The 288,358-nt window shown below is 41.6% G+C and overlaps 6 protein-coding genes and 1 long non-coding RNA gene across 11 annotated transcripts; 5 read left to right on the top strand and 2 right to left on the bottom strand.

Moving 5' to 3' along the window:
- Positions 1-1,941: 1,941 nt before the first annotated feature.
- LOC102282137 (solute carrier family 7 member 12) lies at positions 1,942-17,740 on the top strand. Its single transcript, XM_005909093.3, has 4 exons — positions 1,942-2,630; positions 9,645-9,776; positions 12,740-13,101; positions 16,843-17,740. Exons 1-4 carry the CDS (start codon positions 1,964-1,966, stop codon positions 17,116-17,118), a joined length of 1,437 nt encoding a protein of 478 aa, XP_005909155.1. The 5' UTR covers positions 1,942-1,963; the 3' UTR covers positions 17,119-17,740.
- An 11,334-nt stretch (positions 17,741-29,074) lies between these two features.
- On the top strand, positions 29,075-76,651 carry LRRCC1 (leucine rich repeat and coiled-coil centrosomal protein 1). 3 transcript variants are annotated; one of them, XM_070382902.1, is made up of 19 exons: positions 29,089-29,269; positions 31,841-32,046; positions 32,322-32,387; positions 39,085-39,252; positions 42,597-42,772; positions 42,866-43,072; positions 48,191-48,387; positions 48,659-48,806; positions 49,913-50,061; positions 57,225-57,429; positions 58,179-58,318; positions 59,224-59,425; positions 60,006-60,191; positions 60,909-61,083; positions 62,285-62,448; positions 66,831-67,039; positions 67,131-67,268; positions 70,509-70,644; positions 72,487-76,651. In XM_070382902.1, the coding sequence occupies exons 1-19, from the start codon at positions 29,181-29,183 to the stop codon at positions 72,607-72,609; spliced, it is 3,084 nt and encodes a 1,027-aa protein (XP_070239003.1). In that variant the 5' UTR covers positions 29,089-29,180; the 3' UTR covers positions 72,610-76,651. The 3 variants fall into 3 exon arrangements, with proteins under 3 accessions (XP_070239004.1, XP_070239003.1, XP_070239005.1); XM_070382904.1 differs by lacking the exon at positions 29,089-29,269 and adding an exon at positions 29,282-29,633 and having other exon boundaries at positions 31,841-32,050; XM_070382903.1 differs by lacking the exons at positions 31,841-32,046; positions 32,322-32,387 and having other exon boundaries at positions 29,075-29,269.
- A 4,210-nt stretch (positions 76,652-80,861) lies between these two features.
- Positions 80,862-115,607, top strand: E2F5 (E2F transcription factor 5). The gene is made up of 8 exons (XM_070382907.1): positions 80,862-81,206; positions 107,162-107,271; positions 108,127-108,288; positions 109,523-109,566; positions 111,430-111,494; positions 112,760-113,027; positions 113,547-113,594; positions 114,827-115,607. The coding sequence occupies exons 1-8, from the start codon at positions 81,069-81,071 to the stop codon at positions 114,934-114,936; spliced, it is 945 nt and encodes a 314-aa protein (XP_070239008.1). The 5' UTR covers positions 80,862-81,068; the 3' UTR covers positions 114,937-115,607.
- RBIS (ribosomal biogenesis factor) lies at positions 115,582-121,217 on the bottom strand. 2 transcript variants are annotated; one of them, XM_070382905.1, is made up of 5 exons: positions 121,084-121,217; positions 120,626-120,706; positions 118,224-118,340; positions 115,982-116,098; positions 115,582-115,716 (listed from the first exon to the last, which is right to left on the bottom strand). In XM_070382905.1, the coding sequence occupies exons 3-5, from the start codon at positions 118,335-118,337 to the stop codon at positions 115,645-115,647; spliced, it is 303 nt and encodes a 100-aa protein (XP_070239006.1). In that variant the 5' UTR covers positions 118,338-118,340; positions 120,626-120,706; positions 121,084-121,217; the 3' UTR covers positions 115,582-115,644. The 2 variants fall into 2 exon arrangements, with proteins under 2 accessions (XP_070239006.1, XP_005909152.1); XM_005909090.3 differs by lacking the exon at positions 121,084-121,217 and having other exon boundaries at positions 120,626-120,739.
- Positions 121,218-121,371: 154 nt separating this feature from the next.
- Positions 121,372-123,116, top strand: LOC138990784 (uncharacterized). Its single transcript, XR_011466886.1, has 3 exons — positions 121,372-121,508; positions 122,201-122,368; positions 122,717-123,116. It is a non-coding gene; the product is annotated as an uncharacterized lncRNA (long non-coding RNA).
- A 17,343-nt stretch (positions 123,117-140,459) lies between these two features.
- LOC102282417 (carbonic anhydrase 13) lies at positions 140,460-179,787 on the top strand. Of its 2 annotated transcripts, XM_070382908.1 has the most exons (7): positions 140,466-140,572; positions 145,429-145,626; positions 155,770-155,888; positions 162,964-163,059; positions 164,338-164,400; positions 164,916-165,071; positions 177,612-179,787. In XM_070382908.1, exons 1-7 carry the CDS (start codon positions 140,536-140,538, stop codon positions 177,729-177,731), a joined length of 789 nt encoding a protein of 262 aa, XP_070239009.1. In that variant the 5' UTR covers positions 140,466-140,535; the 3' UTR covers positions 177,732-179,787. The 2 variants fall into 2 exon arrangements, with proteins under 2 accessions (XP_070239010.1, XP_070239009.1); XM_070382909.1 differs by lacking the exon at positions 155,770-155,888 and having other exon boundaries at positions 140,460-140,572.
- A 66,133-nt stretch (positions 179,788-245,920) lies between these two features.
- On the bottom strand, positions 245,921-257,251 carry LOC102266213 (carbonic anhydrase 1). Its single transcript, XM_005904588.3, has 7 exons — positions 257,042-257,251; positions 256,361-256,558; positions 254,779-254,897; positions 251,963-252,058; positions 251,180-251,242; positions 248,293-248,448; positions 245,921-247,450 (listed from the first exon to the last, which is right to left on the bottom strand). The coding sequence occupies exons 1-7, from the start codon at positions 257,076-257,078 to the stop codon at positions 247,334-247,336; spliced, it is 786 nt and encodes a 261-aa protein (XP_005904650.2). The 5' UTR covers positions 257,079-257,251; the 3' UTR covers positions 245,921-247,333.
- Between the last annotated feature and the right edge of the window lie 31,107 nt (positions 257,252-288,358).

Here is a 288,358-nt window from a genome sequence, read left to right on the forward strand (position 1 = left end):
AAATGCTTGATGTCCAGAACGTTAACACTTTAGCTCTTGCTGTTTGTAACAGAAACCTTACTTCTCCAATAAAGCACGCTGATGCCCAATTTCCCAAGACTGTAGTAGATGTCCCTCTTTGTGCATTAATGCTTCTGAGTTTATTATTAATATGTCAGAGTCCACACTCTTTTTTAATTGTCTACTTACTTTTTCCCTAAAGACAGTGAGCTCCCCAAAGGTAAGGATTATTCCTTAGCTATTTAAAATTTTTTTAATTACATTTCATTTATTTAAATTTGTATACTCTCTCCCTAAGGCAGTGTGTGCATAAAAATAGACAACCTATAAAATAAATATCTGAATGCACAGGCAAGTGAGTGAGTAAGTGAATGGGCTGTCAGTACACATCCCTGTAGAGGGCATCTCCCTTGATAGCCTGCCTCAGTTTGGGTTCTCAGCAGCCCCTCAGAAGTGTTCCATTAATGACTATAGCTCTACATTTCGGCCTGACTGAGGCTGGAACGCTATATAGAGATGGTACCAAAGAAGAGTTTAACTAGTTCCTGCTGCTGCTGCTGTTGCTGCTAAGTCGCTTCAGTTGTGTCCAACTCTGTGCGACCCCATAGACGGCAATCCCAGGCTCCCCGTCCCTGGGATTCTCCAGGCAAGAACACTGGAGTGGGTTGCCATTTCCTTCTCCAGTGCATGAAAGTGAAAAATGGAAGTGAAGTCGCTCAGTCGTGTCTGACTCTTCGAGACCCCATGGACTGCAGCCCACCAGGCTCCTCCGTCCATGGGATTTTCCAGGCAAGAGTGCTAGAGTGGGGTGCCGTTGCCTTCTCCGATGATTATCATAGATAAACTCAAACATATATTAAAGAAGAAACTATGCTCCTGCCAGAAGAAAGACTGTTCCTGCCACACTGAATTTAATAGTGAAAAGAAGTTTATCAAAAGGCAAATAGATACATTCTATAGATATAGAAGTAAATGTAATATTTGTAATGACACTTGAAATTACATTTGTAATTCCATTCTATTTACATAAATATAAATATAAAACTATACATTCTATAGACATAGAAGGTAAATGTAATATCTATAATTACATTTGCAATTATATTCTATTTACATAAATGCAAATAGAAAACTGTAAAGTCATCTTCATTTTTCCAGTTGCAAGGCCCACATAGTTTGCTGAATCTTATTCTTGTCAGTCTCTCACACCCCCACATCTAATTCAAAAATATATCAAGAGTCCAAATACTTCAAACCCCTAGTGCCAACATTCTTTTCCCTAAGCTTAAATACTTGCTAGTTCTATGTACTTGGAGTGGTTATCCTCAGTTCCTTTTCTAATGTGAAGCTCTAATTCCAAAACTACAAGTTGCACGATAGATAATCCAGACAGCCAGTTATTGCATGCTTAGGAACATCCTTGCATCAGGAACCAGTGATAGAAACCTCACTTATCTCCAGTTGCAAGAAGTTCAATTCAGGGCAAAACTTCCCTCAAGGATGCCTGTGGTAGAGATATAATTCATATACCATATGACTCACCCATTTAGAGTGTACAGTTATATGGTTTTTTTTTAAATTATGACTCTTTAAAACTTGTGGCAAAATGCAGAGAACACAACGTGTGCCATTTTGACCACTCTGAAGTGTGCAATTCAGTGGCAGTAATCACATTCAGAGTATCGTGCAACCTCAACAGGCGTAACTGAATTTTTAAATAATTAACACGTGGGACATTTTAACTTGGGCCTTCAGAGAGGCCACACGATTTTAGAACTCTTCACAAGTTAATCATTTTTAAAACCAAGTTAAGTGCAGTAATAAAAGGCTTATGTAAGGACCATGGGTGAGTCACGAAAACATGGTGCAGAAGTACCGTGAGAGGAATGTATAAGAGTTAGCAATCCACGCGAGATTTCCGAATCACTCTCCAGGATTAAGAAAACAGGGTAAAGGCAAAAGCATGCAGCTCCTAAGGGCAATAGGATTCTTCCGAGGAAACATTTTAATCTTAAGCGCCACAATAGGGGCAGGAATCTTTGTGTCTCCGAAAGGGGTATTAAAATATTCCTCACTGAATGTGGCTGTCTCCCTGAGTATCTGGGCAGCTTGTGCGGTGCTGACTTTGATCTCCGCTCTCAGCCACGCAGAGCTGGGGACGACCTTCCCTATAAGTGGAGCACAGTATTATTTCCTCAAAAGATCTCTTGGATCCTCCGTTGCTTTCCTCAATCTTTGGATCAAACTATTCACTCATCCCTTAAGGCTAGCTACTGAAAGCTTGTTATTATCTACCTATACAATTCAGCCTTTCTACGCCGGGTGCCCAGCTCCAGAGCTACCAAAGAGGTGTCTAGCATTGGCTGTTTTGTGGTCTTTGGGACTCCTAAATGCTCGAGGGGTGCAAACGGTGGCTTGGCTTCAAACTGTCAGTACTTTGGCGAAGATGACTGTCCTCTGCTTCATTTGCTTCACTGGGATTGTGCTGTTAGGGATGGGGGAAAGGGAGAATGTGGCCAGGTTCGAGAACGCTTTGGACGCTGAGCTTCCTGACATCTCACAGATTGCAGAAGCCTTCCTACAAGGATTGTTTGCGTACTCTGGCACGTCAATCCTGAACAGCATGGCAGGTAAATCTCTTTCTGAAATACTTCTGCTGTAGGCATAAAGCTTTGTCTGCAACCCTCTGGAGAAAGACAATATCCAATCTGTTTCTTTGGGAGAAAGTGAATTGACTCTGCTCTGCACTCCACGCAAGTAGCACAGTTTAATCATCGTTAAGCCTTGGTAGATAATTATCTATGTAAAATACTTAGAATTTAGTGCGTTTCTGGTCATCCCGTTTAAACAAACTTGGGAAAAGTTTGCTGGAGAAAAGATCACTCTTAGATTCTACTGTAATTTATTCCAGCAATTTTTCAAGGCATTTTGAGTTAAATATCAATTATATTAGAAATATGTTAATGTTAATTTTTTTAAAATGAAACCATCAGATTTTACACATCCCCTACTGCACTGGTGAAATGCTGCATCCTAATTTTGATTCCACAGCATGTCTTAGAGAACTTTCCATAGTAGTTCTTAGTCACCTAACACATCCTTTCAACTGCTGCATAATATTCCTTAGAATGGCTTTGCTGCACTTTCACAACAGTGGATACTTGAAATGTTTCCCATTATTCACAATTACGAGGACTGGCATAATATCAATGCTTCCCTGTTTATATGTGCTGTTGTTTCTGCAGGGTGGCACTGCTCCCTCTGATGTCATGGCACCAAAAGATTTTGGTAATACTTGCACAGCTCTCTAGAGTAAACAAAAGAACTAAACAGAAAATAATTCTTTATATTACTTTTTGGTTATAAAATTATAGGAATATAAAATATTAAGGATATATTAAATACCAAAGTTGTATAAAATTTCAAACAAAATCTTTGAATTACTGAAACTTTTATGTTATTTTTTATGTTATTTTTTGTGTTTTTTATGTTGGTCAATGAGATGCTTTGCTCACTCATATAGATTACTAAAATTTAATAGTTGATATGATTAAGTACTTTAACATTTTCTTTTTTAATTGGCAGATGTAATGTTGAAATTTCTCACTATAAAATTAATGGATTTTTAAATATCAAGGCTTTTCAAATAATGATGAGACCTGAATTTATCTAGCACAAATTAATTATGACATAATCACCTTGCTGCTAGCTTGGCCATTAAAAGGTACCTGAGTGCGAAGTGGAAATCCTGGATATACATGGAGGCAGAGTTTCAGGGGTCACTGCTTGTGCAACTGCATTCTCCAGAGGTCACCTGGTCAGTGGGGAGGGGTGGTCGGTTCTGCAAAATTAAATACCCAGATGTTGGAGCACCCCTTCTAAAGAAAAGCATCGCACGGGAGCAAGCAGAGGTGTTCCTGATAGTGATCATTACCTAAAGACACAGCACAGTGCAGCTTGAGACTCAGTTCTGTTTGGAATACTCATCTCATTCTCCTCCTGCTCCCCTGTCTGATTTGTCATCAAACAAGTGAAACCTTGAATTAAGGACAAGAATCTCATAACTGGAGCTGGTCAGAGAAACGTGAGCAACTTCAGGTGACAATGGCTGTGTTTGAAAGGTCCAGTGAAGTTTTCCAGATCTGCAGAGTAGTAGTGTGCGCTCAGTCACTCAGTCAGGTCTGACTCTCAGAGGCGAAGGTCGAATGCCGAGAGTGCAGTAATAGGGTCAGAGCGTGGGGCTAATTGAACGGGGCTGGCTGTCAGAACCAGCACTTCATTAACTTGCCAAATTTAGAGATCTGGCTTCTTCTGTGTTAACATAGGGTGATCCTGGCTAGAAAGAACTAACTCCCTTGGGTTTGGTTCTCAGAGTTTCTGAGCTGTCGTATTCCTGACTAAGTATAAACAGAATAGACAGCTTGCATCTAGATTCTTGTCCCAGGGCCTCCTGAAGGAATAACACTGAATCCCAAGCATCACTAGACATCCTTTTATATTTAATTCTGAAATAAGGAATTTTATTAGGTCTCCCTGTGGCTCAGCTTGGAGAAGGAAATGGCAACACACTCCAGTACTCTTGCATAAAGAATCCCATGGGCAGAGGAGTCTGGTGGGCTGCTGTCCATGGGATGGTGCAGAGTTGGACACGACTGAAGTGACTCAGCAGCAGCAGCAGTGGCTCAGCTGGTAAACAATCTGCCTGCAGTGCAGGAGACCTGGGTTCGATCCCTGGGATGAGAAGATCCCCTGGAGGAGGAAAAGGCTACCCACTCCAGTATTCTGGCCTGGAGAATTCCATGGAGTCTATAGTCCATGGGGTTGCAGAGTTGGACACAACTGAGTGACTTTCACTTTCACTTTCATTAAGTCTCAAAGCCATCAGTGCAGCCATCTCAGTAGCAGGTCTGACAATATTCAAAGAAGTCTCTAGTGATGTAGAGAATTGTTGGACTTGAGTTCTATCCACGCAAGGACAAAAGGTCTCTGCTTCTGTAACAAGACTTGTGTGACTTTTGCAAGGAATGATCCTTTTGCAGGGAACCATGGTATGCTGTTTAGAAAATCAGGATCACATAAAACACATTAATATTGGGAGAAATTTAAGAGAGCCTCAGATTTCATTATCTGTCCAGCATTCCCATTGTTAGTGAACGGAATTTAGGAGGAGAAATAGATAGCTGCAGTTTCAGTTGACCCTTAGAGAAAGCTGCAGTAATAATGACCCCACGAGCTTAGATTTGCATCCAATCCTCTTCCAAAGCCCTGAAAGTGGACTTGAAAAGTCTAGTTCCCCAGTGCTGCACACAAGGTTGCCCCAAACAAATTCACTTTTGGCCAGAGCAACACCCTGATTGGCTGCCTATTAGAGGAACTCTTCAGAGACAGAATTCACATACATACTTAGAAACCCTCCTCCTGACATTGAACATGTTGCAATATACAGTAATTTCCCCTTATGCATGGCGGATTTGTTCTAAGATCCCCAGTAGCTGCCTGAAACCATGGATAATACTGAATCCTACATATACTATGCTTTTTCCTATACTAAGGGATCAGGTCAACACATACACAGCATGGACCCTAGAAAAAGGGGTGATTCTCATCCTGGGAAGGACAAGCAGGATGACATGCGATTTCACCATGATACTCAGAATGGCATGAGATTTAAAATTTCTGAATTGTTTATTTCTGGAATGTTCCATTTAATATTTTCAGATCGTGGCTAACTGCATGTAAATGAAACCACGGATCATGAAACTGTGGATGTGAGGGGTGGGGTGCTGTATGTCAGTTTCAGGGGGAAAGGGGGACTTCTTGAGGACTGGTGAGCCTGAAGCACCCATTCTCTTGCTTAAGTTGCTGCAAGATGGAAGTCAGTGACAGACTTCATTCACCCTCAAGAATCCATGCTGATCCTCCAGAAACTGATGTTGTAACATATGGAAGGAAAAAAAGGCTCATGAGGCCTAATCTTCCTTCGCTTTATGGGACACCAAGCAGGAAGTCTAAGCAGGCAGATCCCCTTTCCTATGATTGGAAATCAGAGATCCTGGTCTCAGCTCACGCTGAAGACAGGAATAAGGCAGGAAACACAACCTAAGGAGTCTACTACTTCCCTGGACATACTTAAAATTTGATAATAGTCCCAGGTCCTAAGGATCTGAGCAAAGTTGGGATCTGTTTGGGAGGACAAGGAATTTTCCATATGAAAAACAGCCAGGCTGAACCAAGAGACAGTATTCGCAAAGGACTCTATAAAGGATGCTGTTTATCTGAACTATGGTGGGGAAACGGCAGGATGAAGAAGAAAGACCTGTTACGTTGGCACAGGTTAAATTTTTCTTATCTTTGACTCTTTCCTTCTTAAAGAAAAAAAAAAATTCCATGTTAGATGTTAATGTGAGTTTTAGAACTTCCCAAAGTTGGAGTTAAAATTATTAGTCAATTTTCTTACAGTATAAATTCAAAATCATAAGTTTTCACAAACCATTAACTCATAAATAATGATATACATATATAAAACTAAATATTTTACATAAAATTCACTTTTTCTTGTTCTTTATTAAGTGGTTGACTAATATATTGAACATATTAAATTTCACTAAAGAATATAACCTCATTCCTTTAAAATCTTTCAGTTGTGTGTTAAAATGTATTTAATTTTTAAGCATTTTAAATGTCTGACTTGAAAAATCTTTCTAATATCATATTCCGTAATGCTAAAATATTGCCTCATATAAGATGAATTTTATTTCCTTAAACATTTAAATATGGTTTATAAACTTAATGTCTCCTATACTTGCAACATTAAATCACACATCTGAAAATTCATTTACGTTTCAAATCTAAGTAACAAGGCTGTTCTTTCAGATGATCTGACATGCCAGATTCTCATAAAAATTAGACACTGGCACAATTCGTATAATTTAGCAGAAAATAAATGGTGTCAGGGGCTGATTATTATTGTATTTAATTTGAAACATTCCCATCTTATATTGGGTTAATGCGAAGCAAAGCCTGAGATGGGGATCCTTGTGGCAGCACTTTGTTGAGGACCTGTTTCCCAGAGACAGCCGTGAGGCATGAAGGAAGCAGGACAGGGAAGGGAGAGTTGCTGAGCAGACCTGGTTTCAGCTGAAGCCTGGCCTCAGCCAGATCCTACAGAGCCACACTGCGCAGCCTGGTAGCCACCAGCCTTATGGAGACAGTGAGCGTCTGAAATGTAGTCAGTCAAACTGACGTGCTCCACAGATGTAAAATACACACCAGAAATCAAAATCTTGAATGAACAAAACATCGTCCATTGTCCAGAGCTCATTAATTTTTTACAAATGTTACATACTGCAATGATGACATTTTGAATATTTTGGGATAAATATATATTATTAATTCCATTTCACCTGTTTTTCTCTTATGTAGCCACTAGAAATTTTAAAGTACGTAAATGGCTCTCAGTATATTTTGATTAGAAAGTACTGCTAGCGTAGGAAAAATACAAAACGTTCCCAAGCAGTGGCCTTAGGGATGGACTTTTGTTCCTTTTATCAGTTAATCAGCGACTGGGGGCTGCCTCTGAGGGGAGAAAGTAAACTTGTAGGTTTTTCTAAGCAAGCCAGCGTACGCATCCCTGCCGAGCCACCCAAGGCCAAGGGCAAATCTCAGGAGAAGGGGTCAGCTCTGGGGAGCCAGCAGCCGTTGTTCCCCAGAGCTGGAGGAGGGGAGCATCTGCCTGCCTTGTTACAGAGTCATTGCTCACACCGGGGCTCAGGGTCACTCTCTGGTGACTGAAGCTGCCAGGGGGAGATGCCAGTGCACACAGTCACTTACACTGCCCAGACTCCAGACAGAACTGGGATCCGAGCACCTCAGGTCGCATGTGCACAGGCTGGTTCCATCACCCCATTGCCATGGTAGTAGGGGACCCCGAGAACTCACAAGTCACCTAACATTGACCTCATATCACCGTTTCCTGATTTCTTCCCAATCTGAATTTGGGTGGACAGACTCTTCTACATGGCTTACAACAAATTTCCTTCACCACTTGAGTAGATTCAAGCAATCTCTTGATTACCTAATGGGCTCTGAATTGTTTTCCTCTTATTATTTCATTCATATTCCATAAGATGAATTCCATTCACACTTAAGCCTAGGTAAAGAAAAGCTTGCTTGGGAGAGTAAGGGAGAGAAAGGAAATTCCTCAGAGGTCCGTTTGCTTGAGGGAAAGAGATGACGAGAGAACCACTACTTCTGAAAAAGGGGGGAACATATCTCAGGTGGGATGAAGAGACAGGCTACATACTAAACAGTCTTTAACAACTGTACATTTTTTATTTGCACAGATCTCTGAACCGGCAATCTTTGTTGCCAACTGCAAAGCCTGTTTCCCAAGATCCAACGACTAGTGAGGGTCAGGGCCAGGTTCAAGCCCCGAGCCCTCTAGCTCCAGAGCCTATGTTCTTAACTACTTTCCTGAACTGCCTTTTTAAGAAAAACAGTATGAAGTCTAGGAATTTTGAGATAATATGCCAATTTCCAGAATTCACTGTTGATGTGGTATCTCCTCCCCTGAGATAAGGCCCCTGCAATTGACAAAAACTGACATCCTTAGGTGATTTGAGCTCATCCCTGCTATTGGTTTGAAAACATTATTATGTATCAAAGCTCAAAGATTTTCCCAACTGAGGACTTCTATCCAGGAAGTTGAGATTAAGTGTCAAAATGGACTCTGCACCTTCTGTCCAAGAAACCCATCACCCCAAGTTCCAAGAGATCTAGCTACACCCAGGCTGAAGGGCGCTGTGGTTACTGTCTGGTGTCAAACTAAATGGTTTCAAATCCTTCCCTCACCACTTAGCTGCTGTGTGACCTTGGGTGAGTCTCCTAACGTCTCTGAGACCCTGCAGTTTCTTCTGTGTTTGAAATGCAGACACAGCCCAGTATGTCCTTAGCGCCATGGCGGGTATTCAGTACCACACTGTGGAAGCCTCTGTGACAGGCAGAGACATAAAAGTGCTCACAAAAAGCTGCTGGGGTGAGGTGGGGGAGGGAGTTGTTTTCCTTCTGCACCTACTGTTCCCTTTGCATAGAAGGCTCCCTACTGAGATCTTCAAGTATCTCCCTCCCTCCCTTCTCTTTGGTCTTCCCCCAAATGTCATTTCTCACGTCTCATTTAATGCAAACTTTCTCCCCTGCTCTGCTCTCACCTCTGTTTCATTTCTTTCTCTCTTTTATTGAGGCATAGTTGATTTACAATATTGTAGAAGTTTCAGGTGTACAACAGAATGATTCACGGGTTTTAAAGGTTATACTCTATTTATAGTTATAAAATATTGGCTACATTCCGTGTGCTGTACAGCATATCCTAATAGCTCATCATTTTGTACACAGTACCTTGTACTATATAGTCTTTTCCATCACTGTAAACCCATAATCGTGAAATGACTGGGATAATTGGATTTTCAGTGTAAGATGGTGAGAAATCCAAGCTTTCAGGCAAAACTTGCACAGGACCAACGTAGAAACAGTCAAGCAGATGAGGAAACAACAGATACATGAGTAATACTTTTTCCTACATTTTATCACAAAGTCTTCAAAAGTCTCATAATATGTCCTTTTCTGATGAGTTTATTTGTGTTTCTTAGGAGAGATAAAAAATCCTGGTAAGAACATTCCCAAATCTCTGATCACTGGCATTCCCACGGTGGCTGTGGTTTACTTACTGGCTAACGTATCCTACCTGGCAGTTTTGACTCCCAAGGAAATCGTCTCTGCAGGTATGAACGTATCTAGACAAAGAAGAAATAGTCACTACTGTCTATTCTGAATAAACAAGGACTCCCATATACTACTGATCTGTTCAGTAGTCCCGTAAGAGTACAAATGCAATGGGTTCCTGCTTTGGTTTTTATGAGGAAAGGAAAAATAATCATCTAAAAATCTATAAAAGATGAGTACATGCTAAAAGACCAAAATCACAGGCCAGAAGACTGTGAAACAGTAAGAACTGGAAAGAGAAAGAGGAGAAGGAGGTGGAAGAAGAGGAGTGGGACACAGAGGAGAGAGGGGAAAGAGAAACAGAAGCCAGCAAGGCGAGAGGGCAAAGAAGCAACACTCTGTTCGGAGACGCTGCACTCTGTAGGGCGCACCCAGATAACTACCCTCAGAACAGTCATTTGGAAGAAGCAGTATCGTCTTCTTTTTTCAGATGAGGAAACTGCAGTGCCTGGGAGTTAAGCAATAAGCAAACTTAATAAGATTCAAAAGTAGGTTTCAGTCATACTCTTCTCATGATAAAAGATTGCTTCTTGTCCAGGTTATTGCTAGCAATGGGTTGTAAATCTGGACAGCAGTTTATAAGATTGGACCTTCAAAAAATACATTCTTCCCAATTCTACCAAGTATGGTGCTCAAAGCTGCCCAGCTCGTAATTGAAACAGACTCAAATCCATGTTAACTCCAAAACCTATGTTCTCAATCACCTTACTAAAGTATGTCAGTATAAGCAAATGAAATCAAAGCAAAGCAAGCAATCATATGAATACATATTAATATACATCAGGTGATAAATTTTATTAATACATATTATTTTATAACATACACATATAGACATGACTAAATGGAAATATAATAAAAAGTTAATAGTAAATGGTGCCATCTGAATGGTAAGATTATAAGAAATTTTTATTTCTTTTTTTATACTGTTCATATTTTCCACAATTAGCATCTTATACTTATGATTGGAAAAAAATCATTTTTCTAATACTAGATAATTATATTTCTACAGAATTAACTGATGATTTTTAATGACAACATTGGGTCTTTTCCCCCAAAAAATGTTAAATTATGTTCATTTTACTTTAAAAAGGCAGAGTAGTGTTTGAAATATATTGGAAAAATTCCCCCAAATTTTAATTTTTTAAAAATAGTTACTCCTGAAAGAAGTTTGGTTATCTAGAAAATTCACTTATTGAGAGTGACTAGCTCTTCAAGTATTCTGGATAAAGGCCAAATAACACATCCACAAAAAACGTAGACTACAAAAATGCTGTACATACAGACAGGCATAGGGGCTCATGACCACGTGCGGTGTGTGTGGTCGTGGAGGGCTGACGACGTCACTCCGGTGACCTGAACCCCTGCCCTGGGCGTGCCCTCGAGGCAGAGGTCACAAAGGCTCAGTCTGCTGTCATCTGCGCTCAAAGCCTTCTCCGAAACCAGAAGCTTTGAAATTCATTTTTTAAAAAACAAAAGCTCTACATGGCTCAAAAACACCAAAAGATGTATTTCTGCATCTTCTTTGAGACTAGTCTAAAAATGGTGCATTGATTCTAAAAGAAAAAGAGAAATACAAATTTTTAAAAGTAAACAAAAACGTGCTCCTTGCCACAATTTGGTCTCACAGAAATACAGTAACAGGCTGAAGAAGAATTTTTTTACTATTAAACTGAAGGGGAGAGCTATAATTTGCCTTTCACCCCACTTCCAAGCCAGGCTGCCAGTTCTGTGAAGACCCACCTCACTCATATCCCTTCGGGTGTTCTTTCCTCTTCCCTCCCAGGCCCCTATTCTCCTCACTTCATTCACAGCAACAACCTCCAAATTTCCACCCTCACCTCTAATTTTCTTCTTCTATCCAGCCTCCACTCAGTCTCAAGAAATAATTCTATGAGGGGCTTCTGTCGTAGCTCAGACAGTGAAGAATCTGCTTGCAGTGCAGACCTGGGTTCAATCCTGAGTTGGGAAGATCCCCCGGAGAAGGGAATGGCTACCCACTCCAGTACTCTTGCCTGGAGAATGCCATGGAGAGTGGAGCCTGGAGGGCTACAGTCCATGGGGTCGCAAAGAGTGGGGCTCTATAAAACACAAATATAATCCTGTCACCTCCCTGCCCAAGTGTTCCACCATCTGTTTTCTTACATCTCCTCCTAAGCACACTCTCACTCCATCATCACCTTCCTTCAGACCAAGTGTCAGCTCCTCAGCTGACCGTGGCAGGTTCTCCAGGATCTAACTTAAGCCTAACTTTCCATCCTCACCTCCTGTCTCTGTGCAGACATACACCCTCGCCACACAACAGCCTTTCTAAACAGCTTACTGTTTCCAGAACAGATACTCTCTGCCTCCCCCACAATGTCATCTCACCCCCTTCAGCCTGATTGAGATGCCTATCTCCTGCCTGATGTCCCGCTGATAAGACTGTTTCTAAGTTCAATACACTTGGGCTTCCCTGGTGTCTCAAATGGTAAAGAAGCTGCCTGCAGTGTAGGAGACCTGGATTCAATCCCTGGGTTGGGAAGATCCCCTGGAGAAGGGAATGGCTACCCACTCCACTATTCTTGCCTAGAGAATCTCATGGACAGAGGAGCCTGGCCAGCTACCATCCATTGGGTCACAGAGTCAGACACAACTGAGCGACTAACACTCACTTTACTTTCACTTCAACACATTTTGAGCCCTGAAAAGTCCTGAAAAGTGCCTCCCAAATCTTATGCACAAGCTAGTCTTAGAAAGTTTGAAATGCAGGGGCAAACTACCCCTTCCAATGTGCATTCTACTGGCCAAAACAGACCACAGGGTCAAACTGTATTCAAGAATAAGTAAAGAGACTCCCTTTCTTAGAATAAGCTACAAGATTTATTACAAAGGGTATGGATGCAGGAGGAAGTGAAGAATTGTTGCTATAATTTCAATCAAAGTCAAAATTGACTATTTTGAAATTTTTCTAAAATTTTTGTAGATGCTGTTGCTCTCACCTGGACGGACAAAATAATCCCTTCTATGCAATGGGTCATTTCTTTTGGAATTTCAACTTCAGTGTTTAGCACCATGTGCTGTACAGTGCTGTCAGCATCAAGGATGATCTACAGGGCAAGCCAAGAAGGACAACTGCCTTTCATCTTCTCAATGCTCAATAAGCACTCCTGTCCAACCATGGCTGTTAGCCAGTTAATCATCTTAACTTCCATTGTTATTATAACCTCAGATTTAATCAATTTAATAAGATATTCAGGATTAGCATTATGGTTTTTAAGAGGGCTACATATGATAGGTTTACTTAAACTAAGGTACCAGGAACCCAATCTACCTAGACCTTACAAGGTAAATCAAGTCTAAAAACGTAATCTTAAACTTCTATTCTCTTTTTAAGAATATAATTTTTATTCTATGTTAAGTGTTAGTCACTCAGTCCTGTCCGACTCTTTGCAAACACATGGACTGCAGTCTGCCAGGCTCTTCTGTCCGTGGGATTTCCCAGGCAAGAATACTGGAGTGGGTTGCCATTTCCTTCTCCAGGGGATCTTCGTAACCCAGGAATTGAACCCAGGTCTCCAGCAGTGCATGTGGATTCTTTACCATCTGAGGGAGCAGAGAAGCCTTTTTTTATTCTATATGGGATGCTTCTAACCAATCATGAGTCAAACTTTGAAACATCTGAACCAAACCTCCATTTCCCAGCTTACTAATGTATAATTAACTGACTCATTGGAAAAGACCCTGATGCTGGGAAAGATTGAAGGCGGGAGGAGAAGGGGACGAGAAAGGATGAGATGGTTGGATGGCATCACCAACTCAATGGACATGAGTTTGAGTAAACTCCGGGAGTTGGTGATGGACAGGGAGGCCTGGCATGCTGCGGTTCATGGGGTCACAAAGAGTCAGACACGACTGAGGGACTGAGCTGAACTGAATGTGTAATTGGCCGTATGGGGTGCAATTGGTTTGATTTTTTTTAGAGTATAATGTCAAAACTGATTCTCTATGAGGAAGATAAATGTTATCCTTTTCATCATCTTTCTGGAGTTAGGCAATAACACTTTTGGGGGAAGAATCCTGGCCCTGTTCAAAAGCATCCCCTCAGTCCATGACCCAATGTCAGCCCTTGTCGACCCATGACGTGGCATTCTCTTCTTGAGTATGTCCTTGAAAGGTCCTCATTTTATCCAAGAAGATGATAATCTAAGCCTCAGTTTAGTTGATTCTAAAAATTTAGGACCTGAACTTAACTAACAAAATGGAACCACCATCCTCTAGGTAATGTCGGCAGGGCTACTGTAGGTTCCTAAAGTGTCTTTGTGCAAAAAGTAATAAAGCACCCCTGCTTCTAGGCAGACACAGCTGCGTGTCCAGACACAGAGCCTGGTGAGCAGAGCGCGAGCTAGAATCAGCTCCCTGTTGCCCCCTCAGAGGGGTATGCCTGGACGAGTAGTGAACTGCCCAAGCAACCACGCGCTTCCCAGTTGGCACAGTGGTAAAGAGCCGCCCGCCAATGCAGCAGACGCGGGTTAGACCCCTGGGTCAGGGAGCTCCCCTGGAGTAGGAATGGCTACTCACTCCAGTATTCTTGGCTGGAGAATTCCACGGACAGAGAAGCCTGGCTGGTCACAAAGAGCTGGACACGACTGAGCGACTGAGCATGCATGCATGCAAGCAACCATATGCAAAAGAAACAAAATCAAACTCTCATTTGAAAAAAAAAAAAAGACCATTCTGACAATAGTGTAGGAAGTGTATTAGAAGGAGGCATGAACATGACCTATTCAGGTCAAACAACTGGCATAGATTTTCTTAGTTTTCCTCCACTTAACTTCAGGAAAATCATGGAACTCAGAGACTAGGTAAAATTACCCTAGTGGAAAGGATCAGGGATGGGGTTTAAACCACACATTGTAATTGCAGAAACCAAAATTTTGTTATATTTACTGAAAAGATAGTGATGAAATCTTTATTCTATAAAAGATCCACTGAGGAAATTTTCTCTGATTTTAGCATCAGAAACACTTGGGCCTCTTCTAAACAACAGTTTAGCCTATGCCTTTTGGTGGCCTGCTTCCAGAATCTCTATGGGGCTACATGGCATGCATTTCATGAGCCAAATTCCTTCTTGACCCATATTTATTTCCCTCATTTCTCTTTCTTATTTTCAGTTATTTTGCCTTGGTATAAAATAAGCCATACCTTGCTATAATGCAAATCCTAAAAGGCACCAAACAGTCTTTGTAATATTTTGTTTTGTTTTGTTTCTTGACTGTGCTGGGTCTTCATTGCCGTGCATGGGCTTTCTCCAGTTGCCACGTGCGGGCTTACATCCCCTGGCATGTGGGATCTTAATTCCCTGACCAGTGACCAAACCCACATGCCCTGCATTGGAAAGTGTATTCTTAACCACTGGACTGCCAAGGAGGTCCCCAAGTAGTCTCTGTCTTACTCTTTACTTGTGTTCTAATTATAATCCATTGGTCAATATAGTTAAGATACTTCCTGGTTGTAGAGATTGTGTGGAAAATAAAATGATAGTCCCTTAAGTCATGCCACTGACCGTAAAACCACTTGAGTATGTTTACTGAAATCCGAATTCCCAGACTCACCCCAGGGGTTCTAATTTACTAGATCTTAGTCAGGCCTTAGGAATCTGTGTATTTATCAATTACCTTGGGGATTCTTATGCAGAGAGGTCGACTGATCCTATTTTAAGAAACACTAGTTTAGACAATCTTGACTTTCTTCTGCCCCAAAATGGATCCCTCTTGGCCATGCTTCATGTGGAAAAGAGTGAACAATATCTTGGATTTCAGTCATCCATTTATTCAACAAATATGCAGTGACTACCTGCTGTGTTTCAGTTACTTTACTAGGCAGTTCAGAAAAATAAAGATGAATCTTTTCAATTAAGAATCTTCTTAGTCCCATAGAAGAGTAAGAAGTGTATATAAATTATTTTATAAGGTTAATTAAGAAATGCTATTTTGTTGAGCACATCCTACTGAAGTACACCGTATGCAGTTCTGACAAAAGACTTTAGAAGACCAGAAAAAACTCATTTTGCAAATGGGTCTAAGAGCAACCTTTTTTTTTTTTGAAACTCAGACTTTAAATGGTGTGTGTTTAGTCACTCAGTCGTGTCTGACTCTACAACCTCATGGACTGTATCCCACCAGCCTCCTCTGTCCATGGGATGTTTGAGGCAAGACTACTGGAGTGAGTTGCCATTTCCTTCTCCACACAAAACACACATATTTCACAAATATTTGATTGAAAACCCCTGAATGTATTTATCCCTTAGCACCAGCTGACCCACCATGTCCTTCTTTCAGGGGTTGGGGGAGCGTGGGGCCCTGAGGATTTCACTATGCAGTGTTTGGGGTCTCCTTGGGGAGACCACCAAACAGACTTGGGGAGCCACCTGCTGGCTGTTCTCTGCAAATGGGCCTGAAGATCAGATTAAGTAGGTAGACCAGTTACACTGCTAGATTCTGGCACTGAACTCCATGAAAAAGAACATTTTTTATCTGTTTTAAATATCTCTGGAGAAGGAAATGGCAATCGACTCCAGTATTCTTGCGTCGGATATGCCATAAAGGACAGAGGCGCCTGGCAGGCTATAGCCCCATGAAGTTATCAAAAGTCAAACACAACTTAGCAACTAAACAACAATCACAATAATCCATAGCACAACACATGCCAGTTTAGAATTTCAGTGACTACTTCTCAAAAGAATGAGCAATTAAAATACCAGAGGTTACATTTCTAACCAGACTTTTCTGATTCCAGTGTTCCTGCTATTTCTATTACTTGATGCTCCGCTAAGAAAGACTGGCACATACCCCATTAAAGAAGTATTATAAACAAATATTACAGTTGTGACATGACTGGGTTTCCATATTCCCAAAAGTAGAAGTGCTTCAGTGACTAATACTAGGATGACACTGATACTTTTTATCTATGATGATGATGCTTAAATGTATTTTTTCTATGCTTGAAAATTAAAAAAAGCACTAATCTTAGAAACTTTTAGACAATGTCATCACTAATCTTAATCTTTTTTTTTTTTTTAACTTTCAGGTGCCTTTGCCATTTATATTTGGATCCATAGCTATATCTTTGTTTCTGATTTTGACGCCATTGATTAAAACCCCTAAAATGGAGCATGTCTACGGGCTTATCTTTATATTCAGTGGACTCTTGTGTTACTGGATTCACGTTCATCTTAATCAACATTCTGTGAGTTTTGTCAAAGTCACCTGTTATTTACAATTACTGTTTAATGTTTCACCACCTGAAGACCACAATGAAGGCATTTCAACAGAAAAAAGTGATCTTAAAGAAATCTTTTTGTAAATAAGAAATTTGGCAGTGTAAAATTTTTAGTGAATGAATACATTTTTAAAGGTAAACTCTGTTTTAAACTATGCAGTCATAAACACAGGCCTTCTTCCTCCTGCCCAGTTCCCAGCTACACATATCAGATTACCTCCCACTCAGTTATATACTCAGATTCTTTACAGTTCAAATGATTTTCCTTGTAATTGAAGCTTTAGTTCCCTAGTGTCCAATATGTTTCTCACCACTTTTTTCCTGGTCAGAAATTTTAAATGAATGCATGCACACACAAACACACACAAAGTTAAAAGGGCATACTATGACTTAATCACTTAATTACTGCCTATTTCCGTGTGTAGAAAATATTATAATGCTGTATGCCTGAAATATTATCATATTATATACCTGAAACTAATAAAGTGTTGTATGTCAATTATATATCAATAAAATAAATAAATAAGCAAGCAAAATAAAAACAAAACAAAGAATCATTGCTAGAAAGAGAAGTTTGTTGGTGAACAGTGCTTAGTATGTAGCAGCCAGTTAATATCTGTTGAATGAATGTAAGGTGTATCTGCAAAACTAACAGAAAATATTGTAAATCTGAAACTTATATTAATAAATATTATTGCTTCCTACTCACTGGTCTAAACTCTTCACAGTGATACCAATTAAAGGAAAATATTTTAAATTTAGGCCTCTGTGTTTAGCCTTTGTAAAGCAGGAAATGCTGAATCGTGGCCCTCAAAAATATGTCTTTGTCAATTAAGTTCATAACTAGTAAGAGAAGTTTGCCAAAATGTTTCCCAAATTCTGTGGGATCCTAAAATCAATGCATTAAGTGGCATTGAAAGGGGAAGAAAAGACCATAACAACACTAAAGCTTCTCAAGTCCAATAATACTGAATTGACTTTATCTTATTCTATTTCTAGTGTAAACAAAAATAAAACATTATTTTTTTTAAACGGGGACAGTGACATGAAAACTTGTCAAAGACTTTGAAATTGGGATGAGGGGAGGATTGCTGGATATCCGGTAAAGTGCACCTTTCTGAGTTGCTTGCACCTTTTATTGTCTTTGAGCTATTTTTAAACATTGTTAAGTTGTAGAATGGGAGTCCTGGATGGCAAGTGGTAAAGAGTCCGCCTGCCAGTGCCTGTAGCCTGTGCTAGCACACACAAGCCTTACTGGGGCAATACTCTGCTTTGCAAGACACTTTCCAGAGGCCACAGCAAGTCACCATCCAGGCAGATGGGAAAGCAAGAAAATTCCTGGGAGGAAGGAGAATCCAACAGGGGGCTTGCCAGTCTAGAAGGCGTCACTCAGCAGCACAGCAGGCAGTCTCTGGGTCAAAGAGCCCCCAGGGGCAGCAGTGATGGGGGGTCTTTATTGCCCTGAACTTATCTTACTTGTGGCTAACAGAGGAGCTGTGCAGTTTCATGGGTCTCAGCCTGCTGTGAGGAACCAAACAACCTGGAGTCCAGCACGCAGGGGTCACCTTTGGCTCCTTCACAGAACATGGGTGAAACGGACCAAACGCCAGCACACCTTTATTTCTCTATGGCTGATCCTGCCACCGAACAAGGGCAGGAATAAATGTTTGAATTAATGAATAAATACACATTGGCTAAATTAACACATATGTATTAGGGGAAGAGTAGTAGCCCTACATAAATTTTATACTAGACTGGTTTGCATATATCTTTAGGGCCAATAAAGATATGCTAATTATTCCTAACTGTTGAGTAATTATCTCTAATATGTGAGGAAATCAGTGGGTATGTCACATATATTATCTCATTAAATACTATGGAGCTGATCCTACAATATTAAAGTGTTATCCTCATTTCATGGATGATGAAATGTGGATTCTTAAAAAAAAAAAACACAAATTGCTGAAAACCATGCTGCAGGTAAGTGGCAGAGTGGAATTCAAACCTCTGCTGACTTGAACGCAAAGCTTACATTCTTTCCTTTAAACTACAACTTCTTCCCTAGATACTCATCTACAAAGGACTATTTCAGAGTTAAGTAATATCATTGCTATACCTCCGGAGCAGACGTCTCCACTCAGAACTTTTGAAACTTCCTTTCTTAATTAGCCGTGACTAACTTTTTCAGTGGCCTAAGTCTTTTAAAAAATAATAATAATTAACATGAGAAACATTTTAACTCTGGCCTTCAAAGAGGTCACAACATCCTGTAATAATTCGCAAGTCAATCATTTTTTAAACAAACTCAGACATTCAGTTCAGTCACTCAGTCGTGTCCGACTCTTTGCAACCCCATGAACCGCAGCAGGCCAGGCCTCTCTGTCCATCACCAATTCCTGGAGTTCACCCAAACTCATGTCCATCGAGTCGGCAATGCCATCCAACCATCTCATCCTCTGTCATCCCCTTCTCCTCCTGCCCTCAATCTTTCCCAGCATCAGGGTCTTTTCAAATGAGTCAGCTCTTCGCATCAGGTGGCCAAAGTATTGGAGTTTCAGCTTCAACATCAGTCCTTCCAATGAACACCCAGGACTGATCTCCTTTAGGATGGACTGGTTAGACCCCCTTGCAGTGGGGACTCTCAAGCGTCTTCTCCAACATCACAGTTCAAAAGCATCAAGTCTTCGGTGCTCAGCTTTCTTTATAGTCCAACTCTCATGTCCATACATGACCACTGGAAAAACCATAGCCTTGACTAGACGGACCTTTGTTGGTAATGTCTCCGCTTTTCAATATGCTATCTAGGTTGGTAATAACTTTCCTTCCAAGGAGTAAGCGTCTTTTAATTTCATGGCTACAATCACTATCTGCAGTGATTTTGGAGCCCAGAAAAATAAAGTCAGCCACTGTTTTCACTGTTTTCCCATTATTTGCCATGAAGTAAGGTTTAGTAATAAAATGCTTGCGGAAGGATGAGATGATGAAATTAAGGGAATGTTGCTGTTTGGGGTGCCTTCCAGGAATATGAAAGGAAAATGTAAAAGCACAGTAATTCACACAAAAATTTTAAATTATTTTTCAGGATTTAAAAAAGGAGGGTGTTACAAAAGGTGAAAGCATGCAACTCCTGAAGGCAATAGGATTCCTCCTTGGAAGCATTCTAGTGTTGAGTGCAACAACAGGAGCAGGAATCTTTGTACCTTCCAAACATGTATATGCCTCGCTGACTCAGCTCCATGCTCTATGCCAAGTTATAGAGGGGTGGGTTGGAGGTGTGAATGGGAGGGAGACTTAAAGAAAGGGGATATATGTATACTTGTAGCTGATTCACATTGTTGCACAGCAGAAATCAGCACAGCATTGTAAAGCAATTAACTCCCATTTAAAAATTTTTAAATGGGGCTTCCCTCGTGGCTCAGTGGTAAAGAATCCGCCTGCCAAAGCAGAAGACACAAGATTGATCCCTGATCTGGGAAGATCTCACATGCCATGTGGGAGTAATGAAGCCCATGCGCCACAACTATAGAACCTGTGCTCTGGAGCCCCGAAACCTCAACAAGAGAAGTCACCAGAGTCAGAACTCCACACACCGCGGGGAGGAGTCCACACACGGGGGGGAGGAGTCCACACACCGCGGGGAGGAGTCCACACACCGTGGGGAGGAGTCCACACACCACGGCGGGGGGGGGAAGTCCACACACCTGGGGGAGGAGTCCACACACCTGGGGGAGGAGTCCACACACCACAGGGGGAAGTCCACACACCACAGGGGGAAGTCCACACACCACAGGGGGAAGTCCACACACCGTGGGGAGGAGTCCACACACCACGGGGGAAGTCCACACACCGCAGGGAGGAGTCCACACACCACAGGGAGGAGTCCACACACCGCGGGGAGGAGTCCACACACCACAGGAAGGAGTCCACACATGGGGGGGAGGAGTCAACACTCCGCCGGGAGGAGTCCACACACCTCGGGGAGCAGTCCATCCACCACGGGGAGACGTCCACACACCATGGGGAGACATGCACACACCATGGGGAGACGTGCACACACCATGGGGAGAAGTCTACACACCGTGGTGGGGAGTCCACACACCTCAGGGGGAGGAGTCCACACAGCGCAGTGAGAAGTCCACACACCACAACTAAAAAGTAGCCAGCACTCACCACGAGAGAAAAGCCCAAATAGCAACAAAGACCCAGCACAAAGTTAAATTAATTAATTAAAAATAAATAAAATTTAAATTAAATAAATAAAATTTTTTTAAATTTTTTAAAAAGAAAGGAAAGTGGAAGAGGAAGGGAAGCAAAACCATGTTTTTCTTTAGTGTACAGGTCTCCTATTCCTACGCCTGTGTGTGGGCTCAGTCGCTTTAGTCGTGTCTCTTTGCGATGCTTCGGATTGTAGCCCACCAGGCTCCTCTGTCCATGGGTATTCTTCAGGCAAGAATACTGGAGTGGGTTGCCAGACCCTCCTCCAGGGGACCTTCCCAATACAGGATTGAACTCGCATCTCCTGTACTGCAGGCAGATTCTTTACCCACTGAACCACCTGGGGAGCCCTCTATTCCTATAGGAACATAAAATACCCTTTTGTTATAGGTGAAAAGTGAAAGTGAAGTCGCTCAGTTGCCATTTCCTTCTCCAGGAGATCTTCCCAACCCAGGGATTAAACCCGGGTCTCCCACCTTATAGGCAGATAGATGCTTTACCATATGAGTCACCAGGGAAGTAAACTGCATTAAATCCAGGTTTCCCAAATTGGAAAAAAAAAACAAAACAAAACTGAGTGAAGGTAGCTATCTCCCTGCTTGTGTAGTGTGACTTTGATCTCCACTCTCAGCCATGCAGAGCTGGGGGTGGCTTGCCCTAGAAGGGGAACACAGTATTATTCCCTCAAAAGATCTTTTGGGCCCTCTGTTACTTTCCTTGGTCATAGGATCAAACTTTTGTTTAGCCCTTAAGAATGGCTGCTCAAACCTTATTACTATCTGCCTATGTACTCCAGTGTCTGTGGCAGGTTCTAGGTGTCCATGGAGCACAGGTAGGGAAGCAGTGAAATGTATAGCAATGGGAAGATGGGGAAAAAATAATTTCGTAAAGTTATTTTATTGTTTCCTCATGTGAGCAAGGTTTCTCATTGATGGTCACTGTTAATAACTTGAAGAGATTACCATTAAACGTTTTTGAATTAAAATGTTAAGTGTGTGTGCTTTGTTGTTCACTTCTGTTCAACTCTTTGAGATCCTTTGGACTGTAGCCCACCAGGCTCCTCTCATGGGACTTCCCAGGCAAGAACACTGGGGTGGGTTGCCATTTCCTTTTCCAGGGGATCTTCCAGACCCAGGGATCGAACCCACATCTCCTGTTCTCCTGTATTGCAAGCAGATTCTTTGCCTGCTCATTTTCAATATGAAAATTCTTTTAGCTTCAAAATTAATTTTTGAAACCATGTCAGTTCAGTTCAGTTCAGTCACTCAGTCGTGTCCAACTCTTTGCGACCCCATGGACTGCAGCACGCTAGGCTTCCCTGTCCATCATCAACTCCCGGAGTTTACTCAAACTCATGTCCATCGAGTCGATGATGCCATCCAACCATCTGATCCTCTGTCGTCCCCTTCTCCTCCCACCTTCAATCCTTCCCAGCATCAGGGTCTTTTCAAATGAGTCAGTTCTTCTCATAAGGTGGCCAAAGTATTGGAGTTTCAGCATCAGTCCTTCCAATGAACATTCAGGACTGATTTCCTTCAGGATTGACTGGTTGGATCTCCTTGCAGTCCCAGGGACTCTCAAGAATCTTATCCAATGCTGCAATTCAAAAGCATCAATTCTTCGGTGCTCAGCTGTCTTTATAGTCCAACTCATGACTACTGGAAAAACGATAACTTTGACTAGACGGACCTTTGTCAGCAAGGTAATGTCTTTGCTTTTTAATAGACTGTCTAGGTTTGGAGAAGGCAATGGCACCCCACTCCAGTACTCTTGTCTGGAAAATCCCATGGATGGAGGAGTCTGGTGGGCTGCAGTCCACGGGGTCTCAAAGAGTCAGACACAACTGAGCGACTTCACTTTCCCTTTTCACTTTCAGGCATTGGAGAAGGAAATGGCAACCCACTCCAGTGTTCTTGCCTAGATAATCCCAGGGATGGGGGAGCCTGGTGGGCTGCCGTCTATGGGGTCGCACAGAGTCGGACATGACTGAAGTGACTTAGCAGCAGCAGCTTAGCAGCTAGGTTGGTCATAGTGTTTCTTCTAAGGAGCAAGTGTCTTTTAATTTCATGGCTGCAGTCACCATCTTCAGTGATTTTGGAGCCCAAAAAAATAGTCTGTCACTGTTTCCACTGTTTCCCTATCTATTTTCCATGAAGTGATGGGACCAGATGCCACGATCTTAGTTTTCTGAATGTTGAGTTTTAAGCCAGTTTTTTTCACTCCCCTCTTCCACTTTCATCAAGAGGCTCTTTAGTTGAAACCATATGCATTTTAGAATAATTTTGTCAAATTCCATAAAAGATTCAGCTGGGACTCTCATAATGGAATTTCATTTGAAGTGTATTTAGGGAAAATTGACACCTTTATAGCAATGATTAAAGGTTTCTCTTGATTAAACTTTTTGAGGGAGCAGGGGGAAGCTTTTCTCTAAGCTTCAATTTCTTACACAAAACTTTGCATACTTCCTATTACTTATTTTACAGCTTACAATTTTAGTTGCTATGTTGATTTAGAAAATCCAAGAAAATTATATCTTATGCAAATAAAAGAAGCTTATCTCTTATTTTTAAATTCTTAAAACATATTTTTTTCTTACAGCATAAGTTCTAGTTCATTTCAAAAGAAAAAGAGGAATCCTGAATTTGCTCACGACTTCAATGAAAATATTTCTAATGTTTCATATTAAGCATGATATTTGCTATAGGTGTTTAGAAAATGCTGTTTAGTTATCTATACCATTGTCTACTCTTCACTTGCTAAGATTCTAATTATGAAAAAAATATTGAATCTACTAAACAACCCTTGGCTTCCTTAAGATAACTATGGTTTCTTCTTAATCAACTAATGTAGGATACATTTTGCTCATTTTTGGCTTAATGAATCTTCCCTCTTTTTTTCTGTTACTCCAACAGTTTCTCCATTTTATCTTAAAAAAAAAAAAAAAACCCTCTGTTTTGTAGAGTTTTCCTACAGTTTTTCTAGTCTCTAGCTCTCTTTCTTCAGGAGCCCATAGTCTCTTACTCCCTCTGGTGTACAACCTCTGTACTAACGACCAGGATGGGAAGGCAGTTCCACAGTCCTTATTTTCCTGTAAGAAGCCTCAAGTCCGGGCTTTCTCCCAGCCTAGCAGAATTGTGCCTGGATGCTCAACAAGCCTCTAGTCTCTTTTCTTTTGTTCTTAGCTCCCCACCCCATCCCCACCACCCCGCAAAGAATGCCAAAGCCAGCCCCTCTAGCACTCCGTCAAAGGCCAGGATGTTCTGGCATGCTCTGTCCATTGTTTGGAGGGGTGATGTACACAACTAAGTATAACTGGAATTCATGAGTGATGCAGATTTTTTCAAGGCCACAAGTTACAAAGGAGACTGATCTTCTGTGCCCATGTCATGGACCTGATGTTCTGTACTGGGATCTGAAAGTATCACATCTTCATAACGTTTTGAAAGCTTTGGGTTTTATTTTGCAAAAAGCATGTACACATTTTATGTGGTTAAAAAGAAAAATGGTTTTGTATCTTGTCTGAAAAAATTGTCATAAAAGTGCCAGTATAGTCTAACAGAAAAAGATAAATGTAAGTTACAGGATGTATAATGCCACCATTACATTTTGGTCTCATAGGTATGGGTAAAACACAAGAGGATATTTAAAAAGTATCAAAATGAAGAAAAAGTCAACAACTATAGTTATCTTACACCCTGCATCCAAATAAGTCAACAAAGCTTGTAACATCTCAGGTATTTTTCTTTCCCATCAGTCCCACACCTAGTGCCTTCGTCCAGGTTTTCATTTTTCTCATCTGGTTTATGCAACTGTATCTTAATTTATGCACCTGCCACCAATATTTTCCCTCCAATCCAGCCTCCACTCAGTTTCTATACATATTATAAAACACAAATCTAATCCTGTCAGCTTCCTGCTTAACTATTCCTCCTTCTCATTTTCTTGCATCTTCTCCCAACCTCACTCTCACAACTGTGGGACCAGCACAGCATCACCTCATCATCACCTTTCTTCACACAAATATCAACTCCTAAGCTGACAATGGTTGGTTCTCCAAGATCTGATTCAAGCCTAACTTTCTACCTTTCTGTCCTCATCTCTTGCCTTCTCTTGCATGCACACACATACACACACACACAGACACACCCTCACCACACACCAGCCTTTCTACACAACTTACCATTTACAGAATAGATACTATTATCTCTACCTCCTCAACAATACCAGCTCATCAACCTGTCTATCTCATGCTTGATTACACATTGATAAGATTGCTTCCAAATATATTGCCCATTTTGCAACCACAAATACTTCATAGATATCATGTAAAGCAAGTCAAAGACAGACTGAAGTGCAATTCAAAAATGTAAAATATAGGGACTTCCCTGGTGATACAGTGGATGGGAATTGGACTGCCAGTGGGGGAAATGTGGATGCAATCTCTGGTCCAAGAGGATCCCACAAGCAGTGGAGCATGCACAGCCAAGTGCCACAACTACTGAGCAGTGCTTTAGAGCCCGCCAGCTGCAGCTGCTGAGCCTGTGTGCCGCAACTACTGCAGCCTGTGCTCCACAGCAAGAGAAACCAGCGCAATGAGCAGCCGCTGCACCGAGACCAGGAGCAGCCCCAACTCGCCACAACTGGACAAAGCGCATGCACAGCAACCAAGACCTACCGGAGCCAAAAGTAAACAAATAAATAAACTTTTCCTAAAAGGAATTTTTTTTTCAATGTAAAATACAAAATAAAATTGCAGTGTCATTGCTGAAAGGGGTTGATTACAGATTATTTAGCATGATATTGTTTTTTTTTTTTATTTTAGAGCTGAGATCTTCTATAGAAACTACTTTAACAATCCTTTTTGCAGATAATTAGAAGCAAAACTTCAGGTTTCTAAGCATTATTGATTTTAACAGCCAAATAATAGAAATATAATTCACCAAATTATCATTCTGAAAAAAAAACAATCTTTCGGTACTGAGGCAATTCAGATACAATCTACAAGTTTTAAACTTGACTAACTATAATAAATATTTTGATTAATTAATTTAATGAATTATAATGCACTTAATTTTGGAGGAAAGATCTAGTACATTTAAAATCAAATGATTTATTTCTTATATCAGTTGTTTGTTTCAGGTTAGATTATAATACTTATCCCAATTGAAAAAAATCTCTATTTTAATTAACATTCAGTTATCGTATAAGTGACTTACCTGTCATCTAATCCTATCTCCTCCATAATTTACTGACCTAAAACAAAACTGTTTATTTAGCTTCTATTTCTGTTATTTGGCAATTTGCACGTGTTCAACTAAGTGCTTCCAGACTCATGCATGCATCTGTCTGTCCTTAGCTGGGGTGACTTATTTCTGCTCCATGTAGCTTGCTCAAATAGCAGCTCAGGCAGTCTTCCAAGAGACAGAGCAGAAGCATGCAAGACATTTTGAGGCCCAGGACTACAATTTCAATGAATTCTACTAACCAAAACAAAAAGTCACATATAAACCCAGAATCAAGGAGCTAGTAAAGAGTTCATACCTCCACCTTTTGTTAAAAGGAGCTGCAGACACATGGTAAAGCATGTAACTGTAAGAAACAGTGAATTGTGGCTACAAGCTTTAGAATATAATAGGTACATCTATACAGCATGTGACTAATGACAGTTAAGTCTGTAAATATTTTCCATTTTAGATTAGAAAGTTAGGCCTTTATTTAGATGGCCAATGTTGACACTGTTAATCAATAAACCATTTATAATAAGAATAGGAAAGAGCTTTATTCCAACCAAACTAAGGATTATAGCTCAGTAGGCACAGATTCAAGAAGAACTTAAATAATGTTCTGCTGGGCTGCAAAATGGGGAAAGTCTATATAGGCAAAAACAGCAAAATTATATAAATTCCTTGTCCAGAATTAGGATTGGAGCTGGCAAGAAGTATGGTTGCTTATTAAACAAGGATTCGTTGGGGTCTGAAATGGTTGCATAGTTACAAGGGGAGATTTGTGACCATAATGTTGCAGCTGGTGGCCACTAGCAGATACTGTTTTGAAAACAGCTGGTGGTGTCCTAGAGTTTGACAGAGCATAGAAAATTCAAATTCTCAAAGATGCAGAAATGTGTTGGAAACCACATCCACAATGGCCACTCAGCTCCATTTTGAATCAGTTAATCCATTTTGATTTTTAAATGCACTCTCTCATTTAATGGTGAAAGCAGATGTACTCTGCATGTTTGACATAACATAGAAGTTCTAGTTAGCATAAAGACAAATCATATAAAAGCCAGAATGACTTCTGCATGACTTAATATATGAAAATTTCTTCCATCACTAATGAGAAACCACTGAAGATTTTAGTTCAGGACACTGGCAGGTCCAGGGTTGAGCTACAACTTTTGACTCCATTTAAAGATACTCCCAGTGGCCTTCCCAGGTGGCACGGTGGTAAAGAATCTGCCTGCCAAGGTCGGAGATGCAAGAGATGCTGGTTCAATCCCTGAGTTGGAAAGATCCCCTGGAAAAGGGAATGACACCCCACTCCAGTATTCTTGCCTAAAGAATCCCATGGACAGAGGAACCTGGTGGGCTGCAGTCCATGGGGTCACAGAATTGGACAAAACTGAAGCAGCTAGGCACACAGATCAACTGAAGTGAACTGAACTGAATCTCATGGTTATTTTAGCCACACTATGGTTGTGTAGGGCTTCCCAGGTGGCACAGCGGTAAAGAATCTGCCTGCCAATGCAGGAGACATGAGATGCAGGTTTCATCCCTGGGTTGGGAAGATCCCCTGGAGGAGGGCATGGCAATACACTCCAGTATTTTTGCCTGAGAATCCCATGGACAGAGGAGCCTGGAGGGCTATAGTCCATGGGGTCACAAAGAGTTGGACACGACTGAGTGACTGAACACAACACAACAAAATTTTTCCCATGCCACATAGAATAATCTATCCAGGAGTGTTCTTTGACCTTACCTGGGCCCTGTTTGCTTACCTGGAATGACATTCTACACAGAACACACTGTAACCTAGTAAGACCCTGCTCGAGCATCTATTGATGACCTCATTTTAGAAACTTTGCCCACTACCCACAGAACTGTGCAGCTGGCCATAAATGCTATTGTGCTATTCCAAGTAACAGCATTGCTGCACAGCGGTTCTTCATTTCCGCTACTGAACGATGAACGCTTCCAGGAACGAAAATGGGCTTGAAGTCCCTGGCACAAATAAGGCATCTCACAAATGTCTGTGGAATCAACAGGAGAGCCAATAGCCCCCCGGAGGAGGGGTGGGGAACAGCTTAAAGATACGGAAGCCTATGCTTTGGCCAAAGAACTGACTCATTGGAAAAGACCCTGATGGCTGGGGAAGATTGAAGGCGAGAGGAGAAGGGGACGACAGAGGATGAGATGGTTGGATGGCATCACCGACTGAACGGACATGAGTCTGAGTCAACTCCCGGAGTTGGTGATGAACAGGGAGACCTGGCGTGCTGCAGGCCATGGGGTCGCAAAGAGTCGGACGCGACTGAACTGACTGAAGTGAAAATCTATACGTCTGTAAGAACAAGCTGCTGTGAAATCACCTTCAGAAGTCAGTCGCCCACAATACAAAAACCATACAGAAGAGCCACACAGGAAAGACCTATTCATTCCCCAAAACCCAACGGCCCGCAATATGTCTCGCTTTACGGTAAGTCCCGAGCGTTCGCCATAGATGCCGTAAAAGGGAAGGACGCCCTCTGTGGAGAATCTCCGGCTTCCGGCTTCGCGACGCCGTCCGGGCGGGAAAGGGCCCTCCGTCGGTTGGAGGGGGGGTTTTCGCCCCGCCCCGTCGGGCCGGGCTTCCGCCGACCCGGGAGGCGTGTTCTGGGCTTTCAGGCCCTGCGCTGGGCGCCGGTTACGATCCCGCTCCCCGTCTCCGGTGCCATGGAGGCACCGGGGGAGGCGGAAGTCGAGAATGAGGACGGCGACAGCAACTGCGGGGATTTGTGCTTCATGGACAAAGGCCTGCGGAGGTAAAGGGCGCTCCCGCCAGCGGGAGCGGCCCGCGCAGCCCCGGGCGGGGGTCGTGGGCCTCGGGCGGCCTCGGGGGAGAGCGGAGGTGCGGAGCGGCTTCTCCGAGGCAGCGCCCGAAGGCGTCTGGCTTCGGCCGCCGCTCCGCGCCACAGCCGCGCTGCTGAGGGGCCAGCCCCGTGTCCAGCGGGCCGCCCGCCCTCCGCTCCCGGGACTGCCCGCGTGCCTGCCAGCCTTTGCTGGCCCTTTCTTCACCGCTGCTGTTCGTGTGCTCGCTCTGTTGTTCCTGGTCCTCCCGGGTTCTGTCCTCTCTGCTCCTTCCCTGTGACGGAAAGTGGCAGCGGAGTTGTCTCTGGCAGCTGTGAAGTAAGACTTGGTTTTGCCTCGGCTCTTCATTGGTTTTGCCTCGGTTCTCTTTGCCCCCATTCTGATTTCTCCTTTGCAGAGCGCTGTGATACGTGTATTGTTCACGTTTTTTGAAAATGCTACCGATTTCTCTCATGCAGCCCAAATATGTGCACGATACTAGGCCCTTGGTTCTGCGTTGCTGATTGGCCCCTGTGTGCTTTTTTTGTCTCACCCCTCTCCCTTTTTCCAGTTGACACCCTGTGGTTAGGCACCCTAAAGCCCCAGGCAGGCAGTTCTGTGCCACCGTGGGCTTGTCTTTGCCTTTCCCCATACATGGTTTCTTTGTTGCCTGTGCTCTGTGCACACCCTGCTGATGATCAAAGCAGCTTGTTCTGGATCTCGATCTAAACTTTGCCAGAAAATGCCACGAAGATGTTTTTTCAGTAATAGCTGCCACGTTAAATGCCATCTATGTGTGTGACTGTATTATCATCAGTCCTCAGAATTGTGCAAGGTAGTAATGTTACAGGGGACATATCTGAGACTCAGAAGATCTTTATAACTTTCCCAGCTTCATGAAGCTGGTGGACTAAGTTTGAATTCAAAATCATTTCTGTCTAATTTCACAGTCTGCTTTTTCAGACAGTTAACTATACTACGATATCTGCACAATATTAATTTCTGGAAACAATGTTTCAGAAAATAAATGGCTGTCATTAAGAAGGTGTGTTCCTAGCATAAGGTCTGGCACTAAATAATAGCTCATCCTGGGTCTCCTGCATTGTAGGCAGATTCTTTACTGTCTGAACCACGAGGGAAGCCCCAATAAATGACAAGCTAGATAATTGGAAAATATTAGAAATAATCACATTCAGAGAGTGCTAGTGTGAAATTTCGGAGAAGGCAATGGCACCCCTCTCCAGTACTCTTGCCTGGAAAATCCCATGGACTGAGGAGCCTGGTGGGCTGCAGTCCATGGGGTCGCTAAGAGTTGGACAGGACTGAGTGACTTCACTTTCACTTTTCACTTTCATGCATTGGAGAAGGAAATGGCAACCCACTCCAGGGTTCTTGCCTGGAGAATCCCAGGGACGGGGGAGCCTGCTGGGCTGCCGTCTATGGGATCACACAGAGTCGGACACGACTGAAGCAACTTAGCAGCAGCAGCAGCAGCATGAAATTTAGAAAGGCATAACCTTTTTCTGCGAGGGGTTCTCATGAGCTTCGGTCTGAAGAGTAAAGCGTAAACTGAATGATCTTACAACATATTCAAACTTTATGCGTTTCATTTTTAAATTTGAGATTCTTAATACTAATTTGGAAGCAAACCTGAATTCCTTGTTTTCCCTTTTTACTCCTTGACTGCTAACTCATTTTCCTGCTGTGAGATTTCCTACAGCTTTACTGTAACTGCTACAAAACATGGAAGAGATGCCCCTGATTTTCTGTGTCCCAGTTCCAGCATATCTAAATTATGTACACTGTAGCTTATATTCCTGGAACTCCTGTCTTCCGAAGAGACTCTAGTTTAAAATAGCAGCAATTCAGAGAATGAAAAGATGAGTTCCATCTAGAGGAGATGCAGTCCAAGTTTCAGCAAGGGAGGACAGAGACTGTTTCACTACAAATGGCAAGAGTTAGTGGCTTATTTTGAAATCAGCTACATTCTGAGTTAAACAGACATTGCAGACAGTGATGAGAGTAAGATTGTAAACTCAAGTGTCAGATCCATATTTATCCTGGCTCTATTAGGTGATTTGTACAAGAACTTGGACAAGTTACCTACTTTCTGTAAATCGTATCCTTAAATACCTACTGCTTGGAGTTGTGAGGATTAAATGAGCAGGGGGAAACAGGTTTAGAGAGACTAATTCATTTGCTCAAATAACATAGCAAAAAAAGTGCAGATTTGAACTTTTATAAATATTGCTTTTGCTTTATACTGATGACTGTTTGCATATAAAACCAAGAAATGCCCAGCATCCCTTTCCTTTCTTGACTGAATTACTTATTTATATAAATGGTACCAAATGCAGGCTGGTTGTAAGAAACATTGCACCTTATGAGACATTTCAAAGCTAGCATAAGTATGAAGAATTTTATTATAGAATGAATAGAGTACCTGCATACTATCTACATGCTCTTTGGTTAATTTTAGTTTTTTTGGTCATGATTTTTAAGAACATTTTTTACTTGTTTTTAATAATATATATTTTCCTTTATAGCATTTCAGAGTTATCTTTAGATTCAGCTCTTCATGCCATCAATCTTCATTGCAATAACATCTCAAAGATCACATCCATTGATCACGTTTGGAATTTACAACATTTAGATCTGTCATCTAATCAAATAAGTCAAATTGAAGGACTAAACACACTGACAAAACTATGCACTTTAAATTTGTCCTGCAATTTGATCACAAGAATAGAAGGTTTGTAAGTGCTTCTCATGTATTACTTTGGGTAAGAGAGATGATAAATATTCATAAATTTTTCAAAGCTGACTCTAAAAGTCATTATATAAAAAGTTTTTTTCTAAAAAAGTTACCAGTTTTTTAAAAAATTATTTTGCAAAATATCAATAAAATTGATTTCATTGTTATCAGATTGTAGATGTGCTTCAAAGCAATCTGAAATAGTATTGTACCAGTATATAACCCTAATTAGTTGATTATTTGAATCTTATAATGACATTATTTTATTTTAGGTCTTGAAGCACTAAGTAATCTGACTAGACTGAATTTATCTTACAACCACATAAATGATCTTAGTGGTAAGTAGATAAGCTTCTGTTTTCTATAAAGCTGAGTATTGGTCACATGTAATGAGTGATATAGCTCTGCATGTTGTAGAACTGAATAATCCAATTTTTGACTTAAAATCTCATCTAGAGTGTTTCTCAGTCATATTTTTTTGATGGAGCTAAAGCTATAGCTGAATAAGAACTCAGGAGTGAAAACAAGAGTAACAAGTTACAGGAAAAATTTGGTTAGGAAGGACGTACTTTGGGAGAGACGTACTTTTAATCTTAGAGAATTGATGAGTTATCTGTTATCAGTGTATAGAGAGGAATAGTTCCAATAGAACTTTTCACAGTGATGAGAATACTCTGTGTGTGTGCTGTCTGGTATGGCAACTAATAGACGGATGTGCCTTTGAGCTCTTGAAATGTGACTAGTATACATTGAGGAACTGAATTTGTAATTTTAGTTAATTTTAATTAAATTTTTATTTCAGTTTAAAAAGCCACATGTGGCTAGCGCTACCACGCTGGATGTAGCATAGGTGTGTAGCATTCCAAAGGCTATAGCAAATTGACTATCACAAAAGGTTTTTTCTCTTTGATGTTTCCATGTCTAAGAACATTAAAAACTGTTAATCTTTTAATGACTTACAGTGATACACTAACAGTGAGCAAAATTTTATGATTATTCTTAAAATAATACGTCAGAACCAGGGAAATTCTGTAATTATCTTCATACTGCTGCTTGTCTGTCAGTCAGTCAGTCTCGTCCAGCTCTTTGCAAACCCAGTCTCTGCCAGCCTCCTCTGTCCGTGGGACTCTCCAGGCAAGAACACTGGAATGGGTTGCCATTCCCTCCTCCGGGGGATCTTCCTGACCCAGGGATCGAACCTCTGTCTCTTGCATCTCATGTATTGGCAGGTGAATTCTTTACCATGGAGCTATCTGGGAAGCCCCTAATTATCTTCATCAGATCAGATCAGTCGCTCAGTTGTGTCTGACTGTTTGCTACCCCATGAATCACAGCACGCCAGGCCTCCCTGTCCATCACCAACTCCCGGAGTTCACTCAGACTCACGTCCATCGAGTCAGTGATGCCATCCAGCCATCTCATCCTCTGTTGTCCCCTTCTCCTCCTGCCCCCAATCCCTCCCAGCATCAGAGTCTTTTCCAATGAGTCAACTCTTCACATGAGGTGGCCAAAGTACTGGAGTTTCAGCTTCAGCATCATTCCTTCCAAAGAAATCCCAGGGCTGATCTCCTTCAGAATGGACTGGTTGGATCTCCTTGGAATCCAAGGGACTCTCAAGAGTCTTCTCCAACACCACAGTTTAAAAGCATCAATTCTTTGGCGCTCAGCCTTCTTCACAGTCCAACTTTCACATCCATACATGACCACTGGAAAAACCATAGCCTTGACTAGACAGACCTTTGTTGGCAAAGTAATGTCTCTGTTTTTGAATATGCTATCTAGGTTGGTCATAACTTTCCTTCCAAGGAGTAAGCGTCATTATCTTCATAATCCTTATCAATACGGTATTTGAATCAGTCTTATTTCATTTGTTAGCTTTTCTCCCCTGCTAGGAAAATACTATCCTATGCCAGGAATTTAGTACACAAAAAATAAAATACAGTGACCTAGTCCCTACCCTTAACCAAAGTAGCAACAGTATTTTAATTTGTAAAAACATTTTTTCCCCAAAAACGTAAAAGTGTTAGAATTGAGTATTAACCATAGCTCTGTCTCTGCTGTATGATGTTGGGCAAAGTATATTGTTCTTTGGATGCAGCTTCCTTAACTGAAAAATGTGAATCTTGGATAAGATAGTTTTACTCAACAGGTATTTATTGAAGATCATTCTATCACGCACTATTTAATAGTGATGAAAAAATATTATAACAAATAGATAAGTTTCTTGTCACAGGGCTTACATTGTAGTGGGGAAATAAAACAAATGAGATCATGTCAGCTCCCTAAAAAAAATAAGCAAAAGATTTGAGCAGACTCTTCCAGAGGCTATCCAAATGACAAGCACCAAAAAAAAGTTTTGCATCCTTAGTAATTAAGGAAGTGCAAATTAAAATCGCAGTGAGATCCATTTCATATCTCTAGACCAGATATAGTTTAAAAAACTTAAAGTACAAAATGTTGATGAGATAGATTAAAGCTTTCATACATTAATTCAAAATGGTAAAACTACTTTGGAAAATAGTTTGAAGGTAAGCATATAATAATGCATTTCTACTCCTATGTGTTTACCTAGCAGAAATGAAAACATGTCTAATCAAAGACTTGTATATGAATGGTAAAACGATTATATTTCTTTTTAAAATTATCATGTTTATATGGGTATTCATAAACTCCAAAATTAGAAAACACCCATATGTCTATCACCTGGTAAATAGATAAACAAATTGTATTACATCCATAGGATGGGTTATTACTTGGCAATAAAAAGGAATGAACTATGGGGTCTTCCCTGGCAGTCCAGTGGTTAAGACTCCATGTTTCCAATGCAGGAGATATGGGTTGGAGCCCTGATCAAGAATCTAAAACCCCATTTGTACAGGCAAAAACAAAAAGAGAGTGAACTATTGATATATGCAGCAACATAGATAAGTCTAAAAATGTTATAGTAAGTTATGCTAAGTGAGGACTTCCCTGGTAGCTCAGTTGGTAAAGAATCTGCCTACAATGCTGGAGACCCCAGTTCAATCCCTGAGTCAGGAAGATCCACTGGAGAAGGGGTAGGCTACCCACTCCAGTATTCTTGAGCTTCCCTGGTGACTCAGCTGGTAAAGAATCCACCTGCAATGAGGGAGACTTGGGTTGGCTTAAAACTCAACATTCAGAAAATGAAGATCATGGCATCTGGTCCCATCACTTCATGGCAAATTGATGGGGAAAAAATGGAAACAGTGGTGGACTTTATTTTCTTGGGCTCCAAAATCACTGCAGCCATGAAAGTAAAGGATGCTCCTTGGAAGAAAAGCTATGACCAACCTAGACAGCATATTAGAAAGCAGAGACATTATTTTGCCAACAAAGGTCCATTCCGTCAAAGCTGTGGTTTTTCCAGCAGTCACGTGTGGGTGTGAGAGTTAGACCATAAAAAAAGCTGAGCGCCGAAGAATTGATACTTTTGATCTGTGGTGTTGGAGAAGACTCTTGAGAATCCCTTGGACAGCACGGAAATCCTAAATCAGTTCTGAATACTCATTGGAAGGATTGATGCTGAAGCTGAAACTCCAATACTTTGGCCACTTGATGCGAAGAACGGACTCATTGGAAAAGACCCTGATGCTGCAAAAGATTGTAGACAGGAGAAGCAGGGGATGACAGAGGATGAGATGATTGAATGGCATCACCAACTCAGTGAGTTTGAGTAAGCTCCAGAAAGCTGTAGTCCATAGGGTTGCAAAGAGTTGGACACAACTGAGGGACTGAACTGAACTTAGGCTAAGTGAAGGGAGCAAATCACAGAAAATTATATTGTATGATCCTGTTTTGTGTGATATTCTGACAAAGGCAGAGATACAAAGGCAGAAATGAAATTAGTTACCAGGGACTGAAGACAAGAGAAGACTGATTTACATAGGGACACAGTGATTTGAGTGATGAAAATGTTCTTCATCTCCATTGTAAGGGTAACATAACCATATATGTTTGTTAAAGCACATCAAGTTCTATGTATATATTTTCTATACAGAAAATATATAATTTTGTTGTTGTTCAGTCACTCAGTCATATCCAACTCTTTGTGACCCCATGGACTGCAGCGTATCGGGCTTCCCTGTCCTTCACCATCTCCCAGAACTTGCTCAAACTCATGTCCATCAAGTCAGTGATGCCATCCAATCATCTCATCCTCTATCGTCCCCTTCTGCTCCAGCCTTCAATCTTTCCCAGCATCAGGGTCTTTTCTAATGAGTTGGCTCTTCACATCAAGTGGCCACAATATTGGAGCTTCAGCTTCAACATCATTTCTTCCAGTGAATATTCAGGATTGATTTCCTTTAGGGTTGACTAATTTGATCTGTCTGCAGTCCAAAGGAAAATATAATAAAACTATAAGTTTTAATAGATAATTCTTGTAATGACATTTTATCTGTTTAAAAACACTTTAGTAGGTAATGACAGTTTATATTATTAAGCACATGCAGAGACACGAAGGTGTGATCAAGCTTGCCAGGATAAGGAACAGGAAGAAGGCTCCTGCAACTAGAGCGTAGCAAATGATGGATTGATGTGCTAAGAAAAGAGGTGGGAAAGTAGGCAAAGTCAGATCACATAGAGCTTCATAAGCAGGGTGAGAAATTGGCATATTATTCGAAGAACAGTAGGAGGCCATTGAAAGGCTTTAAACCAGTAAGTACTTAATCTAATCCATCTGCTTAAAGAATCACTGGCTGCTGAGTGGGTGAAGAAGAATGAAGTTTAGTAGGACAGGAGCTAAAGGCCAGTGGCTAGTTAGAAAGCTGTTTCCGTGGTCTGGGTGTGAGGTTGGGGGCCTTGGACTAGCATGGAAATAGTGTAGAGGGGCAAATACATGAAGTCTACACGTGGGGTTCATAGAGTTTGCCGATAGACTGAGATGAGGAAGTGAAGGGAAGAGGAATCAAAAGGCATTTTAAGAGTTTTCTTTCTAATAATGAGTGGATGATGGTGCTATTTCCTGACATGGGAAAGATTGGAGCAGGGCTAAGAATTGTGGATTCTCAAATTTGAGAACCTCGTAAGGTATATGTGTGTGTGTGTATGTGTAGGGATAAGAATTAAGGATTCTGTCTTAAATTTGAAAACCTCATTGGAGGGGGGTGTGTGTGTGTGATCTGCAGTTTGGGGGTAGGGCATCATGGTGGGTGTTGTAGATTCGGGACTTCAGTGGTGTTTGTTGCCATGACTCTGGGAGATTCTGAGAGTCTGTGGCTAGAGGAGGAGGACCTGCAATGAGCCCCCAGGGGCACTTTAAAATTGAAACATAAAAGGGACGTGAAGTTGCAACTTAAGAGAAATAACAGGTAACAGGGAACTGGAACTCGGAAATGTGATGGTGAATTGAGAAGAAATGTTGAGTACGCATAAGAATACATGACAGGCAATCTGATCTTGTAGTGAGTGGTCAAAGAAGACTTCTGAGGGTGTGACAGATGAACAGAAGTTAGTGATAAAGCCTATGAAGAAAATAAAAGAGGCAGCTCTGTAAAAAAGATAAGTAGAAGTTAGCAAGAAACAAAGATCATTGAGGAGAAAAGAGTATTCCAGTCAGGTTGAAGAAATGGAAGGAAAAAAAGAAAGGTGAGTCCTTTTACATTATTATCAATAGTGTTAGTATAGTACTATAATGGTCTTCCAGAATCCCCTGCAATGCGGAAGATCTGGGTTCGATCCCTGGGTCAGGAAGATCCCCTGGAGGAGGGCATGGCAACCTCTCCAGGACTCTTGCCTGGAGAATCCCATGGACAGAGGAACCTGGTAGGCTACAGTCCATGGGGTCACAAAGAGTTGAACACAACTGAGCAATTAAGCATGGTACTATATTGTGTACTTATGCTTTTATTATCATGTTAGGGCAGTTTTTGTATTAATTTTTATATTTTTTTTCCTATTTGTGTTAATGTTTTCAAATAACTAGAAGTTTGTGTATTTATGAATGGAGAGTACTAAGCCAGGCAAAATTCGAAAACTAAGACCTTCAGTGGAGCAGAGTAAAGAGGTCCTTTTGAAAGAATGGCCCTTCTGAAAGAAGGGAAGCTAGGGCCTGCCACCGTGGGTGATTCTCCTCTCATTGAGGGGTGCTCCTCCTCTCATTGAGGGGTGCTCCTGGAGGTTTTGACTGCCTCACTGCTGCTGCTACTGCTGCTAAGTTGCTCCAGTCGTGTCCGACTCCGTGCGACCCCATAGACAGCAGCCCACCAGGCTCCGCCATCCCTGGGATTCTCCAGGCAAGAACACTGAAGTGGGTTGCCATTTCCTTTTCCAATGCATGAAAGTGAAAGGTGAAAGTGAAGTCGCTCAGTCGATTCCGACTCTCAGTGATCCCATGGACTGCAGCCTACCAGGCTCCTCCGTCCATGGGATTTTCCAGGCAAGAGTACTGGAGTAGGGTGCTATTGCCTTCTCCGTGACTGCCTCACAATCTTGGGTTAAACCTTGCTCAGCACACTCAGTTTTGAGTAAAACTCTGACCCCTGTGCACCGCAGCTGAAGTGCAGGCCGGCCAGGAGCTGTGCTGGCACCAGAAGCCTCTACTTCGAACCTAGTTTCTGACATCACCTTGCTCTAGATGCGTTTATGTGAGAAACGTTACCAGGGAACTAAATCAAAGGGATGATATTGGTGTTTATTTTATACTCAACCCAATAAAATTGGAGTATTAGCTTATGTCTGATAATTTAAAAAGGTGTGTTGGTTGAGAACTTGGAAGCCATTGCCTTATTCTTATTCTCATAAAAGTGCATGGGCCTGGGGAGGCCCATTTTTTTGTTGGAGGAGAACCAGAGCCTAGGTATCCCGAGCTCTGGCCTCGAGAGATGCCAAACCCTCGTTTCTTCAAAATAGCAGCTCACTTTGCTAATACCCTGTTCGTTGGCTAGCTCTTTGCAACAGAGTCTTATTAATGCAGCTCCTTTGCCTCTTTAAATAAAATGAATATGAAAGTTATTTTTAATTAGCTGTTAGAAAAATGACTGCTGTGACATCACAAGAGTGTTGTTTGTATTGTAGGTTTGATGCCTCTTCATGGAATTAAACATAAACTTAGATATATTGACCTGCACAGTAACTGTATCGACAGTATCCATCACCTACTTCAGTGTACGGTAGGATTACACTTCTTGACTAATCTTATTTTGGAAAAAAATGGAGAGGATAATCCTGTCTGTCATTTACCAGGTATGAACGATTCACTTAATACTTTTTATAACAGTGATATTAAAAGCTTCTTTATTTTCTGCATCTACTATCTATGACCTCCTTGAATTTGTCTTAAACTTTGCAGTTTCATATTTTTGGAAGAATATAATTACACATAAATTATTAAGATTAAATTACTGTTAAAAGAGGGATACAAGCTGAAGAGATAAGATTGTATTTAGACAGTTTTATATTTAATAAATGATGCTTCAAAATTAAATTGTGTTAATGATATATCCTTATAGTATAATGCTGCTGCTGCTGCTGTATGTCGCTTCAGTCCTGTCCAACTGTGCGACCCCAAAGATGGCAGCCCACCAGGCTCCCCCGTCCCTGGGATTCTCCAGGCAAGAACACTGGACTGGGTTGCCATTTCCTTCCCCAATGCATGAAAGTGAAAAGTGAAAGTGAAGTCACTCAGTCGTATCCAACTCTTAGCGACCCCATGGACTGCAGCCTATCAGGCTCCTCCATCCAATGGATTTTCCAGGCAAGAGTACTGGAGTGGGGTGCCATTGCCTTCTCTGATAGTATAATACTGAGCAACCATAAAAAAAAAAGAATATAGAATCTCTATAGCTATTGATAGTTATCTCCAAGATATACCACTGTTAAGAGAAAAAAAAGCAAGCAAGTTGCAAAGCAGTGTGTATAATAGACTACTATTTGTGTTCAGAGGATAACTGTGTGTGTTTGCTGACTATACATATAAAATAGCTAGAAGGATTCACAAAAAGCTGATAATAATAATTAGCTTCAGTATTTGGTGGGTAGGGATCAGGAAATATGCAAAGGGCAGCTGAAAATCAGGAAATGTTAGAAAAACTTTTTACTGTCTTCTGAATTTTACACCATGTGAATGTCTTAAATTATTAATAAGTAATGATTTTTTTAAGAAGAAAGCTTAAACTTCATATGATGTATAGAAGATGCTACTGAAATGCCATTTGATCTAATTGGAAATCATTGAGATCCGTGAAGATAAAGTGGACCAGACTGCCATTTCTAGAACTCATTTATCTCAAATTGCTTAACCTAACATCTGCTGGATCATGGAAAAAAGCAAGAGAGTTCCAGAAAAACATCTATTTCTGCTTTATTGACTATGCCAAAGCCTTCGACTGTGTGAATCACAATACACTGTGGAAAATTCTGAAAGAGATGGGAATACCACCTGACCTGCCTCTTGAGAAATCTGTATGCAGGTCAAGAAGCAACAGTTAGAACTGGACATGGAACAACAGACTGGTTCCAAATAGGAAAAGGAGTATGTCAAGGCTGTATATTGTCACCCTGCTTATTTAACTTATATGCAGAGTACATCATGAGAAATGCTGGACTGGAAGAAACACAAGCTGGAATCAAGATTGCTGGGAGAAATATCAATAACCTCAGATATGCAGATGACACCACCCTTATGGCAGAAAGTGAAGAGGAACTCAAAAGCCTCTTGATGAAAGTGAAAGTGGAGAGTGAAAAAGTTGGCTTAAAGCTCAGCATTCAGAAAACGAAGATCATGGCATCCGGTCCCATCACTTCATGGGAAATAGATGGGGAAACAGTGGAAACGGTGTCAGACTTTATTTTTTGGGACTCTAAAATCACCGCAGATGGTGACTGCAGCCATGAAATTAAAAGACGCTTATTCCTTGGAAGGACAGTTATGACCAACCTAGATAGCATATTCAAAAACAGAGACATTACTTTGCCAACAAAGGTCCGTCTAGTCAAGGCTATGGTTTTTCCTGTGGTCATATGTGGATGTGAGAGTTGGACTGTGAAGAAGGCTGAGCGCCAAAGAATTGATGCTTTTGAACTGTGGTGTTGGAGAAGACTCTTGAGAGTCCCTTGGACTGCAAGGAGATCCAACCAGTCCATTCTGAAGGAGATCAGCCCTGGGATTTCTTTGGAAGGAATGATGCTAAAGCTGAAACTCCAGTACTTTGTCCACCTCGTGCGAAGAGTTGACTCATTGGAAAAGACTCTGATGCTGGGAGGGATTGGGGGCAAGAGGAGAAGGGGACGGCAGAGGATGAGATGGCTGGATGGCATCACTGACTTGATGGACATGAGTCTGAGTGAACTCCGGGAGTTGGCAGTGGACAGGGAGGCCTGGCGTGCTGTGATTCATGGGGTCACAAAGAGTCAGACATGACTGAGCGACTGAACTGAACTGAACTGAACAATAAGATTCAAACGTAGAATATGAACATACATTCTTAAAATCTTTTCGGATAGAAGTTGGCTGAAGAGGCTCTAGTCTCATTAATACGCAGTTATAAGAAGGCTTTTCCCAGAATGGAAACCTGTTTTGATAGTTTTACTTTGCAGAAGAATATGTTAGGTTTGAGATCACCTGTTTTCCTCAGCCCACATAATAATAGAATCTCCCTGAAAATCAGAACAGATTTCTGTTTGGGAGGGAAATCCTTTTCTTAGAAGAAAACCTTATCCCTAAGACAATTTATTTTCCTTTACTAACCCACAAGCTGGATTTATTTTTTTCTAATAATCTCATCTCTAGAGCCTCTAGTTCCAATAGTTTGAACCCTTGCTTTTCACTTTCTTTCCTAGACAAGGTGTTTCTCTGAACACAGTTGCCCACTCCCCAGAGTTATTTGTTACTGAAATTACTTTTCTTTCCTTAAAATTTCTAATGTTAATTTGCTAGACTTCTTTCTTTTGGAGTTTTTCCCAACCACTTTACTTGCAGTTGAGCAAAATTAATTAAAGCATTTTTGTTAGCCTAAAAACCAAATTAATGTTCATTTGCCAGATTTTTCCTATTTAATTGTACTTAAGGAAGATGATCATATTCTTAAATACTCAATAGATTGACTATTTTCATCCTAGTTATATGTAAGAGGAGAAAGTGGAAATGTTTAAGGTAGTTAATACTTATAGACTCACTAGCAAAATTTTGATCTCTGATTGTTATTCTTAACATCCTGATTTACATGTGTACTAGTTGTATTACAGATAAGGAAGAGGTATGTTTGGCCTCCTGTCTAGAGTACATTGCCACTTGTTTCGTGCATTTATACCTTTAAGGCAGTTTTATGAACAATGCAGAAATGATACTAACTTTCTGATTTCATCAGGATGATTGTTTGGAGGGATTTGGGCATAATGTTTTGTTTGTTCTGTATTTAATGATTGCACACTGGAGAAGATGAGTAGATTTTGTTAGTTTATTAGTTCCATTCCAGGACTAATTTTATCATTCAGGTGATATATGTGGTAGCTGATAAGTTTACTTTATTCTAAACGTAATTAACCTTTTTTTTATGCTTGAGTTTTCATTTGAATGATTTGTTTCCAAGGATACAGAGCAGTTATGCTCCAGACTTTGCCACAGCTCAGAATCCTAGATTGTAAGAACATATTTGGTGAGCCAATAAATATGGCAGAAATAAACTCATCGCACCTACAGTGCTTCGAAGGTCTTTTGGATAATTTAGTTTCTTCTGAGTCTCCCCTAAATATAAGTGAAGATGAGGTATAGTACTGTTTTGTTTATTCTAATGTAAGGGTGTTTTCACATTTTAATAAATATAAATGTGAAGGGTTCTGGTTTGCCTCCATGTCCCAGATCACTGACGGGATGCCAGTGGCGCCCCCCGTCGGCGACACAGTGCCCTTGGATCAGTTTCCAAGCACACCGACAGACACCGGTTTGACATCGCTCATGTCTGTGTGTCCCTCTTCTGAGCCAGAGAAAGTGAATCATGAAAATGATCTTCAGAATGAGATGAAACTGCAGAAATTAGATGATCAAATTTTACAGCTTCTCAGTGAAGTAAGTATTTTTCCTGCTTTTCTAAGCAGTGTGTTTGTTGAAGAAAGAGATTAAGAAAATGGGCAATAAAATTGCATACAAGCTGACCAACCAGAAACAATCTATATTTCTGGCATTGGTGTGTATGTTTATCTTTTTCCTTTAAAATTGTATTGTCTTGTAGTACTAGTAGTAACACACTTTTTTCACTCATTTTCCTCAAGGATCTTCTTCAAATCTTATGTAATTCATTGGGTGTTCTGCTGTACTTCACATTGGTTCCATCCATCTACCTTTTACTTCAAATAAACAGAACTCTTTGGATTCAGTGCTTACTAACACAGAGGATGTCTGAGCAACTTCTGGCCTCTACTTTCTCTTCAGTTGTTTTTATAATCAAAACCACTTCTAGAATTTACAGCTAAGTGGCAAGTTAAAATTCCTGCTTCGATTCCTGAGAGCGGGTAATAGAAAACGCTTATATGATTATGGTTCACTGGTTTGTAATAATTGTGAACTCTTATCTTTAACACTAGCAATGCTTAATAAACATGAAATCTACCTTAAGTGAGTACGTGTATAAGACTGTAAGGATCCCATGTGCCAGAAATCCCTGGAGGCTTCAGCTTGGGCCAAGAGGTAGATCAGAGGAAAGCTGGGACGGGAGTGCTGGCAGATGCATTCCTTGGCATCACTGGTAACACCCTACTGAGCTAGTAGGACCTTCATCTCCTCAGAGCTCATCTTCCATCTTTTCCAATGGCCAACTCTTCTGCCTGTGTCAGAGCTTAGATTTAAGCTTAACATCCTCATTCGAAGTGAACTTTTCAGCTTCTCTTAGGCCATCCTCATTTCATCCTCACGACACTTCAGTCAAGTAGATAAGGATTAATATATTGTTGTTAAATAGAATAGAAACTCAGTTTATTTGAGTCCTTTATTTTAGTGAGGCAGAGTTGAACTTCAAACTCAAATGTCCTAAGATCCACTCTGGTATCCTTTCTGCAGTCATATGTCTCACTCAGTGATAATTCTTCCTACTTTATGACTGAGAATAGGAGTCTAGTTCGTGGGGGCGGGAGAGGATAATTTATTGCTATGCATATAAAAAATGTTTAAGAGAAGGACCTCTTTTGTGCAGTGCTGTGCTTAGTTGCTTAATAATGTCCGACTGTGTGACCCCATGGACTGTAGCCTGCTACGTTCCACTATCCATGGGGATTCTCCAGGCAGTAATATCAGAGTGGGTTGCCATGCCCTCCAAGGGATCTTCCCAACCCAGGGATCGAGCCCAGGTCTCCCACATTGCAGGTGGATTCTTGACTATCTGAGCCACCAGGGAAGCCCAAAAATACTAGAGTGGGTAGCCTATCCCTTCTCCAGGGGAACTTCTGATCCAGGAATCAAACCCACATCTCCTGCATTGCATGCTGATTCTTTACCAGCTAAGCTGCCAGGGAAGCCCTTCTTTTTTACTACCTTACTGTAAAGGGTAAACATACAATTTGAATTTCAATTGATATATACACTTAAATTATAAGTAAAGTCATAAAGTTACTGAAAATGTGCTATAATATAGTGATAGTTATTCTTCCTAATTATTGTACTTTAATTATTATACTAATTGTGAGAATTCTTTCTGTGAAAGACTGCTTTGTCTTTAGGTTTTCATTTTTCAACACCATTTTATTATGAACGTTTTAAAACTTAGAGCAATATAAGAGACTTTCTTAGTGAATGCCAGTATATCCACCAATTAGATTCCACTATCAATGTTTTACTGTATTTATTTCATCATATGTGTATCCATTTATCAAACTATTATTCTATGACACATTTCAAAGTGAACTATACATGTCAGTATTCTTCCCACTGTAAATATTTAAGCCTGTGTATCTATAGAGTTCAGTGTTTTTTTAAAAGTATTTACATTTACTTTTTTTTTTTTTAACTTTTGATGTAAAATAGAGATGTTTGTATTCTCTGAATTGGCTCTACAATTCTCTAAATTGCCTGTTAACGCAATTAACAGGCAATCAGTCTGATTTTGGTGTTGACCATTTGGTGATTTCATATGTGGAGGTGTCTCTTGTGTTGTTGGAAAAAGGTGTTTGCTCTGACCAGTGCGTTCTCTTGACAGAACTCCTGTTAGCCTTTGCCCTGCTTCATTTTGTACTCCAGGGACAAGCTTGTGTGTTACTCCAGGTATCTCTTGACTTCGTACTTTTCATTCCAATCCCCTGTGATGAAAAGGACATCTTTTATTAGTGTTAGTTCTAGAAGATCTTGTAGGTCTTCATAGAACAGATCAACTTCAGCTTCTTCAGCATTAGTGGTTGGGGCATAGACCTGGATTATTGTAATGTTGAATGTTTTGCCCTGGAAGTGAACCAAGATCATTCTGTTGTTTTTGAGATCGCACCCAAGTACAGCATTTTGGACTCTTGTTGACTATGAGGACTACTCCATTTCTTCTAAGGAATTCTTGCCCATTCCCTTCCATTTTAGTTCCTAATTCCTAAGATGTTGAGATTCACTCTTGCCATCTCTTGCTTGACTACGTCCAACTTGGTTTGGACCTAACGTGGACCTCAACATGGACCTAACATTCCAGGTTCCTATGAAATACCATTTTTTATAGCATCAGACTTCACTTTGACCCCCAGACACATCCATGACTGAGCATCATTTCCCCTTGGCCCAGCCGCCTCATTCTGTCTGGAGCTGTTAGTAATTGCCCTCCACTCTTCCCAGTAGCATATTCGACACCTTCCGCCTTGGAGGGGCTCGTCATCCAGTGTCATATCTTTTTGGCTTTTCACAGTGTGTCATGGTATTCTCGTGTCAAGAAAACTGGAGTGGTTTGCCCTTCCCTCCTCCAGTGGACCACACTTGTCAGAACTCTTCACTGTGACCCATCCAACTTGGGTGGCCCTGCGCGGCCCAGGGCTTCCTTGAGTTACACCAGGCCCTTTGCCACAGCAGGGCTGTGATCCAGGAAGGGAACTGAGCAGCAGCAGTAACAATGCGTGTTGCCCAGACTTCCAGGGAGGTAAACAGCACTGTCGTCTTAGAATGTTCCCTCACGCTGCTGCTCGCAGGCAGTCCTCTTCTGCATTCCACCCCCATCCCCACCGCACAGTCACTTTTCTCGTGTTTTTTACCATATGTTATTTAATACTTCTTCCGGAACCTAATGTAAATGTAATTTTACAGCGTGTAACACTTTTGTGTAAGGCCTCTTTCACTCAGCATAACCTTGAAATCAGTCTGTTATTATGTGTACCGGTAGTTTGTTTTTATTGCTATGTAGTATTCTGTTGTATGAGTATTCTAAAGTTTATTTTTCCGTTATCTCTATTGATATGCCACTGAATTCCTTCCAGGTTTGTGAATAAAACTGAACAATACAGTGCAAGTCTTTTTGTGAACTTATGTCTCCATTTCTTTTCAGTGAATAGCCTAGAACCAGACTTTCTAGATGACAGGGTAGGTGTTTGTTTAGTTAAATAACACGCTGCCCGTGCTTTCCCAAGGTGGGTGTTCACTTCACGCCCACCAGCAATGTGTGACTGTCCAGTTGTTCCACATACTCAGCAGGGTTTATTGTCAGCATTGATCTTATTTTATCCATTCTAGTGAGCATATACAGGTATTAATTATAATTTTAATTTGGATTTCACTGATGAATGGTGATGTTAAGCACTTTTTCGTGTGCTTATTGAATTTTTTGTGAAGTGTTGAAAAATCTTGCCCATATTTTTATTGAGTTAGTCTATTACTGGGTTATAAGAATATTTTGTATCTTGAATGCTAATGTTTTGTCAGATACCTGTGAATTGCATGTTCATTTCCTTAATGGTCTATTGGTAAGTAGCAATTTTAATTTTACTGATTTTTTTGGGTCTATTTGTGGATTTGTCTATTTCCTGGCATTCTCTCAACATTTGCTTTTTATATTTTAAAGCTCTATATTTCTAAGCACATACACATTTATGGCTACTTTTTTTTCCTAATGAACTGACCCCTTTTATCATTCTTAAATGTACATTTATGTCTTTCCTCAATTTTGGAATTTTTGGACATCATTGCTTCAAATATTTTCCTGTCCCATTCTCTTTCCTCTTTTTTCAAATTTCACTTAGGCCTTTTGATGTATCCCACGGTCCCCTGCGGCTCTGTACATTTTATTAAATTTTTCCTCTGTGTTCTTCATATTGAATAATTTCACTGAGCTATCTTCAAGTTTACATATTCTTTCTTTTATCATCTCATTCTCTGTAGTGTGGCAGTCAGTTTTTACTTCAGACATTGTATTTTTTCAGTTGTAAAATTTCCATTTTTTAAATAATTTTTACTTTTCTGCTGAATTTTCTTTTCATTCATGATAAGCATTTTTTATATCATTGAGCATAGTTATGATCAGTATTGTAAAGTTCTTCTCTGTTTATTTTAACATTTAGGTCTCTGAGGTTAGGTCTCTGTTGATTGCCATTTCTCTTAAGAATAGGTCATATTTTCCTGGTTCTTCCTGTTGTGAGTAATTTTGGATTTTGTCCTGGACAGAGTGAGTGTCATTTTGTGAAGACTTTAGATGCTGCTATAGGCCTCCAAAGAGTGTTAATAATTTTGTTACAGCAAGCATTTAGTTTGCTTTGATTTAACTGCTGCTCTTTTGAATCCTTTACTGAACTTCCTATTCCATACTTTCTAATTCTTCAGACTCAAAAGTTTGTGGTTTTTCCACTTGAGTTTTAAGACTCCCTGCATAGTGGCAATTGTGGTATGTTCATAGGCTAAAAACCATAAGGCAGAAACAATTAATTCTGGTCATTTTTTCAAGGGTCAGCTCTTCTTTAGAATAAGCCTGCTCTTGTTCACTTTCCAGGATCTCTAAGTAGTTTTTGTTTTATTTGTATTTCTGCCCTGGTTTGTAACTGTGATCTTGGGAGAATCAAATCGCATGGGATCATACTTGTCCATACTAGAAGCTGAATCCCTTGTCTTTAGTTGCAAACATACCTATTTTATAAATCCTTAAACTTGTAAAAAGTTTTAACATTTTAGAAAACGTCAAATTATATTTTTTTACCAAAATGAACTTTTAAAATACTTTGTTGTTGTTGTTTTTTATTCTAGACTTCTAATTCTATAATAGATAATGTTCCTGAGAAAGATCCCAGACCAAAAAGAGACACAGATGTGACTTCTGAAAGTGACTATGGAAACAGAAAAGAATGTAGTAAGAAAACTTCTCGAAGATCAAAAATCCCCTATTATTCCAAAACTATTCAGACTATTAAACACCACAGTAAAAACAGCAGTACTTTTATAAGGTACTTCTTTTTTTGTTCTAGAAATTCAGATAAGACACACAGACGTTTATACTCCCGACTCCTTCCTTAAAGCTGCCTCGTGGTCTTATTTTTTTTACTTTCCTAATGTCAAAGATTTGACTTTTCAGCCTTGCCAGCTCAGGTTTGGTCAGTATATTCATATACATTTGTATAAAAGGATCTCTTTATGCTAGATTGTCATTACCTAAGTTGTAAAAATTATAAGTGTCATACATTTCTTTGGGTTATTAACTGTGTTTTTTATTCGCAGTTGTAATCGTAAAATGAAACCACCTTTCCTTAAAGAATTATATATAAGTTCGTCTTTGCCAAACAATAGTACATTAGAAGAATCAGAAAACCAGAAGACTGAAATAATGAAAGTAAACAATGATGGTCCAGAAGATGCCACTTACCGGGTATAATTTAAGAGATTAAGAAAAATTGAATATGAATAATCTTAGTTTTAAATACAAGTTAGTCCCAGAAAAATAATGCATTTTTTTTTAGCACAAAATATTTTATTGAGGGGATGAAGTTGGGTTATTTTCCCCATCCTGATTTCCAGATTTTGTGTAATGTCACTATTTTTATAATTTTTAAAGGAATGGAAATTACACATTTTAGATCAGATTTTAATGAAATCATTTTGTCATATGCTTCAGAAGGAGAAAATAGGTCTAAATTTTCAAATTCTTCCTAAAACAGTGATTCCTAACTTAGGAGTCTTAGAGTCTTTTAAGTATCTAAGGAAATCTGTAGTCTTCTCAGAGAAACTTTCTTAGAGAAACTCATAAAGTATTTGAGTAATATTTTGAAAATAATTTCAGGGTTTTCATGGACTCTTTTGAAACCCAATTTTGGATGCATGGTTTCCAGATTTAGAGTCATTTAGGAATTTTTAGTACAGATTGACTTATTTTATAATTTTTACTTACTTTCCCTTATTTTACTTGTGAACAACTGGTTATACTTTTCATTGTAAAGTACACTTTACTTCCAATATTATGCTATTGGTTTTGCCCTTTTGTTCTCAGTTATAAAGGCCTTAGTATTTAGAAAGTAGTAATAGTCATTATGACAGTAATACTAGCAGTTAATGTTTATTGAAGGCTTCCCAGGTGGTGCTAGTGGTAAAGAACCTGCCTGCAAGTACAGGAGATGTAACATACGCTGGTTCGATCCCTGGGTCAGGAAGATCCCCTGGAGGAGGGCATGGCAACCCACTCCAGTATTTCTTGCCTAGAGAATCCCAAGGAGAGGAGCCTCGAGGGTTATAGTCCATAGGGTCACAGAGAGTCAGACACGACTGAAGTGACTTAGCACACATTCACACATTCATTGAGTAGTTATTTTATGCCAGGCACTATTCTGCATGCTTTACTTTCATCTTTTGTTTAATTCTCACCGTAGCCCTTTGAGTTAGATACTTTTATTCCCATATTATAAATGAGAAAATTGAGGCAGTGAGAGGCTATGTAACTTTTCTGAGATCACATAACAAATATATTGGTGTATTTTTTAGGCACTTGTCGAGGAACTAGATGAAGAGAGAGAGAAGAGATGGAAAGCTGAACAAACTGAAAAGAAGCTTATGGATTATATTGATGAACTGCATAAACATGCGGATGAAAAAAAAGATATTCGTAGCCAGGCTCTTCTTACTACAGACAGGTAAGGGAAAAGTCTGTACACCTAAGGTTATCTCGGTAGGAGAAAAAAGTGCTGAACTTGGAACTGGAATGCCTTCAATTAGCTGCAGTATGATCGAAAACTATGCATGTGGTTTTAGTTTGAATTGAACTAGTTTTATTTAAAGACTTTGGGCTTTATCAGCTTTTTATATAAACAAAGGATTCAGGATATTAATTTGAGCACTCAAGGTGGGAGATGTCAGATAGATAAAGTATTACAAGTGAAAAACAGGAAAAGCGTAGAGCAGGGATTGGCAGACTTGCTCTGTAAGTGGCAGGTCTGGGCAGACTTTCTCTATAGGTTTTCTGGGTCATAATCAGTCTCTGTGTGCTATTCTCCACAATGAACTTTGGTATCAGATAACCTAAGTTTCTTAATTCTAATGTTTTTATGCAGTCTTATTTCATTTCCCATTTTATCTTTTTTTTTTCTATATTATGTAATACAGGAATGTCTTATTCCAATATGTGAGAATACCACACAGTTTTTCTGAAATGACAATAACTTTTTTCTTCGGTTTCCTGTAGGCAGTTATTTCTAAAGTTATGCTTTTTCTCAAAAGGTTAAAGGTTTTGTCCATGGAGTTTCTTTTGATTTTTATCTCTTCTTACCCTTGAACAAGCACTAGATTTCTAGACTTGGTATTTACCAACAAATAGGCATTAGGAAGTTGCTCTTGGTTCCATTTCCTACCTATGTATACAGTAGATAATCCCCTATCTACAGTCTTCATTGATTAGTAAGTTTGTGTATATGGGCCACAGCCCAATTCCCAGATTCTGTTTATACATATACCTAGTAAAGTTTTGTGGTCCTGATGTGGTATTTTCTAGCAGATTCTCTCATTCTTTGTACCTATGGAATATAAGGAAAATTGCAATACACACCATGTGTTCTATGAAAACCTCTGTAATTAGGCAAACTATGATGCTTTATGCTATTACTAGACAATCCACCACTTAGCCATCAATTTCTTACCTTATATGTTGTGGAAGTTGCTATTCCTGATAGAATAGTAACAATAGAATGGGTAACAGTCCTATAACCACTTAGAAGAAACAGCACTTCTATTTGCAGGAGGTGCACAGGTAGCCAGCATAGTTTAATGATAGATATATACAGACTGTGTGACTTGATGAGCCACAATCAGACAATGAAAGAGAGGGATTTATCTTCCTTTTTCATTTAGTTCTCTTTGCTTATTATTGAAATTCCTCCCAGATTTTGGCATTGTGTTTTCTCTTGTTTAGAGTCGTTTGTAGATGCATCTTTGTTTTACTCTGCTTTGTAAGTATTATCTGCTGCTGCTGCTAAGTCATGTCAGTCATGTCTGACTCTGTGCTACCCCATAGACGGCAGCCCACCAGGCTCCCGTCCCTGGGATTCTCCAGGCAAGAACACTGGAGTGGGTTGCCATTTCCTTCTCCAGTGCATGAAAGTGAAAAGTGAAAGTGAAGTCGCTCAGTCGTGTCCGACTCTTAGCGACCCCATAGACTGTAGCCCACCAGGCTCCTCTGCCCATGGGATTTCCCAGGCAAGAGTACTGGAGTGCGGTGCCATTGCCTTCATGGAATATTAAAGGAAGCTGTGCCTGGGATTGCAAGCCAGATTCTGTTTTGATTGGAAAGCTTTGGACATGCCTCGTCTTTATCCTTCTTTAACCTCTCTGTTGTTGTGTCATGTTTCACATGTTACATATTCATTGTTCTCTTGAAAACTTAGCTTCAGTCTGTTCTGATTCATCTATCCCCCAAAATGGGTTTTGGAGATCAGATCCTCACCAGTCTTCATATTCCCTTATGTGACTTGGTAGGGACTCTGTATTCTTCATACCTACCGATACAGGTCTGACATCTAGGTACCAAGCTATTAGTACATATTATCTCAAAAACTGAGTCTTCTCTATTGTTTCGAGTCCTTAAGTTGTATCTGACTCTTTGTGACCCCATGGACTATAGCCCATCAGGCTCCTCTGTCCATGTGATTTCCTAGGCAAGAATACTGGAGGGGGTTGCCATTTTCTTCTCCAGGGCATCTTCCCAACGCAAGGATCAATTCATGTCTCCTGCATTGGCAGGCGGATTCTTCACCACTGAGCCACCTGAGAGGCCAAATCTTTGATCTCTACTGTGCTTTTAATGGCAAGCCACTTCAGTATTGCCTTGAGAATCCCATGAACAGTATGAAAAGGCAAAAAGATATGACACTGAAAGATGAACTCCCCAGGTCAGTAGGTGCCAATGTGCTACTGGCGATCAGTGGAGAAATGACTCCAGAAAGAATGAAGGGATGGAGACAAAGTGAAAACAACACCCAGCTGTGGATGTGACTGGTGATGGAAGTAAAGTCCAGTGCTGTAAAGAGCAATATTGCATAGGAACCTGGAATGTTGGGTCCATGAATCTAGGCAAATTGGAAGTGGTCAAATAGGAGATGGCAAGAGTGAACATTGACATTTTAAGAATCAGTGAACTAAAATGGACTGAAAGGGAAAATTTAATTCAGATGACCCTTATATCTACTACTGTGGGCAAGAATCCCTTAGAAGAAATGGAGTAGCCCTCATAGTCAACAGAAGACTCTGAAATGCAGTATGGGGTGTAATCTCAAGAATGACAGAATGATCTCTGTTCATTTCCAAGGCAGACCATTCAATATCACGGTAATCCAAGTCTGCCCCAGCCAGTAATGCTAAAGAAGCTAAAGTTGAACGGTTTTATGAAGACCTATAAAACCTAGAACTAACATGCAAAAAAGATGTCCTTTTCATCATAGGGGAATGGAATGCAAAAGTTGGAAGGCAAGAAACACCTGGAGTAACAGGCAAATTTGACCTTGGAGTACAGAATGAAGCAGGGCAAAGGCTAACACAGTTTTCCCAAGAGAACGCACTGGTCATAGCAAACACCCACTTCCAACAACACAAGAGAAGACTCTACACGTGGACATTACCAGATGGTCGACACCAAAGTCAGATTGATTATATTCTTTGAAGCCAAAGATGGAGAAGCTCTATACAGTCAGCAAAAACAAGACAGGGAGCTGATTGTGGCTCAGATCATGAACTTCTTATTGTCAAATTCAGACTTAAATTGAAGAAAGTAGTGGAAACCACTAGACCATTTCAGGTATGACCTAAATCAAATATCTTATGATTTTACAGTGGAAGGGACAAATAGATTCAAGGGATTAGATCTGATAGACAGAGTGCCTGAAGAACTATAGATGGAGGTTCATGACATTGTACAGGAGGCAGTGATCAAGTCCATCCCCAAGAAAAAATAATTCAAAAAAGCAAAATGGTTGTCTGAGGGAGGCCTTACAAATAGCTGGAAAAAAAGAGAAGCTAAAGGAAAATGAGAAAAGGAAAGATATACCCATCTGAATGCAGAGCTCCAAAGAATAGCAGGGAGAGACAAGAAAGCCTTCCTCAGTGATCAGTGCAAGGAAATAGAGGAAAGCAGCAGAATGGGAAAGACTGGAGATCTCTTCAAGAAAATTAGAGATACCAGGGGAACATTTCATGCAAAGATGGGCTCAATAAAGGACAGAAATGGTATGGACCTAACTGAAGCAGAAGATATTAAGAAGAGGTGGCAAGAATACACAGAATAATTATACAAAAAAGATCTTCATGACCCAGATAACATGATGGTGTGATCACTCACCCAGCACCAGACATCCTGGAATGCAAAGTCACATGGGCCTAAGGAAGCATCACTATGAACAAAGCTGGTGGAGGTGTTGGAATTCCAGCTGAGCTATTTCAAATCCTGAAAGATGATGCTGTGAAAATGCTGCACTTAATATGCCAGTGAATTTGGAAAACTCAGCAGTGGCCACAGGACTGGAAAAGGTCAGTTTTCATTCCAATCCCTAAGAAAGGCAATTCCAAAGAATGTCCAAACTACTGCCCAATTGCACTCATCTCACACACTAGGAAAGTAATGCTCAAAATTCTCTAAGCCATGCTTCAACAGTATGTGAACCGTGAACTTCCAGATGTTCAAGATGGATTTAGAAAAGGCAGAGGAACCAGAGATCAAGTTGCCAACCTCCATTGGATCATAGAAAACGCAAGAGAATTCCAGATACCATCTGCTTCTGCTTTATTGTATAACCAAAGCCTTTGACTGTGTAGATCACAACAAACTGGAAAATTCTTAAAGGGATTGGAATACCAGACCACCTGACCTGCCTCCTCAGAAATCTGTATGCAGGTCAAGAAGCAACAGTTAGAACCAGACATGGAACAACAGACTGGTTCCAAATCGGGAAAGGAGTATGTCAAGGCCGTATATTATCACCCTGCTTATTTAATTTATATGCAGAATATATCATGCGTAATGCTGGGCTGGATAAAGCACAAGCCAGAATTAAGATTGCCAAGAGAAGTATCAGTAACGTCAGATATGCGATGACACCACCCTTATGGCAGAAATCAAAGAGGAACTAGAGAGCCTTTTGATGAAAGTGAAAGAGGAGAGTGAAAAAGTTGGCTTAAAACTCAACATATGGAAAACAAAGATCATAGCACCTTGCCCCATCACTTCATGGCAGACAGGTGGGGAAACAATGGAAACAGTGAGAGACTTTATTTTCTTGGGCTCCAAAATCACTGGAGATGGTGACTGCAGCCATGAAATTAAAAGACACTTGCTTCTTGGAAGAAAAGCTATGACCACCCTAGACAACATGTTAAAAAGCAGAGGCATTACTTTACCAACAAAGGTCCGTCTAGTCAAATCTTTGGTTTTTCCAGTAGTCATGTGTGGATGTGAGAGTTGGACCATAAAGAAAGCTGCTGCAGCTAAGTTGCTTCAGTCGTGTCTGACTCTGTGCAACCCCATAGACGGCAGCCCACCAGGCTCCGCCATCCCTGGGACCCTCCAGGCAAGAACACTGGAATGGGTTGCCATTTCCTTCTCCGGTGAATGAAAGTGAAAAGTGAAAGTGAAGTCACTCAGTTGTATCCGACTCTTCGAAACCCCATGGACTGCAGCCTACCAGGCTCCTCCATCCATGGGATTTTCCAGGCAAGAGTTCTGGAGTGGGTTGCCACTGCCTTCTCCAAAAGAAAGCTGAGCGTGGAAGAATTGATACTTTTGAACTGTGGTGTTGGAGAAGACTCTTGTGAGTCCCTTGGATTGCAAGATCCAGCCAGTCAATCCTCAAGGAAATTTAGGATTTCCAATGAATATTCATTGGAAGGACTGATGTTGAAGCTGAAACTCCAATACTTTGGCCACCTGATGCGAAGAACTGACTCATCTGAAAAGACCCTGATGTTGGGAAAGATTGAAGGCAGAAGGAGAAGGGGACAACAGAGGATGATATGGTTGGATGGCATCACTGACTCCCGTGCACATGGGTTTGGGTGGACTCTGGGCATTGGTGATGGACAGGGAAGCCTGCCGTGGTACAGTCCGTGGGTCACGAAGAGTTGGCCACGACTGAGCGACTGAACTGACCTGATGCCTTTAATACCTAATCTATACACTTCCAAATCTCTTATCTATTATCCAGGCCTCCTTGATTAACAGATTGTACATCTAATCATCTACTAAAAATTCCTTGTCTACGTTTCTTTAAGTTCCTAAGATTAACATATCGTTAGGTCAACTTTTCCTGCTCCCTTATTTTATATTCCTTGTTCTAATAATGACGTTTCATATCGTCAGCCACCAAAGCTAGAAATTTCAGAATCATTTTTTTGCTTCCTTCCTCTTTCTCAGACTTCATAACCAGTAGGTATTGATACCCTCTTCATTCTACTTAAAAGGTGTTGAACCATCTTCTTTCTGTCCCCAAATTTTTGCATTAGTTTAGGCCTGTATCTCCTGCTCAAAGGATTACTCTAATTCTTTTTATTTGTAGCTTTTCTGCCCCTTCCACCATATATTTCACAGACTAAAGTCTAATATTCTCTCATGTAACATACCAAACCGGAGTGGAAAGACCAGTTTGGAGACCACTCTCAAAGGCAAGAAGAGAGATATTAAGAACAAAAATTGGAGCAGTGACTCTTGTGTAGGAGTTGATAGGTACAGGGATTTTTCTCAATTATAACTTAGAGATTACACATTGGAGTGGCTGCCTGGCTCAGAAATTCCTTCATGAGGCTCTGTCTTTGCTATTCATTGTCCCCTTTTTAAACACTCCGGTTCTGTCATGAACTACCTCTCTCTGCCTATAATATTGGTCAAGAGAGGAACCCCTGACACGATGGGTAAAGGTAAACCTTAGCTATGGCCACAGTGACTGGTGCATGAAGCGGGCATATGAACCAAATTGGACTAACAGGGGCTCTTCCCAGAACTCAGTTCAAAGTTGAGCTAGAGAAAGGTAATCTCTTCTGCTTGGTTCTCACTGCTGTCAGAACATGAGTCTAGAGATGTTTGTAGCCTTCCCTATCTCCCCTGAGTGCATTCTAAAAAACCTGCCGTGGAAAGAATTCAGACCAGCCTGTAGGGAATCAGAGAGACCTTATGGTGTTCATATCCTTGGTTTCAGTGGTCCCTCAGAACAGTGCCATCCCTGCCTCTGAATTGGTTAGTTATATGTTTCACTAAATTCTCCTTTCTTCTAAAACTGAAAATTTTCGGTCAAAAGACTCTGAGTAACACCGAGCTAGTATAGTACTAGGCTGTGGTACTTAATGTCTGGGGAAGATGCAGGAAGGTCAGAGTTGACTTGCAGGCATCTGTTCAGAGTTACTTCTCTTCTGTAGCTTTATAAATGGATGCGTGTCCTCTGCCAGATGTTAAGCTCCTTGAAGGCTAGGCTGTATCTTAATTATCTTACTTGCTTTTAAGCCCACATCTAGCACAATGCCTGAAACAAATAAGGTGTTTTTAAGTTTTGCTGTCAAATAGTAAAGTTCACAAAAGATAAAGATTCATTAATTTATGTAAAATATTTTCCCTTTGACACAATGCTAGTTTCAGAGATCAGGGGGATGGCATACTGTTTTTCAGCTGTTTTTTAATCTAATGAGAATTTGGAAGATACTTCAGATCTTCCTCTCTTCTGTGTTCCTGCCTACAAATCTTCCTCTCTACTTCCTCTCTAAGCTTAGTATTTAGTACAGTTTTCATCTTTTTTATATGTATAGTATACTTACAATGTGATTTATGCTGTAGGCTAAAAGAAATTATTTTTAAAGAGAGAAATTCCAAGCTGCAGCTGGAAATTATGGTTCACAGACTTCAAAATGAAATTAAAAAACTAACTATTGAATTAATTAAAGCAAGAGACCAACAAGATGATCACATTAGACACCTGAGAACCCTGGAAAAAGCGCTGGAGAAAATGGAGAGGCAGAAGGGGCAGCAGCAAGCCGCACAGGTACCCTCTGCCATCTGCGCTTCCGCGGGTTACACGCTCATAGCGTCTCTCCTGAAACACGCTACGTCATCATACGCAGACAGAGATGTTAGGTTGGATACAAAAATTACACATGCCAGTCATTTAACGTGCGGAATTATTTCTTGAATTAAGGCCGCCAGCATTCACAAAGCAGTTATAAGAAGAGTTGGTGGATATACTGCTAGTTGCTAGGCTTGTGTTTTATTAGAGCCAGTTTTTAAATGACTCCTTGGGGGTGCTTGAAGGCTTTTAATTTTTGTGTTTTCTGAACAGAAATTTTTTTTAAGGTTCATGGTGCAAATAAGATTTAGTCTAATATGTTTGATGCTTCTGCATGCATGCTGAGTCGCTTCAGTTGTGTCCAACTCTTTGTGATCCTGTGGAGTGTAGTCACCAGGCTCCACTGTCCATAGGATTCTCTAGGCAAGAATACTGGAGTGGGCTGCCTTGCCCTTCTCTAGGGGGATCTTCCTGAGCCAGGGATGGAACCCGAGTCTCTTGTGCCTCCTGCATTAGCAGGTGGGTTCCTTACCACTAGCACCACCTGGGAAGCCCTTGATGCTTCTAAGACTTAACTTTATGTACCCACACCGTTATGTAGTTAATTTTGGAAATCAGCTTAGTCACTAAGTCCTGTTACTTAGAAGACACTTTTCTTTGGGTAACTGACATTAAAATAGAAGCAGAGGAGATTATCTAAATACTGTAATTGTGTGCATTTTACTCAGATGCGACTTATCCAAGAGGTGGAACTCAAAGCTGCCGCTGCTGATAGAGAAATAAACTTACTTAGGACTTCTCTTCATCAGGAAAAGGAACAGGTGCAACAACTTCATGAACTGCTTGCATTGAAAGAAAAAGAACACAGGTAACTGAAATATGTATATGTCAGGAAAATACGGACGTTGAAAAACAGAAAAAGTCACTTGGTTCTCTCTGCCCCTTCCCCCAGAACTAGACAGTGATGCAGCAATGTGAAGTCTGACAGAATTAGCTCATGAAAAATAACATGCTTATGTATACTTTAGAATCAGTCTTATTGTAAGAACTTGTAACTTAGAAACAAATCAGTTACTTTGTTAAGGTTGAAGTATGGATTTAGAGCAATGAAGCTCATTTTGCCTTTCTCTAAGCCCAACCAAAAGTTGATCATTATAATATAGAGAAAACTGTTTAATTGACTTCCAAGTAACTACTTGTTAAATTAGCAGTATACTTTATTCCTTTGAAGCAGATTCAGCAGACTTTTTCCTGTGGAGGTCCAGATAGAAAATATTTCAGGCTTTTCAGGTCATGCCTAACTGTCTCTTTGTAGCCCAAAAGTAACCATAGACAGTGTGTAAGCAAATGGATGTGCTGTGTTCCAATAAAAGTTTATTTCCCCACAAGAAGGGCACCAGGCCAGATTTGGTCCAAGGGCTGTAGTTTTGCCCGGTAGACTGTATTTACTGTATATTAAAGACTCAAGCAACATAGAAGATGCAGTGAAGCAGAACCTGACTCCTATGAATACACCCAAAGGATATTAGAAACCATAAAATGACTGTGAACTATCTCAGTGAAGTTAAGACTTGGCATATCCCTGTCACCACTGAATGAACAGTCAAATAAACTTTTGTTCTTCCTGCATATACCATCCTGTCCCTTATTTTGTGTTTGAAAGTAAGGAGCTGATCTTTAACAATAGGGAATATAGAATATTTAGTACCTAAAGGCCTTTAAAGTTTTCTTTCCATGTAAACAGTATCCTTTGATTTTTGTTTTTCATTCCAGGAAAGACATTGAAACAAGGGAGTTTTTTAGTGAAGCTGAGTTCCAGGAAGCCTTAGCTAAAGAAATTGCTAAAGAAGAGAGAAAGCATGAGCAAGTTGTAAAAGAATATCAAGACAAAATTGATGCATTAAATCAACAGTATATGGATTTAGAAAATGAATTCCGTATTGCTTTAACTGTTGAAGCCAGAAGATTTAAAGATGTAAGAACTGGCATCTAGCTTTTTATTGAAAACAGAATCAGCAAGTTATGATTTGATAAGAGGACTACATTTTAGAATTCTAGCTCTATTTGCATGCTGCCTATAGGATCGTAAGCAAATTAGGTTCTTAGAGCCTTATTTCTTCACATAAATAATAGCTAATCTTCAGTGCTGTTGCCAAAGCTAAGTGACATTATAAATGGTCAAGTAAAGAGAGCACTCGAATAGGAATTAGGAAACCTGCATTCTCTATTATTTGTACTTTAGAGCAGGGATCGGCACACTAAAGTCTCTGGGCTATTTTTGGCCCACTACCTGTTTCTGTAAAGTTTTATGAGAACAGAGCCATGCTCACTTGTTTACACAGTGTCTGGCTGCTTTTGTGTCAAAATAGCAGGGTCCAGACCTTAAAACACATAAACACATATGGCCTGGCTGACCTGCGAAGCCAGTTATCTGTGAATTTCATGCTATTGCTAAAACTCAGATACTAAAAATGAAAAAAGTAAGCTGTTTCCAAAATCAGATATATTCTAAATATTCCGAGAACTGCTATTTATGATGCAATTTTAAAATATAGGTTAAAGATGGTTTTGAAAATGTTGCAACTGAATTAGCAAAAAGCAAGCATGCTCTTGTTTGGGCTCAACGAAAAGAAAATGAGTCTTCTTCTTTAATTAAAGACCTAACCTGTATGGTGAAGGAACAAAAAACAAAACTTGCAGAAGTTTCTAAATTGAAACAGGAAACAGCAGCAAATTTACAGGTAAGACACTACCATTATATTTCCTTTTTAACTTTTTATGTCATTTTTTTCAAGTATATTGTGATCATTTTAGGAAGTATACAATTGTGAAGTAGAAGACTAATATAATTAGGAGATAAACCATGGCTACCCAGGTTGTACTACTTACACTAAAATCGTATTTAAATAAGTAAGTGAATTAATTTTAGGCAGCATACTAAGTAAATAGATACCAGTTTTACAGTGATACAGATGGTTGAAGTTTGGAAAATATCCAAGGAATTATTGATACTAATTTTGTGGTAGTGGACGTCTTTACATACTAATATACCTAACTATAATACTTTTTTAATTACTTTATTTCTGTTGTCTCAGTTTTAAATATTAGTGATATTTTGCTCAAAAGGACTCACTTTATATAAGTGACCATTAAACTGTTGATGGAAATCCTTGGTGAGAAATTTTGAGTAATACATGTATAGTTGCTCTTTTAAAATATTAAATAAAATTCAGAGTTTTTACAGAAATAGCCTCTTAAAATTTGACTTTTTATTTAATGACCTACATTTATTTTTAGTCAATAAAATTAAAACATTTTCTATATAAAATTTGGGGACATTACTTTGTATTTGCTTAAATAACATTTTTTCTCACTATAAAATACAGAAAGAAAATAAAGAAGTACTTAAATATAATAATTACTTTGCATTCTTTTCAATGTTTTTTGGTGGTATACAGAATCAAATCAACACACTTGAAATTTTAATTGAAGATGACAAGCAGAAGAGTATTCAAATAGAACTTCTCAAGCAGGAAAAAATGCAGCTTATTTCCGAGCTAGCTGCCAAGGAATCGCTAATTTATGGTTTAAGGACAGAAAGAAAAGTATGGGGACATGAGTTGGCACTACAGGGTAAAATTCTCAAATTTTCAAAAAATAGCCCCTTCTTCTCATCCTGCAAACCAGTGTATTAGAAAAGGGAGGGTTAATTCTTCCTAGACATCCCAGGAAAGAAGGTGACGCTTTATACGGAAGGGTAACTGGTCATTGGTCAGTCAGACAGGAATGAAATTATACTAAGGAATTGAGAAGGAGGTTATTACACCCATTTTATAGTTATAGCTCTGATATTTTGCTGTCTCTGATTTTCTTCCCAGTGTAATTTGGTTACGTTTCTGAACAGGTATCCTTTATCATGCTCCAGCTAAATAAGTTATTGAAAACAATTCTTTCTTATCTAGTGATTTTAAATTGTACATATGCAGCATTCATTTTTTTGCTAAGAAAATAAATGTTGCTGACATTTATCTTGTTACATGTGGAGAAATGTGAAATCAGTTATGAATAAAAACCATTTTAGGTTCAGGTAAATTTATCCTTAGTCTCATTCCCTTTCCAGTCACCATAAAGCAAGAGATATACACTGTTTTAAGGCATTCATGGAGACTTCACAAATTATGAATAGTAGATGTTGACCTAAATGGAACATTGCATATTTGACCATACCATGTAGGAATCTGTAATATGATTACAAATTAATTTTGTTTGTATGGACAGCATAACATGACCCATTAAATATTTTGTGTCTCGGTTAGTTGTTCACCGGAGAAGGCGATGGCACCCACTCCAGTACTCTTGCCTGGAAAATCCCACAGACACAGGAGCCTGCTGGGCTGCAGTCCATGGGGTCGCGAAGAGTCGGACACGACTGAGCGACTTCACTTTCACTTTTCACTTTCATGCATTGGAGAAGGAACTGGCACCCCACTCCAGTACTCTTACCTGGAAAATCCCAGGGACGGAGGAGCCTGGTGGGCTGCCGTCCATGGGGTCGCGCAGAGTCGGACACGACTGAGCGACTTCCCTTTCACTTTCACTTAGTTGTTCACAAAAGTAGCTGCTTGCATGGTTACTGTGGTTTTAGGTTCTCAAATACCCACAGCTTTTAAAAGGCCCGTTTCTTCTCTTTCCACTTCATATTATGCTGTTACGTATTTTGTTTCTTTATTCAGCTTCTTTTACTCATTCTATCATACACTATAAAATTAGATGCTCGTTAAAAACAAATCTCTAAGGTCTTCTTAAGGTTTTTACTGTGATGTTTGTTTCTTAGGGTCTTCTCTAGTCCAAAATCATGGGAGAGTAGAGGCTCAGCTTGAAAGTTTGTACAGGGAGAATGAATGTCTGCGAAAAGCAAGTGAGCGTGACAGTGACACAATAAGAATCAAATGTAAAATCATAGACGACCAAACCGAAACCATTGGAAAATTAAAAGAGGTAAGTTTGACATTTTATTTTAGGAACGGCTCATAGGGAAAGTGTGAAAATGTGTGGATCGAACTACCTAATAAATATTTGTCTCAATGAATCCCAACTGTTGTGGAATTTAAGACATACTATCGTGTTTTTTTAATAATGTTTGCCACTTTGCTTTTAAAAGTTATATATAACATTTATTAACTTGAAATTACTTTTACCTCAAAATTTTATGGAGGGTGTTATTATGGCCCTCCAGAGTAATTGAAACTAGTGTCCAGAATGGGTGGTGGTTGCTCTTCAGTTGCTGAAGAGTCACGTCCAGCTCTCTGCGACCCCGTGTACTGCATGCAGCACACCAGGCTTCCCTGGGCTTGGCGGCCGGTGGAGTTACGTGCACTCAGCGAGGACCAGCAGTGGGACGTGCAGGGCGCCAGGCATGCTGTCTGGCCACGCGTGGCGGCAGCAGGGCCTGTCCCTGCTAAGTCAGGGCCTGACAAAGCACGGTCCACTGGAGGAGGACAGGGCAAGCCACCTCAGTGTTCTTGCCTTCAGAGCCCCATAAAGGGTTAGGAACCAAAAAAGGTAGCATTTTTATTTAAACTTCGTGTTGTTTAGTATCTTCCAGTATTGCTAACTCAGTTCTCAGAATTCTCTGTGACAAAACCTTGTTGTTGTTCAGTTGCCCAGTGGTGTCCCGCTCTTTGCAACCCCACGGACTTCAGCATGCCATGAATAGAATGTAAAAGATTCGTGCTTATTTCCAAGAGACACTGTTTTTACCCTCTTCTTTAATATGGCCTGTCTTAGAGAAAACTAACAGCATCTCTTGTTTCAAAGTATATTACGTGAAAATTCCCAGAGAAATATTCTGAAAGTTAGCATGAACTCCAAAATTTGAATCAAATTTGAACTCCAGAATTTTCTTCTGAAGATTATCTTCAAGGAGTTAAAAAAATAGCCCAAGAAAAGGGATTTTAAGAAACTTCTAAATGGGATTATCACCCACAAAGTTAGGAACTCATTCTCTCTCTTTTTTATTTTATTTTTTTAAGGAACTCATTCTTTAATTATAACTACCTAAGATTTGATTTTTCCCCCCTTAGTCATTTTTAAGAAACAGAACTTCATCAAGTACAGAAAATTAAGAAACATTATCACCATGTTGTTATATCCATAATTAGATTTAGACTATGAATGCTTGAACTGTGATTTTTGAACTGTATTTAGATAATATAATTACCCTAAACAATTACATCGTTGTTTTTGCTTTTGGATGAAACCAAAACTTCCATTATATCTGTCATACATGCCAAGCTACACTGAAAATTATTCAAAATTTTTAATCAGTAAGCATTTTTTCTATACTCAGTATAATACCATGTTTGACATAACGACTTCTGCAGTAAGACTACTGCTTATCAGTCTCTGAACAGAGTTTTGGGAGAAAATCACTAGTAATGAATAACACAGTGGAGCCAAAAAGGAAATTAGTTTTTAGATTTTTGGTTTAAAAAAAAAAAAGTTTTCAACTCATCATTTTTCTTTCTTTTCACAATTTAGTACATTTACTTTAAAGACCGTTGTATCAACCTCAAAGATATGAGCATTAATGGTGCATCCCAGCTCATTACAGAACATACAGAGATAACTAGGTATAATTTCTTATAGCGATAAATTCACTGTGTGCTCAGTTGCTCAGTCGTGTCCAACTTTTTGCAACCCTATGCACTGTAGCCCACCAGGCTCCTCTGTCCATGTGATTCTCCAGTACTGGAGTGGGTTGCCATTTCCTCTTCCAGGGCCCTTCCCAACCCAGGAATCAAACCTGTGTCTCCTGCATTGGCAGGAGGATTCTTTACCATTGAGCCACCAGGGAAGCCCAAATATTTCACCATAGCTAATAACTTAAAGGGATAATGAGCTAATCTGCAGAATTTGGAGTTCAATATTTTCAATTAAGTAGATTCTAAAACAGGATTTTTGAGGTTTGGTTTCCTCATATGTATTGTTTTGGTACTTTTAAGTATGGGTCACAAGATTCTCTGATGCTACAATGTTATTTTTATTAGCAGGGTTATTTCATAAGAATCTTCTGTAGTTTTTATGAATTCCTAATAATAATAAGCTTTAAGCTCAACATTCAGAAAACGAAGATCATGGCATTTGGTCCCATCGCTTCATGGGAAATAGATGGGGAAACAGTGGAAATAGTGTCAGACTTTATTTTTGGGGGCTCCAAAATCACTGCAGATGGTGACTGCAGGCATGAAATTAAAAGACACTTACTCCTTGGAAGAAAAGTTATGACCAACCTAGATAGCATATTTAAAAGCAGAGACATTACGTTGCCAACAAAGGTCCTTCTAGTCAAGGCTGTGGTTTTTCCAGTGGTCATATGTGGATGTGAAAGTTGGACTGTGAAGAAGGCTGAGCACCCAAGAATTGATGCTTTTGAACTGTGGTGTTGGAGAAGACTCTTGAGAGTGCCTTGGACTGCAAGGAGATCCAACCAGTCCATTCTGAAGGAGATCAGCCCTGGGATTTCTTTGGAAGGAATGATGCTAATGCTGAAACTCCAGTACTTTGGCCACCTCATGCGAAGAGTTGACTCATTGGAAAAGACTCTGATGCTGGGAGGGATTGAGGGCAGGAGGAAAAGGGGGTGACAGAGGATGAGATGGCTGAATGGCATCACTGACTCGATGGACGTGAGTCTGGGTGAACTCCGGGAGTTGGTGATGGACAGGGAGGCCTGGCATGCTGCGATTCATGGGGTCGCAAAGAGTCGGACATGACTGAGTGACTGAACTGAACTGAATAATATATTAAGACTGCTCTCCCCTAAGTACTTAAGTATGAGAGTTGTGGGGAGAAAATAAATTATGGAAATGTTGGTCAAGACTACCTGATACCATTGCTTAGAATTTTTAGATGTATAACACACTGAGGAATTAAACCACATTTTCTAAGATACTGATGAATTCATTCCTAAATAAGCCTCATTCAGTATTTGTTTGTTTGCCTCCATCATCTTCCCAAAAGGGAAAAAAAGGCAAGGTGGGACAGGGGAAACAGGATGAAAACAGGAACTGCTAATTTCATTTTTTTCTTACTGGTAGAGACAGTTATCATTAGTTGATGTTACAGGGTTCCAGCATCCAGGCATGCACCTGTAAAGCAGATATGTTCATTGGCATAAATAAGTCAGATGAGGCCTAATACCTGCAAACATTTAACAGATCACTGCAGATGGTAATTGCAGCCATGAAATTAAAAGACGCTTACTCCTTGGAAAGAAAGTTATGACCAACCTAGATAGCATATTCAAAAGCAGAGACAGTACTTTGCCAACAAAGGTCCATCTAGTCAAGGCTATGGTTTTTCCAGTGGTCATGTATGGATGTGAGAGTTGGACTGTGAAGAAGGCTGAGCACCGAAGAATTGATGTTTTTGAACTATGGTGTTGGAGAAGACTCTTGAGAGTCCCTTGGACTGCAAGGAGATCCAACCAGTCCATTCTGAAGGAGATCAGCCCTGGGATTTCTTTGGAAGGAATGCTGCTAAAGCTGAAACTCCAGTACTTTGGCCACGTCATGCGAAGAGTTGACTCATTGGAAAAGACTCTGATGCTGGGAGGGATTGGGGGCAGGAGGAGAAGGGGACGACAGAGGATGAGATGGCTGGATGGCATCACTGACTCGATGGACGTGAGTCTGAGTGAACTCCGGGAGTTGGTGATGGACAGGGAGACCTGGCGTGCTGCAATTCATGGGTCGCAAAGAGTCGGACACGACTGAGTGACTCAACTGAACTGAACTGATCAAGGTAGTTTTGATCTTTCATTAATCCTCTGATATGTAGTATGCAAATAGAGGATACAGTTGGCCTCACAGGACAGAAGATGAAAGGAAGTTTGGGGGAATGTAGAACCTATTTTCATGTGACATTCAATAGTGATGAAATCATACTTTAAAGTATTTGTTCACTCTAATGCAGAAGACACTTGTTTAGCAGAGTAGAAATAGTACTTTGTGTCATACATGCATCGTGAATATCAATCTTTGCTATATTCCATGTTAAATAAAATTGTCATTGTACTGTTTTTCTTCCCGTGTACTCCTTTTGTGTGGTTGGTAGTAACCTAATGAAATAAAAAGTGTACATAGTGTATCATTCTTAGTGGCATCGAAAACACAGTAATGGTGCTATTCCTTATTGATTGTGATTTTTTAAATGTTCTGTAGAAATCTTTTCTAAAACATTCCCTGAACATTCAATTTATTTTTTAATCTGTAGTTTTTATAATAATTTTAAACCATATTTAATTTGGAAATAAGACATTTAAGATTAAGAAAAATAATTGTTTTTTTAATAATGATTTATTTTCTGTAAAAATGAAGTGTTTACAGGAAAGAGAGGAACAAATCAAAATATTACATGAAAAAATCACTGAAATACAAAAATGTACTCAGGAACAACTTGAAGAAAAATCTTCACAACTGGATGAAATAGTTGAGAAACTAGAAAGACACAATGAAAGAAAAGAGAAACTAAAACAGCAGCTGAAAGTGAAGGAATTAGAACTTGATGAAATCAGAAAAGCTTACAGGTATTATACAGTATTTCCTATTGAGAAATAACATGTGGCTTAATAATTTCATGTAACCGGTTTTTTTTTTAATTATTTCTTTTCATATTAGTACACTTAATCAGAAGTGGCATGATAAAGGAGAACTTCTATGTCATCTTGAAATGCAAGTAAAAGAAGTGAAAGAAAACTTTGAAAACAAAGAAAGAAAACTTAAAGCGGAAAGAGACAAAAGTATCGAACTACAAAAGTAAGCATTAAGTCCTGAAGTATGTGGGATATCTTTTTTTTTTTTTTTGCACATTAAAATGATGTATATCAAACCAAATTTATACAGAAGGTATTCCAATATCAAATGGCAAATTTCAACAATGCAACAACCACAATTACCTTTGCACCAACCTATTAGATGTTGTTCTAAGTACTGGTGATCCCTGGTCTTATAAAGTTTATTTGCTTTTTTTTTTTTTCCTAGGCTTTTTATTTTTTTATTTTTTTAATTTAATTTTATTTTTAAACTTTACAATATTAGTTTTGCCAAATATCGAAATGAATCCGCCACAGGTATACCTGTGTTCCCCATCCTGAACCCTCCTCCCTCCTCCCTCCCCATACCCTCCCTCTGGGTCATCCCAGTGCACCAGCCCCAAGCATCCAGTATCCTGTGGGATATCTTTAAAGAAAACCGAGTACTCTTGCCTGGAAAATCCCATGGGCGGAGGAGCCTGGTAGGCTGCAGTCCATGGGGTCGCTAAGAGTCAGACACGACTGAGCGACTTCACTTTCACTTTTCAGTTTCATGCATTGGAGGAGGAAATGGCAACCCACTCCAGTGTTCTTGCCTGGAGAATCCCAGGGACGGGGGAGCCTGGTGGGCTTCCGTCTATGGGGTCGAACAGAGTCGGACACGACTGAAGTGACTTAGCAGTAGCAGTAGCAGGCATGAGGAAGGTAAAAACATTTTGGACATGGTTATTTGCCAAGCACTTAATTTCCATTCCATCTATAAAATGATTATAATAGTTCCTCCCTTAATATTTGATGGAAGTTTAAACTTTGTGTATGTGTGTATTTATGTATGTATATGATTTGTATGGGCTGTTTAGCATTTAAATAGTGCTCGATGCATAGTAATTGCTGTATATTTAGTTTTTATTACTAGAATTACTGTTTTCAAATTCTGTTTGAATGGAAACAACTAATATTTTTGGCTGTTGTATGTGGCATTGTGTGTGGAGTTTTGGCTTCCCTGGTGGTTCAGCACTAAAGAATCCGCCTGCCAGTGCAGGAGACCAGGGTTCAATCCCTGGGTTGGGAAGATCCCCTGGAGAAGGAAATAACAACCCACTCCTGTAGTCTTGCCTGGGGAATCGCATGGACAGAGGAGCCTGGCAGTCCATGGGGTTGCAAAGAGTTGGACACAACTTAGCGACTAAACAACAACATGTGAAGTTTAGCGGGAAAAAATCACTGACTGCCAGGGACAGAGAGCTTCTGAAGAATCTAAAACAGATGTCGGTAGCAGTTAGCCTGCACCAACGAGGATGAGAGCTGATTGTAAATAAGGGGAAGAAATCTGTACGCATATGCCATTGTTATATGGATTTTATAAAATACTCTAGAGGAAATGAGGGTTTTACCTTATAAACTATATGACTAGACTTGTTAAAATAATTTAAAGTTAACTGACCTAAAAAACAGGTAGCATGGTTTAGTGACCAGTTCTCATGTCAAAATATAGAATGGTGTAGATAATGTGGCATGTAGGTAGCCCCAAAATTTCATATAGAGGTAGGTTCCCCATTATATCAAATCTAATAGAACCTCGAAATTTGATTTTTCATATTTTAACTCAATGTAAATGAAAAGGTGAAAGGTCTTATTATACACCCCAGAAGTTTTAATTGATAATACAGTCCATTGTCTGCTAATGGACCCTGTTATACTTTGCTTTACAACCAAACATTAATGCAACGAAACATTGACTTAGAGCCTGTTTTCTTTCCTGCTGGTCATAGCTTTGCAGTATGAAGTCCTTTTGATCCTAAAAGACACAATCATTTCATATAACTAGAAGTTCCTAAACTAAAACCATAAAGCCTGACAATTTTTAGAATCTCTTATATTGTTTATTGTGTTTTTAAGAGCAAAACAATAAAAAGGCCTGATTTTTACCTTAATGTTCTTATGACTGAGATTGGTATGTATGATTTTTAATTTAATAGAACTTTAATAAAATAAATAAATCATTGATCATAAGAAAGATTTTATTTGCAAAGGTTTTTATAACATATAAGTTGATTATTTTCTTATATCTTACTTTGAACCCAGCAGTAATTTTGTGAGATTAGCCAAACAGGCAGGATTATTGTGTTATAGTTGACAGACTTTAAATCCAGAGGTTGTGAACTTGCCCTTGGTCACATAGCTACCAAATGTTGCAACTGGAATAAAAGAAAGACTTTTGATTGATGATCCTAATGCTGAAAGTTTAGTCTCCCTCACCTGTGCCCAAGGAAGTGTCAGAGACAAGAGTTTTGGGTGATGTAGAAAAGGATCACTTTGTTGCTTTGCCAGACAAAAGGGGACGCAATAGGCTTGTGCCTCAAACCCTGCGTCCCAACATGGGAGGATTTGGCAAGTTTATAGCAGTGGTTCAGGGGTGGAGTTGCTGTTAAAGAGTAGGGTATGTGCAGGGCCTGTACTCTTTGGATCGGGCCTAAGGTGGTCTTCTCCCTAATCTCTGCATCCCTTCCCTTCCCTGATAAGTGACTGTTCACATGTACCCGTTGAAACTCAGGGAAAGTCTTGGAGGCTGGAATCTATTCCCTGCAAACAAGAAACAGGGGACACAGAAGGGTTTCCGTGCCCAGGAGCACAGTTTCGGTCCTAATGTTCAATCCACTGTTGCAGTGGTCTGTGCCAAAACCAGGAAGCTTGTTCATTATGAGCTTAACGTTTTTAATAAAATTATTCATATTTAATATTAAGAAATGGGTATTTTGCTTATAAGAAACATTTAGCACTGAAATTTTGTAAATACTGTTTATAATATGTTTATTAACATAGGGTTTTATCTGATAAGCATAAACACAGGAAAATCAGACATACATGCTTATAAACTTGAACCTGCCTATAGTATAGACATTGTAAATTATTATCATACTGCTAATACATGGAGGGAAAAGAAATTGACAGCATCTGTGAAGATGCTTATAAAACATATCCTTAGACTCACAAGTGAGAACCAGTGTATCCTAACTTTCAGAGGATAATGTAACAAACTTCCACTTATGTTACCCTACTCTAAACTGTTACTAACAGATTCTGTTGGATGATGAACTAATAACTTCAGTTACCCAAGATAGTCTTTTGCTATTCAATGGAGTTATGCTCCCATTAAGACATGAATATGAGTGCTTCCATGTTAAAAAAAAAATCCTAATTTTTATACATCCAGGTAGATATGTGGTTTTGTTTTGTTTTTAAGGGATGCAATGGAAAAGCTTCAAAGTATGGATGATGCCTTTAAGAAACAAGTTGATGCAATTGTTGAAGCTCATCAAAATGAAATAATACAACTGGCAAATGAAAAACAGAAATGTATTGATTCTGCAAATTTAAAGGTACTGTAAGTAAAATTCACTTTGATAATCAGTATTAAATTGTTATAGCTAAGTAAATTGTTATCTTCAACAGTGATAAGGAGAAAAGGCAGCATGATTTAACGACCAAATAGATACGAAGAATGTTACTAATACACTCATGAAGCCAGACCAACATGTTGGTAATACTTAGATTAGTTGTAGAATAGAATTTTAATGAAACCAAGATTATAAATTTGATCCTGAAATGTACCTGCTCCATGAGCTCTGGATAAAAATTTATATATCCTTCACCAATTTGAGCTGGAAGCCCTTTTGGTTACACATAGGCAAGGTGAGAATGTGAATGTATTAAGTACAATCCATTACTGCCTTGGACAAGTTCTCAAGGATTGTTTTATTATGAATTAGGGTTCAAACTGTCAAGTTTCTCATTGACAAAGGAATGGGTATAGGATGATACTGAATGACAGGGAAACATCAGAATTAACTTATGAAGCTTTAATAATACTTATGTATGAGCTTTCCCCTCATACTTTCATCCACTAAGACTAGGTTCAAACCTGGATATTTTTAAAACTCAACAGGTGATTCTCATGTGACTCCACTGTTAAGATCCACTAAATGAGACAGTTATGAACTTTCATTTTTCCCAGATTTTGAAGTGTTAATAAGAAACACATATCTTTAAGACTGGAAATTCAGAAATCAGCAACTAGAAAAGGAAAAGAGTTAATAGAAAAGGAAAGGTATACTAAATATTTTATAATCAAGGTTGTGTAGTTAAATGACATTAAAGGAGCCTGTATAACCAGAAAGAGGGAATTAGGTCTTTGAAAATAATCACAGTTAATAAAGAAATACAGTTGGTTCAAAATTTAGTTATTTCAGTGCAGTGGCTTTTTCATATATTTAAAATCTACTGAGTGTTGAACAAGAGTACACTAGGTATTATTAAATAAGGTATGATATTAGGCCTTTAACTCAAAGCAAAATACTGTGTTTGATTTTGGACATCTTGCCATTATGATGTAATATCATAGGGAGGTGTTTGTTAGGGAATTAGAAAAATGGCACCAAAGTTTAAATGTGGTAAGACTGAAAAAAGGCATTACATACAGTTGATCATTTAAGTTAGGAGAAATGTTAATTTTTAAAAGGAAAAAAATTAGGAAGTCTATATTAGAGATTAGGAAGAGGGAAGTAGACAGATAGGGATGACTATATTGGTAGTACCCTCAGGAATGTTGTATAATAGGAGAGAGAGTTTCAAGCAGAAATTAATAGTATCAAATACACTGAATCCTAGGAGAATAAATATGAGTTAACAGTAAATCATAAAATTATCTCTCAAAAAGATAATAATGTGTAACCACCACCAGCAGTTTTAGAAATGCAGTGTTTAAAGAGTTTCTTTGGGAAGGGAGGTGATTGCAGTTTTGAAAGTTTGTAAGGATAAGTCAAGAGTCATGATTTGACATTCATAAGCAGCATAGGACTGCTTAGGAATGAGAAAGCAATTGAGTCAGAAGATTAAGTCAGAAGACTGAGTTTCATCCAGATATGCTACTGAGAAGTACCACTACCTCTTCTGAACTATAAAATAGAGTTAAATTATCATGTGTTCATTACAAGAGCCTATGAGAAATAAATGGATAGTATACATGTGAATATTTTATATATAGTATGACATTGTCTTCCATATTAGTATTTGAATAGGTTAACATTTTATTAACCTCTTGCTTTAAATGAACATCAACATCACAAATTATAAAATATATACAAATCTTTTACTTTCTGCATTTTTAAAAATGCATTTTCACTGAGAAATTTAAATGTTATAAAATGTACATATTGATTTAGGTTCATCGAGTTGAAGAAGAAATGCGTGGACTTCTGGAAGAAACATGCAAGAACAAAAAAGCAATGGAAACAAAAATTAAGCAACTTGCTTTTGCTCTAAGTCAAATTCAGCAAGAAATTTGATGGTTCTGAGAACAAATTTAATTGAAATGGATCGGCAGGCCTATTGTAAAAATGATTAAATATTGTAATAGTAGTAACTGCTGTGACTTTGAAATGTCTCTTTCTACACATTTCATTCTGATTATATTTTAAAAGACTTTTGATCAAGTATTAATTGTATATGTAGGTTTTTTTATAATAAATTGTTGACAATTATGTGTATTAGAAAAACCTATCAAAATAACTAGACTTAAAACACTTTTTCTTGTTTCTGTGCTATACATTGTGTGGTCATTACACATTTGCCTATAAGTATGTTAATGGAAATTTAGTATTTTGACTACATGAGGGAAAGTATTTTAATACTGTTAACCTTACTGTGTTGATGAACTAATTATATTTATTGGTTGTCCTTCAGTTGAGGTAGCTCCATTCTTTTAAAATGCTCATAAGTGTAGCCAAAAAATATTTTAAATCTGTATAAGAGATGTGGTATTTTTAAGAATGCATATATATGTCTCCACATCACTCATAATGACTCCTTTTTAGTTAGTTTATGAGAATTCTTACTTTACAATTTAAAACACTTTTATTCCATTTCATATCAGTTCATTTATTCCTATTTCAGTTTTGTCATCTCTTATGTTCCTGTGTATGCAGAACAAAGATCTGAATACTATTCTCCTTACTATTTCTGAAAGAAAGAGAATATAATACCAAACTCTAACTAATAGCCAGTGAACTATGTTTTTTAAAATTAAATGCAATCAGAAAAAAATGTAAAGAGAGGGCCCCATTTATTACAGGCAAGGTTTATACTGAAATCTGTGGGACATCAAGCATATCAGCACGTAATGGGAGCCTATAGGGAGATGGGAGGACATAAGAAATATTGGGGAAAATAATAGCTGGAACCTTCCTTAATTTGATGAAAAAGACAAATCTACATGTTCAAGAACTTCAGTAAAACCCAGGATAAATAAACACAAAGAAAACCACACCTAGACACTTCACAGTCTAACTGTTGGGGGAAATCTTGAAAGTAGCAAGAAAATATGATTTAATGTAAAGGAATAATTAACAGTTGAGAAATTTCTCTTCTCATGAGAAATAATGGAGACTAGAAGGCAGTGAAGGACATATTTTAGGTACAGGAAATAACAATAAGTTGAGAATTCTACATCCAACAAAATTATCCTTCAAAATAAAATGCAAAACACACTAGATGCAGTGGGCTGACAAAGTTTTCAACAACAACAAAAAAATCAGCTAAGAATTCTATATCCAGCAAAACTGTCTTTCAAATGAAGCCAAAATAAAGTCATTCTCAGGTAACAGCTGGGAAATATGTTCCTACCAGACCCACTTAACGAAAAAGGCTGAAGGAAGTTCTTACTTCAAATCCTTTCAGAATGTGACCCTAAAGTAATTTGAATACACATGAGAAGAAGAAAGAAACAGTCATAAAGTGAAATATATAATTATACAAAAATATAAATACATATTTTCCCTTCATCCCTTAACTGATTAAAAAATCAAAAAATATAAAATAATGTATATAATTGTATTATTGGGAGTAAAACAAAATGTAACATTTCTCCATATCAGCACACAGGTGGATGGAAGCAAAGCTGGATTGGGAAGTAAGGAAATAGGAGATAGTAACTTGAAACCCATAGGAACAAGTGACAATAATGAGTTGTAAATATGAAAATTAACTATGAATGTATATTTGCTGTCCTACTTGGACTTTATATAAAACAAACAGTTTCATAACAAAAAGTGGAAGAAAATAGAACTAAATAGAAACATTTCTATATTTCACTGAAATTGGGTTAGTATAAATCTGTTGTGTATATAAATTTGTGACATTATTAAGGATGTAACTCAAAATGTATAACCAAAAAATAGTCAAAGTGAATTAAAATGTTACACTAGAAAATATTTGTGTAATACAAAAGTAGGAAAAAGCAATAAAGTATTAAGCAATTTTTAAATGCAGTAAAGAAAACAAGATAGAAAACAGTAAAATGGCAAAGGTAAATTTTAAAATTTGCATAATTTAACTATATCAATAATTACATTAAGTGTGACTGGATTAAATGATCCAATCAAAAGAATAGATAGGAAAACAAGATCCAACTACATAACACTTTCAAATATGCAAATAGATTGGAAATATCAGTAAAAGGATAGAAAAATAATGTAAACAGTGACCATAAGAAAGACGGAGTGACTATACTAATATCAGACAAAATAGACAAAAATGTACTAGAAGAAAAGAGATGAAACTATGTCAATTCATCAGGGATAACAAGTATACACATGGATACACCTAACAACATGTTCCCCAAATTCATGAAGAAAAACTCATAAAAGACTTGAAGGCGGGGGGTGGGGTGGGGGACATTATTCAATAGGAACACAGACCCTCCCTGGTGGTCCAGTGGTAAAGAATCGACCTGCCAATGCAGGGAGCACAGATTTGATCCCTGGACCAGGAAGATCCCATGTGCCATAGTCACCTAAGCCCACACGCCAGAGTTGCCAGAGTTACCGAGCCTTGCTCGAGTTGGTGAACCACAGAGTTACCGAGCCTTGCTTGAGTTGGTGAACCACAGCTACTTCAGCCCAAGTGCTGCAACCGCAACTTTGAGCCCAAGGTCTGCAACAAGAGAAGCCACCACAGTGAGAAGCCCATGCACTGTGATGAAAGTAGACCCCGGTCCCCGCCACTTAAACTCCATGCTCAGCAACAAAGACCTGGTACAGTCAAAGAAACAGTAAGAAAACACTTTCAACAATGGACAGAACAGTGAAGCAGAAGATGTGCAAGAAAATGGAAGACTTCAACAACACTAAACCTACTAGGCCTAACAGACAACTGTAGAACACTTTAAGAACAGAATCTTCACATCTTCCGAAGTGCACCTGGAACCTTCTGCAGTATAGATGAGACGCAAGATCAAAAAGCAAGCCTCAGTGGATTTGGGATTATTGAAATCACACAAAGTAATACTTTGGCCACCTGATGAGAAGAGCTGACTCATTTGAAAAGACCCTGATGCTGGGAAAGATTGAGGGCAGGAGGAGAAGGGGACGACAGAGGATAAGCTGGTCGGATGGCATCACCGACTCAATGGACATGGGTTTGGGTGAACTCCGGGAGTTGGTGATGGACAGGGAGGCCTGGCATCCTGCAGCCCATGGGGTTACAAAGAGTTGGACGCGACTGAGCGACTGAACTGAACTGATGCTCTCTGAACACAGTGAACTGAAATTAGAAAAGAAAAACAAATTTGGGAAATTTACAGTGTAGAAATGAACACTACTGGATCAAAGAATAAATCACGAAATTAGAAAAATTCTTTGAGGCGAATGGAAATAGAAAATACGAGATGTAGCTAAAGTAATTAGAAGGAAATTTTTATCTGCAAGCAACTATATTAAAAAAGAAGAAATATTTGAAATCAACATCTAACCCTCCACCTGTAGTGTTAGTCACTCAGTCGTGACCAACTCTGCGATCCCATGTACGATAGCCCAGCAGGCTCCTCTGTCCATAGAATTCTCTAGGCAAGAATTCTGGAGTGGGTAGCCTTTCCCTTCTCCAGAGGATCTTGCCAACCCTGGGATGGAACCTGTGTCTCTTGCATTGCAGGCAGATTCTTTACCATCTGAACCACCAGGGAAGCCCCTCCACCTATAAGATACTGAAAAGGAGGAAACTAAAGCCAAAGCAGGCAAAATGAAAGAAAAAATAGAGCAAAAATTAATGAAAGAATAGAAAAAAATGCATCTAAATTTTTGACTTTGAAATATTGACAAATCTTGAGGTAGATGAATTAAGAAAAAGCTTTAATCACTAGAATCAAGAATGAATATAAGGAAATAACAGTAAGAGTGGGAGGAAACTTTGGAAGCTGATGAATATGTTTACTTCCTTATGGTCATAATTTCATATGTGTATACTTATTCCCACTCATCAAATTGTGTAGATTAAATATGTGCAGCTTTTACATGTCAATCATACCTTAATAAAGTGGTTTAAATTTTTTTTTAATTCCATTGACAAATTTTAAACAAAATTCTTGGGTTTATATTTAACAAAAGTTCAAATCTCATACTCTGAAAACTACAAAACATTATTGAAAGACAAATATTCATGGAATAGAAGACTTAATATTGACAAAATGGTAATTCTCCAAATTCATCTACAGATTAAATGCAATCCCCACCAAAATCTCAGCTAGCTCGCTTATTTGCATAAGTTGACAACATGTCTCTGAAATTCATATAGAAATTCAGGGAATATAGGCCAAAACAATCTTCAAAAAGGAAAAGGTGGAAAACTCACACTCATTTAAAAATTTAACTAGAAAACTACAGGGAAAAAGCAGTCAAGATGGTAGAGTTGAGGGAACCTAAGCTCACCTCCTCTCAGGAGCACCCCAGAATCACAACAATCTGCAGAATAACCATCATTTAAAAAGACTGAAACCTACCAGAAAATATCGTCTACAGCTAAAGACATAAGTAAGGAACCAAATGAGACTGGCAAGAGAGGCAGACCCATGATATAATCAAATCTCATACCCACAAGGTGGGCCACCCACAAACTAGAGAATATTTGTATTACAGAGGTTCTCCCACAGGAGGGAGAGCTCTGAGCCCCTCATCAGGGCCCCCAGACTGGGAGTCCAGCACCGGGAAGAGAAACCCCCAGAGCATTCAGCTTTGAAGACCAGTGAGGCTTGACTGCAGAAGCTTCACAGGGTTGGGGGGAAATAGAGACTTCATTCTTAAAGGGCACACACAAAATCTCACGTGTACCAGGACCAACAGAGAAAGCAGTAATTTGATAAGTGCCAAGGCTAGGCCTACCTGCTGGTCTTGGCGGGTTTCTTAGGGAGGCAAGGGGCAGCTCTGCCCCGCCCTGGGGACATAAACAGTGATGGCAGAAATACAGGGGAGTGTTCATCTATGTGATTTCACTGGAGGCAGACATCTTGCTTGGATCATTAGACTTGGCCCCACCCAACAGCCTGTAGGCTCTAGTGATAGAATGCCTCAGGCCAAACAACACAGCCCCTCTGGTCAGCAGACAGGCTCCTCAAGACTTCCTGAGCCCAGAGCCACCTCTAGACATGCCCCTAGTCATGGTCCTGCCCACCATGGAACCAAGACCCAGCTCTACCCCTGAGGGGTAGGTACCAGCCCCTCCTGCCTAGAAGCCAGCACAAGCCTCTCAGTTCAATCACTCAGTTGTGTCCGAATTCTTTGCGGCCCCGTGAACCACGGCACACCAGGCCTCCCTGTCCATCACCAACTCCCGCAGTTTACTCAAACTCATGTCCATTGAGTCGGTGATGCCATCCAACCATCTCATCTTCTGTTGTCCCCTTCTGCCCTCAATCTTTGACAGCATCAGAGTCTTTTCCAATGAATCAGTTCTCTGTATCAAGTGGCCAAAGTATTGGAGTTTCAGCTTCAGCATCAGTCCTTCCAATGAACACTCAGGACTGATCTCCTTTAGGATGGACTGGTTGGATCTCCTTGCAGTCCAAGGGACTCTTGAGATTCTTCTCCAACACCACAGTTCAAAAGCATCAATTCTTCAGCACCCAGCTTTCTTTATAGTCCAACACTCACATCCATACATAACTACTGGAGAAACCATAGCATTGACTACACGGAACTTTGTTGGTAAAGTATGTCTCTGCTTTTTAATATGCTGTCTAGGTTGGTCATAACTTTTCTTCCAAGGAGCAAGCGTCTTTTAATTTCATGGCTGCAGTCACCATTGGCAGTGATTTTGGAGTCCAAAATAATCAAGTCTGTCACTGTTTCTACTGTTTTCCATGAAGTGATGGGACCAGGTGCCATGATCTTAGTTTTATGAATATTGAGCTTTAAGCCAACTTTTTCACTCTCTCTCACTTTCATCAAGAGGCTCTTTAGTTCTTTTTCACTTTCTGCCATAAGTGTGATGTCATCTACATATCTGAGGTTACTGATATTTCTCCCGGAAATCTTGATTCCAGCTTGTGCTTCTTCCAGCCCAGCATTTCTCATGATGTACTCTGCATACAAGTTAAATAAGCACAAGCCTCTAGACCAGCCTTAACTACCAGGAGACAGATATCAGAAGTAAGAAAACTAAAGTTCCCAAAGCCTGCAGGCTGAGTCCGCACATGCAGGCCAGACACTTTCCTGGGACCAGCTGGCCCCTAACCTTTGGATGACGGGAGGAGAGGACATTGGGGCCACACAGGAGGGCCAGCAGGGACAGTCACTTCTCCAAGGTAGAGAAACATAAAAATGACTCCACTGTTAGAGGGTGTGCACAGACTCTCATATACTTGGGACCCAGTGCAGAAGCAGTGGTTTGAAAGGAGCCTGGGTCAGACCTACATGGAGATCTTGGGAGAGTTTCCTGGAGAGGAAGGAGGCAACTGGAGCTCGCCCTAGGGACTTAGACGCTGGCAGAAGCCATTCTAGGGAGTTCATTTCTACCTCATGGACACTGATGCTGGCACGTGCCCATGTGGAATCTTCCCTCAGTTCTTAAGACTCAGGACCCAGCCCTGCCCCTACCCACCAGCCTACCGTCACCAATACTAGTGGGCAGACACCCGGCCCTGCCCACCAGTGAGCCTGCTCTAGCCTTGAAACCAGCCTCAGAGGCCAGAGGGCTAATCCTAACCCCAGGACAACTGAACCCCCATGGTCTATGAACCCAGCCCACCTACTAACGGTCCAGCACGAGCCCTGGGATGGGTGGGCCTCGGCCTCGCCCACCAGCAGGCCCACCCAAGCTACAGAACACGAGAGGGGTGTCAGGAACCAGTGCTATCCAATATCAGCTCTGGGACTCCACAGGCCCTGCAAGTGGGCCTCAGGATGTGGTTATGCCTATGAAAAGGTTAGCACTAGCCCCAAGTTCACCCACCAGTGGGCAAGAACCAACCTGGAATTTCTTGGAAACTGACCCAGCCCACTGCACTGGTGAGTGAGTATTAGTCCTCTGAGCTTCTGCACCCAGCCACCTCATGACCTGGTCTCAACAACCAATCGTCAGCAGCCTCCACACAAAGCAGGGCCCGGCCACCAGCTGGACCAGGGACTAACCAAGCCTACCAGACTGCTTATAGTAGTCAGCCTGCCATAACAGAAGGACCCTAGCAGCCCACATCGAGGTACCCCTAGAGCATTTACCTCTTGTGACAAGAGGGGAGAAGACTGCTGGGACTCATAGCTGTGTCTTCTACAAGAAGCTACTGCTGGGAAATATAAGCAACCTACCAAATACACAGAAATAAAACATCTAGTCAGGCAACATAAAGTGACAGAGGAACATGTTCCAAATGAAGGAACAAGATAAAACTCCAGAAAAAGAAGTGGAGATAGGCAATCTACCTGGAAAGAATTCAGGATGAATAAGTTTTAAAGATGATCAAAGAACTTGGTAAAGAATGGAATTCTTTAGTGCAGAACTAGAAGTATTTAACAGCAGAGTTAGAAAATACAGATAACAACCAAAGATGAATATAATAACTGAAATGAAAAATACACTAGAAGAAATCAACAGTAGACTAAATAATACAGAGGAATGGATCAGCAACCTGGAAAACAGGGTATTGGAAATCACTGATGCTAAACAGAAAGTTGGACTATAAAGAAAGCTGAGCGTGGAAGAATTGATGCTTTTGAACTGTGGTGCTGGAGAAGACTCTTGAGAGTCCTGATGACTGCAAGGAGATCCAACCAGTCCATCCTAAATGAGATCAGTCCTGGGTGTTCATTGGAAGGACTGATGCTGAAGCTGAAACTCCAGTACTTTGGCCACTTGATGCAAATAAGACCCTGATGCTGGGAAAGATTGAGGGCAGGAGGAGAAGGGGACGACAGAGGATGAGATGGTTGGATGGCATCACCGACTCAATGGACATGAGTTTGAGTAAACTGCGGGAGTTTGTGATGGACAAGGAGGCCTGGCGTGCTGCAGTCCATGGGGTCGCAAAGAGTCGGACACGACTGAGCCACTGAACTGAACTGTACTGAACTGAAGCCCCTTTGCCCAGTCGCAGAATCCACCTCCCGCCCCGCCCCTTCTTGCCCCGCCCACCCTTCTCGCCCCGCCCAGCCTCCCGCCTCGTCCCCTATCGCCCCGCCCCCCATCGTCTCGCCCCGCCTTCAGCGAAGCGCAGCGGGCCGTGCGTCACTTCCGGCCATTTAAAGGCGGGCCCCGCCCCCGGCGCGCCGGCTCGCGCTCGCACCCCGCCCCCGGTCGCGGCCCCCTCATCACGGCCCCGGGCTTGGGGAGGATAGGGGAGGGGAGGGGCGGAGGCCTCAGGTGGGTGGGCGCCGCGCACCTGTAGCTGCCGGGAGCCGGCGACCCCTCGTCCCGCCCTTGGCGGGCGGCGACGGCCGCGGCCGCCCGGGGTCCGGCCCGGCAGGTGGCGGAGCGCGGGGACGCGATGGCGGCGGCCGAGCCCGCGAGCTGCGCGCCGCCCGGGGCCGGCAGTAGCCGGCACGAGAAGAGCCTGGGGCTGCTCACCGCCAAGTTCGTGTCGCTGCTGCAGGAGGCCAAGGACGGCGTTCTGGACCTCAAGGCGGTGAGCGCGGGCCGCGGTCTCAGGAGGAGGAAGGGCGGGCCGCGGGGTGAGGGGCGCGGGGCGTGAGCAGGGGCCGCGCCGCCGACAAAGAGCCGCGGCGCCCGCGTGGCGTTCACCTCAGCGCGCGGGGCCTGGGCCGGGCGCCCTGGGGGTCTCCGCTGGTGCGGACTGGCGGCTATTGTAGGCGATTCCTGTGAGGGCGTCCGTCGGTTGTTGAAAACGCAAGCAGGCAAAACCCGAGTTTGCTACCTCTTCTGAATGAAACAAACAAAACGTGAACTCTTCAGTCCTCCTCTTAAAATAAGAACAGTAAATAAAAGCACCTCTCCCTCTTACACTTCTTGTCACAATCCTGGTGACGAAGAGGGATGTTTGATTTGTGAGTTAATTTGGGATCTGAAGCAAGCAAACAAAACCCGAGTTTGCCACCTCTTCTGGATGAAACAAAAACGAAGTTTGAACTCTTCAGTCCTCCTCTTAATAATAGTAAATTAAAACACCTCTCGCTCTTACACTTCTTTTCATAACCCTGATGACTAAGGCACGTTTGATTTGCGACTTAATTTGGTATCTGATACACATGTATAAAAGTGAGACTTGCCATCACACGACGAGGGGACGTTTTATAACTTCCACCAAAAGAGATGGAAGTGCCGCGTAAACTCTCCGGTTTCCTGAGACCTTGTGCTTGGTCTGTTACTACAGTTTCAGAATTTTCAAACAACAACATGCATCAAAAGCTGTTCTGTTAAACAAAGTGACTTAACCGTTCCAGGCCGGATTTGGAAGGATTCCACAGCGCCGAGGAGCAAGAGAATGTGATCACTTGTATTAAAATTCAGCCAGCACACCCAGTTTAAGAACTAAAGCTTTAAGAACAAATGAAAATTTAATGAGTCAGTAAGCATTGCAGGCCTTTCCTAGGCATTACCCCTGAATCTGGTCTGACACGGGGGATTGGTCCTAGCCCCTAAGGGAGTGCTGGGACAACCCTACCTCCCTTGAAGGCTGCAGTTATCAAGGCTGTACTGAAAGTAGGCTGCAGCGTCTGAGCAGAGAGGGTCTTCTAGTTTTCCCTTACCTGAAACTCAAAAAAAGAGGCCAACTTGATGGCCCCTGCTAGGAGCCCTCCTCTCAGGTTACCCCAGGAGGTGAGGTGTGTCTTGGAATGTCCTCTCCATCTCTTGGATATAATAGGTGTTCAGTAAGTGATTGTTGAGTTATCTGAATTGTTCTACTTTTATACAAAGAAGGCGTGATGCACAAATTTTGCATTTTTGAAAATGATTTCTAGTCTTTTTTTCTGGAAATGTTATTCCTAGAATTTTCCTACACCTTTTGGAAATTCTAGTCCTTTTTTTCCCTGTCCCCTGCCCCCAGCTCTTTCCTCCATACCTCTCTCCCTCCCTAAAAGTGGTTTACAGCATATATAATAGTTATGAACTAAATTGGATTCTGTGTAAAGAATGTCACAGTAAGTTATGAGGTCATCGGTGAAAGCCAGGGATGTTACACAACACAGCTTGCAAACTGCTATTCAGAATCTAGAAATTCAGTTGTATCCTGTGACTTCAGTACAGAATCAGGAAAATTTGGGGTTTTCCAGATGACACTGAGCTCTAAGGGCTGACTGAGGGCTTCTACAACTTGCCTGGAGTAGGATGGAGGTTTGCCCTTGCTTTTCCCTCAGTTCTTTTGTGTTCTTCCTGTTTCGTCTGTGGTCAGATGTTGCTGTCCAGAAGTGAAAAAGGCAGTGAGCGGGAAGTGGAGTTTTAATATTTCATAACAACTTTGTTTCATTCATCCTGAAACTTTCCTAAAAGTTCAAAGGTTTCTGCAGTAACAGTAGGTCTCATTATATTAATGACTTTTTACTTGTAGAGAGCACTTTGAAAAAACAGTATTCTTTTTTTACATATATATGAATGTAAATTTCATTTATTTGCATTTGCTCATATATGTGTAAAATCTTATATTATAAAAATCTTATACTGAAATCTTTCCAATGATGTTTCTTACTGTGCACCATTGTAAAAGATCATAATGACTTTTGATGATACATGTTGAAGATGGATTAACTCTGATAAGTTTCTCTAATTTGAAATTAATTATAAAATCATTTTCTCTTATATTCTTACTTGGGAGTAGTGTATTTCTTACATTCTTAATTGGGGTGGTTTATTTCAACCTTATACACTTGATATTTTTTAAGAGCAATTAATGAAAGATTTCTGTGAATATCATGAATATAAAAAATATTATTTTTACTTGGATGTGTATTTAACCATCACATCCAAGTATCTTCAGTTCAGTTCAGTCACTCAGTTGTGTCTGACTCTTTGCGACCCCATGAATCACAGCACGCCAGGCCTCCCTGTCCATCACCAACTCCCGGAGTTCACTCAGACTCACGTCCATCGAGTCAGTGATGCCATCCAGCCATCTCATCCTCTGTCGTCCCCTTCTCCTCCTGCCCCCAATCCCTCCCAGCATCAGAGTCTTTTCCAATCAGTCAACTCTTCGCATGAGGTGGCCAAAGTACTGGAGTTTCAGCTTCAGCATCATTCCTTCCAAAGAAATCCTAGGGCTGATCTCCTTCAGAATGGACTGGTTGGATCTCCTTGCAGTCCAAGGGACTCTCAAGAGTCTTCTCCAACACCACAGTTCAAAGGCATCAATTCTTCAGCACTCAGCTTTCTTCACAGTCCAACTCTCACATCCATACAGGACCACAGGAAAAACCATAGCCTTAGATATCCATAAAATATCAACACCACGTAGATGCTATTTTTCCCCTAACTTAGGACATATACTACTGAAGAATAACATAATGCTGTATCTTAGAGATAACTTTCTTCTTAGTAATTTAACTAATTGAGGACATAGCTTAACAAAGCAAACACATTCTAATAAAGCTATTCTAGTATAATTTAACCATAAGGAAGGAATGGAAACACTTTTGAAGTAGTTTAAGATGTTTTTATTCAATATGTTCCTCCTACACCCCCACCATATAGCCTCATTTACAACAGTGGGAGTGGGGTAGTTACTGTTTATTCCAGTGAGATGACAAGTTATGTCATGGTCCTCTCCATTTATGTGGTTTGTCAATTTATGCTGTTAGTAGTTGGCATTTATTGGAAGCTTAGTACATGCCAGGCATTTTACATATGCTAACTAATGTTATGTTCCTAACTTTAGAAATTTGGCTGCTGCTGCTGCTAAGTCGCTTCAGTCGTGTCCGACTCTGTGCAGCCCCATAGATGGCAGCCCACCAGGCTCCGCTGTCCCTGGGATTCTCCAGGCAAGAACACTGGAGTGTGTTGCCATTTCCTTCTCCAGTGCATGAAACTGAAAAGTGAAAGTGAAGTCGATCAGTCGTGTCCGACTCCTAGCAACCCCATGGACTGCAGCCTGCCAGGCTCCTCCGTCCAAGGGATTTTCTAGGCAAGAGTACTGGAGTAGGTTGCCATTGCCTTCTCCGAGAAATTTGGGCTAATCATCCCCAATTCACAGATGAGAAAACTGGTATGTTAAGTAACTTGCCTAATGTCACACAGTAGAAAGTGACAGCTGTGACTTGAAACTAGACAATTTTTTCTTATTTTCTGGGCTATACTGCCTTTCAGCACTCTTAAAAAAGTTAATTTCTTATTTAAGGTTTTCATCTCTGTAAGGGCATGGAATCTTTCTTGAAAGAAAGATCAGATCAGTTGGTCAGTCCTGACCAACTCTTTGCAGCCCCATGAATCGCAGCACGGCAGGCCTCCTTCTCCATCACCAACTCCCGGAGTTCACTCAGACTCACGTCCATCGAGTCAGTGATGCCATCCAGCCATCTCATCCTCTGTCGTCCCCTTCTCCTCCTGCCCCCAATCCCTCCCAGCATCAGAGTCTTTTCCGATGAGTCAACTCTTCACATGAGGTGGCCAAACTACTGGAGTTTCAGCTTCAGCATCATTCCTTCCAAAGAAATCCCAGGGCTGATCTCCTTCAGAATGGACTGGTTGGATCTCCTTGCAGTCCAAGGGACTCTCAAGAGTCTTCTCCAACACCACAGTTCAAAAGCATCAATTCTTCTGTGCTCAGCCTTCTTCACAGTCCAACTCTCACATCCATACATGACCACAGGAAAAACCATAGCCTTGACTAGAGGAACCTTTGTTGGCAAAGTAATGTCTCTGCTTTTGAATATGCTATCTAGTTTGGTCATAGCTTTCCTTCCAAGGAGTAAGCGTCTTTTAATTTCATGGCTGCAGTCACCATCTGCAGTGATTTTGGAGCCCAAAAAAAAGAAAGTCTGACACTGTTTCCACTGTTTCCCCGTCTATTTCCCATGAAGTGATGGGACTGGATGCCATGATCTTTGTTTTCTGAATGTTGAGCTTTAAGCCAACTTTTCCACTCTCCACTTTCACTTTCATCAAGAGGCTTTTGAGTTCCTCTTCACTTTCTGCCATAAGGGTGGTGTCATCTGCATATCTGAGGTTATTGATATTTCTCCCAGCAATCTTGATTCCAGCTTGTGTTTCTTCCAGTCCAGCATTTCTCATGATGAACTCTGCATATAAGTTAAACAGGGTGACAGTATACAGCCTTGATGTTACTCCTTTTGCTATTTGGAACCAGTCTGTTGTTCCATGTTCAGTTCTAACTGTTGCTTCCTGACCTGCATACAGATTTCTCAAGAGACAGATCAGGTGGTCTGGTATTCCCATCTCTTTCAGAATTTTCCACAGTTTATTGTGATCCACACAGTCAAAGGCTTTGGCACAGTCAATAAAGCAGAAATAGATGTTTTTCTGGAACTCTCTTGCTTTTTCCGTGATCCAGCGGATGTTGGCAATTTGATCTCTGGTTCCTCTGCCTTTTCTAAAACCAGCTTGAACATCAGGAAGTTCACGGTTCACATATTGCTGAAGCCTGACTGGAGAATTTTGAGCATTATTTTACTATACTTCTACTCATGATAGCAGAGAAAGTATTAATCTCCTGCATTGAAAATGAAAATATTGATGGCATATTCCATGATACTTCATAAATTAAACTAGTCCTGTTTTTCTAGAACTAAGAATTTAAGTAAGTTAGAGTAGTTATGACTGTTGTTAGTTATATGTTGTTGTAAAAATTCCTATTATAACTAGGTTTTCATATTTGCTATTTTGATGCTATATTCAACTTTTTAAAGTATGCTCGATTGCTTATCTTTTTTATTATAATTGTTCAAGTTATCAATTGCCTGAATGATACCTGGATTCATATGATAAAATATTTATGGTATTTCTTATCTCACAGGTCCTTGACTCACACCCATTTATGATTAGCTGATTAATACACATCCTGCAAGAAATACATAATTTAATCTAAGGCCTTAGTTTGTGACATCGAGCAAAGATGTGATGTTACAGAATAAAGCAAGGATTATCCTAGGGAGAGAGATTTAGGTGGAACAGCCAGAACTTTAGTATGTGCTTAAATCTTCACAGGACAATTTCACTTGTGAGTGTATACCTAAAATAATTGAAAACAGTGTCTTGAACATATACCTGTATACTATGTTCATACAGCATAATTCACAATAGCGGAAACGTGGACACAACCCATCCACAAATGAATTAGATAAGCAAAATGTGGTATTATATATGTATAATAGAAGGTTATGCGACCTTAAAATGGAAGGAATTTCTGACACACGCATAGATGAACCTTTAATACTTTCAGTTCAATTCAGTTGCTCAGTCGTGTCTGACTCTTTGTGACCCCATGAATCACAGCACGCCAGGCCTCCCTGTCCATCACCAACTTCGGGAGTTCACGCAAACTCATGTCCATTGAGGCAGTGATGCCATCCAGCCATTTCATCCTTTGTCATCCTCTTCTCCTCCAGCCCCCAGTCCCTCCCAGCATCAGAGTCTTTTCCAATGGGTCAACTCTTCGCATGAGGTGGCCAAAATACTGAAGTTTAAGCTTCAGCATCAGTCCTTCCACAGAACACACAGGACTGATCTCCTTTAGGATGGACTGGTTGGATCTCCTTGTAGTCCAGTGGCCTAGCAAGAGTATTCTCCAACACCACAGTTCAAAAGCATCAATTCTTCGGCACTCAGCTTTCTTCACCGTTCAACTCTCACATCCATACATGACCACTGGAAAAACCTTGACTAGACAGACCTTTGTTGGCAAAGTAATGTCTCTGCTTTTTAAAAAATATGCTATCTAGATTGGTCATAACTTTCTTTTAATACCTTAGATAGTCACAAAAAGACAAATGCTGTATGATTCCATTTATATGAAGTGATCGGAGTAGTCAAGTTCATAGAGACAGAAAGAGTTGTTGTTGCTAGGGGAGGGGAGAATGGGAAGTTGTTGCTTCGTGGGTGTTTTAGGGCTCAGTTGTGCTCCCTCAAAATCTCTATGTAAAAGTCTTCACCCCAGGTACATTAGAATGTGATTGTATTTGGAGACAGGGCCTTCAAAGAGATGATTCCGTTAAAATGAGGCCATTAGAGTGAGTGAAGCCAATCTGACTGGTGTCCCTGTGAGAAGCAGTCTGGACCCACGGGCACCAGGGATGCCCGGACACAGGGAAGCATGGGTGAGGACACGGCGAGGTACAACATCAGCAAGCCAAGGAGAGAGACGTCAGAAGAAATCAAGCCTGCCCACACCTTGATCTTGGACTTCAAGCCTCCGGGACTGTGACAAAATTCTGTGGTATTTTTATTATGCAGCCCTAGCAAACTAGTACTGTGGGTGTAGAGTTTCAGTTGTGTAACGTGAGAAGAACTCTGGAGAACTGGTTGCACAGCAGTGTGAAGGTACTTAAAACTACTAAACTGTACACTTGAAAAAGGGATAAGATGCTAATTTTCAGTTCAGTTCAGTTCATTTGCTCAGTCGTATCCAACTCTGTGACCCCATGAATCGCAGCACGCCAGGCCTCCCTGTCCATCACCAACTCCCGGAGTTTACTCAAACTCATGTCCGTCAAGTTGGTGATGCCATCCAGCCATTTCATCCTCTGTCGTCCCCTTCTCTTCCTGCCCTGAATCCCTCCCAGCATCAGAGTCTTTTCCAATGAGTCAACTCTTCGCATGAGGTGGCCAAACTACTGGAGTTTCATTTCAGCTTTAGCATCAGTCCTTCCAATGAACACCCAGGACTGATCTCCTTTAGGATGGACTGGTTGGACCTCCGTGCAGTCCAAGGCACTCTCAAGAGTCTTCTCCAACACCACAGTTCAAAAGCATCAGTTCTTTGGCACTCAGCTTTCTTCACAGTCCAACTCTCACATCCATACATGACCACTGGAAAAACCATAGCCTTGACTAGATGGACCTTTGTTGGCAAAGTAATGTCTCTACTTTTGAATATGCTGTCTAGGTTGATCATAACTGTCCTTCCAAGGAGCAAGCATCTTTTAATTTCATGGCTGCAGTCACCATCTGCAATGATTTTGGAGCCCAAAAAAAGAAAGTCTGACACTGTTTCCCCATCTATTTCCCATGAAGTAATGGGACCAGATGCCATAATCTTAGTTTTCTGAATGTTGAGCCTGAAGCCAACTTTTTCACTCTCCTCTTTCACTTTCATCAAGAGGCTCTTTAATTCTTCACTTTCTGCCATAAGGGTGGTGTCATCTGCATTTCAGAGGTTATTCCTATTTCTCCCAGCAATCTTGATTCCAGCTTGTGCTTCTTCCAGCCTAGCATTTCTCATGATGTACTCTGCATATAAGTTAAATAAGCAGGGTGACAATATACAGCCTTGACGTACTCCTTTTCCTATTTGGAAACAGTCTGTTGTTCCATGTCTGGTTCTAACTGTTGCTTCTTGACCTGCATATAGGTTTCTCAAGAGGCAGGTCAGGTTGTCTGGTATTCCCATCTCTTTCAGAATTTTCCAGTTTATTGTGATCCACACAGTCAAAGGCTTTGGCATAGTCAGTAAAGCAGAAATAGATGTTTTTCTGGAACTCTCTTGCTTTTTCCATGATCCAGCGGATGTTGGCAATTTGATCTCTGGTTCCTCTGCCTTTTCTAAAACCAGCTTGAACATCTGGAAGTTCACAGTTCACGTATTGCTGAAGCCTGGCTTGGAGAATTTTGAGCATTACTTTACTAGCATGTGAGATGAGTGCGATTGTGCGGTAGTTTGAGCATTCTTTGGCATTGCCTTTCTTTGGGATTGGAATGAAAACTGACTTTTTCCAGTCCTGTGGCCACTGCTGAGTTTTCCAAATTTGCTGGTATACTGAGTGCAGCACTTTCACAGCATCATCTTTCAGGATTTGAAATAGCTCAGCTGGAATTCCATCACCTCCACTAGCTTTGTTCATAGTGATGCTTTCTAAGGCCCACTTGACTTCACATTCCAGGATGTCTGGCTCTAGGTGAGTGATCACACCATCATGATTATCTGGGTCGTGAAGATCTTTTTTGTACAGTTGTTCTGTGTATTCTTTCCACCTCTTCTTAATATCTTCTGCTTCTGTTAGGTCCATATCATTTCTGTCCTTTATCGAGCCCATCTTTGCATGAAATGTTCCCTTGATATCTCTAATTTTCTTGAAGAGATTTCTAGTGTTTTTCATTCTGTTGTTTTGCTCTATTTCTTTGCGTTGATCGCTGCGGAAGGCTTTCTTATCTCTCCTTGCTATTCTTTGGAACTCTACATTCAAATGCTTGTATCTTTCATTGTCTCCTTTGCTTTTCACTTCTCTTCTTTTCACAGCTATTTGTAAGGCCTCCCCAGACAGCCATTTTGCTTTTTTGCATTTCTTTTCTATGGGGATGGTCTTGATCCCTGTCTCCTGTACAGTGTCACGAACCTCATTCCGTAGTTCATCAGGCACTCTATCTATCAGATCTAGGCCCTTAAATCTATTTCTCACTTCCACTGTATAATCATAAGGGATTTGATGTAGGTCATACCTGAATGGCCTAGTGGTTTTCCCTACTTTCTTCAATTTAAGTCTGAATTTGGCAATAAAGAGTTCATGATCTGAGCCACAGTCAGCTCCCAGTCTTGTTTTTGCTGACTGTATAGAGCTCCATCTTCGGCTGGAAAGAATATAATCAATCTGATTTCGGTGTTGACCATCTGGTGATGTCCATGTGTAGAGTCTTCTCTTGTGTTATATTTTACTGCAGTTAAAAAAAAGTAAAACAATAATACAATAATGCAGTACCACTGTATACCTAATGGAATGGCAGAAATCCAAAACACTAACACCACCAAATGCTGGCAAGAACATGGAGCAATAGGAACTTTCATTTCCTGTCAGAGGAAATGCAGAATGTTACAGAAGTTTCTTACCAAACTGAACATACTTTTACCATGCAATCCACTACTTGGTATTTACGCAAAGGAGTGGAAAACTTCTGTTCACAAAGAAATCTGCACATGGATGTTTATAACAGCTTCATTCATAATTGCTAAAACTCGGAAGCATTCAAGATGTCCTTGTGTATGCAAACTAATGAATAAACTGTGGTACATCCAGACAACAGAATAGTATTCAGTGCTAGAAAACAGTGAGTTGTGACCATGAAAAGACATGGAGGAATCCTAAGTGCGTATTACGAAGTGAGAGAAGCCAATCTGAAAGGGCTGCCCTATAAAACTCCTACCATGTAAGGGTCTGGAAAAGACAAAACTATGGAGACAGGAAAAACCCGGGGTTCAGGGAGTGAGATGAATAGGTGGAACACAGAGGACTTTTGGGGCAGTGAGACTCTGGTGTCCTGTACCCAGAGAAGGCACCACACCAACAGGGACCCTAATGTGAGCTGTGGACTTTGGGTCCCTGTGGTGGGTCAGTGTAGGTTCACCAGTTGGGACGTACCATTCTGGTGAGGATGTGGATCGTGGGGGCAGCTCTGCATGTGTGTGGGTAGGGCGTATAGGGGAGACCTCTGTATTTTTTACGTTTTGCCGTGAACCTCAAACTACTCTAAAAAAATATTAAAATGCATATGTAAAACTTCTCTGGATACGTCTATTTGAGGGTCTAATTATTAAGCATCTGTTGAATACAAGATGCATGACCAAATGGGAGAAGGGAGTCCTTAGGAGACTAAAGCTCTACAGCATTAATACACATGGTTCAGTTCAGTTCAGTTCAGTCGCTCAGTCCTGTGCGACTCTTTTCGACCCCATGAATTGCAGCACGCCAGGCCTCCCTGTCCATCACCAACTCCCAGAGTTCACCCAAACTCATGTCCATCGAGTCAGTGATGCCATCCAGCCATCTCATCCTGTGTCGTCCCCTTCTGCTCCTGCCCCCAATCCCTCCCAGCATCAGGGTCTTTTCCAGTGAGCTGTCTTCATATCAGGTGGCCAAAGTATTGAAGTTTCAGCTTCAACATCAGTCCTTCCAGTGAACATTCAGGAGTCCTTTAGAATGGACTGGTTGGATCTCCTTGCAGTCCAAGGGACTCTCAAGAGTCTTCTCCAACACCACAGTTCAAAAGCATCAGTTCTTCGGCACTCAGCTTTCTTTACAGACCAACTCTCACATCCATACGTGACTACTGGAAAAACCATAGCTTTGACTAGACAGAGCTTTGGCAGATTTATTTTTGTGCAGAACTATAGGCTCTACACCCCAACGCTTCAAGAAAGCTGGAGGCCTTGAAAGTGATTATACCAACTTTCTCAGTGTGTAGACCAAAGGTAAAATGCATCCGCATCTCCTGGATCTTTAAAGAAAAAAGAAGAGATTCTAACATCGGACCTGGGAAATCGGTTCTGTAGGGCTAGGGAAGGAGCCTAGGAATTGGTATTTTTAAATAGATACTCCCAGGTGGTTTTGATATATACTGACATCTGAGAACCATGGAATGAACTCTCCTGCCGCCTCTTTTCTGCCTTATTCATGAATCAAAAAGCACTGTTCTGGTAGTAGAAGGAATTAAATGTTGGAACAGAATTGACCATTTAGGAGCTCACTAAGACTGATGATGAGCGGAGAAGGCAATGGCACCCCACTGTAGTACTCTTGCCTGGAAAATCACATGGACGGAGGAGCCTGGTAGGCTCCAGTCCATGGGGTTGCTAAGAGTCGGACACGACTGAGTGACTTCACTTTCACTTTTCACTTTCATGCATTGGAGATGGAAATGGCAACCCACTCCAGTGTTCTTGCCTGGAGAATCCCAGGTACAGAGGAGCCTAGTGGGCTGCTGTCTATGGGGTTGCACAGAGTCGGACACGACTGAAGCGACTTAGCAGCAACAGCAGCAAGACTGATGAGAGCTACCCTTGCGGAAATGTTGGAGGCTACAGATGGAAGAAATTCCTCTTTTATATGCTCTGGAATAGTTGCTTATGTCTGAGTAGCAGCATATTGTAGCCAGGTTTGATCCCTGGGTTGGTTTGCTATGCCCTGGAGGAGGGCATAGCATCGATCCCCTGGAGAGGGAGGGCATCCCACTCCAGTATTCTTGCCTGGAGAATCCTATGGACAGAGGAGCCTGGTGGGTTACAGTCCATGGGGTCACAAAGTCAACTGAAGCGGCTGATCAGGCACACACACATGGCATTTAAATCTTACATTACTAATTTGAAAGTTATTTCTATAATGGAATAAATTAAAAATGTACTTTTACAGTAAAATTTCTTTATATTTTACTTACAGGGGAATAGGAAAATTACAAGATTTAAAGTTTCATATTGTTAAAAAGAACAAGATTGGCATTACTGTAGCTGATCATCATTTGTATTCCAGGGGACTGAGCAGTGAGCGAAATGATGCTCACATGATGCAAGGCCCTCCATCACTGGGGAAGATTCTCTCCTTGACTGGAAACTATGTAGGCACAACTGGAGACATGATAGGTATATTCTCATCTAGGGAAGAGTAAGGAGGATTTAGTTGAGACCCACAGTTAACAGAGATTTCATTAGCAGAGTGCCCAAGTATAGAGCTTTTGCTAATTTTATGCATCATTTTCTTTTTAGAAATATCTTGTTAAATTTTTAAAGGTAGAATTACTGTTGTTCAGTTGCTCAGTTGTGTCCAACTCTTTTGTGGCCCCATAGACTGTAGCCTGCCAGGCTTCTCTGTCCATAGGATTTTTCCAGGCCAAGAATACTGGAGTGGGTTGCCATTTCCTTCTTCAAAAGGTAACTTAACAGGCTAGAAACACACTTTGAATTACTAGCTCACAGGGAAAAAAATAACAGAGAAAGCCTAACAAATCTGTTAAACGGATCAAAAGATAAAATACATGAAAGCATAATACACAGAAAACATCAAATGAGTAATAGTTGAAACCTACTAGTTTCTCCAGGATGTGAATGTATCCAGTTGCTTTCTCCTTAGTAAGGTAGTTAAAAATTCAGGCATCTGTTGTTTACAAGAAAAGCACCAACAAAGGAAAGGAATCAAAAGTTTTTAATTGTGGTATACCAGGCAAAGAGAAATCAGGAGTGAAAGTACTGATTTCCAGAGAAAGTCTACCTTAATATCAGGTGCACCCAATGGCATAAACTGATGGAGATCATAATTCAAAGGTGAATCGTAAAAGTCACTGTTTAAATAGTGCATAGCAACATGGATCACACGTGCAATTGTCTGGACGTGTGTTCTACATTATTATTATTATGATAAATATGTCTTATAAATACATTTCTTTTAGATTTTGCCATTTAAGACTGAATTTCCATAATTATTAGTTCATGGATCTCCCTTTCTGTCTTAAACTTAATATGTTTGTACAAGGGAGGTTTACCTTTTTAAAGTTAGAGTATATCTGTTGAAATAGCATTCAAATAGTAGAAAACTTGGGGAAAATGAATATAGTCTGGAATAAAAACTACCCAGTACACCACTACCCCAAGAGCCACTATTTTCAATTTTCAATGTTTTCCCCAATTTGTCACACCTTTTTATAGCTGAGGTGGTAACTTTTATTTTCTCAAATTGTAAACATAAATTTTGAGAGCCTCAATTTAGAGTTATCATCAAGAACTCACCATTCTTATAGATAGGTATATAAGTTGATTCTAGCTTTTTTCCATTTCATTCAGTAAATATGAGTTAACCAGTGTGCACCCTGGCCCTTTCCTTAGTAGCTTGGAGCTTACAGCTGTGGGGCAGAGGGAGGGAGACGGGACCCTTCTCAGGGCTCAGAGGGGTGTGGCCTCCCTGCTCAGCCCAGGACCCACAGACGGGAGAGCCCCAGAGCTCCAGGGGGCAGTGAGGGGTGAGCCAGCTCCACGGGCCTCAGAGACTCCAGTGCTGTTGTCACATATGAAGTGTGAGCATTTAAGGTCAGGTGGTTCTCCTTAGGGACTTCCCTGGTGGCTTAGACGGTAAAAGCATCTGCCTACAATGCGGGAGACCTGGGTTCCATCCCTGGGTTGGGAAGATCCACTGGAGAAGGAAATGGCAACCCACTCCAGTATTCTTGCCTGGAAAATCCCATGGATGGAGGAGCCTGGCAGGCTACAGTCCATGGGGTCGCAAAGAGTCAGACACGACTGAGTGACTTCACTTCTTCACTTCTGTCTACCATCACTGGCCTGAAATCACAGACATGAAAGAATGTTATTATAGTCAACATAAGCATCTAACAGATGGTTCTCTTCTTAGAGCAGCACCCAGCGCCTCAAGGACCCAGGACCCTCCGTGTGTCCTTCCCCCTCCTCTTCCAGCACCCAGCCCTCCAGCCGTAGTCCTTCTGGGGCCTCCACCTCTACTTCTGCCTTAGGGATGCCGGAGCAGACCTTCCCTTCTGCCTGGAGCAAATGTTTACACACACACACTGCCCCCCACTTCCCTTCTGCCTGGAGCGCATTTTGACACACATACACAAATACACACCGCACCCCACCCCCACCCCGCCCCACCTTGGCCAGTTCTCTAAACCCTGTGGTCTCAGTGTAAATGTTTTCTTAGATGCTGTGATAGATAGAATATGACTCCTGAAAGATACCCATGGCCTAATGCCTGGGACCTGTGACTGTGTTATGTACTTACCCGCTTCAGTTGTGTCTGACTGTTTGACCCCGTGGACTATAGCCACCAGGTTCCTCTGTCCATGGGATTCTCCAGGCAAGAATATGGAGTGGGTTGCCGTTTCTTTTTCCAGGGGATCTTCCAGACCCAGGGATTGAACCCGATTCTCCTGCACTGCAGGCAGACTCTTTACCATCTGAGTCCCCAGGGAAGCCCTGGAGGAGAGAAGCCACTGGCCAAGGAGTGCCGCAGACTGGAAGCCGAGGCAGGGTCTGCGCTAGAGCACCCCGAAGAAGCACAGCCTCGCCGTGACTCGAACTCAGGGGGTCATGTTTGGACTTCTATTTATAGAACTGTACGATAATACATCTGTGTTGGGTTTAGTTCAGTTCAGTCGTGTCCGACTCTTTGCGACCCCTTGAATCGTGGCACGCCAGGCCTCCTTGTCCATCACCAACTCTTGGACTTCACCCACACTCATATCCATCAAGTCGGTGATACCATCCAGCCATCTCATCCTTTGTCCCCTTCTCCTCCTGCCCCCAATCCCTCCCAGCATCAGAGTCTTTTCCAGTGAGTCAACTCTTCCCATGAGGTGGCCAAAGTACTGGAGTTTCAGCTTTAGCATCATTCCTTCCAAAGAAATCCTAGGGCTGATCTCCTTCAGAATGGACTGGTTGGATCTCCTTGCAGTCCAAGGGACTCTCAAGAGTCTTCTCCAACACCACAGTTCAAAAGCATCAGCATTCAGGTTTCTTCACAGTCCCAACTCTCACATCCATACATGACCACTGGAAAAACCATAGCCTTGGCTAGACGGACCTTTGTTGGCAAAGTAATGTCTCTGCTTTTGAATATGCTATCTAGGTTGGTCATAACTTTCCTTCCAAGGAGTAAGCGTCTTTTAATTTCATGGCTGCAGTCACCATCTGCAGTGATTTTGGAGCCCAAAAAAAGAAAGTCTGACACTGTTTCCACTGTTTCCCCGTCTATTTCCCATGAAGTGATGGGACTGGATGCCATGATCTTTGTTTTCTGAATGCTGAGCTTTAAGCCAACTTTTCCACTCTCCACTTTCACTTTCATCAAGAGGCTTTTGAGTTCCTCTTCACTTTCTGCCATAAGGGTGGTGTCATCTGCATATCTGAGGTTATTGATATTTCTCCCGGCAATCTTGATTCCAGCTTGTGTTTCTTCCAGTCCAGCGTTTCTCATGATGTACTCTGCATAGAAGTTAAACAGGGTGATAGTATACAGCCTTGATGTTACTCCTTTTGCTATTTGGAACCAGTCTGTTGTTCCATGTCCAGTTCTAACTGTTGCTTCCTGACCTGCATACAGATTTCTCAAGAGACAGATCAGGTGGTCTGGTATTCCCATCTCTTTCAGAATTTTCCACAGTTTATTGTGATCCACACAGTCAAAGGCTTTGGCATAGTCAATAAAGCAGAAATAGATGTTTTTCTGGAACTCTCTTGCTTTTTCCATGATCCAGCGGATGTTGGCAATGTGATCTCTGGTTCCTCTGCCTTTTCTAAAACCAGCTTGAACATCTGGAAGTTCACGGTTCACGTATTGCTGAAGCCTGGCTTGGAGAATTTTGAGCATTGCTTTACTAGCGTGTGAGATGAGTACAATTGTGCGGTAGTTTGAGCATTCTTTGGCATTGTCATCAGCTTCTAACAAATAGAATGGATGTGATCAAATTTGACTTAGATGAAAAGGCATTCCCAGCAGGGTAGCAAGTGCCAGAGGCTAGAGAAAGAGATGGTACATTTAAGAAGCTATAAATCAAATGACTATTGAATTTAGAGAATGTGGTTGTCATTTAGATATGATTATAGGCCTGAACTAAGGTAGTTCAGTTAAATTCAGTTGCTCAGTCATGTCCGACTCTTTGCGACCCCCTGAACCTCAGCACGCCAGGCCTCCCTGTCCATCACCAATTCCTGGAATTTGTCCAAACTCATGTCCATTGAGTCGGTGATGCCATCCAACCATCTCATCCTCTGTTATCCCCTTTTCCCCCTGCCTTCAGTCTTTCCCAACATCAGGGTCTTTTCAAATGAGTCAGCTCTAGAGGCAGTGGAAATATAAAGAAGTGAAGAAATATTTAGTTGTAGAAGGGACAGAACTTGGATACTGAGTCTAGGCAAAGGATTGCCAAGTAATGGCGTGGTCATCTGAGTGGATGGTGGTCATTTTCACTTAGATGTTACAAAAAGAGAAAAGGAATTTGAAGCAAAGGGAAGTTCAGTTCTAGATATGTGTGAGATGCCTGCAGGCCATCCTTGAGTGAATATTTAGCAACCTGTGGGATTTATGAATCTGGAGCCCAAGAAGAGACCAGGGTTACCAGTTTGATTTGGAAATGATCGGTTTATGAGGTTTAGAGTGGACAGAGGACTAAGTGGAATTCTGCAAAACACAGCCCAGGAGCAGCAAAGAAAAAGGAGACTTGGAAACAGCCCGAGACCGAGTAGGAAATAAACCTGTGAACTGGTGGCAGCAAGGCCAGGGAACAGTGTTTGAGGAAAGAGGGAACCAGAGTCAAGTGCTTCGGAGGATACAAGACTTTGTAGTATCCGTTGGATTTAGCAACAGATGTCCAGGAAACATTTTTGGCATTTAGACATTTTGAATGATTTCTGCTTCTGATAATCTAAACAATGACTAGATCAAAGGATATTAAAAATGCAAAAAACTTTGATGGCTGTTGCCAAACTGCTTTACAAAAAAAATGATGCTTATAGTCTACTAGAAGCATATAATCATGACCAGGAACCCTCACCACATCAGGACCAGCCTAGTGGCTAAAAGGTCAGCCCACCAGGCTCCTCTGTCCATGGGGATTCTCCAGGCAAGAATACTGCAGTGGGTTGCCATGCCTCCTCCAGGGAATCTTCCCGACCCAGGGATCGAACACAGGTCTCCTGCACTGCAGGCACATTCTTTACCGTCTGAGCCACCAGGGAGCCTACGTCCTGACTCTATTTACCATGTTAAGTGGCCTTGGGCAAGTTACTGAGTTTACTTTCTGCTTTTACAAAATTGGTGACAATGGTTGTTATTATACAAATGGCTAAAGGGAGTTCTACGTTTAAAACACTGAAAGTGCCCGGCACATTGTAAGTGCTGTTTCCAAGTAGATAACTGGGTATTCTGATGTTTTCATATTCTGGAGATTTGAAAGGTGATGAATAATAATATCTCTTTTTTTTTTTAGTCAGCTTTATAAAGGTGTGATTTGTTCAGTTCAGTCACTCCGTCGTGTCTGACTCTTTGCTCCCATTCTAAGTGTACGATACAGTGAGTCTGACAAAGGCTTGTACCTGTAACCACCACCACAGCCAAGTGTAGAGCATGTCCATCACCCCAAACAGCTCCCTTTTGCCTTCTCCCAGCCACCCCCCGACCTCCACACCCCGCTGAGGACCATCGCTCTGTTTTCTTTTCCATGGATTAAAACTCAGAGCTTCACGGGAGTGTGCTCATACAGAATGCACTCCAGCTTGAGCTGCTTTCCCTCAGCAGGACATTTTGGAGACTCACGCCTTTTGTTACCTATATTAGTAGTTCATTTCTTTCTGTCCCTGATTGGTATTTCGTTTTGTGGCTGTACTTCACTTTGCTTACCCATTCACCTGCTGCTCCCAAATTTGGGCTTTTATTCAGGTATAAGTCTTTGTATAGAGGTGTATTTTCATTGTTTCAATTTGCATTTCTTTATTCTTTTGTTGACTCTTTAAAAGTTTGAAAACTTTTTTAAGGCTGTGAATTTTGGGGTGTGAAATGTGTCTTTTGTCTGTTTTAATTTGTGGTTTTAATGCTTTCTTATATGTGAGTTTTAATTATTGAAATACTCAAATCTTTATCTTTTCATTTTAATTTCTTCTGTAGATTTGACATTTAGAAGTTTTTGGTGAAGGAAATTTTTGATATTTTGATGCATATACATGTGTGTGTGCGAGACAGATCGCAGTTATTTGGGGGTGGGGGTTAATCAGTCTTCGGAATAGGCTGCCGGTCACAGTTACGAAGGAAACTGACATGGAAATGGAGTGTAACTCAGCCATTGGGCACATGCACTGTAATCCCTTTGAGATTTTTAGGTTCATTTTAAAATCTGACTAATGTATCCTTGAATGTGACAAGTCCAGGTATTCTGAAACCATTGTTTATCCTTTAGATAATAAGATTTTTGTCCATAGCAGGAGTTTTCTGATTAGCTAAGGGTTTATGTCTATTAATAACATTTCTTACAGAAGAACATTTAAACCATTTTGGTTTGAAAAATTTCCAAAATCCATTACGTGTCTGCAGTTTAAAGCTGAAAAGACTGCACTTGGTTTTGGTGTAACTCAGATTAGTCATGATGAACATTATTCTTTGTATCCTTTAGGTGATAACCTAAGGATTATCACCTTAGGTTTTGAGGTGATAACCCCAAAGCTTTTCTAAGTGTGGTGGATTATTGCTGTGTCCAGTGGCCTCAGTGTCGTCTGCTTTGTGAGTTTTTATCCTTCCTATAATCTCTGCCACATCCTTTGATGGTTGTTGCGGTTCCTCACCAGTGTCCTAGATGGTACTTCCAGTTTTCTTGTGCACATTGACATTAAATAGCCCCACCATTAGGAATCATAGAAAAGGAATAAATAGGATCCAAATGAGCGAACTCTTTTTGAGTAGTAAAATATAGTTTTTTGCATCTATTTTTGCTTCTCCACAAGCCCTTTCTTCTACTTCATTGTGCTTGGCTGTGTTCTGAAGTATTAAAGTTGCAGATAAATAAAGATGGTCCTTACATTCCATAATACATTTTTCAAAGGTGGGTGTTTTCTTACTATAAGTGAGAAACTGAATCAATAATAGTCATAATGACTAACACGATGTAATACTTGTGCAAGGCACTCTGCTCAGTGTTTTGGATATACTCATTTAATCTCAACATCTTAACTGCTATCTCACAGCCTAGCCCATGGCCCTGACTTCTTTGCCACTTCTACGGTTCCTAACTTCTAACCATTAGTTCAGTCACTCAGTCATGTCCGACTCTGCAGCCCCATGGACTGCAGCACGCCAGACCTCCCTGTCCATCACCGACTCCCGGAGCTTACTCAAACTCATGTCCATCAAGTTGGTGATGCCATCCAACCATCTCATCCTCTGTCCTCCCCTCTCCTCCCGCCTTCAATCTTTCCCAGCATCAGGATCTTTTCAGATGAGTCAGCTCTTCGCGTCAGGTGGCCAGGGTACTGGAGTTTCAGCTTCAGCATCAGTCCTTCCAATGAACACTCAGGACTGATCTCCTTTAGGATGGACTGGTTGGATCTCCTTGCAGTCCAAGGGACTCTCAAGAGTCTTCTCCAACACCACAGTTCAAAAGCATCAATTCTTTGGCGCTCATCTTACTTTATAGTCCAGCTGTCACATCCATACATGACTAACCATCAGGGTTATAAAAAATGTGCAGACGGAGAGCCGGGTGGTAGAATAGCAGATGCTGCCTAGTTTGGTTCCTGGTATAACAACGTAACATACATGAGAATTTCAAAGCATGCAGCTGGGGACTCGGGCGAGCAGTCTCTAGAACTGAGTCTTAGCAGGCTTTTCCTACTTAAATAGATATTTTATCAACTGTCTTCTTTTTCCTTTTGAGAACTCTTTGGTGACTTGCGTAAGACAGTACAATTAAGCTTCTTTTGAAAAGCTCATGCAGAGTCTGTTCAAACATTTTAAGAATTAGAACAAAGTTAAAGCTTGTGCACTTGAAAATATCATATACAGTAGCAGTTAGTTTGGGGTAGCAAAAGCACCGCAGACTTTTAAGGAGAGATTCCTTCAGGAAAAGGTCACTGATTGAAAACACTTGGATGCTTAGTGCTGGTTCTGGAGGGAGCGGTTTGTATCCTTAAAGTAAGTAAGTTATTTTGTGGTGTTTAATTTCCTTATTGATTTAACAGCTACAGATGCCTTGAAAGCAGAAAAGCAGCCTCCTCCAGGAACTCTGTCCTTTTTGCCCCCACCTTCAGTAATCTCTCTTTTTTCAGTCTCTTATAACACTTCACTTTCCAGAACTGTTTCATTTTTTCAGCCTCATTCTAGAAGGTGGTAGCCATGGTCTCGAAGTCTTGAATATGTTTACAATTTTTTTTCTGGTCATCATTTTTAAATAAATAAATAAATAAATACATGGAAATGAAGATCTTTTGGCTTTTTCAGACCATTTTTATACTCTCAGTGAAACCATCAGTGGTACTTGAATTGCTATTCAGTGCATCTGTATAGCTTGGGAACTTTTGACTGTCCACCACATGTATTTAAAGTCTTTTAAAATGATAGCCCATTTGAAAATATTTTGCCACGAATTTGTTTCATAAATGTATAATTAATGCCAAATTTCATCTGACTGTTCATTAGCCTTCTGAATCTGCTTCCTAAAAAAACAGGGAGAATGATACCTACTTTACAAAGCAGTTGTCAGCATTAAATTAGATAATATCTGTGAACGATCCTATTACACAATTACCCCATTACTGGCTTATAAATGGTTCTTAACTGTGGGTTGAAATCAAACATTTTACATCTCAATTATCTTTAACAGTGTTTGAAATGAGTAATCTTATCATGAGATAAAGCAAAATAACTATCGAATACAGTTGAAAATGAATTTGCTCAGGTTTTTAAAAAATTCTCATTAAAATATTTTATAAGCCGTCTTGACGCATCACTTGAGGTCTTCCTACCTTATTTTCAGGATCCCATCACTTGTGCATGTTTGTGTGCGTGTATGTAGCTAATTGATGTTTTGTAGTGTTCCTGCTGCACGGTTTTGGTTTCTGGATCTGGACCTCCTCGCTGTAATGCTAGTCTCGGAAGCACAGCAGCCAAGACGCTGAGTGCACGCGTGGTAACAATTGTGGTCCTGGAGAGTGAAGTTCCTGCTTTGCAGATGGAGAACCTGAGAGACAGGACGTTTCCGTAGTTACCGTGTTTATGTCAGCCCTTCTGAACGCAGCGTCAGGCTCCATGGGGATAACATCCTTGAGCAAATGAGCTGCAACTAATCCTAACCCAAATAAAGCTAGCCCCCATCTCTCCGACCCGAGTTAGCAGGGGTCTTACTGGAGTCATCTGCTAAAGTGAGGGGGCGGGGCCAGAACGTCCGTGAAGCCCTGTTAGCACTTACTCGTGATCTCTGTCAGCTCTCCGGGTTGTTTGACTTGTCCACCTCTTAAAAGCATCACAAGCTCTTATTTTGTTCAAACTATGGATATCACTTTGTTCACTGGTGGTGAGATTTTTAGAAAAAGATCTCATATTTGGAGGGGAAATCTGTGTCAAAAGGTTCTGTCTATCTGTCTGTTCTGTAAACTCAAGCATCTAGTAGATGCTTCCTTTATGGCTTATGCTCCCCTTACGGGTCAGGTGTTACAATAGTAAATGTAAACTTTCAAAGTAAATTTAATGCATTTGACACATGGGTGTTTATTCAGTGCTACAGGGCAGCATGGGATGAAGCCGCCCCTGTTTTGTTCTCTGCCTGCCCCTGTCAACATCCTGGCATTCTGCAGGGCCTCAGGGACATGCCCAGAAATGCCAGTGGCTGAGCCCAACGGGGCCTTAGTGGGGCCCAGCATTGCTGCTCCAAGGCTTGCCTACCTTGGGCTCTCCTAGACAAGGATCACACTTTCTCCTCTCAGCCACTTCTCTCCTCTCTCTGCTGGAGGAAAAGCACCCAGAAGGAGGTGCCTAACCTCTCACCTTATCTTCCGTCGTACAACCTCTCATCATATCTACTATCATATAACCGTATCTGTTGCCATATAACCGCTCACCATATCTACCGTCGTGTAATGGCTCACCGTATCTACTGTAGTGTAACCTCTCAACATGTCACTGTCATAATTTCTCACTGTATGTACTATCGTGTGACCTCTCACCGTGTCTACCGCCGTGTGACCTCTCACCCTATCTTCTGTCGTGTAACCTCTCACCGTATCTACCGTCGTGTAATCTCTCACCTCATTTACTGTCATGTAACCTTTCACCGCGTCTGCCTCCCTGTAACCTCTCACCACATCTACCGTCCTGCACACGCGCGCTCCTGCAGAGCTCCGGTTGGTAGTGTGCCCTCTTACTGTCTAAGGCTGATTGCCTCCGCTCATCTGGTCACGTCCCCCGCTGCCCACCTTCCACTGTCTCTTTGGTGGCTGTCCCTTCTCTCTCCTGCATCACAAATTATCCCTCTCCTCCCTTGACCAGGTCATTCCTCTCAGCATCCTCACGTGTGGAAATTGTTCCCTTTTTAAAAGGAAAGAGAGATGAAGGAAAGTGGAAACTTCCTGGGGAGGCCCCATAGTTTCCTGCAGCCGCTGCCCCCTTCTGTTCCTCTTCCCAATAAATGTCCTCAGAAGAGCTGTCCACTCCAACTTTCCTTTACTCTTGTCTTAATCTCTCCAAGAAGGCTTTTGACTCTGCTGCTGTCAAAACTGGCTGCAAGGTCACCACGATGTCTCCATAGTCAAATCCAGGGATGCAGGCTCGGTGAACTGGCTCCCCCTGCCAGCAGCCCTTAACACACTCACTGTTTCTTGGCTCTTGGCTTTCAAGACCCCACTCTCCCTGCTTTTCTTACTTCAGTGGCAGCCTGCTCCTCATTCCCTGGATCTTTAACACTGCCAAACCCAAGGGTTGGCCCTCAGACGTCTTCCGTGTCTATGCTCACCTCCTAGGCGAATCCAGTGGGTGCCAGGCTGTGTCCTAAAATGTCTTACTTACTGATGACTCCTGATACTGTACCTCCACTGGGACTTCTCCCTTAACCCACACACTTCTCATATCCAGTGGTCTTGATTTCTCCCCTGGGGTGTCAAAATGGCCAGAGCAGAGTTCCTGATTTCCAGCGCCCCAAACCTGCCCCTCCTGCAGCCTTCCTGTCTCCAGCTGCCTGCGTCAAAAAGGGAAGTCGCTGTCAATTGCTTTCTCAGTATCACCTGCTTACCGTACCTTCAAAACAGATTCCGGATGTCACCATTTCTCAGTCTCCACGGCCATCTCTTGAATGGATTGTCACCGCTGCCTTCTCACTGGTTTCCTTGCTTCCACCAGAGAACCTTTTAAAACATTGAGTCAAGTTCCTGTGTGCTCAGAGCTTTCCAGTGGCTTTCTGTTTCAGTGGGGGGGAAAGCCGGTCTTCACAGTGGCTGCACGAAGGCCCCGTGACATGGCCCCTGCCGCCTTTTCTTCCTTGTCATCTCTGTCTCCCTCTCCCTGTCTCTCCCCTCCCTCCTCCTCTCTCCCTGCCCCACCTCCCGCCCCCCCTCCTGCTACTATTCCACCTGTCCTCCCCCGCACCTCTTCCAGGTGTTCCTGGGGTCACTGTCTTCAGTCCAGACTACTTTATCAGGGAGCCCTTCTCTGAAAAGTCTGTCAAATGCAGTACCGGCCTACACGCGTTCCTCCTACGAGAATACTTACATTAATACATGTTCACCACCTCCCTCTTTTGAGGGCAGGGCTGTTGTTCTGTCACCACTGTATCCTCAAGACCCAGAACAAGCCTGGCACCCCGTGGGAGCTGAAGAAGTGAATGAAGTTGGTGATGATTCGTGGTATGGGTTTATGAATACAAAGGTCTTGGATTACTTAATAAAATTAAGAATTTAATGCAACTTTTTAAAACCCTGCATAAAAAATATGATAGGTCCATATCCACGCCAACTCTTACCCTTGATCCCTTGTTTCAACCTGTATTTGATGATGAGGCTGTTACCAACATTTAAGTATAAATTACCTAGAGGACAGTGTGCTAAGATTATCCTGCATAGCCCCCACAATTCAGCATATGTTATCCCATTTTATGAAAAGGAAATGAGGTTTAAAAAGCCTGAAGCCAGTTGAAGACAGGAAGTGGCAGGGCTGGGTTGCATCTGGAGCTGGTGTGCCCAGCTCCAGAACCAGACTTCAGCTGATGCAGCTGCTAAAATAAAAGCCTCCTGGAGATCCTCTTTAAGTTTGGTCATTTGTATGTTTATATGCTTTAATAGATTTTTAAGAAATGATACTTCGTTTTGGGAATCAGGGATTCAATTTTGTAATTGTTCAGTCAGTCGTGTCCGACTCCTTGCAACCCCATGGACTGCAGCACGCCAGGCTTCCTTGTCCATTACCAACTCCTGGAGTTGTAATTGTTAAGCAGTGATAAATAATAATGGAGAAGGAAATGGCAACCTACTCCAGTCTTCTTGCCTGGGAAATCCCATGGACAGAGGAGCCTGGCAGGGTACAGTCCACGGGGTCACAAAGAGTTGGACATGACTTAGTGCCTGAACAACAACAAATAAACTGTAAATGAGATACTTTTCACAAATTTTGAACTAAACTTGAGATCTCATGGCTCTTTGCCTAGTGACCGAGAGTAGCTCTGTGACCTGGTTCATACCTGGTGAGCTGTTGCTTTGGTGTGTGAGTCCGTAGCTACGGATGACGCAGAGCTGAGAGTGCTCTGGCTACTTCTCAAGAGGGAAATGAGACATGAATTCACAACTTAAGATTCTTACAGTTAGCTTTGCGGCAGACGATTACTCTTGAGAAAGACAGCCTCACACCTCAGAACAGAAACTCTGCTGGTAGATGAGACAGGGAGGGAACCGCCTAGTACAGTGAAGAGGGTATGGGCGAAACTGTGGCGAGTCCTCTTCGTTTTCTTGTCTTCCAGAAGAGATGAGCCAAGTAGTCAGAGCTGGGGATTCAAACAGCCTCAGGCCCTGCTTCTTCCTTCTTTCTCTCTGCCACACCCAGTCACCCTCCTGGTCCACTGTCTGAGGCACGAAACCCCTGCTGAAGACCTCAGCGGTTGGCAGCAGGCACTTGGTGTTTCTGGTGATACAACCACCAGATCTCACTTAGAGGTTCCAGAGGCCTGCGGAGTGAGCCGTTGTTGGTCACACTTGCTCCCCGTGGAAGGAAACAAAAATGCTTCCCTGGTTTTTGTAGGAGGAACTTTATATATATAGAATGAAGCAGTTAGTGACACCCTGGGGTAGCCAGTAACTAATCATCTGAGACTAAATTCTGTAGATAATGTACTGAACATTGTCAGTAAGGACATACATGTATTTTTTTGTTACTACCATGAATCTTAAATGTGACTCCACGTTCAAAATAGTCTTGACTAATCTACTCTGAAAAAAGAGCTTTCAGGTAACCTCTGAGGTTCTGTTTATACTGGTGAGGAACAAATGTCAGAAATGTGAGTGAGAACCAATTAGAGGAACTATAACAGCATTCCTCAATTCATTCATGACATGGTAGCATGAAGTATTTTTGTTGGTCTTAGCTAATGTAAGTGAAACTACCAAACTTCTGTATTTGCTAGTACCACAACCTTGTGCAATAGGTTTTTATTTCTTGTCAATTTTATGCTTTGTTTTGGGATGGCATGATTCATTCCTCTATTTTCATTGAATTTAGAAAATGCAGATTGTGCATTTCAAGGTATTATACAATGTGTGTATAATTTAGAATTTTCTACTCAGTATCTTGACTTCATTGTTTAAAAATCGCTGAGATACAATTGAAAAAAAAAGTAACTAAGGCTGTCTTTAAACAAGACTGTTCTTGAACAGAGAAATAAGATAGGAAGTGACAAGGGCAGACAATTAGCAGCGCCTCTTAAGGATTAGCCCATAAGGTGATATGAAATATTCTCATTGTGTTCTTTTATTTTTGTGGGCTTTGTGTCATGACCTTTTCATTTTTTTTCCTCCATTCCAACATCTGCTGGCTTTTAAATGAAATCATTTCTTTGGTATTTTCAGTGTTTGATGGTTGCTTTGCACATACCCTGCTATTGTTCCCAAGCAACTGATCAGGTCAAATTTAAGACTGGGCTCTCATGCTGTGACCTTAATAACCAAAGCCTTTTTGGCCTTAAAATATGAATTGTAATTTATTTCTTTGTTCACCTCCCCCCCTTTTTAAACAGGCTGCAGATACTTTGGCTGTGAGGCAAAAAAGAAGAATTTATGATATCACCAATGTCTTGGAAGGAATTGACTTAATTGAAAAAAAGTCAAAAAACAGTATACAATGGAAGTAAGTTACAAACCGCTCTAGTCTACCGTTTTCTTCGCAATGCTCTGTGAACGCTGACCTTTCTGCTATGTATGTCTCCTGAGTCCTCTGTCCCAGCCATCTACACTGGTCACACAGCCCCTCGCATGTCCCTGCCACACCTCTGGGCTTCTGTGTCCCTCCTGTGTGACACGGGATGGCCCCTGGCTCACTCCGCTGTTTAAGTTACACTCTCACAGTTCAAGTCTTCTCCCTCCAGCTGCTCACTTGGTGCACACTGCATCCTGCTCTGTATCATTAATCCTTCTTTGCCCGGGTGTTCTATGTACTCACCTAATATAAACTCCTTGAAAACAGGAACTAAGTCTCATACATACAAGAATATGTACTTTGTAAATAATGATTAGTTGAAATGCATGTTGTCATTTGTTAACTGTTGTATGTTTGACTGTGACAAACATGTTCTTTTCCACAAATTTGCCCCCCTTATCCTTCGCTTTTCAGTTTATTTTAGCCAAAAATCCCAACAAAAGACTAAAAGATGGTAATCTGTTTTACCCGCATCCGAGTCCACATAATGAGACTACCAGTGTGACCATTCGACTCCGGCATCCTTTGGTGCCTCAGTTACCAGTCGACCTTCTAGAGACAAAGAGCACACTAGGACAGACTGAGAATTTTGTAATTTGGGTGTTTGTTTAGACAATGGTATGGTGTTTACGTTTTCTCAAGATTTTAATGGTTAATGATTTTAGAAGAGTGTAAAGATTTTTGTTTTAAATATATTTGGTGAGTTTTAACAATTTTTACTATAAAAATTAAGTGATGTTAACCTGGGTCTAATACTGGGGATATTAATTTTCATATGTTTTTAAGAGGTGTAGGTGCTGGCTGTAATACTAAAGAAGTCATAGATAGATTAAAATATCTCAAAGCTGAAATTGAAGATCTAGAACTGAAGGAAAGAGAACTTGATCAGCAGAAGTTGTGGCTACAGCAAAGCATCAAAAATGTGATGGACGACTCCATTAATAATAGATATCCTTTTGAATAGAAATCCTTTTAAATCTTTAAATACATAGATATAATATGTATTTATATATTCTTTCAGTCTGAACATCAGTTACTTTATTCTAGTGTTTTTAGAGACTTCAGTTTTGCAAGTGATTATAACATTCTTCTAATAATTTATATGAATATTTTAAAATGGTTACTTTTTCAAGTCGTATAGTACATCTATTAGCAAACAGATGCGTCTGTTGCAGATTCCCCTATATGTGGTCTACCCATTGACAGGATACACTACACTAGCTAACGTGTGCTTACAGGGAGTCTGCACATGTGGAAGTCGTTGTTAAACCATTGTTCTGAACCTAAATCATTCAGTGTTTCAGAGTTTTTTAAAAAAGTAATTTTGGTTTGAAAATGAACTATCACAGGCCTGCAATCAGTCCAGGATACATTCTGCCTAATATTAACCCAAAGATAGTACTTTAGTAGAGGGTAGGGTTCCAAGGCTGGTTGGGATATCTACCATATTTGGGGAAAAGCATTAGTGATATACTCCATGTGTTCCTTATGACCACTGTGTTCTTTCAGATATGTGACTGTTGATTTGTGACTTACCCATACTCATATGGAACATTTGAACTACATTTATCTTGTACCACCTCTCATGAACTTCTGAGTGTGTATATAATTTTTCACTGTCTTGTCTTTTGTGAACAAGTCCATGATGTCATTTGTTATTTTCTTTCTAGAATCAGAACTCCTTAACAGTTTGATAATAATGGGGGTCTTCAGCTGTGCCTTGTGGAGCCCCGAGATTCCAAAAAGCATTGAACTAGTTGATCACGCACTTTGCTGCACTGCTTGCCAAGATCGCGGGCACGCCTAGTTCCCCAAACCATGACCCAAGAAGAGTCTCGATGCAGCGACTTCTGTAGTTGACTCTTCACTCCCACCGACAGCATCCTTCCCCCATCAGTGTCCTTGCCCAGAAGCTCCTGTCTGCATGGAATGCGCTTCCTTCCCTCTCCCTAGAGTCCTCAGATGACACAGAAACACAGAGTGGCTCCTTCTTAGAGCGAAAGATGGATACTTCTCTCACGGACCTTTGATTGCCTTTTCAGACAAGACTTGTGTTCTTTTTGATCTGACCATGTGTGACAGTCCCTTCATGCATTTGGTCACTTTGGCCTTCAGATTTATTATCTTAATTTATATATCCAGGCCTTGATATAAATGTTGTTCCTTAACTCTCTGACAGTACATTTTCCTATGTAACTCATGAAGACATCTGTAATTGTTTTAATGGTAAGTACTGTTAGTAAATTTTTTCTTATGTTCTTCCTTTGATCAACGTATTTAGTGTAATGTGATTTAAAATTCCCCATGCAGTCACCTCAAGTCATTATTTTCTGTATTTGTGGACATTTTTTGGTCTCCCTCTATAGTGCTATGTGTTGATAGGCTGCTTTCATTTCTGTTCTCATGACAATAACTGCTTTTCCCAGGTTTCACTTCATTTCCTGCCCTGGTAGGTATAAATTCTGTGTGGGAGAGGCAGCGAAGACAGAGAGGAATTAAATAACAGTCTCAGAGTCAGAGAATCACAGAGTCAATGACTAAACTTGAGCTAGAACATGGTTATCATTGATGTGCCAGAGAAGGCAATGGCACCCCACTCCAGTACTCTTGCCTGGAAAATCCCATGGACGGAGGAGCCTAGTAGGCTGCAGTTCATGGCGTTGCTACAGTCAGACACGATTGAGTGTCTTCACTTTCACGCATTGGAGAAGGAAATGGCAACCCACTCCAGTGTTCTTGCCTGGAGAATCCCAGGGACGGGGGAGCCTGATGGGCTGCCGTCACCAGGGTCATGGGTCACACAGAGTTAGACACGACTGAAGCGACTTAGCAGCAGCAGATGTGCTGTTAAATCTGGAAAATTATTCCTCACCTTATTCCATCCCCGGCTTCCATGTTTTCCCTTTAAGATGATATGCTCAGTTGCTCAGTCGTGTCCAGCTCTTTGCAGCCCGTGGACTGTAGCCCGCCAGGCTCCTCTGTCCATGGAAATTTTCAGGCAAGAATACTGGAGTGGGTTGCCACTTCCTACTGCAGAGGATCTTCTGACCCAGGCATCGAACCTGCATCTCTTGCGTCGGCAGGCAGGATCTTTGCCACTATGAATAACTAAAATGGAGGTGGGGGCTGAATTCCCATAATATATATAACACAAGTAAAATATGCATGGGCTATTAAAAGGACAGTCTTGTATCATGCACATACCAAAAAAAAAAAGTTTGCCAAACGCTTTGCCAAGTAGAATCTGACTCTTAAGACTATGCTGGTTTTATATGTGGCCTTACTGCTTAAAGTTTGGGGAAATATTCTTAATGTTCAGCCCAGCAGATATTACTGTAGATGCTGGCTTCAAAAGTTCATGTAAGCTTAAGATTTCACTGTATCATACCTATTTAAGCAATATAAATACTTAACTAAACAGTGTTATTTAACTAAGGCTGAAAGGAAGTTCTGAGAGTCTCAGACATGATATGAGCCTGAATGAAAGCAAAATTAACTTGAGCAGAATTTGTTAATGAGAATAGAGTGAATACATTTACCCTGTTGTAAGATCTACTAACACACGTGTTTAGTTGCTCACTCGCATCTGACTCTCTGTGGCCCTATGGACTGTAGTCCACCAGGCTCCTCTGTGCATGTAATTCTCCAGGCAAGAATACTGGAGTGGGTTGCCATTCCCTTCTTTAAGGGGTCTTCTTGACCCAGGAGTGAAACCAGGTCTCCTGCATTGCAGGCAGATTCTTGACCATCTAAGCCACCAGGAAAGCCCTTGAGGATTAAATGATGTTATATATATCTGTATCTCTGTATATAAAACTGATAGATATATTACCTCATTTAATCCTCAAAAACCCTGTGCGGTATCTGTATCTCTGTATATAAAACTGATAGATATATTACCTCATTTAATCCTCAAAAACCCTGTGCGGTAAGTTATGTCACCTCCATTTTACAGAATAAGAACCAGAGCCCAAGGTCACCAAGTCCCAGCATTCTGACTCCACAGCCCACTCTCTTGGCCGCTGTATTGCAAGATCAGTAGTGTTCCTAAAATGTAAAAATCTTTATTTCTTAATTTTTTTTGACCAGGTGATACACTTTTGGCCATTCAAGCACCTTCTGGTACACAACTGGAGGTACCTATTCCAGAAATGGTACGTACGTAGGATAGCTTTTGTTAAAATGGATCTGCTGTTTCACGAGGGACAAACATTTTCTGGAGCTGAACATGAGCTAATTGTAAACACTTTCAAGTTACTGCTTTTAAGTTGTCTGTAAGTATTCATATCTGAAGTTAGATGTCTTCAGTACTTTTGCAAAATTATGGATGTGACTGATCATTTAACATATTAGTTTTTGAAAAATCTTATTTGAGCTAGAAGACATCAAGGAATGAGTGATGATACAGTCAATAACCTTAAAAAATCAGTTTGACCAATCTACAGCCAATATAACAATCCTGAGGAAAAAGTTCACTTTAAATATCAACAATAATATACTGCTTTAAATTAGGTCTTTTAAAAAACATTTTCTGGCTTATTGAGTCAAAGATATCTGTTGACTCTATGCTAATATAAATTTCACGATTTTCATTTTCAAATTTCCTAAAACAGATTTGAAAACTAACAATTTAAAAAGGTGGAAAAAAATTACTGTTACTTCCTATTACCTCCTTTGCTTCTCCCAGCCATCCTAGAAGTTCCTATTTAGGCATTTATAGCTCCTGAAGCCTCAGGATACAAATCACCTTTTTGAAATGGAGGGATTTACATTTATATCTCTGTAGGAAAAATCAGTTGTCTTTGTGCTTTGCTGAATGGAAAAAAGTTTTGCCTTGTGAAACTTGCTGTTTAAGACCACATGTTGAGATGACCACCGTAAGCATGGCTGCCGCCGCCAAAGAGAGAGCATTCCACAGCTGAGGGAAACGCTCTGAGCACTGCTCAGCACAGAGTGGATCATTACAGCAAAAATAGGTGCCTTCCAGCATTCTACAGCTGGGAGTTTTTGATGACCAGTATTTGAGAAAAGCTTACTTTCTAGGGTCAAGAGCTTTGTAATCCTCAATATCCCATTCTACTCCTGGTCGCTACACTATTTTGATTTAATGACTTACTTTTGTTGTATTTAGTCAGTCCCTATAGCTTTGCCTTTCTTTAAATGAAAATATGGTAACACATTTACAGTAGACTTGGAAAAAACAGAACAAGGTTACAGAGAGTTCCCTCATGTATGGATGTTCCATTAGTTATTTTTTTAAGTAGATAAAGATTTTTAGTTGGAATTTCAACATGAAACTCTCTAGAATGCATACACAGAGAAGTAGAAGGATATGTAGTTGCCTATCTCATTTTTAATGTTTCACGTTGGTTAGAGGTGTTAACCTTTGTTCATTTGTTTATGCCCAATAACTTCAAAGGGTCAGAATGGACAAAAGAAATACCAGATCAATCTAAAGAGTCATTCAGGACCTATCCACGTGCTGCTTATAAATAAAGAGTCCAGCTCATCTAAGCCCGTGGTTTTCCCAGTGCCCCCCCCAGACGACCTCGCGCAGCCTCCCTCTCAGCCTCCTACCCCAGTGCCTCCACACAAGCCCAGCTCGGCCGTCCAGAGCCTGCCTGAGCCACCTGTCTCTGAACGAAGCCAGCCTCTCCAGCACACGCCAGCCACAGACATGTCTTCAGGTGAGTTCACGGCCATTGTTTTCAAAAGCAGAGAAGAAAATATGAAGACTGCATTGGACAAGTTAGAGAGCATTTTTGAATCTCTCAGTTGTGATGTTATTCTCTTGTCTAGTATAGGAGACAAAATAGTAAACCTAATCAACAAGTCATAATTTTGTGTCTCCTATGTGCCCAGCACTGGAATATGTATTATGAGGAAAATTTAAAAACAGATCCTGTCTTTAATTATATTCTGTTGTTTAGTCGCTAAGTCGTGTCCGAGACTCCTTGCTACCCCATGGACTGTAGCCGCCAAGTTCCTCTGTCCATGGGATTTTCCAGGCAAGAATACTGGAGTGGGTTGCCCGTTCCCTCTCCATTTAATTGTATTACTACTACTTGTTTCATAGACTGTGTAAATATATATGTATTTACAGTTTTCCTTAGGATTCCATTTTGGAATTAAACCATATTTGTTCTTTTTGCTGTCAAAATATATAAAAAGAAACGTAAAAAAACTTTTATCACATTTGTTTCCAGCAGGATCTATTAGTGGAGATATCATTGATGAGTTAATGTCTTCTGATGGTAAGTAGTTTAAAAAAAATAACTAAACTTACATATTAATAATGCTTTTCTAGAATTTGAGTGGCCTTATGATTTAAAAGACATGAAGAACCTGTATTTTTTAACTGCTTAATGTACTGTGATGGTTCATGAAAGTTATAGTTAAGTTATAGACATCATGAAGCATTTCTTTGCCTGCATTTTTATGAAAAATAACTCATAAGGGGATACTTAATCACGTTTACAGAATAAACTTCTATACTGTTGGCATACTAGCCCTTTTCACACCTGAAGAATCTGGCCAAGAAGAGTAAAACAATATATCTGAGTCAACAAGAAATCTGAAAACTTAGTTTTGTAAATATGCCCATCATGGCCAATTTCTGTGTTAGCCACATCATCTAACCAGAAATAATTCCTAAAAATCAGCTAATTTTAAAATTGTAGTTACTTTTAACAGTAACTCTCTGGGCCTCTGCTTCCTGTAAGTTCTTGGATTCCTAACACATACCCACGGCAGCTGTTAAATTAGCAAGCATTCTGCTGCTGCTGCTGCTAAGTTGCTTCAGTCGTGTCCGACTCTGTGCGACCCCATAGACGGCAGCCTACCAGGCTCCCCCATCCCTGGGATTCTCCAGGCAAGAACACTGGAGTGGGTTGCCATTTCCTTCTCCAGTGCATGAAGTGAAAAGTGAAAGTGAAGTCGCTCAGTTGTGTCCGACTCTTAGCAACCCCGTAGACGGCAGCCTGCCAGGCTCCTCTGCCCACGGGATTTTCCAGGCAAGAGTACTGGAGTGGGGTGCCATCGCCTTCTCTGAACAAGCTTTCCTAGTAACCACTTAAGAGACTTATCAAACATTTCTGTAAAAGCAGAGAATTTCAGCATATTTATTAATTTATGTCTGATTCCTTTCTCTGTTTTCAAAGTGGTAGCTTATTTAGCAGATCAGAGAAAATACTCTAATGTTTCTGAATCATTTTAGTGATGAATTCAACCAATAAAATTTCTAACTTGTTTCCCAAGCTAAACCTATAATCAGTGCATAAAATGTTTTTAAATAAGAATCTTTGAAGATACACACAAAACACAAATTATTAATTTGATCATTACATTTCCTATTGTATTTTTTTAATTTCCTGTATAACATGGGAAGCATAATTTGGTTTGATGTTTTTGATAGTGTTTTATCTAAGACATCATTACCTGTATGCAGAAACCATCTTTAACACTGCATTTGTGTTTTTGCTTGCAGTGTTTCCGCTCTTACGGCTTTCTCCGACCCCAGCAGATGACTACAACTTTAATTTAGATGATAATGAAGGCGTTTGTGATCTGTTTGATGTTCAGATACTAAATTATTAGATTCCATGGAAACTTGGGACTGTTATCTACCTCTAACTGTGTAACATTTTAGACTTCTTAATAACCTAAGTATTTAAAATAATGAATGTAACACCTTTTTAGTTCACTGATTCTGAAATGTTCTTCCCTAATACTTTATTTTTGCTTCACAAAACTTCAACCATAAAAACAAAGGATTCTGACTGTTTCAGGAGAAAAAATGATTTCACATCCACCAACCCTCCACACCCTCAAGTAATTACTTTCTGAAATTTCAACTTTTATTCCCATTCTGAACCCTTCTGTTTTCTTCCCCTTATATGAGAAGAAAGTTAAAGCAGACTTCAGGTCATGAGAAACAAGAAAGTTGGCCAAGGGCTCATCACTTGTTCTGTCTTCCACTTGTACTGCCACAAGACCGTCCGTGTTCCTTTGTGTCCTCCAATCCAGACATTCACTGCCACTTATAACGTGAAGGGTGTAAACTAGGATATATTAACTGTTTCAGTGAACAGAGTTTGTGAAGTGCCTTCTGTTTTAGCACTTTAAGTTCATCACATTTTGTTGACTTCTGACATTCCACTTTCCTAGGTTATAGGAAAGATCTGTTTATGTAGTTTGTTTTTAAAATGTGCCAATGCCTGTACATTAACAAGATTTTTTAAATAAAATTGTATAAAAGATTAAATTTATTGGTCTTTTTGGGGAATTTGATGCATCATTGGTATATTACAACTGAGCCATTAATCTGGTAGCTTCATCAACATTAACTGGTACATTTTCATGACACTGCTGAGGTATCTAGAGAGAAGAAATTACATTTTAAAATTGAGATAACAACTGTAAACAAAAATGACAGTCTACTGACATATATTCCAATATAATTTCTTCCAGTTGTACTTTTGGAAGTAGAACAGTAAATTCCCATATTTAGACTCAATGTTTTAAAGTCTGAATGTGCTATACATACTACAGAGCCAAGTACTAAAAATTACAATCAATATGGGCTTTGAAAATTTGGAGTTTAATTTATTAGCCAGAACAAAAGCAAGTGATTTCTACTCACCAGTTGTTTCTGCAGAGGTTCAAGGGAAAGGCCTTTTGAGAAGTTTGCCAGTTCCTTCTGTATATCTATAAAAGCTTTATTCACTCTGTTAACTTTTTCATCATTCACAATGTTTATCTTTTAAAAAAAGAAAAGAGCAGTAATTCATGATCTTAAATCCATTACAGATAAAATACAGGCAACTTTAATCTTATTAAACCCCCAAATCTATAAACTCTTGTCCATCCTACCAATTTGTGCAGATAATTCACACTAAAATTTTTAGTCTTATTGAGACACTTTAGACATAAAGGTTCTGTTTAAAAAAAAAAAAAGAATTATGTAGCTATACCTTCTACCTTGACTTTTCCTGGTATAAGCAGGCCAAAACATGTGCCTATAATCTTTCCAGGCTATGACGCTACCATCTCTTATCTGTGAAACGAGGACCCTGGATAGAACCCTTCGAGAGTCCCAACAGCACCTCTCCGAATCCTCCTTGACGGCGGCACCTGGCCGTCTCCTGAGAACAGTGGCCCGTGCAGCCCTCCGTTCTTGAGTCTACAAGGCTGGGGGGGGGCATTCTGTTCACTGCTGCGCCCCAACCGTTTCTCCTTCAAACTCCCAGCTGCTCTGCACCTTACGCGCCAGGACATTCTGACATCCTTCTCACTACTGTCACCTACCTAAACCATGATTACTTACTCCTTTGTGAAAGATCTCAAACGTTGGCTCACTGACCCCCCACACGCCTGGCATCACTGCTTAGTGGCTTCAACAAGAACCTACCCGATGGCCACTTAATCTTCTCAGGTCCTCGACTCCAGGGATCTTTCCCACGACTTAACCTTGCCATCACTGCCATGTGGTACCTTAGGCTGCACCACCTCCTGTCCCTCTAGTTCACTTAGTTTATTAGTAATTCTTAAATCTCACTGAAACCTTTTCTAAGTTCACTACTGTTCACATGTTCCACCTCCACTTCTTTAGCCTACACAGATCCCATGACCACTTGTCAGTCACTCCTTACACCCTCTTAACTGTCCGCCTTTCCCTTGATCAGACTTGTGTGGCAACTTGGTTAAACTCAACCATCAGCCTTTTCTGAGCCTGAAACGGTAGCTGTAGCAAGTCACAACTGGCTGCCTGGCTTCACTTAAGTTCATTTCCACCAACTTCAATTTACCTTTTTTATGTGCTGCCTGGCAATCTTACCCTAATAAGTTAGGCTACTTTCTGAGAAAATTATTTGATACTTTCTCCAACCAGGCTGCCTACCCACAGGTCTTTTCCAGTAGCGTCCACGAAGCTTCTGGGACTTCCTGTCTAAACAAAGTAATCTTTCCCAAATACACCAAGCTCTTCCCCAACTGGAGGCCTTTGCACTCACTATTCTCCCTGCCTAAAACATGCTGCTGCTCCCAATGCTTCACTGCTCTTGGCGTCACTAGCTCCTGTCACTCAGGTCTTGGCTTCAGCATCAACCTTGAAGTCAATTCTATCTACAGTTGTCACCCCAAACTCCAGTCATATCATTCAGCTTTATTTCCCTTTTAGCATTTCCAAAGACAAGAAACTGCTCCACCAAAAAGTTTAATTCAGCTAGTTCATGAAGACTGAAAGATAAAATGTTACATTTCTATGGCCCATTATGATAATTAGTAAGTCCTTGAGAGCTGACTCCATCTAGTACTTAAGCTTGAAAACATTTCCTTGAATCATCTTCTTAAGGTGTCTACTTGAAATTTCTCATTCCCCAAATATTTTGAAAAGAAGATAAAGCAACTCTTTTCATTTTGTATTTTAAGAAACAAAATATTTTATCTCCTATTTTCAGGTTTTTATTTGAGCTCTAGGTATCTCCAGAGAAATAAGAATTAACTGAGGAGAAAAAGAATGGGTGCTGACTGACATTCCATGTCTTGGCTCTGTTAAGAGCTTCTTGAATATATATAAATTTACAGAGAACTTTTCCATAACATTTTTTTTTTTTTTTATGATTTCCAGGCTCTGAGAATTAACTGTTACTTGGAGCCTCATACATTTGCAGTTAAAATGTTTTCCTTTTGCACATTTGGATTCAAGAAAGGGAGGTTATTTTTCTTCATCATTTTTCTTTTTAAAACAAATACTTAAAATCATCTTGCTTTTTTGTAGGAAAGGCTAAGAACCTGTTTTAAATATTAACATTCAGCTTTTCAGTAGCTTTACAATTATGCTTTGCTTGTAAACAGTAAAGTCAGAGTGCTTAAGTGATACTCACCTTCTTAAGATTAGTGGTAACTGGTTTTGCTTTATTTTTAACCTTAAAGCTTTTTTGGCTGGCTATGTGGAATACATTCCTGGACTTCTGCCCTCTTAGTTTGTTCTTGGCCATTGTCTAGGAAAAAAAGAGCGAGCTCAATTAAGTTGCCCACACTTATGAACTGTAAATCAATTAAAATTTAGGAAGGTACCGATTAAATTTAAGAAGATCCACCTTGCTCCTGATTATTTTTAAAACTGCTACTTGTATTAAATTCCATGTCTTTTGGTCCTACAGATTTTCCTGTTTGAGTGCAGAGAGTATCTAATTCTTTTCTGCATCTCTGGCACCTGGACTGTAAGAGGTTCCACATTAATTTCTGCCAGTTAGATACATTAAGTAATATTACCAACACAACAATGGTTTTTTTTCAACTTTCTGTGGCATCTGACAATGCTAACCATTACAACCCATCCTTCTGCTAGTTTACATATTGATATTCCACTGGGGTTCCTTTCATACTCTAAGACTGGCTCCTTTCTTCTTCTTTCATTCCTTTTTACTTGCCCCATTTTCACTCCTGTGTGCACCTCCTCAAAGTTAGTCGCTAGTCATGTCTTTGCAACCCCATGGACTGCAGCCCTCCAGACTCCTCTATCCATGGGATGCTCCAGGCAAGAATACTGGAGTTGGTTGCCATGCCCTCCTCCAGGGGATCTTCCCAACCCAGAAATTGAACTCTGGTCCCCTGCATTGCAGGAAGATTATTTACCTCTGAATTACCAGGGAAGCCCCAGCTCCTCAAAATCAGTACTTAATCTTGCACATCCAAATCCCAGCCTTACTTTCATGACTTCCATATCACTTCTGTGTGAATGGTTCTTGCCTAAAAACTTTAGATGTTATCTTTGTTCTACAGCTAAACACACTAAGCCTATAAATTCTACTTTTGATGTTGAGAAACATCTCTCAAACCTGTCTTTAACAATGCACATGAGGAACAATTTCAAAAATATTAACAGTTAAGATTTATTAAGCTTTGACTACATGTACAAGCACTATGCTAACATTTTATGTGCTTTACTTCTTACAAAAATACTTTGTGGGAGGTACTATTTCATCCTCATTTTATGGATTAAAAAACTGATGCAAAGAGAAGTTAATCTACCCATTGTCACACTGTTAGTAGTCAGGGGATGCCACGATTCAAAGCCAGGAAGACTAGATCCTGAGCTCTCGTTATGTGATATGGCCTCACATATACATAAAAATGCAACACAAAACCATGATTTAGTACTGCCTAGTTCAGGACTAGGTTATTGCTTTAGTCCCTGGGACAATTTGGTTAGACTCTAGGTTGGACAAACTTTACTCACAGACCAAATCAGGTCAGGCACCTGCCTTTGTAAATGACTTTATTAGAACGCAGCTCTGTCCACTTAATTATGTATGTATTGTCTGTGGCCGCTTTCCTGCTACAACTGTGGCTTGCAAAGCCAAAAATCCTTACTATTTGGCCCTTTAAAGAAAAGACTGTCAAGCCCTGGCTTAAACCATATGCATTCAAGTCTATCCTGCACGGTGGTACACAATGAACAGTCCCAATGTTAAAATCCTTCAATGGCTTCTCCAGCCCACAAAAAGCAATATTCTCTGTCCTGACATGTTGCAGGAAACCTCATTCTAGCATAAATGTGTCAAAGGTATCTTCTGCTATATCTCTGTAGCCACCTTAGAATACTAATTAATCTCTGAAGACTCTGCACATTCTTCCTTTCTTCCCTTTGCTCACATCGTATCTCTTTCAATGTCAAACTTTAGGAAACAACAGAAATGGCAAAGCTTCCTGAATCCTAATAGTACTCGTAATAAAAAAAAAAAAAAGAACACAGTAGAAAATACGTATTATAGAAGCAGAAAATACACATAGAAAGTCACCCCAAATTAAAGTCCTTCCAATAAGTAACCAGAATCCGATCATTCATTAACCAATTACTACGTGCCAAGTGCGGTACAGAACTCATATGCATCATATGAAACATATACAAACACAAGACACATAGACAGGGGCTGAGACTGGCAGCATAAAGCGGAGTGAGCAGACGGAAAGATCCAACGGGCCTGGGGACTCGAGGAAGGCTCGTGCAGAAGGTGACAGCTAGCGGGGTACAGGGCGGGGACAGGGGTCGCCCGTGACGACCCCGTGGAAACGAATGACAAAACAAAGACTACACTGGTCCCCCGCCCCGGGCTGAGGGCCCAGGACTCGGCCTTCCGGCCTGAGCCCGCGGGCCGGCGGCCGAGGACAGCCGCCCAAGGCAGCGAGCGACCGAGCCGACCTCCGGACGGCAGCGGCCCGCAAGGCCCGCCCCCGCCCCGCGAAGCTTCGCGCTAGCGCCCGGGAAGTGTCCTTTACTAACCTCTCACCAGGCCTCCGACACCCTCGTAGAGCCTCTCAGGTTCCAAGTAACGCCATCTGCACGCGCGAGACCCGGAAGTTCCTGGATGAGAGGGCCTGTCAAAGGGCCTCCTCAGGGCCGCGGTTCCGCCCCCGAGCGAAGCCCCGCCCGCAGAGCGTGGTCCCGTCCCAGAGCTTGGGGGCGGGAACAGGGGTAAGCCCCGCCCACAGAGCGTGGTTCCGCCCCAGAGCTCGGTGGGTAGACAGCGGTACGGCCCGCCCACAGAGCGTGGTTCCGTCCCAGAGCTCGGTCGGTAGACGGCCATAAGCCCCGCCCTTTCCGCCCACGCTGGTTCCCAGCCACTCGACGTAGGGCCGCCCACAGGGCCGTCTCCGCCGCGGAGCTCTCGCCCCTGAACGCTGCGCAGCCCCGCTCGCAGCGCGGAGTCCCGCACGTTAGCGCGTCTGGCCCGGTGCTACCTTGAGGCGCTCTACTTGGGGGAGACGCCGAAGACGGGAGCGCCTCGAGCTCCTCGCGCGGGCTCGCTTACAGAAGCCAGGTGGCGCGTCTTGGTCACCGCGCGGGCCGTCTCACAGCGGTCGCCCCTCGGCCGCGTCCTGCGGGCTGGCCGGGACGCGCTCCCGGGACGCGGCGCCGCGCGCCGCTGGGGGCGCCCCAGGCTCGCTGGGCGGCGCAGAGCGCCTAGGGGCTGAGCGGATCCAGGGCTAGCGCTGGGACTTCTAGGGGAGGACTGTAATGAGACGGAGCTGAAGTGCTTTCCGCAGTCAGATGAGAACTTCTGACAGCGCGGCAGACGCACAGCAAAGTAAACAAGCCGCGCAGCAAGAATGAAGTGAGAGCCGCCCCGTCGTGTCCGTGGGATTCTCCAGGCCGGAACACTGGAGTGGGTATTTCCCTCTCCAGTACTGAAAGCTACCCTTCAATGAAATATGCGTTTCTTGTGAGGAGCCAATTATCGTGAAAAGTTTCATGATTTATTATAGGAGTGCAGAGTCTTTTCTTCCTTTAACCCCTCAGTGACAGAAGAATTTATTTTCAGACTAAGAAGAAACATTTATAACATATTCTGTATAATAAAGTAGGGCAGACAGGACCTTCCATCTTTTTGGCTAGGTCAGATTCCTGGAAATATCTGTAGAATAAGAATAAGTAACACTGCAGTGAAGGAAAAACGACACTTTCTCAGGATATTCTAAAGCTGTAGGAGGTGGATCACAGACTTTATATTGTTATAATTTATTGTCTATAACTTAAATATCATATTACTGGTATGTATGTTTGTTTCTCAACCAGTCCATGTACTCTTCAGAGGCCAGGTTCACTACTCACCTTTATATTTCCATCCCAGATTCCATATTTCCAGTGCATGGAAGGTGTGGCATAAATGAAATAAAATTCCCTTAAGTATAAGAAGCAGAGAAGAGATTGTAGCCAACACACTGAAAATAACTTTAAAGCTCTATCAACTTTAGCAAGACTGAAAAATACCCAGAACACTTCTTTTTCGCTTCTTGTAGTACTGTTCCTTGGAAGTGATAGGTGTTTGACAAATATGTTTTTAATTTAATTAAGCAGATTTTATTCAGAGTAATCTCCTGGCCAAATGCCTAGAAATCCTGCTACTGCTGCTACTGCTAAGTCGCTTCAGTCATGTCCGACTCTGTGCGACGCAGCCCACCAGGAAATCCTGAACCTGAACTAATTACAGTCGCAAAGGATGGCTTGCATATGAAATACCTGAAGGTGAGGAACAGTGAAATCCCTATCACAAAGACAATAAAGATATTCAAAGAGTACATGAAGTCCTTTCACATTTTTTGTGATGCTAGGTTAAAATGCAAGCAGTGGTTAAAACTTATAGGAATTGGGAAATACTTAGCAAATGCATGTTTAAAACAGAAAATTGGTAACTGCAAAGGAGGCAGTGAGCTATTATCATTTGGCACTCCAAATTTCAACAGTGTTTAAAGCAAAATTAAAGGCTGCTGTGATTTGTAATTACCATGTTTAGTTGATAATGTGAACACTCAAGTTGTCTAAAGCTCAGCAATGATTTTGAGATTTTTTTTCTGTTGATATTGTTCTGTTCAGCGTCTATATGAGGCAGGAAGCAGATGGGCCCCCCAGGGTAAAGCGACCAAAGGGAAGAGATTGGACCCTGCACAGACCACATATTTCTCGTCCCAAAGTCAGGAGACCCTCCCTGGCCGCATATGCACAAAAGAGGCTCCTTTGCTGTTCTACCCAGATGCCTTTTCGGTGGAATTCATCTTGGCTAAGATGCGTGCACACACGGGAAGATCCTGAGATATACAGAATATGGACTGTGAGCCCAGGCAAGTCAAAATGAGCAGCCAGAGGAAATCTGGAAGAAATGCCCCACATAAGTGATTTAAACGGCCACCAGGGCGCAACTCGGGGCCTCTGTCTCTGAGTCTGCCCATGTGTCTATCCATACGTACTGTACTCTTCCTCCTAATAAATACTGTACTTGCTTCACCACTCCTGTCTTTGTGGAAGTTCTTTTCTGCAGCGCCAAAGGGCCAGGGCCCTTGTCACTAACTGCCAGTCTAGTCGCTGGGATCTGGTGCTTTTGCTGTTGTGACCCAGCCTCCATCTCTGGTTGGGAACCCCAGCCCTGCTCCAAGGCGCTGCAGGCCCAGGCCACCCAAGATTATATCTAGACTAAAGTTGACAGTTTCTGACTCTCTTTTTGTGTGGTGTTTGTTCAGAACTATGTTGTTCTGAAATCCTACTAAGAATTACGTAGTTGTCTATATTTTGTTAAATAAGATAGAAATTACTGAGGACTATAAAGATTTCATGAACATCTTTTTATCCTTTTGGATTAGAAAAGTCATGAAGAGTGCTTGTAGAAATTAGGGAAATTCAGAAAAACATAAAGAAGGAAGTGAACAGCCAGAAGTTACTGCATTCTGCTTAACTCACCACAGTCTTTCTCTCATTTCGATTACTGTAATAGCTTCCTAACTGGTTCCCCTGCTGTAATCTCTACCCACCCCAGGAGGAATCCCACTAAGATATTAATCAGATCATGTCATTCCTCAGCTCAGAAGTTCCAGTATTTCCCACATCACTCGGGATAAAGGCCAAAGTCCTTACAATAGCCTGTGAAGCCCTATTTGACAACCTTCCTCCCCCAACCTTCTCACCCCATCCCTGAACCCTGAATGCTTTCTTACTTTTCTGCCTGGAGCGCTCACCCACTAAATATCTGCAAAGCTCCTCCCTCTCCTCTTTGAGTGTGTGTTCAGTCGCTCAGTCGTGTCTAACCCCTTGTGACCCCGGGGACTGTAGCCCACCAAGCTCCTCTGTGCATGGGATTTTCCAAGCAAGAATACTGGAGTTGGTTCCTATTTCCTCCTCCAAGGGATCTTCCTGACCCAGAGAGCGAAACACGCACCCCCCACCCCCCCGCCGCAACTCCCACCCAAATCCTGTGTCTCCTGGATTGGCAGGCGGATTTTTTGCCTCTGTGCCACCTGGGAACCTCTTTCCTGTCTTCTCTCATACACCCTTGTTTTCAGTGAGGGCTTCACGACTACCTCTGTAAAATCCCAAGGCCTCCCACATCCCTGCCCTCCTTCTCCACCATCTATTATCACCACATAGCATCCCATGTATTTATTTACTTTGCCTATTACCTGTCTCCTCCTGCTAGAATGTGAGCTCCATAAAGGCAAAGCATTTTATCTGGTTTTGTGTGCTGCTATATTAGTTCTCTAATGCATAATGAATCACTCCAAAATTGAGTTTCTCAAAATAAGAGTCTTCATTTATTTTCTCATGATTTCAGTGGGCTTGGAATTTGTGAGAGGCTTGGCTTGATGGTTCTGGCCCAGGGTCTTTCACGAGATTCAGTTAGATATTGGCCGAGGCTGCAGGCATCTGAGGGCTTGGCTGAGACTGGAGGGTTTTCTTGCAAAGCAACTCACATGGCTGCAAGCTGATGCCAGCTATTGCCAGGTTGCCCCAAATCCCCTCCTGAACTTCTCTGCTGGACTACTTGAGTGTCCTCTGCTGTGGAAGCGGGCTGGTCCCAGACTGAATGACCCAAGAAAGCAAAGGAGAAACTGCAATATCTTTTATGCCCTAGACTCAAAAGTTGTACACCTTTGCTTCCACTGAATTTTTACAGTTACACCTGCTGGCCCTATTAGGTGGAGGAGACTACAAAAGGAGCTGAACACTAGGTGAGGATCATTGAAGACTATCTTGGAAGCTGGTTAGTGCAGCAGCTGTATCCCCTGTGCCTATAACAGTGCCTGGCACGCAAAGGGAGCCCAACAGATATTTTTGAACAATGAATAAATTCTACCACTTAACTTTCTAAAAATATATTTCTTTGCAGCCTTTTTTTCTAAACAGATAAACTATGTTGTTTCTCAAAAATTGGAATTTTTCTTTAGATAATTTATAATTGATAAATATAAACATACATACTTACTAAGCATATTTAAAAATATACTTAGTATCTTTCTAAAGTTACATCTTGTTGATATTTGATATTATTTCAATCATCTTATCATTTCCATTGTTTCTAGATTTCTTGTTATGAATATGTTGTAATGAACACCCTTCTACATAAAACTTTGAGCAATCTAACTTTCTTGGAGAGCATGACAAGGAATAAGATCTAAGATTATAAATACTTAAGATACTTAAGTTACCAAATTGTTTCCAGAAATAGAAACATATATTTTATGTTTCTACCAACAGTGTATGAACATGCCTATTTCATTGCATCCTTATGAATATGGAATGTTGATGCCTTTTAAGAAACTGAAGTTTTGGTTAGGAAGAAAAAGCATAAAGACCTTTATAGAATTATACGTCTTTTGAACTTCATTATATGTTTAAAGTGCAGTTTTCTTTCTTTTCTGTTTTTGTCATATCAACAGGTTGTTTAGGAGTGAAAATTGATACAATTTAGAGGTGAGGGGAGAGAGCCAAGTTGGAAATATGAGTAGCAAGATTCTGACTTGTGCAGCTGAGTGTGTGGTAGTGCCACTTAATGACAGAGAGAAATTTGTGAGAAGGAGAATGGGGCGGAGGAGGGGGAGAAGTCACTCCTTTCTGGACCCCTGAACTTGCAGCAGTTGAGTACAGTCCAGGGGATCTAGAACTGTGCTGCCCAGTATAGTAGCCACTGACGCCTACGGCCATCAGTCACTTACAATAAGGCGGGGTGAACAGACAGTCCGTAAGAGTAAAATACAAAACTGATTTAGAAGACTTCCTAAGAAAAGAGAATGTAGAAGATATATTGTTTCACTTAAGATCCAACCAGGAGACAGAAATCACACAATAACTTGAACAGGAAACGTTTACTGTAAAGAATTATTAACTCTAAAAGGGAGTAAGAACACTCTAAAAGTCAGAGAACACTCAGGAACACCCTTTGGCTAAGGGAGAGTTTCCAGGGAAGGACAAGCTTGGCGGTTGGCCTCCTTTCCGAAGTTAGGACTCAGATCAATGGAGAAGCCTGGTTGCAGCCCATTGGATGGAAGAGAAGTTTCAAGGGTGGCCCAGATCGGAGCTGGTCCATGGTTGCCAGGCAAGCAGAAACACCCTTCCAGGGTACAAAGGAATACATCTGGCGTGCAGGTTGCAAAAGGGACTCAGGGATGGGAAATCAGCTCTGGGCAGGGCGATACACAGCCTAGAGTGTACGGTACGGGTCCTGGTCATGAGGACTGTGGTGGATGCTGTCCGTGGGGCAGACCGCCTGAGGCTGGTGAGCAGCTGGGCACAGCGAGTGGCGGTGTTTCTGTGCCAACAGGGTGGCATGGCAGCTGGGCCATGTGGGGTCCACCCTAGGAGGGGCAGAGAGACAATCGCTGGGCTGGGGCTGAGGCTGAGGCTGTGAACTTGCCGAGTGACTGCACACGCTTGGTGTGAGGCTGCGGCAAGGCGCCCCTGCAAGCGCACTCACACCAGGGACCCAAGAGGAGCAAGAAGAAAACAGAAGAAAACGCAGCACGCCAGAACCAGGAAGACAGCCTCCCCCCTTACAGAGTCCCTCCACGGAGAAAACATCCTTGTGCTTGCTGCAAAGAGATTCTTAAAGCTCTGTTATCACAGAGCAGGTAGTTCAATGCTGAATTTCATAATGACATTTAATCTAATATTAATCAATCTAATAATAAACTGATAATTGGCACGCTCAATATTTTTTCTATTCATGTTGAAACAATAAGGTTTTGGATATATCAGGTTAAATAAGACACATTACTTAAACAAACATCACTTTTATTTTCACTTTTCTAAAAAAAATGCAAACAGTTGAGAATGTAAAATGTAGATATCCAGCAAAAGTGGATATCTGATCTCTGGAAATTATATCCTAGAAATTGATAGAGGGATTTAGAAGAGCATACAGAGAGAGGAGAGATCTAGGGGGAGGCCCAGTCCCCCCAAATTTAAAGGTTTGTGTGATGGTTAGTTTCTTCTGTCAACCTGACTGGGTTGCCAGGATGTTTGGTCAAGCACTACCCTGGGTGTTTCTGTGGGGCTGTTTTTGCATGAAATTGGCATTGGAATCAGTGGATGGAGTGAAGCAAATTGTCCTCCTTAATGTGTGTGGCTCTTCCCCTTCAACTGAAGGCCTGAATGAAACAAAAAGACTGAGTCTTTCCCAAGTAAGGCAAACTTCCTCCTGCCTGACCACCTATGAACCAGGACAGAAGCTTTTCGCGTCCCTCGGACTGGGACTGAAACACTGGCTCTTCCTGGGTCACTGCCTGCCAGCCTTCAGACTGGGTCTGCACCATTGACTCTTCAGGGTCCTCAGCTTGCTGGTTCATCCTGCAGATCTGGGGACTTGTCAGCTTCCATAATTGTGTGAACCAATTCCTTATAATAAACGTCTTTACAACACAGACACGCCCACACTGTGTGTGCCTGTATCTCTGGATAAAACTTACTAATATAGTTGAATAGAGAGAGAAAAGGGCTTCCCAGGTGGTACCGCAGTAAAGAATCTGCCTGCCAATACAGGAGATGCAAGAGATACAGTTTTGATCGCTGGATCAGGAAGATCCCCTGGAGAAGGAAATGTCAACCCACTCTAGTGTTCTTGACTGGAAAATTCCAAGGATGGAGGAGCCTAGTGGGAGTCAGACACGACTGAGTCAGACACGACTGAGTGACTGAATACACATGGAGAGAAAAACCCAAGAAACACCAGAGACGATGGGTGGGTAGCCAATGGGAGCTGTAGGAATGTACTGGGAGAAACTTCCCCCTAAGAGAGAAAATTCTAGAACACATTCTTAGTATGCTGATGGCAATGATGGCAGGGGGTTGGTAACGTCGGTTATAAAGGATATAATGGTATGTGGAGTGGGAGGTTTTGTTAGGTGTGCAAGGGTGGTGCATCAGACCTTCAGTAGTGGAATGGTGGGACCCACGTGAGGCTGCATCAAGCCTTGCTTGGTACTGAGACAGAGATATGGGTACCGTTCTTGATAGAATAGACTGCCCTTTCCTAGAGGACAGAACAGGATAAATAAGCTTTAGAAGAGCTGATGACAGAACGTCTGTTAGCACCTGAATTTATCTCTGGCATTATGTTTCAAAATGTTGGCAGGAATAGAGTGACATTGACTTACTCATTCCAAGTCAGGGAATAACTAAATTCTTTGGCACTTGAATTATTTTGGCGTCAATTATCTGGACTTTTCAACACCATTCTGATGTTTACACAACTTCCTTTTCTTTTAAGTAATCTTGGCTCTCCTTTGTCACACTTTATCTGCTTTTATACTACGTTCAAATAAGACACAAAATACTATAAAATAGGGTATGGATACATATTTCTACTTCTTTACAAAGCAATGTGAGATTAAAGAAAAGACTAAAAATGTAGAAGGCAGGGTTTTAGCAATGTGCTCTTCTCTGATCCTAAGGGACAAAGTTTAGCTTCTGAAAGTTGTAATCTGAGAAGTGATTTAAGAGCTGACTCTTGATAGACACCTTTCCAGTTCTGGTCTGAGAGTTCTCATCCAGGTGTGAAATCTCAGTCCCTTGAACAAGACCTTTAGCCCCTTTGGGCCTCAGTGTAATCTCCTGGAGAGCCTGCCTTAAGCAATTCTAACCTCAGGATGACCTTAGGAATAGAAAATTAAAGACAGCGAAACTGGCATACCGTATCAGCTCCATAAAATCAACACTTTATGCAAGACATCAAACAAAGCAAATGATAAGACAGTCTCTCGGTTAATCAGTCTCAGTGGCGCAAATCACAGGACTTGGTGACTAAAGGAAATGGGTGCAAAGTGAGAGCACCTTGGACTTGGGACTCTGCAGACTGAGGCAGTGTTCCTGCCTGTGGGGCTTGCCCCTCTAGGTAAGCGAGGAATAGGGAACCTTGCTTGTGTCGGTTTCCTGATCAGTAACTCCTAGCTCACCTGGTAAAGAATCTGCCTGCAGTGCAGGAGACTTGGGTTCAATCCCTGGGTCGGGAAGATCCCCTGGAGGAGGGCATGGCAACCCACTCCAGTATTCTTGCCTGGAGAATCCCCTGGACAGAGGAGCCTGGTGGGCTTCAGTCCTTGGGGTCACAAGAGTTGGACACGACTTAGTGACTAAACTGCTGCCAAAAGTCAGATGGAAATAGCCACTTCAGTTGACATTTAGACTTTCTAAAAAGAATCCCTGAAGAAAAATGTGTATTTCAGAGAAAGAGTCTGTGTATGTCCCCTAACAAAAGAATTTTAATTCATACTTTGATATTTCTTTAATATGCTGCTATGTTTAATCAAATATTTGCATAGCTAGGGTGGTAACTTAGGTAGGAGTGCCTCACATGCGTACAGTATCTGATTCAATGAGGAGAGGTGAGTTGAGCGTACTTTTCTGCAAAGGAAGCGTGTATTGGATTAACTCATTCAAGGGTGAAGTAGAGAGCATGAGCATGTCCTTGGTCAGGATTTCTGGCTTCTCTGGCGAGTGCAAACCTCACTTTACTTGAGGATTGTGATCTCAGACAGAGGCTTCTTGTTAATGAAAGTCCACACAGAGTTATACAATTACTTAGCAAGTTAACAGGTTCATTGCTTTGAGGAAGTAGAAGGTTTTTGTCCCCACAGATTCTTTTGGAAAGCTAAAACCCACAGAAAAATGGCAAGGATGGCATCATTAGCATCCAAACATCTCTCAATGAATGTCCCAGTTATTGACTGAGACTCAGTTAATAACTGAGGTAGCATCAGGTGATTCAGCCTTATGAACATTCATTTCCTAAAGTGCTCCCAGTACCACCATCTCACCTATGAAAATTAACGTCATTTCAATAATATCACACAGCATCTGTGCTTATATTTCTCCATTCGTCCCCAAAGCATCTGTGACAGCTTTCCCCCGAGTCTACAATGTAACTGAGGTCACACATTGTGGGTTTTTTAAGCATTTACACATTGTGTTTTGTTGATATGTACCTTTTGTCTCTTAATCCTAGATAGTGTGAATATCTTATTCACCAGTAATGAAATCTTCCACCCAGAAGTTTTAGCACCCGCTACTGATCCTTGCCAGAAATAGGCATAACATTGGCCTTCCAAAAATGGTTGCTTAAAATTCTATCATTTCATCTGTAGGAGTTGCTATTCTCTCATAAGGAAGTTCGTGCTCTCTCACTGTCTCTCTCGTTCTGTATCACTATGGACCCCTGGACATGTGAAGGAGAGGTTTAATATATTAGTATTTTTCTTTCTGATGGCCAAATTGTCCCAAATTTGGCAGTGGGACCTCCTGCAAGCTAGACCATATGGTGGGGGTGGGGTGGGGGAGGCGTATGTGTTTTACATGACCCTATTAGTTTTTTATGGGTCCATTTTATAATGATTTATTTTGGGGTGGCAGTTTTAGGTCACAGCAAAATTGAGAGGAAGGTGCAGAGAGTTTCCAAACACCTTTTACCCCTACACGTGCATAACCTCAACCATTTTCAACAGTCTCCCACCAGAGGGTATCTTTGATGAGCCTACCTTGCCACATCGTCATCACCTAAGGACCACCGCTTATGTTAGGGCTCATTCTTGGTGTTATGTTCTGTGGATTTGAACAAGTTCGTAATAACATGTGTTCATCATAGCAGTATCACACACTGTTTCACTGGTGGTGATACTGCATGGATATTGCACTGTTCCAGGTGATTTCACTGCCCTGAAAATGGTCTGTGCTCTGCCTGTTCATCTTGGCGCCCCTTCGGAACCTTTTTACTGTCTCCATAGTTTTTTCATTTTCAGAACGTCATATAGTTGGAATCATACAGTATGTAGACATTTCAGATTGGCCTCGTCCACTTAGCAGTATGCAGTTCAGGTGCCTCTCTGTCTTTTCATGACGACAGCTTATCTCTTCTTACTCCTAAATATTATCTGCTCACCTACTAAAGGACATCTTGGGTGCTTCCACGTCCTGGTAATTATCAATCAAGCCGCTATAAACATCCATGTGTAGACTTCTGTGAAGACACACGTTTCCACTCATTCAGGTAAATCCCAAACAAGTAGTGTAGTAGCTGGATTGTACAGTAAGAGAATGCTTAGTTTTGTAAGAAACTGCCAAACTGTGTCCTGAAATGGCTGTACATTTTGCATCCCCACCAACAATGAATGAGAGTTCCTTTTGCTCTACATTGTGGCCAGCGTTTGGTCTTGTCAGTGTTCTGGGTTTTCACCAGTTCTAATAGGTGGTATCTTGTTTTCATCTGCATTTCCCTGATGACGTGTTGATGTGCAGCCTCTTTTATGTGCCTATTTGCCATCCATACAGGGCTTCCCAGATGGTGTTAGTGGTGAAGAACCTTAGACAATCCCGTGGACAGAGGAGCCTGCAGGGCTAGAGTCCATAGGCTCATAAAGAGTCAGACGTCAGACGTGGCTTAGCCAGTATGCCATCTGTATATCTTCTTTGGTGAGGTGCCTGTTAAGCTCTTTAGCACATTTGAAAAATCAAATGATTTTCTTCCTGTTAAGTTTTAAGAGTATTGTGTCTGTCTTGGACAGCAGCCCTTTGAAAGCCTTTTCTCCAGTTCTGTGGCTTGTCTCATTCTCTTGACTCAGTTTTTAAACACTTTCTAGGTTTCTGGCATAATAATAGGTTCTAGGCTCACCTCAATCTTTCCTGGTTCTGTTTCTGAAAGCAGCCACTTCTCCAAGGGACTCTGAGTCCTTGTAAAGAGCAATCTGGGTACCCGGTGCTCCACAGCAAGAGGGAGGTGCAGATTTGCGGAGTCTGAAGCTAATATACTGAGTTGGCCGAAAGTTTCCTGCCTTTTTTTTTTAAAGCCAAAATGAAAGACACATTTTTCATTTTCACCAAGAACTTTATTGAACAATGTATTCATCATTTTGTTCCATGACCTTCTGCCATTTTTCAGGCAACCTCATAATTCCATCTTCCCAAAACTTATCTTTTTGAGCAAATAGTTGTTCCGGTGCTTTCTGCAGTCTTCCAGGGAACTGACATTTTTTCATTAAAAGAATTTTGCAAATACTGAAATAAATAGACATCTGAAAGTACAGTGTCTGGTGGATATGGCAGATGAATCAGAACTTCCCAGCCAAGCTGGTCATCAAAGAAACACAGAGTATTTTATTATCTGGATGGGGGATTGTGCTTTCTCTGTTAACTAATTCCAGACACTTTTCATTGAGAGCAGCTTTCAATTGGTCTAAATGGGAGCAGTACGTGCTGGAATTAATCATTTGGTTTTCCAGAAGGAGCTTATAATAGAAGACCCCCTTCCAATCCCACTATATACACAACATTACCTTCTTTGGATGAAAACTGGCTTTTGGTGTGGTTGGTGGTGGTTCATTTAGATCTTTTCCTTTTCACATTATTGTACAGTATCCACTTTTCATCACCCATCACAATTTGTTTTAAAAATGGAATGTTTTCTTTCTTTTGTCATATAATTTTATTTTATTTATTTTTAAAATTAATTTATTTTAATTGGAGTCTAATTACTTTACAATATTGTGGTGGTGTTTTGCCATACATGGACATGAATCCACCACGGGTGTACATGTGTTCCCCATCCTGAACCCCCTCCCACCTCCCTCCCCATCCCATCCCTCTGGGTCATCCCAGTGCACCAGCCCCGAGCACCCTGTCTCATGCATCAGACGTGGACTGGTCATCTATTTCACATATGGTAATATACATGTTTCAATGCTATTCTCTCAAATCATCCCACCCTCGCCTTCTCCCACAGAGTCCAAAAGTCTGTTCTTTACATTTGTGTCTCTTTTGCTGTCTTACATATAGGGTCATTGTTACCATCTTTCTAAATTCCATATATATGCGTTAATATACTGTATTGGTATTTTTCTTTCTGACTTACTTCCCTCTGTATAATTGGCTCCAGTTTCACCCACCTCATTAGAACTGACTCAAATATTCTCTTTTTATAGCGGAGTAATACTCCATTGTGTATATGTACCACAGCTTCTTTATCCATTCATCTGCCGATGGACATCTAGGTTGCTTCCATGTCCTGGCTATTGTAAACAGTGATGTGATGAACATTGGGGTACACGTGTCTCTTTCAATTCTGGTTTCCTCAGTGTGTATACCCAGCAGTGGGATTGCTGGGTCGTATGGCAGTTCTGTTACCAGTTTTTTAAGGGATCTCCACACTGTTCTCTGCCGGGGTCCAGCCCCGGCTGATCCAGGGTATTCGAAGGAGAGACGGCATAGGCGACCTATTTATTTAAATATTTATCAAAGATATAAAGAGTAATAGAATGAGGATAGCTCAGTGAGGAAATTCAGTGGAGAAAAGAGGCTGAATAATTCAGCCAGAAGGTAAGAGAAAGAACGACATGGGGAGACCAAGTTTCGGTGAACAAGGCCCGCACTTTATTTTCCAAAGTAGTTTTTATACCTTAAGTTATGCATAGACGATAATGGGGGAAGGGGTGGAGTCATGCAAGGACAGCAGTTCCTGGTTCTAATCGAAGCCAGGCTTTCAAACTTATCATATGCAAAAGTTCAGGTGATTTACATCATCTTCTGGCCAGAAGGCCTGTTAACATTTTAAGAAACTTATTTTTCTCTAAATGTGATTATTCCAAAGTCAGGCACCAGCCTCCAAAATAGCATTGGACAAAGCTGCATTCCTATAGGGCAAAGGTGAGGTGGGCTCAATCAAGAAAATAATTAACTCAAGAGTCCAAGGTTACAAACATTGAGGCTACTACTTACATTTCTATACACCCATTATATCAATCAATACACTGCCAAGGACACAGTAGGTAAGGAGTATGGAGACTTAGCAGTAAACATTGGCTCAATAAGTGAAAAAGCCTTCACCAATACAATTTCTAATTAATCTTTTAACTACTCAAAAGAATCTGTGTTTAGACAGTTTAGAACATCTCCTGCCTCTCACAGTTGGGAGGCTCTGAACAATCACATGTGGCCGGAAAAACCTATTCACGCAGGCTAGAGGATTTCCAAAGGAGTTTGTAGGTTGAAACACTGTCGCTCTTTTTTCAGAGAGAGGTAGTGGGGGACAGCCCCCCTGTGAAGTCAGAGGTGTAGGTGAGAGCACAAAGCAGAAAGTAGGCAGACTCTGGTTTGGGGGTAGATGCTCGAGAATTTCCAGGGAGACTCCTGAGGCTTGATCCCGCCTTTGCGTATGCCGAGCCTCCTTCCTCATGACCTTTGCCACGGGCGGAGCTCACTCCCCGCAGTTCTCCATAGTGGCTGTACTAGTTTGCATTCCTGCCAACAGTGCAAGAGCGTTCCCCTTTCTCCACACCCTCTCCAGCATTTATTGTTTGTAGACTTTTTGATGACAGCCATTCTGACCGGTGTGAGATGATACCTCATTGTGGTTTTGATTTGCACTTCTCTGATGTGAAGAGCTGACTCATTGGAAAAGACCCTGATGCTGGGAAAGATTGAGGGCAGGAGGAGAAGGGGACTACAGAGGATGAGATGGTTGGATGGCATCATTGACTCAAGGGACACGAGTTTGGGTGAACTCCGGGAGTTGGTGATGGACAGGGAGGCCTGGCATGCTGCAGTTCATGGGGCCACAGAGTTGGACACGACTGAATGACTGAAATGAACTGAACTGAACTGATAATGAGTGATGTTGAGCATCTTTTCATGTGTTTGTTAGCCATTTTATGTCTTCTTTGGAGAAATGTCTGTTTAGTTCTTTGGCCCATTTTTTGATTGGGTCATTTATTTTTCTGGAATTGAGCTGCATGAGCTGCTTGTATATTTTGGAGATTAATTCTTTGTCAGTTGCTTCATTTGCTATCATTTTCTCCCATTCTGAAGGCTGCCTTTTCACCTTGCTTATAGTTTCCTTCATTGTGCAAAAGCTTTTAAGTTTAATTAGGTCTCATTTGTTTATTTTTGCTTTTGTTTCCATTACTCTGGGAGGTGGGTCATAGAAGACCTTGCTGTGATTTATGTCAGAGAGTGTTCTGCCTGTGTTTTTCTCTAGGAGTTTTATAGTTTCCGGTCCTACATTTAGATCTTTAATCCATAAAAATGGAATGTTTTCTTTATGTTTACATAGAGAAATAGGAGTTAAGAAGGTTCTTTTCCGCTTAATTTATGTGGAATGCAAACATCACAGTGATAAATATAACCAAGCTGGTGCAAATGATATTCAACACTTGATTTGGATATTTTGAGTATGCTGGCTATCTCCTGCATAGCACAATGTTGATTGTTCTCAACTAATGTCTGATTTTGATCGCTATCAACTTCAACAGGACTATCTGACCTGCCAGTGAGAAATCTTCAGCATGAAACTTCACAAACCACTTTTGACATGTTTGATCAGTCATAGCACCTTCTCCATACACAGCAGAAATCTTTCTTAAAAATTTTGGTTGCATTTTTATCTTTCTTGAAATAATGAAGCATAATATGCTGAAAATGTTACTTTTTTCTTCCATCTTCAATATTAATGGCTACACAAACACTCACCAATTTTGATAATTTTTAAAATGTATGTTGACACAATTCAACTTACAAAATTGTTTCAAATGAAGTTAAAGACAACCAAATGGTACTGTATGAAGTGCTGTAAATGAAGTCAAAGACAACTAAGTGCTACTACAGCCATCTTACAAAAAAAGTGAATGAAACTTTTGGCCAACCCAATAATTTTGGAACCTGTCTTTTTTAAAAAGAGGAATGCAAAGTTGCAAATATAAAATCAGGCATTCAGCCTTACAAGAGGTCCATAAACTATGAGCTATTAAGTTTGTTTTCTTAGCTTCCCTGTCATTGTGGTATTATTGCTTTCGGCATCAGTGAACAGAATATTCAAATCCAGTACCACAGTGTTCATCTTAGCTTTTGCATTTCATATTTGTATTAGCCAGAATGAAAATCAATGTGGAAAACAATATATTTATTTATTGGTCTTAACATAAGAAGTGTACACAAAAATGATTTCTCAATTACAACACTAACAGTATGATCAAAATTAAATCTGGCAGTAAAGTTCAAGACTGTTTTGTTGTTCTTCTTAGTATGTAATATATTCTACTAAGGATATACAACCAGAGTACTCTATTCAAAACATACTTTTTTTTCTGTGTCATTACATTATCACATTAATATACAGTTAAGTTCATTAGTTTCTTCCAAAATTCAATTTTAGGTTTTGCTTTTTATCTTTAATTTTTCTGAAAATATAAAACATGTATGACTAGAAAGTTAAAAAGATGTACTGAGAAATCTCACTCTCATCTCTATACCTACACCCCATCCTCAGCCATCCGCTATAGGGAACTGTTTTTGGTAATTTGTGGTTTATACTTTTTTTTTTTTTTTTTAGAAAATTTGCAAATATGTATGTGTGGGTGCATGCTCAGTCCGTCCATCCTATAGGACTCTTTGCAACCCCATGGACTGTAGCTCACCAGGTTCCTCTGTCCCTGGAATTTCCCAGGCAGGAATACTGGAGCAAGTTGCCATTTCCTTCTCCAGGGGATCTTCCTGACCCAGGGATTGAACCCATGTCTCCTGAGTCTCCTGCACTGGCAGATGGATTCTATAACACTGAGCCACCTGGGAAGCCCATGATTATTTTAGTATCATTTACTAAAGAAGGAAAATACAATAGTTTTATATATGTTTGTGTTAAAGTGAAAGTCACTCAGTCATGTCCAACTCTTTGCGACCCCATGGATTATATAGTCCATGGAATTCTCCAGGCCAGAATACTGGAGTGGGTAGCCTTTCCCTTCTCCAGAGGATCTTCCCAACCCAGGAATCAAATCCTGGCCTCCTGCACTGCAGGCAGATTCTTTACCAGCTGAGCCACCAGGGAAGCCCAAGAATACTGGAGTAGGTAGCCTATCCCTTCTCCAGGGGATCTTCCCAACCCATGGAAGCCCTGATAGCTCAGTTGGTAAAGTAGTTAAAGCCAAAATCTTTAGAAGGTCAGCCTCTATCATCCAGCAGATGGTTGTGAGAATACCATTCCCTAAGCTACAGATGAAATGGTTGGATAGCATCACCGACTCAATGGACACGAGTTTGAGTAAGCTCTGGGAGTTGGTGATGGACAGGGAGGCCTGGCATGCTGCATGCAGTCCATGGGGTTGCAAAGAGTCGGACATGACTGAGTGACTGATCTGAACTGAACTGAAGCTACAGATAACCAAGGTATGAGCTTATGAGTGTGATAAGCCCCTTATTTTCCACTTGATAGTGATCCAGAATGAAAGAGGAGGCTTGAAGATGCAATCAACCACTGATATTTTTTAATGACAAAAGGCAGGTCAACTGTCATTTACACGTAACGTGTCCTCACCCAGAAGTTCTGCTGATAGTACTTTCCTGGTCTTGATAGGGCTTTTAGACCGGCCCATAAACAGCGGTGTCACCCCACACAAATCTAAGGTTGACGGCGTGGCAAGACACGGCCAGTCCCACGCATGACCTATGAATGGTCGACAGAAAGATCAACGTGCTCCGTGACCTACTCTTTCCCATCACTTCCTTTCAGTGTAACTACCCAACCTAACCCAGATAGTCTGAAATTCTTTTCTTTTTTTAAAGATAAGAAAATGTAGCATACTACATACATTCTTTTGCACCTTTGCTTATTTTTCCTCTTCTTTTTTTCCCCCCATTGGATCTGTCCCAGGACTCACCCTGTCTCTGTTCATGGAGATCTTCTTCATTCTTTTCAAATATCGACAGTAGCTGATTGTGCGGATGTTCTACGGATTATCTAACCAGTATCTGTAAACGGCAGTCTGATTCCAATGGTTAGCTTGCTCTTTTGGAAAACTGGATAGAGTACACAATAAATTCAAGCCAGAGGACACTGTGAACCTAAGCAGTGAAATGAACAATTTGGGAAGGATTTTAAGCCCACTAATTGGAACTTCTTTAACAATTTTGGTCCATTCATTCATTTATTCATTCATCCAAGGATTATTCTTGAGCACTAGGAACTGACCAGATAGACCATCATTAACCTTGAAGTGCCAAGTCATCTGAGTTGCTGGAAAAGGGGACACCAAGCTCCTTACAGAGAGGATCCTTGAGTTTGTAAAATACGAGACAGTTGATCTGAGACAAGGACACCATGAGAAGGTGGCTTATGGAGTTTTGAGCTTTCACAATCTTCTTCACAACATTCATAATATCCCCAACTATATCTATAGTAGACTTAGGGCACTTAGCTGAGTAACCCAGACTTAACTTTTCAAGACAACATTCTTAAATAGGTTTAAGATACTTATATGTATCTTACACATGTATATGTTATAAATACTTTTATATCTTATATACACCCATGTATGCGTCCTAAGTCACTTCAGTTGGGTCTGACTCTGTGCGACCCTGTGGACTGTAGCCCACCAGGCTCCTCTGTCCATGGGATTCTCCAGGCAAGAAGACTGGAGTGGGTTGTCATCCCCTCCTCCAGGGGATCTTCCTGGCCCAGGGACTGAATGCACATCTCTTGCATCTCCTGCACTGGCAGGCAGGTTCTTTACCACCAGCACCACCTGGGGAGTGAAAAGTGAAAGTGAAGTTGCTCAGTCGTGTCTCATTCTTGAAACCCCATGGTCTGTAACCTACCAGACTCCTCCGTCCATGGGATTCTCCAGGCAAGAACACTGGACTGGGTTGCCATTTCCTTCTCCAGGAGATCTTCCTGGCCCAGGGATTAAACCTGGGTCTCCCGCATTGTAGGCAGACGCTTTACCGTCTGAGCCACCAGGGAAGTCCCTGTATGTACCCATATATGTGTGAATATTGTCTTCTGTGGTGAAAAATGAATATCGATTAGACCTTATTCTTGAAAGTCTGGTTCCTATTATATTATTGGCATAAATGAATCCAGTTATGCCACAGAATATGGAATACGAAAGCCTTGGCCTTCTCCTAGGTGCAAGAGAAGCATCGTTTATTGTATTTCATCGCATTCTCTTCTATGCTGCTGCATTCTAGCCTCATTAAGATCTGTACAAGCAGAAGGAGCCACTGGCTGACCACAGAACATCTACCTCAAGTCCAAAGAACACTTCAAACTGATCCTTAGTTAGTGGTCCCTGAACAATGAGCGGTTTCCTAAAGCTGGACCTCCGGGGACCTGCAATTACCACTTTATGCAGCAGCCACGTGGATGGCAAGAGAAAATGAAAGATTTTCAAACATTCTTTTATGCAGTGAGTGAGTGAAAGTCGCTCAGTCGTGTCCGCCTCTTTGTGACCCCATGGACTACACAGTCCATGGAATTCTTCAGGCCAGAATACTGGCGTGGGTAGCCTTTCCTTTTTCCAGGGGATCATCCCAACTCAGGGATGGAACCCAGATCTCCCGTATTGCAGGCGGATTCTTTAACCAGCTGAGCCACAAGGGAATTCCAAGAATACTGGAGTGGGTAGCTTATCCCTTCTCCAGTGGATCTTCCTGACCCAGGAATCAAACCAATGTTTCCTGCGTTGCAGGCAGATTCTTTACCAACTGAACTATCAGGGTTTATCCAAGGGTCATGCCAATTAGGGGCTTCCTTGGTGGCTCAGATGGTAAAGCGTCAGCTTGCAGTTGGGGAGACTGGGTTCGATCCCTGGGTCGGGAAGATCCCCTGGAGAAAGGAAGGCTACCCACTCCAGTATTCTGGCCTGGAGAATTCCATGGACGGAGGAGCCTGGCGGGCTACAGACCATGGGGTCACAAAGAGTCGGACACGACTGAGAAACTTCACTGCTACTGCTGCTAAGTCGCCTCAGTCGTGTCTGACTCTGTGCAACCCCACAGACGGCAGCTCACCAGGCTCCCCCATCCCTGGGATTCTCAAGGCAAGAACACTGGAGTGGCTTGCCATTTCCTTCTCCAATGGATGAAAGTGAAAGTGAAGTCGCTCAGTCGTGTCCCACTCTTCGCAACCCCATGAACTGCAGCCTAGCAGGCTCCTCCGTCCATGGGCATAAGTACTGGAGTGGGGTGCCATCGCCTTGGGGTTCATGCCAATTACGAAGCTCTTTGCATAAATCTGTACATAAACTACACTGCATTTGAACATTAAGTGAAACTGCATTAAACAGCCCGGGGGGTTCCCCGGTCCCCGACGGCCCTGGGGCAGCCCTTCCCTTCCAGCAGGACCCCTGCTCAGAAGCAGCCCACCGGGCAGCCTTCCCCTTCTCCCTCTCCGTCTCTCCGTCTGCTGCCCCCGCCTCCCCGCCGAGCATAGTCTCTCCCCTTGGATCAAACCGACCGGACGGGCCCCGCGCCCCGCGCCCGGCCGCGGCTCCAGGGCGCCCCCAGCTGAACCCCGACACGGCCCCGGGGCGGGCGGAGCAGGGCCGGGCGGAGGAGGGCGGGCGGGGCCGCGGGGCCTGGAGCCGGGCCGCCCTCCGCTGGCTCCGCCGCAAGGGGCCATGTCGGGGTTCAGCTGGGGCTACGGCGAGCGCGACGGTGAGCCCGGAGGGGGTGGACGGGGTTCCGCGCGCCGGGGGGCTTCTGGGGTCCTCCTTGGAGACAGCGGCGCTCCGCGGAGCCGAGCGCGGGGCCGCAGGGGGCTGAGCGCGGTGCAGACGCGGACAGCGCGCGGGGGGGGGGCGGGCGCTGCGGGAGTCTGGACGCCGTGTAGACGCGGACAGCGCCGGGGGTGACCCCGGTCCACACACCCCGGCCCCCCACCTTCAGACGCGTCCGCTCCCTGGCGTTCGACCAGCCGAGAGCTGCCCCCAGCAGTAATCAGCGACCCGTCAAAGGCTCGCAGTTCACAACAGATCTGACGGCAGACTTCTATGAGCTGAGGACAAGCTTGCTTTTTTGCTCCTTTAAACTCGTTATTCATTTAGGGGAGGCAAATCATGGCCAAGATGTGACAATATACTTAAGAAATTTTAATGACTTGAATCGCAGCACTGAGATTTAAGTTGTCTTCCTGGCCACCAATGCCCCGCAGGTTTCTTAATAGCTGTTACTATTAACTGTTCCCCCAGCAGCCTGCAGGTAGTTGTCTGGAACTGCTGATTTTAGCAAGATTTTAGGTTCTTTTTGAGAAGTGAAGTTATATTTTAAACTACTTTTCCACGCTTTTTCTTTCTCCTTCCACTCATTCTTGCAGAGACTGGCGGTTAGCAACGGATCATTGATATTTTAAAGCGTTGGTCAAAACATGTTTATTGGTGGGAGCAACAGTTAATAATATGTATACTTTTCTTCTTGTATATTCTAAGTTATCAAAAGTAAACTATTTTTTCTTATTTTTATATTAAACTGATTATTTCAAATGGCCATTATGTGCAAAGTGACACCAAGAAAGTCTTACTCTCAATATTAGATCTGTGAATAATAATAGTAATAATACTTTCCTTGGATCAACATGCATATTATTGAGCAGTAGTATACACTTAGTTTTATAGAAAGCTTACTTTCACAAAGAAACAGAAGAGTTTCATTTCTAATTGTAGCATTTTTGAGACTATGATAAACTTGCCAGTTGAAAAATGGCAGCAAGTGAGAGTTTTAATAATGAAAAATATATTTAGGTGGATTTCTCTTTGAGTGAGACTACAATTATAGTCTTACATTTTGCTAATCTTCAATTTATGTTTGGGAAAATTGAAATTTCTTTTAATTTCCCTCTGCTGGAATAATTTTTCTTGTTATTTAATAGTTGGGTGGCTGCATGCTCAGTCCTGTCCAACTCTTTGCAACTCCAGGGACTGTAGCCCACCAGGCTCCTCTGTCCATGGGATTTTCCAGGCAACAATACTGGAGTGGGTTGCCATTTCCTACTTCAGGGGATCTTCCCTGTTTAATAGTTGCTAGGTGTTAACAATGCCCTCACTATGATTAGGAAGGGAAGGGTATTTTCAATCAATGAATATTGATTACTCTTTAATAGGTTAGAAAATATTGGTTCCAGTGAAGTGCATCTGAAGTTTTAAAAATCCATCTTAGAAATGTGTGAGGGAGATTAAGAGGTACAGAGTTCCAGTTACAAAATAAATGACTCATGAGGATGAGATGTACAGAGTGGGGAATGTGGTGAAACATCATGTCATGTTTTTGTGTGCTGAGAGATGGTAATTAGACTTATGGTGGTCATTTTGAAGTGTATAAAAATATCAAATCGCTATGTTGTGTACTAGGTACTAACGTCGTGTTGTAGATAAATTATGCTTCAGAAACAAACAGGCGTATAGAGAAAGAGGCCAGATTTATGGTTGTTACCAGAGTGAGTGGGAGGGGGGAACTGGATGAAGGTGATCACTCCAGTTATAAAATAACTGAGTACTAAGGATTTAATGGACAACATGATACATATAGTTAACATTGCTGTATGTTATGTATAAAAGTTAAGAGAGTGAGTCTTAGTTCTCATCACAATGAAGACATATTTTGTCTGCTCTTTAATTCTGTATCCATATGAGGTGATTGATGTTCACTAAACTCGTGGTAATCATATCATGGGTTATGTATTGTAAGTCAAATTGTTATGCTGTACACCTTAAACTTACATAGTGCTGTATGTCAATAGCATCTCAATAAAACTGGAGGAAAAAATTAAAAATTGAAAGCATAAAAGAAAGATCCTTTGTAGAAAAGCCATTAACAAGGAATTATTTTATATTTCCGCTAAGAATTGTAGGGCTGTTCTCTGCTTTTGACTTCCCAGTGGCTAAGACAGTGAAGAATCCACCTGCAATGCAGGAGACCCAGGTTCCATCCCTGGGTCAGTAAGATCCTCTGGAGAAGGAAATGAAACTCCAGGATTCTTGCCTGGGAGATCCCACGGACAAACAAACCTGTTGGGCCACAGTCCCTGGATTTGCAAAGAGCTGGATACTACTAACACTCCCTGATTTTAATTCAGTAGCTTTCTGAGGACCATGCCTTTAAGTAGATCAACTTTGGCAAAATCCCATTCATATGTTGTTTCCTGACTGGGCAAGTTCTGTTGCTTGTTTTCAGTTTAGACTGGCAAAAGCAGTGAATGCGGAGGTTAAAGGAAGCAAACTGGGAATAGTAGCAATGATAAATGGAACATCAGAAGGGGAGGCATCGGAAGATGCCACCACCTTCACAGACGACTGAGAACTTCTTCCAGGAATCTTTGACAATTTTATTAGTTTGGTTTAGGAAACATGACAGTCGTTGAAAATTACACATCTCCAAGGGTCTTCAAAAGTTCCTGAATCAATGAAAGAACTACCATGTATCTCTACACCTGTGTTTAGATGAGTTTCAAAGTTGCATGTTATGGAGAATTTATGAAAGAGGAAGGGGTGTTTTTAAGAGGCAGGGAAATGAACATACCATCGTGTTTAATAGATGATATTGACTGATGCAAAATGATATTATTTTTGTTTTATTTTGGTTTGCCTCTGTTTTAAAAAGTAGTTCTGGCTGTAAAGAACTGAAAATAGAAGCATAAAGGGACTAAGAGTAGAAAGAAACTCTTTCCTAATTAGAAAAATAGTTAACAACATACTATGACACACACGTATATTTGAAGTCTGATTCTCAATAGGTTAATGCATACTTGAGGGCAGTGAAATAGAACATTTTTTTTTTTTTTCACATTAGAAAAGGACTGGCTTGTTTATAAAAAGAGTGCTAGAAAGGTGAATGACAGTACCTAGTAAATAAGGAAATGTAGTACCTTTCCTCAGAAAAGGCGATGGCACCCCACTCCAGCACTCTTGCCTGGAAAATCCATGGACGGAGGAGCCTGGTAGGCTGCAGTCCATGGGGTCGCTAAGAGTGGGACACGACTGGGAGACTTCACTTTCACTTTTTACTTTCATGCATTGGAGAAGGAAATGGCAACCCACTCCAGTGTTCTTGCCTGGAGAATCCCAGGGACAGAGGAGCCTGGTGGGCCGCCGTCTATGGGGTCACACAGAGTTGGACACGATTGAAGTGACTTAGCAGCAGCAGCAGCACCTTCCTGTAATAAGATGTAACCAAAGAATGTTGGTTTTCAAGTTGCTTCCAAGTCCAAAGTGTATGATTCATAAGAGAACAACGTCTAAGTTATGTGTGTGGTTCTGTATTCGTGTTCTGACTTTTTATACCTGATGCATGTATGAAGTAAAGAATTTATACTATCTCCTTTGCAAAGAAGATGAATAAGAAGGAACATTTGATTTAGACTGAAGCGGTTGATAACTCTGATATATTTGCACTTCTTGAAATTTCATTCTAAATCTTATCTTTAAAAAAATATTTCGTGTTGTCAGTAGCAAATGCTTAATTCATTGTCATGCTGTGTCATTTTAGTAAGTACTTGAGTTTTAGAAAAATCAAGTAAGTTGCTTAGTGAGCAGGGAAAAGCTTAGTCAGCAGCCTTTTCTACTGGCCTGGTAGAGGTTGTGCGAATTGCAGGCAGAGGAGAGAAGGTGAGAAGAACCTCTAACCTGTAAAGTCTGGAGGCTAGCTTGGAGCTTATTTGAAGTTGCGTCTTGCTGTTGATTTTGGTTCACCTCAATTTACCAAACATGCTTAATTTGGGAACTTAATGCAATTTTGACTATAAATGCAGAACTGGGATGACAGTTGTTCCTTGGGTGGGAACTCAAATGTAGTATTGGCAAAACAACCGTGGAAGGACCTTCTGGAATATAGAAAGAGAAATAAATTGTTACTTGACTCTATTGCAGAAAACCAACCATATTATATTTCCTGATATGGTGGAGTCATTTTATATGGATTATACTATGTGAAAAATTTATATATTTCCTTAGTTTGTCTGTTGCACATTATTTACAGGAAATTAAATTGAGGCCTTGGTGATACCCAGGGATACAGTGAATGAAGAGAAGTGGGAAGAACATTTGAAAGAACGACACCCTTTCTTCACTAGACCGCTTTCTCCGCGACGTTAGTTCTTTTAGCTCATGAGCCTGGCCTGTGGCATGGTCACAGTTCGTTCCTGGAGCTGAGACTGAGTCTGGCTGTTTTCAGTGATGAACTGTGCTGTTGTTTTTAGTTTGATAGAAGGCATTTGCAAAGTACTTCATGAAACTTACATACTCTTTTGTCAACAAGGGTGAGTTTAACTCTGAAGATGAATTCAGGCAAACCAAGAGGTTTGCATACTTATAATAAAGTATGCAATAAAGTATGCAAGACCAAATACTTGATCTTGTAAAATGAAGCAAAACAGTTAGATGTTAAAGTCCTGAAGGTAAAGGTCGTTTTTTACTCATCTGTGTGTTTTCGTCAAAGTCAAGTACAGCATGTGGTACTCAACAAGCCTTTGGTTGAACGAAATAACTTACTTCTTCCTTTTTGCTTGGTCCTGTGTATTGAAGGTCCTGTTCATTGGAATGAATTTTTCCCTATTGCTGATGGGGATCAACAATCTCCGATTGAGATTAAAACCAAAGAAGTAAGATATGATTCTTCCCTCCGACCTCTTGGTATCAAGTACGACGCCAGCTCAGCTAAAATCATCAGTAACAGTGGCCACTCCTTCAACGTTGACTTTGACGACACGGACGACAAATCAGGTTGGCGTTACCTTTTCTTTTTTCTTGCTTGGGGGTGAGGAGTTTGAATGATTGGATGGTGCGTTCTTCTTCTCTTTTAAAAAATTTCTTTATTTTTAATTGAAGGATAATTGCTTTACAGGATTGTGTTGGTTTTTGCCAAACATCAGCATGAATCAGTGGATGGCTCATTCTTATCTTCCACATTTGAAACACTTGTGTGTTCCTTGTTAGTGTTCTGCTAGAACTTGTAATAAAGTTGTGTTTGATTAGTTCACAGGATAAGGTCTTATTTATTCACACTGTGAATAAATAATGGGCCAACCGGAAAAAAAAAACAAAAACTAGTATATTTGTTAACTGAATGAAGTAGAAAAGAGCATTTCCTGAAAACGAACATTTAATCCTCCTTCAAGTATACTTCTTGCCCAAAGAATAGATGATACCAAGTTTAAAAATAGATGAAAGAGAAAATTAGAGAGAATCATATTTTGAAATACCTTTAAAGGTTTCTGATAATTTTTTAATTTTATTTTTAGTCTAACGTTAGGATGATGCTGTATTTATTAATGAAAAATACAGTTAGATTATAAAAATCCTTATTTAGAAGTCTTCATGCATTCGTTATTTTGGCCTTGCCACTTGACTTGAGGAATCTTAGTTCCCCAACCAGGGATCACACCCAGGCCCTCTTCAGTGGAAGCCTGGAGTCCTAACTACTGGACTACCGGGGAATCCCCCATTTAGTCATTAAGCTTAGATTTAGATAAGTAATAAGGTCTTCATGTGTTTATATAATGTTACGTTGTTAGCAAAAATGAAACGCCCATTCCATTTCTTCCTCATCTTTCTTAACTTCATAAAAGTGATTCATTTTCATCAGAACATTTTAGTAAATGTGTAAGGGAGGGGAGAAGCAACGTCACTTTTTACATTTATTAAATTGTATTTCAAGCCCTCAACTTTATGAACCCATATTAACAGACATGATTGATGTGGTAGGTACACTATAGTAGTCCAAGGTTTCTAAGTACAAAGTTTATAACCCCTATAGTAGTTTGATACTGTTTATGATATCTCAAGCAAAAAACTGAGGCTATCCATTCCGACTTTTAGAGTAAGAACTGATTAGCTTGTACTTCATCATAAAAACCTTAGTTATGAAAAATTCTTCCTCTAATTTGTGCAGTGATGATCTGGGTCTTCTCACTCCCTCTCTTCCCCTCTCTCTTCCTCTCTCATTTTCCCTCTACCTTGGGTTAATCAGTGGAATCAGTTTGTCTGTTTCCACCTTTGACACTGGGTCTGTGATGGGTAGCGTGTGCCTTCACCCATAAGCGAGGGTCTCACTGCTATCTAATGAGATTACCAGGGTTAATTGGAAATCACCATAAGGGCCTTTGTATTCCTCTGATCCAGAAGCTGCATAAATATAGGTCATGATTCTCATTCTTTTTTTCTCACGATAAATGAGGGGGATGTTTCATGGTGATTTGAGGGGTTAAATTATTTAAAAGGTGGAGACCACCATAGCTAATACAAGTGATAAAAAACACAGATACTTCTGTAGCAGGTCACTTTAATTTGAATAAAGCAGTTTCCATTTTGTAAAGAAGCAGTTCTTCCCCAAGCTAACTCTGAATCCCACCAGTCACAGAACCACAGGCAGAAAGCTTTCTGCACAGTCCTGGCGGGGCTTCTTTGGTTGGGCTGCTGCACAACCAAGGTTAACCTGGGGGAGCTGCCTTTCAGAATTTTAATGGTCCTATAAAAGGGGGACAGGTGGACACGAAATTCACCCAGGAAGGAATTTCAGAGGAAGAACTCCTATCGGCCATAGTAAGGGAAATAGTAATCAGATGAGGAAAGACAAGAGTGCTCTCACCGGAGCGTCTGGTTTTTCTGAAACCAGACAGGATCCCGTCTCTCTGGGAATCTCACCTGGCTGGCTCCTCCAGTCAGGTCCTGGAGCATCCCAGACCTCCTTCCTACAGAACTTCCCACACTGCATTGTGACTGCCAGCTGTTTCTTTCCACTCAGCTAAAATGAGCAACAGCTGTGTCTTACTCATCTACCTAGCATGGCACCTAGCACACAGAAAGTAACCAATAAATGTATGTTTCAGTTAAAGTGAAGTCGCTCAGTCATGTCTGACTCTTTGCGACTCCATGGACTATAGCCTACCTGGCTCCTCTGTCCATGGGATTTTCCAGGCAAGAGTACCGGAGTGGTTGCCATTTCCTTCTCCAGGGGATCTTCCCAACCCAGGGGATCTAACCCAGGTCTCCCGCATTGTAGGCAGATGCTTAACCATCTGAGCCACCAGGGAAGTTTCAGTTAAATGCATATTTTTGGGGGATGATTTTTTTGGAGGATATGGAAAATACCATGATACGGCATTATGCTATATGTAGGCGAAGGTGGTGGGCTTAGTTGCTCAGTTGTGTCCGACTCTTTGTGACCCCGTGGACTGTGACCCGCCAGCTCCGCTGTCCATGGGGATTCTCCAGGCAAGAAAACTGGAGTGGGTTGCCTTTTTCTTCTCCAGGGGAACTTCCCAACCCAGGGGTTGAACCCAGGTCTTCTTCATTGCAGGCGGATTCTTTACTGTCTGAGCTGCCAGGGAAGCCCTATATAGGCAAAATCTCAATAAAATTATAAACCACCAGCAATCAATTAATATTTACCATTTGATACATAAATAGCTTAAACATTGGTGGATTATTCATTGTTCAAACATTGAATTTTTTATAGGCTGTGATACTAATTTTGAAATTTTAAAAGGTGAAATAGCTCTTAGAATATAGTAAATAACAGCCCTGTCATGACAAAGGGGCTCATGTAACTCAGTGAAGCTGTGAGCCGTGCCGTGCAGGGCCACCCAAGACAGATGGCTTGTAGTGAAGAGTTCTGACAAAACGTGGTCCACTGGAGAAGGGAAGGGCAGCTCATTCTGGCATTCTTGCCACAAGAACCTTATGGACAGTCTGAAAAGGCAAAAAGATAGGACACCGAAGATGAGCCGCCCAGGTTGGGAAGTGTTCAATATGCTACTGGGAAGAGTGGAGGGCAATTACTAACAGCTCCAGAAAGAATGAGGCGGCTGGCCCAAGGGGAAATGATGCTCAGTCGTGGATGTGTCTGGGGGTGAAAGTAAAGTCTGATGCTGTAAAGAACAGTACTGCACTGGAACCTGGAATGTTAGATCTGTGAATCAGGGTAAACTGGAAGTGGTCAGGTAGGAGATGGCAAGAGTGAACATAGATATGTTAGGAATCAGTGAACTGAAATGAATGGGAAATGGAAAACTTAATTCAGATGGCCATTATATCTACTGCTGTGGGCAAGAATCCCTTAGAAGAAATGGAGTAGCCATCATAGTCAACAGATGAATCTGAAAAGCAGTACTTGGGTGCAGTCTCAAAAACAACAGAATGATCTCGGTTAACTTCCAAGGCAAACCATTCAGAATCGCAGTATCCAAGTCTATGCCCCAGTCACTGATGCTGAAGAAACTGAAGTTGACCAGTTTTATGTAGACTTACAAAACCTTCTAGATCTAACACCAAAAAAGATGTCTTCATCATAGGGGACTGGAATGCAAAAGTAGGAAGTCAAGAGATACCCAGCATAACAGGCAAGTTTGGCCTTGAAGCAGAGCAAAGGCTAACAGTTTTGTCAAGAGAACATGCCGGTCAAAGCACATGCCAAATGCCCTTTTCCAACAACACATGAGATGACTCTACACATGGATATCACCAGATGGTCAACACCAAACTTAGGTTGATTATATTCTTTGCAGCCAAAGATGGAGAAGCTCTATACAGTCAGCAAGAAAAAGAGACCTTGAGCTGACAGTGGCTGAGGTCATGAGCTCCTTATTGCCAAATACGACTTAAGTCGAAGAAAGTAAGGAAAACGACTAGGTCATTCAGGTATGACCTATATCAAGTCCCTGATGATTATACAACAGAGGTGATGGATAGATTCAAGGGATTAGATCTGTTAGAGTGCCTGAAGAACTATGGACAGAGGTTTGTAACATTGTACAGGAGGCAGCGACCAAAACCATCCCAAAGGAAGAGAAATACAAGAAGGCCAAGAGGTTGTCTGAGGGGGCTTTACAAAAAGCTGAGGAAAGAAGAGAAACAAAAAGCAAGGGGGAAAGGAAAAGACCGACCCAACTGAAGGCAGAGCTCCTGAGAATAGAAAGAGAGATACGAAGGCTTTCTTAAATGAACAACGCAAACAAATAGAGGAAAACGATACAATGGGAAAAATTAGTGATCTCTTAAAAATACCTGGAAACATCAAGGGAACATTTTGTGCAAAGATGGGCACGATAAAGAATAGAAATGGTAAACAGAAGAGATTAAAAAGAGGTGGCAAGAATACACAGAAGAACTATACAAAAAAGTCTTAATGACCCGGATAACCATGATGGTGTGGTCACTCACCTAGAGCAGGACATCCTGAAGTGTGAAGTCAAGTGGGCCTTAGGAAGCATTGCTATGAACAAAGCTAGTGGAGGTGATGGAATTCCAACTGAGCTATTTCAAATCCTAAAGATGATGCTGTGAAAGTGCTGCACTCAATATGTCAGCAAATTTGGAAAACTCAGCAGTGGCCACAGGACTGGAAAAGGTCAGTTTTCATTCCAGTCCGAAAGAAAGGCAATGCCAAAGAATGTTCAAACTACCATACAGTTGCACTTACTTCACATATTAGCAAAGTTATGCTCAAAATCTTTCAAGTTAGGCTTCAGCAGTATGTGAACTGTGAATTTCCAGATGTACAAAAGGATTTAGAAAAGGCAGAGGAACCAGAGATCAAATTGTCAGCATTCATTGGACCATCGAAAAAGCAAGGGAGTTCCAGAAAAACAGCTACTTCTGCTTCATTAACTATGCTAAAGACTTTGACTGTGTGGATCACAACAAACTGTGGAAAATTCTTAAAGAGATGGGAACACCAGACCATCTTGCTTATCTCCTCAGAAACCTGTGTGCAGGTCAAGAAGCAGCGGTTAGAACCAGACATGGAACAACAGACTGGTTCCAAACTGGGAAAGGAGTACGTCAAGGCTGTATATTGTTGCTCTGCTTATTTAACTTATATGCAAAGTGACTCAGTGCTGTGCTAAGTCGCTTCAGTCATGTCCAACTCTTTGCTACAGTATGGACTGTAGCCTGTGAAGCTCTTCTGCCCATGGACAGAGGGTTGCCATGCCCTCCTCCTGGGGATCTTCCTGAACCAGGGATCGAACCCACATCTCCTGTGCTGGCAGGTGGGTTCTTTACCACTAGCACCACCTGGGAAGCCCTATAGGTAAAGCACATCCTGCAAAACGCTGGGCTGGATGAATCACAGCTGGTATTACGATTGATGACTGACGTGAGAAATATCAACAACCTCAGAAACTCAGATGACACCACTCTAATAGCAGAAAGGGAAGAGGAACTAAAGAGCCTCTTGATGAAGGTGAAAGAGGAAAGTGAAAAAGGAGACTTGAAACTCAAAAAACTAAGATCATGGCATCCAGTCCCATCACCTCATGGAAAATAGAAGGGGGAAAAGTGGAAGCAGTGACAGATTTTGTTTTCTTGGACTCCAAAATCACTGCAGTCAGTGACTGCAACCATGAAATTAAGAGACAGTCGTTCCTTGGAAGGAAAGCTATGACCAACCTAAACAGTATATTAAAAAGCAGAGACATTACTTCCTGACATAAGTCCATCTAGGCAAAGCTATGGTTTTCCAGTGGTCATGTATGGATGTGAGAGTTGGACTATAAAGAAAGCTGAGTGCCGAAGAGTTGATGTTTTTGAACTGTGGTGTTGGAGAAGACTCTTGAGAGTCCCTTGGACTGCAAGGAGATCCAACCAGTCCATCCTAAAGGAGGTCAGTCCTGAATACTCATTGGAGGGACTGATGCTGAAGCTGAAGCTCCAGTACTTTGGCCACCTGATGCGAAGAACTGACTCATTGGAAAAGACCCTGATGCTGGGAAAGATTGAAGGCAGGAGGAGAAAGGGATGACAGAGGATGAGATGGTTGGATGGCATCACCAACTCAATGGACATGAGTTTGAGTATGCTCCGGGAGTTGGTGATGGACAGGGAGGCCTGGTGTGCTGTGATTCATGGGGTCGCAAAGAGTCGGACACGACTGAGCGACTGAACAACAAAGGAACACCAGTCACTTGGTGGATTCAGTGGTTGTAGTTTGATTTTTCAACTCTAAAAATTGTCAGTGTCTCAGTTATAATCCTGTTATCTAGTTCTAGGTAACTGCCCAAAGTCAACCAAGTGTACAGGATCTCAAATTACACATTAAAAAGGAAGAAGAAGCAGGAGCAGTTATGGGGCGTGTGAGCACACCTTAGTCATGCTCTCCCACCCCTTCCCAGCCAAGATACAGAGATGGCGCTGCTCATGTGTTCCTACCCCAAACACAGTTGCTGGCCCACTGTAAGCTCTTAAGGGTTGCTGTATGAATGAGTGAGCGGAGAGTAAGTTGACGTGCATGTGCTCAGAGCAGAGGAAGCCAGACTTGTGAAGACTTCCTGGATCCAGAAAGAATTCAAGCCCCAGCAGCTGGGACCATTCCTGTCTCCTCTCTCTCTCTCTCTCTCTTGCTATAATCCTGGTGGATTTGTGCTCTCTGTTTCCTCTTTTCCTAGATTCCAACCAAAACATAAGCGTGCTGTTCATTTACTTTTACTTCAGGGAGCTGTTCGCCCCACCACGACCAGGCCACGACGTTCATTAGATTCTCCGGGTCCTAAGACTTTGCTCTTTAGCGGTGCCCCGGCTGATTCAGTAGCGTCCTTACGGACTGAAGGTTGTGAAGGAGTGCTTCTCTTTCTTACTTTATAAGGTTCACTGACCCGGGCACTGTCATCCACACTGGTTATCCAGGAGAAGGAGGTCAGTGCTGCCCTCAGGGGAGTTGTATTCTAGCGAGATAGACGGTAAATGCATTAACAGATAAGTGTTTTGATTAAAAAAATTTTTTTTTAATTTTGTTTTGCCAGCCTTGCTTGTCATTTTGGGCAACTGACTACTGTGTGCTAACAATTTAAAAAAGTTAAGTTCAACTGAATAATGTGTACGTTTCTCGTTGGTCTTTGCAGCATATAGCAAATGACTGATTTCTATCTACTAAGTTATTACAATTTCCCAAACTTTAAAATTAACCTGGCTTTCTTAATCAGTATAGACCTCTTATATGAGTTTTACTTGAAATAGTTTTTTAAAATCTTATTGGAGGCATATATACATGTATAAGTCTTCCCTGGTAGCACAGATGGTAAAGAATCTGTAATGTGGGAGACCTGGGTTTGATCCCTGGGTCTGGAAGATCCCCTGGAGATCATATATATATGATTTGGGTGAAATAATTGCTAATTTTAAAATTTAAGATGGCAACAATACTATATTTATTCATCTAGGTTGAAAAGTAAGATGAATAATTTGACTTCTGCAAACACTAAATCAGCCTCATTAAAAATAATTTTTGTCACCATTATTTATCTTATAGCATTGTTTAGCTGTTTTCTTATAAACCATCTCAACACTTGTGATGAGCCTTGGTATTTGGACTCATTTTTTCCCACTCTGTGTTTCTTCGGTAGAGCACTGCTCCTCGAGAATGGTCTTCGTGATTAGACATTTGCTGACCATAGTCCCAGGTTGGACATTTTAATCGAAACAAAGTCCAGATACATATAGAGTAAGGCGGTCTCCATTGCGTAACTAAGCAGAGTTGTGCTAATCTGGCTTTTAGACCCTGGATTCAGAGCAAGCTTTCAAGAGATCACCCAGTGTTCTTGGACATTCCCTGATAGCGTGTGTGTGATTTTTATATCACTGTCGTTTCCTGAGCCAGCTTGTTTGCATCTTCTTCCAAAGTTAATTCTGCGTTGATCCCTCAGGCTCTCTCATCCGCTTTTTATATGTGAAGGAAAGACTTCATGGTTCGGCTCAGGTCTTATGCAACAGCAAGGGAAAAAGAGACAATAGGAGTGTTGATTTCTTTTTGTTTGAAATGCCGCTACATCCATGCTGTATGGAGTCACTTAGGGAAATGTGCCTTTTAAACTAATTTATCTGTGAATCATCCTTGAAACTGTTTGTCTACATACAAATAAAATATTTTATTCATTCCTTTGTCAAATATTTACCACTCATCTCCCCTGTGATGGTTACCCCGCTGGGTGAGGGTGTGGCAGGGACCCCAGCAGACAGCCTCTGTCCTCCTGTCCAGTGGGAGGTGAAACTACAATTTGCTCTTTGTGTCAGAGTAACAGAAGAGTGAGCTCTAGAGTGTGGTGTAAGTGGTTCTCTCTTCCCTTCTGTTTTTCAGATGGCTCGAAACACAACGATCTTTATCTATCTTAAAGAAATCTGGACATAAATGAATCTAAAGGAAGTCCCAACCATTCAGTCTTACAACAGATTTTATTACATATGCCCCCAATTTGTTTTTCCTTAGGCAGTTTTGGGGATCGTAGAAGTTAAAGAACATTCAGTCCAATCTCCTAATTAAAAATAGTCAAACAATTACAAACATAGACAAGAGCTGAAGCCCATAGACGCACGCTTAAGTGAGTTTTGAAAGATGGCACAGTTTAGTTGCTGCTGCTGCTGCTAAGTCGCTTCAGTCGTGTCCGACTCTGTGCGACCCCATAGACAGCAGCCCACCAGGCTCCCCCGTCCCTGGGATTCTCCAGGCAAGAACACTGGAGTGGGGTGCCATTTCCTTCTCCAATGCATGAAAGTGAAAAGTGAAAGTGAAGTCTCTCAGTTGTATCCGACTCTTTCGACCCCATGGACTGCAGCCCACCAGGCTCCTCCATCCATGGGATTTTCCAGGCAAGAGTACTGGAGTGGGGTGCCATCGCCGTCTCCGATGTATGTGTTAATATACAGTATTTGTCTTTCTCTTTCTGACTCACTTCACTCTGTATAATTGTTTTGTCTTTTATTTATTGTTGTTTGTAGAAAACTTCATGATGCTGCTTAACATCTTTTGCTGCTTATATGAGGTGGCTCATTCTTGATGAGTTTTGAGATATATATGTATATATATTTCTTCTGAAGAGGAGGGTCATTTAAATTAGCTACCGTTTAAGGCTGCACCTCACGGATCCACACTCAAGCCTATTGGTGTTGATGAAAGATTAGTTGTGCTTTTGATGTAATCAGCCTACCCTGCTTTCTTATCCTCACATATCCTTTGAAGATTTGCCCAATAAAGATTAATTGGGAGGAGACAGTTTAGGACTGTTTTCTACTAAGAAGCTTATACTTAAGATATGATTCTGTTGGCATGGTTTTAGAGATCATATGTGTTGAGGCAAAGGACTAAAATATACTCTGCCAAAGTGACAAAGATGTGATGGATTAATTTAAAAGAGTTAATTTTGTTTTGTATTTCATGTTTCTCCAAGAGGATGGGATTCGAGTATAGAAGATGTGTTTACTCTGCCAATTTCTGTAGTGATTGTAACCACAGTGAAAAAGCAGCCACAGCTAACGTGTCTGGCTTGCTGCCTCTCTGCCAGGCAGTGATAAGTGCTTTGCCTCCAGTTTTTGTTCTGTTTTCACAGCAGCATTAGGAGGAGGTATACTCTTCTTGAAGTTATAGACATAAAAGCTGAGGTTTCAAAACTAGAGGATGTGTGCAAGACGACCCAGTAAATAGAGTGTGAGCCCAGGTCTTCTAACACTGAGGCCTGTTCTCAGACTGGAATGCTGGGCTGGTCTACCGAGTTCAAGGTGGGCCTCTTTACACTTCACATTCTTATTTAAAGAGGCTGACAGCCTCCATTTCACAGAGCAATTCTTTACCTCGATGAACTCCCAGTTTTTCTACTTTCTAACCAGCATGTCTGTTTCCCAGATATTCTGTCTCCCAGGCATCTGATTTCCCAGATATTCTGTAAAAATCTATTGTGGATTCTCTAACCTTTTAAAACACTTGGTTTTATTCCTTGCATACCTAAAAGTTGTATTCTTGTCAGCAAACTGAATGACACATTTATAAAAAAATCCCTTGGAGGACATGGAGATGTTGAATGATCCAGGACGATGCTGTGGCTTGTGGACATTCACATGTTTTTCTTTCCTGCTAACAATTTGAACTGTATTGATGTGTAGTTCTGCGTGGGGGCCCCCTCACTGGAAGCTACAGGTTACGGCAGTTTCACTTTCACTGGGGGTCCACTGATGATCACGGCTCTGAACACGTGGTGGACGGCGTGAGGTACGCTGCAGAGGTGAGTCAGCAGCCCTGTATTCGTGGCCCAGAGTTGTTCCCTTCTGTTTTAGTTTGATTTTTATTTCCTATTGGAATATAGTTAATTCACAATGTCATGCAACTTTCAGGCATACAGCAGAGTGATTCAGTGATGCACGAGCATATATCTGTTCTTTCCCAGGTTCTTTTCCCAAGTAGGTTATTGCACAGCATTGAGTAGAGTTCCTTGTGCTGTACAGTAGGTCCTTATCATTTAAAAATTTGATTGGAGTACGGGAGTACAGTTGTTCCAGGATGCTGTTAGTTTCGGGTGGTTCAGTTATACATACTCACGGAGCTTGTCTACGTGATGGGATTTAAGGGACGCACGAGACAGCTCTCCTTACACCAGATTCGTTTATCTCAGTGGCTGAAATTGCTTTATTGTGTCAGCATGAGAGTTTATCAACATGAGAGCCACAAATTTGCCCCTTCTGAGCCTTAAAGCTTAGGGTTATTTTGCCCGTTTTAGAAATGAATAAACTGCAGACAGATTAAGTGGAAGGAAGGGAAAGAAACATTTGTTTCAGGCCCAACTGTGTACACACATGCAAAGTCCATATTATAGAGTTAACTGTAAATGGCAAAATTCCTTTGGGACAAAAAGTAAAGTCACAAACTCTCCTGAACTCTACCTTACCTCTACAACCTCAAGTATTAAAATGCAGTCTCTGTTAATTCTTCAAGTCCTTGGTATGAAGTGTTCATTGACTTGTTTTTTTCCATTGGGGAGTTACTTCCTTTCCTTATACCTGATATTCATTAATTATATTCTGCTTTTTCTAATCCTCTGGTTAAAGGATAAAGCATAATATTCTTTAAGTTTTAATTAAATATTCTTCAAGTTTATAGTTAAATATTGCTAACACCTAGTTTTACCATGAGATGAAAGTGAATCATTGTATGATTCAACCAAAGCTACTTAAGTGAAAATATATAATGCATCAAGGAAAGTTATGACCAATCTAGATAGCATATTCAAAAGCAGAGACATTACTTTGCCAACAAAGGTTCGTGTAGTCAAGGCTATGGTTTTTCCTGTGGTCATGTATGGATGTGAGAGTTGGACTGTGAAGAAGGCTGAGCGCTGAAGAATTGATGCTTTTGAACTGTGGTGTTGGAGAAGACTCTTGAGAGTCCCTTGGACTGCAAGGAGATCCAACCAGTCCATTCTGAAGGAGATCAGCCCTTTCTTTGGAGGGAATGATGCTAAAGCTGAAACTCCAGTACTTTGGCCACCTCATGTGAAGAGTTGACTCATTGGAAAAGACTCTGATGCTGAGAGGGATTGGGGGCAAGAGGAGAAGGGGACGACAGAGGATGAGATGGCTGGATGGCATCACTGACTCGATGGACGTGAGTCTGAGTGAACTCTGGGAGTTGGTGATGGACAGGGAGGCCTGGCGTGCTGCGATTCATGGGGTCACAAAGAGTCGGACACGACTGAGTGACTGATCTGATCTGATCTGATCTGATAATGCGTCTTGTAAGTAGTCTCAGCAAGACAGAGCAATGTTACCAGCCATGTTCAATTTTTCTTCATTTTTTCTCTTAATTACTGAGTTGTGGAGTTGAGGTATGCTTTCATAGCCCTGCTGATGACAGAGATTCAGATTCAGACTTCTTTCCAGTTTTCTTTTCCCACTGGCGTGCACAGCTGCTCTCTGAGACCATCAATCGAAGCTTCCTTTTTGCCTACTAAAGCACTTTTGTTTGAGGCTGAGTGCTTAGGGTATGTGACCTGCCCTGTCCCTGGGCTGGAGGAATAAAATCTACGTTTAAAATGGACAAAAAAAAAAGCCTGGAATGTGGAAAGTGGGACTCCTGAATCTGTATGGCGTCTCAGTTTATATCACCTACTGAATAGTTTTTGTGTTTGCTTCCTAGAGTTTTGTGTTCTAAATTTGACATCTTCTTCTAAATCTCAGAAGCTTTGTGGGGATTGAGAGCTGGCTTTGCATCACTGTCGTAGTTTTCCTAAGTCAGGCAAGTTGGTCGCATTGCTTTATGGTTAAGCCTTCTAGCCTCCTACACTTGAAAGCACACTCTGAGATAGGCCGACTGTGAGCTGGCAAGTGGCCTCCTGAAAAGGGCTCTCAGATCCTGCAGTTCGCCAGCGGCTCAGAGTCCTGACTTGTAGAGCAAGGACCATCTTGTTAGGTTTTCCTTCTTGACGTGGCTAAAGCTTTGACTGGAATTTCATGCTGTTCTTAGTGTGTATTTCAGGCTGTTTAGTTCATCTGCTCACGCATGCGCTCATTCATTCATTCTTTTGAGATCCTAGCGTGTCCCCAGTCAGGGCCCACTTACCCGCGCTCATCATGAAGGGAGTACTGGGAATGAGGAGGGGTGGTCAGGGAGCACTTCCTCACGGTAGAGGTTTCTAACCGCAGGCCTGAAGGAGGAGCAGGAGTGGGCCAGGCAACGCGGAGAGGGAGCTGTAGAGAATCGTGCGTGAGCACTCGGGGCGGGGAACAGTATCACCGATTATCACACATTTGAGGAACAGAATGGCCGGTGTGGTTGGAGCATGAAGAACAAAGCGGGGTTGTCAGGGGTGAAATCACGGAGGCCGGAGGGGCCTGATCGTTCGCAGATGAATCGTGTACGGATCGCAAACACTTTCAGTGCAGCGGGAAGCCGCTGACTGTCTTTGAATCAAGAAGTGGTCATCTTTGTGCTTTAAAAATACCAGTTTGAGCTACAGTTTGAAAACGGATTGGGTTGAAGCAGAGGTGGGTCAAGGGAGTCAGTGAGGAGGTTCTGGGGGCAGTTCCAGGTAATAGAAGAGGGTGCCCTTGGAGCGTTGGCCGGCGGAAGTGCTGCTTCCTTGGGGTTTGGTGATTGATCAGAGGCGAGAGGGAGGCGGGGGAGGACTCAGTGTTTCTGTCGAGAGACAGGAAGGCTACTGGAGGGGCGGTCTGGGTCAGACCTCGGGGTCGGGGGTGTTCAGGGCTGACAGTAAACAAGTAGATAAGTCGTATGCGGTAAGGTCTTTAACAGGAACACCACATGATCTGGTGGAGTGACTGGGTGCTTACAGAGGGCCTCTTTGGGATGACATGTGATCATCTTTGAGACTGAATGGCTGGAAGAAGCCACCTGAAGGAGATCCAGGGAGATCTTTCTAGTGACTAGGAACAGCCGGTACAAAGGCTCTTAGGCAAACGACGAGGTTGGCATGTTCAAGAAGAGAGACCTTGGCTTCCAGGATTGGAGCGAATGAGAGAAGTTGTAAGTCATGTCCCAGAGAGGCCACAGGGACCACACCGCATCGGGCTTGGGGGCTTAGCAGGGAGTTTGCAGTTTATCTCTGTGTAGCAGGACCAATCAGTGGAGGGTTTCGAGTAGGGCAATGGCATATTCTGGTCTATACTTTATAAACTATAACTAGCTGCTCTGTGGCAAAGAGGTTGGGCAAACGTGGAGGAAGCAGGGAGGCAGACTAGAAGGCTGTGAACGTGTTCACATGCGCAGTGATGGTGACTTGTGCCATGGGGTAGTGGAGGTGAAGAGAGTTAAACAGGTGCGGGATATGTTTGGGAGGTAAAATCCCTGCTACCTGTCCAGAAGAAGGGCGTCCAGACTGAAGGAAAGAAAAGAGAACTCAAGCCAAAAGACTATGGCTTGAGCAGCTGTGAGGATGGTTGTGCTTTTTGCTGAGACGGGAAAGCTCAGGGAGGAGCAGGCTGAGACAGGAATTAACTGCTGGGATGTGTTAATTTGGAGATGCCTCAGGCTTGGCTTCCCAGGTGGCTCAGTGGTAAAGAATCCGCCTGCCAGTGCAGGAGACGTAGGAGACTGAGGTTTGATCCCTGGGTGGGGAAGTTCCCTTGGAGAAGGCAATAGCAAGCCACTCCAGTATTCTTGCCTGGAGAATCCCGTGGATAGAGGAGCCTGGCAGGCTACAGTTCATGGGGTCACAAAGAGTCGGACGTGACTTAGCAGCTAAACAGCGACAACATAGATATTCCAGGCTTGCGTTCAAGTAGGGTGCTGGATACAAACCTGAGTCTAAAGAGGAGGTCAGAGCTGCCCACGGAGGCATTTGGGAGCCCTTTGCATTTGATTTCAGTTCAGAAGTATCCCTTTGTGCTTGGCTATAGAAGTGATTCCAAAGAATTTCCTTAGTTTCTCCACCTACTTTTGTACCTAACTTCAGGATTATCATCAAGTTGTATCCTCTTAAGAAATAAAAATATGAAGAAACAAATGAAAGGGAAAACCATTTAAAGCTGTGAGGGAAAGTCGCTCAGTTGGGTCCTACTCTTTGCGACCCCATGAACTATACAGTCCATGGGATTCTCCAGGCCAGAATACTGGAGTGGGTAGACTTTCCCTTCTCCAGGGGATCTTCCCAACCCAGGGATCGAACCCAGGTGGATTCTTTGCCAGCTGAGTCACAAGGGAAGCCCTTTAAGGCTGTAACCTATATAAAAAGTTTAATTTGGAGCCTAATCTAATGATTTGTGACATTACAGAGATTAAAATAATCTAAATCATGGAAGACTTTATCTCGAGTTGCATATCTACTAATAAAAAAAAGTAGGCTAATAGTCCATTGCATATTTAGAACTTTATCTGATTATAATTTATACCAAATATATGATAAGCAGATTATGTAGTTGATAGTAAAATTATGATTTCAACATTAATGGGGACTTTCATCATCATGAGCTCATTTTATGTATCAGTATGCAATTTAAAAACACTAAAGTTGAATAATGCTGTTATTTAGAAACTGCTTTTCATTAGGGGAGAATCTTATTCCCATTTATACATCGGCTGCAATGACTTTTTGTCATTCAGTTCAAATCACTGTGGCTGTCGCTGTTCGGAAATGTGCGTTTGTTATTTGTTTGAGGTTCAGTTCATCTATGAATGCTAGTAAAAGTTGTGTCAGTTCCCCTTAGGTGACACTTGCAGTTAAGCAAGGTGTGTGGGAGCGAGAAGGACTCGTTTGAAAGAACAAAAGATTTCTCTTGCTTTAGTTTCCCATAGCACTTCAAACACTTGTTGCTTTTTAACCAGTGGAAAGATGATAGATGGATTCACATCTCCTCAGCGGCATATTCCTTTTCTAGTCCTCTGGGGTTGTGAACCTCAAGAGGGCTTTTCACATCTGTCTGCCTCTGCTCTCATCTCTTACCAAGTGAACTGCTGTGCTGCCTTGGCGCCGGCTCAAACAGCTCCAGCGTGCCTGCCTGCCGCTCCCTCAGTGTGGCACAGCGCTGGTCGCCTGTGAGCCGATGGACTTTGCTTCATCATCCGATGCCGATGGACTTTGCTTCATCATCCGATGCTTTGAGGCGCTTTGCGCTTCCCCCGACTACCTCAAGTCAGCGAGGAGCACGGCACCGCGAGAATCCGCGCTTGTGTTTTCTGTCTGGATATTCCAGTCTGCCTTGATTGTTTCTGGGCGGTGTACTATTTTAAGTTGCTATAGTTCACAGTTTAGGAGAATTCTTATTTATCTTACAATACTCCCGTATTAGTTGCCTGTAAGATGGGAAGTTATGGTTAAAAGAATGGATAAAACCATTCCCTTGAGGGTACTAAATCCTCTCTGTAACAGCTAGAAGAGTGATCTGTGCAAGAAACCCTTCACAGGCGTTTGCTCCCTGAGCGCCAGAAGGGCTCCTTTGACGGAGGTCTTACCTGAAGCCATGCTTCAGGGAGGGTCCCTGCTGAGCAGGGCCGAGCTGTGACCGTGGCCGAGTCAGGTGGGTGCCTCGCGGCCCTCTGGCTTCTGCCTCAGTTTGTCCTTCGCTTAGCCAGGAATGAAGATCCTCCAGGAAGGGTTTTCCACCTTGCTGTCACTCTACAACCCTTCACACTTGTTTGTGAGTTGGGGATTCTGCACTGCGCCCCACGGTGGGACATGGAGCACACCTCTGGAGTTTGCAGTCAGCCGCTGCTGCGGTGGAGCTGGAAGTGGGTGAAGCCTGTCTTCTAGAGTGCCAGGCCCTCCACCTGCTTGTCTCCCCGATTTTCCTTTTCCCCTTGTCAGTGACAGCAGCTGCCTCTCATTTTCTTCCTGAGATGCCTCTGTTTGGAACACCCTGAGGCCTCTTTTTCCTGTTAAAACTTCCTCTCAGCAAAGAATTTGAACATTCATAGAAAGTAGAATATATGTAACTATTGCTGAAAACAATTATTAAGGTGAATTTGCATTTTCAAGCCATAAATAGTCTTAAACTTTTAAGACTTAAAACTTTTCATGGACAACTGAGCACTGCCCTTAGTAGCAGGATTGTGCCCGATCACCTTCTTTACAGGGTTGACTTCCCCACCCATCTGTGAGTGTGAGCTTGTGTGCTGGACTCAGCCGCCAGCGGGGGTCTGACGGAAGGCTGCGCAATTGTAGTTCCATCTGTGGACGTGGGTGTTTTGAACTGTGGTGTTGGAGAAGACTCTTGAGAGTCCCTTGGACTGCAAGGAGATCCAACCAGTCCATCCTAAAGGAGATCAGCCCTGGGTGTTCATTGGAGGGACTGATGCTGAAGCTGAAACTCCAATACTTTGGCCACCTGATGTGAAGAACTGACTCTTTGGAAAAGACCCTGATGCTGGGAAAGATTGAGGGAAGGAGGAGAAGGGGATGACAGAGGATGAGATGGTCGGATGGCCTCATCGACTCGACGGACATGGGTTTGGGTGAACTCCGGGAGTTGGTGATGGACAGGGAGGCCTGGTGTGCTGCAATTCATGGGGTCGCAAAGAGTCGGACATGACTGAGTGACTGGACAGAGCTGTGGACGTGGGGGAGCCCCAAGTCTTTTGGAAGCAATGGTTGGAGATTTTGGGGGCTAGAGAGGCTTGGCAGGATGCTCCAGAACCTTCTATGATGTAGACCTCAGCACAGGACACCACAGACCAGCTAAGCGACAGGGTCCTTCCCTTGTGTAGTTTTCAGACCAAAGTAAATAGGAGGATTCTGTCCAAGGTTCTCGTGCATAGGACAGGAAGATATATATAAATGTTTTATTTGCTTTTATGTTTTTAAAGGTGTCTAAAAAATAATGTTTGAATTATGTCCTGTTCCTCCCTTTCAGCTCCACGTTGTTCACTGGAATTCAGACAAATACCCCAGCTTTGTTGAGGCAGCTCATGAGCCAGATGGACTAGCTGTCTTGGGAATATTTTTACAGGTGAAAAAAATCCATTGATTTCGTTTTGAATAACTAGTCAGTCGTGTTGGATAAAGAGTTTCATTGTGGAGTAGATAGTCTACCACTTTTTATTCAATAATAGTAAACTTGTTCTAGGCTTACTGTTTTCCTTTTGAAGTGAATATTCACATTTTATGTTAGTTTATGGTCCATCTAAGGGCCCAGAACTACCCTAGGAGGGTTGTCTTATGATTCATCTTATTGTCCACGGATCAGTTTTATGTAGCTGCAATAACAATAATATCAGAAGTATTACCTAATAGCAGAAGTGTTACACTGATACCTTGAGAAGGCAATCTTTATGATAGGCTCTTCCTGATTGCTCAATATTCGGAGATACAGCTTAGGGTAAAGTTCAAGTTCCTGATTCTTGAAGCACTAGTTTGACCACTAGTTTATTATGGTTTATTATCCCAAATGCACTGATCGATTTTAAAGATTTCTTTGTGTTTTCCTTTGTCTGGTATTCATATGAGGTTAGATAAGTGCCAGTGTCCTGATACCTGTGCAAGGGCTGGGCGGCTCAACCCCCACTGTGCCAGATTCTTTAGGGTGTGCCCTTTCGTGATGGCAGCAGCTCTGTGTGTGGTATAACTCTTTGCACGGGGGCTGGGGGAAGCCGGGGGCAGAGAGGAGACCAGCGTGCACAGCAGCAGCTCCTTCTTTGGGTCCCCAGGTCTGGCGGTGGCTGTGAAGGCCAAGTGGGGAAAGGCATTATACTTGAACCCTGAATGACCTAAAACCTTCAGGTAATTCAGGACACCCCAAACAAAGGAAAATAAGTACGTATATATTTTCTGAAGGCTTCTCCTCATGATGACATAGTCTGTTGATTCAGAACCTCAAGTCATCTTAAAAGGAAAGTGGGAGATGTTTTCCTCTAATGTTTGATGTCACCAAGAATCAGGGTCTGAAAGTCACATCTAGTTAAACAGTGCAGGTATTATGGAGGAGTTTCCTAAGCAAAGTTTCTCTCGAGAGAACCTGTACCCTAAATGTTCATAAAGCTGGAAGAATATGAAGCCATTACTTCCAGCTCTGGCATCAAAGGTATGGTTCAGCCAAGGAGCCCTGTAATATTATCTTGTAGTTTAGATTTTTCTGGTGTGATACGGCTGGCAGGTGAAAGAGAGCCTCATTATAGAACAATCACTGCTTGTTCTCAGCTGACTTAGGGTTTAAAAAAAAACAAAAAATAGGGACTGAAATGGAGTGAGTCAGACAGTAACCATTTCTTTTGCAATTTCATGTTTTCAGATTGGTGAACATAATCCCCAACTGCAAAAGATTACTGACATTTTGGATTCCATTAAAGAAAAGGTAAAGTTAATTACTGTTTACCAGTGACTAATATGTTCCCTGTTTTCTCCTGAATTCTCTTATCTTCTGTTAGACTTTGACGTAGCATATGCTGCTGGCTTGGAAGCGGGTTTGAAACATCCTTGACCAATAGAGCGGAAGTAACATTGCCACTTATCTCTTGAAAATTATGACGGGATCTTAAATTATCTAAAACAATAATGTAAATTATTAAAATTTACATTAAATTTTATGTAAATTATCTAAAATTTCTAAAATTATCTAAAACAAATAATGTCAGGCCACTTACATTAAAAAGAAATCCAGTGCTGCTTAAATAAATCTAAGTGAGGTGCTACTTCATCTTCAATTTTTAGAGTAAGGCAGATAGTTTTTTAAAGACCTAACAGCAGATACTAAATCGTTCCATGAATTACAGAATTCCAGTGAAATAGCATTTCACGGGTATTTATTTTTTTGAGGTCTGTGTAAAGCTTTCCCACTGTCATTTATGAGAATTCTCTTTTCTTCCTCAGGGTAAACAAACTCGGTTTACGAATTTCGACCCGGTATGTCTACTTCCTCCATGCCGGGATTATTGGACATATCCTGGCTCTCTTACGGTCCCACCTCTTCTGGAGAGCGTCACTTGGATCATTTTAAAGCAGCCCATAAACATCAGCTCTCAACAGGTACATCGCTTCCTCCACATTGACCCTGATTCTCTAGAGGGGCTGAATCGTGTGTGTGTGCGTGTGTGTGTGTGTTTGTGTTTCAAACCCTGCCCTTCATTTCTGCTGTTATGAAGCCTGTGTTTTCCCTTCATTAGTCAGATGAGTGGTTGAACCCAGTGAGGTTTCTCTTTTCTTATTTGACCTTCTATGATTAGATTATTTCTTTCCCATTTCCTAGAAATGTAATGTGCAGACAGGCATGGATGGACGTGACGTGCCCCCTTGCGGGCTCTGCTCTTTCTTCTCTTGTGTGGTCCGAGGTATTAAAGGTCTGCGATACAAAAGGGAAAATCAGGAGCGAGTCTTCCTTCAAAGGGCGACATTCTCCTTTTTGACCTCGGTGTCTGGACCTGCTCCTCCTGCAGATTTCACGTTCAGAAAGGGAACAGTGAGAACAGCCTGGGCCCAGCACTCTGCCCTTGCTAGATTGAGGAAATCCGTCTGATCTTTTGGCTTTTGTTGACAAAGCTATTGTGAAGCTGGCTGAGGGGCTTTAAAGCATTTGCCTAGAAGCTGTGGGTGGCCGCCTGTGCTCTTCATGGGAACACCTTTCCTCTGATCAGGCTCCCGGGGTCGGTGGGCCCAACAGTCTGCAGGTTCAGTGTGTCTTTGATGCTTAAAGACTCCAGATAGAGCTGTGATCCCCCATCGTGGTGGTTTAGTCACTCAGTCGTGAACCACTCTTCGAGACCCCATGGACTGTAGCCTGCGGGTCTCCTCTGTCCCTGGGGTCCTCCAGGCAAGAATACTGGAGTGGATTGCCATGCCCTCCTCCAGAGGAGCACAGAGTCGGACACAACTCTGAGGATCTTCCCGACCCAAGGGTCAAATCTGCATCTTCCGGGGAAGCCCACCATGGGACTGACCAATCTGCTGGGTGATGCTGTTTGCCTAATGGATTTGGTTTTGGTTTTGTTATTGTTTTCTTTTTCGAATTATATGCTGCGAAATCTTGGCAAGAACACAGCCTGGTAATTTTTGCAGCTAATGATGTACTCCCGTTCTGGGCTGGCGCACACACCTAACTGATTCATCTTTCCCCTAAGCAAAGACTAGAGTTGGTTCACCTTTACGAAGGTTGCATCAGGTAACATTTCTCCTTGTGGTGTTGAATCATCCAACTTCTGTTGACCTCATGTTTAGGATGAAAGCCAGATAATCATCTGGCTCATACTTATTAAAATATTTTATAAAAATCTGGGTAGATAGCCAGAGCTTGACTGACATGGAAATTCCTGTGGGTTTTTTCCATCATAAATTATAACGTGAGTTGCACCATGAGAAAAGTGGCCTTCATGGACTCAGCGGCCTTGTTAATGCAGCTCACTTTTCTCCCCTTCATGCACTAAGTGGTTTGCTTTTACTTTTCTTTATTAAATTTGAACAGGTTAATAGTAAGAGTTAACAAGGTAGTAATAATAAAGGAATCGTGTTTTTTCTCACATTTTAAGAATTAATTTATCCATTAAAACCATTTGGAAAATATATATTTTTAACCCACCTGTGATTTGGAAAAGAAAATATCAAAATATTATTTAGTCATATACAATACATGCTATGCTATGCTAAGTCACTTCAGTCGTGTCCGACTCTGTGCGACCCCAGTGACTGCAGCCCACCAGGCTCCCCCGTCCCTACCTAATCAAAAATAACACCCTGCAAATGTAGGAATGACTGCCTAGATGTGAATTCACTATTGTATCTCACTTTAATCATTAACATTAATTATTAATGTAGTTCTTATGCAGTTTATAAAATAATAGCTGTATGTTAGAACTTTAGTGTGAGCAACAATTCATTTTGAGGTTCCATTTGTTAAGATTAATTATTAATGTGGTTTTTATGCCGTTAGAGTTTATAAACTAATAGCTGCACTTTAGAGGTTTAGTGTGAGTGATAACTTATTCTGAGGCATTCACTGAAATCTGCTGTGGCAGGAACACTGACAGACATTTTCAGTCAGATTGAAATGATTATTTGAGTAGTAATCACAATTATTATGATGACTATAATAGCTTAGTAATCCAAATTATTATGGTGATTTTAAGATTTAAAGAATGAAGTAAAAGATATTTTAAAAGTTCAGTACCATGTTAACCATGAGAAAAGCATCAGGCAGTGCCCAGTTCTCAAAATATCTGATCAATAATCCTCAAAACTGACAAGGTTGTGAAAAACACAAAAGACTGTCATAATCATGAAATACTCAAGCAGACAAGACAACAAGTATGAAATGTATTTCCTGATAGGATCCTGGAACAGAAAATGATATTAGGTAAAAACAGAAGAAATTGAAATAAAGGGTGGATTTCAGTTAATAATATTTGTACTGGTTCACTAATTGTTAAAAATGTACCATAGTAATGCAGAATGTCAATGACAGGGGGCACTTCTGTGTGAATCCTTTAAGAGTGAAAGAAGGGAGAAAAAAACAAACGGGAAACTGAATTGTGGGATGTACAAGAATTATTCTATCTTTGAAGTAATTCGGTAAATCTAAATCGGTTCTAAAATAAAAAAGCAGATTTTAAAATATTCCAACACATGAGAGGGTTGATAAGATTATTTAGTTGCTCAGCTCTTTTGTATAAAGTAAAATGAAGGTCCTTTTTGTGTACACCACTGACTTGAAAGTTACTTTACTAAAGGTAATTTTTAATATCAATTTTAGCGGTCCTTATTTTAGAAGAATCTGGAAAATATTGTTTTTATTTCATTTCCAATTCCACCATATAATGTCACTAGTTGTGAAGATTAAATCCTCTGTTTAGTAAGTTGGTGCCGATTTTTTCAACGTTTTTTTCCTGATTCTATTTCTTGCCAAGTCACTGTTTGACCTAAAGGGCAAATCAGATGGTTTCCATTTCCTTTTTCTTGATTCAAGTCCATTTTTATCCCTAGAGTCATTTACTGAAATGCTTGATTTAACTGCCAGGCCAGTAGAAAGATACACTGTTTTTGATACTTCTGATAACAGATCTGTCATCCTTTGGAAGGCTGACCTCTCTTGCCACATCTCTGTGGTTTATCCCAGATTATCTAAATTGGCTTCCTCATCTGCTGAAATTTGATGTGCAGAATTTAGTTCTGAGCTCCTTTTTTTGAAAAAAAATGATCTTTGTTGTTTATTATGATATTTGCATCCAGTAAGATTCATACATTTTAGTATGCAAGTGGGGATTTTGATTATTGCAACAACTACAACTGCCATCCAAGTATGGAATAGATCCCTTGGCTGAAAAAGTTTGCTTGTGCTCCTTTATATTCCACCGTCTTCCTCACGCATGCCCCAGGCAATGGCTGAGATGTCACAAGAATTTTGTCTTTTTTAGAATTTTATTAAAATGGAATCATATAGTACACAGAGGTAAAGAATCCACGTGCCAGTGCAGGAGATGCGGATTCCATCCCTACGTCAGGAAGATCCTCTGGAGAAGGAAAGGACAACCCACTCCAGTATTCTTGCCTGGAACATCCCATGGACAGAGGAGCCTGGTCGGCTACAGTCCGTGGGGTCTCAAAGAGAGGCGTGACAGAGGCTTACACGGACTTTTGTGTTGGACTTCATTTCACAAATGGCACCCCACTCCAGTGCTCTTGCCTGGGGATGGACAGAGGAGCCTGGCGGGCTACAGTCCACGGGGTTGCAAAGAGTTGGACATGACTGAGCGACTTCACATAATATTTTTAAGATATATTGATTTCCCCTTTGTTATTGAGTAATATTTATGGGCCTTCCAGGTGGCGATCGTGGTAAAGAACCAGCCTGCCAAAGCAGGTTAGATAATAAAGAGATGCGGATTTGATCCCTGGGTTGGGAAGATCCCCTGGAGGAGGGCATGGCAGCCCACTCCAGTATTCTTTCCTGGAGAACCCCATGGACAGAGGAGCCTGATGGACCGCAGTCCACGGGGTCACAAAGAGTCAGATAGGACTGAAGCAACTTAGCACGCATGCATGCAGTATTTATGGTATGGATACAGCATTCTTTTTTAATCTGTTCACTAACTAATTAGCCATTGGGTTGCTTCCAGTTTGGGACCATTATAAATAGCAACTACCCATGTTTAGCTGTTAGGAATAATTGGCATATACACTTCCATGTGGACCCATATTTTCACTTCCTGTGGCGATTTCTAGCACTGGGTTACTGGGTCACGTCTACTTTTATAAGGGACTGCCTTGCTGTTTTCCAACGTGACTCTTCCGTCTTCCATTTGCACCAGCAATGCAAAAGATTTCTAGTTTTTCTACATCCTTGTTACACTTGGTTCTGTAAGTAATTTTAACTTTTAGCCATTCTAGTGGGTATGTATCACGTGTGTGATTTTTGATTTGTATTTATCTGATGACTAATGATGGTGAGCACTTTTTCATATAATTATTGATTATGCTTATATCTTCTTTTGTGAAATATTTGTTCAGATAATTTGTCCACTTTAAAATTGGACTGTTTGTCTTCTCATTATGGAGTTGCAAGGGTTTTTTTTTTAATACAATCTGGATAAAAGCCCTGTTTTCAACATATGCTTTACAAAACTTGTCTTTTTTGCCCCCACCGTGTCTTTTGAAGAGCCAAAGTTAAAGAAAACCTCTTAATCTTGATGAAGTTCATTTTATCAAAATACCTTTTATAGTGTGTGCTTTGGTGTCCTATTTAAGAAATCTTTGCCGAGCTATATGCCACAAAATATTTTTCCTACTTTAAGTAATAGTTTTAGCTCTTACCTTTAAGTCTTGTATTATTTATGAGTCAATTTTTGTGTATGCTATGCTCCATTCTCTTTCCTCTCCTTCTGATATTCTTTTTTACATTGAAGTATAGTTTGCTTACAATATTGTATCAGTTCCAGGTGTACAGTGTAATTATTTAATATTTGTTTGTGTTCTGTGTGAAGTTGCTGTGAAGTGTTGGCTATATTCCCCGCGCTGTACCTTATACCCTTGTAACTTCTTTATTCTGTGCTACCTGATGGTTTGTACATCTAATCACCTTCACCAGTATCGCCTCTCCCCCACCCTTCTACTTTCCATAACCACTAGTTTTTTCTCTGTATCTGTAAATTTGTTTCTGTTTTCTTATATTCATTCATTTATTTTGTAGATACAAATATGAATGTAAACATACAATATTTGTCTTTCTCTGACTTATTTTTCTAAACATGATACTCTCCAGGTCTATTCCTATTGCTGTAAATGGCATTTTCATTTTTAATGACCAAGTAATATACTATTGTGTATGTGTGTGTATACACACACACACACACACACACCATATGTATATATGTACCATATATAATATACCCCACACCTTTATCCATTCATCTCTTGATGGACTTATAGATTGCTTCCATATGTGATATTCTAATTATGCATACATTTGACCTGTTCAAAACAGATCCTCCAAGACTCTATTAGTTTCATTTTTTTTTTAAATTTCTGCTCTTCACAATGGATGCCGGTCTGGTTGAAGCACAAGCTGGAATCAAGATTGCCGGGAGAAATATTAATAACCTCAGATATTCAGATGACACCACCCTTATGGCAAAAAGTGAAGAGGAACTAAAGAACCTCTGATGAAACTGAAAGAGGAGAGTGAAAAAGTTGGCTTAAAGCTCAACATTCAGAAAACTAAGATCATGGCATCTGGTCCCATCACTTCATAGGAAATAGATGGGGAAACAGTGGAAACAGTGAGAGACTTTATTTTCTTGGGCTCCAAAATCACTGCAGATGGTGACTGCAGCCATGAAATTAAAAAACGCTTACTCCTTGGAAGGAAAGTTATGACCAACCTAGACAGCATATTCAAAAGCAGAGACATTACTTTGCCAACAAAGATCTGTCTAGTCAAAGCTATGGTTTTTCCAGTAGTCATGTATGGATGTGAGAGCTGGACCATAAAGAAAGCTGAGTACAGAAGAATTGATGCTTTTGAACTGTGGTGTTGGAGAAGACTCTTGAGAATCCCTTGGACTGCAAGGAGATCCAACCAGTCCATCCTAAAGGAAATCAGTCCTGAATATTCATTAGAAGGACTGATGTTGAAGCTGAAACTCCAATACTTTGGCCACCTGATGCGAACAACTGACTCACTAGAAAAGACCCTGATGCTGGGAAAGATTGAAGGCAGGAGGAGAAGGGGAGGACACAGGATGAGATGGATGGATAGCATCACCAACTTCATGGACGTGAGTCTGAGTGAACTCCGGGAGTTGGTGATGGACAGGGAGGCCTGGCATGCTGCAATTCATGGGGTTGAAAAGAGTCGGACACGACTGAGCCACTGAACTGAACTGAACTGAACTGAGTCTGACTTCACTGATTTTTCTTTCTTTGATCATGTTTACATTTTCTTGATTCTTTGTATGTTGAGTAACTTTGTATTGCAACCTAGATGTTATGAACATTAAGTTGTGGAGATTCTGGATCTGTTGTTTTTCTCTGATGACTACTGTTTCCTTTGGATTCAGTTCAGTTCAGTCACTCAGTCGTGTCCGACTCTTTGCGACCCCATGAATCACAGCACGCCAGGCCTCCCTGTCCATCACCAAATCCCAGAGTTCACTCAGACTCACGTCCATCGAGTCAGTGATGCCATCCAGCCATCTCATCCTCTGTCGTCCCCTTCTGTTCTTGCCCCCAATCCCTCCCAGCATCAGAGTCTTTTCCAATGAGTCAACTCTTCACATGAGGTGGCCAAAGTCCTGGTGTTTCAGCTTTAGCATAATTCCTTCCAAAGAAATCCCAGGGCTGATCTCCTTCAGAATGGACTGGTTGGATCTCCTTGCAGTCCAAGGGACTCTCAAGAGTCTTCTCCAACACCACAGTTCAAAAGCATCAATTCTTTGGCACTCAGACTTCTTCACAGTCCAACTCTCACATTCCATACATGACCACAGGAAAAACCATAGCCTTGATTAGATGGACCTTTGTTGGCAAAGTAATGTCTCTGCTTTTGAATATGCTATCTAGGTTGGTCATAACTTTCCTTCCAAGGAGTAAGCGTCTTTTAATTTCATGGCTGCAGTCACCATGTGCAGTGATTTTGGAGCCCAGAAAAATAAAGTCTGACACTGTTTCCACTGTTTCCCCATCTATTTGCCCTGAAGTGATGGGACTGGATGACATGATCTTCGTTTTCTGAATGTTGAGCTTTAAGCCAACTTTTTCACTCTCCTTTTTCACTTTCATCAAGAGGCTTTTGAGTTCCTCTTCACTTTCTGCCATAAGGGTGGTGTCATCTGCATATCTGAGGTTATTGATATTTGTCCTGGCAATCTTGATTCCAGCTTGTGTTTCTTCCAGTCCAGCGTTTCTCATGATGTACTCTGCATAGAAGTTAAATAAACAGGGTGACAATATACAGCCTTGATGAACTCCTTTTCCTATTTGGAACCAGTCTGTTGTTCCATGTCCAGTTCTAACTGTTGCTTCCTGACCTGCATACAGATTTCTCAAGAGGCAGATCAGGTGGTCTGGTGTTCCCATCTCTTGAAGAATTTGCCACAGTTTATTGTGATCCACACAGTCAAAGGCTTTGGCATAGTCAATAAAACAGAAATAGATGCTTTTCAGGAACTCTCTTGCTTTTTCCATGATCCAGCAGATGTTGGCAATTTGGTCTCTGGTTTCTCTGCCTTTTCTAAAACCAGCTTGAACATCAGGAAGTTCACAGTTCACATACTGCTGAAGTCTGGCTTGGAGAATTTTGAGCATTACTTGACTAGCATGTGAGATGAGTGCAATTGTGTGGTAGTTTGAGCATTCTTTGGCATTACCTTTCTTTGGGATTGAAATGAAAACTGACCTTTTCCAGTCCTGGGGCCACTGCTGAGTTTTCCATATTTGCTGGCATATTGAGTGCAGCACTTTCACAGCATCATCTTTCAGGATTTGGAATTGCTCAACTGGAATTCCATCAGCCAAGAAGGAATGCAAAAACCATGTGGGTATCTTTGCACCTGTGGTTCTCAAAGTTTGGGGTATGCAAGAATCACCTGACAGGGCTTCCCTGGTGGCTCAGTGAAGAATCCGCCCACCAGCGCAGGAGACACGGGCTCAGCCCTGATCTGGGAAGATCCCACATGCCTCGGAGCAACTAAGTCCGTTTACCGCGACTACTGAGCCTGCGCTCTAGGGCCTGTGAGCTGCAACTGCGGAGCCTGCGCTCTAGGGCCTGCGAGCTGCAACTGTGGAGCCCGCGCGCCCCAGAGCCCTGCCCTGCCATGAGAGAGGCTGCGCAATGAGAGGCCCGTGCACCGTAAGTGGAGAGCAGCCCGCTGGCCACTGCAATAGAGAAAGGCTCACAGCAACGAAGACCCAGCGCAGCCAAAACCAGATACATAAATAAAGTTATTTATATATGTAAAGAGTCACCTGAGAAAGCCATGTGGGTCCTTGAGCCTTATTAGAAAACTGATTTAGTGGTCTGAGATGAGGTCCGGGAATCTAAAGTTTTAAGAATAACCCCAAAGTCTTTTCATTCGGATTCTCTGGGTCCCCCTCCCCACCCTCTTCACAAGACTGCCTTAGACTGGGACCTGTGTGTGGAATAACAGGAGACGATTTAGAAAGATGATTTGGAACCAGGTGGCCAAGAGGCTTAGCAGCCGTGCTCACAAGTTTGTTTTGGGGCCTGAATAAAGTTCAAAATGTCATATATGTTAGAGATATATTTTGAAATGTTTCTACCTGAAATGATAGTTGAAATTGGCTTCAAAATAATACAATGTGGGCAGGATTCAGAGATGGAGAGAGAGAGTGGGTGAGAGTCTGGATGAAGCAGAATCGGCCATGTGTTGATGACTGCTAAAGCTGGGTGATGGTTTATTATGTTGCCCTGTCCACCTTTGCGTATGTCCGAAAGTTTCCATAATAAAAAGTGAACAAGAAGAGATCAGAATAAAATGGTGAAAAAACACAAAAAAACAAGAAAAGCACTTAGAGATGCAGAGTAGTGCTGTGCTTAGCGCATGTCTTATTTACCAGATGGTTCATTTGTAAGTTCCTCACCTTTAGAATAGGATAATAGTATATTATTGATAGGGTTGTTCAGGGGATTAAATGCAATCTGTAATGTGAAACACTTAGCATAGTACCTGGCCCATCATATTTTATAAGAGAGCTTATTTTTATTATTACTCAACTTTGGCAGGCAATGGACAGCTATTAAAAACATTTGAGCCCGAGAGTGACTAATCAAAACTGTTTCCAAAGCATTAGAAAAGCTGTTTCTGGTTACTGGGGTTACTACAGAAGAAATGTAAGCTTTCGGTATTAGAGCCCAAGAAAACAGTAAGACTGGTCAGACCTTCCTCAGCCTTCCGACTGAGCTGTGGAGGTTCTTGCAGGAGCTGTGAAGACGCTGTGTCAGCCTTAGGAACAGAGGGACAGCTTTTCTGCTGGAATGAAGCCAGAGGCCTGGGGAGGGCAGGGGGCCGGTAGCGGCCAGTCAAGGGGCTGCATTTTGCAGCCAGTGCGGCGGTGGAGAACCCCACAGCCAAGAGAAACCAGTGTAAGCAGGGCCTGGGAGATGCAGGGTCTACCGAGCTGGACTAAGTGACTGGGAGGGCGAGCCAGAGCCAGAAAGGGAAGGAGCTTGATGAGACATCAGGATGGGCTCAGAGACTTTCAGCAAAATGAGCAACTGGTCAGAGAAAGATCCAGAGTTAAGTTCCAGTTCTAAACTGATGAGGCTAAAACGCTGCAGAGGTAGGGAGCCACTATCAGTGTGCAGAGGCATTGAAGAGGGCTAAGGGTATATATTGGGCTTCCCTGGCGGCTCAGAAGTAAAGAATCCTCCTGCAATACAGGAGATGAGCGTTTGATCCCGGGGTCGGGAAGATCCCCTGGAAAAGGAAATGCAACCCACTCCAGTATTCTTGCCTGGGAAATCCCATGGGCAGAGGAGCCTGGTGGGCTACCATCCATGGGGTTGCAAAGATTTAGATACAACATAGCAACTCAACAACAACTTGACTTTCAGTTCACTTCAGTTCATTCGCTCAGTCATGTCTGACTCTTTGCGACCCCATGAACCGTAGCATGCCAGGCCTCCCTGTCCATCACCAACTCCTGGAGTCCACCCAACTCATATCCACTGAGTTGGTGATGCCATCCAACCAGCTCATCCTCTGTGGTCCCCTTCTACTCCCGCCTTCAATGTTTTGAAGCATCAGGGTCTTTTCAAATGAGTCAGCTCTTCACATCAGGTGGCCAAAGTATTGGAGTTTCAGCTTCAGCATTAGTCCTTCCAATGAACACCCAGGACTGACTTCCTTTAGGATGGACTGGTTGGATCTCCTTGCAGTGGGGACTCTCAAGAGTCTTCTCCAACACCATAGTTCAAAAGCATCAATTCTTGTGCGCTCAGCTTTCTTTATGGTCCAACTCTCACATCCATACATGACTACTGGAAAAACCATAGCCTCTGCTTTTTAATATGCTCTCTAGGTTGGTCATAACTTTCCATCCAAGGAGTAAGCATCTTTTAATTTCACTGCAGTCATCATCTGCAGTGATTTTGGAGCCCCCCCCCCAAAATAAAGTCTGTCACTGTTTCCCCATCTATTTGCCATGAAGTGATGGGACCAAATGCCATGATCTTAGTTTTCTAAGTATTGAGCTTTAAGCCAACTTTTTCAACTCTCCTCTTTCACTTTCATCAAGAGGCTCTTTAGTTCCTCTTCACTTTCTGCCATAAGGGTGGTGTCATCTGCATATCTGGGGTTATTGATATTTCTCCCAGCAATCTTGATTCCAGCTTGACTTTACCAGATAATTACTTATGTCTCATCTTGCTTTTGCCATAGTGATGTGGTCTAATGAAACATGAGTAATGCCAAGTTGTAAATACTCCTCATCTCTCTACTCTTTGAAAAGACACCTCAAAATATCACTGTGGAAACACATGACTGCTTGTATATGATACTTGAACTTATCTCCATAGAGCATGGTTATAAACTGTTGCCTATTTATTATGAAGGACAGCTATCACCTCTGTCTCCTGTCCTGGCTAGTATTGTAAGAGAACTATTTTAGGCTTTAGATAAATGGTAAGGATGGAAACCTAAGTGACGTGTCCTGGTCTGAATTTCTGTGACTCTTTGATTAGATGACTATCAAAGCTTAGAGAATAGAAGCTGTTTTCAACAGTTTAATAAAGCTGTGCACACACAAACAGCAAAACAGCAAAATCTTGCTCATGTGGCAATATGTTTTTAGTGAATGTTTTTGAGACAGCAGAATTATTCAGATACTTTACCCAACTTTCATTTTACTACTATAAACCTGTCCTTAATCTTAGTAATGTTAAATCACCAAGGAATTGCTGAATAACTCATAAACATGCTTATAACATAAACTTTTCAACAATTAAAAAAAGTGACATAGAATAATATCTATTGACATGCAAAGGATATATATTAAGTGAAAAACTAAGGTTTCAGACGAGTAAATATATTGGGCTTATTTTGCACGAAAACTTTCAAATGCGAACACCAATGCATAGTGTTTATACACAGAGAAACTTCTGGAAGGGTATACTCCATAATGTGAACAGTGGTTAAATTTTGTGACATGATTACTAGTAATTTCTATTTTCTTCTTGACACTTGTGTACTATATGAAATTTATAAGGTAAGTAAGCATTTTGTTGCGTGTGTGATAAGAAAAAGTAAACCTTTGTGTTGAGAAATATGCCTGTATCACTTAAATTGTATTGAAATATTGTCAGCAGTTGAAGGACTGGGCTTTTCCCCTAGTTAGTTGCTTATAAGGCGCAGTTATGGTGAGGGATAGATCACTTTTATAAAGTCCATAAAAGGTGAACATTCTGTAGGATGAACAGCACGTGGTTCCCATTATATTGGAGTGTTTTAAATGTTGAGTGTAAATTCTAAGAACCGATGGCCCCTGTTGAGGTAATCTAATCCAATGCTTCACTTTATAGCTGAGGAAACTGAAGACTAAAGACAGTAAGTGAATTTCCGAGGTCACACAGCTCGCGCTCGTGGCAGAACTGGGAGTGGGACCCCTCCTGGAAAACTCTTCCCACTCTCATTCTGCCACTGGAGGTCACATTTTCTGATTTCTACATATGTTGTCTTTAAACCACATCCTGACTGTTTTTTCTCCCTTATTTGATCTTCAAATGAAGAATGCTTCTATACTTATTTTTGAAGCCATAGGAATTTGTATGATGGACATGTTTGGGTGAACTCCTGGAGTTGGTGATGGACAGGGAGGCCTGGCGTGCTGCAATTCATGGGGTCACAAAGAGTCAGACATGACTGAGCGACTGAACTGAACTGAACTGAAGACTCTAGCAGAAGAGTTGCTTTATGATATATGAGCCATAACTTAGAAAATTTTCATTGAAATACATTTAATTCGTAGTAGAAGAAAGCTTATAAGCTTCTTAACTTTCCAGTCAGGGCAGTTCATTAACGCTGGTGTGACTTTCTCTGCTAATAATTCTCCTCTTTTCTTCAACAGCTGGCCGCATTCCGCACCCTCCTGTGCAGCAGGGAGGGTGAAACGGCGGCTTTTCTGTTGAGCAATCACCGTCCACCACAGCCTTTGAAGGGCCGAAAAGTGAGAGCCTCTTTCCGTTAAAAGTCGTGGCCAAGAGACCACCCCAGACACGCCTGTGGAGAGAAAAGAAAACAAACACAAAACTCCCAACTTTCCTAGAATTGTAATTTATGGGGTGACGTTTATGGGGTGACATAGCCGTTTTGCTATCAGCTTGTGCCCAAAGAAAATCAGATCTTTTGAATCAAACTGACTTAAGTCACCTGTCTCAGATTCGCACTCTTAGGTTTATAAGCAGCAGACACTGTTTGATGTGTATTAAAGCCTGTGGAATACATCTGTTTCCACCTGTGTGACCGCATGGCGGGCATCGTAAACCTCAGAATGTGTTAGGAATCGTCTCTTGCCCTAGAGGCTGATCAGTCACATCTCTCAGTGGTGTTGGTGATATACCTAAATTCATTCCCAGAATAATAGGATTGTGGTACCTTTTTCTAAACAAGTGATTCTGCTGGATATCTTGATATCATTCCAATTCGTAAAAGTAGATACTATTTCCTTTTCAAGTGAATTTTCATTTGGATTATGTTGCTGGTTTTCATTGCAGAGTACTTCTAATAAAACAAACAGAATGAGAGCTATGGAGACATGGGATATAGTGAATTAAAGCATCTATTCCACAGCTCAAGAAGAGCCCATCCAATTTTGGAGAGGACTTCCCCGGGATATAAGTAGCTTTTAAACTTTAATGACTTACACCACCTATCTCATTCACTTGGTGATGCTAATAATAAACTGGCTAATAATTGATCAGACACAGTGATTGTCAGAATATGGCATAAGCGGTGTTTATGGTGTGGTTTGAAACTGATGAGGTGCCACTGATGAGGGCAGGCAGAGCTGCCCATGGGCTCGAGGGACAGACTGCCTAATTTTGACCTGTGTTTTGGCAGCAGAGCAGACAGCAGTCCTGTGAAGATCATTGTTTTATCAACTAATGGGGAAAATTACTTGAGTCTCAAATATTTGCTCAGTCCACAGTCCCATCAACCCATTTCCATAGCAACACCTGTCTCCCCTGACACACGTGTCCCTCCATCTCTTAAGCAGTTTTGTAAGCTGGCTCTTGACATTCACCTTAACCTGTTATCTCACATATCTTTGCCTGGTTTTGGTGAAGAAGAAACGGAGAGGTCCTTCTGCTCTTTCTGGCTCAAACAGAGTGACTCTCAGCATTAACTTAATAATCAAATTTAAAATGAACACATACTCCACTCTGCCACCTTCTGAAAGGAGTTAATTGAGTTTCCTTAATTGTGATGATTTGTTTCAGACACCCGTCTTCCTCTGGATATAGATTTTCATAATTGAAAGTATCCAGTAAATTGTGTAATAAAGACATATATATTTGCATTAAGATGAGTTCCTAAGATGAAAGCTCCATTGATTTTCTTTTTCACTTTACATTTTCTAGCTTGAGGCCTTGTAGGAGATTGACATATAATAAATACATAATTAATTGAATATTAAAAAACTTTTATTTTGTATGTTTGGTAATTATCTTGCTGCTTGCAACCAAATGCACTGTTAATTCATGTAACAAGTAAAGTGCAATTTATCTCTTGAAAATTATTTTCTTCTTAAAGGAATACTTATTAAATCTACCTGTGTATCCAGAAGTTCTAATGGCTTTAGAAAGACCGGTGTTGAATGAATTTCTTTAGTTTGGAAAGACATGTTGTCTCCCTCACTAGTACTCTAGTGAGTCAAAGAAGTCTATTTTCTCAGAGAAAGTAACTAGCATGCAAGACAGGGATTCTAATTACTGTGTATGAGCGTTACCACTTTGTAAGTCACGGTTCCTGCCACAGTATTCCACCAGTTCTATGCTACAAATTGGACTTTAGTAGACTGAAAAAGTCTGCACAGCACTGATTTCCTTGAAGATTGTCTGATAATTTATCTCTCAGAGGCAAAAGGTCTAAGTGTTATCCAAAATTGTTATCTTGTGGAAAGATTAAAGAGTTGTAAATACTAATATTTTGTTTCCCACCTAGATTGGATTTATATTTGTTAAGCATTTTGTATTTTAACTTAAATTGGATTCAATCGTAATAAAGATAATGAGACAAACTTTGAACTTGTTTATGCAAGATACAGAATGAAATTACACTTTTACACTCTGTATTTAGAAGGCAATTTCAAATCCACAGAAAAATTGTAAACACCTTTGTTTTTCCCTCTGGATTTGAGAGGAAACTTACCAACAGGTTACTGTATCATCTCAGAAACTCTAGTGTATATTTTCACAAGTTAGGACATTATCCTACAGAACTGTGTGTGTGTGTGTGTGTGTGTGTGTGTGCGTGTGTGTGCTCAGTCACTCAGTCATGCCCAGCTCTTTGCAATCCTATGGAATATAGCCTGCCAGGTTCCTCTGTCCATGGGATTCTCCAGGCAAGAATACTGGAGTGGGTTGCCATGCCCTCCTCCAGGGAATCTTCCCAACCCAGGGATGAAACCTGTGTGTCTTATGTCTCCTGTATTGGCAAGCAGAATCTTAGCATTGCACCACCTGGGAAACCCTACACAACCATCAGTTCAGTTCAGTCAGTTCAGTCGTGTCCGACTCTTTGCGACCCCATGAATCGCAGCACGACAGGCCTCCCTGTCCATCACCAACTCCCGGAGTTCACTCAGACTCACATCCATCGAGTCAGTGATGCCATCCAGCCATCTCATCCTCTGGCGTCCCCTTCTGTTCTTGCCCCCAATCCCTCCCAGCATCAGAGTCTTTTCCAATGAGTCAACTCTTCGCATGAGGTGGCCAAAGTACTGGAGTTTCAGCTTCAGCATCATTCCTTCCAAAGAAATCCCAGGGCTGATCTCCTTCAGAATGGACTGGTTGGATCTCCTTGCAGTCCAAGGGACTCTCAAGAGTCTTCTCTGACACCACAGTTCAAAAGCATCAATTCTTCAGTGCTCAGCCTTCTTCACAGTCCAACTCTCACATCCATACATGACCACAGGAAAAGCCATAGCCTTGACTAGACGGACCTTTGTTGGCAAAGTAATGTCTCTGCTTTTGAATATGCTATCTAGGTTGGTCATAACTTTCCTTCCAAGGAGTAAGCATCTTTTAATTTCATGGCTGCAGTCACCATCTGCAGTGATTTTGGAGCCCCAAAAAATAAAGTCTGACACTGTTTCCACTGTTTCCCCATCTATTTCCCATGAAGTGATGGGACCAGATGCCACGATCTTCGTTTTCTGAATGTTGAGCTTTAAGCCAACTTTTTCACTCTCCACTTTCACTTTCATCAAGAGGCTTTTGAGTTCCTCTTCACTTTCTGCCATAAGGGTGGTGTCATCTGCATATCTGAGGTTATTGATATTTGTCCTGGCAATCTTGATTCCAGCTTGTGTTTCTTCCAGTCCAGCGTTTCTCATGATGTACTCTGCATAGAAGTTAAATAAACAGGGTGACAATATACAGCCTTGACGTACTCCTTTTCCTATTTGGAACCAGTCTGTTGTTCCATGTCCAGTTAAACTGTTGCTTCCTGACCTGCATACAGATTTCTCAAGAGGCAGGTCAGGTGGTCTGGTATTCCCATCTCTCTAAGAATTTTCCAGAGTTTATTGTGATCCACACAGTCAAAGGCTTTGGCATAGTCAATAAAGCAGAAATAGATGTTTTTCTGGAACTCTCTTGCTTTTTCCATGATCCAGCGGATGTTGGCAATGTGATCTCTGGTTCCTCTGCCTTTTCTAAAACCAGCTTGAACATCAGGAAGTTCACGGTTCACATATTGCTGAAGCCTGGCTTGGAGAATTTTGAGCATTACTTGACTAGCGTGTGAGATGAGTGCAATTGTGTGGTAATTTGAGCATTCTTTGGCATTGCCTTTCTTTGGGATTGGAATGAAAACTGACCTTTTCCAGTCCTGTGGCCACTGCTGAGTTTTCCAAATTTGCTGGCATATTGAGTGCAGCACTTTCACAGCATCATCTTCCAGGATTTGAAATAGCTCAACTGGCATTCCATCACCTCCACTTGCTTTGTTCGTAGTGATGCTTTCTAAGGCCCACTTAACTTTACATTCCAGGATGTCTGGCTCTAGGTCAGTGATCACACCATCATGATTATCTGGGTCGTGAACCATAGTATGGCTAAAATAGCTATGAGATTCAGTTCAGTTCAGTTGCTCAGTTGTGTCCGGCTCTGTGCAACCTCATGGACTGTATCATACCAGGTTTCCCTGTCCATTGCTAACTCCTGGAGCTTGCTCAAACTCGTGTCCATTGAGTTGGTAATGCCATCCAACCATCCAACCATCTCATCCTCTGTTGTCCCCTTCTCCTCCTGCCTTCAATCTTTCCTACCATTAGAGTCTTTTCCAATGAGTCAGTTCCATGAGGTTAACCTTGCTTTTTTATCACTGCCTATGCCATTTGAAAGTAACTCAATCATTTCAGTTCAGTTCAGTCACTCAGTCATGTCTGACTCTTTGCGACCCCATGGACTGCAGCACACCAGGCCTCCCTGTCCATCACCAACTCCCGGAGTTCACCCAAACTCATGTCCATGGAGTTGGTGATGCCATCCAACCATCTCATCCTCTGCAGTCCCCTTATCCTCCCACCTTCAATCTTTCCCAGCATCAGGGTCTTTTCCAATGAGTCAGCTCTTCACATCAGGTGGCCAAAGGATTGCAGTTTCAGCTTCAACATCAGTCCTTCCAATGAACACTCAGGACTGATTTCCTTTAGAATGGACTGGTTGGATCTCCTTGCAGTCCAAAGGACTCTCAAGAGTCTTCTCCAACACCACAGTTCAAAAACATCAATTCTTCTGCAGTCAGCTTTCTTTATAGTCCAACTCTCATGAAGTGATAAATGGGTCCTTTCCCCCAGGGAGAAGGAAGAACAGAGGTCGGCAGATGTGGTACCCAAAGTGGAGCCGGGAAACCTGGCCTGTGCAGGACAGAGACGCTTGTCCACTGGATCAGCGGGTCTTCCGTGTGTAGACATCGGCTTCTGACCACTGTGCTCTGTCTCCTGTTGAGCTCTCAGGTTCCCGGGAAGCAAGGTGTCTCGGTTAGATCTTGTCCTCACCTCTTTCAGCCTCCTTCGGATTTGTCCATCAACCAGTGTGGAGTGATGACGCCTACTGGTCACAGGGCCATGTATTTATGGATGGCTCAAGAAGCATTTGTTGAAAGAATTAACCAGTCAACACACGAATGAATAACTGCTCTGACTCTGTGTAAACTTCGCACATCCTGAAGTGTGTCCTTCCTCAATAAACTGGCAAGTGCCCGTAAGTTACTGATCTGTACTCTGTGTGTGAGTTGCTCAGTCATGTCCAACCCTTTGTGACCTCATGGACTGTAGCCCGCCAGGCTCCTCTGTCTGCGGAATCCTCCAGGCAAGGATACTGGAGGGGGTTGCCATGCCCTCCTCCAGGGGATCTTCCTGACCTAGGGATAGAACCCGGGTCTCCCCTATTGCAGGAAGATTCTTTACTGTCTGAACCACCAGGGAAGCTAAAAATCCAAGCAATTTGTTCTGTAAAGGGAATGTTACTTCACCAGTTGTGAAATTAAGCCAAGATAAATGTGTAGGGGCTATAGGTTATATCGTTGTGTTGTAACTAAACGGGACACCCTCTCCCCAGGATGTGCTGTGCCTTGTCGCTCAGTCGTGTCCAACTCTTTGTATCCAGGTCTTTCACACCGCAGGCGGATTCTTTACCATCTGAGCCACCAGCGTCCCCAGGACGGTCTCCAGACAGGTTCTTGCCAAAGCCAAGGTTCTCGCCAAAGCCAAGGTTCTCGCCAAAGCCAAGGTTCTCATACCTCTCCTCCAAGTAAAACCTTCTACTGTCCTCAGCTGGACAACTAGAGAATTGCCTTCCATAGCACATGCTGCAGACCAACGGCACTCAGTCTGGTCTGAAGACCCCTGAGGGTTCTGAGACAGTTTCAAGGGGTCGATGAAGTCAAAACTATTTTCTGGATTTCCCTGGTGGCCCAGTGACTAGGACTCTAGGCTCCCCACATCAGGATCCTGGCTTCAGTCCTTGGTCAGGGGACTAAATCCCATATGCCACAACGGAAGATCCCATGTACCACCAAAAATATGGAAGATCCTAGCACAGCCAAATAAACCAAACAAAACAAGGACTTCCCTGGAGACCAGTGGTTAAGACGTCACCTTCCAAGGCAGAGGGTTTGATCCCTGGCCAGGGAACTAAGATCCCACATGCTTCACAGCCAAAAAACCAAAGCATTAAAGAAAAAAAAAAAGGAAGCAATATTGTAACAAATTCAATAAACAACAAACAAACAAATGAACAACAACAACAAAACCCCCAAAAAAAAGAAAACTATTGCCTAATTGTCCCAGGAAGCTATCTGCTTTTTTCACTTCTGGACACTTGCAACGCTAATGCAAAAGCAATGACATTTAAAACTGCTGGTTTCTTAGCATCAGGGTTGTGACTGTAAATAGTATGTAAATAGTATTAGTAGTCATACACGTGCATGCGTGGGTGCTAAGTCGCTTCAGTTATGTCCGATGGACTGTGTGTGGCCCACCAGGCTCCTCTGTCCATGGGATTCTCTAGGCAAAAATACTGGAGTAGGGTGCCATGCCCTCCTCCAGAGGATCTTCTTGACCTGGGGATCGAACCCACGGCTCTTGTCTCCTGCATTGGCGGGCGGGTTCTTTACCACTAGCACTGCCTGGGAAGCGCATGTATGCACGTATATATGCATTACTCACATAGAAAAGGTAAATGGTAGTCACATAGTCTCACGTTTGACATAGGATTAATCACTTAATTTCAGGTACTTCTAGATTTATTCTTCCTAACATCAAGTTCAAGGTCAAGAAATTTGCATCAATTTCTGTTTAGGTGCTGAAGGAACAATATAATTTTTTCTAAATTTAGGTTAACTCCTTGAAGTCAAGCCCACACTACCTACTGTAGTCACTCAAGTTATATAGTAGTTCCCTGGGTTCTGCTCAAAGAAATTTTCCTAAGACTTTTTCCTCCTAGTAAACTTCTCTTCCTTCTGTTCTAAGTACTCGGCTTGGAAAAATTCTTTCCAGCCCTTTCTCTTTTTCTGATCGGATGTTTCTGAATGCTTTTGACCATGACCTTCAAGTTTCCTTGCCACATCCTTTCCTAACCCCGTCTTTTACATTTAACAATCCCCTTTCCATATCTCCTTCACTTCCACCCTTAGGGAATTATCTCTCCAGGGCTTCTATCTTCCAGTTCTTGCTTCTCCTCTTGGAAAAGAGTAGCTGCCTTGGCAGGTTAGTTACGATTCTACTTTCTTGCTGGGTCATAGCAATACAAGGGAGAAGGCAATGGCAACCCACTCCAGTACTCCTGGCTGGAAAATCCCATGGACGGAGGAGCCTGGTGGGCTGCAGTCCATGGGGTCGCTAAGAGTTGGACAGGACTTAGCGACTTCACTTTCACTTTTCACTTTCATGCATTGGAGAAGGAAATGGCAACCCACTCCAGTGTTCTTGCCTGGAGAATCCCAGGGATGGGGGAGCCTGGTGGGCTGCCATCTATGGGGTCGAACAGAGTCGAACACGACTGAAGCGACTTAGCAGCGGCAGCAGCAATACAAGAGGGTGATGTGCGACCAGGTGTTGGCCATCACAATACTTTCCTAAGAAGTCTCCGGAGCTTATCTGCCTTGACGGAACTCTCCAGGTCTAGTCACAGGGCTCAGCTCTGCAAGGTCTGAAACCCAGTTCTTCACAGCAATGAATGCTTTTTTCAAGTGCACACCCACAATAAGTGAGTTTGCAAGGCTCTCATATAAACAAAACTCAAGTTATTAATTTAGGAAGAGTGACACGAGCCTTACCTTAGCTTGGGATATTCAAGCTGGACCTTGAGTACGGTCCTTAGCTGGGTCATTCATTCAAGGGACGTTTACTGAGTTCCACTAGGAAGGCTACCATACACAGAAAACTGAATCAAACGTTTGCTTGGTGAGTATGGAACTCAGAACAAAGAGTAAGTAGAAGCAGTAAGTGTTTCATATGACTAGACCTGGAAAGGCATGAAACATCCAAGTCCCTAAAAGGGTGCTTTTAAAAATGAGATCATAATGATAGAATTTTGTTGGTTGTGTCTACACAGCACTGCCTCTAAAATACGGATAGTTTTGGCAGAAGGACTTTAGTCTGTTGGCTAATATTTTCTCTACATTGGGTCATGCTTGGATAAACTTTATTAATATGCGCCTCCGCAGTTTTCCTTTTTTCTGTTCTTTTCTGACTAATCAACCTTTTCCCCAGTTGGCACATTTTTTTCTGGACAAGTCACATTCACTCAAGTTAGAGTTTAAAATCTGAAGGCCACTCTGCCTTTAAGGAGAGTTTTCAAATGTCTGCTCTTATTCATAATATATAGATTATAAAACCAAACTCGTAGAGCTATTTAGCTGATACGTAAACTTTTAAACTTATTTTTCTTATTCTCAAGGATTTTTCTTTTCCCTTGGAAAGTCTCAGTAAATCTTTCAAGACTAACAATGGTATTATTTAAATCTATTTACTGAATAGATATAAAAGAAAAAAAATGAGGCAGCATACTAAAAAGAATTCAATATATCCTGTTTCTTCATTTTATTCTGTTTTATTTTTATGGTGATTTTCTCCTAGGGAAACAGCATTTTATTTCAGTTCATTTCAGTCGCTCAGTCGTGTCCAACTCTTTGCAACGCCATGAATTGCAGCACGCCAGGCCTCCCTGTCCATCACCAACTCCCGGAGTTCATTCAGACTCACGTCCATCGAGTCAGTGATGCCATCCAGCCACCTCATCCTCTGTCATCACCTTATCCTCCTGCCCCCAATCCCTCCCAGCATCAGAGTCTTTTCCAATGAGTCAACTCTTTGCATGAGGTGGCCGGAGTACTGGAGTTTCAGCGTTAGCATTATTCCTTCCAAAGAAATCCCAGGGCTGATCTCCTTCAGAATGGACTGGTTGGATCTCCTTGCAGTCCAAGGGACTCTCAAAAGTCTTCTCCAACACCACAGTTCAAAAGCATCAATTCTTCGGTGCTCAGCTTTCTTGATAGTCCAGCTCTCACACCCATACATGACTACTGGAAAAACCATAGCTTTGACTAGATGGACCTTTGTTGGCAAATTATTTTCTTGAAGTGTAGTTAATTTGCAATGTTGTGTTAATTTCTACTGTACATTGAAATGATATGTGTATATTCTTTTTCATATTCTTTCCCATGATGGTTTATCACAGGGCTTTGCTGTTATTCATTCTGTATATCATTGCTTTCATCTCCTAATCCCAAATTCTCTATCCACCCCTCTGTCCCCACCTTGGCAAAAGCAGTTCTGTTCTCTGTGTCTGGGAGTCTTCTGTTTTGTAGATAAATTAATTTGTGTCATATTTTAGATCTCACATAAAAGCGGTACCATATGGTATTTGTCTTTCTGACTTAAGTCACTTAGTACGCTAATCCCTAGTTCCATCCATGTTGCTGCAAGTGGCATTGTTCCATTATTTTTAATGGCTGAGTAGGATTCCGTTGTGTATACATGTACCACATCTTTTGGCATTCACCTATGGATGGACATTTAAGTTGGGCAAACTTAATATGTGATACAGACAGATGCACTGTTTACTCAGTCGGCCAAGATGAGAAACCAAAGGGTGAAATCAGGGATATAGATGGGAGGAATCGACTGTGGTAAATACAAATCAGACTATTCACAATTCTGTGACTAAAGATTTCACGTGTATAAAGACTTTTAAAGACAATTTTCAGGTATGTTATACAATAAAGTATAGAAAGTCAAGTCAAGAAACACCTGGGGTAACAGGCAAATTTGGCCCTGGAATACGGAATGAAGCAGGGCGAAGACTAATAGAGTTTTGCAAAGAGAACACACTGGTCATAGAAAACACCCTCTTCCAACAACACAAGAGAAGACTCTACACATGGACGTCACCAGATGGCCAACATTGAAATCAGATTGATTATATTCTTTGCAGCCAAAGATGGAGAAGCTCTATACAGTCAGCAAAAACAAGACCGGGAGCTGACTGTGGCTCAGATCATGAACTCCTTATTGCCAAATTCAGACTTAAATTGAAGAAAGTAGGGAAAACCACTAGACCATTCAGGTATGACCTAAATCAAATCCCTTATGATTATACAGTGGAAGTGAGAAATAGATTTAAGGGACTAGATCTGATAGATAGAGTGCTTGATAAACTATGGACGGAGGTTCGTGACATTGTTCAGGAGACAGGGATCAAGACCATCCCCATGGAAAAGAAATGCAAAAAAGCAAAATGGCTGTCTGGGGAGGCCTTACAAATAGCTGTGAAAAGAAGAGAAGGGAAAAGCAAAGGAGAAAAGGAAAGATAGAAGCATCTGAATGCAGATTTCCAAAGAATAGCAAGGAGAGATAAGAAAGCCTTCCTCAGTGATCAATGCAAAGAAATAGAGGAAAACGACAGAATGGGAAAGACTAGAGATCTCTTCAAGAAAATCAGAGATACCAAGGGAACATTTCATGCAAAGATGGGCTCGATAAAGGACAGAAATTATATGGACCTAACAGAAGCAGAAGATATTAAGAAGAGATGGCAAGAATACACAGAAGAACTGTACAAAAAAGATCTTCATGACCCAGATAATCACGATGGTGTGATCACTCACCTAGAGCTAGACATCCTGAAGTGTGAAGTCAAGTGGGTCTTAGAAAGCATCACTATGAACAAAGCTAGTGGAGGTGATGGAATTCCAGCTGAGCTATTCCAAATCCTGAAAGATGATGCTGTGAAAGTGCTGCACTCAATATGCCAGCAAATTGGGAAAACTCAGCAGTGGCCACAGGACTGGAAAAGGTCAGTTTTCATTCCAATCCCAAAGAAAGCCAATGCCAAAGAACGCTCAAACTACCGCACAATCACACTCATCTCACACGCTAGTAAAGTAATGCTCACAATTCTCCAAGCCAGGCTTCAGCAATATGTGAACCGTGAACTTCCAGATGTTCACACTGGTTTTAAAAAGGCAGAGGAACCAGAGATCAAATTGCCAACATCCGTTGGATCATGGAAAAAGGAAGAGAGTTTCAGAAAAACATCTAGTTCTGCTTTATTGACTATGCCAAAGCCTTTGACTGTGTGGATCACAATAAACTGTGGCAAATTCTTCAAGAGATGGGAATACCAGACCACCTGACCTGCCTCTTGAGAAACCTATATGCAAGTCAGGAAGGAACAGTTAGAACAGGACATGGAACAACAGACTGGTTCCAAATAGGAAAAGGAGTACATCAAGGCTGTATATTGTCACCCTGCTTATTTAACTTATATGCAGAGTGCATCATGAGAAATGCTGGGCTGGAAGAAGCACAGGCTGGAATTAAGATTGCAGGGAGAAATATCAATAACCTCAGATATGCAGATGACACCACCCTTATGGCAGAAAGTGAAGAGGAACTCAAAAGCCTCTTGATGAAAATGAAAGAGGAGAGTGAAACAGTTGGCTTAAAGCTCAACATTCAGAAAACTAAGATCATGGCATCTGGTCCCATCACTTCATGGAAAATAGATGGGGAAACAGTGGAAACAGTGTCAGACTTTATTTTTCTGGGCTCCAAAATCACTACTGATGGTGACTGCAGCCATGAAATTAAAAGATGCTTACTCCTTGGAAGGAAAGTTATGACCAACCTAGATAGCATATTCAAAAGCAGAGACATTACTTTGCCAACAAAGGTCCATCTAGTCAAGCCTATGGTTTTTCCAGTGGTCATGTATGGATGTGAGAGTTGGACTGTGAAGAAGGCTGAGCACTGAAGAATTGATGCTTTTGAACTGTGGTGTTGGAGAAGACTCTTGAGAGTCCCTTGGACTGCAAGGAGATCCAACCAGTCCATTCTAAAGGAGATCAGTCCTGAGTATTCTTTGGAAGGATTGATGCTAAAGCTGAATGAAACTCCAATACTTTGGCCACCTCATGGGAAGAGTTGACTCATTGGAAAAGACCCTTATGCTGGGAGGGATTAGGGGCAAGAGGAGAAAGGGATGACAGAGGATGTGATGGCTGGATGGCATCACCGACTCGATGAACAAGAGTTTGAGTAAGCTCCGGGAATGGTGATGGATAGGGAGGCCTGGCGTGCTGTGATTCATGGGATCGCAAAACGTCAGATGTGACTGGGCAACTGAAATGAACTGAACTGAGCTGATACAATAAACATCTTTGGGATCCAGGAGACTCCTGCAGCCCTGATCCCAAGGGGTCTCTCAAATAACATTTACCTCACTGTGCCTTTTCCTCTTGTCATAGGAACTCTGCTGTGGGGTGTGGGGTTTTCCAGCTGCCACTCAATCCTGAAACAGAGCACGGAAACAGTAATTCCTAAAGCTACTTTTATTTGCTGTGTGGTCAATATACTTTCTGTGTTTTTCTTTTAGAAATGGGAACCTGGACAAATGCAAGCTTGAAGTGCTCCTTCCTCAAACAATGGAAGGTTCTGTCGTGCTTTGGAGCTACCCAGAAGCATACTTTTTGGCTGAGTATACTCACTTATCACTAGAGTTTGAGATTTGAGCCCCAAGTATTCTTTGACATTATAGAAAAAGAAAATCCAAATCTGACTTTGCAACCAATACTAAAGAAAGGAAGAAGCAGGGAGCTCTACTTACTGTCTTCATTATGAAGATACACTACATTTCTATCCAAGCAAAAAAATCTCTGTCGCATTTAATGAAGATGATTCCTTTTAAAAAATTAGGAAGATTGACAAGGTTATGAGACATATTCTTTTTAAAAAAAGAATTATTTCATATACATCTCCAAACTGTTAATGTTCAATAACAGTTCATTCTTGAATTAGTCCCCGTAACTGATGATGTGTAGATGTGTCAATTAATCACCAGGTCAGACAGTATGCTACAAATGACTTGGTAAAACTTAGTCACCTTCTATTGTTGTGTAATAATTTCTGATATGTGGGCTTAGATGTGAATGTTCTGCAATGAAGTCATAAATCAAAGCCCCAAATTGTCTGTGCTCCTTCTCCCCAACCTTCCTTTAATCTCCTGTAGTCTTGGGATAGAATCAGAGAAACACTATGTGCCTAATTATGAAATTAATTATTTACTAATTAATAACTAATTAAAAACTAGACATGGATATACATACACACATACGTGTATATACATACACAGGCACATACATATACATCTATATATACACACATCCATACACACACACACAGTCCTGAAAGTGAAAGTGTGGGTTGCTCAGTTGTGTCAGACTCCATGTGACCCCATGGAGTGTTGACTGCTGGGCTCCTCTGTCCTTGGAATTCTCCAGGCAAGCATACTGGAGTAGCTTGCCATTCCATGCTCCAGGGGATCTTCCCTACCCAGGGATTGAACTGGGTCTCCTGAACTGCAGGCAGATTCTTTAGTTCCTGAGCCACCAGGGAAGCCCTACACGGACCCCTATACACGTGTACACACATACACACACACACACACACACTTGTGCAGGCATCTCTTCACTTTTTTGCGACACACCTCCTGGTTTCCTCTGTCCTTTCCAGCTGTATCTTTCTCATCTGGTCTTCTCTCTACTTCACTCCCTCTGTGGGTGAGTTGTTTTCTTGTTCCATGACTTTAAGCAATATTTAAATATACTAATGATACACAGGCCTGGCGTGCTGCGATTCATGGGGTCGCGAAGAGTCGGACACGAACTGAGCGACTGAACTGAACTGAACTGAATGATACACATATGTGTATTCCAGCCCCAACCTTTCTCTGCACTTCTAATTCATATATCAACTGCCTGCCCCAACCTTTCCTCTGCACTTCTAGTTCATATATCAACTGCCTGTAGGGCAGCTTCACGGGGTTTCTGCTGGACACCCACAACTGACACGCCCAGACAGACCCCTGCGCTTCCCTGCACCTTGTGCTCTCCCGGGACCTTTGTCCCAGGGAGGAGCACCACCAGCTGCCGCAAACCCACAGTCGTCTCTCAACCCTCTCTCTCAGACCATGTCGGTCTCTCAGAAGCCCTGTGGACTCTCCAGTTAACACTCCTAACTGGCTCCCTGCTGCACTGCTGCCACCTCCTCCCTGCTCCACAAAGCACCAGAGGAAACCTTAAAACAGAAACCAACAGGTCAAAGTGCTTCGTTCCATCGAGCTCCACGCTGCAGGGACTCCCTGTCACTCGGAACAAAAGCCCGAGTCCTCGCAGGGCTGGGGGCCCCGTGGCACCGGGTGCTGGCTGCCTCTCTCTCCACTGCCCCTTCCTGCTACCTACCGTCCCTGCTGCCCGCACGCCCCTGTGCTTCCTGCAACAGGCCTTTCAAGTCCTGACATCTCACGGTCTCTTCACCTTTAAGGCCCTCCTCTGGATCTTCTCACGGATCACCCCTTCATTCATCCACAGGTCACCCCCTCAGAGAGGCTTTCCCTGATCACACTGACGTAGCGCCCATCAGTCTCTTTCGCCTTACTCTGCCTGACTATTTTCTCATAGCACTTAATATAACAAAATATTGTTCAATTCTAATGTCATCTTCTCCTACAAGAAGGTTAACCTTCTTAGGGACAGGAGTTTTACTTTGTTAACTAGTGTTTTGAGCCCTGAAATAGTCGTTGGTACGTGATAGACATAATAAATATGTATTTGATGACCAAATGAATATTTTTTCACCCAGATTTAAAATAAACATAGTCAAAGGGTACCAACGTGCAACTCGAAAAAGAAAATTCTGACGATCTGACGCACAGCACTGTGCTACATATGATACGTTTCAAAGTTGCTGAGGGACTAGACCTTAAATGCTCTTACCATATACAAGAAGTGATGGTTACATGGCGTGAGAGAGGTGTTAGCTAATGCAATATATGAGTATATCAAATCAACACATTGCACATCTTAAAATTATACAGTGTTGTATGTTAACTATATCTCAATAAAAACAAGTAAAATAACACCATGATTCACAATATAATCTTTAATTTTCTGGAGCAGTTTCGTGCTTCTGTAGAAGACTGAGTGTAGACTTACAACTATATGTCAGCTTGGGATTCATATACAGTGTGCAGTATTCTTTAAAACACATTTCTCAAGATTTAGCAGTCTTACATCATGAGAAATGCTGGACTGGAAGAAACACAAACTGGAACCAAGATTGCCGGGAGAAATATCAATAACCTCAGATATGCAGATGACACCACCCTTATGGCAGAAAGTGAAGAGGAACTCAAAAGCCTCTTAATGAAAGTGAAAGTGGAGAGTGAAAAAGTTGGCTTAAAGCTCAACATTCAGAAAACGAAGATCATGGCATCCGGTCCCATCACTTCATGGGAAATAGATGGGGAAACAGTGGAAACAGTGTCAGACTTTATTTTTCTGGGCTCCAAAATCACTACTGATGGTGACTGCAGCCATGAAATTAAAAGATGCTTACTCCTTGGAAGGAAAGTTATGACCAACCTAGATAGCATATTCAAAAGCAGAGACATTACTTTGCCAACAAAGGTTCGTCTAGTCAGGGCTATGGTTTTTCCAGTGGTCGTGTATGGATGTGAGAGTTGGACTGTGAAGAAGGCTGAGCGCCGAAGAATTGATGCTTTTGAACTGTGGTGCTGGAGAAGACTCTTGAGAGTCCCTTGGACTGCAAGGAGATCCAACCAGTCCATTCTGAAGGAGATCAGCCCTGGGATTTCTTTGGAAGGAATGATGCTAAAGCTGAAACTCCAGTACTTTGGCCACCTCATGCGAAGAGTTGACTCATTGGAAAAGACTCTGATGCTGGGAGGGATTGGGGGCAGGAGGAGAAGGGGACGACAGAGGATGAGATGGCTGGATGGCATCACTGACTCAATGGACGTGAGTCTGAGTGAACTCCGGGAGTTGGTGATGGACAGGGAGGCCTGGCGTGCTGCGATCCATGGGGTCACAAAGAGTCGGACACGACTGAGCAACTGATCTGATCTGAAGGTGTGAGTTAATACAGTAATGCATATACATATATGTACACACACTATTTGCAATAGTGCTTTTAGTACTTTGAATGGCTTTTGCAAGTTTTCATGCAATGTATGAGTGTATAAATCTTACTGTCAAGTCCCTGATTCCCTCCAAGATCCTCCATTATAGTTGAATGGATGATGTATTTCCAACTCAGGTGGTCACTTTACCCTGGACACCAGACCTTCCAGAACAATGTGGCTAGTGTGAGAGACACACTGAGAGACGACCTTCCGAAATAACACTGCTTGAGTGAGAGGCACACTGAGAGAAAGGAGAGAAAGGACACGGAAGAGGATGCGGAGCAGGGAAACATGTTCTTGCAGTAAACCGTCCATATCTGAAAGGGAGAACATTTGGTGAAAGAAAAAGAGTATTTTATCAGGAATTAAAAAAAAAAAATCTTCTGGAGGAAAAATTTGTGTGAGGAGAATCTCCCTAAAAAAGGAGGAAGGCACCAGACCTGTTCCTTTTTTAGCCCCCAGATGGTGCTGTTGGAGAAGGAGAGCGATAGGATCCCCTGGGAGTGGAGAGGCTGCAGGGGGACCGCCCATCCTGGGCCTCCTTCCCATCCCATACCACCCATCCTGGGCCCCCTTCCACCTCCTGGTGCAGGATTCCAGTCCCTGCCACAGGCGCCCCCTCCTTTAGTTTTTAGTATGAGACTGAGTGTCTCCTTTTGTACTCGTGTTTAAGTCAGCTCATACTTGGTGTCCTTAATTCCCTCTCTTTTGTTCTTACCTCCTCTTCTCCCTTCTCCCACAGGTACATCTCCAGGCTACCGTGCCCTCTGGGTGCAGCCCTGCCAGCTGCTCTGGGTGTCTCTTAATCCTCTGAGCACCGTACAGATTCCACTGCGCTGCCTCTCTGCCCCTGCCAAGGGAGAGAAAGCTGAGGAAGCACGTTAACAGTAAACACTGGATGTCCCCGCCCTCTGCAGTCTGCCTTTACCAGCCCAAAACCAGGGAAGCGGCCTCAGTGTGCATGACATTTTCCTGGAGTCAGGCCTGCTCTAATGCTGAGCCGCAGCTCTTCACTTCTGTAAATATGTCATCCTTTATTCCTGTTTTTTTTTTTTTTTTTTTAAATGAATGGCATAAGAACAGCACCGTGAGTGCTGTTCTCTTCCTGTGCAAAATGGACGGACTAGGTCAGGGATCTGTAAGCAGTGTTCAGGACGCATCAGCAGATATCAGAAATTTACTTATTAAAAGTGTTCTTATCAGACGCCCACTTATGAAGGCATTTGTCTCATTTTTACCATGTTGTCCTTCTCTTTGCACCACCTCAGATAGCTCAGTCAGTAGAGAATCCTCCTGCAATGCAGGAGACACCCATTGTATTCCTAGGTCGGGAAGATCCCCTGGAGAAGGAAACGGCTTTCCACTCCAGGATTCTGGCCTGGAGAACTCCAAGGACTGTATAGTCCAAGGGGTCGCAAAAAGTCAGACACCACTGAGCAACTTTCACTTTCACTTCACAGTCTTGTTGAGATTCTTGGAGTTAGGCGAGTTAGGAGTTAGGAGACCAGCTGGTATTCTTTCTTCAGTCCGCATTCTCTTCTGTATCAAAGCATCATCCCTGCCTTCAAGGCTCAGAGATCTTTCAAGGCAGTCTACCACCTTGCTCAGCCTGGCTTTCCTCCCGCAGATTCCCATATATCCATCCACAGCACACACACCTCCTCTCCTCCCAGCAATTCTTATAATTCAGTTCAATTCAGTTCAGTCATTCAGTCGTGTCCAACTCTTTGCGACCCCATGGACTGCAGCATGCCAGGCCTCCCTGTCCATCACCAACTCCCAGAGTTTACTCAAACTCATGTCCATTGAGTCAGTGATGCCATCCAACCATCTCATCCTCTGTCATCCCCTGCTCCTCCTGCTTTCAATCTTTCCCAGCATCAGGGTCTTTCCCAATGAGTCAACTCTTCGCATTAGGTGGCCAAAGTATTGGATTTTCAGCTTCAGAATCAGTGCTTCTAATGAATCAGTTCAGTTCAGTGGCTCAGTCATGTCCAACTCTTTGTGACTCCATGAACCGCAGCACACCAGGCCTCCCTGTCCATCACCAACTCCCGGAGTTCACCCAAGCCCATGTCTATTGAGTCGGTGATGCCATCCAACCATCTCATCCTCTGTCGTCCCCTTCTCCTCCTGCCCCCAATCCCTCCCAGCATCAGGGTCTTTTCCAATGAGTCAACTCTTCGCATGAGGTGGCCAAAGTACTGGAGTTTCAGCGTTAGCATCATTCCTTCCAAAGAAATCCCAGGGCTGATCTCCTTCAGAATGGACTGGTTGGATCTCCTTGCAGTCCAAGGGACTCTCAAGAGTCTTCTCCAACACCACAGTTCAAAAGCATCAATTCTTCTGCGCTCAGCTTTCTTTATGGTCCAACTCTCACATCCATACATGACCACTGGAAAAACCATAGCCTTGACTAGATGGACCTTTGTTGACAAAGTAATGTCTCTGCTTTTCAATATGCTGTCTAGGTTGGTCCTAACTTTCCTCAAGAATCTTCTCCAACACTACAGTTCAAAAGCACCAATTCTTACAATCAGGGGAATTAAAAAACAACAACAAAAAATTCACAAAAAATGTCTACAAAAAGGGAGCATAAGTAGGATTTTTCTAGTCATAAAATTCTAGAGATATCAGATCACTACTTTCTCATATAAGAGAAAAGTGTTTTTCAAAAAAAATTTTTTTTACCAAAAAGATAAATGCTTTTGAAAAGCCTTCAGGGTTTCTGGCCCTACCTTCCCACACTGTATCACCTGGGGTTAATCTGAGCTTAAGTGATCTGAGGTTAAGACTGCGGCTGCCCAGGGGCACGGCTCCTCATCAGAAGGGAGGGGGAGTTTAATGGCTTGTGAGCACCAGCAAGTGTCTCAACTTCTTCAGGTCTCATTTTGCTAACCCACAAAAAAGGGAGAAAAAGGGATTCGACCCAATGAGTTGGTTATGCAATGTAGACAAGAAGAGGCACTTAAAGGAGTCATCACAGGGACACTCAAGAATAAACCCAGTCTGTCAGCCAAGGAGATGCAACAGCAACCTAGGAGTTCCAGATTCCTTTTAGACTCAGACACTAGATGTCACTGCTGATGTTTGCTACTTTCCAAGTGGAGGTTAAAAAAAAAAAACGGTCTAAAGGAAAAAGAGGGATGGGGGCGGGGATTGCTTTCTTAAGAACGTGAGCCCGGAAGCATTTATTTAAATACCATAATAAAAGTGAGTCAGCTTTAAAAAAATCATGACTTTAATCAACGTATTTAGACATCAAGTAAGCCACTTATGGTTTGCTGATTAACCAATTCAAGTTGGTACAAGAATAAATACTGATACTATACTTAAGATGCCACTGCTTCTGATGTAAGCTTAAAGCAAGGGAATCAGCCTCAGAAATTAGAGGCTTGGATGAGACGACGGAGGGGGAATGTTAGCAAACAGATGAAAAACAGAAGTTAGAAAAACAACAAGACATAAAACATCCTACTGATTGTATTTATATAACGGATGTCATATAAATATAGATCTTCCTCTTCCCACTAAAAATGTAGTCAATGTACTTAAATATCGAAGCCTTGTTTCGAGTACCTTCTCTGGTCTGTATGTGTGTAGAACATCAGATTAAATGAAAATAATCTAAAGCAAAAATTCCACAATTCAGTATACACCCAAGAAGAAAGAAGTTTCATGTTGTGCTGATTTTGTTAATTGCATTAGAGGTTTGAGAGGGAAATACAATTTTAATTGAGTATTAAAAAGAGAGGTGCTTGGAAATCTAGAAGCCTCTGCAGTGGTGGAGAGTCTTAGATCAGCGGTGGCCTTCCATACAGAGTGTGGCTGACATTTACTGCATTTAGCGAAAGAGAAGGGAGATGGGCAGCTGGCTAAATCTGAACGCTTCTCTTTTGCTATCACTTTACCTCAAAAGTTTTACACCTGAATGTTGTTCAGTCGCCAAGTCATGTCCAGCTCTTCAAGGCCCCACTGGAGTGTGCTGTGCTTGACTCTCCCGGCCAGAGTACTGGAGTGGGTTGCCATGCCTTGCTCCAGGGGATCTTCCCCACCCAGGGGTCGAACCCAGGGCTCCCGCATGGCAGGCGAATTCTTTACCAGCTGAGCCATCAGTCCCTTACACCCCTTGCATGTAAGGGACTGAGGATATCACTAATGGTGGTTAATATCTATCAAGCCATTGCTTTATGCTCTGTACACAAATCAACCCATCTGAGGCTCACAGTAACCCCATGATTGTCATTGTACAGATGAGAATGCTGAGGGAAACCACGTTAATTGCCTAAAGCGTTAGGGCTCCTCAGAGACATTGATAAAATACATTTCCATTAAGTCTAAAACAACCGTGTAAGAGTAGACCCGGAGAAGGGAATGGCAACCACTCCAGTATTCTTGCCTGGAGAATCCCATGGACAGAGGAGCCTGGGGGCTACAGTCCATGCGGTCGCAAAGAGTAGGACACGACTGAGTGACTAAGCACAAGATAAGACCAGTTATGTTCCCCACCTACCATCTTTCCAATCGTCTTAATTGCATGCATTTTATGCAGCTGCATGTATCTGCGTGTGCATCATGTGGCTGAGCTCCTCTCTACTCATTTATCATTACTTTGTAGCATTATCTCAGACATGTTTTGCTTGTGTGGCTGTACACTTATTTTAGTGACAACAGGTACGGTGCAGTGGTGGTTTTGCCCCAGCTCCACGGTGCTCTGTGGCTGCCTCAGAGGTGGTCTGGGGCCCTGTGCAGAGTGGAGGGTGGGTGGGGGCACCAGCAGGAAGGCCTTGGGTTCTCCCCTTCCTCCTGCTTCACTCACAGCAGTTGGTATTCAAAAATATCTTCCATCAACTTGCCTATTTAGCTTACGTATAATGTTTCAATGAAGATATCCAACCAAGTTTAAACTAACTATATCATAGCTTATAATTCCTCTAGTGAGCATTCAGATTAGCTGTTTTTTTATTGTTATAAACGATACTCCTAAGAACATCTTCTTTTTCTATTTCATTTTTCCCTTTTGTTTTAATTTTTTCTTTTAAAATACATAATTTATAATTCCTCTAGTGAGCATTTAGTTTAGCTCCATTTTTTATTGTTATAAATAATACTCCTAAGGGCATCTATTTTGCCTTCAATTCTTTTCCTGTGTACAAGCATTTTAGGCAGCAAACTTCTGTCTGAGGCAATTTACAATTTACCCTGCCAACCACCATGTGAGCACAAAGCCAGCCACCTCGCCACCCAAAGGCAACAGCTTTAAAACCAACACAACAGCAACAGGCAAAAGCAAGCAAAACCCCAAACAGGCAAACCAAAAATCGGCAATGTGAGTTAGTGTATTCAAACTAACCTAATTGAAAAGGCAAGCTGTGCCTCAAACGGGAGGCTGACTCTGGCTCAGTTGGGTTGGCCGAAAAGAATTTTAGCTTGCTGAGAAGCCGTGGGAGGTGGCCAGAGAGTCAGTGGGAAAGCAGCCTGACCCTGAATAAAGGGTCTATTGAAGTAGAAGACGGTCAGGAGCCACTCACAAAGGGCTATTCAAGGACCGCAGAAAAGGTGAGAGACCCTGGCCTCCTGGAACTGTGAGGGGCCATCCTAGAGGGGAGTGCGAATTGGAGAACTGGGCTTTTCCAGAAGATATCTTGCCTCTGAAGTTTAGACCAGCAGGATTTAATTGGTGCAGCCCATTCATAGGCTCTACTGGGAAAATGTTAACGCATTTAACACATGCAGACAGTGGCTTTAAAATATCATTTATCGAAGACAAGGGGAAAAAAAGAGAAAAAAATCACTAATTTTCTTACTTCCATACCAATAACACTCTGACCATTTTGCCTTTTTTAGTATTGAGACAATGACCCTCTAGTGCATCTTGCTTTTATCAAGTTTTGATAGTTTGTTTTACTTTTTATAGATCGGATAATGCAGTGGAAAATTGAAGGGATCAGATAAATTGATTGTGACTCCATGCTTGTAAGTTCCAGATTTGCAGAAACTTACAATGTATTTTATAATGTGAAGGATAAAGGCTATTTTTTTTTTAAATCCAAAAGCTCTGGTTTACTTTCCTCAGTGAAACAGAAACCCTCCAGCTGGCATCTCTGCCTGCTAGCTCAGCAGAGAGGACGGGAGGAAAAATTGTTCTATTTCCTCACCTCCACATGACATCATCCATGGCAGGATAGTGGCAAATGGTTGAAGCATGTTGCACAGTGCCCTGTGGTGCTAATCTCTCTTCTCATAAAGCAGAGATATGCAGTCTATGGTGTCACACAGAGGCAGGATTAAGGGTGGAGCAAACAAGGAAAGAACATGCCTTTTTTGTTACATAGGTGTACAAAGAGTCACCAGGACTTTGGCGAAAGTCATGCGTTTGCCGTTTTGCACAGAGAACTCCGTTTTAAGTTTGGCTCTGTGGGATGCAGTGGGGAGTGGAGCAGTGGGGCTGTTGAGTGCCTGCCATTCACAACTTCACCCAGAGCCGCAGGCTGGGACACGTGTGTGCTTCAGGTCAGCACTTGATGGTCCTCACCGCCCCTTCTCTTGCCCTCGGCCCAAGAGCTTCCCCTCTGTACTGATCGCTTCTCTGCCACGCAGACCTGCTGGTTCTTCCCCAGCTGCACACCTCTGATGGGGCGACACAGCTGACAGAGTGAAGTCTTAGCATCAAGGGTTTTCGCCTTCAAAGGCTGCACTTTCTGCCTCCAACCCCCTTTCCAGCCTCATTTCCTGCCACTCAGTGGCAAGCACCTGTCCCCCACTCCCAGCGTCTGGACTTTCCAGACAACTTGCCGAGTTCTAAGCAAGCCCTGTTCTTTGCTCCTTTTGTTCGGGCTCATGCTTTTTTTCTTTGCCACTAGATTCCTTTTCTCCATTCCTTTGTCCTTTAAGGACCAGCACAAGCAACCTCCTCTCAGAATCCTTCTGTGAGTATCTCTGTCTGCTGGGCAGAACTAAGAGCTTTTTCATCTCCGCTTCAGTCTGTTTCATTTGTGGCCCGGGTCCACCTTATAACACAACTCTTTGTATTTGCCTCTCCCACTGCTGGCATACTGCCTCTCCTCTGGGGCAGGGGCTGTGTCTGTTTCATGATTTTATCCCCAGTTTTAACATGGTATCAGACACATAGTGCTTGCTGAATGCTTTTGAACAAACTCATTTATTTATAAATAGGTTATAGTTACTGGTGAATTAGTAAAAGTAAAGGTTCAGTTCAGTCACTCAGTTCTGTCCAACTCTTTGCGACCCCATGAACTGCAGCACACCAGGCCTCCCTGTCCATCACCGACTCCAGGTGTTCACCCAAACCCATGTCCCTTGAGTCAGCGATGCCGTCCAGCCATCTCATCCTCTGTCGTCCCCTTCTCCTCCTGCCCTCAATCTTTCCCAGCATCAGGGTCTTTTCAAATGAGTCAGCTCTTCACATCAGGTGGCCAAAGGATTGCTGTTTCAGCTTCAGCATCAGTCCTTCCAATGAACACCTTCCAAGAATCGGTGTTTATTCAACCATTCTCTCCTGGTCCCGACTATGTGTCAGTCGTTGTGATGTGCTAGTGGTGAAGAATCCACTTGCTGATGCAGGAGACATAAGAGACACAGGTTTGCTCCCTGGGTTGGGAAGATCTCCTGGAGAAGGGAAGGGCAAGTCACTTTCTGGCCGGGAGTATCCCATGGACAGAAGAGCCTGGCAACCTACAGTCCATAGGGTTGCAAAGAGTCGGACACGAATGAAGCAACTTAGCACACAACCATTCTTTCTGAGTCCCTACTATATACCAGGCATTGTGATGAGCACTGGTACGGGAAGCTAAGACATGGCTCCTGACCTGAAAGGGTTCACAGCCTTGTGAGAGAGGTGGCCGTCTAAGTGTGGAGTCTATTCATTTATTTGTTTTGTAAAATAGAAAAATGTTCTTAAACTTGAATTTTTTTTCACCGTGAATTTAGAGTCAGTAATGGCATTTTAAGAGTGTAAGTAGCAAAAACATATAAACTACATCTAATTTCTTGGCTGTACTACTCAGAAAAAGATATATTTATGAGTAATTCCTCTTTCTTTTATCAGCAAGAACACAGTGCTGGGTATTTGTACTGCCAGGGAGAAGAGTAGTCGTGCTAGAAATACAGAAAGAGAGAAAAAGAGAGAGAGAAAGTTTCTGTTCTTCGCTGCAGAGCCCTGTTGAGATTCTCTACTGCTCCAGAAACACTAGCAGCAAGCAACTGTATCTCCCCAAACATCCCTGGCTTCTGGTAAAGTGAGAACTTAACAAGATAAGTGTAAAAGAGTCTTAAATCAGGCTTTGCTTTCAGTGGAAGCCAGCCTCACAGGCCAGCTGGGAGGGCTTGCGAGAGGCTTCCTTTCGTTGGTCAAGCCACATGGGGAGTCCTAGTTATTAATGACCCATGACATATGAAAGGACAGCCCGAGAGACTCAGCTGGTATTTAGGAAAGGTCAGAGGTTACTATAAAAGGAACTATGACATAGCAATCCCACTCCTGGGTATATATCTGGGAAAAAAAAAAAAGGCACTAATTTGAAAAAATACAGGCTCCTTGTTGCAGATACTCAGCCTCTGTTCACCGGTGCTGAGTAGAAACCCAAGGCAGAGTCTTGGGTAAAGTGGAAAAGAGTTGCTTTTATTGCTTTGCCAGGCCAAGGAGGCCGCAGTGGGCTAACGCCCTCCAGGCTGTGTCGGGCAGTGAGGGGTTTCATAGCATCACAGGGGCAGAGCATGATCAGCCGGGGGGCAGTCCTTGCGTGGGTTGGCAGCAAGGTGACATTCCAAGCATCACTAACCTTCTGGTGTCAGCCAGGGTTTGCTCTTGTGGTCAGAAGTTTCCATCTGGAAGAGGGTCTGCTGCCTGTAAAAACAGCTTCGGAATGTGTGTCCAGCCCTTATCTATTCTTTCAGGGAACCTGGATTCTGGTGTTTCTGCTGTGTGGCTGAATTATCCTCTAAATTGTTACCATTTCCTTAGCCCAACAGCCCTTCTTTGTTTCAACATCTTCACAATTCCCAATCACTAATTCTTGAGTCAGCATTGTCCTTCAGAAGACAAGGACACAGGGGCATGTTTCATCCTCAGTGTTCACAGCAGCATTATTTATATCTGGCAAGATACAGAAGCAACTAAAGAATCCATCAACAAACGAGTAGAGGGGACTTCTCCACAGTCCCGTGGTTGAGAGTCCGCCTTCTAATGCAGGGAGCTTTGATCCCTGGTTGGGGAACTAGGATCCCACATGCTGCTCAGTGTAGCCAAAAAATAATAATAATAATAGATGAGTGGATAAAGAAGATGTGGTATATTTATATCACGGAATACTACTCAGCCATAACAAAGAACAAATGTTTGCCATTTGCAGCAACACAAATGCACTTGAAGGGCATTATGTTAAGTGAAGTAAGTCAGACCGAGAAAGACCAATACTGTACGATATCACTTAACACATGGAATTTTGATGTTTCAGCAAACTAGTCAACATAATAGGAGAGAAGCTGACTCACAGATATGGAGAATAAATTATGGTTATCAGGGGGGAGGGGGGAGGGGCCATACCGGGTCTGGGACTGGGAGGCCCGTCACTGGGTGTAAGGTAGGCTCAAGGGTATGTTGAACAATGTGGGGAGAATAGCCAATATTTTGTAATAACTGTAAATGATAACTTCTAAAAATTGCCTAAATAATAACATTAAAAAGATAAAAACAAGGACTTGCGCAGAGGCAACAGTTTTTTGCCCACTATACAGGGAGTACAATCCAGATGCACAAGATCCTAAGACTACGAGGGATACCAGAAAGAAAGACAGTTCAGCCCCTGGTTCTAAAAAGGAGGGCATGCAATCATTCAAAAAAAACCATGAGTAAAGAGAATGAACTCTATAAACCAGATCTTATTTTTGGAAGTCAAATGTTTTTTGAGCAAATGGCTTAGTTATCACGTGCGTGGTATATGAGCTGGTGTTCTAGAATAGCATGGAACTCTGAAGACATTTTACAATTTTCTTACCAGTATTATCAGTTTTCTTGAGTGAGGTTTTTTTAGTTAGGAAAGATAATGCAAAGCTGCATCTATTATATCAGGACATGATACAGTGCAACAGTGAGATGCATGCTCTTGAAGATTCTGTAGAAACAAATGTCACCTCCACTGTAGGAGGAAGTGAGCTGCTTGTCTCCTTGGAGGTGTGGGGGTAAGTATTGGCTCCAGGTGTGAAAATGTAAAACTATAGACTCAGAGTTACTGGACCATCAGGAGAGTCTATTATAAACATTTTTTTCTTTTTGCATAGGCACAGTTCAGTTCAGTTGCTCAGTCATGTCCGACTCTTTGCAATCCCATGGACTGCAGCACACCAGGCTTCCTTGTCCATCACCAACTATCAGAGTTTACTCAAACTCATGTCCATTGAGTCAGTGATGCCATCCAACCATCTCATGCTCTGTCATCCCCTTCTCCTCCTGCCTTCAATCTTATTGTGCATAGGCATAATAAGCTCTTTATAGCGTTAGGTAATAATACTTACTAATTACCAGTTCTGTGGTGTTATTTTCAACTATTTTAATGTATTGTCTTTCTTCTCTCCCTTGTCAGCTTTCCCAGAGTTTAATACAGCTTCTAACAAAGTCTTATGCCTCTTACTATCATTTTCCAGAAAAGAGTAAAAGGCATATTGGAAATTAAGTCCGTCAATCTGTGATGTAGGAGTCTGTAAAAAATTGACCTGGGCACCCCACTCCAGTACTCTTGCCTGGAAAAAAATTCCCACGGACGGAGGAGCCTGGTAGACTGCAGTCCATGGGGTTGCAAAGAGTCGGACACGACTGAGTGACCTCGCTTTCACTTTTCACTTTCATGTATTGGAGAAGGAAATGGCACCCCACTCCAGTGTTCTTGCCTGGAGAATCCCAGGGACGGGGGAGCCTGGTGGGCTGCCGTCTATGGGGTCGCATAGCGTCGCACACGACTGAAGCGACTTAGCAGCAGCAGCAGCAGCAGCGACGACAATAAAGTAGGTTTTGGTTTGGTCGTAGAAGACTGTAACTTAAACCAGCGCTCATTTGGACTAGGTTCTGGGTTTGAGATCAGAGCACCCTATTGGATGTATGGAGACGCATGCTCAGAGCAGGCGTTGCGTGGCGGTGTCTGTCCTCACTGTTACAAAATGGCCCTGAAAGATGCTCATATCCGAATGCTCAGAAGCTGTCAATAGATTAGCTCACATGGCGACAGGGACTTCACAGATGTTAATAAAGGAGCAGACACTGAGATGGGACGGTATCCCAGATAATTCAGGTGGAATAAATCTAATCACACAAATTCTTAAAAACGGAGAACCGTATCTACATGCGGTTAGAGACAGAGATGTGACTGAAGAAGAGGTGCCACTTTTTGTGATTTATATTAATTAAAATTTTAAAATAATTCCCTTCCCCAGCTTTATTGAAGTATTACTGACAAATAAAAATAAAGTATCTTTCAGTTTTTAAAGATGCATAGTGTAATGACTTAATATATATATTATATATATATGCATTGTAAAATGATTATCACACTCAAGTTAATTAGCATATCCATCACGTTACATCGTTATCTTTTTTTGATGGTAAGAACTCTAAAAACTTACTATTTTAGCAAATTTCAGGTATACAATGAAATATTATTAATTACATTATTATTAACCATGCTGTACATTAGAGCTCCAAAGCTTCTTCATCCATTTCTGCAATGAAAAGCTTTCACTCTTTGACAAACATTTGCCCACTCCCTCACTCCTTCAGCCCCCGGAAGCCACCATTGAACTCTTGGCTCCTATGAGCTTTACATTTTTTCAAAATATTTTTATTGGAATACTGTTGATTTGCAATGTTGTGTTAATTTCAGGTGTGCAGCAAAATGATCAGTGACACATATCTTTTGTAAAGATTCTTTTCCCATATAGGTCATTACAAAGTATTGAGTAGAATTCCCTATGGTGTGCAGGAAACCCTTATTAATTATCCATTTTACATATATTGAGAGTCCCTTGGACTGCAAGGAGATCCAACCAGTCCATTCTAAAGGAGATCAGTCCTGGGTGTTCTTTGGAAGGAATGATGCTAAGGCTGAAACTCCAGTACTTTGGCCACCTCATGCAAAGAGTTGACTCATTGGAAAAGACTCTGATGCTGGGAGGGATTGGGGGCAGGAGGAGAAGGGGACGACAGAGGATGAGATGGCAGGATGGCATCACCGACTCGATGCACGTGGGTTTGGGTGAACTCCGGGAGTTGGTAATGGACAGGGAGGCCTGGCGTGCTGCAGTCCATGGGGTCGCAAAGAGTTGGACACGGCTGAGCGACTGAACTGAACTGAACTGAGTGTGTATATGCTAATCCCAATCTCCCAACTTGCCTCTCCCCACTTATCCTATGTGTCCATAAATTTGTTTCTACATGTGTGACTCTATTCCTGTTTTGTAGATAAGTTCATTTGTACCTTTTATTAGGTTTCACATATAAGCGATATATGATATTTGTCTTTTTGTGTCTGACTTATTCCACTTAGTATGACAATCTTTAGATCAATCCATGGTACTGCAAATGGCATTATTTCATTCTTTTTTATGATGATTAATATTCAATTGTATATATGCACAGCACCCTCCTCATCTATTCCTCTGTTTATAGACATTTACATTGCTTACCTGTCCTGGTTATTGTAAACAGTGCTGCAATGAACATTGGGGTGCACATATTATTTTCAGATTACGGATTTCTTAGTATATATGCCCAGGAGTGGGATTGCTGGACCATATGATAGCTCTGTTTTTAGTTTTTTTAAGGAACCTTCATAATATTGTCTACAGTGGCTATATTAATTTACATTTCCACTGGCAGTGTAGGAGGGCTCCTTTTTCTCCACACCCTCTCCAGCGTTTATTGTTTGTAGATTTTTGGATAATGGCCATTCTGACTGGTGTGAGGTGATACCTCACTGTAGCTGTGATTTGCATTTCTCTAATAAGAAAACAGACAAGATCTTCATAACACAGATAGCCACGATGGTGTGATTGCTCAGCTAGAGCCTGACATCCTGGAATGAGAGGTCAAGTAGGCCCTAGGAAGCATCACTACAAACAAAGCTAGTTGAGGTGATGGAATTTCAGTTGAGCTATTTCAAATCCTAAAAGATGATGCTGTGAAAGTGCTGCACTCAATATGCCAGCAAATTTGGAAAACTCAGCAGTGGTCATGGAACTGGAAAAGATCAGTTTTCATTCCAATCCCAAAGAAGGGCAATGCCAAAGAATGTTCAAACTACTGCACAATTGCACTCATTTCACACTAGCATTACTAGCAAAGTAATGCTCAAAATTCTCCAAGCCAGGCTTCAACAGTATGTGGAACTGTGAACTTCCAGATGTTCAAGCTGGATTTAGAAAAGGCAGAGGAACCAGAAATCAAATTGCCAATATTGGCTGGATCATAGATACAGCAAGAGAGTTCCAGAAAACATCTACTTCTGCTTTATTGATTAAGCCAAAGCCTTTGATTGTGTGGATCACAACAAACTGGAAAATTCTTAAAGAGATGGGAATACCAGACCACCTGATCTGCCTCCTGAGAAATCTGTATGCAGGTCCAGAGACAATAGTTAGAACAAGACATGGAACAACAGACTGGTCCCAAATTGGGAAAGGAGTACCTTAAGGTTATACATTGTCACCCTGCTTATTTAACTTATATGCAGAGTACATCATGAGAAATGCTGGGCTGGATGAAGCACAAGCTGGAATCAAGATTGCCAGGAGAAATACCAGTAACCTGAGATATGCAGATGACACCACCCTTATGGCAGAAAGTGAGGAGGAACTAAAGAGCCTCTTGATGAAAGTGAAAGAAGAGAATGAAAAGCTGGCTTATAACTCAACATTCAGAAAACTAAGATCATGACATCTTGTCCCATAACTTCATGACAAATAGATGGGGAAACAATGGAAACAGTGACAGATTTTATTTTCTTGGGCTCCAAAATCACTGCAGATGGTGACTTCACCCATGAAATTCAAAGATGCCTGCTCATTTGAAGAAAAGCTATGACCAACCTAGACATTAAAAAGCAGAGACATTACTTTGCCAACAAAGGTCCATCTAGTCAAGGCTATGGTTTTTCCAGTAGTCATGTATGGATGTGAGAGTCAGACTATAAAGAAAAAGCACTTTTGATGCTTTTGAACTATGGTATTGAAGAAGACTCTTGAGAGTCCCTTGGACTGCAAGGAGATCCAACCAGTCCATCCTAAAGGAAATTGGTGCTGAATATCCATTGGAAGGACTGATCCTGAAGCTGAAACTCCAATACTTAACACTCTGTTACACGACTGAGCGACTGAACTGAACCGATGACCTACATGGGGAAAGAATCTAAAGATGAGTGGATATCTGCATATGTATAACTAATTCATTTTGCTGTACACCTGAAGCCAAGACAACATTGTAAATCAACTGTACTTCGATAATGACTAATGTTAAAAACAGTTCTGCGGGAAAAAGGAGAAAATAAAATCTTTAGCCACTGCTTGAGACATCTAAAAATGATCAAATTTTCATGAGCTGGTTCTTACATGGTGTTCTTATTCACTGCTGAGAATTAACATGCTGTTGATCACTTCATAAAATATTTCATTTGGTCTTCATGACTACCCTAATTTGTATTATTCTATTTCATATAAGGAAGACTGTGTATAAGAAGTTAAGCAAAACTGAAAAATGTTAGATGGTCCATCCAAAAAGTAGGGGAAAAAGGATCCAAAGCCCATCACAATGCCCTGCAGATTGTCCGTCATCCTCAATACAGATGTTTTTCCCATACGTTTGGGTCAGTCTTTTTCTTAATCTTATTACATATCCTTGAGTATTGAAACATAATAAAGATTTCCTTCAAAAGCTGTGTTTTGTTTTCTATGTCTGGTGCAAAAATGGGTATATATTATTTTCCACAAACTAGTTTTTGAAAATATTTTAAGAATTAAAAAGTTGGAGTTACCTCCTCAGCCTTAGGTTAGCTGATTTTTGCTTCCATCACTGAGAGTGGTTTTCACCCTTTTCACAACACAAAGCCTATGTGCTTAGTCACTCAGTCATGTCTGACTCTTGTGACCCCATTGACTGTAGCCTGCCAGGCTCCCCTGTCCTTGGAATTCTCCAGCACGAAGCTGAGCTCTGATGAAAACCATCCGTATCAGATACTGCTTTATTCAGGGCTTTCCTGGTGGCTCAGGTAGTAAAGAATCTGCCTGCAATGCAGGAGGCTCCAGTTCAGTCCTGAGGTTGAGAAGATCCCCTGGAGAAAGGAATGACTCCTCACTCCAGTATTCTTTCCTGGAGAGTCCCATGGACAGAGGAGCCTGACAGGTTACAGTCCGTGGGATCTCAAAGAGTTGGACATGGCTGAAGTGACTGAGCATGAATGCACGCGTAGCACAGTGCAGGGAAGGCATTTTCCTGTACTACCAGGAACTGTAGGTAGGAAAAGAAAAATAAGCCACTGAAACCTAATTTTAAAAATATGTTCAAATTTGCCTGTGCTTTCTTCTTAATGAAAGTAATTCAGATGCAAAGAGGGAGAATTTTTATGAGAACTGAAAAAATAACACTATTCAGATATAGTCCACATACCATTACAATTCACCCACTTCAGGTGTAAAATTCAATGTTTTTTGGTGTATTACATTTCGACTTCTTTCATAGCAATAAAATATACAGAACTACCATAGTATCCAGGTGGCACTAGTGGTAAAGAATCCCGCCTGCCAAGGCAGGAGACCTGGGTTCTATCCCTGGGTTGAGAGGTCCCCTGGAGAAGGGAATGGCAACCCACTCCAGTATTCTGGCCTGGAAAATTCCATGGACAGAGGAGCCTGGCGGGTTATAGTCCATAGAGTTGCAAAGATTTGGACACGATTGAATCACTTAGCATGCACTTAATTTGTCATTTCAATTGTTGGATTCAATGGCATTAATTACATTCACAGTATTGTGCAACCATCACCACTGTTTATTTCCAAAGCATTTTCATGACCACAAATAGAAACTCTGTAACCATGAAGCAATAACTCCCTATCCCTCCCTCCTCTCAGACCCTGGCGCCTCTAGAGCTTTCTGTTTTTACAAATTTGTCTATTTTAGATAGTCCATGGTAGTGGAGTTCTTTTGTGTCTAATTTGTTTACTCAGCACAACATTTTGAAGATTTATCCATGTTACAGCATGTATTAGAACTTCACTTCTTTTATGACTGAATAATATTTAACTTATATGCAGAGTACATCATGAGAAACACTGGACTAGAAAGAGCACAAGCTGGAATCAAGATTGCCAGGAGAAACATCAATAACCTCAGATATGCAGATGACACCACCCTTATGGCAGAAAGTGAGGAGGAACTAAAGAGCCTCTTGATGAAAGTGAAAGTGGAGAGTGAAAAAGTTGGCTTAAAGCTCAACATTCAGAAAACGAAGATCATGGCATCCGGTCCCATCACTTCATGGGAAATAGATGGGGAAACAGTGGAAACAGTGTCACACTTTATTTTTTGGGGCTCCAAAATCACTGCAGATGGTGACTGCAGCCATGAAATTAAAATACGCTTACTCCTTGGAAGGAAAGTTATGACCAACCTAGATAGCATATTCAAAAGCAGAGACATTACTTTGCCAACAAAGGTTTGTCTAGTCAAGGCTATGGTTTTTCCTGTGGTCATGTATGGATGTGAGAGTTGGACTGTGAAGAAGGCTGAGCGCCAAAGAATTGATGCTTTTGAACTGTGGTGTTGGAGAAGACTCTTGAGAGTCCCTTGGACTGCAAGGAGATCCAACCAGTCCATTCTGAAGGAGATCAGCCCTGGGATTTCTTTGGAAGGAATGATGCTAAAGCTGAAACACCAGTACTTTGGCCACCTCATGGGAAGAGTTGACTCATTGGAAAAGACTCTGATGCTGGGAGGGATTGGGGGCAGGAGGAGAAGGGGACGACAGAGGATGAGATGGCTGGATGGTATCACTGACTCAATGGACATGAGTCTGGGTGAACTCCAGGAGTTGGTGATGGACAGGGAGGCCTGGCGTGCTGCGATTCATGGGGTCGCAAAGAGTCGGACACGACTGAGCGACTGAACTGAACTGAATATTTCATTGCATACGTGATGCATGGATCTGTTTGTCCGTTCATCTGTTGATGGACACTTCATTGTTTCTATGTTTTGACAGTTGTGAATAATGCTGCAGTGAACATTGGCATAAATATCTGTCTGAGGTCCTGCTCTCAATTCTTTGGGTATATACCTGGTTCTGGAATTGCTGGATCACATTGTAGAACGTGTTTCGCTCTGTGAGGCACAAACTGTTTTTCAATGCTGCTTTACCATTCTATATACCACCAGCCATGCACAAGCATTCCAATTTCTCTGTACCCTCATCAAGACCATCCTGGGAGACATAATGTGGTATCTCTTTGTGGCTTTGTGTAAATTAACTTTTGGCTCAAAGCAACTGCTGAAAATTTTGAGCACAATCAGCAGAACGTGTTTATGTCTCTTTCCATGGTGTTTGCTACTACTCCCCAGGTTACCCCCAGACCATTAGTGATCAGTTCCTGCCCTTTGTCGGAAAGACTCGGGTCCTCTGGAAGGAGACTCAGGAACAGGGATTAAATATAGATGTAGGAATTTTGTGCAATAGGGAAGTGAACGTGGTAAATAAAAGAGGGTGAGAAGGGAGTGCCCATAAAAAGGTTTATAGTTTATAAAGGATTATAAAAATTACATAAGAGTGAAAGCATGGGTGGATTCTTGGAAGTGTGATAGAGAAAATGCTAAGCACAAAGCAGGTGCCCTCTGTGAAAATGTCACAGCTGGAAGAACATGCTTCAAAGCTGGCAGGGCTGTGGTCTGAGGCTCTATTGTAAAGAGAAGATGGATATGGATTTCCTAAATCCACTTAATGAAGAATGACAAAGTTCCCTTTTTCTCCCCTAGGGCAGGCAGGTAGTTCCTGACACCTTGTTAAAGATAGGAATTTCTCATTTCTCCAAGCTACCTTCAACTGTCACAGGTGGTCAAACCTGGCCCACTGGCTATGCTGAGGGTGCCAAGGCTAGTCTGCAAGGTTTAGGGAAGCTCAGATTTCCTTCACATGAGGACAACAACCTGATCATTTTTTCCTAAGAAGATTCCCCTTTCACCATATTTGGTAGATTGTCCCTGAGCAATGGCAACTCTGGTCCTAGGACACCAGGTGTGCCTCTCAGAGGAAACGATGCACCAAAAGCTTGAAATGGGCCTCTTCTTCCAGCTTTTGTAACTTTACACCAACGAAAAAGAAGCTAAGTGTGTAAATATTTATGTACATGTTTTGCAATATGATCACCACATAGTGGCCTGTCAAAACGAAACTGACAACAATCCAAATGTCTAACTCTAAAGGATTTGAGAAATGAACCATGGCTCACCAGCACACTAGAGCACTGGTTTGTGATTACAGATTACCTGGAGGAAATGTATTAATTGATATGGAAGAACATTCAAAGATTATTGACAAATGAAGCAAGCCAATCATAGAAGAATAAGTCTTAACTTGTCCTCCTTCTCCCCCTTCCTTCTTTTCTTCCTTCTCTCTCCTTTTTCTCTCTCTCTCCAGTTGACTTTGCATATCTAGAGATTGTGTACCAAAATCTGAGTAGTTGTCTTTGGGTAGTAAGATTACTGTGGTTGTTCAGTCTCTAAGTCACATCTGACTCTTTGCAGCCCCATGGACTGCAGCACGCCAGGCTTCCCTGTCCTTCACTATCTCCTGGAGCTTGCTCAAACTCATGTCCATTGAGTCGGTGATGCCATCCAACCATCTCATCCTCTGTTGTCCCCTTCTCCTCCTGCCTTCAATCTTTCCCAGCATTAGGGTCTTTTCCAATGGGTCAGCTCTTTGCAGCAGGTGGCCAAAGTATTAAAGCTTCAGCTTGAGCACCGATGAATGTCAGGATTGATTTCCTTTAGGATGGACTGGTTTGACCTCCTTGCTGTCCAAGAGTCTTCTCCAGCACTACATTTCCAAAGCATCTATTCTTTGGTGCTTAGCTTTCTTTATGATCCAGCTCTCACATCCATACATGACTACTGGAAAAACCATAGCTTTGACTCTATGGACCATTGCTGGCAAAGTGATGCTGCTGGTTTTTAATATGCTGTCTAGCTGGGTCATAGCTATTCTTCCAAGGAGCAAGTGTCTTTTAATTTTGTGGCTGCAATCACCATCTGCAGTGATTTTGAAGCCCAAGAAAATGAAACATGACACTGTTTCCACATTTTCCCTATCTGTTTACCATGAAGTGATGGGACCAGATGCCATGACCTTAGTTTTTTGAATGTTGAGTTTTAAGCCAGCTTTTTTACTCTCCTTTTTCACCTTCAACAACAGGCTCTTTAGTTCCTCTTCACCTTCTGCCATTAAAGTGGTATCATCTGCATATCTAAGGTTATTGATATTTCTCCTGGCACTCTTGATTCCAGCTTGTGATTCATCCAGCCTGGCATTTTGCATGATGTACTCTGCATATAAATTAAATAAGCAGAGTGATAATACACAGACTTAACATACTCCTTTTTCAATTTTGAACCAGTTCGAAGATTATGGATAAGTTTTATTCCTTCATTAGGATGATTTGCATTTTACAAAGTGAACCTGTATTACGATCCTACTTTCTGCACATCCTGGAAAATGACAGAGGGTGGCAACTTCACAGTTCTGTTGAAGAAAGAGAATGCTCCTCCTGCATGTATATAGCATCACATTTCCTAGTTTCCATATATTCAGAAGACTAGCATGATATTCTGGGTCTCCTTTAAAAGAGTTCTAAGTTCTTCTTAGAGAAGACCAGCAAGCTACAATGATACAAGGCAGCAAATGCTGATGGGGAGAGCAGAAGTGAAGATGGTTCAGCAATTACGAATCATACTGGCTTGGTTACAGAGAAGGGGAGCATTGCCAGTCCCCGTAGTCAGGATTCCTTTTGTGTTCTGCATGGTGTTTTTAGCTCAAGGATTATCAAAGTAAGGTTCCCACGCCAGAGCATTCAACACGGCATGCCCACCCAAATTCAGAGCTCACTGTGATTACTATCAGCTTTTAAAAACTTTGCTAGTTAAGGACCTAACTCTTGCCAACAGACTCTGTTCTTAAGCACAATGTTTGTTCAGGAAGTAAGCAAACAGTATTATGGTGACTTTAACGCACCTCAAAGGCATTTGTTCAGGGTCAATTTCAGCATAGTATAATCTTTCAGTTGCTTTGCTACTAAAAGGTTCAGATTGTCTTTTCCACACTGACACATTACATACTCAGCTCTCAAAGTCTGTGGGTGTCAAGGAGACACACAGGACCTACTGACCTAACTACCGTTTACGCTACCAGTAAAGAGCAGCAGTAGAAATTAGCTCAATATCCCTTAGTTCACCTGATACTTATTTTTAAGATCTAAATAAAATATCACAACTCAATTTTTAAAATGTTACACCACAGACTGGAATGCATAGAGTTTTAAAAATTAATTTTGAAATCACTGGTGAAATGCCCCTTGAAAGAGGCTGCATTGAGCCAGTATTTAGTCTCAAAACCTGTTTTTCCAGAGGTTCCCATTAAAAGGGCTTCCCTGGTGGCTCAGATGGTAAGAATCTGCCTGCAAGGCAGGAGACCAAGGTTTGATCCCTGGGTCTGGAAGATCCCCTGGAGAAGGGAATGGCTGCCCACTCCAGTATTCTTGCCTGGAGAATTCCATGGACAGAGGATCCTGGTGGGCTGTAGTCTATGGGGTTGCAATGAGTTGAACATGACTGAGCAACTAACACTTTTATTTATTAACAAGCTCCTGAAGGGAACCATGACAAATCTCAGACCATCAGGTCACAGGTTGAGAAAGATGTTTGAAAACGACGCTACACAGATAAGAGCGAGGTTCTTAACTCAGGCAGATTGAGTGTGTGAGGAAGCATCTTTATTCCAGTAAACTGGAAAAGGACTGGAGAACTTTCCTCAGGGAGAGTGATCTGGGAAGCCTCTTAGCAAGCACTTGAAAAAGGTCATCTTGAAGTTTTCTATATCCTAGTTCTCATTTAAACTTCAGACAACTTTCTCTCTTCCTCCTGGAAATATCTCTTCTAAAGGACAATATTTGTACTCATTAGATTCAATGAGATTTATTGAATGTGGACTATGCATCCGTTTCTTTTATACCTGGATATATATATACACACAGGTCTAATTATAATCTATAATGTATTCTTTTAGTATACTCTTTAAAAATCACTGTTGTCTCAGAATAGTCTCAAAAAATTATCACCAGTTTGCAGTTGAGCGAATGAGGTGCAGAGTCCACGAAATGGTTTTCCTTCCTGTTGTCTTTGTTGTTGCTTTAGTCACTAACTCGTGTCCAACTCTTGCAGCCACATGGACTGTAGCCAGTGAGGCTCCTCTGTCCATGGGATTTCCCAGGTGAGAATACTGACGTGGGTTGTTGTTCCCTCCTCCAGGGAATTTTTGCGACTCAAGAATTGAACCTGTGTCTCCTGCATTGGCAGGTGGATTCTTTACCACTGAGCCACCAGGGAAGCCTGTTTTGCCCAACTCCAATCCATCCTTTTCTTGCTGGTCATGATTCTTTAACTGGACTTGTTCCATATGTGAAATTTAGGAAATGGAAGAGTTTGGAAGTTAATAAAGAAAACCAGTATGTTCTCTATGGAAGCCTTGCTATCACCATATTAGAATTCTGGCAGTCTTTTCCTGTATAATTTCATAAATATGCTTTTTTTTTCCTCCTCCAAGAACAATACAATTTCATTCAGGACAAAAACAAAACAAATTTACCTACTGGCAAACAAATTGTCTACATCAATGAACAAATATTTGTGGAGTAACTACTGTGTGTCAGGCAGTTGGAATGTGTCAGTGAAATGACAAACAAGGGCCCTGACCTCGCGGGAATGTCAAACCTCAGTGTGTACTCGTGTGTGGGATGAGCGCTGGGAAGGACGGCGATGTGGGACCCTCTATCGCCTTTTCTCTTTCTCCTCCTTTAATGGCTCCCCTTAAGAATTAATGTTGCGTCTTATGCATCTGTGGTCTAGGTTCTACACTCCTTTGTGCAGCAAATGACTTCTTAAAGAACATATAATGAGCTTATAACCATTATAGAGTGACTCAGAGAATGGGAGAGTAACAGCCCAAGGCAGGAAGAGTACATTTTATTTCTACAGTGGTGGTACTGGGTGTTCCTGCTATGGCATCACCATCTTCACCACATCTCCTTCACCTGTACTGTTCTTGCTTCAATAGAGCAAGCGGCTTGTCCTGTTCCTTCATTAGGATTCCTTTGTTGCCATTTGGCCTATTACTTAGTATGTTTTTCTGACAATGTTGTTTAGTTCATCCTGCCAGGGTAAACACAGAGTAATCCAACATCCCTATGTTTATAAGTTTAAATTTTCCCCATTTCTGGCCATGTTACCAGTATATTTTGTGTTTGTACTGCTTGTTTGCTTTTTAATAAAACCTCTGCCTGGCTATTTTGCTTTCCTATTACATTATGAAGTCATTAACAGTAGAGAATACCTCATATCATGTTTATAAGCTTGAGAGCATAAAACACAGTGACAACACCCTCAAATCTCATGAAGTCGCTTAGTAATACAGACCTATGGTGTTAGAGCAATTATATATAATTCAAAGCTATTCATTCAAATTCAGTTCATTGTTTAAGCTCCAAAGATGACCAGACAGAAGTCATTGCCTTTCACTTTTTTTTTTTCACCAGGAAACTATCCATAATTCTTATATACTTCCTGTACCACAAGATAAGCATGACAACGCTAATAAAATCCTTCAATATCCAAGGTCTTTTAGGTGGAGCATACTGCATTTCTAAGGACTAATGTCATAGATATTTACGCTCATTTCTTTTATTCACATTTAACAATAAAATATATTACCTTTTTTGACTTGCTGCCTACTAAACTTTTATTGATTTGCTGTTAGAATTTTAAAAACCTTTCCCTTTGAAATCTTTTTAGAACATTATGACAATTAAAAAATTAAGTAAAATTTGGTTTCAAGAAAGCAGTTTTAAAATTTAAAATTTAAGAATTTTCATTATATATGTATGTATATATATATATTCAGTTCAGTTCAGTTGCTCAGTCATGTCTGACTCTTTGCGACCCCATGGACTGCAGCATGCCAGGCTTCCCTGTCCATCACCAACTCATGGAGTTTACTCAAACTCATGTCCATTGAGTCAGTGATGCCATCCAACCTTCTCATCCTCTGTCATCTCCTTCTCCTCCTGCCCTCAATCTTTCCCAGCATCAGGGTCTTTTCCAATGAGTCAGTCCAAATCAGGTGGCCAAAGTATTGGAGCTTCAGCTCCAGCATCAGTCCTTCCAATGAATATTCAGGACTGGTTCCCTTTAGAATTGACTGGTTTGATGTACATGTATTTCTAAGTGATCATATCTGGAAAGAAAATTCATTTGGTAGTTAAAGGTTCAAGCTCTGCTGCCACAAAATTGCAATTCCAATCCTAGTTTTCCTAGGTTTTGGTTTTAACAAGCCTCTAAAGCCTGTTAAGCTTCAGTTTCTTCATCTGTAAATAAGGATAATAACTGTACATAATTCGTAGGACTGCTGTGATGAAATGAGATATTATGTCTAGTTAAACCTAAACAAATGTACTTGATTTTATTTAGGGATTGATTTTGCAAATACTGACTACCTAATGTGCAGGCACAATTTTAGTTTTTGTAAATATGAACTCACTTATCACTGCATTTAATACTCCAACCTTATGAAGTAGGCACTCTTGTTATTTCTATTTTGCAGGTGAGGAACTCAAGGAGCTGAGGGGTTAAGAGGTTACTACTCTTGATTAAGAGACAATATCAGAGTTGGGGTTGCAACCTGGGCAGTTAGGCTCAATAATTCGTGTTCTTAGACCATGCTGCCTTGTTTTGCTTATGTATTAATTCAACCTATTTATTTAACTTCTATGTCCTGGGTCGCAACAACTGGGTTACAAAAATGAAGTCTCTGCCCTGAGACTACCACAGTTAGAGCTAAAAAGAGGTTTGTGAAAAAAATTGTAATACAACGCTGCACATTCGTAAAAACAAATGGGCAGCCTTTAAAGAAGCACAGCAGAAAAAAAGCTTAACCCAGGCCCACTTGGAACATCTGAGGGGCTGGGAACAAGGACAAATGGAGAAACACACTCCTTATGCCAAAATATTTAAACATTGAAAACCAAGTTTCACAATGCTGCTTTTGTGATGAAAAAAATTGAAAAATGTTTAAATCTATGCATTTTTTATTATTAGAAGCTGGCACAATATCAAAATCAACTGAATTAAATATTAGTGGGCATGTCTGTGTATTCTGCAGAAGAGCTGGCAATATTTGGATGAGTAATAAAATAAAAATAAGCACAATTAGTAAATAAAATGCATACTGGTTCAGTTCAGTTGCTCAATCATGTCTGACTCTGCAACCCAATGGACTGCAACATGCCAGTCTTCCCTTTCCTGGAGTAAAAAGTATATAGTCCACGAATGTATTTTTGGACTTAACTTTAGCAAAATAACTAATAATAATTTGATGATTGAGATTTTCACATACTTTGTATACTGTTGATGACTTAAATGTCTCAATATACACTGTCTTTAAATTGCATAAAATTTGAACATATTTTCACCAAATTGTATGTTTAGGGTTTCTCTGGTAGCTCAGCTGGTAAAAAATCCACCTGCAATGCAGGAGACCCTGGTTCGATTCCAGGGTCCATCAGGAAGATCCCCTGGAGAAGGGATAGGCAACCCACTCCAGTATTATTGGGCTTTCCTGATGGCTTAGATGGTAAAGAATTTGCCTACAATGTGGGAGACTTAGATTTGATCCCTGGGTTGGGAAGATCCCCTGGAGGGGGACATGGCAACCCACTTTGGTATTCTTGCCTGGAGAATCCCCAGGGACAGAGGAGCCTAGCAGGCTGTATGTCCATGGGGTCACAAAGAGTCAAAAATTTGAGCATATTTTCATCAAATTATATGTTTAAAAGTGTACAAAATTTAAATTTAAATTATTTCCTTTCATATTTTTTCAAAAAATTATTTTCCATGTATTCAAAGTTATCTATTAAAAATAAAATAGAAAATAAAAGCATTAAAGTTTTTCTTTAACTACAGCTGACATTTCTTATTCACTTTTTGAAAATGTAATGAAATTGTATTAAACATTTTTATCTATAAAAATCAAAGGAATCCCCATTCTAACAATCAACAGTCATGTAGTTGTTAATTGAATCGATGGGTCACACATATTACATCTAGACTTATTTATATACAAATTTAAGAGTAATATGAATTGAAAATTTTCCCAGCTGCCATGTGCAACTGCTGTGAATACTCACTAATTTTTGAGTAGCTCTGGAGGCATAAATTTGAGGCCACAGACAAACAAGAATATGGGTCCTTGGCTCTGCTGGGAACAGCAGTTTGTTTTGCAGGGACGGATACTATCTGGAAAAAGCGATTATGTGGCCCTTCTCTTGTCTAACGGTGGTTGCTGCTCAAATCCTTCCCACACTGCAGCAGTGCGAGAGCCTACAACCTCAGGGACATTCAGACACTCTTGTCTTTTGTTTCAAGGAAGCAGAGATAGAGCTGTGGAGATCTCCTAGGGGCCTGAATCGTGTTAGCCAGGAGAGCAGACACCTAGGGCTGTGGATATTGCTGTGTCAGTGCTGAGCAGCAGACCCCAGGGGACAGAGGTGTCCACACGATCTTTCATAAATTTATTTTTATTTGTGATGTCTGAAGTGTGTTAGTCGTTCAGTCATGCCCGACTCTTTGCAACCCCATGGACTGTAGCCCACCAGGCTCCTCTGTCCATGAAATTCTCCAGGCAAGAATACTGGAGTGGGTTGCCATGCCCTTCTCCAGGAGATCTTCCCGACCCAGGAATCAGAAGACCCTGGTCTCTTTATAGTCTGAGGCACCAGGGAAGCTCTTATGATGTCTATCGGCCTCCAAAGGGCAGGGCCCAGCCCAGGGTCCTTCTAGCTTGGGTTTAGAGATGATGCTGTGTGACAATTACCTCTGGGACCAAGGCATGTTTTGGATGAGGGAGATATCTGTGTGGCTCCTGAAGGAAACAGGCAGCACGGGGCATGTTGCTGGCAGCAGGTGTAGAGGCACTGAGGTTGGCTGTGTGGCCTGCGGGGAGCTGGCAAAAAGCCTATATGGCTGGGGCCTAGGGGGCCGGAGGGGAGTGGCGGGAGTGAAGCAGGAGAGACAGGTGGGGCACCTCACAGAGGTTGCAGGGTGATTTAGAACTTAGCCCCAAACAAGGAGGAAGTGTGAAGGGTTTCTCACAGGGGAGGGATTTGTTTAGCTTGAACTTTGTGGTAGAGAGCCTACCAACTGGGGTGGCAGTTATTCCAGTGAGAAGCCGATGACCTTAAGAAAGCTGTGGTGGAAATGGAGATGATGAGAGAAACTGAGAGGGATTTGGGACTTGGCAAGAGGCTGGAGCTCTGGGTAGTCCTGGCACACTCTAGTGGTTTAAGAGATGTTTGTTGAAGTGAAGTGTGCTCCTGTTTCCATCGCCTCCAGCATTTTAACTACTTATACTATCACACGCCTTTGTCTCCCTGTGAATTAATTTGAATATATTATTTTGATACTTTGAGTTGCAAAGTGGGTGCATTCTTACTAAGAAAAGACTGATTCCAGGGAGACTCAGAACCAAGAAGTTCTCAGTGAAACTGGTCTGATGCTGTTACACGATTGTGTTCAGTCCCAGGATGAGCAGTTTCTTGGTTGCTGTCTCCTTGAGTCCAAGATGCTCATCTCACAGACCCATCAGGTCAGAGATAATTGGGTTTTAATATAACTGCTCATCAAAAAGTTTTCTGCACATATGACATTGCCCTTCCGTTAGTTACTTTTGGTAAGACTCTTTGTCTGCTTTGCTCAGTGGGAACTAGTTGGAATCCTTCTTGAGTTTTCTAAATAGACTCTAACTTTAGAGAGTGTTCCTTTGTTCTTAAAAAGTGCTGAATCATTTATTTATAAATCCAGTTTAACCTAAATGACTTTTTGGGGTTGTTTTGTTGTGTTTTATTTGACTTCATGTAACTTGTGGCTTCATGTAACTTGGAGAAGGAAATGGCAACCCATTCCAGTATTCTTGCCTGGAGAATCCCATGGACAAAGGAGCCTGGTGGGCTACAGTCCATGGGGTCGCAAAGACTGGGACATGACTGAGCAACTAACACACACAACTTGTGGCTCAGACAGTAAAGCGTCTGCCTACAATGCGGGAGACCTGGGTTTGAGCCCTGGGTTGGGAAGTTACCCTGGAGAAGGAAATGGCACCCCACTCCAGTATTCTTGCCTGGAAAATCCCATGGACAGAGGAGCCCGGTAGGCTACAGTCCATGGGGTTGCAAAGAGTCAGACACAACTGAGCGACTTCACTTCACTTCACTTCAACTATCAGAGAAGGTGATGGCACCCCACTCCAGTACTCTTGCCTGGAAAATCCCAGGGACGGAGGAGCCTGGTAGCCTGCAGTCCATGGGGTCGCTAAGAGTTGGACACAACTGAGGGGCTTCACTTTCACTTTTCACTTTCATGCATTAGAGAAAGAGATGGCAACTCACTCCAGTGTTCTTGCCTGCAGAATCTCAGGTATGGGGGAGCCTGGTAGGCTGCTGTCCACGGGATCACACAGAGTCCAACACGACTGAAGCGACTTAGCAACAGCAGCATGTAACTATTCAAAGGGATTTCTCTGGCAGCTCAGTGGTAGAGAATCCACCTTCCAATGCAAGAGATATGGGTTTGCTCCCTGGGTTGGAAAGATCCCCTGGAGAAGGCAATAGCAACCCACCCCAGTACTTTTGCCTGGGAAACCCCATGGACAGAGGAACCTGGCAGGCTACAGTCCATGGGGTTGCAAAAGAGTCAGACATAACTTAGTGAGTAAACAACGACTTTTCAGAACTGACTGGGAGCAGATTTATAATATATGTAGCTTGAAGTTGGCCTGGAACTTTGATAGTCACAGGCAATGAGGATTATGCTGTTTATCTCTCTTTAAAAATTCCTTCTTATCTATGCTTAGTAAGTCTTCTCATCATAGCTGGAGCCATGGGACCACTTGATGCAAATTTAATTCTGTTGGTCTCTAAAACTTATCCTGACCTTAAATAGAGGGATATGAGAAATCTAGCCTTAACCCGGGCCCCCACACCTACCAGCCCTGCAATTAACCTTGTAACTACAACTTCAAAACTACTGCTTTTGCCCAGACTCTGTAGAGTGAAGTCCAAGCAATGATAAGACAATTCTCTTAGGATATGGATAATAATTGCTTTAATCTACTTTTTATTTCACCCAGGAGTTGAAACCTGGCTTCTCAATCTCAGGTTTCTGTATGGGGCTCTTGATTTTGTGACTGCATTCTGGATGATCCAGCTGGTTCTGGATGGCATGACATTAGCTTTATCTTTTAGTATAGGTCCATTACTTTTTGTCTGTGTCTTACCTATTACATATTTTACTTTGTGTGACAAGATGGCATCTCTTCACTTCACTGAGTTAAGTATACTCTCTCCTAGCACATTCCTCACTCCAGAAGACAAGACTGAAAATAGATTCTAAATCCTTCTATTGTGTCCAGCTTGTTGAAGCGGATTGGTGGTGCCTTGAAGGACGTGCAAACTTGGGCCTGATACATGTTCAAGCTGGTTTTAGAAAAGGCGGAGGAGCCAGAGATCAGACTGGCAGCACCCGCTGCATCATTGAAAAGCAAGAGAGCTCCAGAAAAGCACCCACTTCTGCTTTATTGACTATGCCAAAGCCTTTGACTCTGTGGATCACAACAAACTGTGAAAATTCTGAAAGAGATGGGAATACCAGACCACCAGACTTACCTCCTGAGAAACCTGTATGCAGGTCAGGAAGCAACAGTTAGAACTAATGTGGAACAACAGACTGGTTCCAAATTGGGAAAGGAGTACATTAAGGCTGTATATTGTCACCCTGCTTATTTAACTTATATGCAGAGTATATAATGAGAAATGCTGAGCTGGAACAAGCACAAGCTGGAATCAAGATTGCTGGGAGAAATATCAATAACTTCAAATATGCAGATGACACCACCCTTACGGCAGAAAGTGAAGAAGAACTAAAGAGCCTCTTGATGAAAGTGAAAAAGGAGAGTGAAAAAGTTGGCTTAAAGCTCAACATTCAGGAAACTAAGATCATGGCATCTGGCCCCATCACTTCATGGCAGATAGATGGGGAAAGAGTGGAAATAGTGTCAGACTTTCTTTTTTTGGGCTCCAAAATCACTGCAGATGGTGACTGCAGCCATGAATTTAAAAGACGCTTACTCCTTGGAAGGAAAGTTATGACCAACCTAGATAGCATATTAAAAAGCAGAGACATTACTTTGACGACAAAGGTCTGTTTAGTCAAAGCTATGGTCTTTCCAGTAGTCATGTATGGATGTGAGAGTTGGACTATAAAGACAGCTGAGTGCTTAAGAATTGATGCTTTTGAACTGTGGTGTTGGAGAAGACTCTTGAGAGTCCCTTGGACTGCAAGGAGATCCAACCAGTCCATTCTAAAGGAGATTAGTCCTGAGTGTTCATTGGAAGGACTGATGCTGAAGCTGAAACTCCAATCCTTTGGCCACCTGATGTGAAGAACTGACTCATTCAAAAGACTCTGATGCTGGGAAAGATTGAAGGTGGGAGAAGAAGGAGACGACAGAAGATGAGATGGCTGGATGGCATCACTGACTCGATGGACGTGAGTCTGAGTGAACTCCGGGAGTTGGTGATGGACAGGGAGGCCTGGCATGCTGGAGTCCATGGGGTCACAAAGAGTCAGACATGACTGAGCGACTGAACTGAACTGATAAGGCAGAACAGTCTTGCTAGATGAAGTTATAGGAAGCTAGATGAAGCAATAGGAAGTTGAATCATTCTCCTTGTCCTTCCCATAGCATTTTTTGGTATTTATATTATATCATGTTATGTATTTAAACCTAATTTGATTTATGGTTGTTTACGTAGATGTCTCCCACAATAGACTGTAATCTCCTCTCTGACAGGGTCTGTTTTACTTATTTCTGTATTTACCCAGTATACACAGTGTTCTCCAAGTGGCAAACAGAGTAAATGGCTGAAGAAAAAAGAAACACAAAATTAGACTTTATAAGATGCTTATTAATAGGATCTGTGTTCTCATTTCTTGATCCCCCACAGGTGAGTGTAGTGCTTTCAACGTACGAAAATACTTTGTAAACATTTGAAATAAGAAGGAATAAGAGTTCTAATTCGAATGTCTGGGTTAATAATTTACTATTCGATATTTTTCCTGCATAGAAATCAGAAACCATACCAAATCAACTATCTGTGCTTAATTTTCATAGGCAATGTATTATTCCTTTTTTTAAATTGCCAGAATAACTCCATATGCATTATATGCTCTAATGTTTTGAGTTCTTCAGGGGACAGAAAGATGAGTGAAAAAATGAATCAGTGCCTTCTTGCTTTTTCTCTCTCATTCTTTTTGGGAGGCTATGGGGATGGTCTTGATCCCTGTCTCCTGTACAATGTCACGAACCTCATTCCATAGTTCATCAGGCACTTTATCTATCAGATCTAGGCCCTTAAATCTATTTCTCACTTCTACTATATAATCATAAGGGATTTGATTTAGGTCATACCTGAATGGTCTAGTGGTTTTCCCTACTTTCTTCAATTTAAGTCTGAATTTGGCAATAAAGAGTTCATGGTCTGAGCCACAGTCAGCTCCTGGTCTAGTTTTTGCTGACTGTATAGAGCTTCTCCATCTTTGGCTGCAAAGAATATAGTCAATCTGATTTCGATGTTGACCATCTGGTGATGTCCATGTATAGAGTCTTCTCTTGTGTTGTTGGAAGAGGGTGTTTGTTACTGGACATGGAACAACAGACTGGTTCCAAATAGGAAAAGGAGTACGTCAAGGCTGTATATTGTCACCCTGCTTTTTTAACTTATATGCAGAGTACATCATGAGAAACGCTGGACTGGAAGAAACACAAGCTGGAATCAAGATTGCCAGGACAAATATCAATAACCTCAGATATGCAGATGACACCACCCTTATGGCAGAAAGTGAAGAGGAACTCAAAAGCCTCTTGATGAAAGTGAAAGTGGAGAGTGAAAAAGTTGGCTTGAAGCTCAACATTCAGGAAATGAAGATCATGGCATCCGGTCTCATCACTTCATGGGAAATAGATGGGGAAACAGTGGAAACAGTGTCAGACTTTATTTTTGGGGGCTCCAAAATCACTGCAGATGGTGACTGCAGCCATGAAATTAAAATACGTTTACTCCTTGGAAGGAAAGTTATGACCAACCTAGATAGCATATTCAAAAGCAGAGACATTACTTTGCCAACAAATGTTCATCTAGTCAAGGCTGTGGTTTTTCCTGTGGTCATGTATGGATGTGAGAGTTGGACTGTGAAGAAGGCTGAGCGCTGAAGAATTGATGCTTTTGAACTGTGGTGTTGGAGAAGACTCTTGAAAGTCCCTTGGACTGCAAGGAGATCCAACCAGTTCATTCTGAAGGAGATCAGCCCTGGGATTTCTTTGGAAGGAATGATGCTAAAGCTGAAATTCCAGTACTTTGGCCACCTGATGGGAAGAGTTGACTCATTGGAAAAGACTCTGATGCTGGGAGGGATTGGGGGTAAGAGGAGAAGGGGACGGCAGAAGATGAGATGGCTGGATGGCATCACTGACTTGATGGACGTGAGTCTGGGTGAACTCCGGGAGTTGGTGCTGGACAGGGAGGCCTGGTGTGCTGCGATTCATGGGGTCACAAAGAGTCGGACATGACTGAGTGACTGATCTGATCTGATCTGATCTGATAGTCTAATAGATAACATGTACAGGAATTATGAAACAAGACCAAAAATGAATGCTCATGCAAGTTTTTTGAGGGATTCCATACTAGGGAAGATGTGTATCCAGCTGTGGCAACTTAGGAGACTTTCTAGATGAGTGACATTTGAAGTCAGCTTGAAAGTATGGGCAGGATTTTAATGGTAGATGGAGTAATAAGCCATTGGAAAAGGGAAGGACGTGAGCATAAGCAGGGAAACAAAATGTCCAGAGGGTGTCATGTGGATTTGCCAGGCTAGATCATAACGTGCAAACAGTAAACACGTGGGAGATAAGCCGTACAAGCTAAGGTGGTGGTGTAGCAGGGGGTGGGTGGGTAACGTAATGTGAGCTTTAGGGGACTTGCAGTTTGGAAAACAATGCAGAAACACATACAGTAACTGTAGCAGGTTATTGTAATCACGTGGGGGATCTTTGAGAAAGATAATGAATCAACTCAGGTCCGTAGAATGAGAACATTAGGGTGACTTAGAAAACAAATGAAAGCTCCTCAGATGGATAATATTTTCCAGATTTGGGAGTCACTTTTGAATATAGGTTCCTGGCTAGGGAATTCTATTCTTTCACTCACGGAAATTCTGTTAAGTGCTTATTATGTAACAGATACTAGGCTAGTTACTGGAAATACAGAGAGAAAGTCAACAGATACTGTCATTGATCTCGTGGTTTGTGGTCTGGCCAGGTTAACCAACATGAGATGAATAATTGCACACATTGCAGCTGTATGAAGTACTGCCAAGAAGTTTAGGGTGCCATGAGAGCATGTAGTGAGTTGGCCTGATAACTCTGGTTTGGGGAGAAATCACCTTCAGGAAAGGAACTTTGGTCACCCTCAGGGCTTAGGTCAGGGAAGAGTTTGAACTCTGTTTTGGTAATTTAGGGTGAAACAGTAAAGACCTGTGTTACCTGTGGCTTCCCAGGTGGCCTAGGGGTAAAGAGCCTGCCTGCCAGTGCAGGGGACAGAGAGACAGGTTCACTCTGAGTTGGGAAGGTCCCCTGGAGAAGGAAATGGCAACACGCTCCAGTATTCTTGCCCGGAGAATCCCATGGACAGAGGAGCCTGGCAGGCTACAGCCTTTGGGGTTGCAAAGAGTCGTGGACATGATTGAGCACGCACACGCACGCAATCCAGACCTGAAATAGTAAAGGAGGGGATGAGTGTGCTTCAGTTTCTGTCTGCTGAGCCTTGTGAAACCAAGGGGAAAATATTACAAGCAAAGAACCAGGAGGTAAAGCAAAAAAAAGAAAAGCACGAGCACAGGCAAGTGAGCCAAACTCCTGATGGGACTATAGCTTCAGCAGGTCTTTAAAGAAAATTGATACCATTGTCTGAGCGCTTAAATTTTGACTTGGCACTTTGCTCTCTGGAATTAAGGCCTTTTTTAGGGCAACAGAAAACTGCATGCCTACTGGAGTTAGCAATTAAGAGTTTACAGATCATTCTTGCACAATGCAGATTTACAAAAATACAAAAAAGGAAAACATTCCTTTTCCAATTTTAGAAAGGAAAAAACATGGCTGAACAATCTGTTAGTTTTGAGATTTTTCTCCAAATACCTCTTTTCTCTTTAGCTTTCACTGAGTCTTAGCCATCTAAGAAAGTGGTAAGTGTTACCAAGGATAATTCCTTTTCCTTTACTTGTTTTTCAAGTTGCAGAACTTTATGGGCTCCAAATTTCTGTGGAACCAGAAAAGCCCTTGTTTTATCTGTATTCCGTCTGAGAGCTTAGATTTCCCTTTGGGTTAGTTTTCTGAAGATCATAACATGTTTTTTTTTTTTTTTTTTTTGACCTGGCTTAATGATTAGCTCTTGCACTTACAAAATAAAAGTAATTTCTTTACCTGCTATTCTATTTATATAGGGAGTGACATTAAATTGCTGCTTTTGGGATGCCCACGTGACATGGTAAGTTTCTGACATTGCATATCTTAGGAAGCATTCGAGATTCCCGAGTCAGAGATGTCTTTCTACAATAAGGCCAGTTTGAACTTTACCTGCGAGTCTAAAGTTTTCTTTTCTTTGTTCCTAACCTTCGGAGCAATGGTAACCCGTTCTGGGGTTTCCATTTGGCTCCCAATGACGCTCTAAACTGCATCTGCTCCCAGAGCCTAAGTGTTCTTGGAAGCCCCTGAATTCAATGAGACCCCCCGCCCAGCGCCCAGCCAGACTTTACAGGAACAAGGCTGAGCTCCACCTAAGCTGGGTCAGTTGGAGTCCTTTTCCTAGGAATCTGCAACTGGGACTAGAAAAATGCAGGGAATTTAGCTTTGTCTGAGAGCATTTTGCTTTTAATGACAGTGTTGGCCTGAAACAAATAGAATTCAAGTTATTTCTTCAGAGAAAAACGAGCGGTTATTTGGGATCAGCAGAGAACTACATTTCAGGGCCTGCAACCACAGTGAGCCATGTGCAAGTCCCCACACAGCAAAGGAAGGAGAATTATTTTATAAAAAAGAGAAGACAGTTGGGAGGGCTACGGTAAACAAAAAGTTCATGGTTTTCATAGGCTGAGTTTTTGCCGAGAAAGAAGAGGAGTCGGTCTTTTTCTTGTTGGGCTCTCCCTTCTGGTCTCCTCACTATTTGATAAGGTTTCTATTGATTCATTTTTTACATTTCCCCATTTGATCAAGAGCTTTCTCTGAAAGAGCAGTGTGGATCAACATTAGGACTCCTGGTGTCAGTAACCTTCCGTCCCTCAATACTTCCCAGGTGTAGTGTCCCATGCTGAAGGGAAAGTGTACAGACTGGAAACTTATTGAGGTCACATTTGAGTAAGAAGGAAGGGTAAGAGGGAAAGCTCTCAAGCATGTTTTTTCTAAAAATCCACATGCTATCATGATCAAAGGTCAGCGTCTAACTAGAGATCACCTAAAGCATTATGTCATCATTGAAGGGCTGGGACACGCTTCTTACAGGCCTGGTCTGGATGCCTCTGGAAAGCCATGTCATCAGATGTCACCCTCTCCAGTTCTGGACAGTGGTCACTCAGGCCCCCAGACCATGTGCTGCTCCAGTTGGGGTCCAGTGCTTCTCTACGTGTCTGCCTTGAATCCAGGCATCTATTCCGTGGAGTCCGACGCACAAGGATTGGTTAGCAGTACCTGATAGGAAGCCTGGCTGCTAAGACTGAAGAGAGTTCTAGAGGTGCCTTTTCCAATAGACAGAAATCTACAAATTGCATGGCCTGTGTCTCCTGAGAGCATCCTTTGAAAAGATTGCTCTACCAAAACATGGTTATGTTTAATAGAAGCATTCAGGCTGTAGCAACCACTGAAATCGATCTCTTTTTATGGGTTGTGGGTCAAAGACAGCAGGATAGAAGTACACCGGGCATTCTGTGACTACCTCAAAAGTTTAAAAATTTACGAACTCTCAAAGGTGTGGATCCAAGACTTATTAAAGACAAATGACAATTCTTTTGGTTGAGGTATTTGGAAGGCCTCTACAAATGTTGCCAATTGTGTTTTAGTAATGTTATTAGTGTATTAGACTAAACTAGAGGATTAAGTGTGGTAAGCACAGGAAAAGTCTTGTAGAACTGTCCAAACAGCACATACTTACTTGTCAAAGTATCTGACCAGTAAAATGGTTCTTTGATCCCTATGAAGTTCCAGAGGGTTTCCCCAGGTAGGGATAATCTCCTCCAAAAGGACTTCAGCCACATAAAAGGCTGTTTTTAAGGGAAGGCTTCCGACCAGTGTGAAAACACATAGACGGTGACTCAGATATACCCATTAGACAGAAGGCAACGTATGAAGGCCACTTGCCAAACCCCCAGCTGTTCTTTAAGCAGTTTAAAATGTTGGGGAACAGCACGAACTGGCTTCCCTGGGTTTTACTTCAGACAAGTGGAACCAGTGTGTGCTAAGCTTCAGTCGTGGCTGCCTTTGCAACCCCACCAGGCTCCTCTGTCCACGGGAGTCTCCAAGCAAGAATACTGGAGCAGGCTGCCATGCCCTCCTGCAGGGGCTCTTCTTGACCCAAGGCTCAAACCTGTGTCTCTTACATCTCCCGAGTTGGCAGGCATGGTCTTTACCACCAGTGCCACCTGGAACTAGGGAGGTAGGCACTTTTTGTGGCTTTGTTAACGTTTTCCCACCGATATTGATTCATGATAGGTATCACTTTGTAGTAGAACAATGATTTAATGCATGCACAGTGGTGAGGAGTGAGAATTTTAGGGTCTCCTGCAGGACTATGTTGTTATTTGGTCTAAAACAGAGCCTTCTCTTTTTATAAAACCAGCAATTGTTGAATTTTTAATTTTTTCCCCCCAAGACCACTTGTTGAGCTTCTCTATTAAGTTTTTCTAGTTACTTGGGGAAACATCTCTTTGTAACATCACCAAGGTTTGACTGCTGTTGGTCACTCTAAGGGCGCCATTCCTTGCAGAAATATCAGGAAGGTGATATCCTTTAGCTTCCAGAGTCAAATTGAGAATGCCCCTAAATCTTAATAACACCTAAAGCAGCGGGTAAAAGTATTGGGTCTAAGAAGTCCTGAATACGGGTGCTAATTAAAATTTTATTTTTATTGGAATTAGGGAGCTATGCTGTTTCCACATTTCAAAGTCATGAGATACTCCAAAAGTATATCTACTATTAGTATAAATGCTGGCAGTTTTGTTGTTGGCTAAAGTACAAGCCTGTGTAAGAGTGTATAATTCAGCCTGTTGGGCAGAAGTAATTATAAGTGAAAGAGCTGCCTCAACAACATCAAAAGGAGTTGCAATAGCGTGCCTGGCACAATAGTCACCATTGTCATCTTGTAAATAGGAGCCACCAGTGAACCATGAACAGCTAGCATTACTCAGAGGAATTTACTGCAGATCAACACAAAGAGTCAGGAGGTGACCTGGCAGTGCTAAGCAGTTGTGAAGGACTTCATCAGTGATTGAAGGGAAAGAGCAGGAGCATTAAGGTCATCACAATGTGTGAGATTTATGTTAGGAGGAGTTAACAAAAGGACTTTGTAGAAGGTGAGGGAGCTGACTAAGAAACGTTGAGTATAATTGAGAGTTTGGGACAGCTTCTATAGCGTGAGATATGCAAATGATTAAAGGGAATCTCACAGTGATTTTCCTGGTGGCCTTAATAAAAAGGGCAGAGGCTATAAGGCAAGAGGGCAGCCCATTCTCACAAGCTCCATTTGCTGGCTAAAATACTATGTAGGTCAATGGTGGTCCCCTCATTTTTGGGGTGAGTATCCAAGGGCATTCCCTTCCTCTTCATACACAAAAAGTAAAAAGGAATCTGATATTTGGGATGCCCAATGGCAGGTGGCTTCATCAAACTCTTCTTTAAAGGATTAAAAATTACCTGGTTTTCCCTGTTAGATTGGGTCAGTGTTGCTACTGTTTAGTAAAACATGCAGAAATCTGGATATGAGAGAGAAATTTAGAATACAATTTTGGCAACAACCAACTAGCCCAAGAAAACCTTGCAGTTGCCACTTCGTTTTGGGTTTTGTGAAACTCGGGATACTGTGAAGTCTGTCTGGATCTGGGAGCAGTGCTTGTTCTCATCTCAGGTGCCATAAATACTGAATCTGGGTTTGCAGTGTTTCTTTGGTGACTTTACATTCCTTTCAGGCTCAAGGCTTTAGCAAATGGATGTAGTTTTCCTGTGAAGAGGTTTGAAAAAGAGAACAAAAAAGCAAATTATCTATATATCGCCATAAAGTAGAACCCCTAGGGGACGTTATATCCTACAGATCAGCCTTCAGGTCAGTATGAAATGAGGGTTCTCTGGCCAGGTGAATTGTTTTTCTCCCAAGAGAAGGCAAAAAAAAAAAAAAAAAGTACTGGTAAGCTTCAAGAGCTAGAGTACTAAAGAATGCACTGCTTAAATCAGTTACAGTAAAAATTTTATTTCCAATGGGAAAGGATGTCGGTAGCAGAATGAGGCTTAGGGACCACAGGGTATCAAGGAATAGCAATGCGATTTGCTGCTCAGAGGTTCTAGACAAACTCCCACCCTTGACCCTCAGGTCTTCTCAGTGATAAAATGGGAACGTTACAGGGTCTGGTACAAGGAATAACATGATCCTGTGCCTTGTAATCTTCTGTTATGGACTTTATGCCTTGAAGAACTCCTTTACTCATAGATTAATTCTGGGGAGAGGTTTTGAGGGATGTATTTGACTCTTGAAGGGAGGTGAGCTGTGAATGTTGCTTCAGTCGGGGGAATATAAAAAATTAAAGGTTTAACCTCTGGATCCTCAGAAGGCTTAATTTTAAACGGAATAGGCTCTGATAAGTTTAGAGAAAAAGGGAGAAGGGAGAGTTTCAGAGAAAAGGGTAAGTTTGATGAGAGAATTAGTATAGGGAAACGATGTACAGAAGAGGTGTAGGCAGCACAGATGGGAAGGAAGAAGACGATGCTGGCTGCTGGACTGACGCCTGAGCTCAAGGATCAGAGAGAGGGACACGGTGGCCCCACCAGCGAGCCTGAGACACAGCAGTCACAGAGGGGGGCCTGGCGGGAGGCTGTGGGAGCCATTTTACCATCTCCAAAAGCATGTTTGCCTCAGTCACTCTCAGAATCTCATTTTGCAGAGAGGCAAATTTAGGCTCCCGACAATGTTTGGACAGCTCCAAATGCCAATCAAAATAAACATCCTGTTCATTTCTGGAAATTTTAACACTATTGTTGTCCAATTTAGCTTTAAGGAATGCAAGCCTGGGGATTTCCAAAGTTCCCCGTCGTGGCCATTGATATTCTAAATTGTCTTTGGTGCGGAAACACACACGTGAAAGGGCATCCGCTGGACTTTCTGTGGGAGGGGGGTGCACCTTCGAAACTGCGATTCCATTTCTCAGAGGTTTTTTTTTTTTTCTCAAGGAAAATCGGTGTTTTCAAAATCTTTAACAACTCAGATAGCTTAGAGCTCAAACAACTCAATTCAAACAGCTTACAATTCTAACAGCCTGCAGACCTAAAACCAGTCAGTTCTAAGGGAACAACTTGGTTTTATAGGAGGCAAGCCAAAGGCTTTTCAGCCAGTTTCCATAGAATAGGCCCTAGTTCAAAGGAGTGGGCTGATGGCTTAACCAGCACAGTCGCCCTTGAAACAGTCTTATATAAAAATCAGACCAAAGTGCCGGTTGAGTTATCACATATAGAACGAAGTCTTAACCAGAAAGGATGAAACCTTGAAACAGATTCTGGATAAAGCCTGAAGAACTTCAAATACAAGACTGGTGTAAGCTTGGACCCAGGAGACAAGCAAACCTTCAGGCTCCAGGGTCAGCGAGACAAGCAGTGAGCTCAGTCGGCTCAGTTGTGGGGGTCCTACCTGTTTGCTCACGAGCCCCAATACCTATGGGCATCTTTTCTGAATGTTGACCTAAACCAAAGAGACTGCCAGCTATTTCCCCACGAAAAAATGAAAACAAAATTTATTTAAGATCAGCAGAGAATTGCAATTCGGGGTCTGCAGCCTTGGAGAGCCACATTCAAGTCTCGCCTGCATGGGAAGGGAAGAAGGCTTTTACAGGGAGGGGAAGGAAGTTAGGAGGCTACAGGAAACAGAACCCACTGCTCTCCACCGACCAGGTCCTCGTCAGGGAAGGTAGGTCTTTGGCTCCACTTCTTGCCGGGTTCTGCTACGGTCACAGGACATGAGAGCACCCTATTCTGATTTCCGGACTCTGTTCTATTGAGGTTTCTGTTTACTAGCTTTTTGGAATAGACATAGAGGATTGTAGTGATAAAAATTGTGTTTAAAAAGTTGGAACCAAAGGAATCACTTTAAGCTCAGAGGTGGCATCAGTTAGTCAGAGCCACATTTGACCTTTTTCCACCCTGATGGTGGCTCAGGGGTAAGAATCCTCCTGCCAAAGCAGGAGATGCGGGTTAGACCCTTGGGTTGGGAAGAGCCCCTGGAGAAGGAAATGGAAACCCACACCAGTATTCTTGCCTGGGAAGTCCCATGCACAAATGTGCCTGGTGGGCTGCAGTCCATGGGGCTGCAAAAGAATTGGACACGTCATAACAACTTAACAGCCCCAACAACAACCGTGCAGTTGGCCCCTGGGCTATGAGCAAATCCTCCTGTCTGTCAGCACAGGCCCCACTGGGGCTGGTAGGTGCCAGGTCCAGGGGGCTCCAAGAGTTGTGTTTTGAACAGGTGGAGATGTCCTCGTGACAGCCACGTGGAGGCAGAAAGTGAAAGTGAAAGTCACTCGGTCGTGTCCGACTCTTTGCCACCCCGTGGACTATACAGTCCATGGAATTCTCCAGGCCAGAATACTGGAGTGGGTAACCTTCCCCTTCTCCAAGGGATCTTCCCAACCCAGGGATCGAACCCAGGCCTCCCACATTGCGGGCGAATTCTTTACCAATTGAACGAAAGTGGAGATATCAAACAGGCAATTGGAGGAGAGCATTCGAACCTTGATCTCAAATGAAAATATAAATTTGAGAAATCATTAATGTAAAAAAAATAGAATTTTTATAGCCTTTGAAACCAGAGTAATAGAGAAGTTGATCACATTATAGCAAGTCTAGAATTCTACAATTTAAATTTCCTTTCCTACATTGAACCTAGAGTTTACTTAATTTTTGGTAGTAAAATTTCCTCTGGAATTCAACTTTTGCATTATTCATGAATGGACTGACTATGCTCTTTTCAGCAATGTATGGCAGTTCTTATTTCTTTACGTCACTGAGAACTCTGTGTATTATTTTTAAAATTTACCAATATTATATGCAAAGAATCAGAAAACATTGTTAAAGCTATACTTTTTTGATTAATAAGATTGAGCGTGTTTTTACATATTTGTCAATTATTTGTCTTCTTTACAGAGTTGCCTATTTTTAACTTCTTGCTAGTTTCTCCTGGGAATTCAATTTTTATGTTGGCAAATAATGAAAACTCTTTCTATAGCAAAGGCCTTGTTCCTGTGGCTGGCATTTCTACTGAAAACTTTCCTCCAGTTACCACTTTCCTTTTCATTAAATTTTTTTGTTATTGTTGTTTGACCTACATATTTAAGATATTTCTAAGTGTGTGCCTTTGGTATTTGAGAAAAAGTTCTTCTCCTACCATATATTTCAATATTTACTTATTTTTATAGCATATTATTTCATTGAAAAATCTAATCCATCTCAGGTTTATTATGGGGTATGAGTGAGATACACCAAAGTAACTAATTTTCTAACTACTTTTTTCTGAGTAACTAAACATTATTCCTGCATAGTATGCTTGTTTGTTTTTGCTGGCAGTTTGGGTGATTTAATAACATGATGGAAAATAACACATCCAAATAGCTTAGCTTGTATCTGCTTCTAAAAGGGTATTAAAATATTTGCTGATGGTTTGGGGAAGTTATATTCTCTAGTCTTTGAGGGGAAAAAATAAGGCCACTTAAATGCTATTCCTCCCTGACATAATTGCTATTTCTACCTTCTCCTAGTAAGGGGATTAGCCTACATGCCTTTCTGAGAAACCTCTAGTGAGTGCACTTGGGCTCTGAGCATTCTAATGCTTGCAAACATTACCCTTTGTCCATCGGTTTACTTTTAGGATAAAGATACTTGTAAAGATTCAAAATGAGGGTATGCACATATCTTTAAGACTCTAGGTTACTCCTATGAGTTACTTCTCTGTTAAAAGTGGTATTTGTAAGCAGAAATACGTGAGGCCATTTCTCCTAACTTCTTTCAAGTATGTTACATTTCTATTAAGATCTTTTTAATTTTATACATTTCCCCTTAGCTTTATACATGTGTCCATATAAGCCTAGGAACATAAAATCCACTATTTTCTTGCAGTAGGTTAAATATCCACATCCATGTTTCCATTATGTCAAATGGAGCAGTCCTGGAGTAAATGCAGCTTTTCATGTTTATCTATGCCTGTCTTTCTCTTTGTCTACCTTGTGAAATTTAAAGCAGCCAAATCTGATAAGAGTAATAAGGGAATCCTAGTACAATGACTCATAGAGAACAGTAGGTAACTAAGTATTTGGTATTTATAGATAATCATGAAGATAATGTTCAGAATGTAAGTATTTCCTTATGCTTTCCTGGTCTTAGATACAAAGAGTGTCAATGACTTTCAGAGTGATTTGAACCTATTATTATCTGATGATCTCTTCCTCAAAAGATATTTTTCTTCTAAGCCTTTATACTCTCATAATAATTCTTGGTTAGTCTGCCCACAAATAAATGAACAAATTCAGGAGGAGCCAAGATGGCGGAGGAGTAGGACGGGGAGAACACTTTCTCCCCCACAAATTCATCAAAAGAGCATTTAAACGTCGAGTAAATTCCACAAAACAACTTCTGAATGCCGGCAGAGGACATCAGGCACCCAGAAAAGCAACCCAAGTCTTCGAAAGGAGGTAGGAAAAAATATAAAAGACAAAAAAAGAGACAAAAGAGGGAGGGACGGAGTTCCGTCCTGGGAAGGGAGTCTTAAAAAGAGAGAAGTTTCCAAACATCAGGAAACCTTCTCACTGCTGAATCTGTGCCGAGCTTTGGAAGCACAGAGGGCAACATAACAGGGAGAAAAAATAAATAAGTAAAACTCGCAGATTGCGAGCCCTACGGTAACTCCCCCAGCGGAGAAGCAGCGCAGACGCCTGCACATGCCATTAGCAAGCGGGGGCTGGGCAGGGAGGCGCGGCGCGGGCTGCATCGCAAGAATCTGGCCTGAATACCCCGAGCACTATCTGAGTGAAATAATTTGGGCTAGCAAACCAGACTGTGGGATATCTACCACGTGAAAAGCCAGCCCTAACCTAAGACACCGCCAGGCCCGCGCACGGAACAAAGGACTGAACAGAGATAGCCGGCTGCAGACCTTCCCCCTCCGGTGACAGGCAGCCAGAGCCAGAAGGGGGCAATCGCAGCCCCAGAGAGACATTATCTATAAAACTGTAAGCAGGCTTCCTTGCTAACCAAAACTTCTTGGGGGTCTGGACGGTCAACATCTGCCTGAGAGGGTGCGCTGGTTTTACACCCAGATAACCGAGTGGCAGGGAGGCGATAAGTCGCAGCATTGGCGCTCGCCAAACACCTCATCACCTGAGCTGCTCGGACCTGGGAAGAGCACAAAAGGCAGGCCCAAATGATTCTGCGCCTCTGAGGACTACCCGAGTGCCTGAACCTGAGCGGCTTGGACCTGGGAGGTACATGCAGCCCAGGGCCGGCCTCGGATTGTTCCCGGTGGAACAACCTAGAGCCCGAGCAGTGTGGGCAGGGAGGCTACATGCACCGAGAGGGGGGGCAGACCCAGTGTGGCTGAGGCACTGTGAGCGCACGCCAGTGTTATTTGTTTGCAGCATCCCTCTCTCCCTCCCCACGTCGCGACTGAACAAGTAAGCCTAAAAAAAAAAAAAAAACTGTCCTCCACCGTGCCCTTTGTGTCAGGGCGGAAACCAGACACTGAAGAGACCAGCAAACAGAAGAAGTTATAACAGAGGGAAATGTCTTGGAAGCTACAGGCAATAGATTAAACCCTGTGGTTACTACGGACTACATAGGAAGGGGCCTATAGATCTTGAGAAATATAAGTCAGACCAAGGAACTAGCCAAAAATGAACTGAACCCACAATACTCACAAGAAAAGCAGAGAAAGTCCTACATATAGTTTTACTATTTTTACGATCATTCATTCTTTCTTTTTTTTTTAATTAAAAAAAAATTTTAAGTCCTCTATTGTTCCTTTAATGTTCACTTTTATAACCTATTACTTTGCAAAAAAAAAAAAAAAGACCCTATTTTTTTTCTTCTTCAGCAAACTTCATATATATACATTTTATAAATTTTTGACCTTTTTTTTTTTTTTTTTCCTTCTTTTCTTTAACATTGTATGTTTGAAATTCCAAACTCTACTCTAGTTTTTTAATTTTAGCTTTTTGGTATATGTTATCAATTTTGTACCTATAGTTTGTTTTATAATTTCTGTGACTTTTTTTTTTTCTGTTTCTTTCTCTTCTTCTTTTATATAACATTGTATATCTGAAATTCCAAACTCTACTCTAGATTTTTTAATTTATGCTTTTTGGTATTTGATATCAATTTTGTACCTGTATTTTCTTTATAATTTTTGCGACATTGTTTGTTTTTGTTTGTTTGTTTGTTTTCTCTCTTTATGTTTCTTCTTCCTTTTTTTTTAACATTGTATTTTTGAAATTCCAAACTCTACTCTAGATTTTTAATTTTTGCTTTTTGGTATTAGTTATCAATTTTGTACCTGTATTTTCTTTATAATTTTTGCGACCTTGTTTGTTTTTCTTTGTTCGTTTTTCCTCTCTTTTCCTTCTTCTTTTCTTTAACATCGTATTTTTGAAATTCCAAACTCTACTCTAGATTGTTAATTTTTGCTTTTATGTATTTGTTACCAATTTTGTACCTTTAAGAACCCAATCTTCAGGACCCATTTTTCACTAGGGAGTGAGATTACTGGCTTGACTGCTCTCTCTCCCTTTGGACTCTACTTTTTCTCCACCAGGTTGCCTGTGTCTCCTCCCTAACCCCTCTCTACTCTACCCAACTCTGTGAATTTGTGTGTTCCAGATGGTGGAGAACACTTAGGGAACTGATTACTGGCTGGATCTGTCTCCCTCCTTTTCATTCCCCCCTTTTATCCTTCTGGCCACCTCTGTCTCCTTCCTCCATCTTCTCTTCTCTGTATAACTCCGTGAACATCTCTGAGTGGTCCAGTTGTGGAGTGCACATAAGGAAGTGACTACTGGCTACCCCACCCTCTCCACTATTGATTCCACCTCATCTCATTTGGGTCACCTCTAACTCCCTCCTCCCTCTTCTCTTCTCCATGTAACACTGTGAACCTCTCTGAGTGACCCTCACAGTAGAGAAACTTTTCATCTTTAACGCAGATGTTTTATCAATGGTGCTGTATAGAAGGAGAAGTTTTGAAACTACTGTAAAAATAAGACCGATAACTGGAAGCAGGAGGCTTAAGTCCAAACCCTGACTCCAGGGAACTCCTGACTCCAAGGAACATTAATTGACAGGAGCTCATCAAACGCCTCCATACTGACACTGAAACCAAGCACCACACAAGGGCCAACAAGTTCCAGGGCAAGACATACCAAGCAAATTCTCCAGCAACAAAGGAACACAGCCCTGAGTCTCAATATACAAGCTGCCCAAAGTCACCCCAAAACCATAGACATCTCATAACTCATTACTGGACATTTCATTGCACTCCAGAGAGAAGAAATACAGCTCCACCCACCAGAACACCGACACAAGCTTCCCTAACCAGGAAACCTTGACAAGCCACCTGTACAAACCCACACACAGCGAGGAAAAGCCACAATAAAGAGAACTCCATAAACTGCCAGAATACAGAAAGGACACCCCAAACTCAGCAATTTAAACAAGATGAAGAGACAGAGGAATACCCAGCAGATAAAGGAACAGGATAAATGCCCACCAAACCAAACAAAAGAGGAAGAGATGGGGAATCTACCTGATAAAGAATTCCGAATAATGATAGTGAAATTGATCCAAAATCTTGAAATTAAAATGGAATCACAGATAAATAGCCTGGAGACAAGGATTGAGAAGATGCAAGAAAGGTTTAACAAGGACCTAGAAAAAATGAAAAAGAGTCAATATATAATGAATAATGCAATAAATGAAATAAAAAACACTCTGGAGGCAACAAATAGTAGAATAACAGAGGCAGAAGATAGGATTAGTGAATTAGAAGATAGAATGGTAGAAATAAATGAATCAGAGAGGATAAAGAAAAAATGAATTAAAAGAAATGAGGACAATCTCAGAGACCTCCAGGACAATATTAAACGCTACAACATTGAATCATAGGGGTTCCAGAAGAAGAAGACAAAAAGAAAGACCATGAGAAAATACTTGAGGAGATAATAGTTGAAAACTTCCCTAAAATGGGGAAGGAAATAATCATCCAAGTCCAAGAAACCCAGAGAGTCCCAAACAGGATAAACCCAAGGAGAAACACCCCAAGACATATATTAATCAAATTAACAAAGATCAAACACAAAGAACAAATATTAAAAGCAGCAAGGGAAAAACAACAAATAACACACAAGGGAATTCCCATAAGGATAACAGCTGATCTTTCAATAGAAACTCTTCAAGCCAGGAGGGAATGGCAAGACATACTTAAAATGATGAAAGAAAATAACCTACAGCCCAGATTATTGTACCCAGTAAGGATCTCATTCAAGTATGAAGGAGAAATCAAAAGCTTTCAGACAAGCAAAAGCTGAGAGAATTCTGCACCACCAAACCAGCTCTCCAACAAATACTAAAGGATATTCTCTAGACAGGAAACACAAAACGGTGTATAAATTGAACCCAAAACAATAAAGTAAATGGCAACGGGATCATACTTATCAGTAATTACCTTAAACGTAAATGGGTTGAATGCCCCAACCAAAAGACAAAGACTGGCTGAATGGATACAAAAACAAGACCCCTACATACGTTGTCTACAAGAGACCCACCTCAAAACAGGGGACACATACAGACTGAAAGTGAAGGGCTGGAAAAAGATTTTCCATGCAAATAGGGACCAAAAGAAAGCAGGAGTAGCAATACTCATATCAGATAAAATAGACTTCAAAACAAAGGCTGTGAAAAGAGACAAAGAAGGTCACTACATAATGATCAAAGGATCAATTCAAGAAGAAGATATAACAATTATAAATATATATGCACCCAACACAGGAGCACCGCAGTATGTAAGACAAATGCTAACAAGTATGAAAGGAGAAATTAACAATAACACAATAATAGTGGGAGACTTTAATACCCCACTCACACCTATGGATAGATCAACTAAACAGAAAATTAACAAGGAAACACAAACTTTAAATGATACAATAGACCAGTTAGACCTAATTGATATCTATAGGACATTTCATCCCAAAACAATGAATTTCACCTTTTTCAAGCGCATGGAACCTTCTCCAGGATAGATTACATCCTGGGCCATAAAGCTAGCCTTGGTAAATTCAAAAAAATAGAAATCATTCCAAGCATCTTTTCTGACCACAGTGCAGTAAGATTAGATCTCAATTACAGGAGAAAAACTATTAAAAATTCCAACATATGGAGGCTGAACAACACACTGCTGAATAACCAACAAATCACAGAAGAAATCAAAAAAGAAATCAAAATTTGCATAGAAACAAATGAAAATGAAAACACAACAACCCAAAACCTGTGGGACACGGTAAAAGCAGTCCTAAGGGGAAAGTTCATAGCAATACAGGCACACCTCAAGAAACAAGAAAAAAGTCAAATAAATAACCTAACTCTACACCTAAAGCAACTAGAAAAGGAAGAAATGAAGAACCCCAGGGTTAGTAGAAGGAAAGAAATCTTAAAAATTAGGGCAGAAATAAATGCAAAAGAAACAAAAGAGACCATAGCAAAAATCAACAAAACCAAAAGCTGGTTCTTTGAAAGGATAAATAAAATTGACAAACCATTAGCCAGACTCATCAAGAAACAAAGGGAGAAAAATCAAATCAATAAAATTAGAAATGAAAATGGAGAGATCACAACAGACAACACAGAAATACAAAGGATCATAAGAGACTACTATCAACAATTATATGCCAATAAAATGGACAACGTGGAAGAAATGGACAAATTCTTAGAAAAGTACAACTTTCCAAAAACTCGACCAGGAAGAAATAGAAAATCTTAACAGACCCATCACAAGCATGGAAATTGAAACTGTAATCAAAAATCTTCCAGCAAACAAAAGCCCAGGTCCAGACGGCTTCACAGCTGAATTCTACCAAAAATTTAGAGAAGAGCTAACACCTATCCTGCTCAAACTCTTACAGAAAATTGCAGAGGAAGGTAAACTTCCAAACTCATTCTATGAGGCCACCATCACCCTAATACCAAAACCTGACAAAGATCCCACAAAAAAAGAAAACTATAGGCCAATATCACTGATGAACATAGATGCAAAAATCCTTAACAAAATTCTAGCAATCAGAATCCAACAACACATTAAAAAGATCACACACCATGACCAAGTGGGCTTTATCCCAGGGATGCAAGGATTCTTTAATATCCACAAATCAATCAATGTAATACACCACATTAACAAATTGAAAAATAAAAACCATATGATTATCTCAATAGATGCAGAGAAAGCCTTTGACAAAATTCAACACCCATTTATGATAAAAACTCTCCAGAAAGCAGGAAAAGAAGGAACATACCTCAGCATAGTAAAAGCTATATATGACAAACCCACAGCAAACATTATCCTCAATGGTGAAAAATTGAAAGCATTTCCTCTAAAGTCAGGAACAAGACAAGGGTGCCCACTTTCACCATTACTATTCAACATAGTTTTGGAAGTTTTGGCCACAGCAATCAGAGCAGAAAAAGAAATAAAAGGAATCCAAATTGGAAAAGAAGAAGTAAAACTCTCACTATTTGCAGATGACATGATCCTCTACATAGAAAACCCTAAAGACTCCACCAGAAAATTACTAGAACTAATCAATGACTATAGTAAAGTTGCAGGATATAAAATCAACACACAGAAATCCCTTGCATTCCTATACACTAATAATGAGAAAACAGAAAGAGAAATTAAGGAAACAATTCCATTCACCATTGCAACAGAAAGAATAAAATACTTTTATTCTTTAATAAAATTAGGAATATATCTACCTAAATAAACTAAAGACCTATATATAGAAAACTATAAAACACTGGTGAAAGAAATTAAAGAGGACACTAATAGATGGAGAAATATACCATGTTCATGGATTGGAAGAATCAATATAGTGAAAATGAGTATACTACCCAAAGCAATTTATAGATTCAATGCAATCCCTATCAAGCTACCAAAGGTATTCTTCACAGAGCTAGAACAAATAATTTCACAATTTGTATGGAAATACAAAAAAACCTCGAATAGCCAAAGCGATCTTGAGAAAGAAGAATGGAACTGGAGGAATCAACCTACCTGACTTCAGGCTCTACTACAGAGCCACAGTTATCAAGACAGTATGGTACTGGCACAAAGACAGAAATATAGATCAATGGAACAAAATAGAAAGCCCAGAGATAAATCCAGGCACCTATGGACACCTTATCTTTGACAAAGGAGGCAAGAATATACAATGGATTAAAGACAATCTCTTTAACAAGTGGTGCTGGGAAAACTGGTCAACCACTTGTAAAAGAATGAAACTAGAACACTTTCTAACACCATACACAAAAATAAACTCAAAATGCATTAAAGATCTAAACGTAAGACCAGAAACTATAAAACTCCTAGAGGAGAACATAGGCAAAACACTCTCTGACATACATCACAGCAGGATCCTCTATGACCCACCTCCCAGAATATTGGAAATAAAAGCAAAAATAAACAAATGGGACCTAATTAACCTTAAAAGCTTCTGCACATCAAAGGAAACTATTAGCAAGGTGAAAAGACAGCCTTTAGAATGGGAGAAAATAATAGCCAATGAAGCAACGGACAAACAACTAATCTCAAAAATATACAAGCAACTCCTACAGCTCAACTCCAGAAAAATAAATGACCCAATCAAAAAATGGGCCAAAGAACTAAATAGACATTTTTCCAAAGAAGACATACAGATGGCTAACAAACACATGAAAAGATGCTCACCATCACTCATTATCAGAGAAATGCAAATCAAAACCACTATGAGGTACCATTTCACACCAGTCAGAATGGCTGCGATCCAAAAGTCTACAAGTAATAAATGCTGGAGAGGGTGTGGAGATAAGGGAACCCTCTTACACTGTTGGTGGGAATGCAAACTACTACAGCCACTATGGAGAACAGTGTGGAGATTCCTTAAAAAACTGGAAATAGAACTGCCTTATGATCCAGCAATCCCACTGCTGGGCATACACACTGAGGAGACCAGAAGGGAAAGAGACACCTGTACCCCAATGTTCATCACAGCACTGTTTATAATAGCCAGGACATGAAAGCAACCTAGATGTCCATCAGCAGATGAATGGATAAGAAAGCTGTGGTACATATACACAATGGAGTATTACTCAGCCATTAAAAAGAATACATTTGAATCAGTCCTAATGAGGTGGATGAAACTGGAGCCTATTATACAGAGTGAAGTAAGCCAGAAGGAAAAACACCAATACAGTATACTAACGCATATATATGGAATTTAGAAAGATGGTAACAATAACCCTGTGTACAAGACAGCAAAAGAGACACTGATGTATAGAACAGTCTTGTGGACTCTGTGGGAGAGGGAGAGGGTGGGAAGATTTGGGAGAATGGCATTGAAACATGTGAAATATCATGTATGAAACGAGATGCCAGTCCAGCACAATACTGGATGCTTGGGGCTGGTGCACTGGGACGACCCAGAGGGATGGTATGGGGAGGGAGGAGGGAGGAGGGTTCAGGGTGGGGAGCACATGTATACCTGTGGCGGATTCATTTTGATATTTGGCAAAACTAATACAATTATGCAAAGTTTAAAAATAAAAATAAATAAATAAATGAACAAATTCACAGAGGTTTGGATTATCTTTTTTTTTAATTTTTCATCTCTTTTACAATGGGACCTCATACCAACTCAAAACAATATTTGGAAAACAGAAAGACAGCAAAGGGATAATTCATGAGCTATACTGGAAATACACTGTTATTCTGTCTCTGCTGCTGCTGCTAAGTCGCTTCAGTCGTGTCCGACTCTGTGCGACCCCATAGATGGAAGCCCACCAGGCTCCCCCGTCCCTGGGATTCTCCAGGCAAGAACACTGGAGTGGGTTGCCATTTCCTTCTCCAATGCATGAAAGTGAAAAGAGAAAGTGAAGTCGCTCAGTCGTGTCCGACCCTTAGCAATCCCATGACTGTGGCCTACCAGGCTCCTCCGTCCATGGGATTTTCCAGGCAAGAGTATTGGAGTGGGTTGCCCTTATTCTATCTCTAAGGACCCGCTATAAAAAATGAGGCACAAAAGCAAAAATAAATGTTAAGAAGCGAGATAGAGAGAGACCTGGAATCTGTGGTAGCTCAGTTTTGGTTTTTTTTTTTTTTATACTTTTGAGTCAGGATCTTGTCCTGGGGTCCAGGATTGACTTTGTTATGGGAAACCAAAGAAGGGAATGAGTCCCTAAATACTCTAGAAATCTATGTCAGATTTCACATATATAGAATTCTTTTCATTTTGTGGGGAGGTAGGGAGAAGTTTCATAGCTTTACTCATGTATTTATAGAATCCATGATCACAAAAGGGTGAAGAACCACTAACATAGAACAACCAGAATTACAAGAAAGGACAATTTTCTCTTTTGAGTTCTGTCAGGAAATTAAATCTTTCAACATTTCCCCACTTCCCTTCCTTTGCCCTAATTCTCTTTGATGAATTCAATGCTTTCAGAGTTATTTTGCTGAAGCTTAGAGAAATGAATAACTTAGAAAACAGCTGGAGGTACCTGGACTCACAGATTAACTAAAGGGTTTCATGAAAGCTCAGCGTGATATTTATGAAGAGGGTCGTCCTAAGACAAAAGACACCAGGGAGTAGAAGCAGCTTTCTACTCTTGAACCTATTTCTGAGCCATCAGCTGGCACTGTTATTCTGGATGGGTAGAAGCCCAGCAGATTTGGCATAAAGGAAGTTAGCTGCCAAACATCGGGGAAGAAACAGAGAATCCTTGCAGGACGTTCAAATCCTCCACCTAAGTTGGCAACAAAGAGAGAGGGCACAAAACAGGAACATGAGTCAAAAAAACATTTGAGCTGCACGCTTAGGTGATCCGATGTCTTGTCCACGTGCCTCCTCTCAGCAGGTGCTTTCATCGGCTACTTCAGAGAAACGTGGACAGCTCCCATAATGCACCTCGCGAGCTCTGCCAAACATGTGAAATTCTGGCAGAAGCAAGTAACCGGGAACCACGCTTTCCAACTGGCATTTAGCTAAGGGATAAGGTTTGATGACCATCATATATCTTCTGTCACTTCTTTGCCCTTTCCATACTAAGACTTACAGACTTATTTAAATCCTGGAATCCATTTTTAACTTTCTTAAAAAAATATGGATCATCAAGTCAGGTCCTTTTCTTATCCTTGCCATGAGATTTATTTTTAAATTGTTCGATTTATTTTCAGAAAATACTTTCAAACATTATAGGTCCTGAGCCTCTTTTGCAAAGGTATTTCTTAAAATCATACTCTTCTTTCTTTGGCCCTCATGTTGACCTTTGATAACTTAAGCTGAAAATTTTATCAAGCCTGTTTCAGGCCTTCTCAATATCTGGCAAATATATATTAAAACACACAGTCAGAGTAGGTTTGCAAAGAAAGTATTCAATTCTTTAGAATGCTTATGGGGGCTGAGGTAAATGAAGTGCTCCTTGGCCCTGCCATTTTTAATAAAGATTCACTTAAATTCTGGGCTCCAAATAAAAATTTCCAAAGATGTCTCCTAGGATTTTGAGGTACAAAGATGTCTCCTAGGATCTTTATTGCCCTCAGAGCAATAAAGAATCTGGTTTGTCTGTCTTTTTAACCATGATTACATGAGAAGTTTTGACTGATTCTGTGACATTAGACAAGACTGGAACATGGGAATGGATGTGGGTTTTGATCACCATTATGATTTCTTAAAGAAGAGAAATAAGTAAATCACAAAACTCAACGCTGAACACAAGATTTGTAGAATTCTGAGTGTAGATATGGCTTCAGAAAGAACTGACTTCAGGTTAAGTACACACCAGACTAAAAGATTATGTGATGTTTCTATATGATTCTAAGTCAAGTGATTCCTTCATTATTTTTAAAAATAAGTCACAGGTGATTTTTCTTCCAAATTTGATGTACAGATTCTTCATGTAGGCTAACTAGTTATAATGATGGAACAGCCCCACTGGCCTTGCTAACAGGTGGAGGAATAACCAGAAGTGTCAGTTCTTATATGAGATACATGGTTTTCATAATAGAGCACGCAAACGGTAGCAATGTTGGGCCATTTATTTCATCATAATATAAAATCCAGTTGTCATCGTAGCTGCATATTTGTCTTCAAGAGTAAGCAAATGAATTCTTAACATTTCATCTCAAGCTGCTCTTAGGTCATTATATTTGAGTAATAGACCTGATATTGCATCAGAATAATGTTGCAAATGAAAGCATAAGATTCTCGAATGTAAATAGAGTAGAAACCTAATGCCATTTAAAAGTATAGTACATAATAGACAAGAAGAAAGGGATAAAATGATTTTTGGTCCAATTAAACAGAATAAAATGGGAAGGGATAAAAGTCATTAAGAAATCAAGTATGCCTTAATTGCAAGATAAGGAAGTCAATGCAATAGATTTGAATTTAAGCTCAAGTTTAGTGAACTTCCAGATTACTATTTGAGTTCAACAGAAAGAAGAAAAAGATTTTGCATTTGCAAGCAGGCTGTCTTGCTAGTATTGAAATAAACGTGTTTTTAAAGCTTGTTTTGTAGGATTATGTCAGAAGCAGAGCTGTGCTTCTTGAGGGAAGATGAGCTTCCTCCTGGGCCCATCAGAATGAAGCTTTCACTGTCCTGCCCTTCAGAGGCTGGGGTGGTCGGTGGTTCTGCTTGATGCAGAGTTCTCCATCGCCTTCAGCATTTGCTAGCAGACAGCGGAACTGCGCCAGCTTGGGGGAAGGATAACATGTTTAGAGAAGCAAAAGCTATTGATGTCACACAGAACACTTTTTTTTTTCCTAATATGATTGATGCAATGTTATTTAGAAAATCAGGTTGAAGACTGCAATGGTTTCACTGATGGAAAGGGAGGAAGCCAACAGTACTTCCACATGTCTTTGCACCAAGCATTTGGCTTAAATTATTGATGACTGACTGGATTAGCATTCCAGCTTTCTCACACTTGGATAAGAGACTTCCCTGCTTGGCGCCTCAGTTTCTATACGGTACTATTTCATTGTGTTTTGGTGAAGGCTAAATGGCTCAACACAGATAAGGGTCTTAGAATGGTGTTTGGCATGTAGCTTAATACTAACAGGTCACACTGCAGGTTTGCTGTGAGACTTGACTGACAGAATGTACGTAAGGCACCTGATGAAAAGAGCTGCTCAATCAATGGCAGTTTTTATCAAAATTATAAACAGTGATTAATGAGATATTTTACTGAATATTGAAGAGCTTAAGCTTTAAAAAAGAATGGAAAACCAATGTCAGCGATCAAGGTATGCCACTGGAGAGTCACAGCTCCCCGAAGAAGTTGGATTTTTCCTTATTAAGGTGAAAAGAAGAGCAGGAATTCTGAATCTCTACATAAAGAAAAAAAAGTGCTTACAAATACACTCTACTTTTTGACTATTAAATAGATCTGATGTCACTAATAAATCTTTTTCAGTTGAAAGGCAAAGGGAACTCTCTAAAATCGAATGGCAGTAATAATTTCTCTCAGTATGAATTGAACTGATATTCCTGCTTTGCACTTCCAATTCCCGTACATGCCCCTCTGACACTCTACCTGTTCCGAGCTCGCACTGATGGTCTCTTTAAAGATGATCCAGGTGACACTCTCGTGAAGAGGAGGGTGAGTCAGTGAACCAGAGTAGGCCCAGTAATCCAGGGATGGAGGCAGGAGGACAGAGGGGTCGAAATTTGTGAATGGAGCTTTCTTGTTCTGAAAGAAAAAGATAAGCAATATATCATTATGCCCTGATGTAAAATATTTACATCATTGTATATATGACATACATATTATTTGGTAGATAGGTCTTAGCAAAGAATTTAATCAGTTTTTCTACTATATAGTATTGCATGACTGGTATGTTTGTGGTGGCTCAGCTGCCCATTAATGCAGGAGACACAGGTTTGATCCCTGGGTGGGGAAGATCCCCTGGAGAGGGACATGGCACCCACTCCAGTATTTTTGCTGAAGAATCCCATGGATGGAGGAGCCTGGTGAGCTACAGTCCATGGGGTCACAAAGAATTGGATACCACTTAGTGACTAAACAACAACATGTTGGTAGATACAAACAGAAAAAGTAACAGATGACTGAAAATACACTACAATAGAATTGTGACTGATCTTCTTCCTCCTTCATTTGGCTAAGTATAAGCAGAGGTTAAACATTTGTTTATCATCTATATTCTTTATTCTTATTTCTCTACTGATTGGTCATATTGGTATATACAAATAAATTGATATTCATATGTTAATATTTTATGTAGTCAACTTGATTAGAACTTGTGTATTAATTATGTTGATTTTATAGTTTTCCAGGTGGATGTCAATGATCATATCCTCTACACTTAAGGCAATGGCACCCCACTCCAGTACTCTTGCCTGGAAAATCCCATGGATGGAGAAGCCTGGTAGGCTGCAGTCCATGGGGTCGCTAAGAGTCGGACACGACTGAGGGACTTCACTTTCACTTTTCACTTTCATGCATTGGAGAAGGAAATGGCAACCCACTCCAGTGTTCTTGCCTGGAGAATCCCAGGGATGGCGGAGCCTGGTGGGCTGCTGTCTGTGGGGTCGCACAAAGTCGGACACGACTGAAGTGACTTAGCAGCACACTTGATGATAGCTTTGTCTCTGTTTTTCTAATATTTATCCTAATATGTACTCATTTCTTTCCTTATTTAACTACATTGAATGGACAATAATTGGAATGTTCATTTGTGGTGGTCACAATTGACACCCTGGTCTTATTCTTGATTGAAATGAAAATGCTTCAAATATTTCACTATGAAGTTTGATGCTTGTTTCAAATTTCTAGTTGATATTCTTTCTTAAGTTCAGTTTAAATTTTAGAGGAATATTTTTCTTTCTCTCTTTTACTCTTCAGGAATGGATATTGAATTTTAATCAAACATTTTTCAAGCATCTAACAAGTGAAATTTGCTAACGTAATGAATTATATTGAGAGGTAGTTTAATACTGAATCATCTTTGCATGCTTTTGGTAAATTCTACTAGTTTGAAAGCATGGCTCTTTTAACATACTGTTGAATACGATTTTCTGTAATCTATTTTAATATTCCTTTTAGCTACACTGCTAAGTAAGATTGGCCTATGATATCCTTTTTGTGGTGTTCTTACCCAGTTTGTGTATTAGGTTTCATTAAATTAAATTAATTCCTTGAATTAGGTTTTTTTGGTCCCCTAATCTAGGCAGTTTAGTTCAAAGTAGCATGATTGTTTATTAAAAGTTGTGTGACGTTTCCCCATAAAGTGGTCTGGGCCTAGGGTTTCTTTTATTAGGTACATTTTTTTTAAACTATTCTTTTTACTTCTTTTTATATTATTGGTCTATTTAGACTTTCAACATATTTTGAGTCAGTTTCTCTACGTTTTCCTAGACATTCCTCTATGTGATCTAAATTTTCGAATTTGCTCATGTAGTGTGGTACTGCTGACCCTTGAGCAATGTAGGGGTTGGGGTGCTGACCTCTTGAGCAGTTAGAAATCCGCACTTAAGTTTATGGTCGTCCCTCATAATCGTGGCTGTGCATCAGCAGGTTCATTTAGGGGACCATTGTGTGGTGCTGGAGCAAGCATTTATCAAAAAAATAATCCACAGGTTACTGGACCTGTGCCGTTCAAACCCATGTTGCTCTAGGGTCCACTGTACAAACTTTTCTCTTTTAAAACCTTCTAATGCATCTTGAGTTATGACCCATTTCCTTATTTGTAATAATTTGTTGTATTTCTATTTCCCCCCATCATCAAACGTGCCAAAAGTGCCCTTTTTTGGTTGTTTTTTCCCCAAAGAGTTAGTTTTTCACTTTATTGAAAAAATTTTACCTGTATTTATTCATTTTCTTTCTTATTTTATTAATGTTTTACTTCATGTTAATTAATCATTTCCTTCTACTTTCTTTTCATTTATCATCTTTTACATTCTTGAATTGAGTGCTTATTTACCTGTAAACTTTCTCACTTTAAAAAGTGTAATTTTTTTGGACTCAACATGAACTAGATTTATTTTATATAAAGGTATGATAGTTCTACAAACTGTAAATGACAATGGCAAATCTCTGACAATGATTTAACTCTTTATTGTCAAAATGGTGAAGCTAAGGTTAAATATATCAGAACAACCCATCTTTTTCTCAGCTGACAGTGGGCATCATAGTTATGATGTATGAAAAAGCTATGAAAACTATTCTTCTACAGGCTTCATCTTGCTGAAATAGATAAGCAGTAACTATGAAAAATGAAACCCAAATAAATCACTGCTCAGAGACCTCAGAAACGAGGGACGTGTAAGCAGCACCTTGATTTTCCGATTGATGGTTTTGCTCAGGTCTTCCTACTCCTCACATCAAATATGCAATTAAATGATTTCTGAGGTTCTGTAGATTCTTGTTCTCTGATTTAAACTAACTTAATGAGTCTATTTACCTTATTTTTAACTGCTTTTAAGGCATCAAGTACTTTCTGAAGGTTTGGGTTGGCCTGACCCACCTGGAGATTAAAAAAATAAAGTGTGAGATAAAAATGGTTACCAAGTAAAATCCTATTTAGTTACTTTTTAAAAAATTAAAACCAGTAACTGAAGAAAAGATATGCAAGTCAAAATACAGGAATTTAGCACAACTAAAATACAAAAGCAAACCTCTTTGGTCTGTTCTATTAATTCTAATCAGTAAAATGAATAATATGTTACAAGTGTTCAATAAAGATTCACTAGAATTACTATAATTCCAAAAGTTAGTCACCCAAATATCCTGAATTTAATAGTAATTTCCCTATAGGACTTTTCAGGGACTCCCCTACAGAAGATTTGAATCTTCCATATTAAATATCAGTTCAACTTTCTTTATGAGACAAAAGTCCTCTTCATATTTTTTTCAGATGAAAATTAAATTGATAAACTCCTGACTCCGTGACGTAGAAAGTTTAGAAGAAAAGTGGAAGATGAGCTGAAAAATAAAAAAATTAGTGCCACCATCAACAGCCTCCCATTTCATCTCTGCCTGAAATGTATTTCTCTCTTCAAGAGGGGAAAGTCCAGCGGAACAAACATATACCGGAGACCTGCTTGCTCACCTGTGCAGTCACTAGTAGACGGGCACACTTCAAAGAAGAGAGATGCAAATGTCCCTCTGCTCTATTTCACCCTAGTTTGCGGTCTGATTGGTAAGGAATAAATTTAGCAGAGCTCCGAGAGGCTCTACGACTCACCTTCACCAAAACGCCAATCAACGCCAAACCATCAGCCTGCGAGGCGGCATCAGCGAAGCTGGGGTACTTGGCAGAATTCCAGTGAACTAAATGAAGCTAAAAAACACAGCGTGATGGACCAGTTGTTCACACCACGGTGAAGGGAAAAAGCAGGTTAGACCTTAACATGTTGATATATACAGATACATCTTGGCTTGGGTAAACAAAACTTGTGTGACCCTTTATCCAGGGCATGGGAAGGGCTATGTTTGCACTTTTAAGAAGGGTTTTCTTAAGAAAATAGAGTTGAACAGAGTGGGCACGTTGCAAATCCTGGAACCAGTAAGTAGAACTTCTTTTTTCCACAATATCAAAACAAAAAAACCAAACACCTCTCTGTTTGGTGTGAGAAGATCAAGTATTTCTAGCTAACTAGTTTGGAGACAAAAACTGAAATAATTTTCTAACTTGAGGTACCCGGTAACTTTGTGAGAAGGGGCTCCTGAGATGTCTGGAGTGGTGGCCAAGGGCAGGTTCTCCTGATCGTATCCAGACACCTTTCAAACCAACATCCCCTGCCTACCTTCTCTGTGAAACTCTAGACCTGTATATCCAAGTGCATGTGCATGTCTTCATGATGCTTTCTTGATACCTCCACATGGATGCCTGATATGCATCTCAAACTTAACACAGCTAAACTAGCACTCTTGACTTTCTCTTTTCCAGATCCATTTCAATTTCCCGCTTTAAGAAAAGGCATCACCTTCCATCTAACTGCTCAATTGAAAACTGCAGTTATTCATTCTTACTCTTCTCCACTGATTGGCATCCATGCTTCTGCAGCGCATGGATGTGACCCTTGCATTTAGTCCACAGCTTTAAGGCTTTGCATAACTGCTGACTTTCCTCTGGGAAGTCAAGTCAAAATGGGAGAATTTTGACTTGAATTATGGCTGAACTCAAATGCTACTCCTGAAAAAGTCTTTTTCTGTCCACCTAATGTCAAGTGATCACCGGGTCGCTTGGATGACTCTAAACCAAAGCAGTCCCTCCCCGCCACCCACACGTCTCCTCTCTGTCTCGGCTCTGTCTTTCTCCCCACCACTCCCCTCTCTTGGTCTCCCTCCCACCCTCCCTACCCTCTCGTATGTCGAACTTAGTGATTAGTGCCTGTCGCCTCCAGCCTGGATTAACTTCACTTTTCTCAAATTAGATAGGAGATTCATTGATTCAGATTTCTTCAGTTCAGTTCAGTCCAGTCGCTCAGTCGTGTCCGACTATTTGCGACCCCATGAACCCCACGGCCAGGCCTCCCTGTCCATCACCAACTGCCGGATTTCTTAGATACAGCCAAATATCCTCCCCCAGACGTAATACTATTACTAATTTAGACTTTCAGCCCATTTGATTTCAGTCCACTTTCAATTTTATGAAAAATAAATAGGAAAAAATAAAACATGTAATAGATTTCTGCACCATTGAAAGTTCCTAGCCTGGCTTTCTAGTGTAACATAAAGTAAGTTTTAGTTGTATACTATTCCCAAGTCTTGTATCAAAATGAATACTACACACTCTGTACCTAACAATCCCTCTTACAAAAATGCCCTACACAATTGCCTTCACCAGTGTGTAAGATATTTGTACAAATGTATTTATTACCCATTTTTTTGGTAAAGAACAAAAAACAACAGCAGAATGAAATGCGAAAGGCATTGCAATTGTTCCTATGTAGGAGTTAGTTAATAAATTCTAACATATGCATACATGGAAATACCGTACAGACTTTAGGAATTCCTACTGACTTGGAAAAATGATCATGATCATTGGTAAATGAAAAAAAAAAAAAAAAAAGATTGTTGCAAAACTATGTGTATTACAGATTCATTCTACAAGAGTAAAACAAAAAAGCCAACCAGTCTGTGCTGGTACAAACTTATTGAATAGTCATGCATACAAAGAACAAAAGTTTTTTGTTTTCAGTCTCCATACCCTCTGTTGAGAGTTTGATGCACATTTTCTTGATTTTACTGTGGATATACAGGCAGAATGTCTTGAACTGAATCACAGACTTCCATGTGGAGGCAAGTCAAGAGGCCAGAGGGTAGTGGCCTGCTGCCAGGGAGCCCCAAACCCTCGTCTAGAGTATGCTACTCGTTGTGATGACTCCTGAGGTTAAACTGGCCCTCTTAGTCGAATCTTATGGAGTGTCTTGGGCTGGTTACACCTCTGCTGTGGGTGTGTGCACACTCGAACCTTTAAATGAGAAGAGAATGATGGTGTGTTCCCCTGGGGCTCAGAGCTTTAAAAGGACAGCAGCAACTCCCCTTGAGGTTAGTCTGATGTCAGGCAGCAGTTTCTGAGACATTCTGAAATGAAAGCGGATTCTGAGGCCCAGGAGTTTGACTGCAAATTCACCTGCCTCCCTCACGTGAAAAATTTCCCTATTGCCAAATGCAGTGTGTTACTGTTTAAGTTTAAATGAGCCTAGGAATTCTTTACAGGCCCCAAATGTTCATTCCTTTGGAGCCGTTGAAATTGTGTCTTAAGTGATAAGGGGGGTTTCCCTGGTGGTTCAGATAGGTAAAGAATCCGCCTGCAATGCAAGAGACCCTGGTTTGATCCCTGGGTGGGGAAGATCCCTTAGAGAAGGGATAGGCTACCCACTCCAGTAGTCTTGCCTGGAGAATCCCATGGACAGAGGAGCCTGGCGGGCTACAGTCCATGGGGTCACAAAGCGTTGGACATGGCTGAGCGACTAACACACATCCACATGTTATAAGGGTGCTACTTCTGGGAGAGCTCTGTATGGCTCCCCCTCACTTACTACGCTACATTACCTCTGCAGAAAATTTGGCTCCATCCACTAAGTGCTCAGAGCCACAGTCATCTGTGATGCCCCAGTGAAAATGGAACTGCCGCAGCCTGTAGCTTTCAGATAGAGGACCCCCTTTCAGCACTAGAAGAAAAAGGAAACTGCTATTAGTGTTACAGTCATGAGCTCCAGCTTGTCTTTGCATTTAATACAAATTAACATTAAATTGGGGCGAGTAGAAATGAAAATAACCAGTAGTCTAAAGTTTCCGTCTTGTTGGTTTTTCCCCGTGTCCACAATGATGGGCTTCAGATGTGCAGAGCACCTTCAGATGGTGCGTGAGTTACATGGTTCTCAGCACATGGGCTATAATTTTATCTTTTCCTGTTTTCAGGAAAACATATTAGAAGATGAGTGAATTCTAGGATTAGAGCTCTTTCCTTGATTCTGCTTTAGTTTATAAATTCATTCATTCTTTCAACAGACAGTAATGGACAGTATGCATTAAGATATCTAGCAATTTATTTTTAGTAACAAATCACTCTGCATGTATCTTGTAACTGATCAAGATACAAGAGGGTATTCTGACAGCTTTACTGAGAATCCCTAGCCAGGGACCAAAAGAAAGTTCCAGCAGGATGGTAGAGTCACTTTTAAAATTCTAACACTGAAGGATCATTTTGCTGTAGAGAGTCTGTCCAACCATACGAGTAATAAAACACATGTAGTACCAGACCTAATCCAATATTAACAAAGGACGTAGCCCCAAGATGTCTAAAACTTAGGCTCAGAACCTTGAAGGAAAGTGCTATGACTAACTTTGCCTTTTGACAGTAGAGCTGATTTATGAAATTGTCATTTAGTAAATTATTCAGTAAACAGTTTTGAGATTTTTCCTGTGAGCGAGGAAGTATGCTAGATTCTGGGAGATGAAGATAATTCAGTTACTATGATCTAATAGGGAGAGGGGAAGCTAGACAAAAATACTTATGCACAGAATGATTCCATGCAAGATACACCCAAGACCAGTTTTTTTTTTTTTTTTTGGTACTGGTACCCAAGCACTTCACGAGCTGGTGATGGACAGGGAGGCCTGGCATGCTATGATTCATGGGGTTGCAAAGAGTCGGACACGACTGAGTGACTGAACTCAACTGAACTGAAGCAATTCATTGTTATGGAGCCATTTTCCTGGCCACAAAAAATAAATATACTCTTCATCTGTATTTCTTCCCTAATGCACTCGTCCAACCTCATCTCAATTAGAAAATATTTGCCTTTTCAGTTTTTATATTCATGATGATTCCAGAATTTTGCGAAAAAGTACTGTTTATTCAGAGGGTGTAAAGTTAGCATAAAGATATTGGAAACCAGAAGAGATGGAACAGAGTCACTGAGAAGAACGCTGAAAAAAGACCGAGCTGGGAGTCCCCAGAATCACCTTTAACACTTGGAAATATTTTAAAACTTCAAGATACCCCAGTAGATGGCATCAATGCTACCCGTGTGCACCCACTGCATATGGGTGTTCGTGTTTCTGAAAGCCCTGCTGTTTACATTTCCCCAGTAAAGTCAAAGACAAAAATTAGAAGGACCTTTTGGCTCACCTGATCTATTATCACTGTCCTCAAAGTTTACATGAAAGGAATGTCCCACGTTGACGATTTCTTTGGCTGTGGCTGGATTGTAGGAGACACTGAGGGGTTTCAGAGAGGGATCACGCTTGGTTTCACTGGTTTTGATGTCGATAGGAGATTGGTTATTTCCATTTGCGATGGGGTACAGCTTGCCCCAGTGTTCAGGACCTACCAGGACGAACATGATTACAATCAAAACTGATCTAATGCTTGAGTCCAAGTTTTAGGAATATAGTTTTACTAGATTAAGATTTATTCAGGTATCTCAAATGGTATTCCGGTTAGCTTAATGGAAATCCCAGGTGTGAGAATGCCCCTTTTCTATGCTACACTGGCAAATAGTATCTTTGTCAACAGAAGTCTCATAGTCTATGGGATCAGACTGTACCTATTTTGCTGTTAGCAATAAACCTCTATACATAGGGAGGGAGAGAGGCTGAGAGGCAGAGAGGAGAAAAGAGGCAGAATACATTTTGTAGACATCATGGGCCCTAAGGACAACTGTTGAGAATGTATGCAAAGCTGGTGTAAGTCAAAGGCACTTCAAACCATTAATCTATGACTTTACCGTTATTTTAAGTGCTCAATATCTCTTTTCCTGGAAAAGGGAAGAAGCCGTTATTTGATCTACATGAGCAGAAGAATGCTTACCGTTTTCACCATCATATCCCCAGTCAGGACTTGCCATGATCTTCTACTTAGTTTTCTTCTCCTGAAAACAAAGACAATACCTGGAATAACTGACTGTAACTGAGTGTGCGATAGACAACTGAAACCGCAGTTCACAGGGTTTTTATAGAAAGTCTCTGCCTTTGTGCATGTGTGTTAGTCACTCAGCCCACTATTTCATCATCTTTACCTATCAGGAAGTATATGCATGTTAAAAAAAAGGTATTGTTTAAAAAAGCTCACAAAGGTAAGGTCAATTCCAATTGCTTTATTCTCTTATATTGTTGAAGAGAAATATCAAAATCTTAGCTTCTGCAAAACCAAGCCCTGTCATTCTCATGTTAGTAGAAGATATGGCTGAGTTATCACACATGATGCTTTGAATTTCCAGTTAAAAAGGACTGTGCATTTGAGATTCCCAGCTTTTACCCTTGCTGGACACTTAAGCAATACTAGCAACAGGAATTGAGTCAGGAGAATAATTTGCATATTTACAGGCAGATCAGAACCAATATCATGATGTTAATTTAAAATCAGATAAGAGAACCACTCATCATTTGTAATACATTGGGTTTGCCGTTTGTAGTATATTGTAAAATCTTAGGGAAAAACGCAAACTTTTAGGCCAACTCAATATATTATTGATGACAGTACATTTCAAAGACATACAAGATGAGAGTCAAGTTCCTCGTTTTGAGCAGTATTGGAATTCACAAATGGAGATTTGTTTTATGTGTGAGCACGGTCGTGTCCGACTCTTTGCAACCCCCTGGACTGTAGCCCACTCCCCGCCCTTCTGTTGCCTCACAGGCTGCCAGCTGTGAGCTGTGTGCACTCAGTCATGCATTCAACAAATCATTGTGTGTGCTCAGTCATGTGTGACTCTTTGCAACCCTATGGACTGTAGCCCGCCAGGCACCTCTGTATGGAATTCTTCCAGGCAAGAATACTGGAGTGGGTTGCCATTTCCAACTCCAGGGGATCTTCCTGGCCCAGGGGTTGAACCTGTGTCTCTTGCATCTTCTACATTGGCAGGTGGATTCTTTACCACTGCTGCTGCTGCTAAGTGACTTCAGCTCTGTCGGACACTGTGCGATCCCACAGACGGCAGCCCCCAGGCTCCTCTGTCCCTGGGATTCGCCAGGCAAGAACACCGGAGTGGGGTTGCCAGTTCCTTCTCCAATGCGTGCATGCATGCTAAGTCAATTCAGTCATGTATGACTCTGTGCAACCCCATGGACAGCAGCCCACCAGGCTCTTCTGTCCACGGTATTCCCCAGGCAAGAACACTGGAGAGGGTTGCCAGTTCCTTCTCCCAAGAGCCACCAAAAATGGAGAACATTTTATTAAGACTGAAATTACATACAGCGCAATACTTTTTTACACATCAAATATTGAAATAGAAGCCTTTCTTTAGTATAGTTCTATAGAATCTATAGGAAAACAAACAAACATGCCTGCTAATGTAGGAGATTAAGAGTCATGAGGGTTCAATCCCGGCTTGGGAAGATGCCCTGGAGGAGGAAACAGCTACCCACTCCAGTCTTCTTGCCTGGAAAAATTTCACGGACAGAGGAACCTCATGTACTACAGTCCATGGGGTCCCAAAGAGTGAGGCACGACTATATGGTTATAGGGCACTTTCATATTATTTTACCATCACACCACACATAAAAATCCTATACAATGTGTTATCATTTTGCAACTGAGAAAATTTGAGGGGTTCACCACAACCAGGGAGAAGCCAAGGCTCCAGCCTCCACATCTAGTTGCTTTCTTTGCCTCCATCTCCGTGGAAGGCCCCGCTGGCTGAGCCAGGAGGTGGCTGATCCCCAGTTTTCCGTCTCTGCCCACGATCCTCTTAAGCCCAGCTGAAGCCTGGACTGAGGTGAGACTTGCCAGCTGTTGAGTGATGAGAAGATTCACAGGACTTGTTAAGGAGGCAAAGAGGAGTGATGAATGTGTGTCAGATCTTGGCTAGGTCTGCATTCCCAAGGCTCTAAATGTGCTCAGAGGAAACGCAACCTGAAAAAAGCCTTCATAGTAACGCTTTCCATGCCTGGGAGTCATACCTGCTTCCATATTCGTGTACTGTGAGCTCCCTGGGCTTTCTGAAGGAAGAGGGTCTGTCACAGCTCTTAGCCAGGCTTATCAGAGCCACGTTTTCTGCCCCTTTTGGGTGCTGACAGCCCAACGGTTCAGACGTAGAACGGGAAGACACCTGAGTTTCCATTCCTCACTTTAGTAAGTGGAAAGAATTATTATGAAAAGGGAACTCTTAAAAGATACCATTTATTGAGGGTCCTGCTGCTGCTACTGCTGCTAAGTCGCTTCAGTCGTGTCCGACTCTGTGCAACCCCATAGACGGCAGCCTACCAGGCTCCTCTATCCATGGGATTCTCCAGGCAAGAATACTGGAGTGGGTTGCCATTTCCTTCTCCAATGCATGAAAGTGAAAAGTGAAAGTGAAGTCGCTCAGTTGTGTCTGACTCTTCACGACCCCATGGACTGCAGCCTACCAGGCTCCTCTGTCCATGGGATTTTCCAGGCAAGAGTACTAGAATGGGGGTCCAGGATATCCCAAATGCTGTGCTAAAAGTTTATGTGCAGCAAATCATTAATTCTCACAATAACCCAATCAGGCATTAACATTTGTATTTCACACAGGAAGAAACTGAAGACAACTCCGCAGGGTTATAAATGCTTATATGTGGATGTGTACATTGGGTCACGCGAGGGTTTAAACCTAGATCTGTTTGTTTCCAATGCTTGTCTTCTTTCTTGACTTTCCACTGTCAACAAATACCCACTAATCTCCACCTGATTCTTTTTGCAGAAGGACTGACTTGGTGGATCCAGATTAGTCTGTCTCAAGATGACCAATAGTCAGTGTTGACTCTTGGGTTACTTTATTTTAGATTTAGAGTCTCAGGTTGCCCAGAAGCACATAGAGGGATAGAAATAGGCTACGCTTTGTCAGTTATTGCTCTTATTTCTTTGTTCAGTTGCTAAGTTGTGTCTAGTTAAGACGCCTGCTGACTGATACTTTGTTAAAAGTAACTTTAAGTTGAACTACTATATTAATCAACCTATTTGAGAAGAGATAACTCCCTTTTTATTTCATGATTACATGACAACTCATCACATGCATGTTTAACATTCATATAGGAATGGTAATTTGTTTAAAGTTTAGGCACAAGATTGGCTTGAATCCTAACCATTATGACCCTTTATTCGATTATGTAGCTTGGGTGTGCTTGTTTACGACCACAAGCAGAAAGCTACACAGAGAAAGATGTACAATTTAAAGAGCATCTGTGGTTTACATCCTGACACGCCTCTCATTTACTTTCATCAGTTTTTCTGCTTACAAACGTCACCTTTCAGCTTAATATCGGCACTAAATCCAAATGTCCCCTTTGTGTTCCTTCCACTTTCACCTGTAACATCCTCACAGGACATTTTTCTAAGCCTATAATCTTTGGACTGCTTCTGCATACTGAAGAGTTTAGTCTACACTGAACTCTGCTCTTCTGATTTAAACAGTTTATTCCTTTAAAACCATCAAGGATGCAAGCACATATGTAGAAGGTTTCCCAAGCCCTGTTAGAATATTCCAAAGAAATCCATAGGTACTTGGAACTGGTGCAGGAGCAAGTAACCTGATGGGAAAACATACATATATTTTAAAAGTACTGTAAAACTGCATAAATCAATTTTCATAGAGTATTGGTTAATTGATAACATTTAGAAGTATCAAGCTATATGTCAGAAAATGGAGAAAATAGGAATAAAATATTGTAGTATTTGAAATAAAAAATTTTAAATGTTGAAAGAATGATGTGCAGAATGTTTAATTTTAACAATTACATTGGCTTAATTTTCAAATTTGATGAAAATGTATTAATGGGCTGGGGGAGAGGGAAGAAAGATTCCTTTCTTAACCTTCTAAAATGGAATTTTAGAAGTCAAATATTTACTGAAAAAAAACTTACAGCTAAAATGTTGATATTATCTTTACTCTTAAACTATATGCCCTAATTTTATCTCTTGACCATCCTTTGCAATAAATAAAATTCTTGCAGCAAACACACAAACAAAAAGAACTACTAAGAGGCTAAAGATTAACTGTGGTTCCTAAGATGGCTGGATGGCATCACTGACTCAGTGGACATGAGTTTGGGTAGACTCCAGGAGTTGGTGATGGACAGGGAGGCCTGGTGTGCTGAGGTTCATGGGGTCGCAAAGAGTCGGACACGACTGAGCGACTGAACTGAACTGAACCGAACCGAACTAAGTGGTGCTAGTGGTAAAGAATCGCCTGCCAATTCAGGGCGCATAAAGACATGGGTGTTATCCCTGCGTGGGAAGATTCCCTGGAGGAGGAAATGGCTCCCCACTCCAGGATTCTTGCCTGGAAAATTCCATGGACCTAGGAGCCTGGTGGGCTACAGTCCATGGGGTGCAAAGAGTCAGACATGACTGAGCATCTGACACAAAAGATTTACTGTGATTAAGGCCAGCTAGTTACGATGCACACGTTTAGGAGTATTGCAATAGACTAGAAAAAAACTATGGGTCACTGAATAAGATTAAAAACGATGATCTAATTCAGTTCTCACAGAAGACTTGGGGTTAGGTTAGTCTCACTCCACTTTTAAAAAGGAATGACTGAGGCTCAGGACATTCCAGTGGACAAGGCAGGATTTGAATCTAAAACCCAAAAGCGCATCCTCTGCTCTATTTTATCACATGACCATCTTTAACAGGCTGTCCATAGAATGTTTGCTTTAAACTTAGTTAATAGCTGATGACATTTATTTTTGAGTAACATCAATTAAATTTACCGAAGATAATTTTAGCGCCCTAAAATGTTTTTAACAGAGTAGAGACATTTTCTCAGTGTTTCACAAAATTTGAAAACCATATTTCAGTTCAGTTCAGTCCCTCAGTCATGTCCGACTCTTTGTAACCCCATGAATCGCAGCACGCCAGGCCTCCCTGTCCATCACCAACTCCCAGAGTTCACCCAGACTCATGTCCATCAAGTCAGTGATGCCATCCAGCCATCTCATCCTCTGTCGTCCCCTTCTGCTCTTGCCCCCAATCCCTCCCAGCATCAGAGTCTTTTCCAATGAGTCAACTCTTTGCATGAGGTGGCCAAAGTACTGGAGTTGCAGCTTTAGCATCATTCCTTCCAAAGAAATCCCAGGGCTGATCTCCTTCAGAATGGACTGGTTGGATCTCCTTGCAGTTCAAGGGACTCTCAAGAGTCTTCTCCAACACCACAGTTCAAAAGCATCAATCCTTCGATGCTCAGCTTTCTTCACAGTCCAACTCTCACATCCATACATGACCACTGGAAAAACCATAGCCTTGACTAGACAGATCTTTGTTGGCAAAATAATGTCTCTGCTTTTCAATATGCTATCTAGGTTGGTCATAACTTTTCTTCCAAGGAGTAAGAGCCAACTCTAAAATATATTTTTAAGTCTTAGTGTTTCTTAACTGAGTTTTTTTCTCCTAGTCTCTTAAACAAACATTTCCTCTGATTCCTACTTTCATATTTTAAAACTGAGAACATGAAGTATTATGAAGGCAAGTAAATTATGATGAGTTCCAAGTTTAAATTTATAATTAAAAATAGTTCTTTGGTAGAGAAGGAACTAAGAATATGAAAGAATGATGTCTCATTATGGTAGAAATCTGTAAATGCCACTGAAGAGAAATTCCAAAAGACAGTAGCAGTTCTATGATGCTTAGTATTCCATAGGATATGTGGATTTCCTGGGACTCATATTTTCCCTAAAATTAAGAAATATACATAGTGAAAATCAAGTGTCATGTTTATTAAATTGGCATAACTCTCACATCGCTTCTTAATGTCCCTGCTTCTCCAGAATTGATATTGTTTAGGGTGACAAGAGAAAGCTTAATTCTAGTGGAGAAGTGGGACATGGAAAATGGTAATATTAGCTCGGACATTTCTGCAGTAAGACAATTGGAAATTCTGCTGAATCAATTTAAATGGCTGGATTATTTCTTCCAAACTGGTCTTTCTCTCCCCTTGTAACCAGCCGTTTTACCAGCTTCATCCTTTCCAAGGAGGTCTGTGTCCACCCCCACCATGGGGTTCCCATTTTAGGACTTTGCACTTGCTCTCCCCTCTGTCTGGATTTCTCTGTGTCCAGATCTTTCCACAGGCTCAAATATCACCTTCTCAGAGACAGGTTTCCTGACCTCCAAACTGAACATATTGCCCAGCTCTCAGTCACTCTATTACTTCCTTCCATCTTAGTTCTTTCACTACATTTGTTACATCTTGAAATTATTCATTCTTTTCCATTCTGAAATTTATTTGTTTACTTGCTTAATACCTACAACCATCTCTATAGTGACACCTTGATAACAATGGGCAATTTTATTGTTTTTTTTATCTCACTATGTTAACTTTAATTATAACATGCATGGTAAATTGTGGTGTTCAATAAACAGTTTAGAGAGAACTATTAAGTGGTCATTTTGAACTTTAATTATTGTATTTTTATAAAGACTTGGAAGAATAGAACCCTCATTGGGAACTACGCCCACCCAAATGCACTGGTCTGAACTCAGGTGTGAAGGAGCTTTGCCGGAGGTAAACTCATGTTCATGTTCGGAACTCAGAAAACAGAGCTTTCCCTTTTCAGTTCTATTAATGGAGGAAGGAAGGGACCCGCCTGTGTCTGTCAGTCACTGCTGGGAGAGTGAGAATGTTGGTCTTTCCAAGTGTCAAAGTTTTTGATACATTGAAAGTGTCAAAACTTAACTCTTGAAATGTGGTTTGAAGTTTTGACATACAAATTTCATAAATCCCTAACTCTTAAAGAAAAACTTTTAACTTGATATTTTCTGCATTGGAACATTTTATTTTTATTTCTGAAGGCAGTTTTAAAATTCACTAATGAATATTTTTCTAATAACCAAGTCAACCAAAGTGACTTTTAATCCACAGCATAGAGGCTCTGGTTTCTTACAATTTCTTGCTTTTGAAAACATTACATTTTAAATATGTCTAGTTGATTGTCATACATGTTAAAAATCACTGATTGGAAAGATATATACTGAATACACTGAAAATATAGGCTTATGCACTTTAAAGCTAATTGTTGAGCCTCTTCTACTAGATGAATGGGTAACTTGAGCAGGTTAAGTGTGTTATCCTTGTATTTATTTTCAAAACAGACAAAATAATATTTATGTCTTATCTCCTATAATGTTTAGGGAATTAATGAGCTCCTATATAGCAGATGACATAGTTAAACAATATTTTTCATCTAAAAAGAAAATAGTATGTATAATGCTTTACAAACCTTAAAATACGGCACAAATGTAAATGATTAACTTCAGCCTCAAAAAAGTTCGATTTTTAACTCTCAGTAAATACATAATATAAACACATGAAATTAAGTAAAATAGTTCAAGTGATTGCATGTGGCCTGAAATTCAAACAGTTGTGTAACAGAAATCAGCTTGCCATAGATTAAAGTAAATCCCACATGTAAACACAAAAGGAGATAAGTTCTCAAACTTAAATATTAAAGGGGTGAAAGTCAGTCACATCAACTGCCTTGTAACATCCTTCAAGCAAACTTTGTTGGGGTCCATCTACCAAAAAGTTATTTGAAGAGTTAAAAACATTTTTTCCTGACTTCCCAAATACTTCTGTTAGCTCTCAAACCATTTTTATCAAAGGCTAGATTTCTAAAACAAGTTTGTGCCGGGGTCCAGCCCCAGTGGATCCAGGGAAAACAATTGCTTAATTAAACATTAATTAAGGATATAAAGAGTAATAGAATGAGGATAGCTCAGTGAGGAAATTCAGTGGAGAAAAGAGGCTGAATAATTCAGCCAGAAGGTGAGAGAAAGAACAACACGGGGAGACCAAGCTTCGGTGAACAAGGCCCGCACTTTATTTTCCAAAGTAGTTTTTATACCTTAAGTTATGCATAGACGATAATGGGGGAAGGGGTAGAGTCAGGCAGCAAGCCAGGCTTTCTTCCTGCAAACTTATCATATGCAAAAGTTTAGGTGATTTGCATCATCTTCTGGCCCGGAGGCCTGTTAACATTTTAAGACCTTTTCTTCAGAAAACTTATTTTTCTCTAAAGGTGATCAGTCAGGAGCCACCCTCCAAAAGCATTAGATAAAGTTGCATTCCTACACAGCAAAGGTGTGGTGGGCTATAACAAGAAAAAGAATTAACTCAAGGGTCCAAGGTTACAAACATTAAAGCTACTACTTACACCAACTATATTAATCAATACACTGCCAGGGACACAGCAGGTAAGGGATATGGAAACTTAGCAGCAAACATTGGCCCAACAAGTGAAAAACCCTTCACCAATACAATTTCTAAATCAATCTTTTAACTGCTCAAAGGAATCTGTATTTAGACAGTTTAGAACATCTCATGCCTCTCACAGTTGGGAGGCTCTGAGCAATCACATGTGGCTGGAAAAACCTATTTAGGCAGGCTAGAGGATTTCCAAAGGAGTTTGTAGGTTGAAACACTATCACACCCAGGAACTTTATTAACTGGAGCTGTAAGTTAATTCTTTTTTTTCAGAGAGAGGTAGTGGGGGACAGCCCCCTGTAAAGTCAGAGGTGTAGGTGAGAGCACAAAGCAGAAAGTAGGCAGACTCTGGGTTTCGGGGTAGATGCTTGAGAATTTCCAGGGAGACTCCTGAGGCTCGATCGCACCTTTGCGTATGCCGAGCCTCCTTCCTCATGACCTTAGCCACGGGCGGAGTTCCTCACGCTGGCTCCTGGCAAGTTTGCAACTGAATATTTCCTCGCCGGAGAAGGCAATGGCACCCCACTCTAGTACTCTTGCTTGGAAAATCCCATGGATGGAGGAGCCTGGTAGGCTGCAGTCCATGGGGTCGCTAAGAGTCGGACACGACTGAGCGACTTCACTTTCACCTTTCACTTTCATGCACTGGAGAAGGAAATGGCAACCCACTCCAGTGTTCTTGCCTGGAGAATTCCAGGGATGGCGGAGCCTGGTGGGCTGCCATCTATGGGGTCGCACAGAGTCGGACACGACTGAAGCGACTTAGCAGCAGCAGCAGCATGTCCTTTCTTGATCCTGTGGTTTGTAATATTCAGGCTGTAGATCACTGGCTTTGGAGTCACAGACACATGAGTGAAAATGCATGTGCACATCTCATCCAGCCCCTTACTTCTGTGAGATAGCCTGAGCTGGTTTGGACTGCTAACAAACTTCAGGCTCTTTCAGGGGCATTGCATTAGTGGTATTGAAGCCTTTTCAGATGCATCTGGGGGCTATATGAATCTGCCTTCACAATCTAACTAACGAAAGATATGCTTTAATGAAAACAGCTCTGATCAAATACATTTAGACACTTTTACAAACACTCTTTTAAGAGAAATGTCATCTTCCTGACATGCCTTCCACCTTTAGAAAGAATACAAATATAAGCAGCCACTGAAAGAAATATTTACTTTTTTACTAGCTTTTAATCTGTCTAAGATTTTAAAAATCCTTTGAGCCTTTTACTAGTTCCTGACTTCAGAAAAGAAAACCTTTTTCCATTCTTTTCTTTTTTTATGCTTTTTTATCTATTGGGTCAACATGCTAACAACAACAGAGTGATAGCTTGCTCTGCAGGGGATTTTGAATCGAGTGTTCAAGTCAGGTCCATGATTAAGTGAAGACAAGCCTAATAACCAAATGCCTTTTAGTAGTGGAAATACCCACGGCTGCATGCCAGAGGCTGCCATTTTAATTTACTGTTAACTGATCCTCGTCTTCCTGAGGCTACCAAAGGAGAGTGGCAAGACCACCACCTGAAATAGTGGTGTGCAGAGGGACTCGGAGCGCTCAGAGGACGCACGTTGCCGGCATTCTGCTTATTGATCTTAAGAGGGTGAAGGCAGCCACCTAATGGGGACGAAGCCGTTCTATTAACACAGTGCTCCCGAGGGCTCTAAAGACTGTCATTTGCTTCATGGCTGTTTCAGTCGTTAGCATTAACCAAAACTTGTCTATCCCAATTTCTCTGAATCATTGTATTATTTATTTTGAACTGGTTTAATGATAGTACTCTCTTGAAGGTTTTTCTTTTTGTATCAGGATTAGAGATACAGGCACATAGCTGATGCACAGTAAAACACAGCTGTGATTTTTTCCACTGAGTGTACTGCTGATGATGGGAAACTGCATGGACTGTGGTTAACTTGGACAGGAGAGTTAAATGCCCGTGACACTCTTTCAGTGCCCACACTTCCAACATGTCTTTGGAGAAACCAAGCTACACATGACTTCAACTCCCTGTTTCCGGTGTAGCTGGTAAACATATTTCTACATTCACACAAAAATCTACTTTATTTCTTCTAGTCCTAAGGGTGAAGGATCAGAGCACAGGATGGACCATAATATATCCTCCTCTCTTCTATCACTAGGGCTGAAAGAAGAAAAAGAAAATTTACATTAGAATCCCTACAATAGGATTTCAGAAAAGATTCTTGTCCTTTGCGCTAAAGGCCAAATAGCAAGATTTTAATGAAAGTCCCTTCAGGTCTTGTCTCCCATATTCAGATTATTTGTTTAGTTGCTATAATTTAAATTTCTGTTTAGTTGCTGTTATTTAAATTTCTCAGTTGTATCTGACTCTTTGTGACCCCATGGACTGTAACCCTCCAGGCTCTTCTGTCCATGGGATTCTCCAGGCAAGAATCCTGGAGTAGGGTACCTTTTCCTCCTCCAGGGGATCTTCCCAACCCAGGGATCAAACCCGTGTCTCTTACATATCCTCCATTGGCAGGCGGATTCTTTACCACTAGTGCCGCCTGGAAAGCCCTGAGGCAAATGAGAGCTACCTAAACATGGAACTTACATTAAGCTGATCTCTAAGAAGGACTTGGCCATAAGTGAAGGATTTTAAGGGCTCTTAAGCATCTCTGATAAAATGCTCCTCCTTTAGCAATGACTCGGCAGGAGTGCCCAGGGTCCTTCCTGTGGTTTCTTACGGCTCCTTTTTGGGATCAGAAAATGTTGGAGAGGTTAGCCAAGCAGCAGTTCACAACTGTGACTTGAAAGGCCTTGGGTTTCCAAAGGTCACGGTTGAGAGTGAAAAGGTGATGACTGTATTCCCTCATACCTCGTTTACCTGGCCGGCGGTGGAGTTCCTTAATATGCAATCTGGGGAGTGCGTTAACCATCCTAAATCCTTGAAGACTGCCCGGGGCTGTGCCTTTGACTACTTGGTAAAGTTCCACATAACCTTTGTGCAACTGCCTGATGATTACAAAATGAGGGGATAACATGCTGGCTAGCGCCTTAGTCTTCCATCATCACCCGGGAGGCAGCCAGAACCAGTCTGGTGAGAAAGAACCCCAGGAAAAACCTCCCCAGCTTCATGTCAATAATGCTTTTGAAGTGGAGACCCACAGAGTCCAAAGGAGTCCTTAAGGGTCCCAGTGGCTGAGAACCAAGCTCCAGTTAGCATGAAGTTCATGTGCGTGGACCTCCTAGAACAAACAGGGCTGATTTTACCCAGTGATTGGATCTAAGAAGATGAATTCCTCCTGTTGCCGATTTCTGGGGGTGCTAGCTGGCTGGGTTTACGTGTGACATTCTTACAAAGCGGTCTGTTGTTCCTCTTGTTCCAGGCTCCAAGAGTGCTCAGATCTCTGTCGGCAGAGTTGGACAGGATTCCACTGTGCAGTTGCTCCCAGCTGGTTCCAGCTGTTGCTGCAAGTTTCAACCCTGTTTTTTGGTGAAGATTGTGTTTCCAGTCCTTCCTCTCCCCGCTTACAATCCTACACAAACAGCACTGTGTGGTTTGCTGGGGAAGCTGATAGTATTAGTAAAGGCCAGTGGCTCCTTCCAAAGGCACACCGACTATTCACATAAAGTTACTTCTGCAAATAAAGCTGTTTACTTTGGTTATACCATCTCTTTAAATGAATCACTTTAAAATGAGAGGTGGCAAATAAAACTTTGCTGAAGGATTCAAGTCCTTAGAACACAAAGTTGGAATGATGAGGAAGAAAAGAATGATCATCTAACAGCAGCTAGTCGTCATGAAGCTTGAAGAAAAGATAGGGTGTCTTTTATTAGATCAAATATTAGCAGCAGCATTCTGGCATGGAGAACATGCCTTCTGCATGAGATGAGTATGACGTCCACTCAGAAAGCAGCTCAGCAGGGTAGCAACGCCAACCGTAATAGACGTGACCTTTCAGTGCGTTGACTGTCGGCATTGTGGGAGGGTAATCCTAGATCACCCATGTTTCCATTTGGATGGAGCAAAGACTGACAGGGCAGGTGTCCTGCCTCAAGCAACAGATTTATGGTCTGCTCTCGGTCTCCTTCCCACTTGCCTCTTTCAAAGTGAGCTGGAAAGTCCAGTTCTTTCCATTCCCTCTGCAGAGAACCTAGAGGTGAGGCAGCATTATATTATTTTTGTCAGGCTCCTGTTGATCCAGTGCAAAGATGGATGATAATCGGAGGCCCTTGAGAGATTTTTAAGTCTATTAGATTTAGGAGGATTGAAATACAGCTACGGACAAGCCTTGAATTGCAGTGTCTACACAAAGCTAAATTGAGCCCAGTTAATCCCCTCATCACAATATGAACAAAGCGTAAGACAAAAGGTACCACGGCAGTTGGGCACCACGACTTCTGGTTGTTGCAATGAGCTGTGGGTTGAGTGTGTGACTCACTGTTGCACCCACACTGCCGTTGAGGTCACCAGTCTGCCTCCTTAGCCGTCAAGGCTGCCCCTAGATCATTTCAACCCAACTTTTGGGGAAGGACAAATCAAGTTTGCAGGGATTTCCATGACCTGTTGCTTCTTAGAGTATAAAACTGGGCGGGACAGCCCTGCGTGAGGGAGGGGAGGAAATCTCATCCACTCTGTGTTACAAGCAGCACGTACAGAATCCTGAGCTTTCTCATTTTCCTTGAGGGGAATGTGCCTAAACTAGTCCAGTTCAGTTCAGTTCAGTCGCTCAGTCACGTCTGACTCTTTGCAACCCCATGGACTGCAGCACGCCAGGCCTCCCTGTCCGTCACCATCTCCAGATGTTTTGCTCCAACTCATGTCCATTGAGTCAGTGATGTCATTCACCCACCTCATCCTCTGTAGTTCCCTTCTGCTTTCAATCTTTCCCAGCATCAGGTTCTTTTCCAATGAGTCCTTTTTTCGCATCAGGTGGCCAAAGTATTGGAGCTTCGGCTTCAGCATCAGTCCTTCCAATGAACGCCCAGGACTGGTTTCCTTTAGGGTGGACTGTTTGGATCTCCTTGCAGTGCAGGGGACTCTCAAGAGTCTTCTCCAGTCCAGCGGGAATGCTATAGCTCCATTCTGGCGTAAACATGTGTGAGCCGGTCTTTTCTGGAAGTTGAACTCTGTTCTACGTGCCCAGCTTGAACGTCAAGCCAACACTTGCACCCCAGCTTCAGTTTCATTGGGTGCCAGCCACAGTGGATTTGCCCTCTGCACCTCAGCCCCTGTCTCCGTGGCCTGCCCGGCCCTTGCCCTTGTCTGGGGCTGCCCGTCACAGACCGACCGCTGCCTTTCGAGACCTGTGGGCCCGCTCTGACCACCCCACCCACCAGCTTTGCCTAGCCTCCTGTTCAGGACCCTCTCATTTTGCCCTGACTCAGATGACCACTTAGGCCAGGGGTTGAGAGCTCTGGCCAGAGAAGAATACTCTCCGAGACTGAAGCAGCAGAGAGGGAAGGCTGGCATGAGCCAGAAACAAAGGCCAGCAAGTGCTCTTCAGGGATGGAAGATGAGGGAAACACCTGTCCTAAATGGGAATGGGAGAAAGCAAGGAAAACACGGGCCATCAACTGTGTGCCGCGCGAATGACTGACACAGGCTGTGAACGGTACCTCCACTGACTTGGCACCTGTGTCTCGAGTCTCTCACACATTGTGAAAAATCATTCGTGGGTATGTTTACTTATGACTATAAGTTTCTCAGTGGATAATAAGTTCATGTGGTTCTAAACTTACAGGTATAAAAGGGTACGAAATTAAAGAAAAAAATCTCCCTCAATCATCGCAGAGAGAACCACAGTTATCAATTTTGCTCATACTTTTCTAGTTGATAAACACACATGAAAAAAACTGAAGATTTTCTCTTTCAAAGAATACAGTTAGCATACTCTGTATACATTTTTGGCCTTCACCTCCCCCACTTAGCATGTTATTAATTTTTAAAATTAAATTTTTTTTTCTCGAACAAATAACCGCAAACTTCTCTTAACATCAAGTACAGCTAATACCTTGAAACCACAGAATGAAGTGGTTTTATAAAAAGCAAGAAAATAAGGCATGTTAGAAAATTTTCTCAATTCCTCTTTGGGCATGAGAAGAAGATAAGAAAAAATTACTTCCAGTTTGTAAAAGCTTTGTGGACGATAGGATCACTCACAAATATAACAGATTCCTGGTTGCTCATCTGAAACTCCTGGGACCACGTGTGCTTCAGAGTTTAGAACTTTCAGACCTTAAGGAGGATTACAGGGCAGATATTATATGCATAATGACCTAATGGGGCACTAAGGAGGTGGAAGAGCACCCTGCAATTTAACATTTTACTATTTGTATACCAAAATGTAAGACTAGTCATAATAAGTGGCATAAGTAAGGAGTATAATTAGCTTCATATCAGTTCAGGTCAAGTTTTGTTCACAAATGAGTTCAGGCCAAGTCAGGTCAGATTTTTGCAGAAAAGTTTTTGGTTTGCAGAAAGTTTTGGATTTCAGGGTTGGGAGCAAGCCATGGTGGATCTGTATTTCCCTCTCCTGCGTGAAGTGGGTCAGCATAATGGCAATGTGGGTGGTAGGAACACCATCAGCTCTAGACTCAGGAGTCTGATTATCTGCTCTTTCACTCAGCCCTGAGATGAGACTGTGCACGTTTCTTGACCTCTGACAGTCTGTTTCCCCACCTGGAAAATGAGGAAAAGAATTCCTACCTTGCAGGATTGAAGGGAGGGCTACTAATATTATGCTTCAAGTGTCTGCTATCTGGTAAGCAAAGTCGGATGATTGACCCCCCTATCAATGTTCGTGGCAGATGGTGTCTAAAGATAAAGAATTAAAATCTTTTTCATTTTTCCCCATGAAGAATTTTGAAAGTAGCAGGAGAGAGAGGTAGGAATTTTGTATAAGAATCTCTGGAGAGTTTTTAAGGAAACAGACTCCCAAGTCTCCTTTCTGGGTTTAAAACGATGGAAACCTGTTGAGGTATCGCGGCAGTGCTGACCAAGACTCAGAGTCCAAGAAGCTCCAAGGAGCTTTGAAAAAGAAACCTCCGGAAAGCGGATGCCCCAACCAGCAAGAAACCTCCGGAAAGCGGATGCCCCAACCAGCCTGCAGGACTGCATCTGTCTGGGCTCATCAAGAATCGGACTTGGGAACCTGTCCCACGCCAGGCATTTGTGGTCACCCTTTCAGACTGGGACTATCTTAATTCATTTATGTATTTGCTTACCCAATATTTGTGAATGCTGAATAATCATAGTTCTATCGGATGGCATCACTGACTCCATGGACATGAGTTTGGGCAAACTCCAGGAGCTGGTGATGGACAGGGAGGCCTGGGCTGCTGCGGTCCATGGGGTCCCAGAGAGCAAGACACACCTGAGCGGCTGAACTGAACTGACTGATGAAATTATTCAAGAAACATTGGGACATGACCCTATTTTCATGGGAATTATAGCTTATTGGGGACTGGTAATAAGTAAACAATGACCAAATACCTGAAAATTGTAAGTTCTTTAAAAGACTAACCTAGGTAGGGAGTGGTGAGGGCAAGAATAGGCTACTTTAGGTTAGGCAGAGAGACCAGCGAGAGAAGTGGCCTTCAGGCTGAGAGCAGCCGGCACCCGCCGCGTGAAGAGGCGGCTGGAGGGCCCGGGCCTGGCTGAGGGCGGGCTGCTCCTCTGCCTGGAGCCCTCCGCGCCTGCGCCGCCCCGGGCCGACTCCTTCTCCTCATGCAGACTTCAGGTCCCGAGCTGTCTGTTAAGTCTTCCTGACCTCGCTCAACTCAAGGTCTCCACCTCTGCCGGCCACTGTCTCCCCGCGATCCTGATTGACTTCTTCAGCGCTCTTATAACCATCTGAAATCACCTTGCTTACTTTTGCACCTGCCAGCTATGTTTCCCCTCTTAAAAGGAAAACTTCCTAAGAGCCCCGATGTCCAGGACCCGTGGGTATCTAAATATTTGTTGCATGAGTAAAGGAGGAAACGATGCAGCCTAGGGTAGAAAAGAACCTGGTGAAGTCTAGGCAATGAAATCAGGCCTTTGGGTCTTGTCACACTAATGGCCCCCAATGAGCCCTGCCTGCTGGTGTTCATGCCCTTGTGAAATCTACCCCCCGCCCTCCATTGACTTTGGGTTTGGCTGCATGACTTCATTGGCTCGTGGGACATCAGCGAACAACAGAAGCTTGATAAGCACTCATTTGGAACACAGGTGGGCCTTGAGAGAGAGCCTGCCTGGTCTTGCCTCCCCAAATGGAAACACAACTTGGAGAGCCAAGCCTGATCACCCAAGGGTGCCCACAGAGTTTAGCTTCCCTCTGAGCCTCTGGTTAAACACAGCTGCAGGAGTGGGCCCAGGCAAAACCAGAACAGCCCTCCTGACCCCCTGATCCCCCACACCGCACAATTGTGAGATAAAAAAATAATTGCCTTAAATCACAGATTTTGGGGGGTGGTCTGCTACCTGCAAAAGAATGGAAACAAAAACTGAAGCCCAGTGAACAGCGGAAACTGATACGAAATGCTTTTAAAAAGTAGACACTTAAAAAGTCATTCAGGGCCTTATACGTGTAAAGTTCTTTTATACTAAATGAGGTGGAAAATTATTAATAGCTTTGAAGTAAGGAAAGCATTTATGATTGATGAGACCAGTTAATAGACTGTTCCAGTCTCTAGTCCTGCTTTGACGAGTGGAATTGGGTGAAAGAGACTGCACCGATTTCCAGGCTCAGGCCTTGAGGCTGATAACTTCAACTTTCTTTATCCAGTATATAAGCTCTTGGAGGCATAAGTCTGCATTTAAAAAGTTGATTGCCCTGCTAGAGAAATCATATTAAGAGGTGCTAAGTCACAGAGCTCCCCAGATTCAACAGGAGGGGACATACTCCAGTTTTGTTTGGGAAGAGTCTAATCTGCCTTAAGATCCCAGATATTATCTCTTACTTTTCACAATAACACTCTTAAGTTGTTAATATTATTTTAAATTTTATGGATGAGAAAAATAAAGTTTGGTCGGTTTATACCACTTTGTTCAAAGTTTCACAGAGGTAGAAATTCCAAACGCAGACTATTGTACTAGAAGAGATTAGGTTGGCTCTCATGGCTACTTAGGGGACTCTTGGTGGCAGAAAGAGAGGAGGCAAAAGTTGTTAGAGTCGGGAAGAAAGTACAAGAAAGGAGGAGATATTCTAGGAAAACAATTCTTTCTTACCACCCTTCTCTTACCCCAAGCCAAGTACTTTGACCTTCCCCAACAACCATAACCACAATCTCTGAAGAATACCTCCTTATTCTAAGTTTTCCACACTATAATTGTTTTAAATTCCATTAGAAGGAAAAAATAATTATTGAAGCATTATTTTCACTGGTTAATAGCTGAAAGCTGGAAACAAATGTCATCCAACAGGAAAATGGACAAATTCATTGTCATACAGTGGAATGTAAACATAACTATATGCATCAAAACAGATAAATTTCAAAAACATAACTAAGCAAAAATTTAAATTGGATAATAATAGATACAGTATAATACCAATTACATAATTAGACCCCCTTCTCCTCCTGCTCTCAGTCTTTCCCAGCATCTGGGTCTTTTCCAGTGATTCAACTCTTCACATCAGGTGGCCAAAGGTTTGGAGTTTCAGCTTCAGCATCAGTCCTTCCAATGACTATACAGGGTCTATATACATGATTTCCTTTAGGATGGAGTGGTTTGATTTCCTAGGAGTCCAAGGGACTCTCAAGAGTCTTCTCCAACACTGCAATTAAAAAGCATCAATTCTTTGGCGCTCAGCCTTCTTTATGGTCCAACTCTCACATCCTTATACAATTACTGGAAAAACCACAGCTTTGACTATATGGACCTTTGTCAGCAAAGTGATGTCTCTGCTGTTTTCATATACTGTCTAGGAAACAGTGGCAGGCTTTGTAATCTTGGGCTCCAAAATCATTGCAGACAGTAACACAGCCATGAAATTAAAAGACGCTCCTTGGAAGAAAAACTATGACAAACCTAGAGGATTCCAAGGATGAATGGGGGGTGAGGTTTCATTTGGGGTCAGAGAGTAGAGAATCTTATTTCAGCAGATCCAATCAAGAAATCAGTGACTTAATTTGTCCTTACAGGTTGGTGGGTGAGACTTCGGGAAATATAAACTACACTCAAAAAACAGATATACTGGAAACATCTAACAAAGCAAAATGAGGTTCAGTGAAGTACGAATGATCCCATCAGGACCTTTATTATTTTAACTGGTGGGGAGAGTTTGAAAGGAGTAAAATATTGGGTTTCAAACTAAAAAAAGCCTGACGTGGAGACAGAAGTGAAGCTGAAGGGAAGCTGGAGAAACAGACCGATTGTATCAAAGGTTCTGTTCTCTCCTCTGGGCAAGAACCCAGTGGAAGTGGCTTGCAACGGCATGTTACATCTAGTTGACAACGTGGTGGAAGTTATAACACAGCTTATTCCACCATGGCCCGTATGACCTCCTTCAGTTACCCTGGGATGTCTAGACTCTCTGAAAACTGTCTTGGAAGGTAAGTTATGACCAACCTAAATAGCATATTAAAAAGCAGAGACATTACTTTGCCAACAAAGGTCCGTCTAGTCAAGGCTATGGTTTTCGCCATGGTCATGTATGGATGTGAAAGTTGGACTGTGAAGAAATCTGAGCACTGAAGAATTGACGCTTTTGAGCTGTGGTGTTGGAAAAGACTCTTGAGAGTCCCTTGGACTGCAAGGAGATCCAACCAGTCCATTCTGAAGGAGATCAGTCCTGGGTGTTCATTGGAAGGACTGATGCTGAAGCTGAAACTCCAATACTTTGGCCACCTCATGTGAAGAGTTGACTCATTGGAAAAGACTCTGATGCTGGGAGGGATTAGGGGCAGGAGGAGAAGGGGACTACAGAGAATGAGATGGCTGGATGGCATCACTGACTTGATGGACATGAGTTTGAGTAAACTCCGGGAGTTGGTGATGGACAGGGAGGCCTGGCATGCTGCGGTTCATGGGGTCACAAAGAGTCAGACACGACTGAGTGACTGAACTGAACTGGACTGAAGGTCAGCACAGCTGACTCAAAACCCATTTACTAGAGTTATATATGACATACCACTGAGGAGACCGAATTCTTTAGAGGAACATGGTGAGCATGTGATAATCATCCCAGACAGATTATGTTTCCTGGTTGTAGCATTTGGTTAATGGAAGAAAAAAAAAGAAGAAAAAGAACAAGACACAAAGATACAGAAAGAACAGTTTAAGCTTCATTAAGTCTCCATCATCCAGTCTTTGGGAACAAATTACATAGTCCTTTTCCCATAAATCCTTCCAGGAAAACTTAAAAGATGAGATTTCGTGTTTTTTTTCAGAGTCTTTACCCATCATGTTTGAAATAGTCACTTCTTAAATAGTCATATCTTAAATAGAAAATCAAGCCAACCATTTAATTTATAAGTTGAAATACCATTGTTCCATGAAAAAAGGCACACATGTGTTCCAATGACACTTAAATATCAAATTTGGCCTAAGAGTTGTGTTCAAGATGGTGGGCTAGGAAGATCCTGAACTCATCTTCTCCCATAGACACAGCAAGCCTACAGCTGCACGTGGAATAATTCCCTCTGAAAGGGAGATAACAAGTAGAAAAACAGAGACTCCACAACACAGGGTAAAAGGATATCACTGAGATGGGCAGAAAAAACTGAGATATGGTCATACTAAGGATAAAACAGTATCCACAGTCAGAAAGGATCACAAAGGCGTGATTATCTCCCTGAGAAGCAAGAGATTTGAGCTCCACATCAGGCATCCCAAGGGATTCCCTCATCGTTCAGTTGGTAAAGAATCCATGTGCAATGCAGGAGACCCTGGTTTGATTCCTGGGTCAGGAAGATTCACTGGAGAACTGATAGGCTACCCACTTCAGTAATTTTGGAGGCTCAGCTGGTAAAGAATCCTCCTGCAATGCGGGAGACCTGGGTACGATCCCTGGTTTGGGAAGATCCCCTGGAGAAGGGAAAGGCTACCCATTGCAGTATTCTGGCCTGGAGAATTCCGTGGACTGTATAGTCCATGTGGTCACAAAGAGCTGGACACAGCTGAGCAACTTACACTTTCACTTTTCAGGCATTCCAACCCTTAGACCCTGCACAGGAGAAATGAGCTTCCAACACACCTGATTTTGAAAATTAATGGGAAATTCAGGAAAATTATTAAAACTACAGGGGATGGGAAACTCACTTTTAAAGGGCTTGCACATAAACTCACTTGACTCCAAAACCATCACAGAAACATTACATTGGCCATTTCAGGCTGTAAGTAAAGGAGATCCGCTTACTAACTTTGGAGTGTATGTTAGAGAGGCAGACACCAGTCGGGATGCTCTCTATGGAGACTGAGACACTGGTGGCTGATGGAGGTAGGTGCAGAGTTCATGGTCTCCAAAGCAGAAGACTTAACTCTGGGACCAAAGACGGGTCTCAGTCACTCAGAGCTTCGTGCAGTGAAATTTTATTTAATGAAACAGGACCGAGAAAGCTTCTGACACAGACGTCAGCATGTGGAAGAAAGAGTACCAACCCTCACTAGTTTAAGCAGGTTATTATATACTTCTCAACTGGCTGTTGAGAACAGATGAAAAGAAGATCTCGAGGTCTGTAAAATTCCACCAGACCCTTTCACAAGGCATACATCCTGAGATAATTTTGGCACAAGTTTAGCCAGGGAGAATGGGTTCCAGGAAAGGTCTCTGGATGAGAGATGCTGCTGCTGTGTCGTCAGGGGTGCAAGTCTTGAGAGGCAGGTTCCCAGGCAAGATTTGTAACAATTATAATCATTACTATAGAGCCTAAGAAAGCATTTCCATGAGTAAGACTTTGTGCTGTGTATTCATTAGCTCCAGACCTAAAGAAAGATCAGCTTTCCTGCAAGATCCATTGTTGCATGAGACTCAAAGAATGCATGAGCGAGAAGGTTCACCTCCTCCTTAAAGGGCCCTAAGTTTTACTTCTCAACACCAACTGGAGCCACCTTGCCAATGGCAGGGTAGGTTCCATTTTGTAAACCTCCATCTAATCTGTTAGTACCAGAAGCACACCGCCAGAAAGCCTCCTCTACCACTGCAACCCAGACAGGATTCACAGCTGACTGGGCAATAACCCCATCCACCAGCAGGTGGCAGCTCCCGTGGTTAGGTCCCATCAGTTCTGAGATCCAGCTCTGCCGTTGCTGTGTCTGAGATGCGCTGGGTCTGCCGGGTCAGCAGCCATCCCTGGCCATCATCACCCCGCAGCAGCAGCTTTAGCCCTGCCCCGTCAAGATGGGGCACGCAGCCCACACAGGAGAGAGAGCCCGAGCATCGGCTCAGGTGCCAGCCCATGTCTCAGCCCCACAGCACGTCCTACACAAGGCTACCCCTTCAAGTCTGAGAGAGGCACACAAGAATGGAAAACAGAGAATTAGGCAAACCGAGGAGACTCAGAAATAGGTCCCTATCAAAAGAACAAGACAAAACCTGGGACAAAGAACTAACAAAACCCAAGACACACAATCTACCTGGTATGATGTGAAAAGTCAGGTCATAAAGATGCCCATTGAACTCGGGAAATGAATGGACAAACACAGTGAGAACTTTAACAGAGAGACAGAAAATACAAGCAAATGCCACACAGAAGTTATAATTGAGCTGAAAAATACACCAGACTCGTTCAGCGGCAGACTGGATGAGGCAGACGAATGAATCAATGAGCTGGAAGACAAGACAATGGAACTCACCCAGAAAGAGCAGCAAAATGAAAATGGAATTTAAAACAGTAAAGATACTCTAAGGGACCTTTGGGACACCACCAAGCAGAATATTCACATTATTGGGGTCCCTGAAGGACAAGAGAAAGAAAAATTAGTTAAAGAAGTAGTAGCTGAAAACTCCCCTAACCTGGGAAGGAAACCGACATTCAGGTCCAGGAAGCTCAGAGAGTTTCAGATATGGTGGACTTAAAGAGACTCACACCAAAACATATAATTAAAATGGTAAAAGTGAAATATTAGAATTAAAACACGTCATAATTGTGATGGTAAAAATAAAAGATAAAAAGAGAATCCTAAAAGCAGCAAGAGAAAAGCAAATTGTTAAATACAGGGCCATCAGCAGAGTTTTTCAGCAGCATCCTCACAGGCCAGAGAGAGGAGCGTGAGCTATTCAAAGAACTAGAAGGACAAAATTAAAATAAAAATCAAAACAACTTCTGAGTCAGGAATTCTCTACCCACCAAGGTTATTACTTAGAATTGAAGGAAAGTTTAAAAGTTTCCCAGATAAACAAAAGCTAAGAAAGTTCACCACTGTTAAACTGGCCCAACAGTGTTAAAAGGGACTTCCTTAAACTGTAAGAAACGGTACTGATTCATAGTAATAATCACCCTAACCCTAACCATTAGGTCCTTACCATTTCTGTCCTTTATTGTGCCCACGCTTGCATAAATGTTGCCTGATATCTCCAGTTTTCTTGAAGAGATCTCTAGTCTTCCTCATTCTATTTTTTCCCTCTATTTGCACTGTTGATTTATGAAGGCCTTCTTATCTTTCCTTGCTATTCACGGGAACTCTGCATTTAGCTGGGTATATCTTTCCCTTTCTCCCCTGCCTTTGGTTTCTCTTCCTTCCTCAGCTATTTGTAAAGCCTCCTCAGACAAGCACTTTGCCTTCTTGCATTCTTTTTCTTTGGGATGGTTTTGGTCACTGCTTCTTGTACAATGTCATGGATTTCTGTCCACAGTTCTTCAGGCACTCTGTCTATCAGATCTAATCCCTTAAATCTATTCATCACCTGCACTGTATAATCATAAGGGATTTGATTTAGATCATTCCTGAATGGCCAGCTGGTTTTCCCTACTTTCTTAGATTTATGCCTGAATTTTACGATAAGGAGCTCGTGATCTGAGCCACAGTCAGTTCCAAGTCTTCTCTTTGCTGACTGTATGGAGCTTCTCCATCTTTGCCTGCAAAGAACATGGGACTATAAATTGGTGCAGCCACGATGAAAAATGGCATGAATATGCCTCAAAAAACTAAGAAGAGAATTACCATGTGACCCAGCTATTTCACTTCTGGGTATTTATCCAAAGAACATGAAAACAAAAATTCAGAAGGATATATACACGTGTGTTCATTGCAGCATTATTCACAGTAGCCAACATATGGAAACAACCTCAGTGTCCACGGACGGGTGAGTGGATAAAGGCGACATGGTGTATGTAAATGTACATTCACAATGAAACAGCAGTCATATAAAGCAGTGAACTTCTGCCATTCCTGACAGCATGGATGGACCTTGAGGACATTGTGGTCAGTGAAATAAATCACACAGAGAAAGACACGGACTATATGATTTCACGCCTATGTGGAATTCAAAAGCAAAGCAAACTCACAAATAAATAAAACAAAATAAAAAGCAAACTCATAGATACAGAGACTGGATTGGTGGTTGCCAAGACGGGAAAACGGTTGGTGGTTGGGCAGAGTGGGTGATGGCAGTCAACTGTATGGTGATGGATGGTGACTATTTGTGATAATACAGTCAACGGTGATGACTCTGTAGTGTATACAGGTGTTCAAATATAACACTGTACACCTGAGACATATATAGCTAAATAGTTATCCTGGACACTCAATTTTAAAGCTCGTTTTAGAATAAAGCAGAAGTTAGCAAAGTTAGCATGTACAAAATATACCTCTAGTCTCCCAGCCCAACAATTTTCCCTCTCAGTATTCCACCTACAAATGGTACTACCGCCCTTCCTATTTCTTGAGGAAGAACTCTGAGAGTCTGTTTTGAGCATTTCTTTGCATAGAACCTATGTAAAAACCACTAGCAGGTTTAATATGTTCTTCCTTTAAAATATATTTTTAAGTTTATCTACTTCCCCCATGAAATTAAAAGATGCTTACTCCTTGGAAGAAAAGTTATAACCAACCTAGCCAGCATATTCAAAAGCAGAGACATTACTTTGCCAACAAAGGTCTGTCTAGTCAAGGCCATGGTTTTTCCAGTGGTCATGTATGGATGTGAGAGTTGGACTATAAAGAAAGCTGAGTGCTGAAGGACTGATGCTTTTGAACTGTGGTGTCAGAGAAGACTCTTGAGAATCCCTTGGACTGAAAAGAGGTCCAACCAGTCCATCCTAAAGGAAATCAGTCCTGAATATTCATTGGAAGGACTGATGCTGAAGCTGAAACTCCAATACTTTGGCCACCTGATGCAAAGAACTGACTCATTGAAAAGACCCTGATGTTGGGAAAGATTGAATGTGGGAGGAGAAGGGGATGACAGAGAATGAGATGGTTGGATGGCATCACCTACTCAGTGGACATGGGTTTGGGTGGACTCCGGGAGTTGGTGATGGACAAGGAGGCCTGATATGCTGGGTCGCAAATGGTCAGACATGACTGAGCGACTGAACTGAACTGAACTGAACTTTCCCCCAGCTTCATAGCATTTCCCCTTTTGCCATGATTTCTCTCTTGCAGAAGCACTGAGCCCTGGAAAGATTTCAACTCTTAGAGACAATGCTGATCATGCAACAGGTAGTTGATCCTTTCAGGAAATGCACAGTCTCTCTCCTAACCCCCAAATTAAGAGCTGGGTCTTAGAGACAGATGTGGCATTGCCCTTAGAATGGGTACCAATGACACTTCTGAGGCTTGGACAACAGGGACTGAACCTCTGACTCTTCTGCTGAGCCAAGACTTTCAAAGAAACTGAACTGGCCCATGCATGGTGATGGAAAGATTGCCCAGTTTAGAATTTAGGACTTTTACAAATAATGATTAAATCATAAGCTTGTGATCAAACACTACCATTAGAGAAGACAAGCACTGTATATCTCAAAGACATGGAAAAGGTTAATACACAAGAAAACATCTGTTGCCAACATCCACTGGATCATCGAAAAAGCAGAAGACTTCTGGAAAAACATCTACTTCTGCTTTATTGACTTCGCCAAGTCTTTGACTGTGTGGATCACAACAAAATGTGGAAAATTCTTAAAGAGATGGGAATACCAGACCACCTGACCTGCTTCCTGAGAAATCTGTATGCAGGTCAGGAAGCAACAGTTAGAACTGGACATGCAACAACAGACTGGTTCCAAACTGAGAAAGAAGTAGGTCAAGGCTGTATATTGTCACCCTGCTTATAGGCAGAATTCAGTTTAGTTCAGTTCAGTCGCTCAGTAGTGTCTGATCTTGGTGACCCCATGGACTGCAGCATGCCAGGCCTCCCTGTCCATCACCACCTCCCAGAGTTTACCCAAACTCATGTCCATTGAGTAGGTGATGCCATCCAATCATCTCATCCTCTGTCATCCCCTTCTATTCCCACCCTCAATCATCATGCAAAATGCCAATCTGGATAAAGTGCAGGCTGGAATCAAGACTGCTGGGAGAAATATCAATAACCTCAGATATGCAGATGACACCACCCTTATGGCAGAAAGTGAAGAAGAACTAAAGAGCCTCTTGATGAAAGTGAAAGATGAGAGTGAAAATGTTGGCTTTAAACTCACATTCAAAAAGCTAAGATCATGGCATCTGGTCCTATCACTTCATGGCAAATAGATGGAGAAACCGTGGAAACAGTGGGAGACTTTATTTTGGGAGGCACCAAAATTACTGCAGATGGTGAGTGCAGCCATGAAATTAAAAGACACTTGCTCCTTGGAAGAAAAACTTTGACAAACCTAGAAAGCATATTAAAAAGGAGAAACATTACTTTGCCAACAAAGGTCTGTCTAGTCAAGGCTATGGTTTTTCCAGTGGTCATGTATGGATGTGAGAGTTGGACTATAAAGAAAGCTGAGTGCTGAAGGACTGATGCTTTTGAACTGTGGTGTCAGAGAAGACTCTTGAGAGTCCCTTGGACTGAAAAGAGATCCAACCAGTCCATCCTAAAGGAGATCAGTCCTGAATATTCATTGGAAGGACTGATGTTGAACCTGAAACTCCAATATTTTGGCCACCTGATGCGAAGAGCTGACTCATTGGAAAAGAGCCTGATGCTGGGAAAGATTGAGGGCAGGAGGAGATGGGGACGACAGAGGATGAGATGGTTGGATGGCATTGCCGACTCAATGGACACGAGTTTGAACAAGCTCCAGGAGTTGGTGATGGACAGCGAAGCCTGAGGTCGCAGAGTTGGACACGACTGAGCGACTGAACTGACTGACACAAGAAGATGCAGAAGTAATGTATGTAAAGCATTTAGTACAGTGTCTGAAATGCACCGGGTGTTCCTCACTAGAAGCTCCATTTGGATCTCACTTCACACGTTCTTTTCTGAGCCAGTGCTCTTTGTACTGGATCCTCCAGGTGCTCTCATACTGAAGTGTGCACTGATCTTGACTGCACTCTCAGCAGGCAGTGCACAGCGTCATGGTCCAGGATTTATGGCAAATGATGCATAGAAGAAATATAGTATTAATGGTTTTCTACTGCTGATGTCACAAACTACCAAAATTTAACAGCTTAAAACAATGCAAATTTATTCTCAACACTTCTGGTGGTCAGAACTCTGAAATGAGTCTTAGGGACTAAAATCAAGGTTTTGGCAGGGCCGCATTCATTTTCCAGGCTCTAGGGGAGATCTGATTCTTTGCCTTTTCTGGATTCTGGATACTGCCTACCAACCCACTCCAGTATTCTTGCCTGGAGAATCCCACGGACGGGGGAGCCTGGTGGGCTGCCGTCTATGGGGTCGAACAGAGTCGGACATGACTGAAGCCATTCAGCAGCAACAGCAGCAGATACTGCCTACACTTCTTGACTCAGGGCCACTTTCCTATCTTTAAAACCAGAAGCTTAGCATCTTTTCTCTTTCTGCTCTCGGCCTCATGCTTATAAGGAACCTTGTGATTATATCAGGCCCACCTGGATAATTCAGAATAACTACAATCTCAGGTTTAACTAAGATCATAGCACCTGGTCCCATCACTTCATGGCAAATATATGGGGAAACAATGGAAACAGTGAGAGAGTTTATTTTTTAACTAAGAATCTTAGTTAACTAAGGATCTTAGTTAATGCGAAGTCCCTATAAAGTACCAAATTCATAGTTTCTGAGGATTAGGGCTTGAGAATCTTTGAGGGCCATTATTCAGCTGACCAGTGACCAGCTGTGTGTGTGTCTGGTGGTGAAAGAAAAGCCTGTTGAAGTAAAGCACAATATTGCATGGGACCCTGGAAAGTCAGGTCCATGAATCAAGGTAATCTGGACATGGTCAAGCAGATGGCAAGAGTGAACATTGACGTCTTAGGAATCAGTGAACTAAAATGGATGGGAATGGGTGGATTTAATTCAGATGACCGTTATATCTACTACAATGGGCATGAATCCCTTAGAAGAAATGGAGTAGCCATCATAGTCAACAAGAGTCTGAAATGCAGTCAGATCAGATCAGTCACTCAGTCATGTCCGACTCTTTGCAACTCCATGAATTGCAGCACACCAGGCCTCCCTGTCCATCACCAACTCGCAGAGTTCCCTGAGACTTATGTCCATCGAGTCAGTGGTGCCATCCAGCCATCTCATCCTCTGTCGTCCCCTTCTCCTCTTGCCCCCAATCCCTCCCAGCATCAGAGTCTTTTCCAATGAGTCAACTCTTCACATGAGGTGGCCAAGGTACTGGAGTTTCAGCTTTAGCATCATTCCTTCCAAAGAAATCCCAGGGCTGATCTCCTTCAGAATGGATATTAAATCCCTTATAATTATACAGTGGAGGTGATTAACAGATTCAAGGGATTAGACCTAGTAGACAGAGTGCCTGAAGAACTATGGACAGAGGTTTGCAACATTGTACAGGAGGCAGTGACCAAAACCATCCCAAAGAAATAGAAATGCAAGAAAGCAAAATGGCTGTCTGAGGGGGCTTTACAAACAGCTCAGGAAAGAAGAGAAGTGAAAAGCAAGGGAGAAAGGGAAAGATACACCCAACTGGATGCAGAGTTCCAGAGAACAGCTAGGAGAGATAAGAAAGAAAGCGGAAGTGAAAGTCACTCTGTCCTGTTCAACTCTTTGAGACCTCATGGACTATACAGTCCATGGAATTCTCCAGGCCAGAATACAGGAGCGGGTAGCCTTTCCCTTCTCCAGGCAATCTTCCTGACCCAGGAATCGAACTGGGGTCTCCTGCATTGCAGGCAGATTTTTTACCAGCTGAGCTATCAGCGAAGCCTGACAGATAAGAAGGCACTCTTAAATCAACAATGCAAACAAATAGAGGAAAACAACAGAAAGGGAAAGATGAGAGATCTCTTCAAGAAAATTGCTGCAGTCCATGTGGTTGCAAAGAGCTGGACATGACTTAGCCACTGAACAACAACAAAAACAATTCATCTGACCACAGATAGGGAGCAGGAACAGCTTCTCAAAGATTCATTAATAGGGATGCACATTGATAGTGATGGTGGCGTATTGAGGAGGAAACTGACTAAACGGGAAAAGAGATGGATTTCAGCCCTGGACATGATTGCCTTGGTATATTTCGAAAAGAGAGTCAGGGAAATTAACTTCATCTGGAGTTTAAAATGATCCAGAGATTTTGCTTTCTAAATTGCAGGTGTAATTGTGTGTGTGTGTGTGTGTGTGTGTGTGTTGGGGCAGGCCTAGGGTGCTTGAAATAATATGCTAAAGTAATAGTTTCCTTAGTATTGTAAAGAATGTTGCTCTTTGGATATTTTTTGTTTCTTAGATTTGTAATGGGAGGATAATTGCTTTACCATGCTGTATTGGTTTCTGCTGTAGAACAACATGAGTCAGCTAAAGCATAAGATGCCCCCTCCCTCTTGCACCTCCCTGCACACCCCGCTGCTCTAGGTCATCGCAGAGCTGAGCTCCCTGTGCTCTGCAGAGGCCCCCACTAGCTGTCTGTTTCAAATGTGGCAGTGCACCTATGTCAGTGCTGGTCTCAGTGCCCTCTCATTCACCAACTGTGTCCACAAGTCCAGTCTCCACATCTCCATCTCTATTTCTGCCTTGCAAATACGGTCATCAGTACCATTTTTTCTAGAGTCTATATATATGCATTAATATACAAATAAAAACAATATTTGTTTTTTTTTCTTCCTCTGACTTACTTCCCTTTTATGACAGACTGTAGGTTCATGCATATTACTACAAAAGACCCAATTTCATTCCTTCTTATGGCTGAGAAATAGTCCATGGTATATATGCACCACAACTTCTTCATCCATTCGTTTGTCAGTGGACACCTAGGCTACTTCCATGTCCTGGATATTATAAACAATGTTTTAGTAAACATTGGGGTGCATGCATCTTTTTGAATTGTGATTTTCCTCAGGGTATATGCTCAGTAGTGGGATTTCTGGGTCAATGCAGGCTTTATTCCTAGTTTCTAAAGGAACCTCCATACTTTCTCCATTGAGGCTGTGTGAATCTACCCTCCCACCAAGGGTGCAGGAGGATTCCCCTCTCTCCACATTGTCTCCAGCATTTATCGCTTGTAGACTTTTGATGACAGCCATTCTGACCAATGTGAGGGGATAATCTCATTACAGTTTTGATTTGCATTTTTTCATTGACTGTGGCTGGTAGAGCAGAAGGGAGTAGATTTTTCTATATTGATTCTTCTGGAGATCTGATTGGATTTTCAAGTTCTAATTAGTCATCCCTTGATTCTTTTGGATTTTTTAGAAAGATAACATATATCATATACTATTTTGAAGAAAATATCAATGCTGATGCCAATAATAGATATGTAAGAGGAAGTGGTTAAGAAGAGCTGAAAACGTGTGGTTTGGCCACACGATTACCAATAAAGTCATTTATGTGCACTGTTCATCTTAATTCCCCTGTGGCACAGTTGCATAAAGGTGAGTCAGGTTGATTTTGATGTGAGTTTTATTTTATAAGGGCTGTTATAAACCCACACAGGTTTGCTCCGTCATCATGGCTGGTGTTGGGTGCATGTTCATCTCTTCACAGTTAAAGGAGAAAGTGAAGGGAACACTTTTGTTTTTCAATGCCTTGGCTTCAGGTAGCTCCTTGTTACTTTTCCTAATCATGGGAGAAACTCCAATTTCTCAGTAGCTAATTTAAACACTAACTTGTATCCATATCTTTTCCACCGCTGGTGGAGTGCCATGCACTGGGGCAGAGCACCATAAATATTTCCCTTCATGCAGGTGATGAACGTGGTCAAGTGTCCCGCCCGTTAATCACTTAAGAGGTGTAGACTTACATACTTGCAAGGCGTCACTATGAAAATGTTACTCTTTATTTTCTCCCAAATCCTATAATCAACTTTATTCAAAAGTTTTTGAAACGTACATCTGACAACAGCCACTGCCATTGATAATTGATATCTGACAATAGCCAGTGCTGCATTTCAAACCTGCAACCTGTATTGATTGTAAGTGAACTCAACCTTATGCTTAGTTAAGCAAGGCCCACGATCAGCTTTACATGCGTTACTGAATCCTGATTGCGACCATCTTCATTGTGATTCAACAAATATTCCTGTTCTTGTGAAGCTTACATTCTTCCAGGAAATAGACATGTGGTATACAAATAAGTCACATTGGTCTGTCTCAAACCCCTTTAACAAAATGTTCCTCTTTTAACTGAGAGCTCCTCTTGAGAGGGTAACAGGCAGGAAGGCCAGGGTCTCCAACCAGAGGAAATAAGCTGCAAGTGTTGGGCATTTTTTATCTCTCTCTTAAGCTGAAGGAGGAAACAAACTATATTTTTTCCCCTTCTCTATACAAATTTAAAAGGTTTCTCTTAAAATACTGTGTTGCCATAATGACACCTGGTTCCACCTGAAGTTAACTAGTCTCAAACCTTGAGTTAACCAATGCATTTTTTTAATGGAGATGTTTGTCTTAAGCCATGGTAATGTACCATGCATTTACCCCAGACTCTGTCTTCAAGTCCGTTCTGCCTAATGGCTCAGAACCGACTTGACAAACCATTATGTTATACTCAGACATTGTT

This window comes from Bos mutus, chromosome 14 (genome assembly GCF_027580195.1).
Source record: "Bos mutus isolate GX-2022 chromosome 14, NWIPB_WYAK_1.1, whole genome shotgun sequence".
NCBI lineage: Eukaryota > Metazoa > Chordata > Mammalia > Artiodactyla > Bovidae > Bos > Bos mutus.

Bases quoted from the DNA above. Each gene is read 5' to 3' on its own strand.
- LOC102282417 (XM_070382908.1), top strand. From the start codon at position 140,536: ATGTCGGGGTTCAGCTGGGGCTACGGCGAGCGCGACG. The intron at 145,627-155,769 runs GTTGGCGTTACC...ATTGATGTGTAG, and splicing joins CGACACGGACGACAAATCAG to TTCTGCGTGGGGGCCCCCTC. The intron at 165,072-177,611 runs GTACATCGCTTC...TTTCTTCAACAG, and splicing joins TAAACATCAGCTCTCAACAG to CTGGCCGCATTCCGCACCCT.
- E2F5 (XM_070382907.1), top strand. From the start codon at position 81,069: ATGGCGGCGGCCGAGCCCGCGAGCTGCGCGCCGCCCGGGGCCGGCAGT. The intron at 111,495-112,759 runs GTACGTACGTAG...ATAACTTCAAAG, and splicing joins AGGTACCTATTCCAGAAATG to GGTCAGAATGGACAAAAGAA. The intron at 113,028-113,546 runs GTGAGTTCACGG...ATTTGTTTCCAG, and splicing joins AGCCACAGACATGTCTTCAG to CAGGATCTATTAGTGGAGAT.
- LRRCC1 (XM_070382902.1), top strand. From the start codon at position 29,181: ATGGAGGCACCGGGGGAGGCGGAAGTCGAGAATGAGGACGGCGACAGC. The intron at 39,253-42,596 runs GTATGAACGATT...TTTGTTTCCAAG, and splicing joins TCCTGTCTGTCATTTACCAG to GATACAGAGCAGTTATGCTC. The intron at 61,084-62,284 runs GTAAAATTCTCA...TTTGTTTCTTAG, and splicing joins ACATGAGTTGGCACTACAGG to GGTCTTCTCTAGTCCAAAAT.
- LOC102282137 (XM_005909093.3), top strand. From the start codon at position 1,964: ATGCAGCTCCTAAGGGCAATAGGATTCTTCCGAGGAAACATTTTAATC. The intron at 9,777-12,739 runs GTATGAACGTAT...AAATTTTTGTAG, and splicing joins CAAGGAAATCGTCTCTGCAG to ATGCTGTTGCTCTCACCTGG. The intron at 13,102-16,842 runs GTAAATCAAGTC...TTTAACTTTCAG, and splicing joins ATCTACCTAGACCTTACAAG to GTGCCTTTGCCATTTATATT.
- LOC102266213 (XM_005904588.3), bottom strand. From the start codon at position 257,078: ATGGCAAGTCCTGACTGGGGATATGATGGTGAAAACG. The intron at 256,559-257,041 runs GTAAGCATTCTT...TCGTCCTGGTAG, and splicing joins GGGATATGATGGTGAAAACG to GTCCTGAACACTGGGGCAAG. The intron at 248,449-251,179 runs GTAAATAGACTC...TTTTTCTTTCAG, and splicing joins TAAAAGCAGTTAAAAATAAG to AACAAGAAAGCTCCATTCAC.
- RBIS (XM_070382905.1), bottom strand. From the start codon at position 118,337: ATGGCCAAGAACAAACTAAGAGGGCAGAAGTCCAGGAATGTATTCCAC. The intron at 116,099-118,223 runs GTGAGTATCACT...TTTTTTTAAAAG, and splicing joins TTACCACTAATCTTAAGAAG to ATAAACATTGTGAATGATGA. The intron at 115,717-115,981 runs GTGAGTAGAAAT...TCTTCTCTCTAG, and splicing joins AACCTCTGCAGAAACAACTG to ATACCTCAGCAGTGTCATGA.